The sequence below is a fragment of the Chrysemys picta genome, chromosome 14, assembly GCF_011386835.1.
Source record: "Chrysemys picta bellii isolate R12L10 chromosome 14, ASM1138683v2, whole genome shotgun sequence".
Taxonomy (NCBI): domain Eukaryota; kingdom Metazoa; phylum Chordata; order Testudines; family Emydidae; genus Chrysemys; species Chrysemys picta.
This window is the reverse complement of record NC_088804.1, coordinates 7,637,178-7,864,000: the sequence shown is the minus strand read 5'-3', so window position 1 is coordinate 7,864,000 and position 226,823 is coordinate 7,637,178. Positions and strand designations below refer to the sequence as shown.

The following is a 226,823-nucleotide window of genomic DNA, read 5'->3' as shown; positions in this document are numbered from 1 at the left end:
CTGCAAATGCGAGAGCAGCTGATAGTCCTCTTCATACTCTGGTTAGTTGCACTTTTTGGAAGGAAGAATGAGCAAAGATCATTATCATTGCTTAGAATTACTGACTACTTACATCTGAACAAGTAGCTCCCATTTTTATTCCTTTATTCAGTAAAGCAACTTCTTGTGCTCTTTAGAGAAGAAGATTTCATCAGTTACATTTCCTCCACCTGAAAGTATGAACAGAATCATTTACTATTATGGGAATGGCGTATTGCATTTCTTACCTCCTTAAAATGATGGATCAGCTCATTCCTGGATTGAGCAACTGGCAAGTCCATGTTGCTTTGTCTTGCGTCTTCTTTACATATTCTCCCCATGACAAGTAAAGTCCACAACAGTTCTTCTCCCAGAAAGTAAAATCCACACCCCTTGATATACACATGGATGGTTGGATACTGGTATTTCTTACCTCCTTCCCCGGGACAACCTCTTATCCTCACTTCTCCCTGTTAGGAATGACCACCTGGTCTGTTCATATTTCATATTCGAAAAACCTGCAATCAATGTTTGACAGAATTGTTTATTATTACTCATTACCAGCTATGAAGAGTCATCAATGGAGAAGGTTCCTTAGCATCCAGATCATTAAGCTTTTTGAGACCTTTCAGTGCTCACCTACTTGTCAGCAATGTTCTACCGCAAGACTTTGCTTCTTCGAGGTACAGCCAGCTACCCTGGCTAAAACTCGAAGCATATAAGTGGCTGCTTGCCTTTTTCTGAACTAGAAGTAAAAGATGCTTTTCTTCCCTGTGGCCAGGTCTTACCTGGCTGACTTTTTTTCTTAAATTCAGCAGCCTCTTATCATCCTCCCTTTAATTGAAAGACCTTCATTTCACCTGAAAATAGAAAGAGAGTCTATAATTCTTGCCCCCATGCTGTGAGGAGGTGCCTTCCTTACCTCTTGATAGGAATGATCAGTTCCACTTATTTCTTGACATTTCATAAATAAGCAACAATGATCACTTCTGTACAAATAGAATCGGTTGGACAAGTAATCTCTGCAAATGCGAGAGCAGGTGAAATGCTCATCTTCACACTCTGGTTAGTTGCACTTTTTGGAAGGAAAAAGGAGCAAAGATCATCATCATTGGTTAGAATTACTGACTACTTACATCTGAACCAGTAGCTCCGACTTTTATTGCTTTCTTCAGTAAAGCAACTTCTTGTGCTCTTTAGAGATGAAGATTTCATCCGTTACATTTCTTCCACCTGGAAGTATGAGCAGAATCATTTACTATTATGGGAATGGCGTATTGCATTTCTTACCTCCTTAAAAGGATGGATCAGCTAATTCCTGGAATGAGTAACTGGCAAGTCCATGTTGCTTTGTCTTGCGTCTGCTTTTCATACTCTGCCCATGACAAGTAAAGTCCACCACAGTTCTTCTCCCAGAAAGTAAAATCCACACCACTTGATATACACATGGATGCTTGGAGACTGGTATTTCTTACCTCCTTGCCCGGGACAACCACTTACCCTCACTTCTCCCTGGTAGGAATGACCACCTGGTCTGTTCATATCTCATATTAGAAAAACCTGCAATGAATGTTTGACAGAATTGTTTATTATTACTCATTACCAGCTATGAAGAGTCATCAATGGAGAAGGTTCCTTAGCATCCAAATCATTAAGCTTCTAGAGACCTTTCAGTGCTCACCTACTTGTCAGCAATGTTCTACCGCAAGACTTTGATTCTTAGAGGAACAGCCAGCTACCCTGGCTAAAACTTGAAGAATATAAATGGCTGTTTGCCTTTTTCTGAACTAGAAGTAAAAGATGCTTTTCTTCCCTGTGGCCAGGTCTTACCTGGCTGACTTTTTTTCTTAAATTCTGCAGCCTCTTATCATCCTCCCTTTAATTGGAAGACCTTCATTTCACCTGAAAATAGAAAGAGAGACTTTAATTCCTGCCCCCATGCTGTGAGGAGGTGCCTTCCTTACCTCTTGATAGAAATGATCAGATCCACTTATTTCTTGACATTTGATAAATAAGCAACAATGATCACTTCTGCACAAACAGGATCAGTTGGACAATTTATCTCTGCAAATGCGAGAGCAGGTGAAATGCTCATCTTCATTCTCTGGTTAGTTGCACTTTTTCTTTGTTACATCCTTGTAGGAAAAACCAACCATTATCCAGGAAGGAAAAAGGAGCAAAGATGATCATTATTGGTTAGAATTACTGACTACTTACGTCTGAACAAGTAGCTCCCATTTTTATTACTTTATTCAGTAAAGCAACTTCTTGTGCTCTTTAGAGATGAAGATTTCATCAGTTACATTTCCTCCACCTGAAAGTATGACCAGAATCATTTACTATTATGGGAATGGCGTATTGTATTTCTTACCTCCTTAAAAGGATAGATCAGCTAATTTCTTCCTGTAACGTAGAGCCATCTGTCATCCTTGCATCTCAAAATATGACCTGCGCCAACGATCAATGTTTGACAGAGTATTTTTGTCATGCAATAAATGATTTGTCATTGGATTCATTTTGTAACAGGGAGTATAAATGCTCACCTTCTCTGTGATGAATTGCTGTATTGGTTTATCTTTTTCTCTCCATACAATCACCTGTTTTGTTAAAAATCTAGTAGGTATAAGTGGCTTCCTTATTCTTGACTAGAACAAGTAAATACTTCTGTAACCTCTCCGAAGCTTTGGTTATGTATATTGCTTAATTCTTATGACACTGCTTGTAGCCTTTGACAGCAAAGGATAGATTCACTTCCTTCACCTAAAAACACTCAGATTGGTTAGTTTCCACTCCATTGCTATGAGAAGGTGCATTCCTTACCTCTTGATGGGAACAGTTTCTCGTACTACTTCAGTGGTACAATATGAACTTCTGACAGACAAGCTGCAGTGATCAAATCAACAGAAATAGGAACAATTGCAATGTCATCTCTGGAAAGGTAAGAACCAAGCTGATGCCAGCTCTCCGCTATGGACAATTGTACCCTTTCCTTTTTTGAATTGTACAATGCCTGCATTGTTAACCCCTAGTAGTGACAACTGGCTGCTTCTTACCCCCATCCACTTCTGTGCTTCTCCTTTCTCTTCTCTTCTAGCCTCTTTGACTACTCCTTTTTTTGTCTCTCCTCTTCCATTCCCCTTAGTTCCCTGGTGTTTATCACTAACTTCTTTGATTCCCCCCCCCCCTTATCTGATGCCTCATTTCCACTCCCCCCAGCCTTGTCCCTGCCTTGTTTCCTTCCCCCTTATAAGAATACTTTCCTTCACCCTTCTGTGTCTCACTTTCCCGTCTTTAGCAATGGAAGCAGGTTGGTCCCAGAAGGCCCTGCTCCAACACCCTAGTCCCTGTACTCAGACCTACAGGCAGCAGCCATGTGCTCTGGGCGACATCCTGGTGTGAAATGCGGCAGCCCCTGGTGGCTGACCCAACAATCACGCATAACAGCAGAGTCAAGGGTGGTCATCACCTCCTCCTTTGCGAAAAGTGACCTGCCCCACATCCCCCAGGGGAGCTGTAGGGGGAAGGCTCTGGCTGGCTCTAAACTCTCAAATGAGTCAAATTACACTTCAGATCTGGACTCACCAGCTGGGGCTCTGTGACAGTGAATTCCAGGGTCATGAACGGCTCCTTTCCCTGTGATTTGGATGGAGTGGGACTTACACAGCCCTCACCTATGGAAGCTTACATCATAGTTCCCATCCCCTGCCTGTCCCCACCTCTGGGTTTGTCTAGGTCACCACGCCTACAGTGGAATGTTCCACCTCCATCATAATGGGCCAATTCTGAGCAGTGCTGAGTTCCTGCATCTCTCTCTGGAACCAGTGAGAGCTGTGGGTGCCCAGCCTCGCTCGGGACTAACCCTGTTGGCTGCGTTTCATGGCACCGTACTGTGCCCTCCATCTTGTGTTCTAGGTTGATGGCTGCAGACCCACCCGGGGACTGACAGCCAGCACCTCCTGTACAGGGGAATACAGGCAGGGGCTTCAGTGTTAGTGGGAGATGGGCAGATACCACAACCATCACTCCACCCTTCCATGATAGCTGGGGGCTCTGATAAAGGACACCTGTTGTTGGCTGTGTGCCCATACCTTGTCCTGGCTCTGGCCAGGTAGCTGGCCTTGCCGACCTCAGTCAAACTGCCCAAAAGGCAACAGACTCATTCAGTGGCAAAGACGCTTGGCCAGGTTTGATGTCAACAAAGCACTTGTACTAACACCATATAGACTCCGCATGGACCCTACGATATGTACGCCCATGAGAATGGACCAGCTCAGTCAGGAGGTTGGGTTTCTAGAGTTTTCCAGTGAGCAGAGTCAGCTCTGCAAACTCATTCCACCACAACAATTTGTACTTCACTGGCTGGTTTGGGTTCAGTCTGTGCTGTTGTAAGGACAATGTCTGTGAGAACGTGTCAACAGGAAGTGGAGATGAAGTAGTTGTTTAGCTATATTGTAGAGGGGAAGTTAATGAGAGCTAGAACTGAAGGGAAGGGAGAGGGAAAGACAGATCTCTCAATGGTCTCTGATATCTCACCCAGAAACATAATTCCATAAAACATAAGCAGGGAAGAAGACAAAGTGGTGTTTTGCTTACTTCTCCCAGTTCAGGATGTGCCCCAGTGTTCCTTATGACCCATTTATGGGAATATTGGACACTGAGGTTGATGCGTGGGCCATATTTATATCATTACCAAAATCCTTCACACTGAAAAGCAATGAGTAACTGGAAGACCCGATGACTGTTGCATGAACAAACTCCAGAAAGGAAGAGGGAAGAATGGACAAAGGAAGGGGTGGATAAAAGGAGGAAAAAATAAAAGTGACTCAATTTACACTCTCGAGGAAACTAATAATGAAGTAGATTCAGAACTGTAATAGATTTTGGTTCTAGCACTTGTGCTAGGTGTCCACCTGTAAGGGTTGAACTGCAGCCAGCATCTTAGCTCTTCTCCAGATCTCAGAGGCAGCAGGACCTAAGGGAGACTAGAAAGGTGCAGAAGCTGACCTCTGACATGGTGCTCAGTGGACTTGCCCTCTAAGTCCCTTATTACCTGGTGCTTACAATAATGGGCAGATAGCAAATTGCTGGCATTGACCAGTGATGGTCCCTTGGGTTCCAGTTCCTGTCCCAGACAGGTTCCTTGCTGTGATCCCACCTCACACATGTAGGTTCCTGTGTCAGTTGTTTGCTTTCTTCAGAGATGTGAAACCCTCTTCCAAATACCAACCAGTCCCTTTCACTCATCAGCTCCTTCTTTTCCTCCAGTTCCATTGTTTGTGCCATTCCACATCTATGGGGTTTGGGTTTTCCAGGGTCCTGAATCTACACTCCCTGCTGAGATCTGACCCTTCCGAATCCTTGATCTTGGGTGGGCTCTGATTTAACATGAGGTCTGTAATGTCTGAATCCTGACTGAGACAGCAAGGAGAGGAAAGGGTCAACAGGCTTCCTTGGAAGGGTGGGAAAGTACCAGACCCATTCCAAAGGCGGGGGAGGGGGGATGAGCTGGCATCTAGAAGGAGAGGTTGAAATCTTACCGTCATAGGGAAGCACACTATTGCCAACCCTTGATTTTAAAAAATCGTGAAGACACCTCCCCAGAATCATGAGATTTGTCTTCATGTTTTTGACCCTTCAGAGGGAGTCACATTTTCAAGCTTTCCTCTGCAACCATGACAGCTACAAACCATTTTTTTTGTAAACAAAAGCAGAGATTCGCATGTAATGCCATGACTCTAGGGGCTGGGCCTCTCACTTCATCCTGTTTGAGCTACTTGCCATTCATGGGGAGGACAAACACTAGCTCCAGTGGCTGCATCTGTCACAGCTGGCTGCAGAATGAACTCAGAACAATGGTTTTAGTCAGTTCCACTTGCAGCCTGTGGTGTACGGACCTGCAAGGCTGTCATCTGTCCTTTGCCCCTTAAAAGAAAAGCAGTGGCCCCCTTAATCTCTCTGCCGCTGCCTTCCCGGGGCGTTCATTCGAAGTGCCTGTAGTTACTGATGTGGTTTGGGTTCCATGCGGCTGGGAAGCTGATGGGGGAGGGGCAGGAAGTGGACACAGAAGTAACATGGTGCTGGCCCCTCTCCCTCATCTCATCCCCTCCAGCCGCGTGCTACGAACCCCAACTGACCCTGTCCCATGTCCCCGGGTCGTGCTCCCCGTCCTCCGGGGCAGATCATGGAGTTCTGATTTCCCAGAGTTCCTGCAATGAGATTGACAGACCCCCCCCCCCCGCCAGGCAGTACAGGGGGAATGAGCGCTTGTGGGCCAACCCAGCACCACCCGAGAGGTGCCAGACTTGGCGAGGGGGGGTTAAAAGAGAAGAGCGCTCTGCTGGAGCAGACTGAAGGGGACAGCAGGCTTCTGGCTCCCAGCTCCTGGGAAATGCTGGCTGAAGGCAAGAGCTTCTTGGATCCCCAATGGCCCCATCTGGAGCGAGGGGCAGCCAGAGTTGAACCCGCCCTGGGGGACTATTATTCGCTGCTAGGCTGTGAGGCCAGTTCTGGCACTCAGGAAGCGGTGGCCCCACCGCTCCTCGATGGCTTGGCCAGAGGGGCTCTTACCACCAGAGCAGCCGGGCAGAGCGCTTGGATGTGGCTGACCAAAGGCCTTGCCCTGGCCCCTCTGGGCATCCTGAGAGAGGAACATGGTAACAGTGCCGCTGTGCTTCCTGCTTTCCCCTCGACCGGTGCACCTGGCCATTTCCCCTCCCCGACCCTGGGGGGACCGCGCACACAGCTTTTCCCTCTCTGGGATGGTGGGCTGTTCTCCCCGTGCTGGGGCGCTGTTGTGGTGGCAGAGCAACATGGGGCCATGATGGCACTGGGGGGGAGCAGTGCACCTGGGAGGGACTCTGCCCTGCAGCATGACTGGGAGCACGGTCATGGCAGAGGGGCACAGGACAGGTTTATAGAAAAGGCAAAAGACCAAGGGAGACACGTTCTCTGACGGATTTTATTGTCTGTCTGTTTCTAAATGGCCCAAAGGGCTGGTCCCTGCTCGATGCCCCAGAGGAAGGCGAAAAACCTCCAGGGTCTCTGGCCAATCTGCCCTGGAGGAAAATTCCTTCCTGACCCCAAACATGGCAATCAGTTTCACCCTGTGCATGCGAGCCAGGACCACAGTGGGGAAAGGACCCACTGTTCACTATGGTTACACACCCTGCCCCAGGCCCCTCCAGAGTATTGTCTGTGTCCCAGCACTAATCAGCCTCCAGTGGTTTCTTCTTTGCTTACATCTCAGCAGATGGGACCAGCTGCTCCCCTTAACCCAAGAGGTGCCCCAGGCAACTTTTGAACATTGTTTCATGAACACTGTCCATGCTGGCTGTGTTTCCTTCATCTTAAAGTAAAACCAAAGCCACTGATGTCACTCAGAAGTGACAAGCAGCTTCATCACCTCCTGAAAGATGAATCTTCTGACATCTGCCATCCCACTCAGCTCCTCTTAGATCTTGAGATGTGTTGTCAGCTGTAACAAACCCTTTGACACAACATAAGTTAGCAATTTTGTGGCGCTCAGGGTATGCTCATTTGTTAGACTTAAGAAATGCTTCTCTTACCTTTCCTTAGAGCCAATTCTGTTGCTTTCTTGAATGAAGGGTCTTTTTCGTGGTTTCATATTTTGAGATCCAATTGTCCTTTCAGGTGTTGGATCTGTTCAGCTCCATTCGTATTCCCTTGTACACCAGTACTGAGCCTCTGTTACTCTTCTCCTGAAAAGACACATCAGCTCACAAACTAGTTCCTGGAAAGCACAGCCGTGGCTGTAGAGATCAGCATTTGCTTATTATCAGATTTACAGGCCCACAAATGTACACGATGCATCATGATCTGTTCCATTTGGCAATAAGAGAATCCGAAACGCTCACCTCCTTGTCAGTGATGGGCTGCTGCATTGTGGGTTTGAAACTTGATAAGTGATTAACTTCCCATTCTAGTTAAGGAATGCAACTTTTGTTTTCTCTGCAGATCTGGCAACATCTGTTCCTTTCTTAAGACATATGACTGCTTCTAGTCCTCAATCCCTAGGAGATCAGAACAGCTGCATTTCTTTCACCTGAAGGGAAACCAGATCCATCAATTTCTCCATTAGGAGGGGATTCCTTACCTCATGGCAGCAGTGCTGAGTTTAGCTTGTTTCCTTTCTGTAGATATCACAGAGCTTCTAGGAACTTCCCGAAGTTTTGACACCCGCAACATTCAAATCAGCTGCATTTCTCTCATCTGAAAGTATAAGAGGATCTATTCATTTCCACGTGAATGTTAAAGAAACGTGCTTTTTTCCTTTCTAACGGACATGCCTGGTTCAGCAAGTTGCATTTGCATTCATCCCTTCTAGAACAAAACAGCCCTCTGGTCTCCTTCCATCTGGAGATGCGATGTGACCTGTTAATTTGCGCTGTAAGTGTTGCTTTAGCACCAGATTCATTTGACAACCAGGGAAACTTAAATGCTTACCTCCATGTCTGTGATGTTCTCCTGACTTACTTCAGATTCAGATTTGTTACTAGCTGAACTATTTGAAGTGACTAGTTTTTTTGTTTTGTTTTTCCTTGAAATAACAGCATCCTGTCAATGGAGTCCTCAATGGATTGATCAGCTGGCAAGTCCATGTTGCTTTGTCTTGCATCTGCTTTTCATACTCTCCTCATGACAAGTAAAGTCCACCACAGTTGTTCTCCCAGAAAGTAAAATCCACACCACTTGATATACACATGGATGTTTGGAGACTGGTATTTCTTACCTCTTTGCCCGGGAAAACCACTTACCCTCACTTCTCCCTGGTAGGAATGACCACCTGGTCTGTTCATATCTCATATTAGAAAAACCTGCAATCAATGTTTGACAGAATTGTTTATTATTACTCATTACCAGCTATGAAGAGTCATCAGTGGTGAAGGTTCCTTAGCATCCAGATCATTAGGCTTCTAGAGACCTTTCAGTGCTCACCTACTTGTCAGCAATGTTCTACCGCAAGACTTTGATTCTTAGAGGTACAGCAAGCTACCCCGGCTAAAACGTGAGGCATATAAATGGCTGCTTGCCTTTTTCTGAACTAGAAGTAAAAAGATGCTTTTCTTCCCTGTGGCCAGGTCTTACCTGGCTGTCTTTGTCTCTTAAATTCATCATCCTCCCTTTAATTGGAAGACATTCATTTCACCTGAAAATAAAAAGAGAGCCTTTAATTCCTGCCCCCATGCTGTGAGGAGGTGCCTTCCTTACCTCTTGATAGAAATTATCAGTTTCACTTATTTCTTGACATTTGATAAATAAGCAACAATGATCACTTCTGTACAAACAGGATCAGTTGGACAATTTATTTCTGCAAATGCGAGAGCAGGTGAAATACTCCTCTTCACACTCTGCTTAGTTGCACTTTTCCTTTGTTACATCCTTGTAGGAAAAACCAACCATTATCCAGGAAGGAAAAAGAAGCAGAGGTCATCATAATTGCTTAGAATTACTGACTACTTACATCTGAACAAGTAGCTCCCATTTTTATTGCTTTCTTCAGTAAAGCAACTTCTTGTGCTCTTTAGAGATGAAGATTTCATCAGTTACATTTCCTCCACCTGAAAGTATGACCAGAATCATTTACTATTATGGGAATGGCGTATTGTACTTCTTACCTCCTTAAAAGGATGGATCAGCTAATTCCTGGATTGAGCAACTGGCAAGTCCATCTTGCTTTGTCTTGCGTCTGCTTTTCATACTCTCCTCTTGACAAGTCAAGTCCACCACAGTTCTTCTCCCAGAAAGTGAAATCCACACCACTTGATATACACATGGATGTTTGGAGACTGGTATTTCTTACCTCCTTGTCCGGGACAACCACTTACCCTCACTTCTCCCTGGTAGGAATGACCACCTGGTCTGTTCATATCTCATATTAGAAAAACCTGCAATCAATGTTTGACAGAATTATTGATTATTACTCATTACGAGCTATGAAGAGTCATCAATGGAGAAGGTTCCTTAGCATCCAGATCATTAAGCTTCTAGAGACCTTTCCGTGCTCACCAACTTGTCACCAATGTTCTACCCCAAGACTTTGATTCTTAGAGGTACAGCCAGCTACCCTGGCTACAACTCGAAGCATATAAGTGGCTGCTTGCCTTTTTCTGACCTACAAGTAAAAGATGCTTTTCTTCCCTGTGGCCAGGTCTTACCTGGCTGACTTTGTTTCTTAAATTCAGCAGCCTCTTATCATCCTCCTTTTAATTGGAAGACCTTCATTTCACCTGAAAATAGAAAGAGAGCCTTTAATTCCTGCACCCATGCTGTGAGGAGGTGCCTTCCTTACCTCTTGATAGGAATGATCAGTTCCACTTATTTCTTGACATTTGATAAATAAGCAACAATGCTCACTTCTGTACAAATAGAATCGGTTGGACAATTTATCTCTAAAATGCGAGAGCAGGTGAAATGCTCATCTTCACACTCTGGTTAGCTGCACTTTTTGGAAGGAAAAAGGAGCAAAGATTATCATCATTGGTTAGAATTACTGACTACTTATATCTGAACCAGTAGCTCCCATTTTTATTGCTTTATTCAGTAAAGCAACTTCTTGTGCTCTTTAGAGATGAAGATTTCATCAGTTACATTTCCTCCACCTGAAAGTATGACCAGAATTAAAATCCACACCACTTGATATACACATGGATGGTTGGAGACTGGTATTTCTTACCTCCTTGCCCGGGACAAGAAACTTACCCTCACTCGTTTGGAGACTGGTATTTCGTACCTCCTTACCAGGGAAAACCACTTACCCTCACTTCTCCGTGGTAGGAATGACCACCTGGTCTGTTCCTATCTCATATTAGAAAAACCTGCAATCAATGTTTGACAGAATTGTTTATTATTACTCATTACCAGCTATGAAGAGTCATCAATGGAGAAGGTTCCTTAGCATCCAGACCATTAAGCTTCTAGAGACCTTTCAGTGCTCACCTACTTGTCAGCAACTTTCTACCGCAAGACTTTGATTCTTAGAGGTACAGCCAGCTACCCTGGCTACAACTCGAAGCATATAAATGGCTGCTTGCCTTTTTCTGACCTACAAGTAAAAGATGCTTTTCTTCCCTGTGGCCAGGTCTTACCTGGCTGACTTTTTTTCTTAAATTCATCATCCTCCCTGTAATTGGAAGACCTTCATTTCACCTGAAAATAGAAAGAGAGCCTTTAATTCCTGCCCCCATGCTGTGAGGAGGTGCCTTCCTTACCTCTTGATAGAAATGATCAGTTCCACTTATTTCTTGACATTTGATAAATAAGCAACAATGCTCACTTCTGTACAAACAGGATCAGTAGGACAATTTATCTCTGCAAATGTGAGAGCAGGTGAAATGCTCCTCTTCACACTCTGGTTAGTTGCACTTTTTCTTTGTTACATCCTTGTAGGAAAAACCAACCATTATCCAGGAAGGAAAAAGGAGCAAAGATCATCATCATTGGTTAGAATTACTGACTACTTACATCTGAACAAGCTCCTATTTTTATTGCTTTCTTCAGTAAAGCAACTTCTTGTGCTCTTTAGAGATGAAGATTTCATCAGTTACATTTCCTCCACCTGAAAGTATGAGCAGAATCATTGACTATTATGGGAATGGCGTATTGTACTTCTTACCTCCTTAAAAGGATGGATCAGCTAATTCCTGGATTGAGCAACTGGCAAGTCCATCTTGCTTTGTCTTGCGTCTGCTTTTCATACTCTCCTCTTGACAAGTCAAGTCCACCACAGTTCTTCTCCCAGAAAGTGAAATCCACACCACTTGATATACACATGGATGTTTGGAGACTGGTATTTCTTACCTCCTTGTCCGGGACAACCACTTACCCTCACTTCTCCCTGGTAGGAATGACCACCTGGTCTGTTCATATCTCATATTAGAAAAACCTGCAATCAATGTTTGACAGAATTATTGATTATTACTCATTACGAGCTATGAAGAGTCATCAATGGAGAAGGTTCCTTAGCATCCAGATCATTAAGCTTCTAGAGACCTTTCCGTGCTCACCAACTTGTCACCAATGTTCTACCCCAAGACTTTGATTCTTAGAGGTACAGCCAGCTACCCTGGCTACAACTCGAAGCATATAAGTGGCTGCTTGCCTTTTTCTGACCTACAAGTAAAAGATGCTTTTCTTCCCTGTGGCCAGGTCTTACCTGGCTGACTTTGTTTCTTAAATTCAGCAGCCTCTTATCATCCTCCTTTTAATTGGAAGACCTTCATTTCACCTGAAAATAGAAAGAGAGCCTTTAATTCCTGCACCCATGCTGTGAGGAGGTGCCTTCCTTACCTCTTGATAGGAATGATCAGTTCCACTTATTTCTTGACATTTGATAAATAAGCAACAATGCTCACTTCTGTACAAATAGAATCGGTTGGACAATTTATCTCTAAAATGCGAGAGCAGGTGAAATGCTCATCTTCACACTCTGGTTAGCTGCACTTTTTGGAAGGAAAAAGGAGCAAAGATTATCATCATTGGTTAGAATTACTGACTACTTATATCTGAACCAGTAGCTCCCATTTTTATTGCTTTATTCAGTAAAGCAACTTCTTGTGCTCTTTAGAGATGAAGATTTCATCAGTTACATTTCCTCCACCTGAAAGTATGACCAGAATTAAAATCCACACCACTTGATATACACATGGATGGTTGGAGACTGGTATTTCTTACCTCCTTGCCCGGGACAAGAAACTTACCCTCACTCGTTTGGAGACTGGTATTTCGTACCTCCTTACCAGGGAAAACCACTTACCCTCACTTCTCCGTGGTAGGAATGACCACCTGGTCTGTTCCTATCTCATATTAGAAAAACCTGCAATCAATGTTTGACAGAATTGTTTATTATTACTCATTACCAGCTATGAAGAGTCATCAATGGAGAAGGTTCCTTAGCATCCAGACCATTAAGCTTCTAGAGACCTTTCAGTGCTCACCTACTTGTCAGCAACTTTCTACCGCAAGACTTTGATTCTTAGAGGTACAGCCAGCTACCCTGGCTACAACTCGAAGCATATAAATGGCTGCTTGCCTTTTTCTGACCTACAAGTAAAAGATGCTTTTCTTCCCTGTGGCCAGGTCTTACCTGGCTGACTTTTTTTCTTAAATTCATCATCCTCCCTGTAATTGGAAGACCTTCATTTCACCTGAAAATAGAAAGAGAGCCTTTAATTCCTGCCCCCATGCTGTGAGGAGGTGCCTTCCTTACCTCTTGATAGAAATGATCAGTTCCACTTATTTCTTGACATTTGATAAATAAGCAACAATGCTCACTTCTGTACAAACAGGATCAGTAGGACAATTTATCTCTGCAAATGTGAGAGCAGGTGAAATGCTCCTCTTCACACTCTGGTTAGTTGCACTTTTTCTTTGTTACATCCTTGTAGGAAAAACCAACCATTATCCAGGAAGGAAAAAGGAGCAAAGATCATCATCATTGGTTAGAATTACTGACTACTTACATCTGAACAAGCTCCTATTTTTATTGCTTTCTTCAGTAAAGCAACTTCTTGTGCTCTTTAGAGATGAAGATTTCATCAGTTACATTTCCTCCACCTGAAAGTATGAGCAGAATCATTGACTATTATGGGAATGGCGTATTGTACTTCTTACCTCCTTAAAAGGATGGATCAGCTAATTTCTTCCTGTAACCTAGAGCCATCTGTCATCCTTGCATCTCAAAATATGACCTGTGCCAAAGATCAACATTTGACAGACTGTATTTTTTTCAGGCAATAAATGATTTGTCATTGGATTCATTTTGTAACAGGGAGTATAAATGCTCACCTTCTGTGTGATGAATTGCTGCATTGGTTTATCTTTTTCTCTCCATACAATCACCTGTTTTTTTAAAAATCTAGTAGGTATAAGTGGCTTCCTTATTCTTGACTAGAACAAGTAACCTCTCCGAAGCTTTGATTATGTATATTGCTTAATTCTTATGACACTGCTTGTATCCTTTGACAGCAAAGGCTAGATTCACTTCCTTCACCTGAAAACACTCAGATTGGTTAGTTTCCACTCCATTGCTATGAGAAGGTGCATTCCTTACCTCTTGATGGGAACACTTTCACTTACTACTTCAATGGTACAATATGAACTTCCGACAGACAAGCTGCAGCGATCAAATAACAGAAATAGGAACAATTGCAATGTCCTCTCTTGAAAGGTAAGAACCAAGCTGATGCCAGCTCTCCGCTATGGACAATTGTACCCTTTGCTTTTTTGAATTGTACAATGCCTGCATTGTTAACCCCTAGTAGTGACAAGTGGCTGCTTCTTACCCCCATCCACTTCTGTGCTTCTCCTTTCTCTTCTCTTCTAGCCTCTTTGACAACTCCTTTTTTTGTCTCTCCTCTTCCGTTCCCCTTAGTTCCCTGGTGTTTCTCACTAACTGGTTTGATTCCCCCCCCCCTTATCTGATGCCTCATTTCCACTCCCCCCAGCCTTGTCTCTGCCTTGTTTCCTTCCCCCTTATAGGAATACTTTACTTCACCCTTCAGTGTCTCACGTTCCCATCTTTAGCAATGGAAGCAGGTTGGTCCCAGAAGGCCCTGCTCCACCACCCTAGTCCCTGTACTCAGACCTACAGGCAGCAGCCATGTGCTCTGGGCGACATCCTGGTGTGAAATGCCGCAGCCCCTGGTGGCCGACCCAACAATGATTGCATCACAGCAGAGTCACGGGTGGTCATCACCTCCTCCTTTGGGCAAAGTGACCTGCCCCACATCCCCCAGGGGAGCTGTAGGGGGAAGACTCTGGCTGGCTCTAAACTCTCAAATGAGTCAAATTACACTTCAGATCTGGACTCACCAGCTGGGGCTCTGTGACAGTGAATTCCAGGATCATGAACGGCTCCTTTCCCTGTGATTTGGATGGAGTGGGACTTACACAGCCCTCACCTATGGAAGCTTATATCATAGTTCCCATCCCCTGCCTGTCCCCACCTCTGGATTTGTCTAGGTCACCACGCCTACAGTGGAATGTTCCACCTCCTTCATAATGGGCCAATTCTGAGCAGTGCTGAGTTCCTGCATCTCCCTCTGGAACCAGTGAGAGCTGTGGGTGCCCAGCCCCTCTCGGGACTAACCCTTTTGGCTGCGTTTAATGGCACCGTGCTGTGCCCTCCATCTTGTGTTCTAGGCTGATCACTGTAGACCCACCCGGGGACTGACAGCCAGCGCCTCCTGTACTGGGGAATCCAGGCAGGGGCTTCAGTGTTAGCTGGAGATGGGCAGATACCAGAACCATCCCTCCACCCTTCCCTGATCGCTGGGGGCTCTGATAAAAGGACCTATTGGCTGTGTGCTCATACCTTGTCCTGGCTCTTCCCAGGTAGCTGGCCTCGCCGACCTCAGTCAAACTGCCCACTGACTCGTTTGGTGGCAAAGACACTTTGCCAGGTTTGATGTCAACAAAGCACTTGTACTAACACCCCATAGACTCCTCATGGACCCTAGGACATGTACACTCATGGGAATGGACCAGGTCCGTCAGGAGGTTGGACTTCTAGAGTTTTCCAGTGAGCAGAGTCAGCTCTGCAAACTCATTCCACCACAACAATTTGTACTTCACTGGCTGGTTTGGGTTCAGTCTGTGCTGGTGTAAGGACAATGTCTGTGAGAACTAGAGAGGAGTCAACAGGAAGTGGAGATGAAGTAGTTGTTTAGCTATATTGTAGAGGGGAGGTTAATGAGAGCTAGAACTGAAGGGAGAGGGAAAGACAGATCTCTCAATGGTCCCTGATTATCTCACTCAGAAACATAATTCCATAAAACATAAGCAGGAAAGAAGATAGAAGTGGTGTTTTGCTTACTTCTCCCAGTTCAGGATGTGCCCCAGTGTTCCTTATGAACATTTTTTTAAAACAAAAGCAGAGATTCACATGTAATGCCATGACTCTAGGGGCTGGGCCTCTCACTTCATCCTGTTTGAGCTCCTTGCCATTCATGGGGAGGACCAACACTAGCTCCAGTGGCTGCATCTGTCACAGCCGGCTGCAGAATGAACTCAGAACAATGGTTTTAGTCAGTTTCACTTGCAGCCTGTGGTGTACGGACCTGCAAGGCTGTCATCTGTCCTTTGCCCCTTAAAAGAAAAGTAGTGGCCCCCTTAATCTCTCTGCCGCTGCCTTCCCTGGGCATTAGTTCAAAGTGCCTCCGGGATGCTTTACCTTTGTTCTTTGTTGGTTTCCTCAAACTAAAATGGATTATTCAGCTTGAAACACTCTCTGCGTTTTGAAAACATGACTCAGTCCACTGTGCAGGACCCACAGCAGGAACTCAAGTGGCTCAGAGAGCCTGGGTCTGTGCTAGAAACTTAGAGACAAAACATTGTTACAGAAACAAATCTCCCTCACACTCTCCCCTCTCCATCTGTGTGTTACTGGGGCATTGCACGTACCTTCTGGAGTAGGGACAGGGGATTCTAATGTATTTCCTGTCATCAGCCCTTTGAAGCACCCCCCCTTGGAGAGGTGCACATATATTACTTCAAACTGGATTCTCCAGGGACTAATAGACAAAGGGTTTTTGGATAAATAGCCTGGTTTTAAACTGGCTCAGGGCCTTCTTCCAGCCAATGGGCAGGACCCCTGCTCCACAGAGGGCCCTAGCCCTGCAGGAAGGGTTGGAAGGACAGGGGGCTTGTTCTGAGCTGAAGCTGTGATGAACAAGTAAGAACAAGCAAATCGCTTGGGTGGGGTCAGAGCCCATGTTAGGGTTGCGATGATCACTGGGAAGATTATTACCAGGTGTGTCAGTTCTTTCATTGTTTTTAATGTGTTTTTATTTAAGAAGAAATAGACTTGCGTAGTATGACGTCCCCTAGGGCACAAGCTGTGTCCCCTTCGCTCACTAGCCTGGAGATCTTTGACAATGCTTTGCTAGTGAACAGTGAACCCCTCCAGGCTCTGTTCACTCTCAGCCACCAGCATCCAAAGTCAGGCCCAGCTGAATCCACGAATGCTCTGCCCAGCTAGTCATGAATAGACACAGGGCTGCATTGGCATATCCCTCAGTCCCAGCCTTGCACCCAAGAACTGTACATCGTGTCTTGCTCAGGACCCCCCCACCCCACCCCTGAATAGTGTCAACTCATGAAAAGTCCGTCATTCCATCAAAGGGTAATGAACATGCCCAGCCTTTAAAGTGAGTAGAGATCCCCCAACCACTCCAGCCCAAAGCAAACTGGCTTAGATAAACAATGAAACGAGCTTATTAACCAGAGAGAGATTTTAAGTGATATAGGCATAAAAGTCGGCATTGGTTAGAAAAGAAAAGATTGTGGTTGTATCCTAACTCCTAAACTTTGCCAAGCTGAATAAGATTTGAAAGCAAAAAGGGATCTCTGTCCCCAAAACTTTCCGCAGGCCATACTGACTGGAAGGCTTTCCAGCCAAGACTCCTTCCCCCCCACTTCAATGTTGGTTCTTTGTCTTTCACACACTTCTGCCGCCATGTGTTGAGAGGGGGAGGACAGGATCTGGGGAAGCCATTGTCTCTTATTTTATACCCTCCTCCTTTCTGTGAGGATTACCTCCACCCCAGGAAGGGATAGAGACAATCAGTCTGTGGTTTATGGGAGATGTGAAGCATCTTCCAGGTGACCTGTAAATCTTTTGTTTACACTGTCCTTGTACGGGAGGGATGATATGCAAATCTTTTGTTTACAGTCTCCGCTGCAGGCAAATGGTTGCTTCAATAGCTAATAGTTTTCTAACACCCGTGGTCAGTCCTTTGTTGACACTGGGGAGCTAGTCTGTAGGCGTTCCCCAGAATTACAACATGTTTCAGTAACAAACATATAGCAAAAGTTGTATAAAGCCATATACTATATTGATATACACATTTGAACAGGACAATGATCCTCAGCAGATTATGAGTTTTTCAACCGATACCTCACAGGGCATACTTTGTACAAAATATATCATAACCCTATGAAAGTGGTGAACATGGGGTACAGGGTGTCACACACAGGCAGTGCTACATGATACCTTATAAGTGTAGCAATTACACCTATTAACTTCCTCTGAAAGGAGGCAAGCAGGTCTCCTTGGCCAACCTGTCTGTACTGGGAAATATAGTGAAGGCAGGAAATTGCGCAGCCTGGAAATACCCTGTTCAGAGGGGAGATGGCTGCAGTCTCCACCCAAGAGGTGACAGCTGGGGAGCTGGCAGCCTGTGAACAGGTGCCCTTGCTGGGCCACTGAAGTCTAGGTGCAGTTGCCCAAACTGTGACTGTGCAGATGATGTTGTTGTTCTCAGGAGTAAAGTAACCGCAGACTGAATCCCACTCTCTCTCCTCACTTCCCCATCAGTGCTGTGTCTCGCTAATTCTTCTCTTTGGGGCATTTTTACAGGCTGATTCTGCCTTCTGCATCTTAGGTTTCCTGCTGCCTTTTACAGCATCCTGTGCCCACTTCAGTTTTTCACAGCCCTGCAGAGAGAAACTGGAACCCAAATCACTGAACCCAAAAACTTTTGCTGCTCAACTTCTAAAGCTTCCTTTCTTCTCGGTGGGATCCTGCATGAACCCAGCTTCCCAAAGCGTAATGGGATCAGGCCATCCCTGAGCAGGGCCCTGATTCTCTCCCCCCACGTTACAAGTAACCCCCATTCAACTTGTGTCCCCGGGCGTGTGGGGAAATAGACCCCTAGATGGTACAGATGACACTTCCACTACAGACCGCTCACAAGTACAGTGGGGGGGGGGGATTTTAATGCTAAAGAAGAGCAAAATGATGCACAGCCCTAGTTGAGGTTTTCGAAAGTCTCATCCGTTTAATGTCTGTTCTGTAAACTCAGCGTTGGCTGGGCTCTTCGTCCCATGTTATCTGCCCACCCAAAGCTCATGGGGGCTGGGGCTGGATGGGCTGGTTCTGGGTTTGGCCTCTCTGTACCCAGTGCTGACGTGCTGCCTGCACTCTCGAGAAGGAGCTGGCCGCAGCAGTATGAAATCTGCAATTCTGATCCCAGATCCCCTGAAGCGAGCCGCATGCCGCCGCGCCCATGCGATAAGTTACAGGTGCCCAGACAGAAAGCGGGTCCCCCTCAGACACACTGATTTGTGCATATTCGCTGCCTGACCCATAAAGGAAAGAGTTTGCTCTGTTTAACAAGAACAGCGCCGCACCCCCGTGGGTAGATGAGCAATGCCCCTGGAATGCAGGGGGTCAAACTTGGGAAGGGAGGAAAATAGCTGGTTACAGGCTCAAGTGATAAGCAGCCTCAGGCTAACCCGGGACCCTTGATCCCCATGGCTGGATGCATCTAAATGCTGTGAGAGGGTCCCTGGATTCTGCAGTGCTCAGGCGTAGCAGGTTGGAAATCCATCAGCTGCTTCAGTCATGTTTTACTGAATTCAGAATGAAGGGGAGGATGGTGTGATGCTTTTCTAGTGGAAACGTAGAGGCTGGAGCACAGTTCTGCAGTAAGGCGAGGGCAGGGGCGGGAGTCTGTGACTATAGAAGCAGGGAATACACAGGGACCTGGTCATTGCCGTGGTAACCTTGGAGATTTTTCTTTGTCTGGGTGGGGGAGGGGTTGAGATTAATGGGAGCAGGATCTGGCCCAATATTTGTACAGAGTACAAGTTAAAACAATCCTTGTGCCATGGGACCTGTCATCTGTGACGCCACTTAGAATCATAGAATATTAGGGTTGGAAGAGACCTCAGGAGGTATCTAGTCCAATCCTCTGCTCAAAGCAGGACCAACACCAACAAACTCATCCCAGCCAGGGCTTTGTCAAGTCAGGCCTTCAAAACCTCTAAGGATGGAGATTCCACCACCACCCTAGGTAACCCATTCCAGTGCTTCACCACCCTCCTAGTGACATAGCGTTTCCTAATATCCAACCTAGACCTCCTCCACTGCAACTTGAGACCATTGCTCCTTGTTCTGTCATCTGCCACCACTGAGAATAGCCAAGCTCCATCCTCAAACACTGAACTAGCAGAAATCTTTCTGGTTAGGATGCAGAAAGAATGGGATGGTGAAGAATACCAAAAAAAAAAAATTATAAATGCTTTTATATACATCCATGCTGCGGCCTCTTCTGGAATATCATTTTCAGTCTGGATCACCTGCTTTCAGAAAGGATATTGTGGGGTTCAGAGAATAGCGATGAGGGAGATCAAGGTCATTGAAAAACTCTACTAGGAAGAGAAATGGAAAAGACTGGGATCGTTTACCTTAGAAAGGTGATTGAACAGGAGGGGACATGTAAAATACTAATTGGTCTAGAGAAGGTAGATTGGAAACTTCTGTTCTCCCTGTCATGCAACATGAGAACAAGGGGAGATTCAACTCAATTAGAAGGTGCGAAATTCAAACGGATAAAAGGAAATACTATAACATAATGTGTGGTTAAACTGTGGAACTCACTGCCACAAGAAATCAGTGCGGGCAAGAGCATAGAAAGATTCAAAAAAGGATTGCGTATTTATAGGGACATCAAGAATAGCCAGAGTTATCAGAATTTTATTAAAACACTTGGAAGTGCATAGCCTCAAGTGTAAGACAATCTAATTAATAGAGCAGCATGTGCAAAACAATTAACAAAACCAGTTATAAAAACATGGTCCTTTAGAGAGGCTTCAATCCTGCAAATGCTTAAGCATGTGGTTAACTGTACACTAGTTGACTTCAGCAAGGGGGCCATCTGAACCCACAGAACAGCAATTCCCAGCAGATATGTTTCCATTTCCTCTTTGACTGACAAGCAGCTGAACTAATTATAGGGAAGAGTTTTTGGCTCTTCTTCTGAGCATCTTTCCTTCAAGGGTTCCATGAGCCTCTTAGATGATTGCTAGGTAGCACAAAGGGGAATCCTTAGGTGACAGAAATGTTCATCTCATATTTTCCTACAGCTCAGATGCCACTGAGACTGCCTAAGCCATCAGTGATCACCAGGTTCTGCTGCCTTAAAGAGGGGTGTCAGAGAGGAGCCTCTTTATTCTGAACTAGGGTGACCAGACAGCAAGTGTGAAAAATCGGGACAGGGGCTGGGGGGTAATAGGAGCCTATATAAGAAAAAGACCCAAAAATCAGGACTGTCCCTATAAAATCGGGACATCTGGTCACCCTATTCTGAACACCTGTGAACTCCCTTTCCAATTATCCAGCATCCCCTCCCCTCTCTTCCGTTCAGTTGAAGGTTTATTTGCAGGTGCAGAATCTGGCAGGCAGGATGGTCAACACGGTGTTTGGGGGAATGCCTGGGTAACAGGTGTCTGAGAGCTCCATCTCCAGGTGTACGTTATAACAGCTGATCCTCATATTGTCCGATTGACAGGAGCTGTGCAAAAAATCAGACTCAGTAAGTTAGAACCTAAAGAATACGCCTGCAGTATGTGCATCACACTTGTCCAAGTGGTTGCATTAGCTCCGTGCGTGCCAGCCAGCCAGAAATAAACAGGGCACGTGGGACAGACGCAGCGACAGGCAAAAATCATCGGTGCTGTGAAAGGGAGACCTGAGCGGTAAAGGCCTTCAGGAACATTTACAAGCTGGAGACCTAAACTCTGTGCTTCTAGTTCTGAGATACCCGGATTTAATGTTAGACACAAACCAGCACAGACAGGCCAAGAAAACAGTCCCAGCCGGGTCTGAAACAGCTTTTTGATTTCAACGCACTGGGACTGGGAAGTTGCCCAGAAGGAAAAGGCAGAAGGACCTCGTGTGTAACTCAAGCTCTGTGGCTGATTCTGCACAGGGACTGCACTGAAGACATTTCACTCACCCCTCTTCTCTGAAATCACGCACTCTGCAACAATCATCACCGCCGAGATTATAACAAGGGCCCCGAGAACCATTCGGATGATGAAAACAACGTGGGAGGCATTGTATCTGAAATCAAGAAAAACCTGTCAGTGTGGGATGCAGGGACAGAGAGGGACAGATTTGCCTCTAAAGGAGGGACAGAGACTGATGGATAAATAAAGGGATGGCAGAGACAGTTTAAAGATGAAAAACCGTTTCTCCCCCCGCCCTTAATTTCCCATCCCCTTCTGTGTCACAGGCAGTTTCCTGGGCCTCCCTTTTTCCCAGCAGGTTCCTCTTCATATGCCAGCTGCTGGGACCTGTGGGGTCACCAGGCTGGGTTCAGCCCTCTGCCTAGGGGAACCTTCCCATGAGGCCAGCCAGCACGCTGACTCTGCCGCAGGAGTAGGAAATCCCTAGCAGACCAAGACACTAGAGACCTGGCCAGAGCCCTTACCGAGAGCAATGCTCCCCTAGCTGACCCCATCTATGGTTTCCACCCTAGACTCACAAAAACTCTCCCAATTCCCCTGAGCCCAAGGGGAAATGGCTTCAATAACCCTGCGCCTGCCAATCCACAAGATAAATGTGACTAGGCTAGGAGGATGGATCTGTCACTGGGCAGGGACTGGCTCAGTAGGGGAGGAGGGAAACCAGAAACCCTACAAGGTTTATATCTCTTAACATAACAACAGAATAACAGGAGGATTCTGAATGTACAAATTATCTAAAGCTCCTTGCCAGTGGTCGCCATTACAAAATCAGCATTTATCCCAGTCAGCACGCAGCCGTGCTGAGCCCACACTGCATCTTCACTTCAAGGGTTCCATGAGCCTCTAAAGTGATTGCTTTAACACAGGATGTTAGGAATCATTAAAAAAGGGATAGAGAATAAAACAGAGAATATCTTATTGCCCTTATATAAATCCATGGTACGCCCACATCTTGAATACTGCATACAGATGTGGTCTTCTCAGCTCAAAAAAGGTATACTTGCATTAGAAAAGGTTCAGAGAAGGGCAACTAAAATGATTAGGGGGTTGGAATGGGTCCCATATGAGGCGAGATTAACGTGGCTAAGACTTTTCAGCTTGAAGAAGAGGAGACTAAGGGGGGATATGATAGAGATATATAAAATCATGAGTGGTGTGGAGAAAGTGAATAAGGAAAAGTTATTTACTTGTTCCCATAATATAAAAACTAGGGGCCACCAAATAAAATTAATGGGCAGCAGGTTTAAAACAAATAAAAGGAAGTTCTTCTTCACACAGCACACAGTCAACCTGTGGAACTCCTTGCCTGAGGAGGTTGTGAAGGCTACGACTATAAAAGGGTTTAAAAGAGAACTAGATAAATTCATGGAGGTTAAGTCCATTAATGGCTATTAGCCAGGATGGGTAAGGAATGGTGTCCCTAGCCTCTGTTTGTCAGAGGGTGGAGATGGACAGCAGGAGAGAGATCACTTGATCATTACCTGTTAGGTTCAGTCCCTCTGGGGCACCTGGCATTGGTCACTGTTGGTAGACAGGATACTGGGCTGGATGGACCTTTGGTCTGACCCAGTATGGCCGTGTAGCAGGGTGGACACCCGCTCCTGCCCTCGGGGGTTGGAAAAGCCCTGCAGAGGGCTGGGGCAGGGCAAGGTAAAACCCTGGCTGATTGGGGGAAGTGGCTGCAGCTGGGCCACACCCTAATCAGAGCCCAGATGGCCTGTATAGAGAGGCTGGGAGCTAGGAGCTCAGTAGAGTCTCTCTCTGCCTTCAGAGGGAGAAGGGCCTGGCTGCAGGGAGCTTGGGACAGGGTACCTGAGTGGAGCAGGGCTGGGGAAAGGCTGAGGAGCTGGGGAGCTCCAGCCTGGATAGCCCCAGGCTGCGGCCTGGTAATAGGCCAAGGGGTACTCAGGGTTGCAGAGGGCAACCCAGGGCTAGGCCAAGGCAGCAGGTCCAAACAAAACCTTGCTAATGATGAGTGGCCTATACTGCAGTCTGCCCCAGAGAGTGGCAGCTAGATGGTGACTGGCAGTGGCCTTATCCTGAGGCGGGGTTAGTGGGTGGGGGTCCCCTGGGAGGGGAGACCTAGTGTGTGGGTACTGCCAGGGGGCAGCACCCAGAGCAAGGGGCACCGGGGTCCTGGGAGGGACACGGGGGCCAGTGCAGAGGACAAGGCAGATCACTGGCCTGCAGAGGGCGCTCCAGAGGCTGGTGAGCTAATTCCCTGGACGACCAGCAGGAGGCGCCGCAGGGGTGAGTCTGGACCCCTCTACAGGCCGTTCTTATGTTCTTATGCTTCCTGATGCTTGGAACTGGCACCGGATTGCAACACTAACTACAACCTTCACCACCTCCTCAAAACAGTAATTCTGTTGACAACTGCTGAACGTGTGTATTTACACAAGCATCAGGTTCAGCTGTGGGTGTCAGTTAAATGCATTAAAAAAAAAACCCTACTCTAAATGCTCCACTGCACACACAATTCCCCCTCTTGGGAGAGGATGAGAGAGAGAATGGACCACACCTGGCAGATGTTAGTCACATTGCTTGATGCATGGCTGGAAGCTGCTCAAGCCCAAGATTTTTTAAAGGTATTTACGCATTGCAGTGCTGAGTGGAGCAAAGTCTACGTGACTTAGCAGCCTCCATTTCATTTTCAAAAGGGACTTAGTGCCCCATTGACTTCCAATGAGAGAGGCTCCTAAGTCACTTGGGCCTTCCAGGGCTGAGTGGAGCAGTGCCTAAATACCTTTGCAAATCTGGGCCTCAGATACTACGATGAAAAGGGCAGTAAAAGAACCAATGAGAGATTTGGGTTGCACAAGGGTGCTCTGGACTGGGACTGAGGGGTTCAGAGGGTGGGATGGGGATTGGGGAAGGGGCTGGGGTGCAGGGGGGGTTGAGGTCTCTGGCTGGGGGTGCAGGCTCTGTGGTGGGGTTGGAGATGAGGGGGTTGGAGTGCAGGAGGGTGCTCCGAGCTAGGATTGAGGGGTTTGGAGGGCAGGCGAGGGATCAGAGGGTTGGGGCAGTGGGGGGGGGCTCAGGGGTGAAAGCTCCAGGTGGCGCTTACCTCAAGCAGCTCCATGTCCCACTTCATCTCCTAGGCAGAGGTGCGGCCAGGCACCTCGGCTGCTGCCCCGTTCACAGGCACTGCCCCCACAGCTCTCAGAAGCAGCAACATGCCCCCCTCTGGCTTCTACGTGGAGGCATGGTGCTGCCTAGGCAGCTCCGCACACTGTCCCATCTGCAGGCAGCACCCCTGCAGCTCCCATTGGCCGCAGTTCCTGGCCAATGGGAGCTGCAGGGGCGGGGCGGCGCTTGGGGCAGAGGCAGCCTGCAGAGTCCCCTGGCTGCCCCTACACGTAGGAGCCGGAGAGAGGACATGCCGCTACTTCCGGGAGCCATGCGGAAAGCCCCCGACCTCGCTCCTCAGCTGTGAAGTGACTCCAGGGGAGGAACTTTTACAGGCAGATGGAGAATATGCGGATGAGATTCCTCACTCTGAGGAACTTGCAATCTAAGGAATATCCGTGATTTTTTTCTCAGTAACAAAGAGATCAATGGGCAGTACTGGCAAGAGCTGCCCCTTTGACAGGAATTATGGGAGGGGTTTAGTTCAGGGCTCTTAGAATTATAATTCTAGGAAGGACTTAAAGCAGGATTGGAGTGTGCATAAGGCTGGGTATTAAAGGTGAGGACTCATGCTGGAAAGGGGACTTTCTTTTAGACTGGGATGGGCAAACTTTTTGGCCTGAGGACCACATCTGGGTATAGAAATTGTACGGCGGGCCATGAATGCTCATGAAATTGGGGGGTTGGGATGTGGGGGGTGCTCTGGGCTGGGACTGAGGAGGTCGGAGGGTGGGAGGGAGATCGGGGCTGGGGCAAGGGGCTGGGGTGCAGGGGGGGTTGAGGGCTCTGGCTGGGGGTGCAGGCTCTGCGGTGGGACTGGGGATGAGGGGTTTGGGGTACAGGAGAGTGCTCTGGGCTAGGATCGAGGGGTTTGGAGGGCAGGAGGGGGTCCAGGGCTGGGGCAGAGGGTTGGGGCGCAGGGGGTGTGGGATGCAGGTTCTGGGGGGCACTTCCCTCAAGCAGCTCCTGGAAGCAGCAGCATGTCCCCCCTCCGGCTCCTATGCAGAGACGTGGCGCTCGCCAGGCAGCTCTGCATGCTGCCCCATCCGCAGGGGGCGCCCTTGCAGCTCCCATTGGCCGCGGTTCCCAGCCAATGGGAACTCCAGAAAGCAGCACTTGGGGCTGGTGCAGCGTGTGGAGACCTCTGGCTACCCCTACACATAGGAGTTACTAGACAACAGGGGATAGATCACTTGAAATTGCCCTGTACTGTTCATTCCCTCTGAAGCATCTGGCACTGGTCAAAGACAGGATACTGGGCGAGATGAACCATTGATCTGACCCAGCACGGCCAGTCTTATCTATATTGTAAGGCACATATACAGTCTTGGTGTAAATGGGTGAAAACCTTAATGACTTCAGCATATGTGGTGTTCGTGGTGGGTATTTAGTCACCCAGTTCTTCTTCTGGAAGGACTGCCTCTGCAGATTTGCCCTGGGTGGATCTGCAGAGGCCATATACCCAATGAACAACAGTTACCACTGAATAACCCATCGTTTGCATTAATTAAATGGATGTGGCTAAAGACCTACCCCACATAAGGGGACCAAACCCAGTCCTGGTGCAATCACAATGCAATTCGATAGCTGTCTTTTCTTTTAGGAGTTCAGTCTTGAAAACTGGTGATGCCATGTATTAGTTAATAATGAATTGATGCACGTATTGATAATAAGCCGAACATTTTGTAGGTGTTCACATGGTTGCTGTGCTGTCTCTTCTGGTTGTGTCCTTATGGCCACCCAAGAGTTGTGATTCATGAGTTGTGAAGCACTTGAAGGAGAGGAACGTGATCAGGAACAGTCAACATGGATTCATCAAGGACAAGTCATACCTGACCAACCTGATTGCCTTCTATGATGAAATAACTGGCTCTGTGGATATGGGGAAAGCAGTGGATGTGATATATCTTGACTTTAGCAAAGGTTTGATATGGTCTCCCACAGTATTCTTGCCAGCCAGTTAAAGTATGGATTGGAGGAATGGACTATAAGGTGGATAGAAAGCTGGCTGGATTGTCGGCAGCCGGTATAAAGCGGAGTGCCCCAAGCGTCGGTCTTGGGGCTGGTTTTGTTCAACATGTTTATTAATTATCTGGATGATGGGATGAATTGCACCCTCAGCAAGTTCGCAGATGACACTAAGCTGTGGGGAGAGGTAGATACGCTGGAGGGTAGTGATAGGGTCCAGAGTGACCTAGACAAATTGGAGGATTGGGCCAAAAGAAATCTGATGAGGTTCAACAAGGACAAGTGCAGAGTCCTGCACGTAGGAAGGAAGAATCCCATGCACCAGGCTGGGCACCGACTGGCTAAGCAGCAGTTCTGCAGAAAAGGACCTGGGGATAACAGTTGACGAGAAGCTGGATATGAGTCAGCAGTGTGCCCTTGTTGCCAAGAAGGCCAACAGCATATTGGGCTGCATTAGTAGGAGCATTACCAGCAGATCAAAGGAAGTGATGTTGAGGCCACACCTGGAATATTGCATCCAGTTTTGGTCCCCCCCCTCCCCCCCCAGAAAGGATGTGGACAAATTGGAGAGAGTCCAGCAGAGGGCAATGAAAATAATTAGGGGGCTGGAGCACATGACTTATGAGGAGAGGCTGAGGGAACTGGGGTTATTTAGTCTGCAGAAGAGAAGAGTGTCAGGGTTATCTCCCCATTCCGAACTCTGGGGTACAGATGTGGGGACCTGCATGAAAGACCCCCTAAGCTTATTTCTAGCAGCTTAGGTTAAAAACTTCCCCAAGGCACAAATTCCCTTTCTTGTCCTGGGACGGTATTGCTCCCACCACCAAGTGATTTAGACAAAAATTCAGGGAAGGGTCATTTGGATCCCGGTCCCCCCAAACCCCTTCACCTCCTTTCCTAGGGTGGCTTGAGAATAATATACCAACCACTTGTCTTTAATGTACGTACAGACCAGGCCCTTTATCTTTAGGACACTAAAATCAATCAGGTTCTTAAAAGAAGAACTTTATTACAAAGAAAAAAGTAAAAGAATCACACCTGCAAAATCAGGATGGAAGGTAACTTTACAGGGTAAATAAAAAGATTTAAAACACAGAGGATTCCCCTCTGACTCTGCTTCCCAGTTACAAAACAGGAATGAAATTACTTCTTAGCATAGGGAAAATTCACAAGCTAAAACAAAAGATAATCTAACGCATTTCCTTGCCTTACTTACATTTTTTTTTTTAATCTTAGATGAATCAATTCAGGTATGTTTTCAGGAGATGTTGTTCCTGCCTGGTCTCTCTCTCCTTCCGGAGAGGAAACAAACAAAGAGCCCAAACAAAACCTCCCCCCACAGATTTGAAAGTATCTTCTTTTCTTATTGGTCCTTTTGGTCAGGTGCCAACAAGGTTATTTGAGCTTCTTAACCCCTTACAGGTAAAGTGATTTAAAACAGCTTCCCAGGAGGGATTCTATGTTACCCTTATCTCTATGTTTATGACAAAGCGTGAGGGGGGATTTGATAGCAGCCTTCAACTACCCGAAGGGGGGTTCCAAAGAAGATGGAGCTCGGCTGTTCTCAGTGGTGGCAGATGACAGAACAAGAAGCAATGGTCTCAAGTTGCCGTGGGGGAGGTCCAGGTTGAATATTAGGAAACACTATTTCACTAGGAGGGTGGTGAAGCACTGGAATGGGTTATCTAGAGAGGTGGTGGAATCTCCATCCTTAGAGGTTTTTAAGGCCCGGCTTGACAAAGCCCTGGCTGGGATGAGTTAGTTGGTGTTGGTCCTGCTTTGAGAAGGGGGTTGGACTAGATACCTCCTGAGGTCTCTTCCAACCTTGATATTCTGATTCTATCTGCACAGGTTATATCTCATGCATCTGCAGTAGTCAAAAAAATCAATGCATTATGGGGAGACTTTCAAAGGCACTTCTGTTGATCTTTTTGCGTCTCTCCATTTTTGGGAGCCCAACAGCCCCTTTGGGTTATTTTTTCTGGGGGGGGGGGGTAATCTAAAATCATTGGGGATATTTTCAAAAGCACAATCTACTTACACCACTAGAAATGATGCTTTTTAAAAAAATTACACATTTCCTTTTTAAATTTACAGTAAAGCCACGCAGACACAAGGGGACAAATCCATTCCTGGTGTAAGCAGGTACAACTCCATTTCAATCAGTGCAATTGCACACACTTAATCCTGGCCTAAACTTGCTGTAAAAGCTTTAGTTAATATTTAAAATCTGCTGGCGAAGCAATTCACATTGTTGTTGTTTGGCTCTTAAGTGGGTGGAATCCAGGGAAGCTGAATTCACTCCCAACAGAGAAGCTGCTTTGTGCTTAGAAAGATTAAACAATCATGTTAGTTTCATTCATGAACGTATGGGACATTGCTCTTGAGCCTTATCAGCATTATTGTACATCCTCCAGTGTAGGGAGCATGGCTCTTCGGAGGCTTTTCCTTCCTCATTCAGCACAGTTGGCATCTTCAGAGGAGGACAGCGCTTCCCACAACAAGATGGCAACATTTTCCATACTTGGGTGGCTCAAGGGCTTGGCTCTCGGTCACTTGTTCAAATTCAGTGCTGGTAAATAGCAACTAAAAGTTGCTACAATCTGATGGCCGGTGAGTTTGTTAAATGAATTTCTGGTCTCGACTCAGTTCCTAGTGAAACACTGTCCACAGCACAACCCGTTTCCTGGCTGCAATCACAGCACATAGGCCAAGAGTAGATGGGTTAGCAGAACTCTCCGTTTGCCCACAGAATTGGTCTCTCCAGATCAGAGTTGAGGCATGTTGGTGGAGCAGGAAACGAGGGAATCTTGCACTGCTACCTGCTCTGTTCATAACTAGTGGACTTTGATCTCCAAGGACATCTTTTACTAAGAGCTAATTTGTTGTTCCATGGAGACTTGCATTTAATGGACATGTGAAATGCTGGTCACGCCTCTGTTAATTCCCACTCGCTCTTCCCCTAGCGATGATGAGGGTTGACTTTTGCGTAGATGTCATTGTCATCTCTCTGTTTTGGCCGTATCTTCACTTCCGTGTAAACAACCTCTTCCTCTGCGTTTGTGTCCCTTTTGTGGGAGTTCAAGTCAACGTAAGTCACCTCATCAGCTGGTGGAGGAGAAGACTGCAAAGCAAGAGGAAAATGAGTGAAGACTGCTCATTCCTGTCATGCCCATATCGTACTGTTATGATGCTAGACCATCTTCCATTGACAAGGCACTGTAAAAGAGTGTGCTGACTTTTTAGGAAGCTATATTCTGATTATGAAACACCTCTAAAGTTCCTGGAGCGTATGCTGCATTATCCAGTATTTTGAGGTTTCTGGAGCTGCATAAGATTCCCCCTGCCTTGAACTTCCCAGTCCCACTGCGTAGAACCAATGCTGCATTCTCTATTATCACTGAAGATCCTGTGCAATCACTAATTTATGTCTCTTTATCTTTGCTCCAAGGCTAATTAAATCTTGATTCCCCTCTGACTTTTTAAATGCCGTACCACCCTGATCCTATCCAGGACTAGTGCTGCATTTTCTGTTACTCTGACATTCTTGGAGCTGCAGTCTGTAAAAGCAGAACTGATTTCTTTATTACCTTGTATTCCTGGAGTTGATGCTCAACACCCAGTTCCCCTATGCTAGAGAGAAAAATTAAACGCGCTCTTATGATAAGCTCTCCAACTCACCGTCTCCATCTGATTCATCTCTGCCTCTGACCTGCTTTGCAGTGGTCCTGGAAAAAAATGAAGTTGTGGCCAAGCTGGTTATTCTCTGATGACCTTTGGGTCACTTAACTGAAGGAGTTAGTTGTCAGTCTCGTTAGCTCATAGTGGAGCAGTATCTACAGCCCACACGTTCCCACCCGAGCAATTGCCTATAATTGGTGGCTTTGTTGGCAATCCAGCCAAAGGTGGAATAGACGTGGAGACTGAATCCACCTTTCACACCTTGAGGTGCTTCCTCAGGTCAGGGAGGAGACATAGAATAGTCCTACCATTGCCCAGGCGGTATCTGTGCTTAGGTATGAGACTTCACTAACTAGGGCTGCCAGTTCACCACCGCTGCTGTACGTTCACTGGCAAAAATACCCCAAATTACTCTTTATTCAGCTAAAGGAAGGACACTAAGAAGAATCTATCAGCATCTATTGCCATTTGCCCGGTACCGGGCAAATTAGTCGAAACAATAGTTAAGAATAAAATTGTCAGACATATAGAAAAACAAACTGTTGAGCAATAGTCAACATGGTTTCTGTGAAAGGAAATCGTGTCTTACTAATCTATTAGAGTTCTTTGAAGGGGTCAGCAAACATGTGGACAAGGGGGATCCAGTGGACATAGTGTACTTAGATTTCCAGAAAGCCTTTGACAAGGTCCCTCACCAAAGGCTCTCAAGTAAAGTAAGTTGTCATGGGATAAAAGGGAATGTCCTTTCATGGATTGAGAACTGGTTAAAAGACCGGGAACAAAGGGTAGGAATTAATGGTAAATTCTCAGAATGGAGAGGGGTGACTAGTGGTGTTCCCCAAGGGTCAGTCCTAGGACCAATCCTATTCAACTTATTTATAAATGATCTGGAGAAGGAGTAAACAGTGAGGTGGCAAAGTTTGCAGATGATACTAAACTGCTCAAGATAGTTAAGACCAAAGCAGACTCTGATGAACTTCAAAAAGATCTCACAAAACTAAGTGATTGGACAACAAAATGGCAAACGAAATTTAATGTGGAAAAATGTAAAGTAATGCACATTGGAAAAAATAACCCCAACTATACATACACTATGATGGGGGCTAATTTAGCTACAACAAATCAGGAAAAAGATCTTGGAATCATCGTGGATAGTTCTCTGAAGATGTCCACGCAGTGTGCAGAGGTGGTCAAAAAAGCAAACAGGATGTTAGGGATCATTAAAAAGGGGATAGAGAATAAGACTGAGAATATATTATTGCCCTTATATAAATCGATGGTACACCCACATCTCGAATACTGCGTACAGATGTGGTTTCCTCATCTAAAAAAAGATATACTGGCACTAGAAAAGGTTCAGAAAAGGGCAACTAAAATGATTAGGGGTTTGGAATGGGTCCCATATGAGGAGAGATTAAAGAGGTTAGGACTCTTCAGCTTGGAAAAGGGGAGACTAAGGGGGGATATGATAGAGGTATATAAAATCATGAGTGATGTGGAGAAAGTGGATAAGGAAAAGTTATTTACTTATTCCCATAATACAAGAACTAGGGGTCACCAAATGAAATTAATAGGCAGCAGGTTTAAAACAAATACAAGGAAGCTCTTCTTCACGCAGCGCACAATCAACTTGTGGAACTCCTTACCTGAGGAGGTTGTGAAGGCTAGGACTATAACAGTTTTTAAAAGAGAACTGGATAAATTCATGGTGGTTAAGTCCATTAATGGCTATTAGCCAGGATGGGTAAGGAATGGTGTCCCTAGCCTCTGTTTGTCAGAGGATGGAGATGGATGGCAGGAGAGAGATCACTTGATCATTACCTGTTAGGTTCACTCCCTCTGGGGCACCTGGCATTGGCCACTGTCGGTAGACAGGATACTGGGCTGGATGGACCTTTGGTCTGACCCGGTACGGCCGTTCTTATGTTCTTATGTTATCCTATGAGCTCCCCTCATGCAGAAATTGCTTACATTTATTGTCCAAGTAAATCTTACCTTTGGAGCACTGTCTCCATCTCCACAAAAGGATACCGAGCACCAGCAAGAAGAGAAGTGTCCCAGCCACAGCTCCAGGAACAATGTAAGAGCTCATTGGCCTTTGGTCATGTGCTGTTGAAAGAAACCTTAATTAGCTGCTGTCCTACTAGATGGGGCTACAGAGGCAGGGCAAGTTGAGTTATTACACTCCCATCACCACTAGTTCTAGGGAAAGACAACATAAGTTGGGTCAGGCATTACCACCTCTACAGGAGTCCTACTGGATAGGGGCAGGGGAAGATGCTGTGAGCTAGGTCACTAGACCACCACCACCACCTGAGGAGTCCTGCGGCAGAACAGCCGAAGGAGAAAAGGCAAACTGGGTCACTGCTCCACCACTACTGGAAGAATAACCGACACCAACCTGGTGGATTCATTTGTCAGAAGATGGTATTTGCAATGGGCTAATCAGTTAGGCTAAAGTAAGGACTAGCTTACACCCTCACCCAGAATCAAACTGGAATCTGTGCTGAGGTTCAACAAGATTTCCCTCATTTAAAAAAGACAGTATTCTACAGTTGTGGTCCAAAACACTGCAGCCTACAATAGTGGTGCTGCCGTGAGTGGGTTTTTAGGGCTGTCCTCTAGACATGTCTTGTTTTTGTCCAAGACTGAAAGCAGAATCAGCAATACACCGAGAGGCATTTCCATCCCGCTCAAAATTGGGAAATACTGGAAATCTTCCTACGCGAGAGCCTGTCATGGTGAAACTGACTGTTTAATACGGGCGAGAAGAGCTTCTGAACCTGGAGGTGCTTCTCCGAACTTCTGAACCCTTTGTGATTCACCCATCACCGAGTGGCTCAGAGAATTGTGGTGGGCAGCAATGCTGTGCTGCTGTGCGAAGGATATCGGGGGGGGGGGGGTTGCAAGTACTTGGATGACAAAAAAAAAAAAAAAAAAAAGATGGGCAGGATCTGGAAAGCCACCGGGAATAACTGACTTCTCACTGCAAATCTCTCCATAGCTTTGCCTTCCCCTTCTGTTTGCCAGCAACTCCTGTCCCATCAATATCACCCCATGCAAAGTATTAGCATCAACTCTTCCTTTCCTAGTCCTTATTCTTCCCTAGGAAATAGAGTGAAGATCTGAGAGGACAATGCTGCTGTTTACCATGGATGGTCACTCTGGTTCCATTTCCATCGCCATTTTTACCAAAGTCACATCTGTAAAGCCCGGAGTCGTTCCTATTGATTTTGATCAAGGTGAGAGAGGCCAGGCCCTTCGAGGAATCTAGAGCTGTTGTGACAATGCCTGTTCTGTTCTTCAACTCTTTCTTGTGTCCATCAGCCCCCTTCTTATACAACGTAACACTGTACGTGGTGCTGGAGTCTTTCACCACCTTGAATCTACACTCTACAGTGAGCTTTTCTCCTTCCAATCCATTTATTACGGCAGGCGTCTGATTCACCAGCAGGTCAACAGCTGCAGAGAGAGAAGCACAGGTGACTGTACCTTGGTGCAGGAACGTTTCAGTTGACTGGTGTATGTATATAGATTAAATGTCATGGATAAAGATGACTGGGCAAGATCTCCAATGGGAGGAAGCAAGATTGCTACTGTGGGTGGAGGGTGTTTCTGCAGGGCTCTGCCAGTAATTTGTTCTTATTTGTTTGCTTTTGGTTCCTCTTTACTCAAGAAGCACGTGGAGATTCTTGGGTGCCTTGTGTTTCGGTCTGGCTAGAATTACAGGTCTTTCGTAGAAAATAGGTTCTTTTTTCCACACTCAGAGGCTCGGGAGGAGTTCTTGCTACAGCCCTCGTACCTGGGGTGGGGGTAATTTTCAGAAACTTTCTGTGACAGCTGCGTTCAGGGTTTCTTCCTATCCCAGGTGTGAAGTTCCAGAGCCTTTACTGGTGTAAATCAGCATCACTCCCTCGGTATCAGCTGAGGATTTGGCTCACGGATCTGATGTGAAGGACACTATTTGCAAGCAGGACTTGCCGGTGTAGGACATTCATTGAAATGTTCTCGAATGCTCTGGTCCTGCTATTTCAACCCATTTTACTCACCATCATCTAAAACAAACTGCACTATGCTGGAAATTCTTCCCGGTTCTGGTTGTGGATCTAAGTTTTGTTTTGATTTGGGGGCAGAGGGAAGCTTGTCCTCTCAGCTACTGACTCACGTGATCAAAATAAATCCTGACCCCTTGCTTCCTACAGCATCAAGAGCTCAGAACGAAGGGAAAGATCTGCCAGTGTCCCTCTGGCCCCGTCCCTTCCTGTTCATGCTCTTTACTTAAAAAAAAAAATTAGACCTCACGTTTGAATATGGAGCTCTGATATCCATGGAAGAACAATACCTTCCTGCAAGCAAAGAAGGATTGTATTAGGCTTTGTAATCCATTCTTCCTCTTAAGACGGCCCCAATGGTTCGTAGACATAGCTCATAATGCCTCATTATGATTATGGATCCACATAGAACAGAAACCCCCGCTCTACTGTGGTGTTTAAGGTCCATGTATCCCAGATAGTCACAGGAACGATCACTGGAAATTGATGCTACCCAAAGAATCTAGCAGCCAGACTAAAATGTCTTCCATTGACATATGACAAGTCAATACTCTTGGGCATTTCAGCCCCGCTAATTGGAGTCAAATCAATGATGGGGAAGCAGGGGATAGAGAAGAGTCCTCTGTTCCCATCCCAAGTTCCTCCCCCCGCCCTCATGATCATTTTAAAATCTTTAAGGAGCTGCAGGGTTGGCAATTCCTCCAGATGAGACATTGGTTAGTCAATAGCAACGCAATGCAGAAGAAGCCCTGGTATATGAAGACTTATAAGAGTAATAGGGCAGCATGCCAAGCCCACAACATCTATACAGCCTTATTTAATGAAGGCCAATTGCAAATATTCAGAAATGCTTCAACAGAGCTGGAGTCAGGAATTCCCCCACCAGCACCACAATGACAAAATTATTATGTAGATTATGGGTCTGTTGAACAGTGGCAGGTGAGAAGCCAGAAAATTTAATATTCTAGTAACATGAGAAGTCTGAATAGACAGTACTAGAATAAGCTGGTTTCTCATGATCACTATTCAAATGCTAGTACTTACCCATAAGGTGGGTGAGGTAACATCTTTTATTGGGACAACTTGAGAGAGACAAGGTTTCGAACTTACTCAGAGCTCTTCTTCTTCAGCTTTGGGGAAACCTAGCCTTTGTCTACATTACCACTTGTGCTGGTGAAGCTTATGTCAGTCAGGGGGGTGGTTTTTTCATGACTGACAAAAGTTTTACCGGCAAAGGTGTTAGTGTGGACAGCACCATGTCCGCAGGAGAGCTTCTCCTGCCGACAGAGCTAACACCGCTCGTTGGCACAGGATAGGGGCTGGAACTAGGAGCGCCTGCTCTGGTATAGAGCGGTGCCCCCAGGACTCTCCCTGGAGACTCTTTGCCTTATCAGTTCTTATTGCCCCAGCTCGGTCACGCCTGCAAGTTCAGTCCCCTTCTGAGGTAACAAACTCCAGCAAATGGCCCTCTGCGGGGTCCTCAGCCCTTTAAATTCCAGTCCTGTGCTTGGGCGTCTAAATAAACTTCTCCCCTTCTCAGGGCTTTGGCCACCCTGACCCAGGCCCACCCACTACTCCGGGTCCCAAGCCAGGGACTCTACAAATAGCAGCCACGTGCTGCTTCCTGTCATAGTTGCTGCTGCTGTTCCCTGGGCTGCTTCCCATGTAGTCCCTTCCTCTTCACCCTTATCTCAGGGCTGAACTTCTTAACTCCTCTTTTTCCTTACCAAATGCCAATGCCACCAGAATCCATCTTCTGTTCTCCCTTGAGCTTCGTCAGGGAGCACCCTTCCTTACTCCTCTGGTCCCTGCCAGGAACTGACCTGCTCAGGCCCAGCAGTTCCTTTAACTGAGCCTGCTGTGCTCTGATTGGCTGCTTCCCTGCAGCCTTTCTAGGCAGGTCTGGAGGACCCACTTTCACTGCTCCTTTTATGGCGCCTGCTACACAGACTCACCCACCTTGTCTCTCTAACCTCCAGGGCCCCACACGGCTACAACAACACTCCATAATTTACACACAGCCTATCTCTGAGATAACACTGCGTCTCCCTGTCCTAGACTAGGAAGTAGCTGTGGGGTTTCAGTGACCATGTGGGAAGTGTGAGTCAGTGGTGACCACAGTGTACTATCCTGATAATGCAGATCAGAGGAGATAATGCTGCTGTTTACCCTGGATCGTCACTCTGGTTCCATTCCCACGGCCATTTTTACTGAAGTCACATCTGTAGAACCCAGAATCACTCACGCTGGCTTTAGTCAAGGTCAGAGAAGCCAGGCCCGTTGAGAAATCTAGAGTTGTTGTGACTGAGCCCGTTTCGTTTTTCAGCTCCTTCTCGTCTCCATCGGTCCCGTTTTTATACCATCTAACAGAGTACTTGGTGTTGGGTTTCTCCGGGACCCTGAATCTACATTCTATGGTCAGCTCTTTCCCTTCCTCTTCCTTGACACAGGCAGGGCTCTGATTCACCAGCAGGTCAACAGCTGCAGAGAGAGAGAAACACAAGTGACTTCACCTTGATGCAGAAACAGGTCAATCAGCTGAATGGGAGAATGGCAATGAGGAAATTAAAACTGGCTGACGTTGGAAAGATGCTCGAGGACAGTTACTGAGCCTGGAGTGCGGGATGGGATTCGGGTCCTTGGATCTTTGAGGTTTGCGCGCTCTATCAGCTGCTTCGGTAGAACAGAGGCGACAAAGGAACTGCACATTGAGAACCCAACTCCATTTCTCTTGTGTTAGAGTTACAGACAAATTGTCCTCAGACTAATGTGTCTGGAAACAACCTCGAATTCGCATGTACAAACAAATCATCTCATTTCTGTTCATGCATTAAACCTGCCCCATGCTGACATTTTCAGCTGTGACTCGGAACTATCACAGGTGAATACTGGCATGCCGGGCGTCAGAACATTTACCAGGCACACCCTGATCTTGTGCTAGGCGCTGTACATACACGTAGAGAGCCAGTCCCTGCTCCAAGGAGTTTAAAGTCTAAATAGACAAGACAGACAGAAGCTGGGAGAGGAAATATTATCTCCTTTTTGGAGGCACAGGGAGACGAAATGACTTGCCTGAGGTCATACAGGCAGTCTGTGACGGTCAGAAATAAAATGAAAACCTCCTAACTCCTAGTCTCCAGCTCTAACCACTACCATATACTGCCTTTCTGCACTGCCTCTGCTGTTCCCATCTGCAACAGGGCGCCTGCCCCCTGGGCTGGAGAGCCTGGGCTAAGCTAACCCTGATTACAGGATAAGTCCCACCGGAGAGGAATCAGGTGCTTCCACTACAAAAGAAGCAGGAAGCTGCTGAGAAGGGGGCAAGCCCATGAAATTGTGGCCATGTGTGTGGACACTGCAGCGAGTGAGACGACTCCTGCAGGGTTCTGAGCCAGCAGGGGAGAAGCTCAAGAAGCTGGAGAAAGTGAGGAAAGCTCTCCAGGCAGGGAGGCCTGGGAGAGACCCTGTCCAAGCAGGGGAGAGACTGCCCAGGCCCAGTGGGAAAGGCCTGTGGAGGAGGACAAACACCAGGTAGGAGGTGCTGGGAAGCAGGAAGACAGTCCCTCGGGGAGGTAGGGCTGTGCCCAGCTGAAACTGGGATGAAGACTGGGTGAGTTTGTGTTCTATTTTTGAAAGAGTCTGTGTTGTTTTGGATTATCAGGAGCGAGATGCTGCACTGGGGCCTAGAGAGCCAATATGCCCCTGGGGACTCGATTTATTGGACTACAGGTGGTGATGGTTTGAATTACCTTTAAACCGAGTGAGTTGTTAAAGGGCCCTGACGGGGGGAAACAGGCTTGAGCCCCACTGCCCATGGCTGAAGCCCTCGGGCTTCGGCTTTGGTCCCAGGCCCCAGCAAGTCTAGGCTAACCCTAGCAACTCCATGAAAATGGGGTCGTGACCCACTTTGGGGTCCTCTCCCACAGTTTGAGAACCACTAAACCAGGGGTCTCAAAGTCCCGGCCCGCAGGCCATCTGCAGCCTGAGAATCTCCCCACTGCGGCCGGTCCATGGAGGAGAGACGTAGGCAGACACGCTGCCAGTAATGTCTGCTGTCAGCACTGCTCCCCATAGCTCCCATTGGCTGGGGGGAGAGACCATCATTAGTTGCCGGGCAGAGTCAGCCATGGAGGCAGCATCATTTTTTCCACAAGGGATATAAACAAGTCAATATACCGAACACAACTATCTGATGCCCACCTTGCTCCAATCCTGAAGGGTTCAACTGCTCAGTCACTGAGGCCAAACATCAACAAACTGACTGAACTGAAGCATTGCCAGGTGTCTGGCAAACACTAAAAACTCTCTGGCAGGCGAAATATTGTATAAAGTTGTTTGACAGTTTTAATATTTCTAAGAAATTCAAATTAAAAAATACAATATAAAAGTTTACTTTTCTGAACACCATCTTCAGTGACATTATTGGCCTGCTGGGAAGATTTGAGGACTGGCCCTGGCCCTAAGGTAAATTGAATTTGAGACCTCTGCACTAAACCATCCAAGACCGATCCTCTCCAGCCTCCTTTTGAAAACCTCCAGTGAAGGAGCTTCCACAACCTCCCGAGGTGTCTGTTCCATGCTCGGAATTAGGAAGTTTTTTCTGAGATTTAATCTAAATCTGCTGTGCTGTAGTTTGAACCCATTGCCTCTTGTCCTGCCCTCTGTGGCAAAAGAGAACAACTTTTCTCCATCTTTTTTGTGGCACCGTTCAAGGATTTGAAGATCGCTATCATGTCCCCCGCCTTAATCTTCTCTTTTTCCAAACTACACAGACCAGCCGTTGCTCATATGGCTGCATTCCATCCCTTTGATCATCTTTGTCGCTTGCCTCTGGATCCATTCCAGCTTTTCTACATACTTTCCATACAGGGATGTGTTCAATGATGGATGAAGATGTTCTCACAGAAAAAGAAGCAACTCTTTAGCCATAAGATCGGTTTAGCTCTGGGTGCAGATGGACATTGGGGGCTGCTTCTTATCCCATCCAGTGCAGTGGTGAGTTAGGTTCATCACCCTCCTCAATGTTCTTATGACATGTCTGAGTCCTGGGAGATTCTGAACACCCCTCTCCAGGGGCATTTGGGGGCAATTTTCAAAGTGCCTATGTGACTTAGGAGCCTAAGTCCTGTTGGCAAAAGTGACTGATTTCAATGGCAGTTAGGTGCTGAGGTGCTTTTGAAAATCCCAACTACAACTTTTGGTGCCTAAATTCCTTTAAAAATCTGGCCCTGAGTGCCTAAATTCCCTTTGAAAATTGGAGGCTCCTAAATCACTTGGGTACTTTGAACTATATTACCTTCAGTTCCTCACAGACTGGAGCCCATATTTTTATGGGTTATATACTGTACACACCTGAGAATTCATACCCGCTTTTGCCAGCTACAGTCGTTCATTCTCTGACCTTTAGGCTGCCATTCACTCTCTCTCACACCGTGAAGAGCGGATAGGAAAATACTGGTACTTACGAGTGATGGTCACTTGGGTTCCGGCTCCTGACGCAGACCAGTTCCTCGCTGTGCTCCCCACCTCACACACGTAGGTTCCTGTATCGGTTACATTCACGTTCTTCAGAGTGAACGAAGCAAAACCCTTTTCCAAAGCCAGGGCTGCTGGGTCCCCGACTCTTTCGCTCATCAGCTCCTTCTTCGTTCCCCCAGTTCCGCTATGTTTATACCATTTCACATACAAGGTCTTGTGTTTATTCCATACCGTGAATCTACACTCCATGGTGAGGTCTGACCCTTCTGACACAGGGATATTGGTTGGGGTCTGATTCACCATCAGCTCGGGAAAATCTGCAGGAGAGAAACAGACGATTGCACCTTGATTCAGGAGAATTTCAGTGGCAATGGCTGGTGCCTGGGGATTTATTAAAAGAAATGTCTCCCCCTCCAGTATTTTGTGTTCTTTTCCCAGCCTGGCCATTTAACATCCCCTGCTTCTCAGAGGTTAAAGTGATGCTTTCACTTAGTTCCATTCATAGCTTTATGATGCCTGGCAGGACCAGCAAACCGTCCCCCCACCTACCGGCCTACCGGGCTCTGTCTTGCAAGGAGTTTAGTACTTGTGGGCAGGCGTGAAGCACCCTCAGCTCCCATTGAAGGTGGAACTGAAGACACTCAACACCTTCCAGGAGATGTGTGCTCTTGTTCTCACTCGCTCGCCCCCATTTCCCCAAGAAGATCAGGCAGGAAACTCTCTGGCACTTACTCTCAATGGTCACTTGGGTTCCTGGTCCATTCCCAGAGAGGTTCCTTGCTGTGATCCCAACCTCACACACGTAGGTTCCTGTATTAGATGAATTCGTATTCTTCAAAGTGAGAGAGGCAAACCCATTGTCCAAATGCAGGGTTGTGATCACATCATTGTCATTCACCAGCTCTTTCTTTAGTCCCTCAGTCCCATAGTTATACCATCGCACATACATGGTGCTGTGGTTATTGACTGTCTTGAATGTACAATTCATGGTAAGTTCTGTGCCTTCTAAACCACTGACACTGGTTGGGGTTTGATTCACCATCAGGTCGGTAATTTCTACAGAAAGACAAACACAGATGATGGCACCTTCATTGAGAAATAGTTCAATGTGCCACCAGACAAGGCCAGATGTATAAAATGAATCTCTCCAGTCCTGTCATTTAATGTCCTTTTCCAAACCTGCCTATTATAGTTTCCCCTGCTTGTTAAGAGTTTAAACTGATGTTCTTTCGTTTGGCCCCATATAGAGCTGTTTCGTGCATGTCAAGACTTTTCTGCTCTGTTTAATGAGCAGGTAACCCCAGAAGCTTCAGTTTAGACAAAACCCCTCCAGCAATGTGACGTCTTACCCGAACCTTGTGTATGCCTGACATGCCTGCCAAATTCCTTACACTCAAACCCTTCTTGAGACCTATTTCCCTCCACCAGCCCAATGCAGGGCAAGAGAGAGGGTGGCCAATTCTCCTTTGTTACAGATAAATGGGATTCACTGAAGGACGTGGAATGGGCAGTTCTGAGAAGTGATGCACTTCTGCTGGCAATGGCAGGGGAGTGAGGATCGGGGTGCAACCGTTTTTCTGGGCAGGGCTGTGCTTACAGCATAGCGAGAGAGTGTCAGCAAGTCTTTAGCGCTGGTTTTACTGGTGGAAATTTCAGCAGCTCCAGGGCTAGGCGGCAGCTGAGCAGTGGTTTTGAGGATCTCCATGGCCCCCAGATGTTGGATTTAAGGGCCTAAAGCCCTGTGTGGATTTAGTCCTTTAATCTCTCTGTGTCTCACTTCCCAATCTACTGTTAGGAAGTCTGCCAGTTCTCCCCCTTTTTTCTGTCTTGTCTGTTAGAGTGTAAACTCTTTGCCTCAGGGGCTCTCGCACTATGTCCATGTACAGTGGAGATGATTGAAAATGTTCTGGCAAAACTTACCTTAGATTGAAAATGCCAATGCACTGAAGAGAACTGATTCACCAAATCTACTACAGATTTGACTCCACTTTCGTCAAAACACACACCGGTTTCTGTTGGTGTTCCAAGAGCCACAGGGTTCAAAAAAGAACCAGATAAGTGCCTGGAGGATGGTCCATCAATGGCTATTATCCAGGATGGGCGGGGATGGGGATGCCAGAAGTTGGGAATGGGCGACGGGGCTGGATCACTTGATGATGACCTGTTCTGTTCATTCCCTCTGGGGCACCTGGCATTGGCCACTGTCAGAAGACAGGATACTGGGCTAGATGGACCTTTGGTCTCACCCAGTCTGGCCGTTCTTATGTTCTTGTGTCCCGCGAGCCCCAGCTCGGGGAGTCGGGAGTCGAGTCTTGGGGCTCTTGTTGTCTGCTTGGCTCCCTGCTCGAGCCAGGGCTCTTGGCGCTTCCAGTGTCCCTGCCATGGAGCTGGAAGCCTGGAAGTTCCAGGACCAGCTCCCCAGGGTGCAGCTCTGGGGTTACTCTGCCATGCAGACTGCCCCAGGCTGGAGATCCCAGGTCCTCTAGAGTTCTGGGCCAGTGACTCCCCAGGTTGCTCTACTTGTAACTAGCCTCTGGGACTCTGGATTTTTCACACCCCTGAGCAACGTAGTTATGCCGACATAGATCTGTAGTGTAGACCAGTTCTATGTTTCCAGGAGCTGAAGAAGAGCTCTGCATAAGCTTGAAAGCTTGTCTCTCTCACCGACAGAAGTTGGTCCAATAGAAGATATTCCCTCACCCACCTAGTCTCTCAAGTTGCGTGTAAGGGCTCACAGGCTTAGCCAATTAGAAACCTCCCCTCACGCCCCATCTCAAAACAGTTTTTGAATATCTGGGGCTTGACCCTGCATTCCTTGTGCAGCCAAAGCCCCACAGAAATTAGTGGAATGCAGGATCAGGACCATTGTACGTACCACAGAATATCCCCCAGTTTTGCCCACAGCTCTGCCCTTTACACTTGGTGCTGCTCCATCTCCCCCAGCACCACCAGCCCCAGCTCTCTGGAACCAGGGCCGGCTCTGGCTTTTTGGCAGCCCCCAGCAAAAAAAAAAAAAAAAAAACCTGCGGCACAGCCGGAGCGCGGGTGCAGGGGAACCGGCTAGCGGGGCGGGGAGGGAGCGGGCAGGAGAGAGAGAGAAGGGGGGCGGCCAGGGCTACAGCGGGGCGCTGCCATGTGGCCCCTCCCGTCGCAGCCTGCTGGGAGGGCTCCGCTCCGGTCGGCGGGGAGGGAAGGATGAGGACTGCCCTGCCAGGCTTGCTGCAGGGCGCTCCCGTCCTCCACGCCACCGCCCCCTACAGGGCGGCTGGAGCGGAACAACAACAACAACAAAAAGCGGCCGTGCCGCCCTAGGATTGGGCAGAATGCCGCCTCGTTCAATCTGCCGCCCCAAGCACCAGCTTCCTCAGCTGGTGCCTGGAGCCGGCCCTGTCTGGAACCAGCCAGTGTCCTGAGCTCCCCGGAAGGGTTTTGTAGAACAGAGAAGGAAATGCTGGTACTTACCATCGATGGTCACTTGGGTTCCAGTCCCAGGAGATGTCCCATATTTGCTCCCAACCCCACATACGTAGGTTCCAGAATCCATGACATTGGCTTTCTTCACAGTGAGGGAAAGAGACCTCTTTTCTGTATCTGCTAATAATATGATTCGATCTATTACATTGTTCACCTTTGCTGTTACATTGTTTCTGGTTTTACTCCAATCACCAAACCACTTGATAGAGTTATTGCTTGAGTTGAATGCACACTCGATGGTGAACTCTGATCCTTCCATTGCACGGATATAAGGGGGTGCCTGATTCACCACAAAGACAGCAGCAGTATTTTCTGCAGCTCCTGAAACACAAAGTTCAGTGTCACTATTTGAAATTATTGCAATGGAGGAAGAATTAAATCAAACAAAATTGTCTGCAAATGATCCACTGCAGAATGTTTCCGTTTCTCTACAAGGAAGCCAAGTGCACGAGCAGGAACTCTCTGCTGAAGGTCACGGTATGAAATTCAGAGCGGTGAGTGGGGAGGGCTCAGACTGGGCAATTTGCACAGGCCCCACTGGCACTGTTAGCCGGCCTGCCCCACTTGGCTCCAGCCTGCCGTACGGGCTCCAGGGCACCTCTCCCTAAGTGCCAGCGAGAGCACTGGGTGGCTCCTAGGGATCTAGAGAGAAACCCAGATGCAGGGAATTGGGCCCCACAGTGGAACGTCTGCTTCCGGGAGGCAAATCTCAACAGCAGTGGGCCAAACAGAGACTTGGGGGGTGGGGGGATTCAAAGAAGGGAGATAGAGATGGAGACATGAGACAAAAGGAATGTGGAGAGGGGGGGAGAAGAGAGGAAAAGAGAGAGCTGGGAGTGGAAAAGAAAGGATGGGAGAGAGGGAAAGAGAATGTGTGCAAAGCAGAGGAGAGGGATAGAAATATGTAAGAGGCCTAAGGAAAGGGGAAGTAAAATAGACAAAGAAAAAGGAAATGAGGTGAGGAAGAAAGTCTGAGATGGAAGGAAAGGACATTTCACATTATTATTATTCCCTTTGCACCCAGAATCCTCAACCATCCGTTAGAGCCCCACTGTTTTAGGTAGGGTTACCATATTTCAGCAAGCAAAAAAGAGGACGGGAGGAGCCCCGCCCTAGCCCCTCCCACTTCCCGCCCCCCCAGAACCCCCAACCCTCCCCCCATTCCTTGTCCCCTGACTGCCCCCTCCTGGGACCCTGCCCCTAACTGCCCCCCAGGACTCCACCCCCTATCTAAGCCTCCCTGCCTCTTGTCCCCTGACTGCCCCAACCCTTATCCACACCCCCACCCCCAGACAGACCCCTGGGACTCCCACGCCCCATCCAACCACTCCCCACCCCCTGACAGCCCCCCCCCAGAACTCCCAACCCATCTAAACCCCTCTGCTCCCTGTCCCCTGACTGCTCCGATCCCTCTCCCCACTCCTGCCCCCTGACAGCTCCCCCCCAGAACTCCCAGCCCCCCTCCCCCCCGCTCCTTGTCCCCTGACTGCCCCCTCCTGGGACCCCTGCTCCTAACTGCCCTCCAGAACCCCACCCCCTACCTAAGACTCCCTGTTCCTTGTCCCCTAACTGCCCCCTCCTAAGGCCCCCCCCCAACTGCTCCCCAGGACCCTACCCCCTACCTGTACCCTGACTGCCCAAAACTTTCTCCACTCCCCCCAAAAAGCCCCCCCTGAACTCCCGACCCCCCCCCCCCGTTTCTTGACTGCCCCCTCCAGAACCTCCCTGCCCCTTCTCCTGCCCCCTGGCCCCCTTACCCTGCTGCTCAGAACAGGGTGTTGGGCTCTGTGCCAGCCGGACACGTGGCTGCACTCCCCAGCACAACAAAACCCGGTCCCTGGCCCTACACAGTGCTGCTGGACCGGGCTGCAGGGGAGAGCTGCCGGCTCAGAATGCAAGCGGATCCGGCTCCTCTACAGCTGCTCCGGAGTCCAGCCCGTGACTTTCCTGCAGCCCTCCCAGCCACTTGCTCTGCTCTGCCGGGGGAGGGGGAAATCCCGGACATTTTGAGTGATTTACAAATTCCCCCGGACGCTATTTTAGCACAAAAAGGAGGACATGTCCGGGTAAATCCGGACGAATGGTAACCCTATTTTAGGCCCAGTACATACATACTGTAAGAGACCATCCCTGCCTGAGGAGCTCACTGTCTAAACAAGGAGTGGGAGAAGAAAGACACAGAAGGGGAGTCTACATAGTCCCTATGCACCGGGGTCCTGCCAGCCTGTTCCTGGTGTGGGGGCTGTGGGGGGCCAGACAGAAAATTGGGGGCTGTGCCCCCCTTGCTACAAGGCCCCGTCCCTCTTGTTGGGCCTGCCTCCTGGCCAGGTCAGAGGCAGGAATCGGGCAGTGTGGGGCGCTGGCTGTTCGCAGCCAGTAAGAGCTGCGACGTGGAGGGATCTGACTCCAGGGCCAGCAGAGTCCTTGGGGAGCAGTGACTGTGGGGCTGGGGCCCCAGACCCTGGGCTGGAGCAGGTCAGTCTGGTCTGCTGAGGGGAGCCCTGAACCCTCCACCTGCCCTGGGCAGTGCGCCCTGGCGAGCAAGGACATGGGCCAGGGGCTGCTCTCAGGCCCCCTGGTCCCTCACTCAGGCTTATTTCTCTTCTGCTGCTGGAGCTGGGCACCTGGCCAGCAGCCACTGCTCTCTCCACTCTGCCTTCAGAGCTGGGCAGCTGGAGAGCAGCAGAAGCTACAGGGGAACTAAGGCACTTTTTGGGGTGGCTAAAGCCCCTGAAACACCCCCCCAGTGCAGCCCCTGCCTATGCATTAGACCACACTGCCTCCCCCTAATTATTATTATTTATTATTAAGCAGTACTGCTAATGAGCACAGCACTCTGCAGAACAAAGACCAGGACGATGCATTCTTGTCCTGTAGTGCTGATTAAATACTCCGCCTCTTCCCCCGCTCCTGCTCTGCCCGAACCCCGCCTCTTCCCACCCCAGCCCCACCCCCACTCCCCTGAAGACTCCAGAAGCAGTCAGGCCTGCACTCACTGGTAAGTGAGTGACCCGGCCCCAGCCTGCTCCGCTCCCCCGGCTCCCAGCCGCACCACCGGTGAGTGCTGGGGGCGGTTCCCCTCTGCAACCCCAGTACCCTTTCCGGCCTTTAACAAGACTTGCAGCCTGGGGGGTTTCTAGGCCAGAGCTCCCCATGGGGGTCAGGGAGGGAGCGCTCCCCAGCCGCACCTAGGGCCCTGCATGCGGCCCCACTCGCAGCCCTGGTGTGGGTCCACTCCTAGCCTCATCCCAAGCCGCAGCCCCAGAGTCAGCCCCAACTCCCAGCCCTGCTCCTGGCTGCGGCCCAGTCAGAGCCATGGGTCCACTCCCAGCCACGGCCCCAGCCGTAGCTCCGACCCCGGCCTCAGCTCCCAGCCCCGACTGCAGCTCGGCTCTCCGCTCCCAGCTGCGGCTCCCAACCACGGTTCCTGGAGAGGGCGCAGACACGTTCCATTACGGGTAAGGGGGGGAATGATGGAAAAAGTTTGGGGACCCGCCTAAGGGCGCTGGCAGGGGAAGTGGGATGGGAACGCTGGAGTTAGCTGCAAAAGGGGGCTGGGCAAGGGGGAATCATTCCCAATGCGGCTACTTAGCATGAGCAGGGGGACAAAATCTAGGGTGATCATAAAATAGCTTCTTTACCAGCTTTGCGGCCAAAATCTCCACAGACTTGTTCCCACAGACGTCAGTGGAGTTCTGCCAGCCGTGAATTCAGATCAGTCCATTGTTTTTAATCTATGGCCAGGTCTGTGCTAGAAAAGCTTTGCTACTCTAACTACACCGGCAAACCCTCCTAGAGGAGACACAACTCATAGCAGGGGGGAAAGTGCTCTTGCTAGTACAGCTTCCACCAGCTCCTTCAGCAAAATAAGCTACACTGCCACAGCACTTTCTGGCTGGTAGAGCATCTACCCTGGGATTTGCTGATACAGAACGTCTTCACAAAAATCACACCACTCAGTGACAGTGCTGTACCGGCAGGAGTTTCGAGTGTAGACCTGGTATAAGAAGTAAATGCTGTAAATTCATTTTCAATGATGATGCTCTGATCAAAACCAATAACACAGTTGTTACCTCTCTACGCCCTTTAATTCCACAGAAAGATTTGTTCCAGTTCCTCCCTCCTTCGCCTGAAACACTCGCTTCTCTGAAAGAGCCAAACTCCACAAACTCACCCATCCACGGAGACAGGAGAAGCGCCCAAAGCAGAGAGAGCCTTTCTAGCCGGGCTCTCATGTTCCTTCGAGAACCTTTCCCTGGCAGCGCTGTCAGGGGCCCTAACTGAGGAGGTGTCAGATCTGCTGCTACAACAGCCGGTGCTCTTAGTTCTTGCAGCTCATTGACTGAGATAACCCCAGAGCCATTGCTGCACTCTCTCTTCCCGTCCCCTTTCCGCGCTGTCCCTTACGAACTCTCCTCTGCTCGATGGTATTTTTATCTGCTGATTCATTGTTCCACATGTCAGTTTCCTGCCAGTATCCCCTGCCCACTTCCCTAGGGTTTTCTCACATTCTGTCTCCCTGAATGTTCTCAGATCACACAGTGAATTTAAAATTATTGCCGTTGAATTAATTTTTAAAACTTCCTCTCTTCTCTATCAAACTCTACACTAACCCGGCCTTCTCAGAGTTTGAAAGTATCAGACCAGCAATGGCCATGGCCCTGAATCTCCCTCGGCAAGTTCTGAGTAATTTCTATTTCAGTTGTATCCTCTCGGAGGGGGTGTGGATCTGGGTCCAGAATAACAACTATACTATGTAAAATACAAGTGTCATTCCCAAAGAGCGGTGCAGTGGGGTTGTAGTGCAAAGAGTGAGCAAAATGGAGGGGCCGTTTTAACTTTGCTTTGGAAAATCTCATCAGGTTCTAGTCCCTTCTGCAAAACTAAACCCAAACCCAGCCATGGGTCACACCTGAGTCCTATTTTATCTGAGCCCCCCCAGATCATGAAGGGGTTGGGTGGCAGTTCTGCTGTTGGCCCATCAGTCCCTCACACTGACATGCTGCCTGCATATGGAAGGCCTTCATAGCTGCAGTATTAAATCCATGATTAAGAATGAAAATCCCTGATGCCTGATACATGCCACCACATCCAGGAGATGTCAGACCCAGGTGCACAGATGTGATGTCCCTTCATACAAAATGATGCAACTTAACTCTGCACAGGAAATGACACACACCTGGCAATCTAAGTTTAAAAAGAAGAGTGTGTTTTACCTAACCAGAAGAGCAGTGCAGTGTCCATTGGTAAATAAGCAATGCCCCAACGGAGGGTAAGCAAAGCACAGAGTCACCCCTGTGAAGGGAGGAGGAGAGCAGCTGTGCCTGGTGTGATAAGGAATGTCCCTGGCGATCATGTCTGGGAAGAAGGCAACACCATTGGCCATACATGTCTAGGTGTGAGCAATGCAACAGGTCTCAGCTGTCACAATGGAGGCAATGAAGTATGTCACACCTGCCAAGAGGAAGGCAATGCAGATAGGCAAAAGGAAATATCACGGTACTTCAGACAAACTAAGGTGAGATCTACACTAGTGGCTGTATTCCGTGTCTAGGCATGTGGTTGAGGAATCACCCGCCATTGTCCCCCCAGAAGCAAGTGTGCGCAGGCAAACAGAGAGTGAGGGAGCTAGGCCACCTGAAGGGTGCGGTGGTCATGCCTCCGGCTGTGGCCTGCTCCCGTTCCCATGCCAACTGGCAGCATGGATGGGGGTAAAGGGAGTGTACCAGGTCTTGAGTCTCTTGAGTTTCAATAGTCCTCCTGTCCCACAATGCACTGAATCCTTTTCTGCCTGGTCCTTCCCCAATCTATAAAGGGCCATGTCACCCGTTTTCACCAGTAGGCATGAACTGTGCTGACCACATCAGAACAGCTTTCTGCTGAACTCTTACTATCCACATACAAAGAGGAGCTGCACAGAACAGGGGTGGCGTTTGGGGGTTAGGTCCAGGAAGGGGAAGTGGACACTAGTTATCTGAGGAAAAAGTTAGTCCCAGCAGTCCGCTCTCCCTTGGAAGATGACAAAATTCTCCTCTCCCTGTCCCTGGGGTCTGGCTTCTCCCCGCAATGAGCCATGCTGCACAAGGTCGGAAATGAGGGTGCGTAAGGAAGCCGGTCTGGCAGCTGGATAAACACAGTGCGATGTCCCTTTGCTATGGACAGGTGAGGGGGTCATGGTGCTGCTCTGAATCGCCAGGGAACCAAATAAAGGGGCCATGTCTCATGTTGTTAGGCAGGCACAGAAGCAGGATTTTCTGGTGATGCTGGGGCAGAGGGTGGTCATAGTTCACATTTTCCTTTGCATGGCAAGTCCATGTGCTTGATGAGGATATAGTCAATTTCCAGTCAAATTGCCTCCCAGGCCTGTAAGCACATTTCAACAAATTTGTGGTGTTGCAGCAGCTGAAGCTGGGTCTTGATGGTCACGGGCAGAACATATCTGCTTAGTCCACCTTCACAGCCCATCAAACCCCTCCATTCAGCGACAGGTACAGGGGTGACCATTTGCAGAAACATCTCTCTGGCATAGAGTGCCGGATCTCCTCCCCAGGACTGGAAAGCCATGTCCCTGTTCCATGCTGGTATCTTGACAACGTATATTTTCTCCAAATGTTGGCCGGCCTTTAAAGAAGAAATTGTAAGCTGGTAGCGTTGCCCCTGGAATGTATTGCCACTCCCCGGCCTTCTGAGAGTCTATGAAAATTCTAAATTTTTAAAACCTTAGTACACATATCTTAGTGTCAGTAGCCTCTGCTCCTTCCTCATGGGCTGCAAAAGCTGTCTGGGATCCAAGGATGGTCTAACAGTCACATTCCTGGAATGCTGAAAAGTATCAATATTGTGGCCTCCTTCAGTAAATTATGATAAGGAGGAAGATTTCTTGGCTTTTGCAAAATGAAAAAACATATAATGCTACCCTTGTCTTTGAAATGGCAGGACCTTCGGCTCCCGGGAGGGAAACCATTCTGCTAGAAGGGCAGGAGCGGCACCCCAGAGACAGCAGAGGCAGACGGAGTAGGATTCTGTAGCACCTGGTTATTGGCATGGACAGGAGGAATCGGGAGCAGTTTGAGTTCCTCAGGACATGGGAGGATCCGACACTTCAGCAGCAAAACACACCATGTGATGGGTTGGACTAGGCCCAGAGGCCACTTGTTGGAGGCCTCGATGTCCTGCCACATCCATCCCAGGAAGGAGCAGTAAAGGAGACCTCCGAGCAGCCTAGAGTGGCTGCAGGTGAAGCAGCCAATCAGGGCCCAGGAGGGCCCTATAAAAAGGAGCTGCAGAGGCAGGGACAGTCAGTTCCTTGCTGGAGCTAGAGGAGTGCACGTGTTGTTCCTGGCTGGCCAAAGGGAACTGCAGCACCATAGAGAGCTCAGTGCTGGCAGGGACTCGGGGAGCAAAAAGGGCTCCTGGCTGGCTGCTGGGCCTGAACTTAGATGAGCCCTCAGGTGAGGGTGAAGCTTTGGCAAAGGCTGGGGCCATGGGAAAGTGGCCCAGGGAACTGAAAGCCATGTAGTTAAAGGGACACGGTGGCATGTGGCTGCTATTCTTAAGATCCCTGGACTGGGACCCGGAGTAGTGGGTGGGCCTGGATCTCCCCCACTCCTCCAATAGGCCAGTGAGGAACTGCCTTACAATCAGACAGTGAGAAACCCCCAGAAGGGGAACTGAGCTACTTCGTGGCCCAGCTGGGGCCAAAGTAGACCAAGCGGGCAAAACCTTTGCCTCCAGGGAGGAAGCCTTGGGGGTATGGCCTGATACCAGTGCTGGGACTATTTAAAGATTGCAGACACACCCAACCAGAAGGGGGTGCCCATGAGAGGTGGTTGCCATGCCGTTACACACCGATGAACCTGTTCTTGGAGCAGAAGGCACAGCATAGGGAAGGGGGCTTCCCTAATGGAGAGACTGATAGAGCTGGTGGCTCAACAAGTTTGGGGTGCATCTGCCACCGTGGCCACTGCACCTGTCTGAACCACCCCCTACTTTGGCCACTGCCCCAGGTGCTGCTGAGACAGAGGACCCAATCACACCCAGAGTGACCAGGCAGGGTCTGCAGGACTCCCAGGACCACAGGGAGATGTCCTCAGCCAAGGGGTCCGGCAGGCCAGATTTGGGGGGGATCGTAACCCCAATGGGGTGTGGGTGACGCTGGGAAGAAGGGTCCTGCCACCTAGAGCCTGAGAGCGTGTAGCCACCACCAGAGCAAGTGTCCGACCTGCAGCCCAGCCAGGGCTGGGCAGGAGGCCTGGGACGTGTGAGGAACAGACTGAACTTCCCTGATGTCCCCGTGCCACACAACGGGGTGACGGGTTTTCCTTTCACCTTTCCCATGTTTTCCTTATTTTTTTTAATTGGTTGCTGTTTAATAAATTGTATTTGCTTTGAACTGTATGTAATGATCAGTGGGTCAGGGAAGCGTCCAGTGCAGAGAGAGCACCCCGGAGCATAGGCGCCAACTTTTCCTGGTGCCGGTGGGTGCTTGCACCCCCCGTCCCCACCCTGCCCTTGCCTCGCCCCCATTCCAACCCCTTCCCCAAAATCCCCGCCCCAACTCCACCCCCTTCCTTCCCCTATTGGACCCCTTCCCCAAATCCCCGCCCTGGCTCCGCCTCTTCCCCCGAGCTCGCAGCCTTCCCCCTCCTTCCCCCCTCCCTCCCAGCACTTGTCGCCGCGAAAGTGCTGGGAGCTAGGGGGAGAAGCGGCACACTCAGGGGTGGAGGCGGAGCGGAAGTGGAGGTGCCCTGGGGCAGGGGGATGGGGCACCCAGGGAGTCAGCGCCTATGCCCTGGAATGGGGACACCCCAGCCCCTGCCCGAAGTGACCACGACAAGGTGTGTGGGGGGGTCAAACCTCCCAGGAATCCTGGGCCCAGCCTTGTTGGGGTTACGAGGACTCTGCTACACGGGAGAGTGGAAGGAGAGTCCTCGAGGTCAGGCAGGGCTCTGGGTAAAGGAAGTGGGAGCGAGGACTCAGATCCTTTCACTAGCCCATTTCACCGGGTCAGTGTCTAAGCCAGGAAAGTTCTCCACAATAGCGGGACCATTCCCCCGCTTACACATACATTCTTGCAGGAATAGTCGGTGTGTTACCTGATCTGTGAGTTGCCCCACTGCTCAGTCTGTCTGGGCTTTTTAAAAAGTATTTCTTCAAGACTCAAATAAAGACAGATTGAAAAGATATCTGTGAGATGCACTAGTTTCATCTCCTTCCAATACACGGAAGTAACAAGCCTTTCAAAATGAATTCACTTAAACTGTTTTTACTCTCAAGTCATGAGTGGAAAGTGGTGGCTTACATAATCACCCAAATAGGTTTTAAAGGAGAACTGAAAGCGCCTACACCCTGCTCAGGGTAGAGTTCGGGGCGCTGGGTTTCTCCTGCATGTTCTACTGCCCTGCCCCGGCCACCAACAGTCTGTGGATGGGAGGTGCTTTAACACTTAAACTGATAAGAGTTTTCTCACATCTCACTTAATTGGTCATATCCACCACGTAGCCACAGTTCTGGTGGCATGTTAAACCCTCCAGTGCCGCAGCTAAGCCCCCTGTTATAGTTAATGCTGGGGGCTAGGTCCTCGGCTGGTATAAAGCAGGGTAGCTCTATTGAATAGAATGAAGTCATATCAGTTTACGCCTGAAGAGAATCTGACCCCTTGTGTCTTAATTTTACTGACCTAATGGTTTCTCCACCCTTAAAAAAAACGATTTAAATAGCAAGGACACTGAAAATAGCCGGCAGAGCCCTGGGAAAGGCTAAGGGCCTCGTATGTGACTGTGTGTTTGGGGTTGATACAGGAAGAGACCAAAATAGGACACAAACCAATGCAGACGTGAACAAGCCCCTGCCTCTCAGGCTGGAGCTTCTAGGCAGTGTGCTACACGGTGCAGAGATGGATGTGAAGGGTAATCACCGGTTACACTCAGCTCTATTAAAGGGATTTGCGGCTGTGGCTAGACAGAGCTCTGGGCACAAGACTGCAGACCACACACTCAGTAATGTGCTCGGAGGGGAAAAAGGGGAAGCGAGAGTTTAGAAGCTGTAAAAGCTGAACAAACAAAAGACTCTGTCTATGTCTACCCGGCGGCCTATGTCAGCCTAACTTATGTCGCTCAGGGATGTGAATAAACCACCCCTTTGCGTGACATCAGTTACACCAACATAAGCCTTCGTGTGCACAGTCACCACGCTGTGTCAGTGGGAGAGCTTCTCCTGCCAACGTCGCTTCTGCTGTTCACAGAGGTGGTTTTTTCATGCTGACAGGAGAGCTCTCTCCCATCGGCCCAGAGCGTCTTCACCAGGTGTGCAGCACCTGCGCAGTTACATCGGTTCAGCTGTGCCGCTGCAGCGCTGTATGTGTAGACGTGGCCTCGGTCTCATGTCAAGGTGCTGACGAGAGAGCCAGTGACAGCAACAGTGAGGGTGGGAATTGGAAAAGGGGCACGTCTTTCTTAACGGCACTTCTTTGTGTGTGCACAGGTAAGAGCTCTGCTCCATTTGCCTCTTCACTGCAGTCCTGGGTCTGGGGTCATGCTGTTTTAAGAGGCAAAATTCTCTCCTCTGAGTCATGTGACACATGGGAAAGGAACACCAAGATTTATTAATGTCAAAGGCTTACAACACTCCACGCTAAAAAGACACTAAACTGGGACTCAGGAGATCTGGATTCAATTCTCTGCTCGCTGTGTGACCTTGGGCGAATTATTTTGGTGGAGGTGAACTAATTTTAATGTGAGCTGCGTGTCTAAATCTGCTAGCTACCTTTGAACATCTCAACCTTCATCTCTCTCTCTCTCAGATTTCGCAAAGAGATGGGAGGCACAATTAGATTCCTTTTTCCTTCCAGGTGTCTGTCTTATTTCTCTAGATAGTACTGTAAGCTCTTTAGAGGCAGAGATGGATTGTTACTATATGTTTATACAGTGTCTGGAATAAGATGTCCCAGTTCTTGGTAGAAAGGCATAGGTGTACTGTAATGGTAATATTAATCTATTGCAAAGCTGGTCAAAAACCACACACATTTTTGTTTCTATTTTGCAAAGTTCCAAGTTTCTGCAACACTTTTATCCATATTTTTTAAACTTTAGGCCAAATGTTTGAATTTGTTGGCAAACTCTGTACTGAACATGACTTTTTTCATATACGCAAATGAAAGATTTTTAACTTGAGTTCACTGAAATTTCTGATTTCAAGAAATAGACAAAAATGTTGCGAAAACTGCAAAAAAAATAATTTTGAAGATGTCAAAAATTATCACAAAAAGTTTTCTTTTCAAAAAAGCCCCCCCACACACACACCTTTTTTTTAAAAAGCAGAAAAAAATTGTGCAAAAAAATGTGATTGGGTCTAACAAATAATAATCAATAACACTGGGCAGCAGGGGATGCAGTCACACGCAAGTGTCACAATGACCCTCCCTGGGAGTGGAAAATAGTTTTCAGTTGCACAGTGTGGAAAACCGCACAGTGCCCTGTTTTGTTTTTAAACTAAGCTCCCACCCCAGCCCTATTTAATCTCTGGAGAAAGTCCAGAGAAGAACAACAAAAATGATTAAAGATCTAGAAAAACACGACCTATGAAGAAAGATTGAAAACATTGGGTTGTTTAATCTGGAGAAGAGAAGACTGAGGGGGGGACACGATAACAGTTTTCAAGTACATAAAAGGTTGTTATAGGGAGGAGGGAGAAAAATTGTTCTCCTTAACCTCTGAGGATAGGACGCTGTAGACAGACACAGTAGGCAACTCAGGCCAGTGAGAAGGGGCCATTTTCTAAGCCATTTAAGCTTAGAATTGCACATTAAGTTAGATTTCAAAGTGATCCAAGCCACTCCCAGTCCCTATTCCAGCCCAAATGAATGGTGTTAAGTTAGCAAATGAATTGTAGCTCTGCAGTTTCTCTTTGAAGTCTGTTTTTGAAGTTTTTTGTTGAAGGATGGCTACTTTTAAATCTGTTATTGAATGTCCAGGGAGATTGAAGTGTTCTCCTACTGGCTTTTGTATGGTACCATTCCGGATGTCTGATTTGTGTTTATAACGCAGGTGCTGTATGGCTGTCTGTGAGTTCTGTTTTTTCATACCAGGCCCATCTGCATGGCACGAGCCCTTGTGTTAGACACCACCACTATATGATATTGTTTAACATTTACACTGTGGTAGCAGTTAAAGACCTCAGTCGGGTTGAGCCCCATTGTACAAACATATAATAAAGCGCAGTCCCTGCCCCCAAAGAGTCCTAAACACCAGTGCACCAAGTGAGAGGGTGGAATTTCTGCCAGTCAACATGCAAGGTTCCCCTCACATCCTTACCTCACCAAAACCCCAAAGACACACTGAAAACCTTTACTGAAAGGAACACTGGAAAAAACACTGCCGGGGAAGAAAGACCAGTATCTAAGCGCATGCTCTGGTTCAGGGAGGAACTGAAAGACAAAATGAGTATTGAACAAACCGGACTGTCTAAACAGAAGGCGTGTATGATAAAGATACTTGGAAACGCCTCCGTGTCACAGACTTGCTGTCACTGTTAAGTCTCATAATACAGAGTTTGTTGCTCATGATAAACCTGATGAGAGAGAATTTGGTACTGATGGTAAATCCCATGAAAAGGTGTAACATGCATGATTTTTGGGAAAAGCTTTTAAACATGCTAGGAGTAGTATCAAGGAAGCCCTAGAAGGATACTGCTTCTCAGCTAATACCTGTAAATAGGCTTAGAGCTTGGCACCGCAGGGCAACCATAACGAACCTAGCTTCTGGGTGGAAAGGGAAACTGAGGCACACTGCCTCATGGCATCGGAGGCTAAATGCCAAGACACCTACACTCTAAAACCGCGGTTCTCAAATTTAGCAACCCAAGGACCCCCATTTTGTTTTAATTTTTTTCACAGACCCCCAAGCCTCCGCAGGCCCTGCCCCCACTCCTCCCCTTTCCCCAAGGTCCCACCCCACCTCTTCCTGCCCCGCTCCACCCCAGCCCCTCCTCTTCCCCACCTCTTTCCACCCCTCCCCCATCCCCGCTCCTCCCCTTCCCCACCTCTTTCCACCCCCTCCCCCATCCCCGCTCCTCCCCTTCCCTCTCAGTGCCTCCTGCAAGCCGCGGATCAGCTGTTCCCAGGCATGCAGGAGGCACTGGGAGGGAGGGGGAGCAGTCGATCAGTGGGGCCCGTGGCCCCGGACATGATTCGGCCTCCTCCCCCTAGCGCGCTCCATCCCCGCTCCTCTCCCTCCCTCCCAGCGCCTCCTGCACACTGCTGAACAGCTGTTCCCCAGTGTGCAGGAGGCGCTGGGAGGGAGAGGGAGGAATTGAGGGAGGGGGAGGAGTTGATCAGCAGGGCCCGCGGCCCCCCTGGAGAACTCTCGCAGACCCCCAGGGGTTCATGGACCCCAGTTTGAGAAACGCTGCTCTAAAAGAGTTGGATATCTGCATTATGTTAACAATGTTACACAGAAGAAGGCTTTCGGGCAACATGGAAAAAGAAAGACAGAACTTTGCAAGAACACCTGTGAGTGACACTACAATGTTTGGTAACACTTGGAAGTTGTAAAGCCAAACCCTGAAGAGAACCTTGGGCACACGGCCTCCGCATTAATCAGTGACTAACCCTCTGGCAGTAAACTAAGGGGGGAGGCGTGACACTGCACCCCATATTCTTCATGGTGGATTATGATATGATTGTGGCATGACTATGATGCATTTTGTACAAAATGGGTCATGTAAGGTGTCCCACTTAACAAATGATCATATCCCCCACAAACAACACCCAGGCCATAAGGAGGGGGTCATGTTATGACCCTTGGCCCTTAGCCTTGGCTAAAGACACTTAAAGTCTTGTTCCAGATCCTCATCTGCTGTAAATTGGTGTAGCTCTGTTGAACCCAATGGAGTTGTATCAGTTTACACCCAAGGAGGCTCTGGCTCCGTGGCTCTTCATTTTACTGACCAAATGGCTTCTCCAAATACAGTCTCAAAAAGACTAACAGGGATATCTGAATGTAGCCAGACAGAGCCCTGGGAAAGCCTCTGTAAGAGACCACGATCTGGAGCAACACAGGCAGATACCAAGACAGGAAACAAACCACGGCAAATGAGAACAAGCCCCTTTCTCTTAGGCGATGTGTTACATGGTAGCTCTGCAGAGATCGATGTGAAAGAGAACTCACCGCTTACACACCGAGAACTATTTAAGGGATTTCCGGGTGTGGCTAAACAGAGTTCTGACTACAGGCAGCGAGTTCACACACAGTCACGCACTCGGAGGGGGAAAGTGGAAGTGCGCACTCAGAAGCTGTAAAGCTGAACAAGAGAAAATCTCCCCCTCATGTCACCGCTCTGAAGAGACTGAGTCAGCGACAGCGGCGGCAGCGAGGGTGGGAAAGGGGCACTTCAGCCATGGAGAGAACATCGTTCTTAACAGCACTTCTTTGCCTTGGCTCGGGTAAGAGGCCTGCTCCATTCTCCTCCTCAGTGCAGTCCTGGACTTGGGGTGGTGCTGTCTTAAGAGGCCAGATTCTCTCCTCTAAGTCACTTTGCCTATGGAAAGGGAACACCAAGATTTAGTAACTTTGAAGGGCTCCACCTTTCGATATGTTTAAGATTAAGTTAGACAAGTTTATGGAGGGAATGGTTTAATGGTAAAACATAGTAGTCAAGGAAAACCAAGCAATGGTAGGTAAATAGTATAATGGCTAACAGGGGTCAGGATGGAGACTCTTGCCTATATGCTCGGGGTCTTACTGATCGCCATATTTGGGGTCGGGAAGGAATTTTCCTCCAGGGCAGATTGGCTGAGCCTCTGGAGGTTTTTCGCCTTCCTCCGCAGCATGGGGCAGGGATCTCTAGCAGGAGGGTCTCTGCCGATTGAAGTCACTAATAACAGGATTGGGGACTTCAGCAGCAGAGTCCAGGGAAGGGGTAGGGACGGTTTTATGGCCTGCAGCATGCAGGGGGTCAGACCAGATGATCATAATGGTCCCTTCTGACCTTAAAGTCTGAGTCTATGAGTCTATTACGTTCAAGGGACTAGATTGGGACTCAGAAGATATCGGTTCAAGTCCCTGCTCACTCTATGGCCTCGAGCCAGTCATTTGGGTTCAGATTAATTACATTTTATGGGAGTTACATCTCTGAATCCTCTAGTCAGCTTTGAAAATCCCAACCTTGATCTGTGCCTCAGGTGCCTATCTGCAAATCAGGAATGAGATTTCCTGTGTCCTACCCATTGCGGTCTTGTCTCTCTAGATTGTTCAGTGCAGGAATTGTCTTGTCTCAGATTATCTGTTTGCCGAGAGCGTGGTTGGAACCTCTAGTTGCTTCTGTACTAGTGCTAATAAATATTATTGGTCAAAGATTGAAAGCTGTTTAGAAACGTTGCACAAATCTGTTTTCCATTTCGCAGGGTTCATAATGGGCCTGTTTTCCATGTATTGTGAAGTCATTCTTCATTTTTGTTTAATCAAATATGTGGGTTTTGATCGAGAAAGTTGTGTTTGAAGTGGTTATCAAAACATTGTTGACCTTTTTTTACCATTAATCATTTGTTTAACTTTTAACTGAAAAACTGTGTCAAAAATTTCACCCGGCTCCAAATAAGAGGGCAACTGGTGTGGCTTCCACATAGGCAAAGTGACCCAACAAGCCCACCAAGGAGTGGAGAAAGCTGCCCAGTGTGGAAAACTGATCTGTGAGCTGTTCTGGTGTATGAACCAAGCCCCCCAAACCAACCAAGATTTCCTGGGTACAATAGGCTTGAACCATGGCCAGTTTGGTCTTCAGAATTAGTTGCAGGCACTACTAGATTCATAGATTTTAAGTCAGAGGGGGCCATCACCATCATTTAGTCTGTGATACAGTCCACAGAATTTCACCCAACAACCTCTGCAGGAGGCCCATATCTCATAGTTGAGCTAACGCGCATCTTTTAGAAAGAGACATCCAGTCTTGATTTAAAGCAATGGAGAAACCACCACGTCCCAGGGGTGAATTCTTCCAATGGCGGTTTGCGCTCCTGCTGCTGGTGTAAAGATGGGGTTGGGAACACATGAACCACCTTGAAAATCTAACCCTTAAAGGGCAGTTCTATCATCCAAAGAGTGACTGGGTAAAAATGGTGAGTTGTCACTGGGCTGACGTGTCCCCCAGGTGTATTGAGAGGCCTACCTGCTGCCCTTTGGAACTAAACTGGATGTTGGGTGCACTTTGCTCCTGGAAGACCGGCATCAATCCCATGATGTCACCTTTACAGAGAGAGCTTTCAGAGCCGAGCAGCAATATAGAGTGCACCAGTGAGGTCTGTACATTGAAAGGGTTACAGAATAACCCTGTTCCCTCTGCAAGACACTGTGGAGCCACATGGTGCATATCTACCCATCCAGGGTAGACCTGTAGTGCCCATCTCCACCATATCTAAGCACTGCTGACCACTTTTACTCCTGCCTATAGCAAGACAGGATTACAGGAACTGCCAGAATGGATCGTACCAATATCAATCTAGTTCAGTATCCTCTCTCCAGGAGGGGCCAACGCCTGACACTGCAGAGGAAGGTGGAGGAATCCCAAGGTAGAATAATTCTGGAATAAAAATATTAAATAGTGTAGAGCCAAGAACCAATTCCTGGGTGACTCCGCTAGGAACTGACCCACTCAATGAGGAATTCCAATCTACAGTTACATTTTGGGACCCATCGGTTAGCCAGTTTTTAATCTAGTTCACATGTGCCCTGTTGATTTTGTATCATTCTAGTTTATTAACCAAAGTGTCATGTGGTACCAAGTCAAATGCCTGACAGAAGTCAAAAATTAGATTAGAATCAGGACTCCTGAATCTGCCTAGTGCCCCGGCCCCTGCACCACAGAGCCCTCCTCCATAGCATATTCGGGATTACTGGTTATACAGTTGTGAATAGATACCAGTCCAGCAAGCAAATACTGCAATGTCCAGCCGCCCAGGCCAGGCAGGATTAACAGGACATTATTAAAGATGATGGGGTTTTGTTTTCCTCCTTTCAGCCTCTAAGGACCATGCTGCCCTTGGCGTATATCAGACCCCGCTCTGTATCTCTGCGGATGTGGGGACGGAGCCCATTATGGAGTGCAGGTTCCGTCCCATGGAGGCAAGTGAAATAGTTTTTATCTCATGGTACAAAGAGGGAGAGACACTAAACTCATCAGACAGCCGCCTCCTACGGTCTGTAACCCTCACAGCAGGGTCTGGTACTCTCAGGATATCCCATGTGCAGACTAAGGATGCTGGAGTCTATACCTGTGAGATGGGGAATATCACCCACAGGTCTACTGGGAATGGCACAAAACTAGAAGTCCATGGTAAGTGGGTCCCACACTGAGCAGTGAGTTCCCTTCTCTCATTTTTCCTCCCTTTGCTTTACTTCCCCTCCTGCTCACCCTTGCAGCTCTGCCCAATGGCTAATGGAACAGAGTTCATGGTGAGCAGGTCACAGACTTTTCAGTGACTTTCCCCTGCTAGTGATGGGTTCCAGGACAGACTGAGAACACTCAAGGTCCCGGTGAGAATACACCATACAGGTTCACGGTGCTGATCACATGGGGCCCAAGGCATGAATGGCCTCATTGGCCAGGGAGTACTGCAATTTCACCTCGTTTGATTATGCAACACAAACTCCTATTGGGTGGAAGGGATGCTATTTAATTAAGCAGCCAATAGAGGACATCCCTTCCACCCAATCAGCACTTGAGGGTAGGAATTTAAATACCCTCCCCCCCAGACATCAAGCCAGACCTCAAGCTATGAGGACAGCACAGAGTTTTCTGCGCTGTCACTCAAGACCTTGGCATATGCTCCTGCTACCAGTTCCCTTTTCCTCTCCAGTGAGAAACACTGTCTCTCTAGGTGCCATTTCTCATGAGTGCCCCTCCCCCAGCAGGTTTGCCTACCTCCCCTTCCACATGGCATCACGGGTCCACCCACTACATTCTCCCCCCAGGAGTCAGCTGCTCCCCAGCTGGCACCCAGCCCTTGGGAAGGTCTGTCGGCTGGTGCTGTGAGGTCTTTCTGGTTTCCAAGATAGCAACAGAGCAGTAGCCCTAATGCACCAGATCCGAGCTCCATTTTGTCTAGTATCCTGTCTCTGTCAGTGGCCAGCATCACATGCGCACAGCTGGGTGATGAGCCCACAGTCGGCAGTTTGAGATAATCTGCCACCATGACGGACTCATCCTAATTACTCATTAGTAAGGCTACAATTTAGTCACAGGTATTTTTAGTAAAAGTCATGGACAGGTCACGGGCAATCAACAAAAAGTCCTGGCCTGTGACCTGTCCCTGACATACTATAAATACCTCTGACTAAATCTCTGGGGCGGGGTCATTGCGGGGGAGGGGGTCCCTGGGGGGGGTGCTGCTGGGGGAGGCCCCCAGGGGTCAGCTGCTTGGGCAGCCCTGGGATCAGCCATACTGGCTGCCGCAGAAGTCACAGAGGTCGAGGAAAGTCACAAAATCTGTGACTTCCACGACCTCCGTGACAAACACAGAGCCCTACTCCCTGGAGATTAGTGTAAGCCCTGCCGCATACGAGTTTCCATTCCTTTTTGGGCAACTCTCACACTGTTCACTAGGGCTACTGGCTACCCAGACTGTGTCAGGGACCATATGGTGTCACATCTGCTCCCTGTCTCGGTGGCTAAAACAGTAGATAAGTGAATAGCTACTAATGCCCTGTCACTATGAATGGGGGAAACCCCGGGGATTCACAAACACCCCCATGGGTGCTGCTGTCTGGCTGAATATGGCCCTCTCCAGTGCCAATAGGAGAAACTACTCGTCTGTTGTATCATTCTTCAACCAACTCTTCCAAGAGGAAGACCCCGAGGGAGCCACAAAAGCCAGGCAGATATTTAGCTCAGAGATACACGACCCTCTGGCTCTGCCACTGATTTCCAGCCACACCGGAGAAAGAATCCAGTCTCTGATGGCTGTTGGGAAGCTGAGAGTGGATGGAACCAGGCTGCCTTTCGCAGTGCTGACTTGCACCTCGAGGGCAGGTAAGGGACAGTCAGGAAGTGCAGGGATAGTGCTTGCGAATAGCTGCCATCACAATGTGTGACGCTTTTGCAACAGCATCTGACTTCAGGCAGTAAAATCCCTATATCTGGAGGGGGAGAGGGGGGAGGGCATGACAATTCATCCCAGCCCCTTCAGATCCCCAGCAGTGGCACAAAGAGGGGCTGAAAGCCATCAGATCTCCTCAGCGGATGGTTCAGCCTACACGGGATGGGGGAGATCCCAGACAGCCTAGAGCTGGCATGGTCAGCTCCTGTGCCACCCCTCTTGCTGCCTGTGGCATAACGGGCAAGTTGAGGCCCTGGAGACGCAGGAGGGTATTTGTGGAGATTATAGGAAGGGAGACTTTGATTTGTGTTCCAGATTCAACCCCACCTACGAATCAATCTGCAATGGAAGGATGTGTTTGGGTTACTGCACCTCAGGAAGAGAAAGGTAATTGCTTTAGTGCCAGGAAAAGCCTTTTCCAATCTTGCCCTTAGCAGAGTGTCATCTCAGGGGGACACTATCGGCATGTGATATTTCCTTACACTGTCCCCATCACCAGCCCTTTGCACACTGTTGTGAACACCACCACTGCAGTGACTAGTTATCGATGCTTAAACATTTCTGCTGAGGAAGCCCCTAAAGGGCTCAATCAGTTAGTGCTAGGTGCTGTACAAACAGACTAGAGGAGAGTCCTGCCCAGAGAATTTAGCATCTAAAATGACCCGTAAGCGAGTACAGTAAGACCAACAGAGTCAGCAATAGCTCCTGCCCAGCCCTACCCATCTGTCAACTTTAGTGAGAGGGAATGTTTACCCCCATAGTGGAGTCATTCCTTCTGGCTTTCCAGATGCACCGGGGGATGTTTATATTCCACTTGGACAAGCATCAGAGGTGGAACATGGGCTGTGGTTGAAGGACTCACCTAGCGATGGGCTTTGTATTGCAGTATCTCCAGTACCTCACTAAGCAGGAGCCCCCGGGCAGAGATTTCAGCTCTCCCTGGATTGAATTGCAACTATTGGCAGTTGCAGTTGGGCTGAGACATTGTCACCTGGAGGTGGTAGGGATCCATTTCTAAGGAAACTAATTTCCACAGGGCTCAAATTTCTTTCAGTTTGCTCACCGTCTATCAGGAATCCAAAAGTTAAAACAATTTCTTTCCATCTTCTGTATGTTTCAGTGGCAACATCTGTAGGCATTAATATTCTGCTTCTCAGAAGCGTCGTTGGAGGGCAGCTCTTGTTGACTCTAGTGCTTGCGGTCATCATCGTCCATTTCATGTCAGGTAGAGTTCAATCGGCTCATGTTCTCATCCATCCATAAACAAAAACTGTGTCTGCTTCCTCTCCTCTTACTCTATGGTCACAGGTGGGGAAGTATATTTTAAAACATTTGACTTGTGGCTCAAGGACTGATCAACCGGATGTGTGGACAGGACCGTAGATAACAGTTTTCACAACTATAGAACTGCTTCACTCTTAGGGGTTAACATAGTTACATTCATTGTCCTTGTTCAACATCAGTGTAAAGAAACTGGGAGGATCAAAGTTGGGAGGGAAAGTGTGGCTAGAAGACTGGTAACCAGCACTTCTGGTTCTCTTCCTGACCTGCCACTGACTAGCTGTGGGCCCTTGTCTAAGTCACTTCTCCCTTTGCCTTGGTATCCCCATGAACAAGATAGGGATGGCGCTATCTATCCACCTAATGGGTGTTGGAGAGACTCCATTCTTCTCCAGAGCACTGGACTCCTTGGATAATAAGAACGTAAGAATGGCCATACTGGGTCAGACCAAAGGTCCATCTAGCCCAGTATCCTGTCTTCCGACAGTGGCCAATGCCAGGTGCCCCAGAGGGAATGAACAGAACAGGGCAATCATCAAGTGATCCATCCCCTTTCACTGATTCCCAGCTTCTGTTACAGAGCATGGGTTATTAAAGCATTGCCTTTAATAAGGGATCTGTAACGCCTTAGAGAAGGACAAGACCCCAGCCAGCAACCGAACCACCAAGTGGAAGCTCCGAGTCTCTCTCACCTTTTCATCACAATCTGGGGGGAGAGTTGGGATTCCAGAGCATGCAGCTAGGGAGAGCTGGCCTGCACTGTCACGGGGTAACCTGACTAATGAAAGGCAGCCGGTGTGAAAGCTGGAACTCAGTCATCGAGTCTCACTCAGACAGGCAGTTCAGAGACAGCCAGGGCCCTTGGCTGATGTCTGAGACAGTCAATGAGGAAGATCAGTGTGAAGGAGGGGAGGAGCTGGTGCAGAGTGGACGGCACTCGCTGGTGGTCCAGAACACGGTTCATTTGATGCACATTTCCCTTGTTCCCAGGTCTCATTGGATACTCAGAATAACCCAACCTGCTGGAAGCATCAGGACATCGAAAGGAACAAACTCTTTGCTCTGCTGCCCCCAAAATCAGCAGTGCCCTACACAGTATTGAACTGCCAATCTTGTCCCACTAATGAGAAAGGAAAACCTAACCTTCCCCTCCCCCTCCAGAGCACCTGGTCACCCAGCAGCTCCTGGCCATTCACCAGCAGGTGTCTCTCCTAGACTACAGCTACAACTTCATGTTCCCTGAGGAGAAGACACCACCCAGGTTCATTAGTTGAGCAGTTTCCCAGCTGCCTCAGAAACTCAGACTCCTACTGAAGCTCCCAGCTCCTCCTGGCATCCATTCTGCAACCTGCTCTGAAATCCACAGGATCCCCCCTATGGAGCCATACCATGGTGACCCCTGTTACTCCTCCCAAAATGTTCTGATTTTTCCAAAAGCTCCTAGATTCCCAGGCAGTAAATAACTGTCAGTAACAAAGCGAGCATCACAATTCCCTGGCCCAGTCTGTGCCCAGCACTGAGCAGAAAGAACAATGGTTAGCATTGCACATAGGCTTCCTACCTTACGTCTCGACCTTTCCCCTTTCATTCAATTCTGTTTTAACTGGCTCAGCCTTGCACACGGTCTCTGGTTAAATAGGATTCCAGGACAGCAATGATGAGGAAACTGACATTAGCCGAGATAAAATGTGGGAGGGAAGAGTTATATTGGGCCTCATGATGCCTCACTTTATAATCTTGAGGGTATTCGTTAGTATTATCTTTTGGAGCAGGAGTGGAAGGGCTGGTCCCGGCCAGCACTTGTCTGGGTCCCTCACACCAAATTCCCTGTGAATATGGCTCCTGTCATGCAATACAAAATGGATGATTATTGACACAGAAGGGTTTATCAACCAGTGTGTGTGTTACTCAGCTGTTCAGTGGATTAAAATTATTTGTATTTCTCTTTTCCTTCAAGAGTCAAATAAAGACAGAGCTGATGGGAGCCCGGTCAGGTTTCTCTGGTTGAACTTCAGCCCCTGTTTATTCCCTGCTATGGGCTGGTATGACCTGGCCACCATAGAAGGAGAGGTGAGGAGGGAAGAAACGAAGCAAGCCAGGTAATAGAGCAGTACTTACAACAAAGACATATTGGATTTATTTTACTAGTGTTTTTACACCCATTTTACTTTTAGATTCAAATCCTGTAAATTCTGCAGACTCTGCATTTCTGAAAGGAATTAGTCTCCCCCCGCAACCCCCAGCAATCTGAAATTCAAGTTTTTCCGCAGGAGAGAGGTCCAACCTCTCCCTGATTCAGTACCTTCCTTTCCAAGTTCCGTCACGTTCTCCACCGCTCCACGCTTGGACTCCTCCCTAGCCTTGCTGGGTTACTCACCAGCCTCCACACTCCCAGCTTTCACCCACTTCTCCATCATGCACCAAAAACCCCCATCCCCTTTTTGGAGTTTACTCTCCTCCTTCTGAGGTGGGCCTGATTTCCATAGGTCCCACCCCTGCCTTCTCCCAGCAGCTCTGCCAGGATTGGTGGTTAATTAGAGTCAGCTGGACCACACTCTACTTCTCATTGCCTGGGCTATTCTATGACCTGGCTAGAACTGTTTCTCAGAGGACTTGGGGACTGTTTGTTTTCTTTACCCCCACAGTGACCGGTTACTTTGTTACAATATCCCTACATTTAACTTAGAAACGTGTTTGACCTTCAAAGTCATGAGCAGAAATCACATGTGGGAATTTAACAGGAAGAAAAGACCAGTGTTTGCAAGGCCAGCAGAAAGAGCCTCGTGTGGTGCACCCAGAGGAGATTCAGGATCCTGGGTTTCCTCTACATATTCCACTCTCCTCTCCCAACCCTTGACAAGCTCCAGCCGCCGTGGCCTTGGGGATCACAGGGGCTTGTCCCATCAATACTACAGTCTGTGGGTAGGATTCTCTTTAGAAATATAAACTGATTAAAGTTTCCTCACATCCCGCTTAACTAATGGTCACGTCCTCCACATACAACAATCTTAGTGTCATGTTAAACCTTCCAATGCCTTGGCTATGACTCCTGTTGCAGTTAATGCTGGGGCTAGATCCTCAGCTGGGGTGAATTGGGGTTACTTTATTGAGTCTAATGGAGTCCTACCAGTTTACATCTGAAGAGGGTCTGGCCCCAGTGTATTAATTTTACTGACCAAATGGTTTTCTCTAAATGCTCACAGCTTTAAAGAATGGTTTAAGTAGCACGCACGGATCTCTGGCAGTAGACAGACAGAGCCTTGGGAAGGGCTAAAGGCCTCGGTCCATGATCGTGTTTGTTGGGTCACTATAAGACGGTACCAATGTAGAAAAAAAAACAGTGCAAAGAAGAATAAGACCCTGCCTCTGAGGCTGGAGCTTCTAGGCAATGTGTTACGTGGTCGCTCTGCAGAGATGGATATAAAGGGTAATCACGGGTCACGCTCACCTCTATTACAGGGATTTGTATGGCTATGGCTACACAGAGTTCGGGGCACAGGACTGCAGACCACACTCAGTAATGCAGCGCATGGGGGAAGTGAGAGTTTAGAACCTGAATAAGCAAAACGCTCCTCATGCCGTAGCGCAGGTGGGAAAGGGGCACTTCAGCCATGGAGAGAACATCGTTCTTAGCAGCACTTCTTTGCCTTTGCTCGGGTAAGAGGCCTGCTCCATTCTCCTCCCCAGTGCAGTCCTGGGCCTCGTTTTGTGCTATTTCAGCGGGTGAGATTCTCCCTGTGACGGTGGTCGTGCAGGGTGCTTGGTAGGAGAGCGTTGTCTAGTGGTCAGGGTTTAGGCCCATGACATGCAGAGGGGTTGTTGGTAGTGGAGCACAGGCCTGCCTGCTCCACCAGGCTCCAATCCAGGGCCATTTAAGGGCTTAGTGATCAGACAGCCTGGGACGCTTATGGCTGCCCTCGCTGGGCCATTTCCTATCCCCCCTCCGTGATTGTCCCAAGCCACTGTCCAGGTTAAGGCAGCGTGAGGGATGTCTGCTCACCACAAGCCACTCTCTGGTGGCTGCATGTAGCAACGTCGCTCCCAGACTCTCTCAGGAGGCTACTACTTCTTCCAGCAGCATGGCCCACCCTCCTGGGCCAGCTGAGTCCTAGGGCTTCCTCCCCTGCCCCAAGGTAGTCCAAACCAAAATAAAGGGAATTAACCAAGTCTGGAGTCTGTATGAGAGGGAGAGGGGAAGGCCGGTCTGCAGCAGGCCCTCCCTTGCCTCAGGGAGTACCTTTGAGCTGTTATTTAGGGAGAGATTCTACCTTCCCTCTGCTCTCCTCCCTTAGAGCTGCAGGTCACACATCTACTCTTCCTTCATCTGCCCCAAACGAGCAGCTCCCCTGCCTTGTCACTCCTCCTCCAGTTGGCACCTTGGCTACAGGTGTGGCAGAGCAGGGCTGGGCCCAGAGTAGTTCCTTAAGCCTTTGTTTCCCAGTATGGGGTTTGCACACCCCATCACACTCCCCTGGTCCTACTTTGTGTATGGAAGGGAGCACCAAATGTATTAATGTTAAAATAATCCACAATCAACGATCAGAATGATGGCTAAGTCACTAGGCTAGGACTCAGGAGACCTGCACTCAATTCCCCACTCCACTATAGCCTCCCTGTGTAGATTAGTTTCATCCTAATGTGGCCCAGATCTTGATCAGAACTTCTAGTTGCTATTCTAATACATACCCAAATATCTGTGTGTGTTGGGGGGCAGAGGGGTGCTATGAAAAATATCTCCTGCTGTTTTCAGGTATTTGTCCTAAAAACCCCAATCAATCTTTTTGGGATTTTGAAAACTTTGGACAAAAATGGTTATCCAACCAGCTGAAATGTCTTCCACTGACCAGAAATTGCTTAGTTTGATCAGTCTCAACATGGTTTATACAAATGTATCCAGAAATAGGGTCCAAATGTCTTCAAATTCATACAGTTTGCTCTTTATTTCACTCAACTATGTTTTCTTTGGCTGCTAACTCAGTCAGGTCATAATGCCACTGCTCTATTCGGGACATAAGCGTACTTTTCCATTTTTGTAAAGTCAGGCACTTGGTGATCCTTGCAACCCTTAATTAATTAATTAAACCCAGTTTAGCTGGTAAATAACCTAGGATATAACTTCAGCTTTAGTTTAGCTGCTGAAGGTGAGCGCTATTTTAAACTCATGTCCTCCTCTTTCCACAGTGGCCTGGCTGTAGGATGCTCCCATAGCATATCCATAAGGGTTCCATTTTTTTTCCTTGGGGCGCCAACTTTTAAAACAGAATATTAAATCCACCATTTAAAAGAAGCAAATGTCAGGAGAGTGTGAGGCTCAAGGCAGGGAGAGAGAGAAAGTATGGCTAGCAGTGAAAAAAAAAAATTAAAAAAAATTGATAGTCAAGATTCCTGGGTTCTATGCCCAGCTCTGCTGTATGACCTTGGGCAAGTCCCCTCTCCTCTCTGGGGCCCAGTTTCACAAAATGGGGGTACTAATACTCACCTACTTCATAAGCCTGAGTCTCATTCAGAGAGCCAGTTAAGAACCCTGCAAGAACCCAGACTGACATCCATGAGCCGCTGAGTGGTCCCCTTACCATGATGAGAGGAGGTGCAGAGCAGACAGCAATCGTGGACGGTGTGAGCGCTTCACTAGGTCCAGTAAGGGTTTCATATCATTGCACATTTCCCTAGTTTTCTAGGATATGTAACCCAACCTGCTGGAAGGATCAGGAGAACGAGGGGAACAGACTCCCATTGCTTCACATAGTGACCCAAGCCTTGCTCTGCTCACCCCAAGTATCAACCCTGCTCTGTACAATACCGAGTTGTCATTCTTAGCCCCACTAAAGAGAAAGGGAGAGACACCCCTCAGGTGGCACATCTAATAAGTGACACGACACCAGATCCCTCAACAGCTTCTGGCCATTCACCAGCCACCATCTCTCCTGCACTAGAGCACCTGCTCCAGCAGCCCTGAATGGAAGGCGCCTCCAGCAAGAGCCCAGAGATGGAGCCCAGCTCCAGCCTCGTTGGCTGATGCCCCATTTCCTGCTTCACTGAGCGGGAGGAAAAGCCCAGCTGCCCCAGATACCAACTGAAGCTCCAGCAGCTCCCAGCTTCCCCATTCCAGACCCTGTCCTCGAACCCTGACCATCCCCACAGAGCCAGCCCAGGGTTGCCATGGTTACCCCTGATGGCCCCTCCTGGATTGTTCTGCTTCTTCCTGCTGGCCAAATTCCATTGCAGGAAATAATTATCACTGTAGTGATGTGGGACTCACCCCTGCGGCGCCTCCTGCTGGTTGTCTCTAGGAATTAGCTTGTACAGCCTCCGGAGCGCCCTCTGCAGGCCAGTGTCCCGCTGCTGCTTGGCCCCCATGTCCCTCCCAGACCCAGTGCCCTTTGGCAATAACCCCTTTCTCTCAGGGTCTCCCCTCCCTGGGGAACTCCCATCTCCTATCCCCACCTCACCTCAGTCGTAGGCTACTATCAGTCACCAACTAGCTCCCACTCCCTAGGGCAGACTGCAGTATGCGCCACTCATCACAGGCAAGGTTGGGTTTGGACCTGCTGCCATTGCCTACCCCAGGGCTGCCCTCTGCAACCCCCAGTACCCCTTGGCCTTCTGCTAGGCCGCAGCCTGGGGCTTTCCAGGCTGGAGCCTCCCCAGCCCTGCTCCACTCAGGTACTCTGCTCAGGTCCCTGCAGTCAGACCCATTTCCCTCTACAGCTAGAGAGAGACTATGTGTCTGCTCTTGGCTTCTCTGGCCTTTATAGGACCAGCTGGGTCTGTTTGGGGCGTGGCCACAGCTGAGGCTGCCTCCTCAATCAGCCCACCATAAGGCTCCCAGGCCCAGCCCTTTCAAAGGGCTGGTTTTGAACCACTTTCAGGCCAGGAGCAGGTGACCACCCCGCTACAGTCGGTAACACGGCGAATGTCCCCATCCCTGGGCCCTGCCTGTGACCAGCAGCTGAACAGCAATGAAGGAGAGTAAACCAAGAGTTAAGAAAGATGGCTTCTGGGTATTCTATGTTGATGTGATGTTCTTCTCACCTCATTTCTCTTTCACACACACTTTACCCCTTTATAAAATGTTCTCCTTATATCATCTTTCTAACAGTTCTCACTCTGACTCGCTTGCTCTCCTTGGTTAAATGACCTTCCAGTACAGAAATGATGGTAAAACTGACAAACTAAAAGAAACATCAGGAAGGAACAGAATTCCAGTGGGATCAGATACATGGCTCGTGATGTCTCACTCTCTATCTTGCTATTGTCCTCAGTATCACACCTCATTTTTTAGACTGGTTATTTGACATTTCTCTGCTTGTCTCCGATACCAAACATCCCGCTTGAATAGGGGTTGTTTCATGCCACACACGAAGGAGGATTGTTGTTTATGGACACTTCTGTGTCTAATCTTTGTGTTATGCAACTGCTTGGCGTTTGGGGTTTTTTGGTTTTTGTTTTTAAACTTGTTTCTTATTTTAAACCAAGAGTCAAAGAATTCACGGGATCACTGAGAGGTCTCTGATTCATCTGCTTCCATGAAACGGAACTAAAGAGATTTTCAGAATGAATTGACTTATTAAACTGTTTGGGTCCCAATAAAATCACTTAAAGAAGAACTGAAAGAGCCTCTACTCTGCCCACTGCAGAGCTCAGGTACTGGGTTTCTCTTGCATGTGCCACTCTCCTCTTCCACCTGCCAGCAGGGCTCCAGCCACTGTTTCATCTCAGATCGAAGGGTCTCTTGAGGACTTGTCCTACCCACAAGACTGTGGCTGGTATATGCTTTAAAAAGATAAACCAATAAGAGTTTCCTCATGTCCCATTCAAAACATGATCATATCATCCACATACAACACCCAGGACATGTTAAGACCCTTGGCCTTGGTCAAGACTCTTGTTATACTTAAAGTCTTACTCTGAGACCCTCATCTGGTGTCAAGTGGCGTAGCTCTATAGAACCTCATGGTCTGGAGTTACAAGGCGATCTTCACCTGGGGTAAACTGGTGTGTCTTCACCGTACTGACCAAATGGCTTCTCCAATCATCTTAAAAAGACTTAGACTACCAGGGATATCTGCACATAGAGCCCTGGAAAGGGCAAAAAATCTCCATAAGTCATCAGGTTCAGGGCAACATAGGAAGATACCAAGGCTAGGTCTACACTACCCGCCTGAATCGGTGGGTAGAAATCGACCTCTCGGGGATCGATTTATCGCGTCCCAACGGGACGCGACAATCGATCCCCAAATCGGCGCTCTTACTCCACCAGCGGAGGTGGGAGTAAGCGCCGCCGACAGAAAGCCGCAGAAGTCGATTTTGCCGCCGTCCTCACAGCGGGGTAAGTCGGCTGCGATACGTCGAATTCAGCTACGCTATTCACGTAGCTGAATTTGCGTATCTTAAATCGACTCCCCCCTGTAGTGTAGATGTACCCTAAGATAGGAAACAAATTACTGCAAATGAGAACAAGCCTCTTCTTCTCAGGTTGGAGTGCTAGGTGATGTGTTACATGGTAGCACTGTAGAGATCGATGTGAAAGAGAACTCACCGCTTACAAACTGAGAACTATTTAAGGGATTTCCGGGTGTGGCTAAACAGAGTTCTGACTACAGGCAGCGAGTTCACACACAGTCACGCACTCGGAGGGGGAAAGTGGAAGTGCGCACTCAGAAGCTGTAAAGCTGAACAAGAGAAAATCTCCCCCTCGTGTCACCGCTCTGAAGAGACAGAGTCAGCAATAGCGGCGGCAGCGAGGGTGGGAAAGGGGCACTTCAGCCATGGAGAGAACATTGTTCTTAACAGCACTTCTTTGCCTTGGCTCGGGTAAGAGGCCTGCTCCATTCTCCTCCTCAGTGCAGTCCTGGACTTGGGGTGGTGCTGTGTTAAGGGGCCAGATTCTCTCCTCTAAGTCACTTTGCCTATGGAAAGGGAACACCATATTTATTCAGGTTAAAGGGTTCCACCACTCCACACTAAGCATTAGGGCCAAGGCACTAGACTGGGACTCCGGAGATTTGCGTTCAGTTCCCTGCTCACTTGATTTGGCCAGTCATTTGGGTTAAAATTAAAAGTTTGTGTGGGAGTTTTGTCTATGAATCTCAAAGTCAGCTTAAAAAATCCCAACTTTGATCTCTCTGTGCAAATCAGGAATGAGATTTCCTGTGTCCTACCCATTGCTGTCTTGTCTCTCTTGATTGTTCCATGCAGGGATTGTCTTGTCCCAGATTATCTGTTTGCCGAGTGCTACAATAAACATGCCTGAGAGCTTGGTTGGTACCTCTCGTTGCTTCTGTGCCACTGCTAATAAATATTATTGGTCAAAAATGGCAAACTCTTTAGAAACATTGCACAAATCTGTTTTCCATTCTGCAGGGTTCATAATGGGCCTGTTTTCCATGTATTGTGACATTATTCTTCATTTTTGTTTAACCAAAAATGTGTTTTTTGAGAAAGAAAATCATGTTTGAAATTATCAAAATATGGTTGACTATTTTTTTACACTATTTATCGTGTTTCTAAATCATACTTCGTCTTTCCATGGGGGCAGGGGACTGGACTAGATGACCTCTTAAGGTCCCTTCCAGTCCTATGCTTCTGATTCCCTTTTAACTGGAAAAACTGTGCGTCAAAAATTTCACCCGGCTCCAAATAAAAAGAGAGGGCAGCTGGTGTGGCTTCCACATAGGCAAAGTGACCCCACAAGCCCACCGAGGAGTGGAGAAAGCAGAACAGTGTGGAAAACCAATCTGTGAGCTGTTCTGGTTTATGAACCATGCCCCCCAGACCAACCAAGATTTCCTGGGTACAGAAGGCTTGAACCATGGCCAGTTTGGTCTTCAGAATTAGTTGCAGGCAGTACTAGATTCATAGATTTTAAATCAGAGGGGCCATTACCATCATCTACTCAGGCCTCTGTTGTTCAGAAACCAAATTAGCAATTCACATTATCCAAAAGAGCCACAGTCGTGTGAATTCATTGCTTCATTTACTATTTTGATATATATATATATGTTATTCTCACAGCAAAATGACTGACCAAATATTATTATTTTATCAGCTACAATTGGTTAATGACATAGGAAAAAGATCCTGATTGGTTAATAACTTAGGTTTAATTATTAATCAATCACAGTATTTTAATATAATGTTCTTGGACAATTCCCAATTATTATTCACATGTTATGGTTTAAAATAATTTCTTCAACTGAAGTGAATCATCAATGTTTTCAGCTTTGTGAAATAATAGAAATGTAGAACTGGAAGGGCTCTCGATATGTCATCTAGTCCAGCCCCCTGCATTGAAGCAGGACAGAGTATACCTATATCATCCCTGGAAGAGGTTTGTTGAACCTGTTCTTAAAAACTTCCAATGTCAGAGATTCCATAATCTCCCCGTGGAAACCAGTTCTGGTTTTTAATTACCCTTCTGGTTAGAAAGTGTTTCCTAAAATCTAACCTAAATCTTCCTTGCTGCAAATTAAACCAATTACTTCTTGTCATAGCATAAGTACGCATGGAGAACAGTTTATCATTGTCCTCTTTATAACAGCCTTAACATATTAAAGGTCTTGAGAACATGACCTATGAAGGAAGGCTGAAAGAATTGGGTTTGTTTAGTTTGGAAAAGAGAAGACTGAGAGGGGACATGATAGCAGTTTACAGGTATCTAAAAGGGTGTCATAAGGAGGAGGGAGATAACTTGTTCACCTTAGCCTCTAAGGATAGAACCAGAAACAATGGGTTTAAACTGCAGCAAGGGAGGTCTAGGTTGGACATTAGGAAAAAGTTCCTAACTGTCAGGGTGGTTAAACACTGGAACAAATTGCCTAGGGAGGTTGTGGAATCTCCGTCTCTGGAGATATTTAAGAGTAGGTTAGATAAATGTCTATCAGGGATGGTCTAGACAGTATTTGGTCCTGCCATGCGGGCAGGGGACTGGACTCGATGACCTCTCGAGGTCCCTTCCAGTCCTATAATCTATGAATTTGAAGACTGTTATCCGGTCCCTCCTCAGTCCTCTATCAAGCAGATACGTGCTCAGTTTTTTTTTAAAACCTGTTCGTCAAATGTCAGGTTTTCTAAACCTCTGATCAGTTTTCTTGCCCTCCCCTAGATTCTCTCCAACTGGTCCACATCTTTCCTAAAATTTGAAATTGCCCCTTTTAAACCATCAAGTATATATACTACAGGATTGAACTTTATTCTGTTTGCATGTCACAAATGTATTTGAAGTCATGATCCCTTGCACCTAAGCTACCACTAATTTTTAGGTCTGTGATCTATTCCTCTTTATCTGTCAACATGAGGTTTAATAGAGAATTCCCCCGGCCGGATGCAACACTGCATGAATAATTGTCATCTATAATATTTAGGAATTCCAAGGGCTTTTTAGTACTGGCAGCATGAGACATGTGTCACTCAGACTGAAGTCCCTAGTGCACATGCAGCTCTTTTCCCTACATTGTATAGAAAGCTGCTTAAGGAGCTAGACATCTCTAGTGTGATTGGTGGTCTATAGCACATACCAATTAGTACCTAATTTTGTGCTTTATCAGTTAGAACGTGGATCTATAAACATTCAATTTCATTTGCTTCCGAGTTGTCTGTCAAAAATGGCTTTCCCAAGTCGCTGAGCACAGTGCTCCCTGTCCCCTTTTCCCCACTCCATGCATCCTAACTAGGGGATTTAAACGAGGGCCCCGTTATGCTACGTGCTGGGCAAGCACACAAGAGACAGTCCCTGCCATGAAGAGATTTCAGTCTAAATAATGAGACTGACATAGGGTGGGAAAGGACAGAGAGGTCACGTAGCTCGCCCAAGGTCACACAGCAGGTCAGTGGCAGAGCCAGGATTAGAACCAGGTCTCCTGAATCTGCCTAGTGCCCCATGTCCACCGCACCACAGAGCCCTCCTCCATAGCATATTTGGGGGCAGGTGGGTGTACAGTTGGGAATAGTTATCAGTCCAGCAAGCAAATACTGCAATGTCCAGCCGCCCAGACTAGGCAGGATTAACAGGACATTATTAAAGATGATGGGGTTTTGTTTTCCTCCTTTCAGCTTCTAAGGACCATGCTGCCCTGGGGGTCTATCAAACCCCGCTCTGTATCTCTGCGGCTGTGGGGACGGAGCCCATTATGGAGTGCAGGTTCCCTCCCATGGAGGCAAGTGAAATAGTTTTTGTCTTATGGTACAAAGAGGGGGAGACACTAAACTCATCAGACAGCCGCCTCCTACAGTCTGAAGTCCTCGCAGCAGGGTCTGGTACTCTCAGGATATCCCATGTGCAGACTAAGGATGCTGGAGTCTATACCTGTGAGATGGGGAATATCACCCACAGCTCTACCGGGAATGGCACAAAACTGGAAGTCCATGGTAAGTGGGTCCCACACTGAGCAGTGAGTTCCCTTCTCTCATTTTTCCTCCTTTTGCTTTACTCCCCCTCACCCAGCTCTTCCAAGAGGGAGACCCCAAGGGAGGGGAGCCCGAGGACTGGCTATCTGGAAGAGGGATTGTGACATTATGCAGCCTATATGGTTTTATAAAAACATAATAAGAAGTGAATATCATGTAACTGGAATAGTTTTATAAAAATATGATAAGTGAATATAATGTAACTGGAATATGCTTCATGCAAAAGTTCTCTTGTAAGGTATCATTACAAAGCTTATAATCTACTGAGTGTGCTCATCCTATTTGTATAAATGTACCACTCTTGTATCTAAAACTAGAAATATGAAATATAACTCTGAGAGCCTATTATAATTAAGTGTGGGCCATTAATAGTGGTTTGGAGTCTTGATGACTCCCATTAACAAGGATCATTGTCTGCAGATGGCTGTGTTTACCTGTTAGTCTTCCTGTATATGTGTGTGCTGGCAAGTGGGTAATGAAGTCTTGCAGTGACATGTGATCATGTCACCTGACCTGGAATCCATCTTTAACCTGGTGCTTTTCCAGTGAGGGGGGGTGGAAACCCAGAGGGACAAAGGGTTCCCGCCTTATGCAAAAGATAAATAAAGGGGTGGAAGAGAACAAGGGGAGAGAGGAGCCATCATGAAGATTCCCCTAGCTATCACCTGAGGTGCAACAAGAGCTGTACCAGGGGAAAGAATTGTGCCCAGGTCTGGAAGATGTCCAGTCTGAGAAAAAGCTTACTGAAGCATCTCTGAGGGTGAGATTATCTGTATTTAGTTTGATTAGACATAGATTTGCACATTTTATTTTATTTTGCTTGGTGACTTACTTTGTTCGGTCTGTTACTACTTGGAACCACTTAAATCCTACTTTCTGTATTTAATAAAATCACTTTTTATTTAGTAATTAACTCAGAGTATGTATTAATACCTGGGGGAGCAAACAACTGTGCATCTCTCTCTATCAGTGTTATAGAGGGTGAACAATTTATGAGTTTGTCCTGCATAAACTTTATGCAGGGTAAAACGGATTTATTTGGGTTTAGACCCCATTGAGAGTTGCGCATCTGAGTGCTAAAGACAAGCACACTTCTGTGAGCTGTTTTCAGGTAAACCTGCAGCTTTGGGGCAAGTGATTCAGACCCTGGGTCTGTGTTGGAGCAGACGGGAGTGTCTGGCTCAGCAAGACAGGGTGTTGGAGTCCTGAGCTGGCAGGGAAAACAGAAGCAGGGTAGTCTTGGTACGTCAGGTGGCAGCTCCCAAGGGGGTTTCTGTGATCCAACCCGTCACAGGGATAATAGTAGGCAAGAAGAGGGCTTTACCTAGCCAGCTACTGTGACCCTTGCACTGTGACCTCACAAAAGCCAGGCAGATATTTAGCTCAGAGATACACGACCCTCTGGCTGTGCCACTGATTTCCAGCCACACAGGAGAAAGAATCCAGTCTCTGATGGCTGTTGGGAAGCTGAGAGTGGATGGAACCAGGCTGCCTTTCGCAGTGCTGACTTGCACCTCGAGGGCAGGTAAGGGACAGTCAGGAAGTGCTGGGACAGTGCATGTGAATAGCTGCCATCACAATGTGTGACACTCTTGCAACAGCATTTGTCTTCAGGCAGTAAAATCCCTATATCCATGGGGGCATCACACAATTCATTCCAGCCCCTTCAGATGCCCAGCAGTGTCACAAAGTGGGGCTGAAAGCCATCAGACCTCCCCAGCGGATGATTCAGTGTACACCGGATGGGGGAGATCCCAGACAGCGCAGAGCCGGCATGGCCAGCTGTAATGCCACCCGCCTTGTTGCCTGTGGAATAACGGGCAAGTTGAGGCCCTGGAGACGCAGGAAGGTATTTGTGGAGATTATAGGAAGGGAGACTTTATTGATCTGTGTTCCAGGTTCAACCCCACCTATGAATCAATCTGCAATGGAAGGATGTGTTCACGTTACTGCATCTCAGGAAGAGAAAGGTAATTGCTTTAGTGCCAGGAAAAGCCTTTTCCAATCTTGCCCTTAGCAGAGTGTCATCTCAGGGGGACACTATCGGAGTGTGATATTTCCTTACACTGTCCCCATCCCCAGCCCACTGCACACTGTTGTGAACTGCAGTGACTAGTTATCAATGCTTAAACATTTCTGCTGAAGAAGCACCTAAAGGCTCAATCAGTTAGGCCCCATGGTGCTAGGTGCTGTACAAACAGATTAGAGGAGAGTCCTGCCCCAAAGACCTTTCCAGCTAAAATGAACCGTAAGTGAGTACGGTAAGACCAAGAGTCAGCAATAGCTCCTACCTGGCCCTACCCATCTGTCAGCTTTAGTGAGAGGGAATGTTTGCCCCATTGTGGAGTCATTCCTTCTGGCTTTCCAGATGCGCCGGGGAATGTTTATATTCCACTTGGACAAGCATCAGAGGTGGAACATGGGCTGTGGTTAGGGTGACCAGACAGCAAGTGTGAAAAATCAGGACAGGGGTGGGGGGTAATAGGATCCTATATAAGAAAAAGACCCAATAATCGAGACTGTCCCTATAAAATCGGGACATCTGGTCACCCTAGCTGTGGTTGAAGTAATCACCTAGCGATGGGCTTTGTATGGCAGTATCTCCAGTACCTCACTAAGCAGGAGCCCCCTGGCAGAGATTTCAGCTCTCCCTGGATTGAATTGCAACTATTGGCAGTTGCAGTTGGGCTGAGACATTGTCACCTGGAGGTGGTGAATGGTATCCCTGAGAAAACTCATGCCCCAGGGACTCACATTTCTTCTAGTTTGCTCACCGTCTATCACGAATACAAAAATTAACAAATTCTTTCCATCTTTTATGTTTCAATGGCAACATCTGTAGGCATTATTATTCTGTTTCTCAGAAACGTCGTTGGAGCAGTGCTCTTATTGACTCTAGTGCTTGCGGTCATCCTCGTCCATTTCAAGTCAGGTAGAGTTCAATCGGCTCATGTTCTCATCCATCCATCCACCAAAACTGTGGCTGCTTCCTCTCCTCTTACTCTATGGTCACAGGTGGGGAAGTATATTTTAAAACGTTTGACTTGTGGCTCAAGGACCTTAGATAACAGTTTTCACTAGCTATAGAACTGCTTCACTCTGAGGGGTTAACACAGCTGCATTCATTGTCCTCGTTCGACATAAGTGTAAAGAAACTGGGAGGATCAAATTTGGGATGGAAAGTGTGGCTAGAAGACTTGTAGCCAGCACTTCTGGGTTCTCTTCCCTACCTGCTACAGACTAGCTGTGGGACCTTGGGTAAGTGACTTCTTCGTGTGCCTTGGTATCCCCATGAGCAAAACATGGATAGTGGCATCTACCTACCTCACAGGGGGTTGGAGAGGATCTGTTTTTCTCAAGAGTATTGGACTCCTTGGATAATGCTCTGTTACAGAGCACTGCTTAGGACAATGGGTGAGGCATTGCCTTTAGTAAAGGCTCTCTAACTCCTTAGAGGAAGAGCAGTCCCCAGCCAGCGAGCGACCCACCAAGGGGAAGTACTGTGTCTCCCTCGCCTCTTCTTCACAACCTGGGGGGAGAGTTGTGGTTTCCAGAGCACTGAGCTAGGGGGAGCTGGCCTGCACTATAACAGGGTAACCAGATTAATGACCTTGCTTATAAAGGCAGTCTGCATGAAAACTGGAACTCAGCCGCCGAGTCTCACCCAGACAGGCAGTTCGCAGACAGGCTGGGGCCCTTGACTGATGCCTGAGACAGGCATAGGTGCTGGAACTAGGGGTGCTGCAGCACCCCCTGGCTGGAAGTGGTTTCCATTATATGCAGGGTTTACAGTTTGGGTCAATGGCTCTCATCACCCCCACTGGACACATTGTTCCAGCCCCCCTGGAGACAGGTGATTAGCAAGATCGGTATGAAGGGGAGGAACTGGTGCAGAGTGGACAGCACTCGCTGGTGATCCAGAACAGGGTTCATTTGATGCACATTTCCCTTGGATTTTAGGTTCTACTGGAGACTCGGAATAACCCGACCTGCTGGAAGGATGAGGACACCAAAAGGAACAAACTCTCTGTGATGTTGAACTCCGTATGATTTTATGAAAATATGCTAATGAGTGTGAATATAATGTAACTGGAATATGCTTCATGCAAAAGGTCTCTTGTAAGGTATCATTACAAAGCTGATAACCTACTAAGTGTGTTCATCCTATTTGTATAAATGTATTATTCTTGTATCTAAAACTCGGAATATAAAATATAACTTTGAGCTTCTATAGTAGTTATGCAAAGTGTGGGGCCATTAATTGTGGTTTAGAATTTTGATGGCTTCCATCAACTAGGGCAATTGACTGTGGATGGCTTTGTTTACTTGCAAGCCTTCCTGTGAGTTAGGCTGGGAAGAATGAAGGTTTGGGGTCTCACCGGACATGTGACCATATCTCATGATACTGGAATCCATCTTAAACCTGGTGCTTTTCCATTTAGTAGGAGGGGTGGGGACCCAAAGAGACAAAATATTTCCTCTTTGTGCCAAAGGTGTATAATGGGGTGGAACAGAACAAAGGGGGCTGCAGTCATGAGACATCCCCTAGCTACCATCTGAGCTGGAATAAGGACTGTACCAGGGAAAAAGATTGGGCCCAGACTAGGAAGGAGTCTAGTTTGTGAAAGAAGCTTATTGAAACATCTCTGAGGGTGAGATTTACCTGCATTTAATTTCCTACTGTATTAAGCTTAGACTTGGGTGTTTTTGTTTTATTTTGCTTGGTAATTTACTTTGTTCTGTCTGTTATTACTTGGAACCACTTAAATCCTACTTTTATACTTCATAAAATCACTTTTGTTTATTAATTAACCCAGAGGAAGCAATTAATTCCTGGGGGAGCAAGCAGCTGTGCATATCTCTCTATCAGTGTTATAGAGGGTGGGCAATTTATGAGTTTACCCTGTATAAGCTTTATACAGAGTAAAACGGATTTATTTAGGGTTTGGATCACATTGGGAATTGGGTATCTGTATAAACTAGAGACAGGAGCACTTTTTAAGCCATTTTCAGTTAAGTGTGCAGTTGTGGGGAACATGATTCAGATCTGGGTCTGTGTTTGCAGCAGGCTAGCATGTCTGACTCAACAAGACAGGGTATTGAAGTCCCAAGATGGCAGGGAAAACTGGCTCAGAGGTAGTCTCAGAACACCAGGTGATAGTCCCAAGGGGGGCTCTGTGACCCAACACGTCACAGTGGCACAGTTGAGTAGGATCTGTGCACAGCTGATTGCTTTGAGATACTCATAGTGATTTTAAGTGAGTTTTAAGTGTGGTGGCTGGAGAACAGACGAAGTGGTTACTGGTTTGTTATTTTCTGTTTCCTTATTTCGGGTAAGGGAAGTAAGGACAGAAAAGGAAGCAAAATAAGTAAGAGTGAAGATCAGAAGAAGCTAGAACTGCACCGGTTGCAAATTGCCCAGGAAGGCTGAACACTGGGAAAGTATCTGTTAACTGAGAACCCCTGAGTTGAGTGCATCTCAGTTTCAGTGAACTGCAGAGGGGCGTGGCCCAACCTCTGGGTCTGTGCTGAAGCTGACTGGAGTGTCTAACTCAGCAAGACAGGAGTGGAGGGGCGCCTGTTCTGGCAGGAGGGGGTTCTCAGTGGTATCCCAGCCCATCGAGTGACAGTCTCAAAGGGAGACAAATGGAAATTGATGCGCAATTTGCCCGTGAAAAGGCTGCCATGGAGGCAGAAGCAGCCAGACAAGGGGCTGTACACAAGCAAACCCTGGACTTAAAAGACAAAGAAACTGAGGCCCAGAGACAAGCACAAATTGAGACCCAGAAGCATAAACTGGCTGTAATGGAGTGGAAGAGGTGAACAGAGACATGTATCCTGGAGGTGGAAGTTGGGGTCAGAGTGACAGCTGCGGTGAAAACAGACCCCAAGGACTCTGTAGCTGGAAGCAAGCCCAACCTGAGTGAAGGGGGGGGGCGGAGATTTTGCTGGCCAGTGAAGGGTCTATAATAGCTGGTAGCTGTGAGCCCACAGCTGGATCAGGGTCACTCCCCTTTTGGGGGACATAAGAGTGTCCGCCCCAGAGGGGAACCGTAAGACGAATTTTAGGTATACTGCCTCCACCATGGACAGTGTCCAAGTCTCTGGCAGTAAATTCAGGAGGAGGGTGTGATGTTGCACTCCGTATGAGTTTATGAAAATATGCTAATGAGTGTGAATATAACATAACTGGAATATGCTTCATGCAAAAGGTCTCTTGCAAGGTATCATTACAAAGCTTATAATCTACTGAGTGTGTTCATCCTATTTGTATAAATGTATCATTCTTGTATCTAAAACTAGGAATATAAAATATAACTCTGAGGTCCTATTGTAGTTATGCAAAGTGGGGGCCATTAATGGTAGTTTAGAATCTTGATGGCTCCCATCAACTAGGACAATTGACTGTGGATGGCTCTGTTTACTTGCAGGCCTTCCTGTGAGTCAGGCAGAGAAGAATGAAGGCAAGGGGTCTCACAGGACAAGTGATCATGTCACCTGGTACTGGAATCCATCTTAAACCTGGTGCTTTTCCATTTAGGAGGAGGGGTGGGGACCCAAAGAGACAAAAGATTCCCGCCTTGTGCCAAATGTATATAAGAGGGTGGAACAGAACAAATGGGGGCTGCTGTCATGAGAAATCCCCTAGTTACCACCTGAGCTGGAATAAGGACTGTACCGGGGAAAGGATTGAGCCCAGACTAGAAAGGAGTCTAGTTTGTGAAAGAAGCTTATTGAAACATCTCTGGGTGTGAGATTTATCTGCATTTAGTTTCCTACCATAATAGGCTTAGACTTGCGTGTTTTTTTTTTGTATTTTGCTTGGTAATTTACTTTGTTCCATCTGTTATTACTTGGAACCATTTAAATCCTACTTGTTATACTTAATAAAATCACTTTTGTTTATTAATTAACCCAGAGTAAGCAATTGATACCTGAGGGAGCAAGCAGCTGTGCATATCTTTCTATCAGTGTTATAGAAGGTGGACAGTTTATGAGTTTACCCTGTATAAGCTTTATACAGAGTAAAACAGATTTTGGGGGGGATTCGAATCCCATTGGGAATTGGGTATCTGTATAAGCTAGAGACAGGAGCACTTTCTAAGCCATTTTCAGTTAAGTCTGCAGTTTTGGGGGACGTGATTCAAGACCTGGGCCCGTGTTTGCAGCAGGCTAGCATGTCTGGCTCAACAAGATGGGGTACTGAAGTCCCAAGCTGGCAGGGAAAACGGGCTCAGAGTAGTCTCAGCACCATCAGGTGACAGTCCCAAGGGAATTTCTGTGACCCAACACGTCACATTCTCCTTGCTTTGCTCTGCTCCCCCTAAAATCAGCTGTGAGACAGTATTGAACTGCCAATCTTGTCCCATTAAGGACAAAGGAAGACACCCCAACTACCCAGAGCACCTGGACACCCAGCAGTTCCTGGCCGTTCACCATCAGGTGTCTCTCCTGCATACTCTGCATTTCTCAAAAGAATTAGTCTTTTTCCCGCCCAGCAATCCAAAGTTCACGTTTTTCCACAGAAGACAGGGCCAACCTCTCCCTGATTCAGTATCTTCCTTTCCAAGCTCTGTCACGTTCTTACCACTCCGCATTTGGACTCCTCTCTAGCCTTGCTGGGTTACTCACCAGCCTCCACACTCTTTCTTTCACCCACTTCTCCATCATGCACCAAAAACCCCACCCTCTTTTTGGAGTTTACTCTCCTGCTTCTGAGGTGGACCTGATTTCTATAGGCTCCCCCCTGCCTTCTCCCAGCAGCTCTGCCAGCATTAGTGGCCGAGCGATCACCTTACCATAATGAGAGGAGGTGCAGAGCAGACAGCAATCGTGGACGGTGTGAGCGCTTCACTAGGTCCAGTAAGGGTTTCATATCATTGCACATTTCCTAGTTTTCTAGGATCTGTAACCTGACCTGCTGGAAGGATCAGGAGAACGAGAGGAACAGACTCCCATTGCTTCACATAGTGACCCAAGCCTTGCTCTGCTCACCCCAAGTATCAACCCTGCTCTGTACAATACTGAGTTGTCATTCTTGGCCCCACTAAAGAGAAAGGGAGAGACGCCCCTCAGGTGGCACATCTAATAAGTGACACGACACCGGGTCCCCTCAACAGGTTCTGGCCATTCACCAGCCACCATCTCTCCTGCACTAGAGCACCTGCTCCAGCAGCCTTGAACGGAAGGCGCCTCCAGCAAGAGCCCAGAGATGGAGCCCAGCTCCAGCCTTGTTGGCTGATCCCCCCTTTCCTGCTTCACTGAGCGGGAGGAAAAGCCCAGCTGCCCCAGATACTAACTGAAGCTCCAGCAGCTCCCAGTTTCCCCATTCCAGACCCTGTCCTCGAACCCTGACCATCCCCACAGAGCCAGCCCGGGGTTGCCATGGTTACCTCTGATGGCCCCTCCTGGATTGTTTTGCTTCTTCCAATGCTCCTTCCTGCTGGCCAAATTCCACTGCAGGAAATAATTGTCAGTAACACGGCGAATGTCCCCATCCCTGGGCCCTGCCTGTGACCAGCAGCTGAACAGCAATGAAGGAGAGTAAACCAAGAGTTAAGAAAGATGGCTTCTGGGTATTCTACGTTGATGTGATGTTCTTCTCAGCTTATTTCTCTTTCACACACACTTTAAAACGTTCTCCTTAGATCATCTTCTTAACAGTTCTCACTCTGACTCGCTTGCTCTCCTTGGTTAAATGACCTTCCAGTACAGAAATGATGGTAAAACTGACAAACTAAAAGAAACATCAGGAAGGAACAGAATTCCAGTGGGATCAGATACATGGCTCGTGATGTCTCACTCTCTATCTTGCCATTCTCCTCAGTATCACACCTCATTTTTTAAACTGGTTATTTGGCATTTCTCTGCTTGTCTCCGATACCAAACATCCCCATTGAATAGGGGTTGTTTCATGCCACACAGGAAGGAAGATTGCTGTTTAAGGACACTTTTGTGTCTAACCCGTGTGTTATGCAACTGCTTGGTGTTTGGGGTTTTTTGGTTTTTGTTTTTAAACTTGTTTCTTATTTTAAATCAAGAGTCAAAGAAATACAGAATTCACGGGATCACTGAGAGATCTCTGATTCATCTGCCTCCATGAAACGGAAAAGAGATTTTCAGAATGAATTGACTTATTAAACTGTTTGGGTCCCAATAAAATCACTTAAAGAAGAATTGAAAGACCCTCTACTCTGCCCACTGCAGCGCTCAGGTACTGGGTTTCTCCAGCATGTGCCACTCTCGTCTTCCACCTGCCAGCAGGGCTCCAGCCACTGTTTCATCTCAGATCGAAGGGTCTCTTGAGGACTTGTCAAGACTGTGGCTGGCATATGCTTTAAAAAGATAAAGCGATAAGAGTTTCCTCATGTCCCACTCAAAACATGATTATATCATCCACATACAACACCCAGGACATGTTAAGACCCTTGGCCTTGGTCAAGACTCTTGTTATACTTAAAGTCTTACTCCGAGACCCTCATCTGGTGTCAAGTGGCGTAGCTCTATAGGACCCATGGTCTGGAGTTACAAGGCGATCTTCACCTGGGGTAAACTGGTGTGTCTTCAATGTACTGACCAAATGGCTTCCCCCAATCATCTTAAAAAGACTTAGACTAGCAGTGATATGAAAGATAACTCACCACTTGCACACGGAGATCTATTTAAGGGATTTCTCGGTGTGGCTAAACAGAGTTCTGACTACAGGCAGAGAGTTCACACACACAGTCAGCTCGGAGGGGGAAAGCGGAGGTGAGCACTCAGAAGCTGTAAAGCTGAACAAGAGAAAATCTCCCCCTCATGTCACCGCTCTGAAGAGACAGAGTCAGCGACAGTGGCGGCAGCGAGGGCGGGAAAGGGGCACTTCAGCCATGGAGAGAACATCATTCTTAACAGCACTTCTTTGCCTTGGCTCGGGTAAGAGGCCTGCTCCATTCTCCTCCTCAGTGCAGTCCTGGGCTTGGGGTGGTGCTGTGTTAAGGGGCCAGATTCTCCAAAGTCACTTTGCCTATGGAAAGGGAACACCATATTTATTCAGGTTAAAGGGTTCCACCACTCCATACTAAGCATTAGGGCCACGGCACTAGATTGGCACTCCGGAGATTTGCATTCAGTTCCCTGATCACTCTATGTGGCCAGTCATTTGATTTAAAATTAAAGTTTGTGTGGGAGTTTTGTCTATGAATCTCTTAGTCAGTTTGAAAATCCCAACCTTGATCTCTCTGTGCCTCAGGTGCCTATCTGCAAATCAGGAATGAGATTTCCTGTGTCCTACCCGTTGCTGTCTTGTCTCTCTAGATTGTTCAGTGCAGGGATTGTCTTGTCTCAGATTATCTGTTTGCCAAGAGCTTGGTTGGAACCTCTCATTGCTTCTGTACCAGTGCTAATAAATATTATTGGTCAAAAATGGCAAACTCTTTAGAAACGTTGCACAAACCTATTTTCCATTTTGCAGGGTTCATAGTGGGCCAGTTTTCCATGTATTGTGACATTATTCTTCATTTTTGTTTAATCAAATATGTGTTTTTTGAGGAAGAACGTTGTGTTTGAAATGATCAAAATATCATTGACTTTTTTTTTACATTATTTATCATTTTTCTAAATCATACTTCATCTTTCCATGAGTGCAGGGGACTGGACTAGATGACCTCTCAAGGTCCCTTTCAGTCCTATGATTCTGAATCTCTTTTAACTGGAAAAACTGTGTGTCAAAAATTTCACCCGGCTCCAAATAAAAAGAGAGGGCAGCTGGTGTGGCTTCCACATAGGCAAAGTGACCCCACAAGCCCACCGAGGAGTGGAGAAAGCAGAACAGTGTGGAAAACTGATCTGTGAGCTGTTCTGGTTTATGAACCAAGCCCTCCAGACCAACCAAGATTTCCTGGGTACAGAAGGCTTGAACCATGGCCAGTTTGGTCTTCAGAATTAGTAGCAGGCAGTACTAGATTCATAGATTTTAAGTCAGATGGGCCATTACCATCATCTAGTCCAGTAATACTCTGGCCTCTGTGGTTCAAAAGCCAAATTAGCAATTAACATTACCCAAAAGAGCCTCAGTCGTGTGAATTTATTGTTTCATTTACTATTTTTATACATATATTTATGTTATTCTCACAACAAAATGACTGACCAAATATTATTTTATCAGCTACAATTGGTTAATAACATAGTAAAAAGATCCTGATTGGTTAATAACTTAGGTTTAATTATTAGCCAATCACAGTATTTTAATATCATGTGCTGCAAAGAGTGGCCAATACCCGACACTTCAGAGGAAGATGGAAGAATCCCCAGATAGGATAATTTTGGAATAAAAATATTAAATAGCGTAGAACCAAGAACCAATTCCTGGGGGACTCCACTAGAAACAGACCCCCTCAATGAGTGTCATGCGGTACCAAGTCTAATGCCTGACAGAAGTAAAAAGTATTACATCAACACTATTACCTGTTGACCAAACTTGTGATCTCATCCAAAAAGACATCAGGTTAGTTTGACAGGCATCTACTTTCCATTAGCCCATGTTGATTGGCATTAGTTATATTACCCACCCTGAATTCTTTATCCATCACATCACGTAGCACCTGTTCCACTCTTTCACCCAGCATTGACGTCAGGCTGCGAGGCCTATCATTACCCAGGTCACCCCATTTACTCTTTTTATATAGTGGCAGAGCATTATTATTTTTCCCGTTCCCTAGAACTTACCCAGTGTCCCAACCCTATGTAAAATTAACATTAACATTCCAGATCGTTCTTTGGCCAGCTCTTTTTAAAACTCGTGGGTGCAAGTTATCTGTTCCAGCTGATTATCAAATGACTAGCTGTCGTAGCTGCTCTTTAACATCTCTTTAGTTACTGTTCTAATGCAAAGTATTTCTTCTTTATCATCATCTGATATGACTATATCATGTGGTTTTTTTTCCAAAATACAGAACCTAAGTAGTTATTGAAATGCCTTATCTGTAGTATTATTGACAATTTTACCATTTCCAGCTAGTAATGGACCAACACTGCTGTTAAGCTTCCTTTTTCCCCAATACTTATAACAAGTTCTTTCTAACTGTCCTTAATTCTTCTGGCCAGAGATTTCCTCTTGTGTCCTTTTGCTTCCCTCATCGATTTTCTATAATAACAAATTTCTGATTTATCAACTTTTTTAAGCTACTTTCACTTCTCCTCTAAGCCAGGTTGGTTTTTTAACCAGTGTAGCCTTCTTTCTCAAGTGTGGCTTTTGGGGGCTTCTATAAAAATGTTCTTGGACACTTCACAATTATTATTCACATTTTATGGTTTAAAATGATTTCCTCAACTGATGTGAATCATCAATGTTTTCAGCTTTGTGAAATTGTAGAAATGTAGAATCTCGATATGTCATCTAGTCCAGCCCCCTGCATTGACGCAGGACAGAGTAAACCTATATCATCCCTGGAAAAGGTTTGTTGAATCTGTTCTTAAAAAACTCCAATGTCAGAGATTCCATAATCTCCCCTTGGAAACCAATTCTGGTTTTTAACTACCCTTCTGGTTAGAAATTGTTTCCTAAAATCTAACCTAAATCTTCCTTGTTGCAAATTAAACCAATTACTTCTTGTCATAGCATAAGTACGCATGGAGAACAGTTTATCATTGTCCTCTTTATAACAGCCTTAACATATTTGAAGACTTATCAGGTCCCTCCTCAGTCTTCCATCAAGCAGAAACATGCCCAGTTTTTTTAAAAAACGTGTTCATCAAATGTCAGGTTTTCTAAACCTCTGATCAGTTTTGTTGCTCTCCTCTAGATTCTCTCCAACTGGTCCACATCTTTCCTAAAATTTGAAATTGCCCCTTTTAAACCATCAACACTACAGGATTGAACTTTATTCTGTTTGCACGTCACAAATGTATTTAAAGTCATGATCACTTGCACCTAAGCTACCACTAATTTTTAGGTCTGTGATCTATTCCTCTTTATCTGTCAACATGAGGTTTAATAGAGAATTCCCCCGGCCGGATGCAACACTGCATGAATAATTGTCATCTATAATATTTAGGAATTCCAAGGGCTTTTTAGTACTGGCAGCATGAGACATGTGTCACTCAGACTGAAGTCCCCAGTGCACATGCAGCTCTTTTCCCTACATTGTATAGAAAGCTACTTAAGGAGCTAGACATCTCTAGTGTGATTGATGGTCTATAGCACATACCAACTAGTACAGGGGTGGGCAAACTTTTTGACCTGAGGGCCACATCAGCTGTGCCTCCCCAAACAGCCAGGCGTGGCCTGGCTCATGCCCCCTATCCAACCCCCTCTCTTTCTCACCCCGGCCCCTCCCCCAGGACTCCTGCCCCATCTGTTCCCTGACCGCCCCCCGCCGGGACCCCTTCCCCATCCACCCCTCCCTGTCCCCTGACCACCTCCGAGCCCCCCGCCCCTGACTGCCCCCCGCCGCCCCATCCAACCCCTCCTCTCATTCCTGACTGCCCCCCTGGGACTCCTACCCCATCCAACCACCCCTTCTCCCTGACCACCCCCAGAACCCCAACTGGCCCATCCAACCCCCCTCTCCTTCCTAACTGCCCCCCCCCCCGGATCCCTGCCCCCATTCAATCCCCCTGTTCCCTGCTCTCTGACCGCCCCAACCCCTATCCACACCCCTGCTCACACCCCCGAACTCCCCTGCCCTCTATCTAACCCTCCCTGCTCCCTGCTCCCTTACCGTGCTGCCTGGAGCACCGGTGGCTGGCGACACTACAGCCGTGCCGCCCAGAGCACCAGGACGGGCAGTCGCGCCACCCGGCTGGAGTCAGTCACGCCACCGCACAGCACAGAGCACCTGGCCAGGCCACGGCTCTGCAGCTTTACTGCCCGGCCACCCATTGTGCTACTGCCGGCCGCACAGTGAGTTGAGGCTGCGGGAGGGTCCCGTGGGCCGGATGTGGGTGGGAAAGGACAGAGAGGTCATGTAGCTCACCCAAGGTCACACAGCGGGTCAGTGGCAGAGCCAGGATTAGAACCAGGTCTCCTGAATCTGCCTAGTGCCCCGTGTCCACTGCACCACAGAGCCCTCCTCCAGAGCATATTTGGGGTGTACAGTTGGGAATAGTTATCAGTCCAGCAAGCAAATACTGCAATGTCCAGCCGCCCAGGCCAGGCGGGCCAGGCAGGATTAACAGGACATTATGAAAGATGATGGGGTTTTATTTTCCTCCTTTCAGCTTCTAAGGACCATGCTGCCCTGGGCGTCTATCAGACCCCGCTCTGTATCTCTGTGAGACTAGAAATCTCTAACTTTCTCTCTCACTCTCCCCCTACCAGTCGCCAGAACAAACTCACCCCATGCTGCAATCAGCTGCAGGCTCGCTAGTGACGCACCCACCCCTGCCCCAGTTCGGGGCCCAGCTCCTGAGCTCATAACTAGAATCCGATTTAGAAAAACCTGGGCGGGCTTGGAAGATAAAGTGTTTCAGGGCATTATTTTAAAGGATTATTTTCTCTTCCTCTTCTAGGCTCTGCAGATGCTGCTGCCCCGGGCGTGTATCAGTCCCCGCCCTGCATCGTTGCGGCTGTGGGGTCGGAGCCCATTATGGAGTGCAGGTTCCCTCCCATGGAGGCAAGTGAAATAGCTTTTATCTCATGGTACAAAGAGAAGAGGAAACTGAGCCCCTCAGACAGGCCCTTCAGGCAGTCTGAAAACTTCACAGCAGGGTCTGCTTCTCTTCAGATACCCCGTGTGCAGGCTCAGGATGCTGGAGTCTATACCTGTGAGGTGGGGAATCTCACCCACAGCTCTCCCGGTAATGGCACAAAACTGGAAGTCCATGGTAAGTGGGTCCCACACTGAGTAGTGAGTTCCCTTCTCTCCTTTTTCCTCCCTTTGCTTTACTTCCCCTCCTGCTCACCCTTGCAGCTCTGCCCAATGGCTAATGGAACAGAGAGTTCATGGTGAGCAGATCACTGACTTTTCAGTGACTTTCCCCTACTAATGATGGGCTCCAGGACAGACTTGGAACACTCATGGTACCGGTGAGAATACACCATACAGGTTCACGGTGCTGATCACATGGGTCCCAGGGCATGAATGACCTCATTGGGCAGAGAGTACTGCAATTTCACAGGGTTTGATTATGCAACACAAGCTTCTATTGGGAGGAAAGGATGCCATTTAATTAAGCAGCCAATAGAGGATATCCCTTCCACCCAATCAGCACTTGAGGGCAGGAATTTCCATTCCCTCCCCTAACCTCATGCTGTGAGAACAGCACAGAGCTTTCTGCTCAGCACCTCAACATCTGCTCCTGCCACAAGCTCCCTTTTCCTCTCCTATGGGAAACACCTTCTCTCCTGGTGCCCATTTCTCACGAGTGCCCCACCTCCCCTTTCTACATGGCATCTCCATTTCCCCCTCTACATTCCCTTCCCAGGAGTCAGCTGCTCCCCAGCTGGCACCCAGCAATTAGCAAGGTCTATCTGTGAGGTCTTTGTGGTTTCCAAGAAAGCAACAGAGCAGTAGCCCTAATGCACAAGATCCAAGCTCCATATAGTCTAGTATCCTGTCTCTGTCAGTGGCCAGCATCACATGCACACAGATCATAGAATCATAGAATATCAGGGTTGGAAGGGACCTCAGGAAGTCATCTAGTCCAACTCCCTGCTCAAAGTAGGATCAATCCCCAACTAAATCATCCCAGCCAGGGGTTTGTCAAGCCGGGCCTTAAAAACCTCTAAGGAAGGAGATTCCACCACCTCCCTAGGTAACCCATTCCAGTGCTTCACCACCCTCCTAGTGAAACAGTGTTTCCTAATATCCAACCTAGACCTCCCCACTGCAACTTGAGACCATTGCTCCTTGTTCTGTCATCTGGTACCACTGAGAACAGCCGAGCTCCATCCTCTTTGGAACCCCCCTTCAGGTAGTTGAAAGCTGCTATCAAATCCCCCCTCACTCTTCTCTTCTCTTCTGCAGACTAAATAATCCCAGTCGCCTCAGACTCTCCTCATAAATCATGTTGTGTGATGACCCCACAAAAGGCAGTTGTGAGATAATCTCCTGCCATGAAGGACTCATCCTAAAACGAGATTAGCTTAGGCCCCGATGCATATGGTTTTCCATTCCTTCCTAAACACTATTTGGTATATAGCCTTTTAACTGCATATTTTTATTAATGTCCAATCCCTCCTTCAATCTTGCTACAGTTTGGTTACATTAGTGTCCTGTGGCAATGAGGTCCAGAGTCTAATTTCTCATTGTGTGAATGACATTGCCAGCTCTGATTTGGTACCATTTAAGACTCGCTTAGTGCCCCCTCCACACAGGGGCAGTTGACAACAAGCAGCAAAGCTGGGGGAAGTCATAATATGTTTTTTCCTGCAATGTTATCCATTTGGGGAGGGGGGAGTTTTAGACATGAAAAACACCATGGATTACCCTTCGCTATTGCTTGGACCCAGAGCCAAATGCCTTGTTTGTAGCATGACATCCTGTTCTGTGCCCCAGCCACTCCAGCCTGGGCACTTAGCAAAACAGAAACAGACAACAAATTTTGGCCTCCTTTCCCGTTGCGGAGTTTTTGGGGCCCATGCCAGATTTGGGGGGATTTGTGTGTAATCATCTGACCAATAGTTCCCAGCCCATGGGCAGCTCTCACACTGTTCACTTGCACCTCAGGTTACCTGTGCTGTGTCACTGGTCACATGGTGTCACGTCTGCTCCCTGATTGGGTGGCTAAAACTGTCAACACTAACAGTAAACTGGTGAATAGGGAATAATGCTCTCTCGCTACTCATGGGGAAAACCCTTAGAGTACACAAACATACCCAAGGATGCAGCTGGCTGAATATCAAAAAATATGGCCCTGCCCAGTGCCAACCAATGGGAGAAACTGCTAGTCTGTTGTATCATTTTCAGCCAGCTCTTCCAAGAGGGAGACCCCAAGGGAGGAGAGCCCAAGAACTGGCCACCTGGAAAAGGCATAATAGTGGGGAGAAACCCCTGCAAGAAGAGGGCTCTACTTACCCAGATTCTGTGACCCTGGCACTGTGACCTCACAAAAGCCAGGCAGATATTTAGCTCAGAGATACATGACCCTCTGGCTCTGCCACTGATTTCCAGCCACACAGGAGAAAGAATCCAGTCTCTGATGGCTGTTGGGAAGCTGAGAGTGGATGGAACCAGGCTGCCTTTCGCAGTGCTGACTTGCACCTCGAGGGCAGGTAAGGGACAGTTAGGAAGTGCAGGGATAGTACCTACGAATAGCTGCCATCACAATGTGTGATGCTCTTGCAACAGCATCTGTCTTCAGGCAGTAAAATCCCTATATCCGGGGGGCATCACACAATTCATTCCAGCCCCTCAGATCGTCAGGAGTGGCACAAAGAGGGGCTGAAAGCCATCAGACCTCCCCAGCAGATGATTCAACCTACATGGGATGGGGGAGATCCCAGACAGCCTAGAGCCGGCATGGCCAGCTCCTGTGCCACCCCCCTTGCTGCCTGTGGCATAACGGGCAAGCTGAGGCCCTGGAGACGCAGGAGGGTATTTGTGGAGATTATAGGAAGGGAGACTTTGTTGATTTATGTTCTAGGTTCAACCCCACCTATGAATCAATCTGCAATGGAAGGATGTGTTTGGGTTACTGCACCTCAGGGAGAGAAAGGTAATTGCTTTAATACCAGGAAAAGCCTTTTCTGTCTTGCAAGATCAAGGGCCTCTTATGTTTTAATACAAATTGAGATACATTCATTTTCAGCTCTTTCACAGACTGTTCCTCACATGCAGCCTCTGCCCTTAGCAGAGCGTCATCTCAAGGGGACACTAGCGGTGTGTGCTATTTCCTTACACTGTCCCCATCACCAGCCCTTTGCACACTGTTGTGAACACCACCACTGCAGTGACTAGTTATCGATGCTTAAACATTTCTGAGGAGGAAGCACCTAAAGGGCTCAATCAGTTAGGCCCCATGGTGCTAGGTGCTGTACAAACAGACTACAGGAACATCCTGCCCCAAAGAGCTTCCCAGCTAAAATGAACCGTAAGCGAGTACAGTAAGACCAACAGAGTCAGCAATAGCTCCTGCCCGGCCATATCCATCTGTCAGCTTTAGTGAGAGGGAAAGTTTCCCCATTGTGGAGTCATTCCTTATGCTTTCCAGATGCACCGGGGGATGTTTATATTCTACTTGGACAAGCATCAGAGGTGGAACATGGGCTGTGGTTGAAGGACTCACCTAGAGATGGGCTTTGTATTGCAGTATCTCCAGTACCTCACTAAGCAGGAGCCCCATGGCAGAGATTTCAGCTCTCCCTGGATTGAATTGCAACTATTGGCAGTTGCAGTTGGGCTGAGACATTGTCACCTGGAGGTGGTGAATGGTATCCCTGAGAAAACTCACGCCTCAGGGACTCAAGTTTCTTCCAGTTTGCTCACAGTCTATCAGGAATCCAAAAATTAACAATTTCTTTCCATCTTTTGTTTCAATGGCAACATCTGTAGGCATTATTATTCTGCTTCTCAGAAACGTCGTTGGAGCGGTGCTCTTATTGACTCTAGTGCTTGCGGTCATCATCATCCATTTCAAGTCAGGTAGAGTTCAATCGGCTCATGTTCTCATCCATCCACAAAAACTGTGTCTGCTTCCTCTCCTCTTACTCTATGGTCACAGGTGGGGAAGTATATTTTAAAACATTTGACTTGTGGCTCAAGGAAAGATCAACCGGATGTGTGGACAGGACCTTAGATAACAGTTTTCACAACTATAGAACTGCTTCAGTCTGAGGGGTTAACACAGCTGCCTTCATTGTCCTTGTTCGATATAAGTTAAAGAAACTGGGAGGATCAAAGTTCTGAGGGAAAGTGTGGCTAGAAGACTGGTAGCCAGCAATCCTCTTCCTGACTCTGACACGGACTAGCTGTGAGACTTTGGGTAAGTCACTTCTCCATGTGCCTTGGTATCCCCATGAGCAAAACATGGATAGTGACATCTACCTACCTCACAGGGGGTTGGAGAGGATCTGTTTTTCTCAAGAGTATTGGACTCCTTGGATAATGCTCTGTTACAGAGCACTGCTTATGACAATGGGCGAGGCATTGCCTTTAGTAAAGGCTCTCTAACTCCTTAGAGGAAGAGCAGTCCCCAGCCAGCGAGCGAACCACCAAGGGGAAGTACTGTGTCTTCCTCACCTCTTCTTCACAAGCTGGGGGGAGAGTTGTGGTTTCCAGAGCACTGAGCTAGGGGGAGCTGGCCTGCACTATAACGGGTTAACCAGATTAATGACATTGCTTATAAAGGCAGTCTGCATGAAAACTGGAACTCAGCCGCCGAGTCTCACCCAGACAGGCAGTTCGCAGACAGGCTGGGGCCCTTGACTGATGCCTGAGACAGGCATAGGTGCTGGAACTAGGGGTGCTGCAGCACCCCCTGGCTGGAAGTGGTTTCCATTATATGCAGGGTTTACAGTTTGGGTCAATGGTTCTCATCACCCCCATTGGACACAGTGTTCCAGCTCCCCTGGAGACAGGTGATGAGCAAGATCGGTATGAAAGGGAGGAACTGGTGCAGAGTGGATGTTACTCGCTGGTGATCCAGAATGGGGTTCATTTGATGCACATTTCCCTTGGTTTTCAGGTCCTACCGGAGACTCAGAATAACCCGACCTGCTGGAAGGATGAGGACACCAAAAGGAACAAACTCTCCTTGCTTTGCTCTGCTGCCCCCAAAATCAGCTGTGCCCTGGACAGTATTGAACTGCCAATCTTGTCCCATTAAGGAGAAAGGAAGACACCCCAACTACCCAGAGCACCTGGACACCCAGCAGCTCCTGGCCATTCACCAGTTTCTCCTAGACTACAGCTACAACTTCCCTCAGGGGAAGACCTCATCAGCACCAGATTCCACTGAGACTCCAACTGAAGTTAGAGTAGCTCCCAGCTCCTCCTGGCATCCATTCACATTTTCAAGCCACTGCACGAATATGCACTATGACTTAATTACCGAAAATAAGGACTAATGGACAATTAACCTGACCAAACCACGTCAACAACAGACACAAGTTACAAACGCTTGCCCTCCTGAGTTAGATGTAAGTGGAGTGCATCTTCGCCCACCTTACCGCCCCTGCAGCTACAGGAGCTGGGGAAGGTGTTGATTGGTCAGCCCCACCTGTGTCTGGAAAGCTCCTGTCTCCTTTCCGTCCCCATCGTGTACATGTGATCAGATATCGTTTGTGTTTCGGAGAATGTTCAGAATGTAGTGACTCGTGTGAAATTGCGGGGGGGGGGAGGGTAGATAGTAGAATCTTACCAACAGAATTCCAGCGGGTTTGAAATCCTGTCAGGGCCCCGGTGAAGGAAATGAGAAATAAGTATGCACCGACATAGCCACAAGAGGGAGCCCACACAGCAGAAACAGTGTCAGAGGCCGGTGAAACATTTAGGCTTTGTCTACGCTAACACTTTTGTCAGCAAAACTGTTGTCCGTGAGGGGTGTGAAAAAACACACACCCCCACCGACCGACATCAGTTTCACCACCAAAAGTGCCAGCGTGGACAGCACGGTGTCAGCAGGCGAGCTCATTGGGGGTAGTTCAATTAGGCCAGCCAGAGAGCTCTCTCCTGCCGGTGCAGAGCGGCTACACAGAAGACCTTACAATGGTGCAGCTGTGCTGTTGTATGGTCCGTAGTGTAGACGTAGCCTAAGCAGAAAAAGAAAGTTTCTTTTCTAACGCCTTGCAAAGCAAGAGCAATGTAAATCTGACTCCATTCCAGTCAGGAGACGACCCATTTAATGGCTGCGCATTATGAAAATCCCCACTTATTAGCCTGCACTATAGTGAGAGGGCCTGTCACACAGGGTGACGTTCCAGTATTTGGAGAAAAACCCAGATTTTACTATCAGATTTGCTCTAGTATGGATAGAAATGGCAGCACCTGTCAGAGACAGCTGAAAATCACTACTAGGAAATCAAAGTGAGCTGGGCCCGAATCAATACCCTGGATCCCAACACACAGAAGTGTGTGTGTGTGTGTGTGTGTGTGTGTGTGTGTGTGTGTGTGTGTGTGTGTGTGTGTGAGAGAGAGAGAGAGAGGTGTGTGTAAAAATCCAAACCCACATTTGATCCACAATTTCACATGTAGGTGACCCCTAGCTACATAATGAACCAAATTAAAACCCCAGATCTACACAGCCCTGAGGGACTCTGGGGTGTTTGAAAACTGGATGCAATGTAACTTTAAGCTTAATGCTACGGCTCATACAACTGGCCAGCTCTCTCCTCGAGGGTCCAATCCAGAGGTGAAAGTAAGCCGATACGCCCCGATACAGCGTACTGGCAAGACCCGGTTTGCCGTACCGGGGCAGCCCGGCTTCCCCAGGGGGCAATTTAAAGGGCCTGGGGCTCCCCAGAGCCCCACTGCTGGAGCCCTGGGGTAGCAGCAGTGGGGCTCAGGGGGCTATTTAAAAAGTCCAGGGCTCCCGCTGCTTCTACTGCCCCGGCCCTTTAAATAGCCATCGGAGCCCCGCTGCCACTACTCCAGGGCTCCGGCGCCTATTTACAGGGCCGGGGCGGTAGAAGCAGGGAAGTCCCGGGCCCTTTAAATAGCCCCCGGAGCCCCGTACTGCTGCTGCTACCCCAGTGGGCTGGGGCTGGCTCTGACTCCCCCAGCCACACCCCTTCCGCCCTAGGCCCTGCCCGCTCCGAGGGCCAGAGCTGGCCCCAGCATACCGGTAAGTAACTGGACTTACTTTCACCCCTGGTCCAATCCCAGTTCTGCCTTCTTGCGCCGAAGGTAAGTACAACAAGCAGCCAAGAAGAGGAACAGGTCTGTTGATGGCAGTCAAGGAGAGGAATGTACCTGCCACACGGGGAGCCAGAAGAAGACAATGTGCAGCCGGTGCTGGGGTGGGAGGACAGGGAGCGGGTTACCTTTTCGATGGTAAAAGCATCCAGCAGTGTTTGCCCGCTCAAAGCCCTGCATGCACAATTGCTCCCTTGCCGGAGCAGTTAGATACATGACCCATGTCAGGCCTGATCCCAGATGCACTGAGCACCTGAACCCCCCCACTGACTTCAGTAGCAATTGCTGGGCTACGGCTCCTCTCAGAAGCAGCCCGGGGGGGCGGGGGGGGAGATGCACGTTTCACGCAGACAAACCCAGGTGCCGGTCAATATTTGCAGAAGCATTTTGAGGGCCCAGGAAAATGTTGGCTGTAAAGAACATTTTCTAAAAAGCAAAGTTTGTTTTTTTAGATGGTGACGAAGGAATAAGATTTAACGAAAGGAATTAAGCAACAGGGGAACAGGGTCGGAGAAACAAGTTAGTAACTGTAATGATTAAAGACTCAAGTCTTGCGGCGTAACTCAGTAATTAGTTGATATTAAAATCTCATTTTGGTAACAGTGCGTAGTGAATATTCATAGATCCCCTATTAATAATGCATTTTAATGGCGCAAGAAGGGTTATGTTAACTATAAATATACAGAGTAACTACCTTTCACACTAAAGATCTTGCCTGCTGAATAAATCACCGAGGCTGATTCAGAATGAGCTAATTTGCCTCTTTTTCGTGGATCAGAGTCTAACTAAGAAGACACTGAGCATCAAACAAGCTTGATAAGTGATCTGTGTTCCACCGTAGAACTTAGGGACCTAAAAGGCATCTACTCAGAAGATCCAGACACAGAAAGGGGTATGAGAAAGCGTGATGTAGTGGTTAGAGCAGGAAGTCAAGGCTTAGGGTTAGGGCTGTAATCAAGGTGCCAGACACGAGAGTGCTGAGGGGAGAGCATGGGGGAGGGAGTCCCAGTCACCTGACTTGGGCCAGGGTTACAAAAGGGTAATACCACCATGACATGGCAAAGCTCACTATCCAGTAACTCCAGGTGTCTCTCTCCTTCTTGGGTCTCCAACCGAATGGTCTCACCTGGTTCATTGAAATGACAATGGGCCTTTTCCAAGTGACGTTGCCTGGGTCACAGCACTCCGGACATTTCTGCAGACCTAGCTAGCCATTTGCAGTGCCCTTGCCCCCCCTGGGACGTATTGTCGATCACCAGTAACTCCAGGCCTGGGGCAGTCTGGATGCTTTGCCCCTCTCGGATTTCTCTACCATGACCCTTGCCTCCAGGAGAGTCTGGAACGCTGCGGCCCCCTGCTCAGCTCTCTGCCGGGTTCCCTTCCGGACTGGGATTCAGGAGCCTCGTTTGTTCCATTTTTGCTCCGAGGTGCAGTTTTCTCCTGGCACTGTGTCATAAAGGAGTGCCCGTAAGGGACTGGTCTTTATTTCCTGGCCGCAGTCACGTGACACGAATGTTCACGTCGGTTACGGTCTTCGCTGGCTGGCGTGGCTACTGTTACACGGACTGCTCTTCGGACTCTGCGCTCCCCAGCCCCAGCGAGGTGCAGAGCTCATTCTGTACACCCACCGCATTGTCGGAGCTGCACCACAAACCACCGTCTCACAAACCACCGTCTCACAAGTGCTCCTCCCACGGCTGCATAGCACTCGCTCAGACAGAAAGGAAGGTATTTCTTCCTCCTGCGGCCGTGCTTCAAGCATCGGAGCTTAGCTCACCATTGCATCTAGTCCGCCGCTTCCCACGGTGCTGTCAGAGTGCAACCTGGTGGTTGCTGGGCTTTCTTCAAACCTCATGCAGCAGGTGTCTTCATCCCACCGGAGGTCACGCCTGTGAGATATTGGCTTCAGACTAAGGGACAGGTCAGCTGCTGGTGTGCGTCAGTAAAACTCTGACAATTTACACTCGCTGAGGGTCTCTAAGCCCCTAATTCTCTCCCGTTACACAAAGCCCACACTTGGGTAACCCTGTAGAGTTACCCAGCTGTAAAGCTGGTAACAACACAGCAGAGGATCAGACCTAAATTATGATCTGCCATAAGGTAACAGAGTGTTAAGAGTGTACGAGGGGAAACAAGATAAATAATTCTGGGCCAAATCCTCAGGAAATGTAAACTGGCGTGGGTCCATGGCCTCCATGGAGATACATCAGTTCACACTAGGTGAGGATCCGGCCCATGCTCTCAAACGCTGGCATTGAAGGGCTGGGAAACACAGCTCCAGGGCATAGCCCTGGCAGACTCCCCAGAACAGAGTCTGGCAAACTGGACTTGTCCACACTGTAAAATGCCTGGGCTTTGACCCATGTCATGGTGGGACTCGGGCTCTGACCCACTTGTCCTCGCAAGGTCTGCAAGAGTGAGTACAGAGCAGTTCCCCAAGTCAGACTAAGTTTTGGATGGATGGATGGAAGCAGGGCTTCGGCTGAAGCCTGCGTCAGAGCCCGGGCTTAGTGTGCTGTGAAGCCAGACCCAAAGAAACCACCTCAGAAAATTCTCCATGAGAAATCTGGCACACACTGGTCAGACAAGGGTTCCTGACAGATTCCGTTACAATGAAAGGCAAAGGCAAAGGCATGGTCCAGGAGAGATTCCAGGCATGGAATCCTAACGCTGCAGCGGTCATGTGCCTTACAGGAGATGTCAGCTTGTCTCCTGCTGAGCCTCAAATCGGACACGCGTTAAATCTGTGAGCACGTTAAATCGTTGACTGACAAGGCGGTAAATGGGAGTACTGCCTTCTACTTCAGGAGCGTTACTCCAGCATTATGCCACAACTGAGAGCAGCCTTAACTGCTCCTTTTATAACAGGGGCCTTCAGGCTTTCTGTTCCCAGCATGCAACGTTCCATCTTCACCCGAGTTCTGTTGAGAGGAACATGGAGCACTGCATGCTGGGAATGGTCGTCTCTGTAGGCTGCAACTCCACACTGAAGTGTCATTCCAATAACGTGCCTCCTTCAGGCTTCTACCAAGTTGCCCATGTAGCCCTCCTGCTGGGCCAACTTCGAGCCTGACCTTGAAGCTATTTGTAGAAGAGCTTCTCTGGCTCATTCTCCATTGACTCACACCCCCACTCCCAGGCTGCATCTGAACCAGGGGGACCTTTCTCTTGCTAGCCCTGTCATGAATCTAAAGGAACAATTTCTTTTCAAAGACTAAAAGCAGTTAGAAGTGAGCTTGCCCGTGTCACCTCATTACAGAGATACTCTAACCTGTCCCTTATTATTATTTATAGTATCATAATGTGCAAAGGTCTGAGCTGTGATCAGGGCCTCTGTTTGTGCTGTCTGCTGGATCACAGCCCAATTCCTTGACCGCAAGCCCAAACTACCTCCCCTTTGCTGCTTCTTGTTAGCAGAGCTCACAGAGGTTCGCTCCTTTAGTGAAGTCTTTGCTCGCCAGATGAGGCATCTCACGCAGGGAGAGTCTAACAGCCGCCGTACTATTTTGGTTGAGATTGGCCTTGGAGCTATATATAAAGATACACACTCGCGGCTAGACACACGTGGACAACTGTCACCTTGCTCCTTCATGGCAGAAAGGCAGAGCGAGCCATGCACCAGAACAAGTCACAGCCTTTGAAATAGCTCTGTTGTATTAAGGACACCACAGCCCAGGAGGAGCAAAAAATAATTCTCATCCGATACCGTGGCTGGTTCTCTTAATCCCCAACCCCAGAGAAAGGAACCGGTGAAGAGAACTGAGAGCTTGGGACTGTAAAACTGAAAACTCCCCCAGAACCTTCTTTCAACAGAGAACCTGCTGAGGAGACAGCACAGAGCCAGGATGAGCGAGGTGTCTGTCCTGGAGAGAACCACCTTCCTACTCCTGCTTTGCCTTTGTACAGGTAAGAGGACTGCACTGTTCTCCTTATCAGGACTCCGGATTAGCCATCCCAGTCCAGTTATAGGGGGTTTGCTCTGGGTCTGACAACTCTGGAGATTGAAATCTTCCATTTATCACAGAGCAGGGGACAGCAGTGAAAACTTCCCCACTCCTGCCATATGCAGTAACCCTGCTGTGGAGGGACTCCCCTCTAGCAATGCCAAGGTAGTTCGGCCTCTTCTCCCCATTCGTTCCATGTTCCTCTGCTACCTTTAGCTTTCAGCATCTTCCCTTCCCATCCCTCGGTCACTTTACTGTGAAAGGACCCAGCCACATTTACAGCCCTGGACAGCGCAAAGGCCTTTGATCTCAGCCAGAACCAGGGATGATATTTTAAAGTACCGAAGTGACCTTTAGCTGCTGAGCAGTATCAGTGGCGCACACTGTGCAAACGTAGACCCGCTGCTGCAGGGGTGACTTTCCTGAACCTGGACCTCTAAGCAATCCCCCACAGCATTGCACTGATGTAGTTGTCTCATGCATTTAATTTTGTGTCCCCGTGTTTTCCTTCCCCGATGCCCACAACAAGCATCAGCTCATGAAGTTGCTGTGATGGTCACAGTACTAAAAACAGAGCTAGACTAGAAATCTCTAACTTTCTCTATCCCTCTCCCCGTACCAGTCGCCAGAACAAATTCACCCCATGCTGCAATCAGCTGCAGGCTCGCTAGTGACGCACCCACCCCTGCCCCAGTTCGGGGTCCAGCTCCTGAGCTCATAACTAGAATCTGATTTAGAAAAACCTGGGCGGGCTTGGAAAATAAAGGGTTTCAGGACATTATTTTAAAGGATTATTTTCTCTTCCTCTTCTAGGCTCTGCAGATGATGCTGCCCCGGGCGTGTATCAGTCCCCGCCCTGCATCGTTGCGGCTGTGGGGTCGGAGCCCATTATGGAGTGCAGGTTCCCTCCCATGGAGGCAAGCGAAATAGGTTTTATCTCATGGTACAAAGAGAAGAGGAAACTGAGCCCCTCAGACAGGCCCTTCAGGCAGTCTGAAAACCTCACCGCAGGGTCTGTTTCTCTCCAGCTACCCCATGTGCAGGCTCAGGACGCTGGAGTCTATACCTGTGAGGTGGGGAATATCACCCACAGCTCTCCCGGGAATGGCACAAAACTGGAAGTTCGCGGTAAGCAGGTCCCAGCCTGAGCAGTGAGTTTCCTTTACCCATTTCTCCTTGCCAGTGGACGAGCTGCAGCGTGGGAGTGGAGGGGGCATTGCAGGGAGGTAATGTGGGACGGCTGGATGGTGGGTAAACTATGGCTGGGGAGAGAGGGGAATATTGAGGGCGTGGGGCTGAAGGGTGTGTGGTGGGGGTCAGACAGACAAGCTAAGGAGAAGCACTGGCTAAGGGAGCCACCTGCTCGGACAGATGTCACATGACAGCGGTCACGGATCATAGCCCAAACCTCAATCAGTCCATGGTGCCCAGGTGTGGACGTAATAGCAAACCTTATCCCAGCTGAGGGTGTGGACACACTCCGTGGCTGATACAGCATCATTGTTTGAAGCACAACTGATTGACTGCTGTAGTGTAGATAGGCTCTTAGTGTTGATTTAGTCTCACTTGAGTGATTCTGTGGCGAATAGAGGAGCTGGGGGCACACGGAGGGAGTAGGGCTCATTCTGTGCCAGTTAGGAAGGTTGGAAACAAGACCTGAGCCAATTCCCCTCAGCTGGGAGAAGAGACCCGCCTGCAGGTCAAAGGTGAAAACCGCAAACCAGGCTTGAGATCTTAATTCTTTGAATGGGGAAAGGTAATTAAAGCTAATTCCAAATGCTGGCTACTGGGGAGAGCCCCTGAGAGCCAGAGGGGCATGTGTCCCACCTGCTTTTCACATGGTTGTTATGGCCTTATTCTAAACCAAACCCAGAAGTCCCATCAGAAGCTCTTGTCCCCACTGAGGGCTCTGTCAAGGGCAATGTTTTGATTCTGCAAAACCGGGGCTATTCACACGAGCAGGGAGTCTGAGCTTGACCATGTCAAAAGAAGCCCTTTTAATTATCTGAGGACCAGGAGAAGCGGCTGAGAAGTGTTTTAGCTGGTGGCAGACACCTTCCTCTCCCCCTAAAGCTCGGGTAAGCCCAGAGCCCACCACTCACTGTTAGGGGCTAGAAAGAAACAACCCTCTGGACAGGTGTGAAGCGGTTTACTCACTGGCCAGCACGCTCCCTTGTGGCCAAGCGTAGTGCAGCAGGCTTTTCACATCTGGTGCCCCATCTTGCAGCTCAGCCCTCCATCCAGGCCATGGATAGTCCCATCCCTTCCAGGGTAGTAAAAAGCCCAGCCAAACAAGAGTGTAATGACCTTATGCCAGGCCTTCAGCCCCACCCAGGGCTCAGGGTCCTTGTCCCCTTGCACCAGAGGGGCTTAGACATCCCTTTCCTTGGGGGGTCAGTAGAAGAATGCAGGCCAGCCCCAGAACCCTGTATTATGCAGCTAAGAGCTGCTGCTACCTCAGACTCACTGCTACGTTCCTGGGCTACTTCCTACCTTCATCTGCCTCCAGGCCTTTCACACAGCAGCTCCCACCCCCCCTCCTTGGGCTTCTTCCTGCCAGTCTGTGACTGTGGCAGAGCCCACCAAGATTCCTTTGAAAATCCCAGCATCCAAAGTGAGACTCTCTGTGTTGCTGATTTATGTTCTAGGTTCAGGTCAGAAACCGGAGAATCAAACTGCAGGAGAAGGGTGTGTTCATTTTACTGCGCCCCAGCAAGGTAATCACGGCTGGGGGGGCGGGGGGGGGCGGGGAGGATACCTACCCTATTTCATTATCAAAGATGATCAGTTTTAGAAAATTAGAAACAAAATAGTGACACAAACAGATTTTCAGCTATAGGAGGTGTCTAATTTGATCTTGCTCAACCAGCTAACTAACTGTGCACACAATTATCCCTGATAACTGCGCACACACACACAATCACATGCACGTTTCTCAGGTACACTTGCACATCAGGTCCTGAGGTTATACTTTTAAAGATGAGCTGGATTAATTGTATCAAACAAACAACAACCCTTCACTGAACACAGTTAAACACAGGCCCAGGGTCAACTCCACAGCTAGTGTAAACTGATGTTGTTCCACTGACGTTAATAAAGCAACATTAATTTATAGCAGCTGAGAGTCTGGCACATGAAATCAGCTCCTCCCTCCATCCTTTGAACCCAGAGCTCCTCCATCTCCAGAAACCTGAAATATGCCACCAAGAGTGAAATGTATGTAGTCAGCTCTGAAAATTCACTCTTCATTAGTATTTGCGCTAGTATTAGTCAATCAGATACCACAAGGCCGGATGGATGAACTCTTTCTATAGAATACTCACAGAAAACAAACACAACCAAGGGTGTAATCATAGTCAAAGCAAATTAAAAATGTAAACCTGTATTTGCAGAAATTATTTTGCAGTATTTACCCAGCTCTTGAAATCACACCCTGTGCACTTAAACTCACTCTGCATTTTTTGTGTAGTGTTTTTAGGCACGGTAAGACAGCTGTTGCATTCCACCTCAGAGGTGGCTGCATTTTAGTCACGTGCAATGCTACTCCTATATTTACAAAAACAATGAGGAATCCTTGTGGTACCTTAGAGACTAACAAATTTATTTGGGCATAAGCTATCGTGGGCTTACTCTGAACTCTGGGGTACAGATGTGGGGACCTGCATGAAAGACTCCCTAAGCTTATATTCTACCAGCTTAGGTTAAAAACTTCCCCAAGGCACAAATTCCTTTCCTTGTCCTTGGACGGTATTGCTGCCACCACCAAGTGATTGAGACAAAAATTCAGGGAAGGGTCACTTGGATCCCTATCCCCTCAAAATATCCCCCAAGCCCCTTCACCCCCTTTCCTGGGGAGGCTTGAGAATAATATACCAACCAATTGCCTTTAATGTATGTACAGACCAGACCCTTTATCTTTAGGACACTAAAATCAATCAGGTTCTTAAAAGAACTTTATTATAAGAAAAAAGTAAAAGAATCACACCTGCAAAATCAGGATGCCCAAATAAATTTGTTAATCTCTAAGGTGCCACAAGGACTCCTCATTGTTTTTGCTGATACAGACTAACACGGCTACCACCACTCTGAAACCTGTATTTACAGTGTATAATTTGAGCAGTCAGCCAGAAAAGCACTTTAGGTTCCATTTGGATGAAAGGTGCTACATAAATGAAAATGCTTTTAATACTGTGGAATTTCCCTAGTCAATATGAACCTTAGCGCTAAGCCTGGCCTTGTCTACACTACAAAGTTAGGTTGACATAAGCCACTTTATGTCAATCTAGTTATGGATGTGTCTGCGTTTAAATTGGTCTCCCACAGATGTAAGTGCCCCATCATGCTGACACAGTAGCACGACCTGCCCGAGCAGTGTTGAGCCAAGGTCAATGTACAGAGGTTGACGCAGTGCAAGTGTAGACACTGTGTTATTTATGGTGACCCTACCAGTCTTCCAGCAGGTGTCCCACAATGCCTGATCCTGACCGCTCTGGTCACAATTGTCAGCTCCAATGCCCAGGCGACACATAGACTGGAAACCCTCCCCCCGCTTTAAAGCCCTTGTGAATTTTTGAAATGACTTTTCCTGGTTGCCTAGAGCTTGGTGGACACACCTCTATCCGCTCTCCGCTGCTGTGTACAACTGACCATGGCAGCTACACGCTTCAGACACGCTCCTCGCTGGAGTAGACAGGAGGTTTTGGGGCTCCTGGGCCTGTAGGGAGAAGAGGCTGTGCAGGCACAGCTCCGAACCTGCTATAGAAACGTCAACATCTACCAGCAGATTGCTTGGGGATGCAGGAGGAGGGGTACCACGGGGACGAGCAGCAGTGCAGCGTGAAACCCAAGGAGCTGCAGCAGGCGTATCAGAAGACCAGAAGCCAACAATCAATCTGATGCCAAGGTGCAGACCCGCTGCTTTTACAACAAGGCGCACGCCATCCTCAGCAGAGACATCCCCCGCACAGCACCAGATACCTCCAAGGAGCCCAAAGTCACAGGCTTCTGCTGTGAACAGTGGAGGAGAAGGAGGAGGAGGTAGCGTATGGGGGAAGGACAACTGAGAGATCCAGCTGTGTAGCAAGCCATGACATGTTTTTGACTCCACCACAGTGCAGCCAGTCTAACACAAGGAACCTCGGGTAAGTGTGGAAATAAATTCTCCATTACTGGGAAGCAGTAAAATAGCAGGACACAGCTTTGGACTTTCGTTAATTTACTCCTGCTAGAAGAGGCAGTGGTACATCCAAGAGAGGCAGAGTTGATATCTGCTTTTTGTTCACGTCTAGCATTCGGAGGGGGACAGGGTATGCAGAGCAGTTTGTTTACGTACACAGGGATGTCCCTGGAACCTCTGAGAGCTTTCCATGAACCTTCCATGGGGGTTCTCTGCTGTCCTCTGCTGAAGGTTTTAGGGATGACTGCCTTATTTCTTCCTCCGTGGCAGGACACCTCCCCACACCCATCCGTGATAACTTTGGCAGGCACTAATGCAGCACATAGGCTAGCAGCATATGGGCCTGGGGGGCTTTGGGATCCCAGCAGCAGCTGTGCTCTCTGTGCCTTTGTTACTCTCACAAGAGAGATATCAGCTAAAATCACCACCACCTGTGGAAAACGGTGCCAGCCTTCAGTGCCTTTTCCTTGTACTTAGTTTCATGCAACCGAGCAATTTCCTCCTCGTTTCCTTCACCCTTGGCAGGTCAGACTCACCATAGCTGGTGCTGCCAGTGGCACAGGGGTTCAGGAACTCCAAAGCACAAGCGTCAATAAGCTTGTCTTGTTTAACACTTTAGGGGAGCAAGGGAAGGGGGGGTTCTGAGTTTTAAGTTTCACTTTCCATTCCTACTCTCCTGACAATGGTACCTCTGTGTGTTTTAATTGGCCTCAAGGGATTATCCCACCACACCGTCCCAGATAAGGAGGAGAGATTAAAAAAAGAGGACATGGGAGGCCATGTTCTGCAAGAGCCTTCAAGCCAGTGCTTTCCAGGAGGCCTGGAGGGTGAAAATTGCAGACTGTACAGAGACGGAAAGGGGGCAAGAGAAAGGCACAGGAGATGCTCCAGGACATAATAGAGCTGGTCTGACAGCAAACTCAGATGCTGCAAGCTTTTGTTGACCTCCAGGTTCAACAATCCCGGGCTCAACTCCCCTTGCAGTCAGTGGAGAACTGCAGCATAGCTCCTCCCTACATATCCCTCCCCCCAGCTATTCTCATGGCCTCAGGGCCTACCCCTACCCCTCCACACTGGGGGAAAAGCATGGACAGCCACAGCTTCATCTACATTGACCTGTGAGAGCCACAGTTGATGTAGGCATAGCTACAATGGATATCAATGCTCCTTCCTCTTGTTCATTTACTAAATTTCCTCAATTTTTTAAAGTTAAAATATATTTGCCTTAAAGTTGGTCGGATTATTTTTAGGAGTTGTTTTTGTTAGTGAATAAAAAGCTGCTGACAGTGAAAAGAGTGTCTTGTACACTCACAACCCACTGGGTCAGTACCGAACACTAAAGCTGTCATAAATGTACAGCAGACCCCCCCAACATTAATAGGTACAGGCACTGTTATATGCACAGATGTGCAGTAAGTGCCACACAGTTGCTAACAGGCCCCCAGCCTGCCACCCCAGGTTGAGCAGACTATACCATAGCACATGACTGTGGCTTCCTGTTAATGTGCTCTTTCAAAGCTTCCATAAGTCATATAGCTCCTCGCTGAGCTCGTCTGATAGCCCTTGTGTCTGGCTGTTCAAACTCAGCAGACAGCCACTCCACCTTCACTCCTGCAGCAAGTTTTCCCCCTTCGCTTCACAAATATTATGCAGGACACAACAGGCAGTTATAACCATTGGAATATTTTTCACACTGAGATCCAAATCTGGTGGTCAAACAGCACCAGCACCCTTTCAATCTACCAAGAGCACATTCAACTGTCATTCTGCACCTGCTGAGACTGTAGTTGAATCACGCCTTGCTGCTGTCAAGGTGGCCAGTGTGTAGCTTCATGAACCAGGGAAGTGAGAGGTTGGCTGGGTTCCCCAGGTCATTATTGGCATTTCAACATCGCCAATGGTAATCTGCCGGTCGGAAAGAAGGTCCCTGCTTGTAGCTTTCTTAACAGTCCAGTGTTCTTAAAGATGCAACTGTCATGCACCAACAGTGATGTCAGAGAAGCACCCCCAGTGATCCACCAGCACTTGGATATCCATGGAAAAGGTCAGTGCAGTTCTCATTTTGGTGTCCCTGCACTGGAAGAGTAGGGTGAGCTCAGTGGAGAGGATCCAGGAATGTGACTTTGCACATCCAAAAATTCTGCAGCTACTGCTCGTCATTCCAAACGTGCATTATGATGTGCTCATTTCTTGGGCCCAGAAACGGCACGCCACTGTTTGCAGCTGCTCAGTGAGCACCAACAACGACCTTGAATTGGTTCTCGCTATGTCCTACATTAAACTGACTGCCAGGAAATCATCATGTTCCCTGTGATTCTTCTTCTGGCTCTGCAAATACAGGAGGATCCTCCATCTTGTGTTTGCAAAGCTCATGACAACAGTGCAGAGCTGTGCAGGCTCCAGGCTTCTGTCAGAGATGGTGGACAGTGACAGGTCCCACACGGATTCATGGAAAATCGAAAATAGGTGTGGAAATGATGGGATAGAGAAATTAGGGATGGACAACATTGCATTAGGGGAAGTTGACCTCTTGCTCCAAGCTACCACTGTGTGAGTCATTTCTGCTCCACCATGCATTCCCAAAAGACTCTGCACTGGATGGTGGGATAGCTACACATTGTGCACCACACTGTGCATCAACACAAGCACTCCTGGTGAGTACACACTTCACCAATGCAAGGAAACAAGTGTGCACAGTCACAAGCAATGTACTTTCTGTGACAGCTGTATGCCGACTTAACTTGTGGCGGCAAAACTTGATAGTGTAGACATGGCCTATTAGTCATTAGTAGAACTGATCAGAGAGAAATGTAAATAAAATCATTGAAAAATATTATGATTTTTTTCCCTGTTCTGGGGAGGTTTGGTTGCTTGGTTGGGTTGGGATTGGTTTAATTTAATTTAATTTTCACTTTGACCAAATATAACTAGACCAAAAACGTGGGAGAAAACGTTGGCAAAAATTGTTAAAATATTTTTCCTTTAAGAAAAAGGTGAAAAATTTCAAGCAGTTTTGTTTTATTTTGATGACTTGTGCGTTATTACAAGCCCAACTATGAAATAATGTTACCTCGTTTAGTTATTTGTTCTCACTTAGTCAATGTGTTCTTGACATGAATACTGTCTCTCATCTCTGCCCGACACAGAACATACGGCTTTGATAGTGTGTCTGCCTCTTCTGTTCCTGCTGACACTGAGTGTGCTCATCGTCGCCTACTTCAAACGGCCAAAATGTGAGTTTGCTCCTCCAAGCAAAATGCATCCTAGCCAATGAAAGCAACATGCTCACTTCAGAGCTTCATCTTAGACCAGGTCCAGAGAGTGTAGGTAACACGGACCACAGACTTTACAGCCAACATCAGAAATTGCTTTGCCAACAAAACTTACAGCAAGAAATCCAGTCTCTGAGCAAACAAAATATGACCCTTACAGAGGACCGTACCAGCGAGGGCACTGGGGCTTATTTACACACACAAGTTACACCGGTTTAACTTAAATCAATTCATTATTATTCTTATTTATCTGTAGGAATTTGTCATTGCTATTTTGTGCTCCAGGACACTCAGTCTGCCCGTTGTCTGTTTTTAGGTTTCCCAGCTGAGGAAAGCTTTAGGAGCCAATTGGATATGCACACAGAGACGCCAGCACAACAAGGCAAGAACGCACGAGAAATTGCTCCAATTTTTGTCCTCTTGAGGCCAGAGGAAGTCACTGTGGCCTCTTCTCTAGCTGTGCTCAAGCAGTCAGGCGACACACATAGGAGTCAGATATAGAGAATAAACCTGTGCTAATGATCCCAAGTGGTTCCTTCCAGCCCTATTGTCAATGATTCCAGACAAAGCCAGTGATCCATAGAGGCTAAGGACCTGTTTCAGCAAGTCAGTTCTCTCAGCCCTGGACTCAGGGAGAGTTCAGGGGAGTCACAGGTGCTCAGCTCCTTTGAAAATCAGGCCCTACATCCCTGTTCTACAAGATGCTGAATGCTTCCCAGGCACTCAGGATCCTTCAGGATCAGGCCCTACATTAACCCAGCTCTGTATCTTTGAGGTAGGGGGCAGGGTTTCTTCCTGAAAAGGCTACAGTCACCATTCTGTGTAACTTACATACTAATTAGTGTTTCTTTGTTTGTTTTACGAATTAACCACAGAAGTACCCCCTGACTTGTATCACATGCCAAAAAGCACCACTAGACTCGCACAACAGAAGGAAAGACAACTGCAACCTCAGGTACAAAGCTGCTTTTCCCATCCCACCGAGCATTACAACGTCAAGTCCCCTGCTCAGTTTCCCGCCCCAAAGCAACTGTCTTGTGATCAAGGCTTTTCGTGATCACTTTCAGGCAGCTGGGATGGAACAGAACCCGTGTTTCAGGAAGAGGAACTGCAAGGGGAGTAGGTTGCTCTGGGTTTGCAGTAGGGCTTTGTTAGGTTTAGTTCTTTATTTTCTAACACAGAAACACTCTAATTTGCATTTAAAGGTGGATTAAAGCTAGAGGGGGCCTGGATCAATCAAAACTAAGTGCCCCCCAAAACTAGGTGATATGGGCTGGCTGACAAAACTCACCTCAACGTTCAAGACGTGGGAGGGGAAACGGAAGGTAGTCACTATCTTGGGAATGCAAGACATGTGCCTTCAGGGGTGCGGCCTAGACTGACTGATCTACTCCTTGGATGGTTAAGGCCTCTCTGTATTTCCCAAGCGGGAGGGGATCGTATTTATCTTGCTAATGGACAGAGTCAGAAGTGACGTATAAGGAGGGGAGCTGCATATCAGTAAGCAGGGGTGAGTTGCAGGGAGAGGTAAATAACTCATTGAAGGGGTGCTGGAAGACGGTATTAGTCACGCTGAGGTATTGTCTAAACTACTGTGTGGGGTCGATCCAAGATACGCAACTTCAGCTACGTGAATAACGTAGCTGAAGTCAATGTACTTAGATCTATTTACCGCGGTGCCTTCACTGTGGCAAGTTGACTGCTGACGCTCTCCCGTCGACTCCGCTTGCGCTCCTCGTTCTGATTGAGCACCGGAGTCGGCGGGAGAGTGTTCAGCGGTTGATTTATCATGTCTATACCCCCGCTGGATCGATTGCTACCCGCATAGTTTAGACAAGCCCTGATATAGACACACAGACTAAATTCTGAATTTTCCTCATGTCCTTAACCCAGTCCAAAATGAACAGTGTGCGAAGCATTCATGCCTCCCATTCTATCCCATCTGAGAAATAATGACAAATAAGTGACTCAAGATCCACCTGAAAGCTAAAACCAGCTCTTAATTCTGGTCAGAGCCCCTGGGAGGACTGCAGCCTGCCAGACATGGAACTGCCTGATTTCTAGCTCAGCTCTCTCTCTCCTGGCTTTGATGGTCTTTCACATCCCAAAGCCCCAAAGTTACGTTGATTCCCCTTGCACATCTCTTCTGCTAAGAGTCCATTGTAAACAAACCGTATTTAAAAGTCTCCTGCAGGGTTTGGAGTGTTTCCATAAAAGCAGAGCTTGGTTCTTTAACCCTTTGAGATTATTCTCAAGAGCACCGGTGATGGCAAAGGCAGAGCGAGAGCCATGTCGGCCTAGATGGTTCCCACAGTCCCACTGTGCTTTAAAGCTGATCTTGGAGGTAATGCAGTGGACTTTGTGTTCTGCCCCACGAGCTGGGAAGGAGCCTCTAATTCAGACATTATGGCTTGGTCCTGAATGAAAGAACCATCAGCTTAATTGAAACACATCCATCGCAGATGGCCACCTCCCTAGTGCTGGATTCTGTACTGGGTTGGAGGCTTCTGCTTCGTTCGTTCCAAATTCCTGATCTGGAACCCCGAGATCAGGTTTCATGGAGTCTTAACTCATTGGGGCTGGAGGAGAAAGGGTGGATAATAAAAAGCAGGTCTCTGTTATTCTTTCCTGGTTCTAGGATAGTGAAGACCGCCATTATCCCACCCTGTTATTCTCAGCTGCCATTTTCCTCTCCTTTATTTCTCCAGCTCCTCCCTGCTAATATTGAGCCACCTTCATTTCACGGCCCCATCCTGAAAAGTGCTGAGCACCTCCTGCAAGGAGTGGAGCATCCTCCGCTCCCATTGAGGTCAATGGGTGTTCAGTGCCTCTTAAGAGGTGTTGATTTCAATTGATTCCTATTGACTTCCCTGGGAGTCAGGCATCTAAATACCTTTCAGGAGCTGGGCCTGAGCCTGCGTCAGTCCAGGGCTCTCCACAACCAACCTGCTTTGGTGCTCAGCTCTTTTTTTAAAGGCCAAGTCTGAGAAACTGCTTTGACCCTTCGAATGTAATACACATCCTTTAAAAAAGCCGTGGGCGGATTTTGTGTTTGTAGACAGCGTCACACAACTACATAGGCAGGCACGCTGCCTTAGGCACCAGCTAACCCAACATCTGCAGGGACTAGCATCCGTCTATCCCAGCTCCCTCTCTGTGGTAGAAGCAAAGGAAAATGTGCTAAGGGGCAGATTAGAAACTCAAACAGTTACTATTGCCCTTCATCCAGGACCTCGGCCTCTAACAAATCTCATGAGAAAAAGCGTTTCAAGAAGGTTTTTCCTAATGAGATCTGAGGAGACTTTGTCTGGTCAGCACCCCTGTCTAATTAACCTTTGCTTAAAGAACATTGGTGGAAGACGGACTCAAGAGGCAAAGGCCAGTTCTGTATTTGAGGTCTTCATTCAATGAGATCCTCAGACCACAGTCATGTATGTGTTTTGTTTTGTTTTGAATGTCCCAGACTCCCGCGAACCCAACTGAAGACGGCCTGAATTATAGCTCTATGTACTTCAGCCAGGAATATCCAGAGGCTGCACAAATGGATGAAGAGAGAACAGAACTATATGCACCAGTGAAGAAAAAGAAAAGGTCAGCCTCTGATGCAGTGTACGAATGACATTAAACTAATCAGTGTGGTCCGAGTCACGCTGGATGGCTTATCGCATTGGCAGACAAGCCCCAGTTTTGTCCTGTCCGTGCTTCAGATCTCACTTAAAATAAAGTGCTCTGCCTCCTATCAGACCCAGTTGCAATCCTCTGAGCAGAAACACGGGTTGCAATGGGACTGTTGCCTTTCTCGCTCCGATAATTCGTTGACACCTGGCAGAAGGGTTACATTTTGGGGTTCAGAGAGGTGTGTTCACCTCCCACCCCCGGGGGGGGGCGGTAGGGTGAGGCATCGAGAACTGTCTCTGCAACTAGCTCACAGCTGCCACCGCTTCTCTGCCATCGCTGCCTGCTGTCTCTCTGCCACTTCTCTGCTGCTGCCACTGGCCACCGTCTCTCTTCCACCGCTACTTCTCTGCCACCACTGCTGTCTCTCTTCCACCACTCCTCTGCCACGGCTGGCCACTGCTGGTCTCCACTGCCACAATGTCATGTTCTGCAGTTCCACTATTTAACCCAGCTCGTCACGATCTGAGCTCTCAATGATTTCAGTAGGGAGTGGGGAACCTCACCGCCAGTGCAATCTCTCGGTTGTCTTTCACTCTTCCCACACAAGGTCAAAGGCTTAGCTCCTAGATCTGCTCAGCAGTGCGGTCAGCTATAGGAATCACAAACCAAAAACAAGGACTCTAATCTGCTCTGTCATTAAACACCAGAGAGGAGCAAGTCAAATGGTGTCTAGGCAGAGTCCACACCACCAGGTAGGAAGCAAAACTTACCAGTGACATCTACTTTCTGAGCAAATGCAAGAAAACAAAACATCATGCCCAGAGCTCTGACCATCTATAACCCTCTGACCACTACATACAATTCCCAATATGCTGAACAGCTCTGCAGAAGGACTTCAGAAAAACTGAGGAACCACTTACTGCACCTCACATACTCCAAGAGGGACCCCCTCAAACAAGAAATTATCACATGCTCCCACACACTGAAGAAAAAAAAAATCAGGAAAGTTACCTGGAAATCATGGAAGAAATCCAAACCAATGATAAAACATAAACCCTGCTGACAGACATCCACCCCAAAAACAAAAAGGGGAACCAGCTACAACTTCTTCACAACCCATAGACCACCTCCTCCAGGAGAAACCATGGCTCCAGTACCCATCGCATGGTGACTACACGATACCTGATCATCATCAATTCATTAAAACTACCCCTAACTGGAGATTAATTATCTGTATTCGCTAAGGGACAGTGAGACGGGATCCTTAGGGTGCAACCTGTGACTGTGGGACTATTGTGCCCCCTTAACTCACTAATCTGGGCTGTCTCTCACAATGCCTTCGGGTGACAAGCAGCAAACCCTCCAGATGCTGTTACCACTCAGTATAACTACATGTGGAGCCCCACACTGAGCTAGATTGCATGAATGCTACCAGAGTCACCCACAAATCACACACCGAAAGGCACCAGACAAATCCCCCCAGCTCCGAGCCTTGTACCTCAGGAGTATACTGTCTTGCACTGCTCAAGACCCTTTCTTGAGCAATGCAAGTTTATTAATTGGTTCACCACTTCATCAATGGAAAAATGGACACGCACCAGCCTTTGACTCTGACCTGAGCAGAGTTACCAAGCACTTCAATAAAACTCACCGGTAAAGATAAACAGTAAAAAAAAAAAACCTATTTTTTGTAATCAATAAACTTATAATCACTTACAACTGCTAGGTAAAAAGTCACAGTGGTTACCAAAAAAAAGTAAAATATAAGCACACAATCTAAACTCTCAACCTATAGATTGGGCAATAGCTAGATTAAGCAGTTTTTCTCACCCCACTGGATATTAGTCTTTCATATGCAGGCTTTCCCTCTTCGCCTCAGGATCAGTCTCTTCAGCTCCAGCATTCTTGTTGCCTTCAGCGTAGGTGGGAGACAAGAGAAAGGACCAAGCATGGGGCCACTGTGTTCTGTTTTATACCCTTAGTCCATGTGCTTGGAGAACATAAGTCCTGGCATGTCTGGTGGGCATTGCTGAGTCACCAGGCAAGCTTGAGCAATTCCCCCGGTGTGGCCTTGTCCAAGTGAGTCATTGAATTGTAACTCCCTTGCTGGACGATGGCTGTTGATGGTTGTTTGACACCCGCCTGGGCATTGGTTAGCTCCCTTGTTCTTGGCTCTGAGAATCTAATATCTGGGCGATCATAGAATCACAGAATATCAGGGTTGGAAGGGACCTCAGGAGGTCATCTAGTCCAACCCCCTGCTCAAAGCAGGACCAACACCAACTAAATCATCCCAGCCAGGGCTTTGTCAAGCCGGGCCTTAAAAACCTCTAATGAAGGAGATTCCAGCACCTCCCTAGATAACCCATTCCAGTGCTTCACCACCCTCCTAGTGAAATAGTGTTTCCTAATATCCAACCTCGACCTCTCCCACTGCAACTTGAGACCATTGCTCCTTGTTCTGTCATCTGCCACCACTGAGAACAGCCGAGCTCCATCCTCTTTGGAACCCCCTTTCAGGTAGTTGAAGGCTGCTATCAAATCCCCCCTCACTCTTCTCTTCTGCAGACTAAACAAGCCCAGTTCCCTCAGCCTCTCCTCTCCCACAGCTCTCTAATCATTTTCATTACCTTCCCCCGGACTCTCTCCAATTTGTCCACATCCCTTCTGTAGTGGGGGGCCCAAAACTGGACACAATACTCCAGATTCCCCAATTCACAGCATATTTTAGTGACAACCATACTACACAATCTCATAACTTCATATGTATTAATGATATACATATTTAGATAGAACAATGGCTTTCAGTAGATTGTAACCTTTCCCGTGATACCTTACATGGCATGCTTTATATGAAATATCACAATTATATATAAATACTGAATAGGGGGGTTACAGGGCACTCCTGGAGGTATAGAGCATCACAGACTCAACTTCTGCCCACCACAGAGATCAGGTACCATACTAACTCGTGAAGAGCGAAAAGAATCCTTCCACCGACCCTGCCTCAAGTAATTATTTCACAACAAAGACGACACCACTCACAATTACCACTGACAATCATAAGAAAAAAGAATCATCTAATCCAGGGGTGGGCAAACTACGGCCCACAGGCCACATTCAGCCCACCAGCTGATTTAATCCAGGCCTTGAGCTCCCGCTGGGGAATGGGGTCTGGGGCTTGCCCCACTCCTGTGCTCCAGCTGACGAGCAGGGTCAGGGACTGCTCCACGTGGCTCCTGGAAGCACTGGCATGTCCCCCCTCCAGCTCCTACGTTTAGGGCCAGCCAGGGGTCTTCACGCGCTGCCCCTGCCCCAAGCGCCGCCCCCACAGCTCCCATTGGCCGGGAACTGCGGCCAATGAGAGCTGCAGGGGCGGTGCCTGCGGACTGGGCAGCGCAAGAGCCGCTGGCCACGCCTCTGCGTAGGAGCCAAAGGGGGACATGCTGTTGCTTCCGGGAGCTGCTTGAGATAAGCGTCACCCAGAGCCTACACCTCGGAGCTCCTCCTGTGTCCCAACTCCCTGCCCCAGCCCTGATGCCCCTCCCACCCTCTGAACCCCTCAGTCCCAGCCTGGAGCCCCCTCCTGCACCCCAAACTCCTCATCCCCAGCCCCATCCCAGAGCCCGCACACCTCCATCTGGAGACCCTCCCCCCCGCACCCCAACCACCTGTGAGCATTCATGGCCCGCCATACAATTTCCATACCCAGATGTGGCCCTCGGGCTACAAAGTTTGTCCACCCCTGATCTAATCAGACACCAAAGTGAAGATGAAACCACACTCTTGATCATTACATTGATTGCTTGAGGGGAAAAAATTGACTGAAATCCTCAACAACAACAACAAAAATCACATCACCCCAATCTCTCCACCACTAAAAGGATGGCGGTACAGTCCCTGAAATCTAACCACCAGATAGTGATCAAACCAGCAGACATACGGGGCACTATGATAGTCCTCAACCATGATGCATATGTTAATGAGGCCAATCGACAACTCTCTGACATCACCTACTACAAAGAACTCCAGTTTGTCCAAGAATTTAAGGATATCATCAAATCTTTCCCCAAACCACTCCAAGAGAAACTCTACAAACTCATCCCACACAAACCTCCTCCAGGGATTTTCTACATGTTCCCCAAGATACACAAACAAGGGAACCTAGGCAGACATCATATTCGGCCACAGCACTCTTACAGAAGGAATATTGGGATTCATAGAAACCATCCTCAAACCACTTACCAGGCCAGGTGCTTCCAGGACACAAATGACTTAATATTGTGGAGTAACAGCCTCCTTCAAAACACCATCCTCGCCACCATGGATGCCACTTCCCTAAACACCAACATCCCTCAAAATGACAGCAAAGCTGCCTCAAATATTTACACGACAATGAACAACCCTCAGATATCCCACCCCAAACACATCGCTGAACTCATCCATTTCATCCTCACCCATAGCAATTTTACATTCAAACACTTTGTCCAAACCACGGGAACAACCATGGGTATTAGGATGGCTCCCCAATATGCCAGCCTCTTCATGGGCTACCTTGAAGAATTTCTGGGCAAATGCGCCACAAAACCAATGATATACCTGAGATACATCAATGATATTTTCATCCTCTGGACAGATGACAAACTCCCTCAGATTCTTCACCACAACTTCAACCACCACCACCAGTCTACTAAATTCTCTCTGGAACATTCCCACACTAGCATCAACTTCCTGGACACCACCATCAGCTTCACAGTGGAACCCTACAGACAACCCTAGACAAGAAACCCACAGATCACCACACCTACCTTCATAAACCCAGTAACCACCACAAACAACCAAAGAAAATCTGTTATCTATGGCCAGGCACTCAGATACCACAGAATATGCTCTGAGGAGAAAGTCCGGAATATACACCTTAATACACCCAAAACCTCCTTCACAAGCAAGGACACTCCACTAGAGAGGTAGATCACATCATGGAATGGGACTCCCAAATACCCAGAGAGAACCCCCCTCTGACAGCACACCACTAGTTGTCACCTACCACCCCGGAACCCATACAGGGTATCTTCAGACTACAATCCATACTTGACAGGGACCCCATTCTGAAAAAAATCTTTCCTGGACCCACTTCTGACCTTCAAACAAGTCCACAACCTCATCATCCGAAGTAATCTCTCCACAGACCAGGACACACCATCTCAAAACGGCGCCAGACCCTGCTATAAGAACAAATGCAAAACCTGCATCCACTTTTAGACACCATACTTTAGGAAAGATGTGGACAAATGGGATAGAGAATGGGGGAGAGCAACAACGCTGATAAAAGGTTTAGAAAACTTGACCTATGAGGAAAGGTTAGAAAAATGGGGATAGGCTCCCTAGGGCTCTATTAACTCCTTAGAGCCCAGTGTGGGGCACATGCCCCATCAGAGGGTCCTACCAAAGTCACAGTCCATTCTGAGCAATTTCATGGCTCGAGGGTTTTTAATTAGTCAATTTCATATTTTCAGATGTTTACATCTGAAATTTCAGGATGTTGTAACCGTCGGAGTCCCAACCCAAAAGGTACTTGGAGGTGGGCCTGATCTCCCTCCCCCCCCCCGAGAGCAGCCATGCAGGTAAAGAGGAAGTCCTGTCCCTCCCCAGCCCAGCTAGGACTAGCAGCTAGGAGCCCCCAGCTGGGGAGATCAGACCCATCTTCACCTCTGGGAACCTCCTCCGACTGTAGGAAGCTCCAGGGCGACTACTTTCAGAGCCCCTTAGTCATCTCTTTTCCAAACTGAATGGTCCCTGTCTTTTTAATCTCTCCTCATATGCAGTTACAAACCCTTAATAATTCTTGTTGCCTCTGTACCTTTTCCACTTCAAATAGATCTTTTTTGAGATGGGGCAGCCAGACCTGCCCACAGTATGCAAGGTGTGGGTATACCATGGATTTATATAGCGGCACGGTGATATTTACTGTCTTATTATCTCTCTCTTTCCTAATGGTTCCTAACATTGTTAGCTTTGACAGCTGCCGCACATTGAGCGGATGTTTTCAGAGAACTATCCGCAATGACTCCAAGATCTCTTTCTTGAGTGTAGCAGCTAATTTAGATCCCATCTTTTTGTATGTAGAGTTTGGATGATGTTTTCCGAAGTGCATTACTTTGCATTTATCAACGTTGAATTTCCTCTGCCATTTTGTTGCCCAGTCACCCAGTTTTGCGAGCTCCTGTTGTTACTCTTCATAGTCTGCTTTGGACTTAACTATCTTGAGAGACAAGGTGGATGAGGGAATATCTTTCATTGGACCAACTTCTGGTGATGAGACACACAAGCTTTCGAGCTTACACAAAGCTCTTCTTCAGGTTGAAAACTTCTCTCTCTCACCAACAGAAGTTGGTCCAACAAAAGATATTACCTCACCCACTGTGTCTCTCTAACGTCCTGGGAGTGACACAGCTACAACAACACTGCAGATGATACAAAATTACTCAAGATAGTTAATGCAAACTTTGCCACCTCACTAGTTACCTCTTTTCCCACCTCTCGAGATCCCTTTCAGCCCTACATGTCTATGATTATTGTAGTCACAAAGGCAGGAGCACCGCCAGCTTTTCTGCTGCCCTAGGCGGCGGAAGGTCCCACCCCGAAATGCCACCCCCCCCCCCAGAGGTGGCGGAAGGTCCCGCTGCCGAAATACCGCTGCGGTCGATGCCCCCCAAATTGTAGTGCCCTAGGCGACCGCCTAGGTCGCCTAATGGGTTGCGCCGGCCCTGCACAAAGGCACAAATGTGCTTTTGTCAGTATAATTTATTTCACTGGGAGAACAGATATAATCTATACCACAGCACAAAAGCACTCTTTCGGCAGAGTAATCAGTGTCTATACCGGCAAACCTTACTATTGTAAGCCTGGCTCAAGTCACTTTTGAAAACACCACAAGTTTCAACAGAGGCTTTTGAAAATTTTACCCCAGACTAGAAAATGCCACCAGGGTAGCAAACAATCTAGTTTGCTGTGTTTTTTCCTGTTTATTCACCCCCCAACCCCATCAGTATTTATTTATTTATTTGAACCTCTCAAACTATCAACATAAATATACAGATATCCTCATTCTATTAGAAAATTCAAGCCCGTTACAAACCCGTCTTTGGTCGATGGCTTAAGCCAGATGTAACCTTTTTAAAACCGGAATACACGCACAGCATGCCATTAACCAGCACACACAAAAACCTATAGCGTTTTATTTATAAACACAAGGTTTTATTTACACCAGCTTTGGCGACGTGCATTTCAGCTTTTGCTGTAGAACAGTTTTAAAAAACCAAATCAAAAACACCTTAACAGGGCTCTTATTCTCTCTTCAGCACTCCAAAACAGCTTTATTTAAATACTGCACCGACATTGTAACACGCAAACACGCTGACCCATTACTATTCACACTAGTTGCCTTTAACCACGTATCGTTTTTTGATCATCAAGCATTCTTCCACGGAAATATTTTACACGCAGCCAGTCTCCATTTTATTTCTCTGTAAGGCCCCGTTCTTGCACACGCAGGCCCATGCATTGCAGCATTGGGGTCTAACTTTGTACAGGCTCTTCATGCTGTAGGGAGGGTGCACACCATTTAAACAACCGCTGGGATACCATCAATATATCAGGGCATGTCCCACCCTGGGATGTTCACGTGACACGTGGTCCTGACAGTGCCTCTATACAAAATAAACCAACCATGCCCACCCCCATATGCTTCATACAGCCATTTTCAACTAATATTTGAACACCAGCTTTTGCTTTTTCACCTGCAGCTTGGTCCTTTCATAGAATATCAGAGTTGGAAGGGACCTCAGGAGATCATCTAGTCCAACCCTCTGCTCAAAGTAGGACAAATCTCCCCAGCCAATTTTGTTCATTTGTTTTTAACCCCAGTTCCCTAAATGGCCCCCTCAAGGATTGAACTCACAACACTGAGTTTAGCAGGCCAATGCTCAAACCACTGAGCTATCCTTTATCAGCCGCTAACTCAGTGGTTCTCAACCTATTTACCATTGTGGGTCTCATCTGCAGCACTCTGTGTTATGTGGGTTGCATCCACACAATATATATACTACCTGTGCGGCCCTGAGGATGTCACATGGGCTGTAGCTGTATGCTAATTAGGCTGTGGGTTGAGAACCATTGCTCTAACCAAATCCTTTCAATTCTCTTACAAACAGTGCTTTTCTGAAAGAAGGTTTAGTAATTTACTGGCAATGAATCATAGAATACCAGGGTTGGAAAGGACCTCAGGAGGTCATCTAGTCCAACCTCCTGCTCAAAGCAGGACCAATCCCCAACTAAATGAAGATGGACAACATGCAGCATTGAGCATTTACATGGATTCAGCCCTCGAGTTAAACGTTAGAGTTAAATACAAACTCTGAAACGCACATCCTACGAGGAGCAGCTGTTGGTGTGTCAGAATGTAGCGTGTGACTGCGAACAAAAGGTTGTCCTCCATCTAGGAAGGTGGAGCTCCAGCCTCTAGGGGGCAGATCAGACAACGGCAGGCTCTGATTACAGTATTACTTGAATAAAAATAATTGTTAAATACAAGTTGCCATTGCCTTAGTCAGAACTTATACCTCAGTGCAATAAACACTCTGAAAACACTCTCTGTGCAAAAAACTTGGCACAGATATTCCTGACATCATGATTCACATCATCTTAAGTCCCGCTGACAGAGTCATGGCCTGGGTCATCTATGACACACCTTTCACAGTCCTCAAACATCTTCCCCTTTACTCATTGTTTTATGCAGCCATATGTGGAAGCACATACAATTTTAGTTACAGTCTGGCACCTGGGCTCAGCTCAATGTCAAGTGCCTTCTTTAAAGTTAGATTTATCCTTCTCAGCAGAATTAGCACTGCCCTCTCTTGGACCTTGACTACACTACCGGGGAAAGTCAACCTAAGTTACGCTACTCCCGCTACGTGAATAAAGGGCAATAAAAATGATTAGGGGTATGGAATGGCTTCCATATGAGGAGAGATTGATAAGACTGGGACTTTTCACTTGGAAAAGAGATGACTAAGGGGGGATATGATAGAGGTCTATAAAATCATGACTGGTGTGGAGAAAGTAAATAAGGAAGTGTTATTTATTCCTCATAACACAAGAACCAAATTAAATTAACATGCAGCAGGTTTAAAACAAACAAAAGGAAGTATTTATTCACACAACGCACAGTCAACCTGAGGAATTGTTTCCCACAGGATGTTGTGAAGGCCAAGACTATAACAGGGTTCAAAAAGATAAGTTCCTGGAGGATAGGTCCATTAATGGCTATTAGCCAGTATGGACAGGAATGGTGTCCCTAGCCTCTGTTTGCCAGAAGCTGGGAATGGGCAACAGAGGATGGATCACTTGATGATTGTCTGTTCTGTTCATTCCCTCTGGGGCACCTGGCATTGACCACTATCAGAAGACAGGATATTGGGCTAGATGGACCTTTGGTCTGACCCAGAATGGTCATTCTTATGTCAACTTACTGTGGCGTCTACACCACATTGCGTCAAGGGGAGATGCTCGCCCGTCGACTTACCTTATCCTCTTGTTCCGGTGGAGTACTGGAGTGCACTCTGTGGTCGAGTTAGGGGTCTTCACTAGACCCACTATTTCGACCCCGCACTGCATCGATCGCAGAAGTGTTGATCCCCAATAAGTGAAGACATGGCCATAGTATCCTGTTGAGGAATCAGGTCTGAGCGAAAGCAGCACTGGCCCAGTCCATTTGTGTATGCAAGACTGTTGGTGTCCCGATGGTCCAAGGCCCCTGAAGAGCTGTCATGCAGCACGGACAACGCATGGAAGGCGTGGATATCCTCCACAAATGGAAAATGAAATAATCACCGAATTGTGACTGCGGTGAGGTACAAACTACGTGACACATCACAGGCAACTGCCCCATTCCCGCTTACAGTGGTGGATAAGGGGGATCCGCCTCGCTACTCCAGAAGCATTAGAATGGCTTTCAAATCTCAAAGAGTTAATTATAATCGCAGCCTGTTGCTTTTCAAATGCCGTAGGAAAGAAGATTCAGCTACTAAGAGATTTAGAATAGAGAACTCTCATAAATTACGTTGGTTTAGTGTTACGAGAGCTGGCTCCAATCACAGGCACCCCAAACACTTAAACACGTTTTATGCGCAGATTACCTACGGCTCAGCACCCTACCTCCTGATGTCGGGTTAGTTTAATAGCAGCTCCACATGCTCATAGGTGGCCTCCCTTTCCAACAGTTCAGGCAACGGCAGGGTTTCCCCTTCCTCGGTTTCTGGGCCTGCTCCAGGAGAGAAGGCATCATTCTCACTCACTCACGTCTCCTGATCTGGTTCTGGAATCTCAAAGGTTGGGACAAAAGGTTGGCCTTTCACTCCTCCTCTGAAGAGTTGCTGATGTTTCCAGGGCCCTAACTATCAATGGAAGTGAAGCAAACTCCACATTTCTCACAAGGCATAGAATCCATGTGGTCTCTCAGTTACTTGTTTTCATAAATGTGGCTATCAAACAAAGTTATCCCACAAGTGGCTCTACTGAACAGCCAGTAGTTAAGTGGTTGGTTCACTGAGAGGTTTCTCAACTACTACCTGCTCTGGGGTGTTGTGAGGATAAATAGAGTAAAGACTCTGAGGTGCTCAGATACTATTATAATGGGGGGCCAGATAAGTAAATTACATAGAACTGCTCCTGAATCCTTCCCCATAGGCATAAATAACCCAACTGGCTTGCACCACTAGATGGGTCTACAAGGCCCCAGATCAAAACTGATGGATGGAGGGAAATATGGGCAGTTGACAGAGATTGCTTTCATTTCTGTCCTAGCCTTTGGTCAGTGTGCCGAAAGGGTGGGTGTGTTCCACCCACCACGAGATTGGATTTAGGGGTCAGCAGATAAGGGATGGGATAGCCGGTGCTGACTGGTCTAGGGGCTGGGCTAGAGGGGCTAAGGACAGAGCCTATGGCCTAGGATAAGATGCTAATCAGTCGGGGGTGGGACTAGGGAGCCACCATCTATGAAAACAAATCTGCTATGTAGTGTACCCCTCTTCCCTCCAGTAATGCTCCCTGGCACAGTAAACTCCGATTTCTGTGAGCCTCATACACAGCAATAATGGAAAATATGTTTTATAGAAGAAATTGTGATTGTTATAAGATCAACAATGGTTATGTGAACTCAGAGGCCTCTGAAATTACATTTAGCTTTTTTAAAACTGACTAGATTCTAAATTGACTGGGCCCCTGTAACTAAAGTATCCAAACCACATATTTTATTTAATCCTGACTGGCTGCCATGTCCACATGGAGACCAGATTCATTTGAGAAACCACCTTTACACCTAGGACTTTTCACATGGAAACATCTGGCATCTAGGCAGATAGCTGGTCCCTCTCAGAGCCCAGATAACTCTCAAGCACCAGAAAGCATAAAACTCCCATAACACTCCCAGAAATGCAATATTACTCTATAGAGAATATTTGGTCCTGCCCCAAATCCTGATCAGCTTTATGCCCAGGCTGAAAGCACTTGTGATTTTCAGTCACCTGTGCAAGATGAAGCAATCCAAAAGGCCATTCAAAGAGCTTCTTTCCAGTTTCAAACTATTTTTTATAAGCACTATACTTGTTCAAAGGTACTTTTAGAAACCAAACAAAAAACAGTTGCCAACATGTGAACACCCCCAGTTATGGATCCCCATGAAAAGGAGCTCTGTTCGCCTTTAAACTCGGAGGATAGGACAAGCAGCAATGGACTTACATTGCAGAAAGGGTGGTTTAGGTTGGACATTAGGAAAAACTTTCTGTTAGGGTAATTAAATACCGGAATATATTAGCTAGGGAGGCTGTAGAATCACCATCACTGGAGATTTTAAAGAGCAGGTTAGACAAACACCTGTCAGGGATGGTCTAGGTAATACTTAGTCCTGCCATGAGTGCAGGGGACTGGACCCTCTCAAGGTCCCTTCCAGTCCTATGATTCTACGAGGAAAAGCCCAGGAGATGCTCCTGCTGAAACACTGTCACTTCAAAAGATACCACTGTCTAGATGAGCAGCATAGAGGCTAACCAACCTTTTGCTCTACAAACTGCTTCAAAAAATAAACCTCTTGGCTTTGCCAGGACATTTCTCCACCTGCAGCAGACCAATTCACATAGTCACCTCACTAGTAGCTCTACCACTTCTATATTTGAAAAGGAAGCAAGACTAAGATATACTGAAGCATTACGTGGTGACCTAAACAGATGACTCTTTAAATGGGTCTGGTGGGCTATTCTCCACGTAGTCACTGAAGGAGTTTTAAGATGTTTTAAATCTATCTACAGCCATTTCTGAAAAGAGCCAGATTCTCCCCTCTGTTGAGTTCGTCTGTGGGAGGATTACCCCAACACAGAGGGACCCTTTGGCAGCATGAAGCTGATATAATAGCTCTCAATGCACCCCCCTCTCCAGTCCCGTGTCAGCAGAGTGGGCATGTGCCTTGCAGTTTGTGTAAGTCAGATCACATCTCACTTCAGGGAACCAGCTCAGCACACAGCCACACAGGATCAGGGATTGCTCAAAGCACAATGTGCGCCTTGGCCACACAGGCGCTAACCCCCCCAAAACTGTAAAGCGCTATCACTTTAAAAGAAAATACCTTGTGGAATACGGGGGCGGCAAATAGAGGCCTTTCTCTCCTTTCCTCAGACTATGAAGACCTAGGAGAGTTTTTAGGTAGTTGCGATTTTCCCTGTGTTTATCTAACTTGCCAAGAGAACAGTGTTTCCTCTGGAGTAGCTAGAGAGCTCATGACAGAACCATTTCTCCAGCAGTAGAACTAGGAAACTGTTCCAGGAAGCCCCTTAACGTCCACATGCCCTTTGCCAGCTGGCAGCCTAGACAACTGTCATGGTGTGTAGTCACGTGAGAGGCTGTTGTATAACCTCAATCTCTCGTATTTACCTCTGGCATCTAGCTGGGGCCCACACTGAATAGCACATAGCTCACACCACGGCCTGTACTCACAAATCAAGTGTAGGGACACTTCCCCTATCACCAGGGTTCACATCCTCTCTTAGATTAGTCACCTATCTTTATTCCTCCCGCTGCAAACCTGACTTCCCTCTTCCTCCTACCCCAAACTTATGAGACAGCCTCCTTTTGAAATGCATGAATAGATGTTCAGTGGAGAAAATTTTGTATTTCTTCTTGAAGGCTTGATTCTATTCTTTCCCACACCGAGTAGAATGAAATATGTGCGTGTGTAATTGTTGCTGGAACAGTTACTGTAGGAGGACGGCTCCCAAGGTGTGCTCAGTGTCTCTGCTTACAAATAGCTCAAGCAGACAGAGCAGTGCCAAGCCAACAAGAATCAGCTGAGAGTCAATGAACAGTTTTAAACCATATTTAAAGCTCCACCAAGACCAATTTTTAACAAATGCTTTATTTGTGGTCACAGCCTTTAAAAACAGAACATCCCTTAATCCTAACCCACTATATGAGCTTATTTCAAGTCAGTGCAGGGTAATGACAAACATGTGAATTTGGATCCTGTACCGAAGTGGCTCCACATAGGATGATTTCATTTTTATATGCAAAAGAGTTGATATGAGGGTGTGAGGTGGGAAACCAAGGAAAAGAAACCTGGTGAACAACAGGGAACTTCTGAGGAATGGCTCTCTTGCCCTGAAGCTGCAGGGAGGGGAGGTTAGCTACAGCCCTGAAAATCTTTCACACTGTAACACCACGTAGGTAAATAAATGCTAAAGCACTGTCAAAGGTCAGCTTCTCTCAGAGAGTGGGAAGGAGGTGGTGGCACATAGCGCCCCAACATTAGGATAATTCAGTAGTTATTGCTAAGTCTTAGTTATAGAACATTGTAGATATACTAATTAAAGAGAAGATAGTTAAGATAGTCACTAGCATTAACCCTTATGTTCCCAGTGCTTATTGGATAGAAGAAGGGGCAGCAAGGCAGAGACTCCATATATAATCCACTTTCTACTTCACAGGCTGGACTATTCTCAAGTTGCTTGAATGAAGCTTTTACCATTTCATGGAAGGAGAGAGAGTAGGGAAAGGAGAGAAAAAGTTTATCACTAGCAGCTTCTCACGACACTTGGAAATCCATTATGTTTGCTAAATTCTGCAAGGGACTTTCATAGGATTCTCTTTGCTAACAGTTCCTATGAATTCCTTTGTGTACATCACACGAAATGACAAACCAGCTCCATGTTTTAATAAACTAAGCACCAAAGAAAGCAGGAGATAGGTGTCGTCTCATGAGACTTGAGCAAAAACTAAGCTAACTCCCCAGGAATAAATATGGCAAAGAGTGGCCTGATCTGAGCTCAGAGGCATTGGCTGGGGTTCCAGATACACTCAGACAAGTTCAGCCTGGCATCCGATTCCCATTGTACAATACCCCTTCTGCCAAGAGCACATATTATGACGGCCAGCGCCTCTCAGTGTTCAGCCGATAAATCTGAAAACCTAACATTAACAAGTCTGTATTACGTACGTGACAGGAAACCAGACATCACTGCAGATTATCAAATACCCCAAAGTGAATTAAGTCTATTGAGATCACATCAGCTCCACGTGCCCTCAACGTCCCAACCCACCCCCACTTCTTCTCCCCTCCCCATAAAGCAGCATTTCCTGGAGAGGGAAATTTGAGGAGATGGGAGGGGAGAGGGGCTGACATAAGCTCTGAAGCCAGTGAGCTGTGGAACTGCTGTGCGCCAATGGTGTCTCTGTAACATCCCCCTCTTAGGCATCATGAAGATTGTTCTCAGCCAGGAGTATCTTCTCTCCGGGTTTAAAGGCTGGCATCCCCATGTAGGGGCAGCTGGCACAGCGGAATGCATCCCCCAGGTAACACTGCCAAGACACAGAGGCGACAAAAAAAATAAAGAGTCAGCTCGTTACCAAGGTCAGACAAAAACAAAGGGTGGGGTTTCCTGGTTTCAGTTCTCTTCCCAATGGGAAGTATTTTGCCCTACACAGAGTTACAATCTGCCCACCAGAGAATAAACCAGCACCGAAAAAATCTGCTTGCAGCCTCTAGCAATCAGCACAAACCTGGTTGAGTCAGGCCTGAGGTCTGAAGTAGCCCGGATTGAATGAAAAAAGAATGCGTTTTCCCTGACCACACAAGGCAGCAGTCTCTTCAGATTAGGGCTAAAGCCTAGCTGCTGTAACATTCAACTCTTGGGGGTCTCAGTTTCTCCAACCCATTCAGAAACTCCTGTTTCACTTTGAACACAGGTGGCTTCCGGGAGAGGAGCTCTCTTAGTAAACACTGAGCAGCTCAATGGATTCAAATTCAGCTCAGGTAGGTCATGAATGAGAATCATAACTATATGGAATTGGGAGACTTCAGTCTAGCTCTTCCTAGAGAGGTATCCATAGAACAAGGAGTGAATGTGCAGAGCAAGAATTTGCTGCAAATACAACTGACGTTACTACAGAGCCACTGAAGCCAAATATTACAAAAGCTGATAGCCCTGCGGAGACAGAATGATTGCTTCTAGGCCACAAATACTGGTGAGTAAAGTCAGCCGATAGGGCGCAATCAGTAACTCAATAGAAAGCACTGGTTTTTTAAACTAGTTCTCAGACAAGAATACACTCTTTCCCTGCCTGTCTATACCACAGGATAGATGGGAAGGATATTTACATTTCCACAAGCAGATTTGGGCTGCAAGCTCTCTTTCTTCTCCTGCTCCAGGTCCTCCGCGAGGCCACACGTGCTGCAGAAGAAATAGGACTCATACTAAACCTGTCTGCAACGGGGTTAGCCACTGACTCTACCCACTTCACCCTCTAACATTTCTTCCTCGGTCCTCCACCCACACGAGATTACAGCCCCAACATAGCATTCCACACAACGGGCTTTAGCGCACGCGCAGTCCCTCTCTCTCACACACACACCTCTACCTTTATTATCCCCTCTAATGTCATAGCCCATAGCCGTGGTTCTCAACTTATTCTCCATTGTGGGCCGCATATGCAGCTCTTTGTGTGTTCTATTTATTGTGTGGATGTGGCCCACATACTACTGGCATGGCCCTGAGAATGTTGCATGGGCTGCAGCTGTGTGCTGATTAGGACGCAAGTGGCCCGTGGGCCACTGGTTGAGAACCACTGGCCCATAGGCCTATGTTGAATGACCCAGTTGCTTGAACTTCCCTCTCTACCTAGCACATGGGGAAATGCTATCAAATACCAAGTTCTTATTTTAAAATCTACATGCAATATTTCTCTGGAAGAAAACAGAGGATGAGTCGTAGTTATAAAAAGAGCCGGTGTGAATCCTCTGGTTGCCCCCAGTGAGTCTGTGTGTTGGGGGAGGACTATTCATCTCACAGGGGAACATTTACGCCTGGGATATAAGTAAATGGATTTTAAAACACTCTAGTTACACCAGCATACACCCTTAACGTAGATTCACTTAAAAGCAGTTTAAATCTTCCTTAAAAATCAGTTTAGCTTATTTTTTAAAAAAAATCATCTAGTTATACTATTGCAATTTTAATACACAGAAGCCCCTTGACAAAATTTAGGAGATGTATACACTAGAATCAAATTTTTGAAAAATTCTACAAAAAGAAATTCACTTGGCTAACAGATTTCTGAATGTGTTTCTTAACTAAATATTGAAATATGGACCTAAACACACTAAGGGTAAAAAAAAACAAAAAGTAAAGATACCAGCCAAATGAGTAATTCTTTGGAGAAACAGCAGCATGCCCTGCTGTTTTTTAAAGGGCGATGGTTAAATCTGATTTGAAGTCAGCACATTCACCAACACATCAAGTCTAGTACTCACCAGTTCTTGCAGGCTTTCTTTTTACCCGATTCCTTACAGGATGGAGCTCTGAGGGAAGATGGATCTGGCTTCTTCAGATCCTCAGAATCTAGCAACTCATCTGAGTCCAGGAGATCCTGAAAGAGACAACATGGAGGAAGAGACAACAAAAGAAGGAAACTGGTTCAATAGGGAATAGGGACACTGCCGATGTTAGAGTCAAAGAAATGACAACACCTGGTATAGCTTGTACCCAAGTGTCAGAATTATGGTCCATGCAATAAACCCCTCGCCATGTAATATTAGAGGAGTTTTTCCATATGGCTCTCACGCCACCCTCTCATCTGTAAAGCCCTACTGAGTACTGTGGGTTAAATTTCATGAAACTTCTAATTTTTGCGTGGAAAACTAAAACAGAACTTACCATTCCCTCATCATCCATATCATTGGCAGAGAGAGTCCACAGCTTTGCAGCAGCAGGGTCCACAGCAGGCTTGCCTGGAGCCAAAACAAGAGAGACATAGACGATGGAATAGCAGGAATCAGACCTACTCCCAGCAAGGAAATGGTTCCAATATCACTCTTGAAAAATTCACTCCCTGTGCCGTGGTGCCTTTTATCATACTGCACCCTACCTGTGGAACACGCTCACTGCTCTCAGAAGCCAAGCAGCCGTGCTCTCGCTCGAATCCATCTTTAAACCTGATTTGTGCAAGGAATCCTCTGTCCACTTCTCCTCATCCTTCATCAGAGATCAGTTATGGAAAAAAAAAAAGTGACAATATCCTCCCCGGTCCACCCATTTTTGACACCAAAATGAGATGCCATTTATAGACGCTGCATCTCTTCATGATACGATCACCCCTTTTATTTCTTGTTTTGCTTGAAATGCAGGGAAACGGTTAGCTGACATTCGAGCAGGCATTGATGCTGGGAGCTGAGACAGCTGTAGCTCCAGTAATCTAACCGCCATTCACAGCCTTCAAAGATCTCGCATAGACCCTTTTGCACAAAGGAAGGAAGGAAGGAACTGGGTAGTACTGGTGTTTCTAAAAACAAAACAAAAACCCCACAGAAAATGCTTTGTAATGCATAGAGAGAGTTGCATAAAGCAACAGGAAAGAGCACAGGTTTCCCTCCTCCTTTGCTTTGCAGTTAACCTTCGAAACAGAAATGGAAGCTTCCAACAGATGTAAAATGGTTTTTAACCAAGATTATGGAGAACCATGTTTTCAAACATCCTTCTTCATTAAGCATTCAAAATTATACTCTCCACTGTACAACGCAAGGAGCTCATACACTCCCAGCACATATACCAGCCTTCTCTTATCTCTTACCTGATGAAGCAGATTTCTTAGCAAAGGAAAGTTTGAGCTGACTTGAGGATCCCACTTCAAAGTTGGGTTTCTTGCCTTCCATTTGAACAGACAAAAGGTCGTTGCCTTGGTACCCCAGATGCTCTTGGACTGACTGGGTCTCCTCAGGGGTCAAAGGCTCCTTCTGCAGCTGGAATGCAAGACACAGTGAGTGTTAGTCCTTGTACAGAACTGCCATATTCCAATGCCTTGTGTGGTCACATCATACCATGCAGCGAAGGTGCATGTACACAAACGCAAGAAGCCTGGGAAACAAGCAGGAAGAACTGGAAGCCCTGGCACAGTCAAAGAACTATGATGTGATTGGAATAACAAAGACTTGGTGGGGCAGTTCAAATGACTGGAGCACTGTCATGGATGAGTATAAACTGTTCAGGAAGGACAGGCAGGGGAGGAAAGGTGGAGGAGTTGCACTGTATGTAAGAGAGGGGTATGATTGCTCCGAGCTCCAGTATGAAACTGGAGAAAAGCCTGTTGAGAGTCTCTGGGTTAAATTTAGAAGCGAGAGCAACAAGGGTGATGTTGTGGTGGGCGTGTGCTATAGATCACTGGACCAGGAGGATGAGGTAGACGCGGCTTTCTTCAGACAATTAACTGAAGTTTCCATAACACCGGCCCTGATTCTAATGGGGGACTTCAATCACCCTGACATCTTCTGGGAGAGCAATACAGCAGTGCACAACAATACAGAAAGTTTTTGGAGAGTGTTGGGGACAACTTCCTGGTGCAACTACTGGAGGAACCAACCAGGGGCCGTTCTCCTCTTGACCTGTTGCTTACAAACAGGGAAGAATTGGTAGGGGAAGTAGAAGTGGGTGGCAACCTGGGCAGCAGTGACCAGGAGATGGTTGAGTTCAGGATCCTCACAAAAGGAAGAAAAGAGAGTAGTAAAATACAGACCCTGGACTTCAGAAAAGCAGACTTTGACTCCCTCAGGGAACTGATGGGCAGGATCCCCTGGGAAGCTAATATGAAGGGGAAAGAAGTCCAGGAGAGCTGGCTGTATTTTAAAGAAGCCTATTGAGGGCACAGGAAAAAAACTATCCTGACGTGCAGAAAGAATAGCAAATATGGCAGGCGACCAGCTTGGCTTAACAGTGAACTCTTCGGTGAGTTTAAACATAAAAAGGAAGCTTACAAGAAGTGGAAACATGGACAGATGTCTAGGGAAGAGTATAAAAATATTGCTCAAGCACCCAGGACAGTAATCAGGAAGGCCAAAACACAACCGGAGTTGCAGCTAGCAAGGGATGTGAAGGGTAACAAGAAGAGTTTCTACAGGTATGTTAGCAACAAGAAAAAGGTCAGGGAAAGCGTGGGACCCTTAATGAATGGGGGAGGCAACCTAGTGACAGAGGATGTGGAAAAAGCTGAAGTACTCACTGCTTTTTTTGCCTTGGTCTTCATGGGCAAGGTCAGCTCCCACACTGCTGTCCTGGGCAACACAGAATGGGGAGGAGGTGAGCAGCCCTCAGTGGTGAAAGAACAGGTTAAGGACTATTTAGAAAAGCTGGACATGCACAAGTCCATGGGTCCAGATCTAATGCATCCGAGGGTGCGGAGGGAGTTGGCTGATGTGATTGCAGAGCCATTGGCCGTTATCTCTGAAAACTCGTGGCAATCGGGGGAGGTCCTGGACGATTGGAAAAAGGCAAATATAGTGCCCATCATTAAAAAAGGGAAGATGGAGAACCCGGGGAACAACAGACCGGTCAGCCTCACCTCAGTCCCCGGAAAAATCATGGAGCACTTGGAGGAGAGCAAGGTGATCAGGAACAGTCAACCTGGATTCACCAAGGGCAAGTCATGCCTGACCAACCTGATTGCCTTCTATGATGAGATAACTGGCTCTGTGGATATGGGGAAAGCAGTGGACGTGATATATCTTGACTTTAGCAAAGCTTTTGATACGGTCTCCCACAGTATTCTTGCCAGCAAGTTAAAGTAGTATGGATTGGATGAATGGACTATAAGGTGGATAGAAAGCTGGCTAGATTGTCGGGCTCAACGGGTAACGATCAACTGCTTGATGTTCAGTTGGCAGCCGGTACCAATCTAAGATGCAGAGAGAGGTAGATATGCTGGAGGGTAGGGATAGGGTCCAGAGTGACCTAGACAAATTGGAGGATTGGGCCAAAAGAAATATGAAGAGGTTCAACAAGGACAAGGGCAGAGTCCTGCACTTATGACGGAAGAATCCCATGCACTGCTACAGGGTGGGGACCGACTGGCTAAGCAGCAGTTCTGCAGAAAAGGACCGGGGGATTACAGTGGATGAGAAGCTGGATATGAATCAGCAGTGTGCCCTCATTGCCAAGAAGGCCAACAGCATATTGGGCTGTATTAGTAGGAGCATTGCTAGCAGATCGAGGGAAGTGATTATTGCCCTCTATTCGGCACTGGTGAGGCCACATCTGGAGTATTATATCCAGTTTTGGGCCCTCCACTACAGAAAGGATGTGGACAAATTGGAGACAGTCCAGCGGAAAGCAACGAAAATTAGGCGGCTGGGGCACATGACTTACGAGGAGAGGCTGAGGGAACTGGGGTTATTTAGTCTGCAGAAGAGAAGAGTGAGGGGGGATTTGATAACAGCCTTCAACTACCTGAAGGGGGGTTCCAAAGATGATGGAGCTTGGCTGTTCTCAGTGGCGGCAGATGACAGAACAATGTTTTCAAGTTGCAGTGGGGGAGGTCCAGGTTGGATATTAGGAAACACTATTTCACTAGGAGGGTGGTGAAGCACTGGAATGCGTTACCTAGGGAGGTGGTGGACTCTCCAGCCTTAGAAGTTTTTAAGGCCTGGCTTGACAAAGCCCTGGCTGGGATGATTTAGTTGGGGTTGGTCCTGCTTTGAGCAGGGGGTTGGACTAGATGACTCCTGAGGTCTCTTCCAACCCTAATCTTTTATGATGGGTTTTGCCTCTGTCCCATGATGTTGCATTATACTTCAGACTGGCTCATTCTCCCAGCTTGCACGAAGTGAATCACGGTTCTGGCTGTTGCACAGCTGGTGATATTACAGTTTACTGCGACTATGCAATTAAAAAAAAAAAATCCATGTATCTTCAAATGAAAAGAAAACTCTTATTCACGCAGTACTAAGAGCAGAGTTTTCATTGCTGGTTGTGCTGCTGCATATTTCCAGGCATACTAAGATGGCTAGGTAGTGAATAACCAGCACCCCTTTTGGAAGACACTTCTCTACATTATACAGTCCTGAAATGGGAGCTCTCGGGAGGTGGTTAGTGCATATACACATACCTCCTTCACTTCCACCAGCCCGGAAAGCGTCAGAGCTGTGAGGAGTCTGGCTGCTGTCTTGATTCTGTTGTTGTCACCTGGGAAACATGACAGAGAACGCAAAACAAAGCTCATTATTAAGAACTAGATGTGTTGCTTGTAACGTGAAAGGACTGACAGTGCTTTAGAAGGCAGCATTCCAGCTAATCCCTTTGTTTACATGCTTCTTTCCTAATCACTCCAGGCACATCTGGGAACTCAGCCGTTCATCCATTCAAATCGGCTCTTCAACTCTGACTATAAATTAGTTCAAAATTATGTTCTTGACAAATACATCACGATCACAAAGGCTTCTCCAGCATCCAAGAAAAAAAAAAAAATCATCTCCACCTACTAAAGAGAAAAATGGGAGCTCCCACTTCGACAGGCTCATGGAAGTCCTCAAAAATATAAAGTCCTAAAAAGTCTGAAGTTCAGAAATATACATTAAAGAACTCATTCCAGAAGGTATCAGGTTTTGCAGCGACAGATTTAATTAACAGCTTTGGTGCATCTGTTTTCCATTGGGTAGTTGGCATTACCTACTAGTAAGACTCCATTCACATCTTTTGTAAATTGTGATGGTATAAGATGCACCGTCTCTCTCCTAAACGTCACTTTATCTTTTTTAGATTATGCAAGTACCTACAGGCCCCAATCAAGATCAAAGCCCTGTTGTGCTACAGAGTAAAAGATGGTCTCAGCCACTAACAGCTCATGACCTAATTTTACAGAGGCCCCAAAAGCCTGACTTTAGTCACTACAAACTCTAGCATCAGCTCTGTGCATCCACTAACCATAGCAGTAGGCTTACAAGAATATGTCTCTCTCTGCCCGTACATTTTCGATACAAGATGGTCATCAGCAGAGATTCTAACATGACAGTGATAAGCTCAGACACAAGATCTCATCGTGCTGCTTACATTAATGAATCACAGGAGCAGAACTACTCTTTATCTGAGTGACATTCAAAGCTCTTGGCCCTTCAGCTTTGGCCTGATCCTCCATGAAAGGACGTTTGGTTGCCTCAGATCCAGGGGCAAGAACATAGCAGACTTGCTCTTACCGATTTGCGCAGCCACTGGTTCTTTCAGAAGGACACGACCCCCAGGCTTGAGTATCCGAGCTATTTCTGCCAGCACCTCTGCACTGTGCAGTGTCATACTGCCTGGTACCATGCCTGACAGAACCACATCAAAACTGGACTCTGCATGCGCCGCTGAAAAGAAGGAAAGATGAAAAGAGAAAAAAAAAAAATACACTTGTCTATCTTACCAGCTATCCCTTCTCTGATCTCCTTCGTACACATGTACGTGACAATCACACCACATGGCGTCAATTAATAAGGCTACAATTTTGTCATGGAGGTCACGGAAGTCACGGAATCCGGGACTTCCAAAAACCTTCATGACTTCAGGCTTAGTGGCTGGGAGCTGCAGGGTCCCACCGCCTCCCGCAGCGGTGCCTGAGGCAGCGGGCCCCCCAAACTCCCAGCCGCTGTGGACAGGGAGACCCCTGCGACTCCCAGCCGCTGGGGGAGGGCGCGTGCGGGAGTGCAGGGGGACCCCCGCAGTCGGGGGCATGGGAGTGCAGGGGGACCCCTGGAGTCTCCCAGCCAGCAGGGCAGGGGGACCCCACAGCTCCCTGCTGCTGGGGAGGGGGCAGGAGGACCCCGTAGCTCCCCTCCACCATGGGGGGCAGGGAGATCCTGGAGCTCTGAGTCCCCCACGGGTGGTGGGGACCCTGGAGCTCCCAATCACCCCGCATTTGCCCAGTCCCTTTGCATTTTATCATGGATATTTTTTAGTAAAAGTCAGGAACAGGTCATGGGCTTCAGTTAATTTTTCTTTATTGCCCATGACCTGTCCCTGACTTTTACAAAATCTTAGCCTTATCCATTAACAATCATTGCTGATGAAACAAACATGACTAGGGTGAATAGCTTTCTTGTTTAGTACTAGCAGTACAAGTCACAAAAGGATTTCTACCTTTATACTTAAAGATGCCCTAGGTTACAAATCAAGGAAAATGCTAGCTCACATCCATTAACATACCCACAGAACATGACACTGCCCTTAAACCAAAATGTGTGGTAAAAATTATATCCCCATCTTACAATGGGACAGTTGGTCAATATTTTCCACAGATATGCGGCTCTCAGGTCCCACCAATGCCTGAATCTTAGCCACCAGATTCTTCAGTCCTTCAACAGGTGAGGAGCTATCCCAGATCACTGCCACACGCTGACCAACTGAGATTCCATACTCCGCCATCTCTGCCGTATCACTGGACCTGAAAGTGCCAGATTGAGAAAGGAAGAAATCAGTGCTAAGACCACCATGCAGAACATGGATTTTCACTTAATCCAGAGGGTTGCCCTCTTTTAAGAGCTAGGATAATTCTTTGGGCACTGGAAACAGAGTTCCCATATCTGCATGTTAACATAGCATGAAGAAATACCATCTCTGTCTACGAGCATAATTCAGTTTCTCTCAAATTGTGATGTTTGCTTCCTCTAGGAGGATCTGCCAGGGGCAGTGCAAACCAAGTTTAAGGTAAGTGGGGGAAAAAGGGTTTTTATACAATCCCAAGCTAGAAATTAATAGGCAATATTAAGTGCTCAGCAGCCATGCCTGCTTGTGACAGTGACTCAGCAAAGAAGAAGTTAATATATTCCCCCCTGCACAGGAGGAGAACATACATCTAAGGGTACATCTAGACTTACCTCCGGGTCCGGCGGCAGGCAATGGATGTTCTGGGATCGATTTATCGCGTCTTGTCTAGACGCGATAAATCGATCCCGGAAGTGCTCGCCGTCGACGCCGGTACTCCAGCTCGGCGAGAGGAGTACGCGGCATCGATGGGGGAGTCTGCCTGCCGCGTCTGGACCCGCGGTAAGTTCGGACTAAGGTACTTCGAATTCAGCTACGTTATTAACGTAGCTGAATTTGCGTACCTTAGTCCGAAGTGGGGGGTTAGTGTGGACCAGGCCTTAGTTTCAGCATCCCCAATCATCCAAATTAAGGCCCTTTGCTCTCCTCCTGACATTTCTTTTTTAAAGAAGTGCTTACATTTGGGGAAACTAGAGTATGGTGAGACAGCAATAATGAAAGTTTGAGAAATCCTGTCCTGTGTAATAACGTTAGAACCACTTCTCTAGTTGTTTTCATCTGGTGGAACTAATTAGGAACCGGTTTACTACACTTAGAGATTGTTTAACTCACCATATTTCCTTCTCAGTCCTTAAATACCTCCAATTTTAAAATTAGTGTTACATCAGCCTTGCCTATTGTACCACTGCGACACACTGTACCCCATTTAACACCCTGTAAACCCACAGTAACCACTTATATATGGTCATATGTTTTACAAAGTATGACTTTTCAAGTGATACCTCAAGACAATCTACTGAACATCACTATCCTGTTGAAATGTGTAGTGACACTATGTGTAAAGTTATAAGTAGGGCTGTCAAGCGATTAAAAAAAATTAATCACAATTAAACACACTGTTAAACAACAGAATACCATTTACTTAAATATTTTTTGATGTTTTCTACATTTTCAAATATATTGATTTCAATTACAACACAGAATACGAAGTGTACAGTTCTCACTATATTTATTTTTTATTAAAAGTATTTGCACAGTAAAAAACAAAAGAAATAGTATTTTTCAAGTCACCCAATACAAGCACTGTAGTGCAATCTCTATCATGAAAGTTGAGCTTACAAATGTAGAATTATGTACAAAAAAATAACTGCATTCAAAAAATAAAACAATGCAAAACTTTAGCGCCTACAAGTCCACCATCCTACTTCAGCCAATCACTCAGACAAACAAGTTTGGTTACATTTGCAGGAGATAATGCTGCCCGCTTCTTGTTTACAATGTCACCTGAAAGTGAGAACAGGCGTTCGCATGGCACTGTTGTAGCTGGCGTCGCAAGATATTTACGTGTCAAATGCGGTAAAGATTCATATGTCCCTTCATGCGTCAACCACCATTCCAGAGGACATGCGTCCATGCCGATGACGGGTTCTGCTCAATAACAATCCAAAGCAGAGCAGACCGACGCATGTTCATTTTCATCATCTGAGTCAGATAACACCACCAGCAGAAGGTTGTTTTTCTTTTTTGGTGGTTCGGGTTCTGTAGTTTCCGCATCAGAGTGTTGCTCTTTTAAAACTTCTGAAAGCATGCTCCACACCGCGTCTCGCTCAGATTTTGGACATCTCTTCAGATTCTTAAACCCTGAGTCGAGTGTTGTAGGTATTTTTAATGAGCACCATCAACATAGAAGCATGTCCTCTGGAATGGTGGCTGAAGCATGAAGGGGTATACGAATATTTAGCATATCTGGCAGGTAAATACCTTGCAGTGCCAGCTACAAAAGTGCCACGCAAACGCCTGTTCTCACTTTCTGGTGACATCGTAAATAAGAAGCGGGCAGCATATCTCCCGTAAATGTAAACAAACTTGTTTGTCTTAGCGATTGGCTGAACAAGAAGTAGGACTGAGTGGACTCTAGGCTCTGAAGTTTTACTTTGTTTTTGAGTGCAATTATGTAACAAAAAAAATCTACATTTGTAAGTTACACTTTCAGGATAAGGAGATTGCACTACTGTACTTGTATGAGGTGAATTGAAAAATACGGTTTCTTCTGTTTATCATTTTTACAGTGCAAATATTTGTAATAAAAATAATAAAGTGAGCACTGTACACTTTGTATTCTGTGTTGTAATATAAATCAATATATTTGAAAATGTAGAAAAACATCCAAAAATATTTAATAAATTTCAATTGGTATTCTATTGTTTAACAGTATGATTAATCACGCTTACTTTTTTTAATTGTGATTAATTTTTTCTGAGTTAATTGCATGAGTTAACTGCGATTAATCAACAGCCCTAATTATAAATTTTACTGTATGAGATTACTGAAGTATGTTATAACTCTGGGGAACACCCACAGACTAGCTCCTCAGAGACAAAGGAGTGTCCAACACCCAGCCAGGTGTTAAAGAGACATTGTCCAGCAGGGGGGGAAGGGAAACAAGAAATATACATTGCATAGAGGGACAATTCTAATCTCAAGTACACAACAGACTGCTGGTCACCTGCACCCCAGCTGGGGGTCAACCTCAAAGAGAGGAAGAGGGTATAAAATAAGACAATGGCTTCCTCATGACCTCTCCCCTCACAGAGCAAGATAGTTTGAAAGACAAAGAAGTAGAGACCAGCCAATCTGCAGATACCTGTGGACTATTTTTGTGGATTGGATTATTCATAGATTCATAGATTCTAGGATTGGAAGGGACCTCGAGAGGTCATCGAGTCCAGTCCCCTGCCCACATGGCAGGACCAAATACTGTCTAGACCATCCCTGATAGACATTTATCTAACCTACTCTTAAATATCTCCAGAGATGGAGATTCCACAACCTCCCTAGGCAATTTATTCCAGTGTTTAACCACCCTCACAGTTAGGAACTTTTTCCTAATGTCCAACCTAGACCTCCCTTGCTGCAGTTTAAACCCATTGCTTCTTGTTCTATCCTTAGAAGCTAAGGTGAACAAGTTTTCTCCCTCCTCCTTATGACACCCTTTTAAATACCTGAAAACTGCTATCATGTCCCCTCTCAGTCTTCTCTTTTCCAAACTAAACAAACCCAATTCTTTCAGCCTTCCTTCATAGGTCATGTTCTCAAGACCTTTAATCATTCTTGTTGCTCTTCTCTGGACCCTTTCCAATTTCTCCACATCTTTTTTAAAATGCAGTGCCCAGAACTGGACACAATACTCCAGCTGAGGCCTAACCAGAGCAGAGTAGAGCGGAAGAATGACTTCTCGTGTCTTGCTCACAACACACCTGTTAATACATCCCAGAATCATGTTTGCTTTTTTTGCAACAGCATCACACTGTTGACTCATATTTAGCTTGTGGTCCACTATAACCCCTAGATCCCTTTCTGCCGTACTCCTTCCTAGACAGTCTCTTCCCATTCTGTATGTGTGAAACTGATTTTTTCTTCCTAAGTGGAGCACTTTGCATTTTTCTTTGTTAAACAGGGCTCTACAAAGAGGCATCACTGAACTAGACGAGTGGTCCCAGGCTGTAGGGGGAACCAGCCTGCAAACTAAGAACTGAACTATGAACTACCTGCAGCATTTGGTGAGGTAAGAAAGTTCCTTGCTTTAAACTTTACCAAGCTAAGTAAAATTTAAGAATTAGATTGCGATTTTATCATTGTATTTCTTTTTGTAACCAATTCTGATTTTTTATGACTGTATCACTTATAATCACTTAAAAATCTATCTTTCTATAGTTAATAAACTTGTTTTAATATTTTATCTAAACCAGTGAGCGTCAACTGGTGTGGCAGGGGAATCTGCTCAGGTTAACAAGGGCTCGTGTATATACATTTCTTTGATAAAATGGACTTATGAGCTTGCACTGTCCAAGGGGGTCTTGAGCTGTGTAAGATGCACATTTCTGGGGTGCAAGGCTGGGGGGATTTGCGGGTGTCTCCCAGTATACAGTTCATGAATGCTCTCCCAGCCATTCATGTAACTTTGTTGGGTGTTGTCAAGGCTGAATCCCCACTCTGGCACTTCGAGTGCAGAAGGTGGGGGGGGGGGGGCACAAGGATTCTAAAAATTAATACTGGCCACTCCAGGCTTGTATTAAACTCCCAAGGTTACAGCTTTTCTCTGACCTTCACATGGTAAATGCTGCCACCACCCAAATGCAAAAAAAACCCTTGGGCCCAGGAAGGAGCACTTGGGAATTCCTCCCTGTGGGGTACCCTCAAGCCCTTTCAGGGGAAGAGCTGAGAAAGAAAATAAAGGAAATTAGTGGCTGCCACCAGCTAATTAAACAACATGCACAAACCTCTTAGGACACCAAAAATCCAATCCTGTTCTTAGAAAGGGTAAATTGTATTAAAAACAAAAAGAAAGAAAATACATCTGGAACTTAGGCTTTTGCTAGATTTTAAAAAGAGCAATTCCAAAAAAATAAGCACCCAACATAGCTTCGAGGGATTCAGCTTAAAGGTTACAAGCAAACAAAAGCATCTGGGGTTAGCACAGAGGAGATCCACAAGCCAAAATAAAGAAATAACCTGATCACGTCTACCTAAACATTCCCTATCCCAATGAGTCCTGCTAGGTATGGAAAATACTTTTTCATACCTGGTTCAAACCTTACACAGCATTGCTACTTATAGCTGCTCCATGTCCCTACAGCCCAGAGAGTCAGAGAAAGGGAACGTTTCTTTCCCCATTTTAAAAGTTCTAGTCTTTCCATTGGCTCTTTTGGTCAGGTGCCCACTTTTTTCCCTTTACCTGGGGTACTTTTTAATCCTTTACAGGTAAAGTAAGTAGAGAACAGTTACCAAGAGGGATTTTACCGCTAACTGGCTGGCTTGGTGTCCATCAAAGGGAGCTACCCGCCTGTCTTTATTTATCACCGGTGTGCCTTCATGCTAATAGCGGTGCATGAGCATTGCCTGGAGGGGCTACTTTTCACTAGCAAAGCAGTGTGAGAGGTATCCTGTGCTAGAGAGTTACGGGGGCACAGATTCCACAGTCCAGCTGGTACCCTGGGAGATGTCAAAACCAGTAAAAGTCATTTGGCAGGTCATTTGGCTTTACAACAAAAAGGGAAGGTTCTTTTCAGTTACAATAAGGTTTCTGTTGCACTACACAAGGCATATCAGATAAGCGGCCACAGGACTATGATTCAGCGTGGAAAGCACTCTACCCTACTTCTTGGGTCTTATCTCAGTCTCACATACATTTTAATCAACTGGTCTCTGAACTCAAGGTTGTTCCCTCCCAAAAATGGGCAAGAAAAGAATCCCGAATTGAAAGAGCAGCAAAGCTACAAACCTCCAACAACTGAGGAATTCTTCAGCAGACAGCGAAAGTTGGACACACAAGGTGCCCTGCTCACCTTCAGTTGAGTTACACATATTGAAAAATGCAACACATTTATGAACGTTCCCTCTTTACGGAGAAGAGTTCAAAGCAGTTTCCCTAGATTTCTACATAAAACTTCTGGAGGAGAATCATTTCTCCATCTTCCCAAAATTCATTGCATTGTTGTCCTCATTCAACTGAGCCTGAGCACGGGCACGTATGCCAGTAGTGCACTTTATCTTTCATCTCACAGGCCTGAGTCACTTGTGTGTGTTCAAATTGGAGGCCCACCCTTTCTTTTTTTCCTGGAAAAATAAGTTGAAACACTTAGATGCAACTAAAAATCAGGTGAAAATTAAAGGTCCACTTTTCGTTAATATTTTCATATATGGGTTCCAACCCATCCAATTTTGGAAAAAGTTTCTATTACTGAAGCATGTTAAAATCACTCAGGGAGGTAACTGTAGAAGTATAACAGAATTCATTATTTCAGGACTTACAGAAGCATGGGACTTGTAATTGAGGTGAAAGATTTCTTATTCTAAAGGCATGATCTATGTCAGGGGTAAGCAACCTATGGCACGTGTGCCAAAGGCAGCATGCGAGCTGATTTTCAGTGGCACTCACACTGCCCAGGTCCTGGCCACTGGTCCGGGGGGCTCTGCATTTTAATTTAATTTTAAATGAAGCTACTTAAACACTTTAAAAACCTTATTTACTTTACATACAATAGTTTAATTATATATTATAGACTTCTAGAAAGAGACCTTCTAAAAATGTTAAAATGTATGACTGGCATGCGAAACCTTAAATCATTGTGAATAAATGAAGACTCGGCACACCACTTCTGAAAGGTTGCCAACCCCTGGTCTACGTTTAAAAAAAATTATACTGGCAGTCAGGGGCGTGAATCCTTGTTGTTCGCAGAGGTGGAGTTCCCACACCAGCACAAAAACTCTGTCAGTGTACACTGCGTCTACACTAGGGGGCTATGCTGACACAGGCACTGTAGTAAAATCGAATTAGCCTCAGGCTACATCTGTAAGAGATGGGGTGTGATTCCCAGACTCCTGCTAGCTCTCATCTCCAGTAGCGTGCTAAACACAGCAGTGCAGCTGCAATAACACGGGCAGTAGCAGCTCATCCTAGCCACCCAGTGTCCACACCTCCCATGGGGTTTGAGCAGGTTTGTACTCAGGGCAGCCAGCACGTGCCATTGCTGCTACCACAGTTACCCCAACTATTTTCAGCGTGCCGGGTCAGATAAGACCTAACACAAGTATGTTTACATAAGCATGGGATCACAGGGCTAGTTGGCAGTGTAGAGGCAGCCATATTCACTGTGGATCAAATCCAGCTCAGGTAAGTAGTGAGCAAAGTCACTGCTAAGTAGCGACTCTTTGGTAACCTTCATGAAATCAACTGGTAGTCTCAGTTCAATTCCTAGCGGACATGTATATGCAGCACCAAAACCACTGCCACAACGGTCACCATTTTAAACAATCTCAGAAGAGAGACCAAGGAATGAATGGACACAGACTGTGTTCTCATCCCTTCGGGGGGGGTGGGGGAGGGAAGGGGGAACCGACTCTCTAGATAGGAAGAAGCGTATTAGCAGAGCAAAGCAGAGTGTTCTGCACTGCTTTTGCCCATGCTCTATCTGCTGCAGATAGTATTTAAAGTGAAATCCTCTATCACTCTGCATCAGTCACAACCTATTTTTCATAAACCCTTACACATACACTTAAAACTTCCAAATTCAATTTCCTAGAGCACAATAATATGGAGTATCAAACCATGGAGCTTCCAGTGGCCTAGAACTAAGCATCACTGCAAGCTATTACTGCTGTTGGTGAGTATTTTAAATACATTCCCTCATGCAGATCTTGTTAACAAGAACACAGGAAAGGGAGGATTAAACCTCTTGGAGGAGCAGAGCCAGGCAAGTGCTTACAGGGATTAGGAAACAGCCGCATGGAGGAGTTTCACAGCTGGGATGCAAAAGCAGGTATTAGTGTAATTGGGAATAAAACCATTTTCTCGAGGGATGCTGGAAATGTTCCAGTTCACTCAGAGCAAAGGGAAGATCTGGTCAGTGGAGAAGTTACTGGCTTTATTCCTTATCTGAGAGTCTGATGAGCACATAACATTTATAGGAGGCACATATGCACATCAACAGGAGGGAATCTGTATTTTGTGGCATTAGCCACAGAAATTCCATGCCAGAAACAGGTCTTGGGACACCGCTCTTCTTTATTCACTGAGTGCCTGTTCAGTTTTTACCTCTACTTCAGACAGATGCATAAAACCTTTGATCTTAAGCTACCTTTTCTTACCAACCTAATACTTATTGTCTGACTACACTTCAGAAAGACTGCAGAGGAATCCACTGGGAGCAGCACAGCTTTCTTTGAAGCTTTCTTTTTACTATCCGCATTACACAGTACGAAACTTAAAGTTTTATTACGTGAATGTCTGTCATGTCAGCAATTAGGAAGAAACCAAAACACCTCTCACTACTGTGCTTCTCTTTCAGCCTAAGGAAGCAACATTATGCTCACGGAAAGTGAGAGGATTAATAATGAGAAAGTAGGACATACCCACAGTTCACCATACAAAATTGTTTCAAGTTGGTAATAGATCTGGCACTTGGAAACGTTCAAACACAGAAAAACTCCTTCCCACTGTGACGGGTTGGATCACAGAAACCCCCTTGGGAGCTGCCACCTGATGTGCAAAGACTACCTCTTCTCCTGTTTTCCCTGCCAGCTCAGGACTCCAGCACCCTGTCTGAATCACTTGTTCCAAAGCTGCAAGTTTACCTGAAAACAGCTCACAGTAGTGTGCTTGTCTTTAGCACTCAGATGCCCAACTCCCAATGGGGTCTAAACCCAGATAAATCCGTTTTACCCTGCATAAAGCTTATGCAGGGCAAACTCATAAATTGTTCGCCCTCTGTAACACTGATAGAGAGATATGCACAGTTGTTTGCTCCCTCAGGTATTAATACATACTCTGAGTAAGTTACTAAATAAAAAGTGATTTTTATTAAATACAGACAGTAGGATTTAAGTGGTTCCAAGTAGTAACAGACAGAACAAAGTAAGTCACAAGCAAAATAAAATAAAATGCGCAAATCTATGCCTAATCAAACTGAATACAGATAATCTCACCCTCAGAGATGCTTCAGTAAGTTTTTTCTCAGACTGGACACCTTCCAGGCCTGGGCACAATTCTTTCCCCTGGTACAGCTCTTGTTGCAGCTCAGGTGATAGCTAGGGGATTCTTCATGATGGCTCCTCTCTCCCCTTGTTCTCTTCCACCCCTTTATATATCTTTTGCATAAGGCGGGAACCCTTTGTCCCTCTGGGTTTCCACCCCCCCCTCACTGGAAAAGCAGCAGGTCTCTGTATGCATCCGAAGAAGTGGGCTGTAGTCCACGAAAGCTTATGCTCTAATAAATTTGTTAGTCTCTAAGGTGCCACAAGTACTCCTGTTCTTTTTGCGGATACAGACTAACACGGCTGCTACTCTGAAACAGGTTAAAGATGGATTCCAGTTCAGGTGACATGATCACATGTCACTGCAACACTTCCTGTATATGTGTGTGCTGGCAAGTGAGTAATGAAGACTCACAGGTAAATACAGCCATCTGCAGACAATGGGAGTCATCAAGATTCCAAACCATCCTTAATGGCCCACACTTTACATAATTACAATAGGCCCTCAGAGTTATGTTTTATATTTCTAGTTTTAGATACAAGAGTGGTACATTTCTACAAATAGGATGATCACACTCAGTAGATTATGAGCTTTGTAATGATACCTTACAAGAGACCTTTTGCATGAAGCATATCCCAGTTACATTATATTCACTTATTATCATGTTTTTATAAAACCATATAGACTGCACAACGTCACACCCACAACAATAAAATAGCCCCCACCAGCAATTAAGTCGCCCAAGCCACACTTCTTTCTACAAATACAGACAGAGTGGGAGGAGGCCTTTAATAAGGCTTCCAGATATCTGGGGGGTGGAGGGGAGAGATGGGAGGAGCATGCTGGCAAATCAAAGGAACATGATTTCTTAGGTGCTTCAGAGCAATTCAGACAGTCAAGGGCAGTAGAGGTAGCAAGTCAAAAAGGACCCAAGAATCAGATCTCCAATGCCAAGTGCAATAAGGTTTTTAGAAGGGCTGTCGATTAATCACAGTTAACTCACGCAATTAACTCAAAAGATTTAATCACGATTAAAAAATAATCATGATTAATCGCACTGTTAAACAATAGAATGCCAATTGATATTAAATATTTTTGGATTTTTTCTACATTTTCAAATATATTGATTTATATTACAACACAGAATACAAAGTGTACAGTGCTCACTTTATATCTTTTTTTTACTACAAATATTTGCACTGTAAAAATGATAAACAGAAGAAACCGTATTTTTCAATTCACCTCATACAAATACAGTAGTGCAATCTCCTTATCCTGAAAGTGTAACTTACAAATGTAGATTTTTTTGTTACATAATTGCACTCAAAAACAAAGTAAAACTTCAGAGCCTAGAGTCCACTCAGTACTACTTCTTGTTCAGCCAATCACTAAGACAAACAAGTTTGTTTACATTTACGGGAGATAATACTGCCCGCTTATTTACAAGGTCACCTGAAAGTAAGAACAGGCATTCGCATGGCACTTTTGTAGCTGGCATCGCAAGGTATTTACATGTCAGATATGCTAAATATTTGTATGCCCCTTTATGCTTCGACCACCCTTCCAGAGGACGTTTCCATGTTGATGATGCTCGGTTAAAAAAAAAAAAAAAAGTGTTAATTAAATTTGTGACTGAACTCCTTGGGGGAGAATTGTAGGTCTCCTGCTCTGTTTTACCCACATTCTGCCATATATTTCATGTTATAGCAGTCTCGGATGATGACCCAGCATGTGTTCATTTTAAGAACACTTTCACAGCAGATTTGACAAAATGTAAAGAAGGTACCAATGTGTGATTTCTAAAAGTAGCTACAGCACTCGACTCAAGGTTTAAGAATCTGAAGTGTTGTCCAAAATCTGAGAGGGACGAGGTGCGGCGCATGCTTTCAGAAGTCTTAAAAGAGCAACGCTCAGAAGCAGAAACTACAGAACCCAAACCACCAAAAAAGAAAATCAACCTTCTGCTGGTGGCATCTAACTCAGATGATGAAAATGAACATGCATCGGTCCATTGTGCTTTGGATCACTATCGAGCAGAACCCGTCACCGGCACAGACACGTCCTCTGGAATGGTGGTTCAAGCATGAAGGGACATAAGAATCTTTATCACATTTTGCATGTAAATATCTTGCGACACAGCCTACAAACAGTGCCATGCAAAAGTCTTTTCTCACTTTCAGGTGACATTGAAAACAAGAAGCGGGCAGCATTATCTCCTGCAAAGTGTAACCAAACTTGTTTGAGGATTGGCTGAAGTAGGACTGAGTGAACAGGTAGGCTCTAAAGTTTTACATTGTTTTATTTTTGAATGCAGTTATTTTTTGTACTTAATTCTACATTTGTAAGTTCAACTTTCATGATAAAGAGATTGCACCCTATTTGTAATGGGGGAATTGAAAAATACTATTTATTTTGTTTTTTACAATGCAAATATTTGTAATAAAAATAAAAAAGTGAGCACTGTACACTTTGTATTCTGTGTTGTAATTGAAATCAATATATTTGAAAATGTAGAAAACATCTAAAAATATTGAAATAGTATTCTATTATTAACAGTGTGATTTATTATGATTAATTTTTTAATCGTGTGATTAATCACCATTTTTTAAAAGCGCTTGGCAGCCTTAGTTTTTAGCTTTTGTTGTCCTAAGTGGTCATCTAGCTTCTGCCCACATAACCAGGGCATGACAGCTGTCAATCATATTATACAATGAGTGTAAAGAAGGGGGCATTGGACTAGGAGCATATTAAGGTGGACATGCTGCAGTGGAAGCAGGCATGGTATGCTGGTATCCTACAGAGACACACCAGGAGAAGAAACAGATGGGAACCAGCATCAAACTAATAGCAGTGTAACACCAGTCGCAGAACAATGGAGGAGAAATGAAAATAAAAAGGGTCTCTCCCCAAAGATAATTAAGCTGGAGAGGCCAAGATCACACTGAAGGCCCTGCGCCAGCAAACAAGATATGACTAAGGCACATCAGCCTAGCACCAGTCAATGACTGAGCAGATCTTACGCCAGGCTGCTAGCTGAGGGGAGGGGGAAGGCCCTCATGCCAGGCAATGCCCAGGTGAGAAGGTGCCCTCATGCCAGGGAAGAGGGCCAAAGAATCTCGCTCCTCCTGACTTTGGGTGAGGGCAGGGTGCTTTTGGCATCCATCGCCCCCAATGAAGGTATTCGCAGCCCAGCAGGGCTCATGGGGGTGGGCCCCAAAGTCATCACTAGAGAGAGGGAATGGGGGGCAAAGGGCCCCCCCCAAATAAGTCTCTTGGGGGAGGATGGGACAGAGGCAACAGGGGGAGGACAGGAGGCACCCAAAGGAGTCACTGGGGGGAAGGGGACAGAGAGAGGGACTAGGGGGAGGGGGCCCCCAAAGGAGTCACTGGGGGGGAGGGATAGAGAGAGGAAATAGGGGGAGAGGGCCCCCAAAGGAGTCACGGGGGGGACAGAGAGAGGGAATAGGGGGCCCCCAAAGGAGTCACTGGGGGAGAGGACAGGGGGAGGGGCCCCCCAAAGGAGTCACAGGGGGGGCAGAGAGAGGGAATAGGGGGAGGGGGCCCCTAAAAGAGTCACGAGGAGGGACAGAGAGAGGAAATAGGGGGAGGGGGCCCCCAAAGGAGTCACGGGGGGGGACAGAGAGAGGAAATAGGGGGAGGGGGCCCTCAAAGGAGTCACGGGGGGGGACAGAGAGAGGAAATAGGGGGAGGGGCCCCCAAAGGAGTCACGGGGGGGACAGAGAGAGGGAACGAGGGGCCCCCCAAAGGAGTCACGGGGGGGACAGAGAGAGGAAATAGGGGGAGGGGGCCCCCCAAAGGAGTCACGGGGGGGAGGGACAGAGAGAGGGAACGAGGGCCCCCCCAAAGGAGTCACTGGGGGGGACAGAGAGAGGGAATAGGGGGAGGGGGCCCCCAAAGGAGTCACGGGGGGGGGGACAGAGAGAGGGAATAGGGGGAGGGGGCCCCCAAAGGAGTCACGTGGGGGCAGAGAGAGGGAATAGGGGGAGGGGGCCCCCAAAGGAGTCACGGGGGGGGACAGAGAGAGGAAATAGGGGGAGGGGCCCCCAAAGGAGCCGGGGGGGACAGAGAGAGGAAATAGGAGGAGAGGAGGGGGCCCCAAAGGAGTCACGGGGGGGGGACAGAGAGAGGGAATAGGGGGAGGGGGCCCCCAAAGGAGTCACGGGAGGGGACAGAGAGAGGGAATAGGGGGAGGGGGCCCCCCCAAGGAGTCACGGGGGGGGTACGGGAGAGGGGCCCCGAAGCTACCGCCGAGCGAAGGGGGAGACCTACGGGGGCTGCCCGGCTCCCTGCCCCGCCGCCCCGCTCACCTCGCCACCGCAGCCGCACTGCCCGTCTCCGCCGCCGGGCCCGGCCTCTTTGGCTCCGTCATCGGCCCGCGCCCTCCGCCCCCACGGGCGCGCCGCGCTGACGGCTCCGGCCCGGCCCGGCCTTGCCCGCTTCCAAGATGGCGGCGGTGGCGGCGGCTGCGGGGAGCCTGCGGCGGGCGGGCTGGGGGCTGCTGCGCTGCGCGCCGGGTGAGGGGGAGCGCGGGGCGGGGCGGGGCGGGGGGTGGTGAAGGGCACCGAGGGGGGCCCGGCTGGCTCCGGGCCTGGTGATCGGGGCGCCGGGTTACCCGGCTGGCGCTGGGCCGAGGCGTGTGTCCCGGCGGGCTGGGGCAGGCGGCCGGGGCGTGCGGTAGGGTGGAGAGTGGGGTGGGTGCTGGGTGCCAGCGGGGTGGCGTTGGGGACAGTGGGGTGAGGGTGCTGGGTGGCGTTGGGGAGAGTGGGGTGGGTGCTGGGTGGCGTTGGGGAGAGGTGGGCGGGTGCTGGGTGGCATTGGGGAGAGTGGGGTGGGTGCTGGGTGCCAGCGGGGTGGTGTTGGGGACAGTGGGGTGAGGGTGCTGGGTGGCATTGGGGAGGGTGGGGTGCGTGCTGGGTGCCAGCGGGGTGGCGTTGGGGAGAGTGGGGTGGGTGCTGGGTGGCGTTGGGGAGAGGTGGGTGGGTGCTGGGTGCCAGTGGCGTGGCGTTGGGGAGAGTGGGGTGAGGGTGCTGGGTGGCGTTGGGGAGAGGTGGGCGGGTGCTGGGTGGCATTGGGGAGGGTGGGGTGGGTGCTGGGTGCCAGTGGGGTGGCATTGGGGAGAGTGGGGTGGGTGCTGGGTGCCAGCAGGGTGGTATTCAGGAGAGTGGGGTGAGGATGCTGGGTGGCATTGGGGAGGGTGGGGTGCGTGCTGGGTGCCAGCGGGGTGGCATTGGGGAGGGTGGGGTGCGTGCTGGGTGCCAGCGGGGTGGCGTTGGGGAGAGTGGTCTGTGTTCTGGGTGCCAGCGGGGTGGTGTTGGGGACAGTGGGGTGAGGGTGCTGGGTGGCGTTGGGGAGAGGTGGGTGGGTGCTGGGTGCCAGTGGGGTGGTGTTGGAGACAGTGGGGTGAGGATGCTGGATGGCAGCGGGGTGGCGCTGTGGAGAGTGGAGTGGGTGCTGGGTACCAGCGGGGTGGCATTGCAGAGAGTGCAGTTGGTGCCGGGTGCCAGTGGGGTGGCATTGTGGAGCACCATTTACAGACACAACTGGCAGCATAGGTGCCCTGCAGGGGTGTCTGGGGGGCGTGCTGCCAGCTCTGTGGTTAAGGCTCTGTAGAAGTTTTCCATTTAACTAGACTCATACACTTCTACCCCAATATAACCTGTCCTCGGAAGCCAAAAAATCTTACTGCGTTATAGGTGAAACTGCGTTATATCGAACTTGCTTTGAGCCGCCGGAGTGCTCAGCCCCGCTCCCCAGAAGCGCTGCTTTACCGCGTTCTATCCAAAATCATGTTATATCGGGTCGCGTTATATCGGGGTAGAGGTGTATTTATTTACCAAGCACCAAGATGGCCCTTGACACTGCACAGATTAAAAGCGATGGCTTCTGCCCCAAGGAACTTGCAAACGAAATCACACGCTGCCAGTAGAGCTCAGACACATCAGCTATGTAGGAGAAGCTCTGGTGTGGTTGTGTTTAAGTGGTTATCTGAGAGTGCCAGTGGCACAGTGCTAGTATTTGGATCCATCTGGTACTGGGCCATGAACCAGACATTCACTTGGCTTTGGTATATTCTGGGTATCAGGGCATAGTAGGGGGTCAAATGGCATTGAGACATTATGAGTGTTAAGGAGAAGCAGGTGCCTAACTGACAAGGGGGTACTCCACATGCTAGAGTTCTCAAACTGGGGGTCGGTACCCTTCAAGGGGTCACGAGGTTATTAGTTAGGGGTTACGAGCTGTCAGCCTCCACCCCAACCCCCGCTTTGCCTCCAGCATGTATAATGATGTTAAATAGATAATAAAGGGTTTTTTAATTTATAAGGGGGGTTGCACTCAGAGGCTTGCTATGTGAAAGGGGTCACCAGTATAAAAGTTTGAGAACCGCTGCGCTAGAGTGAATTAGATGTTTAATCATAGAATCATAGAATATCAGAGTTGGAAGGGACCTCAAGAGGTCATCTAGTCCAACCCCCTGCTCAAAGCAGGACCAATTCCCAGCTAAATCATCCCAGCCAGGGCTTTGTCAAGCCGGGCCTTAAAAACCTCCAAGGAAGGAGACTCCACCACCTCCCTAGGTAACGCATTCCAGTGTTTCACCACCCTCCTAGTGAAATAGTTTTTCCTGATATCCAACCTGGACCTCCCCCACTGCAACTTGAGACCATTGCTCCTTGTTCTGTCTTGTTTAACCGGTATTCTGGTACCCTGAGCCCTGCGTGTATCAGCTGTAGCCAAACCACGAACGAGCACAGCAAGCTGTCAGTACCTGCCATGACAAAGAGTAGCACTCGGTCTGTGGAGAGGAGTAGAGGCCTCACTGCAGTGTCCCATGCTGACACCTGAACTCTTACGCACTGTGTACCCTTCATGCTGGCTTTAGTGTTAGGGTGCAAGATCCTCTGAGCTTTATTCTAACCAGGGTATGTACGGCTGGCTGTGCCATTGGGACACAGGCACAGTAAGGGCTTGACATGGTGAAGAACACCAGCAGGTCACATACTTTAAGGAAGAGAAATTGGTGTCTCTAATACCATGAATCCAGAACTATTGCAAGTTTTGGGTTAACTGGAGCCAAGTGGCTCAGACAGTGGTGATAAAGTGGTATGAACAATGAGGGGAGCCCTGTTTGACTGCAGTTTATGTACAACTGTTTGCCAGTTCTAGTCATAACAAGTAGAACAGCGTGAAACGGGGGGGGGGGGGGAGGGGAGGAATGATGGCTGATAAGAGCCTGTTATGGAAGAGGAAGTGCTGGGTGAAGGATATTGAAAGGAGGTTTCTGCTGTTAAAACTTCTTGGCTCTTGGGACATAAAGAAAATCTCCTTTAGGGTTATCAGGTCATCCCATTAATCTCTTCCCGCCCCTCCCCCCCAAAAAGGGAACTGGGTAAGATTGTCCCAGATTGTGTATTTTCACCTAAGGGAGAGCTTAGAAGGTGTCCGAACTGTGCAGCCAATGGCTTGTCTATGCGCTTATTTGCAGCAAGCTGGGGTGTAAATCTACCCCACACTAGCCTGCTGTGTACCAAGTGTCCATGCAGACCCTGCTGACGCACACTAACAGCTCCTTAGTGTGCTTTGATTTACTCCCATCTCAAAATGAGGAAGATCCGAGCACACCAGGGAACTGTTAGTGCATGTCAGCAGGATCCACAGGGACAGCTAGTGCGCAGCTGGCTAACGTGTGGTAGATTTACACCCCAGCTTGCTGCGAACTAACTATTTGTGTAGACAAGCCCTATGGAAATGGGTCTTTCTAAGCCAAAGACGGGCAACTGTGTTAATGTACTAACCCGTAAACCCCATTCTGGCCAAGACAAAATTGAATTAGTGTCCAGTGGAAAAGCCTTAAATAAAAGCCTGCACTTAAATATCTTGGTAGTGAGGCTGAAAATGAAAACTAGTTTCCTTAATAACTTTCCTTGGCCCGTTCCTCCCCAGACATCTACATAATAAGCCATGCACATTCTTTCCAAAGTGCAGTTTGGGGCATGACGATGATCAGACCCAGAAAGGAATTAGCAAAGTAGCAGGCCAGCTCCTTCATATCATCTGTCACTGGATGACATTTACCAGGGGAGGAAGCCAGTTTTTATTTACAATCTCAAGTCAGGTGAGCTGCTTCGTCAGTGAACCCAGATTTTTTAAAGTGCAGTCTGTCAGATCAGCAGCATGCCCCTTTGGGAAGGACACAGAATATACATATACACACATTAAATTAAAAAACAAACAAACCTCAGTTTGGCTAAAGAAAAACAATTATTATGGGATAGCCAAATTAGAGAAGCATTTTGTCTTTGAACAGGTCACTTTAAAATGAAATGCCCTAGTCTAAGGGTAGCATTGTCAGGATTTGGTTAGTCTGTCCGTCATGAGCTCTTTGTTGTAAGTTCACTGGCTCTTTACTTTCTTTTCCTTACTGGTTTCAGCATGGAAAGAAAGGAGGCAAGTCCTTGAGCAGGGGGTTGGACTAGATGACCTCTTGAGGTCCCTTCCAACCCTGATATTCTATGATTCTATGAAGTCATGCTGTGGTGGCCTCCAGTCAGTGTTTGCTTGGCTTCCAGTGCAAGGTTGTGAAATCCTCTGCTGGTTGGAAGAAGATCACAAACTGCAGGATTTTTTCCTACCACAAAACATCTTCCCTTTATTTCAAGCACACAAATATTAGCTGCCGGTGGATGGACATTTTTCTGGAGGAAAAAACTAGTTCCCCCAATCGCTGTTTCTGTTCTCATTCACCCCTGGTGCCTCCTCACTCTCCTTTAAAGGAGACCAATGACTTTTGTGGTTTCCATTTCAGTGGTCAGATGCCCGTTGTACCCAGCCCAGCGTGCGTTCCAGACCTCAGCTCTGCTGAGGAGAGTCTCAGATGAACAGAAACAGGAACCGCCACCATCTTCCTCCCAGCAACATTTTGAATCACACCCACCAGGTGACCAGGAGCCCCAACGCTCACATCACAGGTAACCTACATAGCCAGTACCAGTACCTGCTGAGAAAGGGATTGGAGATAGCATTTTGCCAAATGTAGAACCTACTCATAAATCATGAATTCCAGGTTTAATCCAGAACTTGATATTTCTGAGGTTGGCATTCAGTTTTGCTCTGACAAAAGGCAAGTTCTCTTGGCCATCAGAGAGGCAGAATAGGAACTGCTTCCAAGCAGGAATTTCTCTTGTTTGCATAGCATATGCTTCAGTTTTAGATTTTGGTAAACTTGGCAGTTATGGTTGCCTTATATACTAAATACAAGGCCGGTGACAAAACAATTTACAGTTACACAAGCAATATTCAAAACTGGATAGTCACCGGGTAACCATCTAGGTCCAGCCCTCCCTTTTTTCCCTTGCCCCATATGAACTGTTGTTAATTTAAGGATTATTTTCACCAGAGACAGGAAGGATTTTAGAGAGACAGGGTTTTTATTAAAAGAACAGAACCATAAAGCAAAGCACAACCCAGTGTGTATCTGAATCAAGAGAGCACCTGCTAGTGGTGGCAGAATAGGACGTAGTGTCCTGGTTTTTGATATTTGATGGTAGAATTCCCTCACTATAATGACACCTTCTTGTAGTTACACTGATCAGGGTGGTGAGGAATCCGAGGACTATGAGAGTGAAGAGCAGCTGCAGCATCGAATCCTAACAGCATCGCTGGAGTTTGTGCCTACTCACGGTTGGACAGCAGATGCCATTGCAGAGGGAGCCAAGGTATGTGGCAGGAGAGACCGAGAGCAGTAAGAAATTAGAGAGAGATGCAGTTCAAAGAGACCCCGGGCCAAATTCTTCCCTTACACTTGAGCAACCTTACGGAAATCCATGGGGTTGCTCCTGTCTATAAAGCAGGGCAGAACTGACCCACTGTTTATACACTGACTAGAAGATAATGTCAAAGTTAGACGCAGTGTGGAGCAGCAGGGGCACAGAAGGGTCTGGGAAGAGAGGTTTATAGAATCATAGAATATTAGGGTTGGAAGGGACCTCAGGAGGTCATCTAGTCCAATCCCCTGCTCAAAGCTGGACCAACACCAGCTAAATCATCCCAGCCAGGGCTTTGTCAAGCCGGGCCTTAAAAACCTCTAAGGATGGAGATTCCACTACCTCCCTAGCACCCATTCCAGTGCTTCACCACCCTCCTAGTGAAATAGTGTTTCCTGATATCCAACCTAGATCTCCCGCAGACCATTACTCCTTGTTCTGTCAGTAAAGTAACTTCATTCTGTTTTGAATTCATGTGATGTTTTGTACCAAATCAAATATCGAACAGCATTCCCTACATGGTGCCTGTTCAGCAATTAGTGACCTACTGAGTCTTTCTCCTTCCTTCCCACAGTCTCTGGGCCTCTCTGTTGCTGCAGCAGGGATGTTTCATAATGACGGCAGTGAGCTGATACTGCATTTTGTGTCCCAGTGCAACTCTGAGCTCTCTAATCTGCTGGAGGAACAGCAAAAGCTGGTGCAGCTGGGTCAGGCAGAGTGAGTATCATGTGTTGTAGTTAGTAACTATACGCGGAAACGTACGTCTTCCTAGGTGCACAGGCACCAGGGTGTAAGACAGAAGTACTATCCAGTGACACACATGCTTCAGAAGAAAACTTACTCATGTACACATGAACCCATCCATACAGACATGTGCTTGTAGAGGTGAGCCAGAATTAGGGGATGGGAAGGATGCACCTCATCTGCTAAGTTTGGATGGAGGTTAAAACTTTAAAAATGCAAATTCAAAGTTGAATCTTTAGCAGATCGAGGTATGGTTTTTCTTCTTCCAGGAAGAAGAAGACAGACCAGTTCTTGAGAGATGCTGTGGAAGCCAGACTGAGGATGCTCATCCCATACATTGAGAAATGGCCCCAGGTACAAAATGGACCTGCAGATTCTCTTTTTAAATATGTCCCTGAAGCCTCTGGATTCCCTAGCATGTGTTCTTTAATCTGTGCATCAGACCAGTCCAAAGCTGTGTATGAAACCCACACTAGACAGTTCCTTCAAGACGTAGGGGGATGTCCTTGGAGGGTAACAGTTGGCAGCAGAGATTGATGCTGTCTTTTCTTGCAATCCCAAAATGGCAAACATCTCATGGTGCACCCCTTCCGTTCTGAAGCTCCAAGGGGAATTCAGTCTCTGTGCAGGATTGCTCCTGCACTCAAATTGCAAGTCAGGTTCCTTGTAGCACGGGTCCTGGGGTATGTTGCATTCTGCTCCTCTGATGCTTGGAAATGGTGAAGTGAAGTGGTGCTTATTTCACTATATTGCATCTCCAGTGTGCTAATGATAAACCTTCAAAAACACTAAAGTGAACCTTCAAAAACACAAACTAAGGTAGCTTGATGAGCTGTTGGAACTTGATGCTGGCTTGCTGAACATCCAAGCTTAATTCTTGGATTTAGCCTCTTCCCTCCTTGGGCCAGAAGAAGACTAGGAGGTGTTTGCAGGTGAGGTGCTCAATTCCAGTGGGAGTCAGTATAGCTTCAGTAGCTACCAGCTGATCTGTAAGCATCGCTGCAGAATTGGGTAGCTTCATCCAGTTTTCCCCACAGAGAGAAGGAAGATAGCGTTAATATGGTAATTGTGCTGTGAAGGAAGATGGAGGCCTCCCACAGGAGGGTGGGAGGGTTTCTTTCTTGCAAGAAGGAGAGGCACCAATAGAATTCATAATGGCCCTGCTACCCAAGGAGAAGCCACATGAAAGAGACCATTGCTAGATGAATGGGACTGGGAATGCCTTCTGCTCGAGGCGGAGACAGGACAATAGCGACATGGAAAAAAAAATCAATGCATGCAAAAGATTGTGTGTCGGTTTGTTTTAATGCTGTGTGCTTCTCTCCACTTGTCTGTCTCCTTCCTTCTCAGGCTGTAAGCATTCTGCTGCTTCCACACAACATCCCTTCCAGCCTAAACCTCCTCACTAGCCTGGTGGACGATATGTGGCACTATGCAGGAGATCAGTCCACCGATGTAAGTCCTGGTGCCATGCAAACAGACTAGTTGGACCTTTTAGCACTGCATAGCAACGTAAAGGATTGAAGTGTGCGTTGCAATCCTGTCTGTTTCAGAGCAAAGCCTTTATCCTTGTTGTAGAATTGAGTAAGGACAAAATTTTCAGAAGTGCTTAAGTTCCCGTTTTCAACAGTGACTTAGGAGCCTAAGTTCTGTTGAAAGTCTGTGGGACTTAGGCACCTAGTGGGATTTTTCAAAAGCCTACCTGCATCTCTAGGTGCCTAAATACCTTTACAATCTGGCTCTTCGGCCCATTGACTTTCAATGAAACGTAGGCTTTTAAGTCCCTGCTGAAAATGGAACATCGTCCTCTCCTGGGGGCATTCTGCGCCAAAAAATAAAAAATTCTGCACACAATATTTTAAAGATCTGCACAATTCTGCAAATTTTATTTGTCAAAACAACACTACGTAATCACATCAGTTTCAGTTATTTTGGTAACTTATTTCAAAATATGTGTCAGCAAGTACGTCTGTAATAATACTTGCATCTGAAGAAGTGAGGTTCTTACCCACGAAAGCTTATGCTCCCAGTACTTCTGTTAGTCTCAAAGGTGCCACAGGACCCTCTGTTGCTTGTAATAATACAGACACACTCACAAATTCCCCCAGGCGTAGAGTTAAAGAAACCCCTATGACAACCCAGTTCCTGTTTCTCTACCCCCTTCCCCTCCAGAGCCCAGCCAGGGGGCCAGACACACACAACCCCCCCCTCCCCTGAGCCCAACCACGGTGCTCCCCCCACAGCCAATACACCCTCCCCTTCCCCCCCGGCAGTGTCTTCTATGTGAGAGCTGGGCTCTGCTGGGTCCAGCAGCCCCTAGTGGTAGCCAGTAGCATTGCAGCCCATTTCCATGGGCAAAAGGAAATTCTATGCGCACAACATTAATTTCTGCAAAATTCTGCATTGCGAAGTGGCGCAGAATTCTCCCAGGAGTAATCATCTCTTAAGTAACTTATGTGCTTTTGTAAATTGTACCCTGTGTCTTTATAACTGGCTGTAGTTGGCATAAACTAAAAGGTGTTGCTCTCTTAGACTTCGTTATAACAATGTTCTTTTTTTTTAGACCCAGCCACAATTTGAGATTTTATGTGAGTGTAACTCAGGGACAGAAAAGTTGATCCAAACGTTCACCATCTTAAAAGAAATGTTTCTGTTCAGGCTACTGTCTCCACCATTGATGATAGCATGTGCAGATTCTCCTCAAACCCTTCAAAGCAGCTACCTAAAAATACCAGTAGCTTATTAAAGCCTTCATCTTTCTGGCAGGAAATAAAAGCAAAGTAAATTATAACCTTAATTAAAGCAATTAATAAATTATTTTTAATTCATGAAGACATCGGTGGGAAGTGGGGAAAGTTAAATGAGCCATCTTAACAAACTACTTTAATAAACTTCACATATGAGTATAAAATAGCTACTGCAGTGGAAAATAAATAAGATGACAGAAAAATTAAAGAAATAAACCAGAAAGCAGCTGAAAGGAGGTGATCACACCAGGAAATCTAAGTCCCTTATGGAGTCTGAAAGTCATTGATGACATTTCAGAGCTGTTTCTGAAAGTCTCCCAGGCACCTTTGAAATGGAAGAACCTCTCTTTCACATTCTCTATCTATTCATCACTACTTCTGAGGGAGTCATCAAGTTGTCTGTGGGGAGCAGTGAAGCTGATCACATTCCCTGTTTCCCTAGGAAGGCGTTAGCTCAGTCACTTCCAGTAGGGGCATCTTGAACACAACTGGAGCTCTCCGTCACCTACTTTGCACAGTGGATTCGTGTGGTGCATGCTTTGAAGCAGCAGGGGAACAAGGGCAAAGAATGGGATACATCTGAGACATGTGGCTATGTGCGGGGTAAAAGTTTGTAAGCTTCTGGTGTAGCTGGTAGAAGGACATTCTATCCAACCAATATTTTGCCAATTTCTAACCATGTGTTCACAACTTATGTCTGACATTTTTTCTGGTGCTTTTAATTGTGAATGGAGCAACCACCGCTGCTCCTTCCTCTGCTGCAACTTGGGGTTTTTAATCACGACAGCAAACCAAGTTGAAAAGTAAGAGTCCCTTTACAGTTTTTTTTTTTTGCTTGGCCTGGGAATTATTCAAGTGCGATGGACAAACTGGAGAGTTTCAGGGTTTCAGCCTTGAACTGGTATAGCATCTTATGGCATTGCTAGCAGCAATGTAATAACTCGGCATGTGGTATCAGGGGATTGGTTCTGAATATAGGATTTGTTATACTGCATCGTAGAATCATAGAATATCAGGGTTAGAAGGGACCTCAGGAGGTCATCTAGTCCAACCCCCTGCTCAAAGCAGGTCAATCCCCAACTAAATCATCCCAGCCAGGGCTTTGTCAAGCCTGACCTTAAAAACCTCTAAGGAAGGAGATTCCACCACCTCTCTAGGTAACCCATTCCAGTGCTTCACCACCCTCCTAGTGAAGAAGTTTTTCCTAATATCGAACCTCAACCTCCCCCACTGCAACTTGAGACCATTACTCCTTGTTCTGTCATCTGCTACCACTGAGAACAATCTAGATGCATCTTCTTTGGAACCCCTTGTATCAGGCTATGAGCATTGCATTGGCTGATACACATGCCTTACGGAAAGGTGAACTCTTCCACAATGCATCTGGCTGACTGAGCATCAAAGAATAGGCTGAGGTTGGATTCCTTCCTGACTCCTGCAGCAACCTATTTGACCTCTGAAGCAGGTAGTGGTGGTGTGACTTTTGGTCAGCAATTTTCTACATGCTGCTTTTTCTCTCTCTCTCTTGCTCAGAACCAGGTGGTCAGTGTAATTGTGATATCAGTTTGGTGCCAGGAGAGCAGCTGCAGTGTCAGAGGGTGGTGGCCTACTGCATAAGCACAATTTGTACATTAATACTAGTTTAAGGCCCAGAGCCACAAAGGTATTTAGGGTTCTAACTTCCATTGATTTCAATCTGTCTTGTCTGCTGAGCTGTCCCTTCACCCTGGATCAATCACTGCCCAGCTGGTAACTTGGGAGAGATTACCTCTATTCTACCTCTCCCCTCCCCAGGTCAGCTTATGAGATCTGCATTTTACTGGACAGTGCTTAACCTTGTGTCTCATGATTAAAGCTACAATTATGTCACGGAGATAATAGAATCCGTGACTTCCAGAGTCCTCAGTGACATTTTCTGCCCTGAGGCTGGAGCTATCAGCCAGCCCGCCCGCCGCTCCCAGGCCCCTCCCCTGATGGGGGAACCCCCTCAAAAGTCAGGGACAGGTCTCAGGCTTCTGTAAATTTTTGTTGATTGCCCATGACCTGTCCATGACTTTTACTAAAAATATCCATGACAAAATCATAGCCTTACTCATGATTCATATCCTTGCAGATTAATTGGTACACTCGTCGGACAGTGCTGGCTGGCATCTACAACACTACTGAGTTGGTGATGATGCAGGACTCGTCTCCTGACTTTGAAGAGACTTGGCACTTCCTGGAAAACAGAATAGCTGATGCCATGAAGATGGGTCATACAGCTAAACAGGTAACACTATATGTATAGTTTATGGAACATAGGGCATGTCTATACTGCATTCATGGGTTGGTTGCAGCTTGAACAGACATACCCAAGCTATCTTTAGTCTAGCTAGCTTGGGCAGTGGACCCGTGAAGCTGCAGCAGCATGAGTTTAAGTGCGTGCTAGCTGCCTGAGTTATTACCCAGGGTTCCACACAGGCTTCTACAGCCCATGCTGCCTCGGCCTCTCAAGCTGCAATCACACCCCGTGGTTTCAATGTAGACATACACATAGGCCTACGTAGGTGAGGTGATGTGTGTGCAACTGGACATGGTTCAGTGCTAATGCACAGCAAGACCTAGGCCCAAATCAGCCAGTACACACACACACAAAATATACTGACGGGCGAGCCATGTGCACTGTTAGTACAATAACAACAAATGTGTATAAATCACACAGACAGTGATTTCCATGTGTATGCCTCTCCATGTAAATCCAGCCAAATAGTTACATTGAGTCACGGTGTTTGATGCCAGATTGGCCCACTTAGATAACATCACTGGGAGAATTCCAGGCAAGTCCCTCCTCTGCTTTTGAACCATTCCTGTGTTATGGCTTTAGTATATTTGTCCGTGGGTGTCACCACTTGGCCTATGTACTGGTTGTCCGTGTGCTCCACTCTGAACCTGTGTTTGGATGTCACCTTTCTGCATCACTGGGTGTATACAAACACCTCCATCACGGCAACACATGCTTGCAATGAGTTACATGTGTGTAAACCTCGCCTATGAGCCTATACAAGTGTAAAATCAGCAGAAAGCAATAATGTGTTCTTGTATTGCCTAGGTACAGTCAACGGGAGAAGCACTCGTCCAGGGCCTAATGGGAGCTGCCGTTACTGTAAGTAGTGTTGAAAGCAGAGCATCTAAAGAGGGTTGTTTCTGTTCCTCACCCAGACTTGATGTTGGTTTCTTCTCCATCCCAAGTTTAGAACCCAGCTGAGAGCGTCTCTCTTGAGGTATTTCTGTCAGGGAGATAGTAGCTTATTGTCCGTTAGCTTCTTTACTGGTGGAGCTTCAAGTCACGAGCATCTTGAAATGTTTTTTTCTGGGGAGGAAATATTTAAATGGCCTGCTGATTTCCCTATGAAAGAACTCACAATACAGTGCCAAAAAAAAAAAAAATGCAGCTACAGGTTGGATGTTTGAGGATTGGGGGGGGAAGGAAGGAGGAGAGGAAGAGAGGTCAGAATAAAGAACGTATCAGTCTTTTTCCCTTGTAATGTCTTTCCTGCTCAGTGACCGAATTAGGAATTAGTGTTTGGTTAAACAGTAGGGGGTGCATTTCCCTCAGAGTCAGTCCTGAACTCCTGCTCCAGTAGGAGATACTGTGCTGCTGAAGAGGTCTGCGCTCAGGTAAGATGTAAAACCAAGTTCCTGACCACTTGTGATGGCTTAATATCCCCTGGTGCACTTATTGTGAGAGTCAGGGTGCTTGTGCCAGTGTCCTGGCCAAACTGTTATTCGAGGGATTATGTTCTGGATTAAGTTATTTCTACAATCTCATTTGGATACAGTATCCTCTTCTTTCACTAAAAAGGGGCTGTGTTCCACCACCAAGGTGGTAGCAGGTCTGTGATATATGAAGTGTTTCCTCTGTGCCTGTTTATAACTGATCAAGTGCTTTGAGTTCCTTTGGCATGAAAGGGTGCTAAATAAATAGATTATATTATACTATTATTTTAGCAAGCAAAGCTTGTCAGCACTGTGTTTCTGTACTGGATTTCTCTACAACACAGATTACACATGCAACAAAACTACCTTCCCACTAATAGAAATAAGCTTTTCTTCATGTTTAAGACCGGAGCATTACTTGGGAACAATTTTTACTGTTGTTGCAGTTAAGGATTAATCCCACCCTCTAGACTGTCACCTGTCAGATTAGCTCCTTCGTCTCAGACCGTTAGGGTTTGTTGAAAGGACTCCAAGATCCTCTGCCACAAGAAATCTGCATGCTATATTAGAGTTACTGCTGCCACACTGCGAATCTCATCACTGTAAATGAACTCTGCTTGCACCAGGTGTCAGGGCACATCCCATTGTTGAAGATTGAGTGTATCAGGGCATCTTTTTACCATCAGTTACATTACTCACAAAGTGGGAGAGGTTAAAAGAGGTTAAAGGGGTCATTTAAAAGGAAAAGGACAAGTTCAGTAGTTCAAAAGCAGCACATGTCAACGATGGGAGGAGTCCAAGTCCAGGTGCTGAGATTGTTCCTCCCAAGGCTGGATGGGGCACTAAGACCCTGGAGAGTTAGGAAAGAGGGTCTGTATTGCTTTCCAAGGACACCTCTAGCCAATTCAGGAAGTGATGTTGATTGTGCTGTAGAGGGAGCCACAGCACAGCCCTCATTGGCTGTTAAGAAGGCTTGACACCAGTGCAAGAGAGGAGAGGATGGATGTAATTCCAGTAAACTGTTAGGTTAGATTGCTGTGGTGGTGAGCATGCAATATCTGGGAATTCTTTCTGCAATCCCAGTCTGCCTGATATCTGCCTAGTCCCCTCCCACAGAGACAGATCCCCAACCAGCTGGAAGGAACAGCTCCATGGAGCCACACTGAACATCCATGTACTACTGGTATTAATTACTTTCATCGTCTCTTCATTTCTGTTCCATTCGCTTGGTGTGCAACAGATAAAGAATCTGGCGGGACTGAACCAGCGGCGGTGAAGAGAGAGGGAGCTGAGAGTCTGTGCCATGCCCTTTGCCTATAAGAAGATTGACGGCAGAATCCCAGTGCGCACAAGAATATAGAGCCATCATAACAATGAACATCCCCTGCACTGTTAAAATTTTCCCCTCTGCAGAAGCCTGTCTAGCAGAATGGCACAAGCATCTATGTTTGCTGGGATTTGTAAATAACTTAAGATCGGGCTTCCTATTTTGATTAGACTTTCCTAGTATCCCAGGTGTAGTAAAAACACTGATTAGTGCATTATTAGACAATTGTGACGAAAGGTTGATTGAACTGAATTAGTCCAGCCCCCAATGACATCTTTCACTTGCACTCCCCCACTGCCCCAGTCCTGTATAACGCAGAGACCACGTGTGCCTTGAACCCCTCCTGGACATCATGTTTTCACATCACTGATGGAAATAACACTTTCAGGAAGAGACCTCGCAGCAGGGGCCAGTGGGCATTATGAGCTGGTGCTCTTGGGAAGGCTGTTGTCGGGATATCCTGAGTGCCCCTCTCCCCACACTGTTTTTACCTGTGTGAACTCATTCCTGGATTTGTTTCTTATGGGAGTAATGCAATCAAAGATGGTCATGACACTGAGTGCAGAGGTTGGGCATACAGACAGCCCCCAACCAACCCACTAGTGACTAGCTGTAAAGCCTGCTTCTTGAATGTGTGATCCACCCTGCTGCTGGGCTCCGGCCCCGGCAGCCACCTGACTTGTTTGTAAATTAGTTAGAAACGATTCTGTAAAGAATTAAAAAAGTCCTATTTAAAGTGGGTTCCTGTGTGTTGTCACCCTACGGCTCCTTCGCTGCACATCTGCTTCCAGCGCCAGCCCAGGGCTGGTCCCGGGATCGGAGGGGAGGAGGTGACCTGCGGGAAGGTGTTTGTGCAGCGCCTAGCTCTGGTGGGGGCCCGCAGATGCTATGATCGCAGGCGGGGGAGACGGGGGGGGGCGGGTTTGGGTGCCTGGTGCATCCTCCGGCCCGGGCCGTGCTAGGGCTGCCCCGGAGGCGGGGCAGGGGGAGGTGCCCAGCGCTGGCGGGGGGCGGCCCCGCACAGCTGCGGAGCGGGGCGGGGCGGGTCCTCCCGGGGCGCAGGGCGGCGCGTGGCCGCTGGGGGGCAGGCGCGGGCCGGCGGGGGCGGGGCGGAGCGCGGCGGCGCTGGGGACGGAGCGGAGCAGGCCGCGGCCCGGGGCCCGCCATGCCGTACGCCAACCAGCCCACGGTGCGCATCACCGAGCTCACCGACGAGAACGTCAAGTTCATCATCGAGAACACGGACCTGGCGTGAGCGGGGGCTCGGGGAGTGAGAGCGCGCAGGGCTGCGGGGGGCTGGTTGCTGGGAGTGGGGGGCTGCGGGGGGCTGGAGAGGGCTGCAGGGAGTGGGATGCTCAGGGAATGGCGGGGGGACTGCAGGGAGCGGGGGGGGCTGTAGGGAATGGGGCACTCAGGGCATGATGGGGGCTGCGGGGGATTGGAGGGCTGCAGGAAGTGGGGGGGAGCGGGGAGGGGGACACTTGGAGTGGTGGGAGGGCTGCGGGGAGCGGGGGGGACTCCAGGGGGTTGGAGAATGGCTGCGGGGAGTGGGGTGCTCAGGGAATGGTGGGGGGCTGGTTGCTGGGAATGGGGGATTGCTGTGGGGAGTGGGGTGCTCAGGGAATGGTTGGAGCGGAGCGGGGGGGCTGCAGGGGGTTGGAGGGCTGTGGGGAATGGGGCACTCGGAATGGTTGGGGGGCTGCAGGGGGTTGGGGGACTGCAGGGAGTGGGATGCTCAGGGAATGGCGGGGGGCTGGTTGCTGGGAGTGGGGGGCTGCAGGGAGTGGGGCACTCAGAGAATGGTTCTAGGGAGCGGGGGGGGCTGTAGGGAATGGTTGGGGGGATTGCAAGGGGCTGCAGGGAGTGGGGCACTCAGGGAATGGTGGGGGGGCTGCAGGGGGTTGGGAGGGCTGTGGGGAGCAGGGGGGGCTGTGGGGAGTGGGGTACTCGGAATGGTTCTAGGGAGTGGGGGGGCAGTAGGGAATGGTTGGGGGACTGGAGGGGTTGGGCGGGCTGCGGGGAGTGAGCACTCAGGGAATGGTTGGGTGGCTGCAGGGAGTGGGGCGGGCTGCGGGGAGTGGGGCACTCGGAATGGTGGGGGGCTGCAGGGGATTGGAGGGCTGCAAGAAGTGGGGGGGAGCGGGAGGGCTGCGGGGAGTGGGGCACTTGGAATGGTGGGAGGGTCTGCAGGGAGCGGGAGGGGCTCCAGGAGGTTGGGAAATGGCTGCGGGGAGTGGGGTGCTCAGGGAATGGTGGGGGACTGCGGGGGGCTGGCTGCAGGGAGTGGGGCACTCAGGGAATGGTTGGAGCGGAGCGGGGGGGCTGCAGGGGGTTGGAGGGCTGTGGGGGTGGGGCACTCTGAATGGTTGGGGGGCTGCAGGGGGTTGGGAGGGTTGCAGGGAGTGGGGCGCTCAGGGAATGGTTGGGAGGCTGCAGGGAGCGGGGGGGGCTGTGGGGAGTGGGACACTCAGGGAATGGTGGGAGGGCTGTGGAGGGCCAGGGGGTGCTGTGCTGCAGGGAAGGGGGAGGGGGACGGGGAGGGGGACAGGGGGACGACACACTCCTCCCATGGGGAGGATCCTGATCCTCTTGCGCCACAGCTGAGAGGGGCCTGAGCCGCATCCCACATTCACTTTGCGCCCCCCTCCCCACCCCCCATTCCTCCTAGGGAGAACAGGGCAAAGGGCTTCACTGCTCCTTGAGGTTCCACCCACCTCTTTCCCTCTCGGAGCTTTCCCCTGCCCACCTTCCAGCCTTAGGTTCCTGTCCTCCCCTGGCTCTAAGATGCCTGAGAGGTGCCCCACTAGGTGGGAGAAGGAGACCCCCTAGTGCATGGTGCCCTCTTCCCCTCAGTGTGCTGCCAGATGGTAGAATGGTGCTGGGGCACAGGCCTGTCTGCTGGAGCCCTGGGGGCAGGTGACCAGGCTGAAGGACTGCTGGGGGTGGGGCAAAACAAGGAGAAATGCCACCCACACTGGGGTGATCCAGGCACCACAATTCCCACTCCCCAGCTCCATAGATTGGGCCCGCTACTTTGGTCTTGACCTTTCCGTGCCTGAGAGAAGACAAAGAAATGTCTCCCCGTAAACAAACCCTGTCCCCCAACTATCTGCCCTGGCTCTAAAGGTTCATTCACAAGTATGTTTCATCTTTACATTTTGATGTTTAGCATGATCCTTGGCTAAGTATATTCAGGCCTCATTTTTGCCACAGAATTGTACTCCAGAATCTATTTTCCTTTTAAAAAATAACATTTCTAGTTTTTGTTTGTGAAGAATCCCTTAAAAACATGAAACAAATGTGACCCCCCAAGCCATTACTGTCTGTGTCACCTTTGAGACTAACAGAAGTACTGGGAGCATAAGCTTTCGTGGGTAAGAACCTCACTTCCAGTACTTCTGTTAGTCTCAAAGGTGCCACAGGACCCTCTGTTGCTTTTTACAGATTCAGACTAACACGGCTACCCCTCTGATACTGTCTGTGTGAATCTGTAGACAGCCTGAAATCATACCTCTGAGAGGTGTGAACTGCCCCATTTATTTCAGTGGAGCTGTTAACCTACAGTTCAGAATGTAAGTGTCAGCATTGTCTGCCATTTCACTGCTGGTTGTTTTAGTAGACACAGATAATGTGCATATCCCACAAACCCAGAAGACCTCCCATGCCTACCAGGGTACCAAAAGGGCCAACTATCCCTACCTGGCTACCAAAACCTCTCCCCTCCAGATAAAGAAAAGTCTGTGATGCATTATCAGTACAAAAGTCTGTGGTATGGTGAAACATAGGGAAAAGGTGAAATAAATGGCCTCCACACATAAGTAGGAGCTAGGATTCAGATTATATTTTCATATTTAATTTATTACTCTCCATTTTTAATTTAAATTAAACTAAGCTTCAGCCTGCCACGCTAGAGTCCCACGTAATCCAGGGACCTTGCTGCAGAATCTAGCTCCAATGTTCTGCCGAGCACAAGGGGCCGTGACTGTATTACTGTGTACACTTTACTTTATGGCATTGTGACCTCTGTAAGAATTTCACAGATAATCATTAGCACGTCCTACTTTTCCACTAGGGCCTCTCTCAAGAATTGCCAGTCATATTAACCTGGGGGTGGCTTGTTATGGGGAGACTCTAAAGAGTATGATTGAAGCTCTTATCGGGAGTGGTCAGAACAAGGATCACAGATGAAGACTCCGGGCTCTGTTTATAGACTGCCCACTATTAACGAAGGGCAGTGGCATTAGGAGCAGAGTGGTGAAAGCTGCATAGAGCCCCATTGGGTTTACTCTTACCAATAAAGCTTTGCTGGTGGGCAAACAAATCTAGCGATGGATGAATGGAGAATGAAAAGGATCCAGGAAGCAGGTATTATTAGGGTACGTCTATACTTACCCGCTGGTTTGGCGGCCAGCAGTCGATCTTCTGGGATCGATTTATCGCGTCTTGTCTAGACGCGATAAATCGATCCCGGAAGTGCTCGCCGTTGGCGCCGGTACTCCTGCTCCGCGAGAGGAGTAGGCAGAGTCGACGGGGGAGCCTGCCTGCCGCGTGTGGACCCGCGGTAAGTACCTTTAAGTTCGAACTAAGATACTTCGACTTCAGCTACGTTATTCACGTAGCTGAAGTTGCGTATCTTAGTTCGAACTGGGGGCTTAGTGTGGACCAGGCCTAAGTCTTGGCAGGCTGCACTTTGGCCATGTCTATTTGGAGCAAACCTTGTATCTTAAGACACTCAGGCCTGATCTACATGTGAAAGTTAAGTCGACATAGCTCACGCCCCTTATCAATGTAGCTATGCCAACCTAACTCTTAGTGTAGATGCAGATGTGCCACCAAATGCATCGCCGTGACTATCATCGTTCAGAGCAGTGGTGGAGCTATGTCAGTACAGCCTCCGCAGTGTAGACGTACTCTCCCTCGGATACTATGATGGTGGATGTGGTATCAGACGAGAGAGAGAGACAACCGGAATGTCCCTGTTCTCATACTGAGCTGTCCTTTGGGTATAGTTCATGTTAGCTGAGCTCAGGGTAACTCCATGTCTGTCTCTCTCACACGGGATTACATGATTTGATGTTCATGACTTGTGTTTCTCAGTGTCTCAACGCTGGTTTTCTCCTCTGTTACAGGGTAGCGAATTCCATCCGAAGAGTGTTTATAGCTGAAGTTCCCATAATAGGTATTTTCTCCTCCTTTAGTCTTTTGTTGTCTGTTCCTGAAGAAGATCCCGTAGGGGTACATCTGCACAGCAGTGAAGAGGGGGATTCCCAGCTTGCGTGGTCAGGCGTGTGCTAAGTCTGCTTGAGCGACCACACTAAAAATAGCAGCGGGGACACAGTGGCACAGGCCGTGGCTTGGGCTAGCCAGCTGCGTGCAGTCCCAGGCATCCCCTTGGGCAACTAGCCTGAGTGGTCACCTGTGCTGCCGTGACCACACTGCGATTTTTAGCACAGTCGCTCAAGCACAGTTAGCACGTGTACTACCTGAGCTGGGAATCACCCACCAAACTGCCCTGTAGGCATATCCTTAGACTCAATCAGCTGCCATTGTCACTGTTCCTTCGGTTCACCTGTGCCAGACTTCCCTGTGCCCCTTGTATTTGGGGAAAGGCATGCAAATGAATTGCTAATGTGCCTGAGCCTTTAACATTTAGTTAAGTTATTTTTATTAGGTTTTGCACATGGGACCTAAGACCATCAAAACTTTTCAGGCTCTCTGAAACCATGTATCATCATGGGGGTGCAGGCCCCGTGAATTCAGTGTCTTTCTACCTCCAAGAGCTTTGATTACTTGTTTCTGTTCTGTTTGCAGCCATAGACTGGGTCCAGATAGATGCTAACTCCTCTGTGCTCCATGATGAGTTCATTGCACACAGATTGGGTGAGTAACCAGTATCTTAAAGAAAGGAGGAAAATCATTCTGGTCCCTAAGTATGTCTAGAATGTATTGTAGAGAACAATCCTAGAATCGTAGGGCTGAAAGGGACCTCATGAGGTCATCTAGTCCAGCCCCGTGTGCAGAGGCAGGACCCAGTAAACCTAGACCACAAGTGTTTGTGAGTCTGTTCTTAAAAATTTCCCTTGGTAACCTATTCCAGTCCTTAGAAAATCCTTTCTAACTAGGATAGTTAATATTTAACTTAAATCCCCTGGCTGCAAACTGAGCTGATATCCTACCCTGTGTAGTTATGGAGAACAGTTGATTGCCATCTTCTTAATAACCGTCCTTGACATATTTGTAGACTTATGTCCCCCACCCCCTTAGTCTTCTCTTGACTAATCATGCCCAGTTCCTTCAACCTTTCCTCACAGGTCAGGTTTTCTAAACCTTTTTTCATTGTTGTTGCTCTCCCCTGGACCCACTCCAATTTGTCCACAACTTTCTTGAAGTGTAGAGCCCAAAACTGGGGTCAGTACTCCAGCAGTACTCACCAGTGCTGAGCAGAACGGAGCAATTACCTCCCATGTCTCCCATCCAATGCTCTGTTAATAATCCCAGTGTGACAGTCGCCTTATTCGCAGCAGCACCACACTGTTGACTCATTCGTGATCACCTATAACCCCCAGATCCTTTTCAGCAGTACTGCTGCCTAGCCAGTCAGCTCCCATTTTGTATTTGTGCATTTGATTTTTCCTCCTGAGTGCAGAGCACTACACTGGTCTGTGTTGAATTTCTCTTGTTGATTTCAGTCCGAATCTCAATTTATGAAGATCATTCTGAATTCTAATCCTGTCTTCCAAAGTACACCTCTACCCCGATATAACGCGACCCAATGTAACACGAATTTGGTTATAACGCGGTAAAGCAGTGCTCCGGGGGGGGCGGGGCTGTGTGCTCCGGCGGATCAAAGCAAGTTCACTATAACGCGGTTTCACCTATAACGCGGTAAGATTTTTTGGCTCCCGAGGACAGCATTATATCGGGGTAGAGGTGTACTGGCAACAAGCAGATTTTATAAGTATGCTCTCCACTCCAGCAAAGTCATCAATGAAAATATTGACTAGTACTGGACCAGGACAAACCCCCCTGGGGCTTCCCCACCCCTTTGATAGGTCCTTCCAGTTTGACACTGAACCATTGATAACTATTCTGAGTACAGTCTTTCAACCAGTCATGCACCCACCTTACAGTAATTTCATCAACACCGTATTTTACACTGGCCCACACGATGTGTGGAAACTGACCCTATTGGTTTTTTTTCTGTCTCTAACTACTGATGGGACCTTTTGTGATGGTGAGATGCCGGGAGCTTTGTCCCTCTCTGGTAGTCCCACGGGAGGGGTGTTCGGTCCCTTGGTATCACTTAGATGTATTTCATGGTGTTTTCTGCACTCTCCCTAACTAACATCTCGCCTCAGGTCTGATCCCACTCACCAGCGATGACATTGTGGATAAGCTGCAGTACTCCAGGGTGAGTTCAGAGATACGCCAAGCTCTCGTTGAGAGGTCTGTGTGGGGAGAATGGCCTGATCTGACATGGGATGCTACACGTTCTCATTGGCAGAGAACAGTGGTCCTGACCTGTTTCTTACCCCCTCTCCCTAGGATTGTACATGTGATGAGTTCTGTCCAGAGTGTTCTGTGGAGTTTACCCTGGATGTCCGGTGCAATGAAGACCAGACTCGTCACGTGACATCCCGTGATCTCATCTCCAACAATCCCCGGGTTATACCGGTCAGTATAAGATCAAGTCAATCTCTAAGGTCTCTTCCCTACCCTTTTTCTAAGCAGAAAGAGCAAGGCTCCTGTCTGATAGATATGACATCCTTACATTTTAGGCATCCTAGCTCAAGCTCGTACAAGGCTTTCGTGTATTCTGTCTATCTTCCCCTTCACGTTCCAAGTATGCACTCTTAGATCATCCATTGCCAAGTTCTTCCTAGACAGCCTCAGTGTTGCATCACCTAGACTTGTGTTCTAAATCATGATGGCTGTGGGGCTCTTTGGAAGGGCTCTCAGAACCTTCAAAGGCCTGGCAGAAATTCTGCTGCCTGCAAGTTTGCTTGTTGGCCCTCGGCAGTGCTAGGTAGCAGCGGTATCTCAGATGAGGCATAAGAGCCATGTGGCTCTTGACAGGCCTCTGAGAAGGATGTTAAGAGAGCCTCCGGAGAACGGATTCAAAGAGATTTGGTGGGGCGAGTCTTTAAAATACACCTAAATACCTAACCACAGGGGAGTAGTCTGAAGGCTGCCCCTCGTTTTCACAAAGTGGAGCAGATCGCAGATGTTTTCCTTTTTAAAAAATACTGTGCCGAACCTTCCTCTGAGCAGCCAGGCCACTTTGATTGTGATGGAGCACTGCATGCTGGGATCTGTTGCCTGCAGGCTAAGCCTCCATATTAAAGATAGAGCAACTCTGTGCAGTGTTATGGAACCACAGGGGTCACATTTGGCCCACAGACTGCACCACATGGTCATCCTATCATATGGGAACGCTGGTTGGAAAGATGTATAGACTGGCTCTTCCTCACTATACAATCACCAGCCTAGGTGTGGCTATCCAAAGCTGATCTACTAAAATTCAATGGGGTGGCCCGTATTTGTAATCATAGATATGTCGGGCTGGAAGGGACCAAGAGAAGTCATCTAATCAACCCTCTTGCGCTGAGGCAGGACCAAGTAAACCTAGACCAACCCTGATAGGTTTTTGTCCAACCTGTTCTAAAAATCCTCCGATGATGGGAATTTCACAATCTCCTTTGGAAGCCAATTCAAGACTTTCAACTATCCTTATAGTTAGAAAGTTTTTCCTAATATCTAACCTAGATCTCCCTTGTGGCAAATGAAGCCCATTATTTCTTGTCCTGCCTTCAATAATTCACTACAGGCTAAGTCTGTTTGCAGTGACTGTCCTCTTAGTTTAGTGGGTGACCCAGGGTTTGAAGTTGGGAGAAGGGGTTGGTCCCCCAATGACCTCATCTGTGGCTCGTTCTATGCAGGTGACATCACGGAGCAGAGACAATGACCCCAATGACTATGTGGAGCAGGATGGTAAGTGAGTCACTGTATAGAAGGGCTGCAGAGAGAAACCGATTTTCCTCTTCGACCCATACCCCAAATTACTAGTCAGTTAACCCTGGGGCAGTTGCAGATGTGGCACTGACAGGCAAAGCAGGCAGTGTGGAAATGTCAGTATGCACAGGGTTAACTTTTTGTTCCAGTAAACAGATGTGAACCCTGCATTTACTGCTACTTTGGAGTTAGAGTGTTTGTTTGGGAGGTAAAAGAGATCCTTTCTCTCTTGCGGTTATAACTGGGTATTACAGCAAAGATGCAAAAACAGCTGCTCCCCATCTGCTGTGGTCTAAGGGCCAAATCATGCCCTCAGCCATGTGTACAGCGCCCGTCTTTCCATCGGTGGGAGTTGCATGGCTGATATCCAGGCATGAATAAGCCCTTCTAAGATTGTAAATGAGCTCCGCTTTCTAAGGAGATTTCCCTCTACACGAATAGCTTCCCACTCACTCATCACTCAAATGCAAGCGTGCTACCATGCGAGGATTTCTCCTTTGCAGCCACTCTCCCACCCCATTTGACTCCGTGTCTGTTCTTTTCAGATATCCTCATTGTCAAGTTACGGAAAGGGCAGGAGCTGAGATTGCGAGCCTATGCCAAGAAGGGGTTTGGCAAGGAGCATGCCAAGTGGAACCCTACAGCAGGGGTAGCCTTTGAGTACGATCCAGACAATGCGTTGAGGCACACAGTCTACCCCAAGCCGGAGGAATGGTATGTTCTGGTTTGAGAATAGCATTGGTTGAGTGGCACGTGTGATCACAACCAAGAGAAAATATTCTGTATTCAGTACAAGAGACTACATTAATGCAACACTGTGGCTGAGAAATTAAAACCACAAGTCATGAGATTACTTAAAGTTAGGATTCCCATAGCATCTGTATTGTCCCTCCAGTAAAGGTGATCACCTGGGTGGTTAATGCTACTTTCAGCTTGAGATATTCCCGTAGTATTAGGCCTGGGTGATCCTTAGTTTGACAGCGTAGTGTCTCCCCTTCTAAATATTCTTAGTCAAACACGTGTTCGCTACAAACTCGTTTTAATTTCATTTCACATCATTTCCAATAGCTGGTCAAGTTCTAGCCCCAGAGGTAACGTGTAAGAATTTGGTAAGCAACTGAAAATAGGGGTTTGGAATGAAAATGCCAGCTCGCCCTTAGGCAGAGCAGCGATGAAATAGTGTGTGTATTTGAACAGAACAGTGGTTCCCAGTTATTTTCTTGGAGCTGCCCATGGTGTGAATTGGCCAATGGGAACCCTTCCCCCCCCCCCCCACACACACACACACACACCCCTCTCCTAGTCCTAATGCCATGTGCTGACACAGTTGCTGCTCTCTCTCCATTTTTCTGTTCCTTTTATCTTAGTACTCCACAAACACACCCCTTCTCCATATTCTTTGCAGACATTTTCCCCTACTCCCCTTCCTGACACCCTCCTCCCTCCTACACACACCCACACTAGAAGGCTACCTGCTGCTGCAGGTGAGGAGTGACCAGTGGTGCCATCCAAGGCTCAGCTGAGTGCCAGGGGAACAGAGAAGAGGCACTTGGACTGGCAGACTGCTGCCTGCAGCCCTGTACTTGTGAGCTGCCCCCATAGATGCGCAGGGAAGATTGGGTGGCTTTTAATGAGACATCTTGCAAACATGGTAGCTTGTTTGCAGTCTGAGGGTAGGAGGCAGGAAGTGAAGCTGGGGTCCTTTCCCCATCCTCTTTGATCCTCTCCTGTGCCAAGCCCTGAACTAGCCTGGCACCCCCGTCTCCAACGGCAGGCTTGTCCCTCAGGTTGGGAAACACACACAGGTCTTTAGTTAAGAAAGTATAGCAGTGGTTCTCAACCAGGGGTACGTATGCTCCTGGGGGTAGTCAGAGATCTTCCAGGGGGTACATCAACTCATCTAGATATTTGCCTAGTTTTACAACGGGCTACATAAAAAGCACTAGCGAAGTCAGCATAAACTAAAATTTCGTACAGACAGTGACTTGTTTATACTGCTCTATAGACTGCCCACTTAACTATAAGTACAGTATTTATATTCCAATTGATTTTATCATTATGGTAGAAATAACAGTAAGCAATTTTTCAGTAATAGTGCGCTGTGACACTTGTATTTTTATGTCTGATTTTGTGAGCAAGTGGTTTTGAAGAGAGGTTAAATTTGGGGAACGCAAGACAAATCAGACTCCTGAAAGGGGTACAGTCCTCTGGAAAGGTTGAGAGCCACTGAAGTATAGCATCAATGTAATGTCTGTTGGCAGACTGTATCGTGCTTTGGCCATTGGACTCTTCCAGCTCTATAATCTTAAATACACTAACGCCATCCTCCTGCCCCAGGTCATTCAGCTGCTGATTGTTGGCCACTCCTGGGAAGGAGCCGGTGGGGAGGTGGGTTTCAGCACTAACCTTAATGGCTGTGTTTGATCCTAGGCCAAAGAGCGAATACTCCGAAATTGACGAGGATGAGGCCCAGGCTCCCTATGACCCCAATGGAAAGCCAGAGCGGTAAGGAGCTGGCTCTCTGCGGCAGCGCATGGGCAAGGAGGAGGGCATTTCCAAACGCCACCCAGCAGCGCCTCAGCCCGTTGTCTGGGCCTTTCTGGTGGGGTTCGGTGACTTTGCAGAACGATTTGCCAGCCTCGGGAGCTGGTGTTTCCTGGGCAGTAGGTTAGGGCCCATTGATGGAGTAGTGAAATGCAAGCCAGGACTGGCTGACTTCTCCCTCCAAGAGAGCCTGTCCTGTCAGAGAATGGGAATCCCTCAGTGGGGCAGTGCAGGACTCAGTGAGCCTCTCCTCTCAGATCAGCTGGGTGGGTGCTTTGGGGCTCATGACAAATCACTGCATGGTCTCCAAGACGGGGCAAACCAGCAGAGCTTTGTGGAGGGCTCTCATCCTCCTGGGGAGGAGGAGTCTCAACTGCAGTAATCCCCTTCAGACCACAAGCCTGTCCCAGGTAGAACAATAAACACAGTAGCCCCAGGTAACAAAGGAAACACAATAGTCCTGCCCCAGGCCTACTCTTCCCACAGAGAGGCTGCAGTGTGTGGTGGTATCCTGGTCCACAGCTGGGCTGGGCTGGGCTGTCCTTCAGGAGCTAGCACAAGAGATCTGCCTCTTTCCCAGCCTCCTCTGAGCTGAGCTGGCTCTCTCCTTTTCACTGCCCCCTCCATGCCTGACTGCTCCTGCAGGTGAAGCAGGGCAGGGCAGATTAACCCTTCCCCGGACAGGGCGGGGTGTGGATAACCCATCACAGTGTAAATGAGGCTTCTCCGGAGGCACCAGGAAGGACTAGAATGAATATGGAGACCCTGGTGTCATCAAAGGCTGGCTGGGGAGTTGGGCGAGTGGTACGGAGCTGTCGCGTTCACGTTCAAATTGAGCCATTTGTTCATCTTGCACTGGCTTCTCTGCCCTGGCACTTGAGTACAATGCTGTCTACGATGAATGTGTTTGAAGCTGGGCAGGTGAGCTGAGACTCTGGGACATCCTGGTATCCCCATTTCCAGTGCTGAAATGACTGCTAGAGAGTCGTACTGCTTTAGTGGCCAAAGCTGCCACCAGCCCAGTCAGATCCAAGCCCATTGTGCTCGGCGCTGCATAGCGATTGTGAGCAGGTACAGAAATCCATCGCGGAAGCTCTCTGAGCGATATGCAGTAGCCTGTAAACTTACAAGCCGTCATTTTGGGTCTACGGCTGCTGTTGCAAAGGTGGGTGGAAAGGAAGGGCTAACAAGACTCCCAGGAGCCAAGAATGAGATCTCCCTGCAGTGAAATACAATAGGGTGGAAACACATTGCAGAGAGAAATCTCCAGTTCTTTGCCTTCCTGTATAAGAATCTTAATCTCCTCCAATACCCCCAGGTTTTATTACAACGTGGAGTCCTGCGGCTCCCTACGGCCGGAAACCATCGTCCTCTCGGCACTGTCCGGGCTGAAGAAGAAACTGAGCGACCTCCAGACCCAGCTAAGTCACGAGATCCAGAGTGATGTCCTGACTATAAACTGAGCCCTGCCCCTTTCCTGCAGAATCTCCCCTTGTGACCAAGTCACACTGATGAGCGGCACGGTTCATGGAGCCACCTGCTTTTTTCCTGGGACGGGGCTAATCGTAGCCAAGTGAACGTGCAGCCCTGCTCCTTGTGTGCTGAACCTTCAGGCCTTTCTGGCACTCAACTGGTGGGGATGTGATGTGTATTGAGACGGCTTCCCATCAGTCGCCCCTTAGAGCATGGAAGCTGCTCTGGGGAAGCAGGGGCGAGATTTCCAGCATAGTGCAGGGACGTTCCCAGGTGTGGTATATTATTGTAATGGGGAGTGGGGGTGAATCTGTGTAAATGACCCTGTCTCTTGCCTGTTGTCACTGGACTCTGGCCATCCGTCGGTTGGGATTTGGAAGCATGTATCTCAGCTCAGTTGCACAGCTGTATCCTGTTCGTTATCACGCTGAATAAAGCCTTTTTCCTACGTTCAGCCGTCCCTGAAAGCTTGTGGGAGGAGAGGTCCCAGCCATCAGTTCTCACCACCAGACATTCACGGAATGAGGTCTGCTTTGGAGGACTGGCTGCTCTCTTTGCTTTCTGCTGCTCCTGACGTTATCTCCTATAGAAATCAGCCCCCAGCCCTGGCACTTGTATATAACGTGGCATCTGTGGCTAAGGTGAGTCTGTCTGAACCTGGGCTGCTGCAGAAGGCAGTGCTCCAAGAGAGACCCTATGTGCCAAGGAGGCTTAGCTGGATGTAGACTCCTCGGGGGTGTGCTGTGTGTGAGCAGTATGTACCCTGTATGGGGAACGGGGTAGCTGGGTGCCTGTCACTGAGAACCCCTCTGATTCAGCCAGCGTCAGACCTGGACAGTGCCGGGAGATCAACACCTATCAAACCGTCACTGCAGGTGCCAAGGCTGAAATTCCCCCAGACACTCCTGGCCTCTCCCCACCACTGTCACCCAGCAGGACTTTAAAGATGAGTCTAAAGAAATGCCATTGGCTGTCTGTGGGCAGGCTGAGGCAGACAGTGATCTGTGTTTAATTACTCCAGTCAGGGAGGAGGGGCATTCCCAGCGCAGCGGCCAGGATCAATAGAGATGGAAACAGGCAGAGAGTCACTTGCTCTGGTCACACCACAAATGTGTGGTGCAGGGGTCTTGGGTGGGCAACACTGCCTCCATGTCCAGGCCTGAAGTGTAGCTTTCCCCTGATGCTTTCCTGCGGCATGCCCTGGATAACCAAGCCAGGGCGGGGGATAGACTCATAGACTTTAAGGTCAGAAGGGACCATGATCATCTAGTCTGACCTCCTGCACAACGCAGGCCACAGAATCTCACCCACCCACTCCTGTATCAAAGCTATTGAAGCCCTCAAATCATGGTTTAAAGACTTCAAAGTGCAGAGAATCTTCCAGTAAGAGCCCCGTGCCCCACTTAGTAGCTCCTTGCCCTGTGAAAAGAAGAGGCAGCATGTTTTCCCGGTGGGGTGGGGTGGGGTGAGCTCTGGATCCAGCCTGTAGGGTTCAGAGCCTCTAATAGGCCTGAAAATCCACCCATTGCCTTACCCACCTGGGGATTCCGCTCCTTCCCTTGCTTGCAAACAGCCCAGCCTGGGCGCCTGCCAGACTGTTCTAAGCCCTTGTCTGATGAAGTGAGCTCCTAATGGGGTTAGGAATGCAAGTACCAACGCCTTTCAGTGGGACTTGTGCGCTTGTCTTGCTCAGGTACTTTTGAAAATTACCCCCCAGCGTCTGTTCTGAAGAGCACATACGGAGCTGCAGGACAGCTGGGAGCAGCATTCACCCTGTTTGGGTCAATCTGGGGAGGGGCTTAGGATCGTTTGAATCACTACAGTGATGGATAGAGGATTACATAGCTCCTCTTTCTTTAACCGTTAAGTGAAGATCATTCAATTTGGAAAAGACGGCCCCCTCTCCCCCACTACTCTCTGCTTTAAGGCTTCATTGATGCTCACGTGAAATGGCCTGTGTAGTGACCCTTTACACACGGCGGCCTTGGATCTAATTCAGGCTTGGAGCGTTTCAGATGTTAGGAAGCCTTCCCTGATAATCAGTACATTTGTCTTCACTGCACCATTATTCTTATGTATCCCTCCTTGCACCCTGTAGCGTGTCTGGAGTTAGCAGACAAACAGGAAGGGTGAGTAAAGTTTGTTTATTGATTGAGCAGTTCCTTTAAAAAACACAACATTTTTGGCAATAACTGCTATGTCCCCTCTTGCCTGGCTTAACGCATCTGTGCATCAAATTCCTGAGGCAGCCTAGTTCCTGCTCAAGCTTTCACCTGTCCCAGCACTTAGCAGCGCCACGCCTCCAAACCTCAGGGCAGGGCCTGTCGTCGTCGTGGGATAGCCCAGCACTTCGGCTCTAGTCTTACCAACACTTTTCAAAGTTGAGAGTGTCTCTCTGCAGCGATGTTTTAAAGGCACAGGGCCAGAGACTCCATGTACTTCCATTAGAACCACAGCTGAGGACTTGGTCTGCTCCTGGAGCCTGAACAAAAGCATTTGACCCTAGTGCCTAAAACAAGAGCTAATAGCCAGGGAACCCAGATAGGCATTTAGGCTAGGAAATGATAGCAGGTTACACCTCATCTGTGAGGACGTACATCCATTAAGCTCATCTGATCCACTCTACCACAGAGTATGTGGTCTAGACTTGAACCTGGCTGGTTCCTGTCACTCTAGACAAGTGTCGTGGGGAAAGAGCACTGAATTTAGTGGGGCTTGCAACAGGGCAGTTTGGACAGTCGCTGGGCTTGTGTGCCAGGACTTTTCCAGCAGATCTGTCTGAAAGGTCTTCGTCGTCTTACTCATCATCTACACGCACAACCAGAAAACAAGAGTATTTACAGGTGATAGTCCACAAGGTCTCCCCATCCCCAAGAGACAGTACCTTACGCTTTAAAAACCAACCAACCAACCCAAGCGAGGAAACCCCTAGCGTTGGTACTGCAATAAAAAGATAGCCCTTCTGAAAGGTATTCAATAAATAGCAGAACTAGAAAATCAATTGCTTTGATTTGATTTCAGCATATTAAAACCAACTTCCACATGCCCAGGGGTTCACTAATTATTCTCAGGAAGTGACCCACTGGCACCATGGGGGGAGGGAGGAGCTACAAAGAAGATTGAAATGGGCCTTGGGCTGCACTCCAGCCCTCTGCCAGCATTGGCTCCTTGAGGCTGTGGGGCATCTAGTGGAAATGAAACCTGGGTCCCCCACCATCAGCTAGAAGCACAATGTCCCTTACAAGGAGGAAGCAAGGAGGAGGTCATGTGACCAACTGATTGTCTCTGGCTAGCCTCCTGTCAATGGGATTTCAGCATTGCTGCGGGTGAGAGCGCCCCAGAGGAAACGGGGGCCATTGGCTGACCCGGGGAGGTAAAAGAAAGGGAACTTCTCAACACGGACGCCTCCCAACAAGGCTGGCTCTGCCAAACAGGTAGATTGGGCAGGTTGCTACCGTAGCTTAGAGGCAATGCAGTATTTAGTGGCTGTGTATTAAGGGTGGGAGGGGTGTAGCCCTGCCAGCCTGTGCAAAACGAGGCAGCCCTGTAGATGCCCCATCCCGTGTAACTAAACGGCCGTGCTTTAGCTATCTCGAGAGAAGGGCTTGGTTTGGAAGGGAAATCCATGCTGCAGCCACTTAGCTGCTAGAATCTGAACTGAGGACACACCGCTAATGGAGCGAAATCCCGCTCAGCCAGTCCCCAGCCCACTGAGAACGCCGCCCTCCGGAAGCTGGGGGCGTTTGTGCAGAAGTCACAGTTCGGAAAGAAAACCAGTTTCTCCTGAGATGTCAGAAAGTTCCACGGTGTGTGTTCTGGTATCTTCGAGAAGTGCAAAATGAGCATAGGCTTGCAAGTCCCCAATGCTCCCTCTCCCAGGGAAAGCACTACTGGATTCAGGAGGGAGCATCCATTCGCAGCCTGGGCAACCTATGGGACTCTCCGGGGCACCTCTGCCCCTAAAGGAACAGGCCGGATTTGCAGCAGCCTCTCCAAAACGTTCACTTCGGTTGCCCCGCTTCGAGTGACACTTCATTGCTCCCACTGGCTGCCAACAATAACTGCAACCCGTCGGCCACTTGAGAAAACGCCGTCCTTCCGCTCTGAGCCTTGCTGAGGGGATCCTGGGGGATTTCCCTTCCCAGCAGAGGCGGTGGGGTGTCTGCTCCAAATGAGGCTGGATTTCCCGCACGATGCCACCCTAAGGAAAAAAGAAAGATCCACCCACCCAAGAATTAAAAATCTCTGGTGTCTCATCTTCCCCATGTCTCTTCAGTGGCTAAGAAACTTGCATTCGTGTGAGAAGGAAAGTCTCTTAATATAGAATATGTATAAGCAATAGATATTTAAAATCGTTTAACAACGTAGAGCTAGACATCTTCTTCCCTATCGTTAGCTCCTCATGCTCGGTCTGCTAGAAGGGCATGGCCAGGACTCGAGTTCCAGACCACCTGGGGCCATCTCCAGCCTTCTTCCCAGCACAGAGGACCCAGTCTCACACTTTCTCCCTGCAGGCAGGAGCTCTGATAACTTCTCCAAAGAGATGGGAGTGTTCCCAGAACTTCAGCACCCTCAAGAAAGGAGGGGAGGGGAGCACTGGAAAACAAATGTCTCCTGCACTTAACGCCCCCTTTCTCCAGCATGGCCTGGCCCGGGGGGGTCTCTCCACTCAGAGCACGGTCACTGAGAAGCAGACTTGGGCTCTTTGCTGTCGCTCTTGCCGCTTTTTGCAGGCTTTGGCTTCAGTAAGATGAACCTGTTCAGGAGGTCTGTGTCCGAGCTGGCCTGGGCCCCGGAGTACACTTCACCTGTGGAGAAAGCAGAATTTTGTACTGTTTCGTGGTCCTCATCAGGGCCGGCGCTTCCACTAGGCGACCCTAGGCGGTTGCGTAGGGCAGCAGGATTTGGGGGGGCAGCATTTTGCCGCCCTCGGTGGAAATTCAGCGGTGGGGGGTCCTTCCACTCTGGGTCTTCAGTGGAAATTCGGCGGCGGGTCCTTCACTCGCTCCGGGACCCGCCGCTGAAGTGCCCCGAAGATGCGGAGCGGAAAGACCCCCGCCGCCAAAGACCCCAGGCCCCCTGAATGCTCAGAGGAGGAGCGCTGCCGCCTAGGGCGGCAAAAACTCTGGCGCCGCTCCTGGTCCTCCTAGTATTGCAAGGTGAAGTAAAGGAACCTGTCATGTCCTTCAGTGCCTCCTGCTGGGGGAGGCTAGGACTGGACTATTCTGGAGCTCCTGCAGTAATCTCTACACCGCCTCCTGCTGGAAGGGGCTGGGACTGGAGTAGCCGGAAGCTCCTGCACAGCAGCCCACTGGGAGAATCTGGGCTTTGAGTGACTGCCAGTGCTCTGACCGCATTCCCCCTCCAGTGGCTTCAGGGATGAGAAGCTGGGATGGGAAGCACAGAAAGCTTCACCAGCCCTATACAGCAAACCAGCCCCTTCAGTAGAGGCGGTTAGCGAAGCTCTGGGATGGAATGATCCCACGGCGCACAGGAGGAATGACGGAGACACTCACCGGCGTAGCTGGAGGACTCGGCGATGTTCTGCGAGCCGGTGATGTGGTGCCAATAGGCGCTCCGGGGTAGCATGGTGGTGGGCGTGCAGGGATAGGAGTAGTGTTCTGTGCCCTTGTTCAGCAGCTGGAGCAGAGAGACAGAAGGTGGTGGGGACTATTTTAAACATCAGCCTGGAAAATCCAGTTGCTTTCAGCTCCACCGAGTTAAATACAATTATTGTCTGGCCAAGGTGGCGTGAGCTGTCGGGCCTGAGAACTTTGACAGCAGCCACTGGAACTCTGTCTGGGGCGTCGTCTTTTGTAATCCCAAGTGTGTCGGGTGCCTGGGATCAGGAGAGATCAATTTCTCCATGTGTCACCTTTATTACTTGGGCTCAGAAACCTTGGGCAAAACAATGGAGCCCCCGAAGCCCCCTGGATTCCTCAGCGTGGAAGGCGACATGGCCAGGAATTGGGACAGGAGTTGCAGGACTCCCAGATTCTCCTGGGAACAAGTGGCATTGGCAGAGACAGGGCGAAATCCTCCATGTTGCTCCATGGGGCAGCCCAGAAGCACTGGAGAGCTATAATATGGCCCAGTGGGAGCACAAAGGGGACTGCACATGACTAGACAGTCACGCAGCATCCCTTGGGAAAGGTGTCCTCACAAGGAGGCGGCGAGACCACTGACCTTCCTGTGACAGACCTGTGCAACGAAACTAAGCCATGGGAAAGTGAAGAGTTTGCAGATGGACTAATTAGAGATTCCGTTGTTTGCGCTGTAATGGATAACGAGGTTCAAAGAAGGTTACCGCAAGGAATGGACTATACTCACGAAGGACTGGGGCGACTGTATTCCAAGAACAAGCAGCGAGAGAACGGAAAATGCATTCAAAATGCAGAGCAAGGCTCCCTGTAGGCAAGGGTTAATTCCGTAGGGCCCATCCCATACTTTGCTTCATGAAAGCAGCTAAACCTGGTCAGCCAATCAGCTCCCTCATTTTGGCTAGACTTTCATAGCAGCTGCCTGTTTTATGAATGGAGACGTCCCCTCACGGAGGGAAAAAGCCCATGGACTGTACCAATTTCATTGTTGGTGGGGGGTGGACTGTTTTTCTTATTGAAAAATGAAATATAAACCAACGTGCGAGTGCTTTTTAACCTGTTCACGGGGCTTCCTTTTCCTTTCTAGGCTTTTCTGGGGTGCTTGTCACTTTGCTGTCTGCCATAGCTGCTGGTGTCTGTTGCTCAGAAGTGGTTTTGCTCCCTGGCTGGGTTTTACCTGTGGTTTGTGGAACTGTGCTGGGTATTAGCCAGTCAGAGAGTTCTCTATAGTTCCAAGCAGATGAGACCGGGAAGGGGCCCTGGAAATACGTTTAAGCCCTACGAGAGGTCAGGCATTTCACCATGCACATCAGGAAAAGAAAACGCCACTCCTCACTGTGGTCCCCATCCATCGCAGCACACGAGTAAAAAAGTTAAGCATTTGGTTTAGTCCCAGTGACTTCATGCTTCAGTGCTTTGCTGGACCAGGGCCTATAACATTAACTCATCCCCATGTATTTGTGAGCTCTAGGTGCGCTGATCACGTGTAGTGATCTACATCAGTGGTTTTCAAAGTCCCGTAAGCGGTGCTGCCCGGCTAACGCAGGCTAGTCCCTACCAGTTTTGACACTGTGCTGTGCCCTGGAAGCAACCAGCAGCAGGTCCGGCTCCTGGGGGGGAGACCATGGGGCTCCATGCGTTGCCCCCACCCCGAGCACCGGCAAGAGCCACGCGCCTCCGCCTAGGAGCCGGACCTGCTGTTGGCCGCTTCTGGGGCGCAGCGCGGTCTGCAGTGCCGGGACAGGCAGGAAGCCGGCCTCTGCACCCCGGCTGCACCGCTGACCAGGAGCTGCCCAAGGTAAGCCCACGCCCCAACCCCAATCCCAGCCCTGAGCCCCCCCCAAACCCGGAGCCCCTTCCTGCACCCAAGCCCCTCCTCCCTTGCCCCACCCCAGAGCCTGCATCCCCAGCCCAGAGCCTCTCCCACACCCCAACCACCTGCCCCAACCCTGAGCCCCCCCAAACTCGGAGCCCCCTCCTGCACCCCAAAGCCTGCATCCCCAGCCCAGAGCTCTGACCCTCTCCTGCACCCCAACTCCCTGCCCCAGCCCAGAGCCCCCTCCCACACCCTGAACCCTTCATTCCCAGCCCCACCCTACAGCCCTCACCCTCGCACCGCAACCCTCGGCCCCAGCCCTGAGCCCCTCCCACACCCCAAACCCCTCATCCCCAGCTCCGTTGGGTCGCGGGCATCAACAATTTCCTTCAACTGGGTCGCCAGAAAAAAAGGTTTGAAAACCACTGCTCTACATAGCACGTACAAGGTACAGAAATGTTACAGGGGACCCCCACCTTTTTTATTGTCCAAGCTTTCTGCACTGAATTTGTAGCTAATCACATATATAATCCTATGATCGACTAACTAATGTATGGCTGCTAGATTAGATTGGAAGTTATAGGTTTAAGGGGTAGGACCACACCACAGGGCTATAGGACTGGTGAGTGCGTCTTAGGTATATAAGTAAGATAATGGGCTGCAAGGCCTAAGGCTTTAGGCGGTAAGAGAGGTGGCTTGGCCATAGACGCCTCCGGCCTGAAACAGGCGGACAATAACTAGCTAAGCTGTAACGTGTAAAATGACAGTACAAGATGTTCTGGAAAACATGCCGCAGTGTACCAGGTACTCCAGCAAACAGCCGGAGAGTAACATTTCAGGGAATGCTGTACAGTAATAACCTCAAGTTGCTATGGTAACTCACTGACATAGATGTTAATGAGAAGAAGGGGAATGAAGTGGGTAGCCTATGAGAAATGGAACACCCTAAAATTCAGGGGGCGCGGAAAATAAGGAAAAGGGGGTGAAACTCATGCACATGCATGAGTGTAGTGGGCATACGAGAAACTCAGGATAAAAGGTGTTGCCTAATCGAAGTGGGCAGAGAAGCACATCCAGAAACACCGAACGAGATAGCCACCTGCCTGTTCATCTCCCCCATCTCGGTGTTTCTGTTGGGAGGAGAGTATGAAATCATTAATGCTGGCTAGCTTATGGGTTCTCTCTACTCTCTGGATGTGTTTCAGTGTTTGTGACTTTTTACATCTGCTTAATAAAACTCTTGATGACTTGTCAGCGTATTACGTGGGGGTCACCCTTCCTCGTGTGTGCCGAACGTCTCCAATCCTCGTGATCTTCCCAAGGGTGAGTCTCACCCGGCTAATTCTGACCCGGTCGTCGTTCGGGAGCTCGAACCCTTGGCAAAGGTCACTGTGGGCTCAGATACCACTGGGGATACCAAACCATCTGTGTTATAAAGGCTACAAATCTGTATATTTCCCCTGAACAATGGCTCTGCTAACAGGACTCCCCATCCTGTGCCCTGATTTCCTCCCCCATAAGCTACTGTGCTCAGGGAGCTGGTTCACTAAGGGCTCCCGGCCCCAGGTACTCACCCTGACGTTCTTCTCCATCTCCAGCAGGACCCTCTTGTGCTGTTCTGCGATAGCCAGGGTGGCGCTGTGCACCCGCTGGTAAATCTGCTCTCCCTCCTGGGTCTGGAAGGTGTAGAGCCCTTCCCCTGCGTCACACATCCTGCTGAGCAAGAGGACATCAATGTACAGTGTCACCCAGAGTATGGTGTTCTCCCACGGCGCACAGATACGCTGTGCATGCTACGCCCAGGCACACACTGACTGAGACGACACACCACATCCACACTTACAGCCATTCACATGCTCCCCCTGCACACACACCATTCCTACCTCTCACACACGTGCATGCTATGCACACATGCCCCCCCTTGCACATCATGGACATTCACATAGACCCATTGGATCCACACTCACATGCCTCCATCCCCTCACTCACACCCCGCAAACGTTACTTAGGCTGTTGGAGCGTTATCGCTGAATGACACTACACCAGAAGCAACCCGACTGGGGTTAGTTTAACAAAACGACGTGGCTACATCTTGGCAAGGGATCATTTTGTATGCATTAGCCTTTGGCCTATGGGAGCAGCACAGGTTTCGCTCTAGGGACCCAAAAGAACCAGTTTTCTACAGCAGCTGGAAACACGGTGGGTCTGATTTCCAGAGGGGCTCAGCCTTCCAGCTCTTGTTCCGTTGGAGATGTAGATGCCTAGCACTAGTGGAAGCCAGGCCTACATTTCCAATGGTGGGTAGTGATTTGGGTTTCCCAGTTTGAGACACCTTAAAGGGGCCTGTTTTTCAGAGACGGGAGGATCAGCACTTCCTGAAACTCAGGTCCCTCTATGGCAGTGGTCCCTGAACTTTTTACCTCATGCCCCCTCTTACCCTGTCCATGTCCATCCTCCCCTTCTTCCCCTGGAGAAGAGATGTGGCTCAGGAGGGTGGGACGCAGATGGGCAAGGAGACTGGGGCCCGCAGCCACAGCAGGGAGCGGGACCCCAGTCACAGGGCTGGGGCCAGGAGCAGATCTGGGTGGCACTCCCTCCCCACCCCTCTGAACATTCCTCTGCACCCCGCTAGGAGGGCGCACCCCACAGTTTGGGGACCTCTGCTCTATGGCTTCTCAAGTTGTCTGTCCCCATAGTCACAGCCCCTTAGCGAGAAGTACCTCTGATCTCTAAAACCCAGAGAAATCCTGATCTGGTGATCACCTTTTTAAACTAGTCCTGGGATAACACTGAAGCCAATTTTGCCAACTGGCCCACAAAACTCCATTCAGCCGTAGGCCCCTTGTGTGCTCTGGGCTGACACAATCCCACAGCTGACGGGCAGCGGTTTAAGTCTCCAAATAAATAATCCGTTCCCCCTCAATTCTAAGGAATTGGGATCCACCCATGCTAGGGGACTAAGCGAGGTGCCCTGGAATAGCGCGGTCTCATTCACAAAGCGGATGGGATGTTCCCCAAAGAATCACTACCAGATTCTGCTGCCAAAGAAATGCGCAGCTTTTTTCTTGCCGGCGCCAGTTCAAAGTCTCCAGGGCAGGGCAGACTGGAGAGGATGAGGGTTTTTCTCTCTCTATAAAAGCCTAGTGTGGTGAGTCAGCGGATGGGAAGGTCTAGTATGAAAGGAAAGCTCATGTTTCTTTCCTCTCTAGCAGGTAATTATCTGGAGGCCCTAATACAGTCAGGCCTGGCTGATCCAAGTTACTTTGCAAACGAAGTTGGCACAAACCTTCAAGGGCGGGGGGGGAACGTGGGTGGTCAGGCAACTGCACTTAGACAGCTGGAGACCCTGGTTCAAATCCTGCCACAAGTTGTAATTGACAAGCGTTCTTGTCACTAGTCCCTACTGCAAAAACCACCCCCACAGGACCCCTTCTCCTTTCCATTCTGGAGAGGCCCCGGGCTGGAACCGAGGTGCATCGGCAGAGCAGTGAGGGAATCTCACCCTCCCTTGCTTCCACAAGCACAATTATTACTCGTATTCCCCCAGTGGGTCTATAGGGATGTCTCCGGTGGCTCAGGATCCCGGCCCGCCAGAGCTCGCCCCCCATCTGCAATCAGACCGCTCTGCCCCAGCACCGGAGCTCCCTGCCTGGTGCTCCCAGCAGGCCGGGCAGAAGGAGAGAGGAGCGTCCTACCGGCCGGCCTCGAAGGTGAACCGGGTGGCATCGCGCCCGTAGCGGCGCAGCGAGCACAGGGGCCAGGAGATGAGCTTCACCCGGGGGTTGTGCATGTCCCAGAGGTAGATGTTTTCGTGGGTGATCTGCAGTTTACACTCCCCGTACACGTCCAGGTTGGGGCAGGGCAGCAGGAACACGTTGAACCGATCTGCGGAGGGAGACAGGCAGCTGAAACCAAGACAGGCACCATCCCTACACCCCCACCCTCTCCAGGGGGGCAAGTCCAGGCCTCCCCATCCCATCCCCAAGGGGGGACGAGCCCAGGCCCCCGTCCCAGTGTGGACCCTCCACACGCAACCCCCACTGCCACGGTGGGACAGACCCAGGCCCCCTCCCAATGCCCCCTCGTACTCCTAAAGGGGGGGGGAGCCCAGCCCCCTCTCTCAGGGCGTTCCCCATCCCAGCGGCCTTCTGTTCCCCCAGGGCAGCCTGCCAGGCGCTGCCAGCGCTCACCTGTCTGCTCACACTGCACCCCGGGAGCCAGGAGGTCGGGCTCCCCCAGGCTGATGTCGTTGAGACGTGCTCCTAGGCACTCGATGGACAGGGTCTTGTACCACTCCTCGGCCTCCAGCTCTGCAGGGAGCCAAGAGCCGCCCGTCAGCCCCTGCCCCCACAGCGTCCCACAGGCTCCCCCAGCACAAGCCAGCTGGCGAACGCCCCGTTACACAGGATCCCCCTCCCCCAACAGAAGACGTGCCCTGCACTATGGTCACACCTTGCAGTGTGTGTCCTGCTGGCTGGAGCCACGTGGCTGCAGCAGAAATGCACCACTGGGACTTCCCAGCTTGTAAGGCCAATGTGATCATAACCAGGACCATTGGACTTCCCTGAATTAATTCCTGGTTGATCTAGGGCATCGGTTAGAAAACCAGCCAATCTCGGTTTAAAAATGGCCAGTGCTGGAGAATCCACCACGACCCCAGGTGAGTTGTTAATTACCCTCCCTGTTAAAACGTGGCACTTTAAGCCTGAATTTGTCTAGTGTTAACTTCCAGGTCTTGTTATATCTTTGTCTGCTAGATCAACGGGTCACCTGTTATCCAATCTGTTCACCCTGGAGCACCCCCAAGCCAACCCGCGGCTCAAACCTGCACCGCCAGAGCCCCATGCTCTACAGACTAAGCAGGCCAGGCTGCTGACGACAGCCCTCTTGCCCTTCTCGAGCCCCGTTCATCCCAAAGGATCCCAAGTGCTGTATGATGGGCCAGTTCCCAGAGCCCATGCTTAGGAGATTCTTCCTTTGTCCTCACGGGCACTTTGCCACAGGAAGGACAAAGGAGGGAGTCTGGATTGTGGCCCAGTCCATATAGTAAAGAGATCACTCGCCCAACAGTGAAATGCAGCCACCTCTGGGGCGGAACACAGCAGACATTCTGCACCAGCAGTACTACAGAGTAGTTTTTAGCCAGGGTAGTGGAAAATGCCTTCTCCAGTGGAAAATCCAGGGGAGATTTTGGCTTGGCAGAAATTACTCTGGTGTGAATTTGACGGTGACCCCAGAGTTAACACCCCTCCTCATGCGATTTCCAATAACGACAAGTGCTCAGCACCGGGGGGTTGACACCTTATTCCCAACACAGTGCCCCATGGCGAAGACTACAATTTCAATCAATGTTTGGCAGAGGAGCCGGAAACGAGGCCATGTCACAGAAAGGGGTGAGAGTGGGGGCGCGAGGGGCTGGGCAGGGAAGCGATCCCACCCCACGCTAACTCCGCAGCAGCAGCTCCTGTCCTGCGGGGGGCGCCAGCTCCCTGCTCCGAACATTGTGACCTGTGCACACAGCACCTCTCGGGGTTTGGTGCATCCGCCCCTCCGGAGATGGAGGTGCGGAGGGCCAGGTTTGATTGGCATTGCCACCTAGCGCATGGGGTCGGGTTTGGCACATCTCCCCCTACGAGGGGCCACCACCACGCAGGCCAGGTCACAACGCCCAGAGGGGAGAGGAGCTGCCCTCACGGTGCTCACGGACTTCAATCAAAGTCACAGTTACGGGGAACACCGTGACCTCCAGGCTAGGATGGGAGCCTGGCCCATGACACCGTGCCGGGGCGTTGGCTCAGCACTGACTCAGAGGGAAGAGCATCACTTAGCCCGCCGCCAGCACCTGGGAGTCTCCCAACCGGCTCCGGCCCAGGCCCAACCCTGCCTCGCCCAGGGGAGCAAAGAGGCTCCCAGCAGCGGTGGTGGAGCTGGAAGCCAGAGAAGGCACGCCTCTGAAGGAGCTCTCCCTCCTTCCCCCAGCCAGGCCAGGCCAGGCCGTCAGGAACCAGGATCTCAAAGCGCTTTACCCACATGGACGGATTAACCCCGCAGTCCCCACACGAGGGGCGGGCTGATCTCCCTCAAGCCCCCCGGCGTGCCACAGCAGGCTGGCTCCCAGTCCTGCAGGCAGCTTCCCGGATTGGGTGGCAGGCTGGAACTCCTCAGCCAGCTTCCCTGGCGTTCAGAACGAAGGGATTTAATTAACGAAGGAGAATTAATCCTGCAATCAGCACATCGCCCCGGGGTTATTTCTGCTGAGCTCCGATTCTGTCCTTACGTTGCCCCCATGGTTTTGGGTCAACAGCGTTAGAGAAATTGTCCAGGGGATGGAGGCGGTTTCAGCAGCTGGCTTGGGGCGGTGGGGTCCCCCAGAAAGGCGAGGAAGGGGATTGGGTCTGTGCGGTAAACGTATTAGATGGGTGTTGCTGCTAAAAATGACCAGTTAACAATGTAGCTATTTAAATGGTCATCTTTAGCCTGTGGAGGTGACTTTGAGCCCTAAAGAGGAAGTGAGGGGATTGCACCCAGCCAGCGGCGAGTTCAGGCTCTCTGCAGACTCAGGCAGACGCCAGCCAGTCAGGCACGTTTTCAAGCTGACTTTGCAACCACAAGGCCTGGGAATGTGAAAGCGGCGATTCTAGGCCACACTGCCCTGGCAGTCACAGGGGCCTCGCTGCACAGATTGTGGCCCACAGTGCCTGTCGCCCTTTCTCCAAAGGGCTCCACACCCTTCTGAAAGCCTGGCCCGGCAAGATGGAGTGACCTGTCCACCGTTACAGAAGGAATCAGAGGCAGAGCTGGGAGGAGAACCCAGGCGTCCTGGCTGCCAGTCCCAATCTCTCTGTTTGCTTCCCCTGGCCTTTCCCCAGCCCGGCAGCTCGCGACCGTGCCAGCTCCAAGCCAAAACCCGCAGACATCCTCCTACCCGAGTCGCAGGTGAAGGTCCTGGCCGAGTCATCGGTGAAGATGATGGCCACGGCCTGCCTCTTGGTCTCTTTCGGCAATCGCGTGATGCACTTCACATTGCTGATCTCCGTGACCTGCAGAGGGAGACGCGTTCCTCAGCTGCTGCCATCTGCATTCCGCACCCCACCCACTCCCCTCCTTTTCTGCACCCAGCAACGGGGCTCCCTCAAAGTCTCCCTCCTCCGCCTGGCTCCTCTTGGTTTCTCCACCGCTCGGCACTAGATATTCAGGGGGCGCCTCTACCTTCCCCAGGGTGAGCCGCAGGGGCCCTCAGCATGGGGGGCATAGAAAGCCACGTGAGAACCTGTATTTCAAGGGAAGAGTCCCATAGCTATCGGAGATCAACTGCAGCAAGAAAACATCTGGCCAGAAAATGGTTCTCCTGAGGAACCCAGGGTAGGGAAGGAGAAGCGTAAGCTCATCGGGGCATAGGCAGGTAAAGGGCCATGACACTTGGACACTTGCATACCCTCATACCGTACATACCCCATAACAATCACCCTGCCCAAGGTAGTCTTCACCGCAACGTACTTTTGGCCAGGCCCCGTAAGAATCACTGAGACAAGTGGGGAGGGAGCGCTGGCTATGGGGGAGCGCCCAGCTGCTCTGGTCCCACCCAGCAGGCAGCGCTGTGGGGAATGGGGTAAGAGCGCTGGCTGGGGGCGGGAGCTCTGCCTCGGTGATTTATTCAGCCGCGTCAGAGCAAAGGGGCAGCAGATATGCAGAGACTCTCCAACCTTTGGGCTTCCACGCAGGCACACTGACTTCTCGTCCGGATACTTCTCTAGCCGCTGGGGCCCTTTACTGGAGGATTTCCTGAACACCAGCCAGCATCTCCGATAGATCTGCCAGAGAGACACCAACACAGAGGCTGCAGCACCCCTGCAATTGCACAGGGACATCTGGCTGGGGGCTTTTTACCCAGCGATCAAACACCCCCTGACCGGGGTTTTCCTGCCACCACTAGCCCACGAACAGCATCCAACATGGAGCAAAGTAAGCAACACTCAGCACCTCCCTTTGCTGACCCTGCCCGGGGAACTGCTACATCCCTGAAGAAAGGGCAGCATCGGGTTACCGTTAAGCCCTAAACTTGAGCAATGACCAAACCTCATTTATAGCAAAATCCAGGGGAAACCTCTTGCAGTGAAACCCCATTTGCTTCCTATCACGGGTCAGTCCAGTTCCTTCTAGGCCCAGGAGAGCCGAGGAGCTGTGAGTGTTATGGCCACATCTGTATGAATCTGAATAAGTAACTGGGCTCAGAAACTGCAGGGCCTGGGGCCCTAGACAAGACAGTCAGATCGATCAATCGATCCAATGAGAAAGGACCACACACCACTTTACGGCCGCCTGTTTTATGGAGCTGTGTGGTGCAGACTGGACCCTACACCGTAGGGAACAGCCCTGCAGAGATTTGGGGAAGGACCAGGGCAGGAGCGGCAGAAGGTCCCTCAAAGTGGGGGAGCCAACAGCGCCCGAACCATGGCCCCACCCCTTCTCATTTAGGCCCCGCCCTCACACCACCCCTTCTCCGCCCCCTGCTCGCTCCTCTCTGGTCTGGCAGGAGGTTGTGGCTGGGGACAGAACAGGAAGCAGAAGCACCGCCCACCAGCTGATGCCCGGATGGAGGCTGGCATGGCGGCGGCGTGCAAGGTGTAACAAAGCCACGGCGACCTCGAACCCGCCCTGTGTCACTCTCCTGCCCCCCCACAAGATTCTGCAGAGCGGACGTGGGTGAAGAGAGGGCAGAACTAACTCCAGGAGCATCTCCACTAGCTGTTAGCAGTACGTGGCCTATGAGACAGAGGAGCACACGGTCCCCAGCACAGAGCATGGGCCGCTCCAGCCAGGGGGTCCCCAGGCCAGCATGACGAGGCAGCAAACAATGGCAAGGTAAGGACAGGATGGGCAGCGCTCGGCCACCCCCCCACCCCCGGTATCCCGGATGCCAAGTGAGCCCACGCCCCTTTCTTTCCCATCTGCTCGCACCGCATGCACAGTCTCATGCCGACGCTCCCCCGCGGCGTCCCCCCTTCCCCAACATCCTCTCATCTCTGCAGCCCCACTGGCTCACCCCCTTCGTCTCCTCGCCGCCCCTTGTGAGCGTGCTGGGCTGCCATTCCTCAGGGCGATGGATTCATTCGCACCGTGCCAGTCACAGCGCACGGCCCTGACCTGAGAAAGGATCGTGTGCCCCAAGAACTGCGGCCCAGCCCAGGAGCCGCGCCCCAGGGTCCATCTCACCCCAAACCCACCAGAGCTGAAAGGCAGAGAGAGGTGGGGACAGCTCGGCCCCACTGCACGGGAACACCCCAAGCCTCACAGACACTTGTTCCCGGCCCTGCCTGTCACCCACAAACCGGAAAACACCCCGATGCCTCGTGTAGCGGAAGCTGCTCCCAGCAACAGCTTCGATCCTGGGGCTGCTGCTTGGAAACTCTCCTGTCCCCAGGCCTGCCCAGTCCTGGGGGAAGTCAGCGCACAGCGGCTCGCTCCTGTTCGAGGCACTCTGGATGGACGCAGCGAGAAGGGGGACAGGCTGCCTGAGGCGGATCCCAGAGCGCACACGGAGGGCAAGCCAAGAACGAGGGACAATCGCCAACCCTGGACGGCAAAGGGCAGAGCCAGCAGCTGGTACATGCCGCTCAGTGTTTGCAAAGTAACCACTGCGCGAGCGAGGAATCGCCCCACACAGCGCCAAGGGGAAGGACCTGGCGTCAACGCGCAGGGAAACAACATCTTACAGCTCCACAGCACCTGCTGTCCGTAACCGCCCTGGCCCCTGCGAGTGACTACCGACTTCCACCCCAGCGCGTAACCGCCCTGGCCCCCGCGGAGTGACTCCCGACTTCCACCCCGGCGCGTAACCGCCCTGGCCCCCGCGGAGTGACTCCCGACTTCCACCCCGGCGCGTAACCGCCCTGGCCCCCGCGGAGTGACTCCAGACTTCCCCCCCGGCGCGTAACCGCCCTGACCCCTGCGGAGTGACTCCCGACTTCCACCCCGGCGCGTAACCGCCCTGGCCCCCGCGGAGTGACTCCCGACTTACCCCCCGGCGCGTAACCGCCCTGGCCCCCGCGGAGTGACTCCAGACTTACCCCCCGGCGCGTAACCACCCTGGCCCCCGCGGAGTGACTCCAGACTTACCCCCCCGGCGCGTAACCGCCCTGGCCCCCGCGGAGTGACTCCCGACTTCCACCCCGGCGCGTAACCGCCCTGGCCCCCGCGGAGTGAATCCAGACTTCCCCCCCAGCACGTAACCGCCCTGGCCCCTGCGGAGTGACTCCTGACTTCCACCCCGGCGCGTAACCGCCCTGGCCCCCGCGGAGTGACTCCCGACTTACCCCCCCGGCGCGTAACCGGCCTGGCCCCCGCGGAGTGCCTCCCGACTTCCCCCCCGGCGCGTAACCGCCCTGACCCCCGCGGAGTGACTCCCGACTTACCCCCCCGGCGCGTAACCGCCCTGGCCCCCGCGGAGTGACTCCCGACTTCCCCCCCGGCGCGTAACCGGCCTGGCCCCCGCGGAGTGACTCCCGACTTACCCCCCCCGGCGCGTAACCGGCCTGGCCCCCGCGGAGTGACTCCCGACTTACCCCCCCGGCGCGTAACCGCCCTGGCCCCCGCGGAGTGACTCCCGACTTCCACCCCGGCGCGTAACCGCCCTGGCCCCCGCGGAGTGAATCCAGACTTCCCCCCCGGCGCGTAACCGCCCTGACCCCCGCGGAGTGACTCCCGACTTACCCCCCGGCGCGTAACCGGCCTGGCCCCTGCGGAGTGACTCCCGACTTACCCCCCCAGCACGTAACCGCCCTGGCCCCTGCGGAGTGACTCCTGACTTCCACCCCGGCGCGTAACCGCCCTGGCCCCCGCGGAGTGACTCCCGACTTACCCCCCCGGCGCGTAACCGGCCTGGCCCCCGCGGAGTGCCTCCCGACTTCCCCCCCGGTGCATAACCGCCCTGGCCCCCACGAGTGACTCCCGACTTCCACCCCGGCGCGTAACCGCCCTGACCCCCGCGGAGTGACTCCCGACTTACCCCCCCGGCGCGTAACCGGCCTGGCCCCCGCGGAGTGACTCCCGACTTACCCCCCCGGCGCGTAACCGGTCTGGCCCCTGCGGAGTGACTCCCGACTTACTCCCCCGGCGCGTAACCGCCCTGGCCCCCGCGGAGTGACTCCCGACTTCCCCCCCGGCGCGTAACCGGCCTGGCCCCCGCGGAGTGACTCCAGACTTACCCCCCGGCGCGTAACCGCCCTGGCCCCCGCGGAGTGACTCCAGACTTACCCCCCCGGCGCGTAACCGCCCTGGCCCCCGCGGAGTGACTCCCGACTTCCACCCCGGCGCGTAACCGCCCTGGCCCCCGCGGAGTGACTCCCGACTTCCCCCCCGGCGCGTAACCGGCCTGGCCCCCGCGGAGTGACTCCCGACTTCCCCCCCCGGCACGTAACGTCCCTGGCCCCCGCGGAGTGACTCCCGACTTCCCCCCCGGCGCGTAACCGCCCTGGCCCCCGCGGAGTGACTCCCGACTTCCCCCCCGGCGCGTAACCGCCCTGACCCCCGCGGAGTGACTCCCGACTTCCCCCCCGGCGCGTAACCGGCCTGGCCCCCGCGGAGTGACTCCCGACTTCCCCCCCGGCGCGTAACCGCCCTGACCCCCGCGGAGTGACTCCCGACTTCCCCCCCGGCGCGTAACCGCCCTGACCCCCGCGGAGTGACTCCCGACTTCCCCCCCAGCGCGTAACCGGCCTGGCCCCCGCGGAGTGACTCCCGACTTCCCCCCCGGCGCGTAACCGCCCTGGCCCCCGCGGAGTGACTCCCTTTTTAAAATCAGAACCAGATCCTAAATCCACAAGGGTCACTTCAAGAGCCACTTTAAACTATCTGAACTGGAGCTATGCCAATTTACACCAGCTGGGGATCTGGCCCGGCAGCTGTTCAGTGGCTTAGAGCAATGCTCCGCTGCAGTTCAGGACGGGAGGGGAACCAGGACCAGGAGCCCGCTTCTCCCCCGTCATCGCAGATAACACGGGTGCAAACCGCTCCCCCGCCGGGATGCAGGGCTGGGGGGACCGGACACCCCTGACGCCTGCAGCCCCAGGAGGCTGCAGAAGCAGAGGGCTGGCACAGAAACCAAAGCAGCCAGCGCTGCTCATGGCGCTCGTACAAACGCAGGGGGCATTCACAAATATCCGTCTGCTGGTTAAAGCAGAGAGCCTTCGCCGCGGCCAGCCCAGGGTTTCCGCGGGCCCCAGGAATCCTGTAGCTGGCAGCGGAGGCTGGTGGCGGCTGGCAGAGGAGCCAACTCAACCATCTGCTGGCCGGGAGCGCCCCTGTTCAAATTCTGGGTGGGGCAGCTTTCCCTGCCTTGGGTGGAGTGGTTCCCCTGGGCAGTACCAAGTCATCCGCCAGGAAGGGCTCAGCCCTGGGACCCACCCAGAAGCTTCTGCTGTTTTTCACCCTTGCCGTGGATTAAACTGCACTTTTGCTGAGATGGGAGGGGAGGTATTTAAAATTCCCAGGAAGGTTCTCCCCCGCGTCCCTCCTCACCCTGTTCCAAAAGACAATACCAATGAATCCCTCGGCACTTCCCAAAGGAGGGCAGGATCAGGGTCCCCATTTTACAGATGGGGAAATTGAGGCACAGGGAGGCAAAGCAACTGGCCTGAGGTCCCCGAATAGAACCCAGCTCTCCCAAGCCCCAGCCCACGCGCTAGGCCCCACCTGTGCCGGGCTCTGTGCTCTATTAGCCACGTCCCGGAGAGAATGGTCAGGAACCATGTGCAACCGTTTCTAGTCGCTGTCTATCCCACGGGGCTGCACCCCCGGGATTTCTGGGGGTGAGAGAGCCTGTGGGTGATTGTTACAGCTTCCACTGAGCAGCTGGGCTCAAGCAGCTCGTGTTTTAGCCCGGACCATAAACCTGCCGGGAGAGGTGGTTAAAATCCCGGCAACACCGCACTGAGCCAGTCCGCAGCAGCGTGCCCAGCCAGTGCCTGGGCGTCTCCAAACAGGGTGATGGCTCGTCCTTTGCTGTGCCTCCGAGGAGCTCAACGCGCGGTACGAACATGAGGGATGCCAGCCTCCCGGCGAGGGTACATCGTTCGCCTCAGTTCACAGAGGGGAAACCGAGCCACAGCAAGGGGCAGAGACGCACGCAAGGAGCCAAGAACAGAACCCAGGAGTCCTGGACCACAAAGGTTGGTGGGGTTTAGGACACATTCTCTACGACGCACAGGAAGGAGGGAGATCCTTGCCATGCCCACGAACGCCTGTTGTCTCAGCTTGGAACGGACGTTGCTCCACGCCGCTATCGTCTTTCTCCCATCGCGCTGCGCCCTCGCCCGCTTCCCGCCAGGCAGAACCGCGCGCAGCAGCCGAGCCGGGCTCCAACCGGTCACGGCAGCTCCGAGCCGCCGGCTCTGCCTTTCTGCTGCAGCCGGACATGACGCATCTTGAGACTCTTCCAGACCCAACTGGCTGCTCCTTCTTCACTTCCTGTCCTGAACCGTTGTGGGGTGATTAGCGATCTCAGCCCGGGACCAAGGAATCAACAACACCCGAGCCGTGGCCCCTGCGCTGACCCTCCCGTTCCTCAGTTTCCCTGGGAGATAATACCACTCAGGGGATGGTGGGATTTAACTCATTAGTGTCTGTCGAGCACTCTGGGCAGAAGGTGCTACAATAGGAATCCAGTTAGTCCAGATGCCAGTGACCGTGGGTGGGCCAGTGACCGTGGGTGGGCAGACTGACGGGCTGTTGTGGTCTGGCTCCTCTCGGGAGGGTAAACGGGCAGCAGGTACTTCCCTGCCTGCACCAGCGTCTGCAGAGTCCCAGGACTCGCCCTGCAGGCTAACCTGGATTTGGGGGGAGCGGAGGCCGGCTGGATTTACAGCTTCTCCTGCCCCACCCCCTGCTCCCCTGGGGTGCTCAAACCCTCCCCCCGCCCCGTCATTCTGCCAGCGTTAATTGCAGCGCAGTCTCACTTAATGAGCGGCAGCCGGAGCAGCGGCCATGTCTGCCTGACTGCGCGTGCTCCCCCGGGCACACACACACCTGCCCCCTCTGCCTAGCACAGGACCCTTCGCTGCTTTGCCCCTCAGGCCCCAGCAGCCCCCTCCTGGTCCTCTCCCTGCAGCAGTTCGAGCCCCGCTCCCTCCTTCCCAGCGGTTTTGTTCTGGGGGAGCTGCCACCTTCCCCCCTCTTCTCCTCTCCCTGCCAGCCCTCGGCATCACTTCCCTCCCAGCTATTCACCTTCCCTTTCCTGCCCCCCCCTTCTTTGTTCTCTGTAATTCGCATGAAATTAACCAGCTCGCTCTCTGCTCCCTGCCTGCGGGAGGGAAGGAGATCGACTGGCCCTTCCCGGCTCTGCTGCCATGGCTGCTGAGGCAGGTCTGTCTGTCTGTCCGCGCACGGAGCTATTGCCTCTAATCCCGGGGACTGCACCCTGGCACCCACTGCCCGCTCTCAGCGCCAGCGGCTGGGCCAGAGCCACGCCAGACTGCAGCGAGCTTCCCCCCAGCAGTGCCCTGCCAGAGCCATGCCAGACTGCACCGAGCTTCCCCCCAGCAGTGCCCTGTCAGAGCCAGGCCAGACTGCACCGAGCTTCCCCCCAGCAGTGCCCCGCTGGAGCCAGGCCAGACTGCAGCGAGCTCCTCGCAGCAGTGCCCTGCCAGAGCCAGGCCAGACTGCAGCGAGCTTCCCCCCCAGCAGTGCCCTGCCAGAGCCACGCCAGACTGCAGCGAGCTTCCCCCCCAGCAGTGCCCTGCCAGAGCCAGGCCAGACTGCAGCGAGCTTCTCCCCAGCAGTGCCTCGCCGGAGCCAGGCCAGACTGCAGCGAGCTTCCCCCAGCAGTGCCCCGCCGGAGCCAGGCCAGACTGCAGCGAGCTCCTCGCAGCAGTGCCCCACCGGAGCCAGGCCAGACTGCAGCGAGCTTCCCCCCAGCAGTGCCCTGCCAGAGCCAGGCCAGACTGCAGCAAGCTTCCCCCCAGCAGTGCCCTGCCAGAGCCAGGCCAGACTGTGCTGATCACATCTCCTCATGAGTTTGATTTCATATAACCAGACTTGCTCTGCGCCCCGTGCGGGAGGGAGCGCGGTGAGCATTAAGGATGAAAGCCTGTGCGAAACACCCAGGTTTCTGGACAGCCCAGATGCAGGGAGCCAGAGCGCTGTAGCTTTGCAGACACATAACAAGCCCCCTGGGAGCGCAGCGGCTGTTTGGCACGTAGCACTTCCTCTCAGCCCGGTTGCCCAGGCCCGCCTCCGGCGAATCTCCGGCTGCTTCTAAGAAAACATCTTTACTGAGCTGTCTGGGAGAATTAGCCCCCGATGCAGATTTCAGAGCCCATGACACCCACAGCCAGTGAGGCTCCGAAAGCCAATTTGCAGAGGGGGCTGGTCCAGGGAACGCGGACTTCCCGCCACCCCAGCGCTCCCAGGGGCCCAGTCCTGCAGCCCTCTGCACACAGAGCTCTGGCTTACAGGATCCAGGCCTGACTGTTTCTTGCCTCCAAGGCGGGTGTGTCCCTCACACACCTCTGTCTGGGGAGTGTCTGCAGCACCTGGGGAACTGGAGAAGTGCCAGCCCCCGACAGGAACAGAAGCTCCTTTCAGATGGTCCCTGATAAGCAGCAGATGGGCCTGGCTCAGTGTCAGAAATGGGCTACAGCCCACTCACTTTGAGGCTACAGAGAAGACGACGATACCAGAGGCTTCTGTGAGTGGGATGCTAGTCTAGGTCTGGACACCGCTGGCCCCAGCCCTGCAATAGCTAAGCGCCTCACAGACACCAATCAATGTGCCCATTTTACAGATGGGGAACCAAGGCCCAGATTAAGTGACAGAGCAAGGAACTGATCCCATGTGTCCTGTGCCGTCATTTTCCCTGGCCCTGGCTGGAGTCAACCACATTGTCCTGCCACATCCAACAGACATTCAGCTCCTCTCAGCCTTTTATTTTAAAGGAGAAAAATAAATAATCAGGAACAAACTAAAATGAAGGCTACACAAGAGAGAGCACAGTGTGTGCATCATGCCGCTGCTGCCTCCACAGTCAGCGCGCGTAGGAATTTAAAGGGGCAGTACTCAGAAGACAAAGGCACTGCCGTTTTGCAGCTCCATACACCACCGATGGCTTCAACGAGAGCAGGAGCTGTCTGTCCGTGCTGGCCTGGGGTGCCTGTGACAGAGGCCCAGTGGGGCTTCACTACTTTGCATCAGCAACTTGTCAGGCCGGGCATACTCACTACACCGAACACGCTGTGGTCATGCTATCTATATACCCCAAAGTTGGCATGTCATACGTCATTGGAAAACTAATAACTCACTGATCATTAATATTCTCGCACGATGTCCGATAAACCCCCAAAGGACTTCAGAGATACACGCTGCAAAGATGTCCTTAAAATGTATTTGGCCTAAGCCACGCCTGTCGCAGACAAAGGAACGTGTTCCACCTGCTCGAAAGCGTCTCTGATGTAAATTAGGCAACATGTGACCAGAGACAAGGAAGGTCCATTTACATAAAAGGTGAAGAAAGGCATCAGTAGGGGAGACAGCCTCAGCTACAAAGACAGGGGGTCGGAACCTCAAATGAGAAGCACGTGAAGCAACTGACTGTATACGATGTTACTGTATTACAGCAGTGAAGGAGTGAGGGCTTTTATAAAAGCCTGTGACGCACTGCTGATTATCATTGTAAAATGCAGACACTAACACTGTAGGAGGATTTATGGAGCCTCACTGATATATTGTGCTTTAAAGTCTGCGACCAAACAAAGGGAGAAACAGGTTTTCTCCCAGACGGGAGGGGTGGCTGCTGTCTACCTGTCTCCAATGTAAATTAAGCAGCCTGGAATCAAAACGTCGGAAGTCCCTTTGCACACGCATCAGCAGGAGGATGGGACGTCCACAAGAAAGGAAGAGCAGCAGAAAGCTTGAAGAATGAACTTTGGGGTGATACGAGGGGGGGCAAAAAGACACCGGGGGGGCATCCATCACTTGGGGCATTCCAGAGGCCAGAGCTCTTAAAAAAATCACAGAGCATTGGCTCCGTCACCCAAAGAGGCTGACGTCTCCGGGAGCTGAGTGTAGGTGAGAAACCTGCTTACCAACAGGGAGACCAGAGAGCAAGTGTGAAAGATCAGGATGGGGTGGCGGGTAATCAGAGCCTATATAAGAAAAAGACCCAAAAATCAGGACAGTCCCTATAAAATCGGGACATCTGGTCACCCTACTTACCAAAGACTGTCCCTTTCTGAAACCACGTTGTGCCTTAGAAGTGTATTTTACATTCTGTTTGCTTGTAACCCCATCTATCTTTATTCCTTATACTTGGCATCACTTAATCCTCTACCTGTTGGATTAAATAAACTTCTTGTACTTTTGATCCAAACCAGACCAGCGCTGGGATTGAAATGAGGGTGTATGTCAAAGGCCAGTTACATTAATGAGCCGCAACGCACTGACTCTGTAAAGACGCAACGAACTTACCAATGTCTGTGAGTGTCCCAGGAGAGGGCTGGACCCAGGCAGGTGGACTGGGGGCAATCTGGGACCGGGGGCAAGGCGTTGGAGTCACTCTGCAAACAGTAACCAGGCAGTGGAAGCCAGGCTGTGACCCGCATGCTGGTGGCCGGGATCCGGGCTGTGAGCCACAGCGGCACAGCATTAGAGGCCCCCAGAACAGCAGGGCAGGTGAGGACAGAACCCCCAAACCTCACAGTGTCGTTAAGTGGCAGTAGCGGGCTACGCACGGTGCACGACCCAATGGGGGACACAGCCCGCCCTGAGGAGCTCACAATGTAAAGGGGCAGATAATGCCAACCAGGAGAGCCAGAGGCTGCTGCAGGCCCAGGCCGCGTTGTGTCCTTAGGAGGAGGCGGCACCAGGCCACTGCCCCATGCGTTAAGAGAGCACGGCGGACGCTTGGCTCTGCGCATCAGCATGGCCACCTGGGCTGGGCCGAGTCCTACCCAGTCCTGCAGAGGGCAGCACTCACCGAACAGCCCTCGCACGAGAGGCAGTGCAAGGGCAGGGGATGTATCCCAGCCACACAAGACTGGGGGACCCTCTCCCCACTCCCAGGCTGGCCCCGGGCCTACCCCTCAGAACCTCGCTCTCTTCAGCACCCGATGCCAGCGGCAGCACTTGGCCGACGCTCGCTGGCTTCACAGCAGCCGTGCCCCTTAAAGGAGGGCTTTGAATGAGGAGAGGGGAGCCTGGCACACAGGGACGGGGCGCCAGGAGCAAGAACCATGGGAAGGAGGCTGAGGCGGCACCGGCATGGAAGATAGTCAGACGTTCTCCCTCATCCAGAGGCGGGAGCAACGTTAGCCGCGCTTGGCCTCCCCGCTCAAGACGCCCGACGTCCCCACAGCTGGGTCTCGCCACCTCGGCTACCCCCCGGCTCCCTCCCCTGAAGCTGCACCAACGCTGGAGCAGCGGGGAGAGAATTGCTGACAGCTCCTGGCGTTGACAAGGCCCCCGTCAGATCCCGAGCATGCTGGGAAAGCTCCGGGCGCGGCCACTGGTTTCAGACGCTTCCGGGGACCCACCCGGATGCCTCAAGCAGCCACTTTGGGAAAATGTTGGCCTGTCCCCCTCCCCCAGCTCTGGGGCTCCGTCTCCCCAGCTGCACAAGGGGGCTAGAGACCCATCTGAGAGGAGAGCTTGGGAGGCTGGATCCCTCATGCCGGCGAAGGGCAGGTGAATGCGTGACAGAAGCACTAAGCCACGAAAGCTCTTTTGTCTCACTTTACCATGCCCAAGACAGACGCAGATCCACCTCATGCACCCGGGCGGCTCCGGTCTGCTGGCTCGGCAGAAGGCCGCACCCACTCAGTGGCAAGAGGAAAGGATCGCAGTTGGCAAAGGTCAGCAGGGCACGGCAGAGATCCGGCTGGCGCAGGGCCCTGGGGCTGACCGACCGACAAGGCCTTTCACCATGAGGTCGCCGGTTCAAATCCCCAAGTCCTTAGTGAGCGACTGGCCTGGGAGACTTAGCGGGTTTCCCATGGGCCACGTTGCAACCGGCCGCCTTGTCGGCAGGAAATGCCAGGGAACGTGGGGAGGCGAGGCTCCTATCTCACCCCGTATGGCAGGGCGCAGGAGCCGCTCCTTTCCAGTGGGGACAGGCTGGTGCCCAGCAGCAGTAACTCCACTTTAAAGCCGAGACCCACAGGCAGTCCCTCTGGAGGGCTGGAGCCCTGGATCCCGCAGCCCACCACGGGACCACGAGCAAACTTTACCCTGTGGCTGGGCCCAGGGGCTGCTGCAGCGTGGACGCTTGGGGAACATCGGGATGCTCGACGGGCTCCCCACAGCTGCCGTTCCCCATGGGCGGGACCCGGGGCAGCCGGGGCCGGGATGAAGAATGTGCCCAGACGGCGGCTGCAGGCGGGATGGCTGGGTGACATTATCTGGGGGTGATTTAGTGCTGGCCAGAGCCCAGACACTGTGCACACCCTGCCCTCAAACAGCTGAGCCAGGCCCAGCTGCAACCCACCAGAGCTGAGATGTGGGGGCCCGGCTATTCCTGCCCTGCCAGTGCCCCGAAAGCCCAACCCACCACTCCCCTTTCTATCCCAGTGCTTGGGCCCAAACACCCAGCTCCGCTGATGCCCCTCAATCCTGACCCGCAGCCCCCCCCATGCTATTCCAACCCTGGTCCCCCGCACCAGCGTCCACCCTGCCCTGCCCCAGACCTGACTCCATCCTGAGCAGAGATGCCACTCACAGCCAAATAACCTGTGCAATGGTTTATTTCACATCCAGACCGAGATCTTGCCCTTGCCATGAACCAGGGTTTGACCTCCTTTTGCAGGGGGGGGAAAGGCCCGTGCGCCGCCCCACGGCTCCACCCAGCGCCAGGCTGGGGGTTTCTTTGTCTCAGCAACTGCAGTTTGGCCCCTTTAAGAACGGATCCCGGTACGGAGCCCTCTCCATTGAAATGCGAAGCACACCGGCTCTCCACCAACTCTGCCTAAAATATGGGTCAAGCCAACCAGCTTGGGAGCCCCAGTCACGTGGGATCACCTGCATCTCGCCTGACAAAAAATGAACTGCTCTTTGGGGGAGGGGCCGGGTGGAGCAAGAACTTGCACCTCCTCTACCAGCAGCTCCCCCTGCCATCCCTGCGCCTTGAGCAGCCTCTGCCTGCCGCTGGCTCCGGAACGGCACAGAGCTCCTGGGACCCGGTCCATGCAGCGAGCGTGATTCCCGTAAGCAGATCAATGACCCCGGTTCTCTCGCTAAGGACCCAATCCTTGGAAATCACCTCAAGGCCCCATTGCAATCCATAGGAGCGGAGCATGCCCAGCTCTAGGCCCCAAATCAGTGACCTGCTAACACATCCCATCTTGCCTCCCATCCCCCTCAGGGCTACAGGGAAGTACAGCACCATGTACGCCTCCCCCACCCCCGACTTCCACCCACACACTCCTCCGCCTGCACAACCAACCTCCCAGGGATCCCAGGCGATGCACAGGCTCGGCACCCAACGGGCAACTTAACTGTTCCCTAGCCGGTGCTGACGTCATGTGCAAACGCAGTCAGTGGCATGGAAGGGGCCCAGGGGCGACCAGGGTGTAGGGATCTAAGCTGGGTTTGGCCGCTAGGCCTGAATCGTGGCTTTAAATCCGCAGCCTGCCCTGTCTGGACAGCACGAGCACAAACCACAGTGCCAAATTCCTACTGAATTACACAGAACGCAACAAGTGCAAAACCATCTTCTCGCCTCTCTCCCCTTCGCCTATAAATAACCCAGGGGGTCAGATGCTTTTTTCCAAAAAAAATGATCCAGGCACAGCTTGTCTGCTGGGCTGATCCAAATTCAGCCGAGTTTTTGCTCTCGGAAGGAAATTCCTACAGCTGAATTCAAAGGACAACCCCCCCCCTCGCCTTCCCCCTGCGGAAACCCCACAGCTGCAACTTTCCCCGTCCCCAGAATGACCAGCGACAGCGGCCAGCCCCCTCCCCACGGCACAGGAGTCCTGGGGACGGGCGCTCAGAGTCAGCTGGGGTTGAGGAAGATGCTCGGGCATAACCCAGAGACAGAATCTCGATCGAGGATGCTCTCAACACAAAAGAGGGACTGGGGAGGGGGGAGGCAGGGGGTCTTTCTGAATTTTGCAGCTGCCCCGGTGTTTCAAAAGCAGGGAGAAGCGGGGGGGGGGCGGGGGAGGAGAGACCTTCAAAGCTAGCGATAATGAATCATGCATCACAATCCCCTCCCCACTTACCCCCAATTTCCTGCTCTTCATTTTCACGTAGCCTTGTTTGACGATGTCGTTAAAATTCGTAGCCATGGCGTAGCCCTCTGCAGCCGGGATCCACTCCCAAGGAGCTCCAGGCTTTTTCCTAGCCTGCTTTCCTTCCGTCCGTCTTCCTCCCCCCCCACCTCGCTCCTCCTTCTGCGTTCACCTGTTTTCAGATCCTCCCTGGGGTCCGGGTCGGGGGCCTCCTCAGCATTGTCCTAGCAGCTTCATGCTCCCCTCCTCCCCGACACTGGCTGTAAAATAAAAATGACAGATAGATTAGAGATAGTGACATCTTCCCCTTTGTTCCCCCTCCCGCTTTTCTCTTTCTGGCTGAACCATTCGGGAAAAACCAAGGTGCATCATACAGAAGAGGAGAAATGGAACAGTCCAGTTGTTAACCCCTCGATTCTTCCTCGAGATGCACAAGGACCAACTTTCTCCATGCCTGTGAATCTGCTGCGGATCCAAGAGGGGAACCAGGACAGGTGTGTGGGGATGAGACTTGGCAGCAGGGATGTAACAGCTCCAGGCTGCTGCAGGCCCTGGAGAAACATCTCTGAGGAAGGCTCTCCAGAGCTTTAATGCACTACAGCGGCAAATCAAAGCGCAAGGGTCGCGGCAGGGCAGCAGGAGATTTGAGCTAATAAATAATGACATCATCTCACAGATCTACAGCCCTTTCCGTCTCCAAAGATCCCAAAGCACTCCGACCAACTGCAGAAGCCGACTGTACCCCAAGTCGATCCATCTACCACTGACCCTGGGAGCCAGGAAAGGGACGGCAGAGATGGCACACACGCCACAGTGACCTACCAGCTGATCAGGCCTGGACGCTTCTGACAAACAGGGGATCAAGCGCCCAAACGGTGTGTCGCTTATTCCTCTCGGACAGATCTTTTTTTAAAATGTACCTTCGCACCACTTGTATGCCTTTTCATGCCAGTCAAATCTCCTTGCATCGAAATGCGGCCACCTCTGGGGTGGAACACAAGAGCTGTCTGACAGCGTACAGAAAAGGCCCGTCTACGTTGCGAGAGCAACCAAGTCACAACACGATGTCGTGTCTGAAACATTGTTCCACCTCATAGCACGGACAGGATCTAAGCATGCCTTTCCGTCTGCCACGGCCCCAATATGGAAAGAAATGCCTGAAGAACCCCCAAAATGACAGGCACCTAAACATTATGTATGTAGGAAACAAACTGTGTGGGCTTCCCTCCTTTAGCATCAATCACTCACTAGAACCTCTGGAGCACGAATTTTTATTTCTGTCAAATAATTCTCCGAGAGTGGGGAATGTAGGACATTTTGGGATTAAAATGAGTGACATTTGTTAGATACCAACCCAAGCATATCAGATCCCACGTCCCTGAACTGTGCGGCAGGAGGGTTGCAGCAGACACGGGTTTAGGTCCCATCTACATGACAAGGCACAACAATATTGGAACTGTCAGGAGACAAGTGGGATGTAGCCAGGTCGAGTGACCCAGCGATTTTGTATTGTAAGCGGGCCCATAGGCTGCCCACGACACTTTAGGACAGGAAGTGCAGAATGACACTACATTGAAGGTGGGGAGGGGGGGACACGGATGATTTACGCAAGCACAACAGAATTGCGCTGTTTGGAATAGGACCGGGATGCTGGAGCGAATGCCCCGGCTTTTAGGAAAAGCGTTGTGGGGTCTTTCATGGCCAGAAGGGGTCAGCGCTAGGAACTCCCGTTCAAAAGAATTGCTGACACTACAATGGAGTGACCAACATACAGTTTGCTGCCCTGAGACGGAGTTATGGGCACAAGCACGGAGAGGCTGGCACCATGACCAGATTACCAACCCCAGGAGAAAGCAGACAGTGCCAGAATCCCACGGCCAGAGACGGGAGAAAGATGCCAGCACATGGACAGATGGCACAGAACAATTCCTGGATCTCCCCCACCGAGAGGCGCTCGCTTCTATCCAGTGCTGCCAGGCACTGCCAGGGTGGCTACAGGCCATGGCTACGTTACCAGCCCTCGTGCATACACAGGGCGTGCAAACAGCTGACACGCCAGCAGTCCCGTCGGGGCCAAAGGGGCGTTTGCGTTTGTGAAATGATCATAACGTGGGTTTTATTCTTTTCTCTGTTTTCAGGGAGGGAAGCCGGTCACTGAAGGTTTGCTGCTCCGAGCTCTCCAGGCGTCACAGACACACCCTGCTTCTTTCCGCTGGGGAGGGGAGCCGGCAGGCAGCCCTGCACCGAGCAGCGCTCTGCATATCTAGTGCCAGGGTGGAGTAACGGCACAGAGCAGGATCACGTTACTGGCCTTGGGGTGCATAGCCGGTGCCAACGTTGTATTGCTAGCGCCGGGGTGGATGGGTTAGTAGTGCCAAGGCTGAGTTACCAGCAGCTGGGTGGATTTCCTGGCGCCAGAGCTGCTTTAGCGAATCAGAATCGGGTTCCCAGGGCAGATCCTGGTGCCAGGAGTGAGAGAACAGCACCAGGGAGGCGTTCTTGGCATGAGGCATGAATCATCAGAGCTTTTAACACCACAGCGGGGTTCCCGGCGCCAGGTAGACTAGCGAGGCGAGGGTGGGATGGGGACACCAACGTCTGTGCCATGAGGTTCTCTCTGCCAGAGCTGACAGCAGTGCAGCATTAATGAATCTCTCCGAGACCTCGAGTTCCTAATGAGGAACAGATGGGATGGCCTGTTTGGCACATTCAAGCAACGAGAGTGGAAATGCAAAGAGCTCAAGTGTGGTTCTGCAGATTTCCACCTGGAGCATCTGTTCACCCATCCATCTCGGCACATCTTCTTCCTGTCCAACCATCCACCTCTCTGTTGTCCCTCAAGACCTCTAGCCTGTCTCCCTGGACCCTTAACACCACTGAATTGCAACCCTCCCTGCTCTGACATTTCCCTCTCTTCCTTTTCTTTCATCGCCTCCTCCTTTTTGGCTTTGTCTCTCTCTTATGAAGCCTGACACTAATATGCTACCTCTGGGGGAGAGCGAAGTCAGGGACTGAATTGGAAACAAATGTCATGGTACTCTCCCAAGCTACAAACCAAGCCCCACCCCCTGGACACTCAAAATAGACTCCACTCACAGCAGGCTCCATAATTTGTGAGACTGTTTCCTTTACTGCATGCCTTGATCAGCCGTGAAAGAGCTGACAGTTAACCAGCCATTGTTAGGTTTCAGAGTCAACATATCATCATCATCATCTCATTCAGATGAATGGGAAAGTTCAGGCTGCCCAAGGCAGATATCGCTACACCACTCACACTCTGGTCCCACTTAGAAAGTTCTTTGCAATCACAAGGGATTTGAGACTTTTTAAAAAAGGAAACTTAGATCCGGGTGCACACGTCCCAGGTCACCAAGCCACTGCCACCCAGCTCGCTTGGTCAGTAACACCTGGCATTTGAGACACCCTCTAAGAAAACACAACAGGAATGTTTCACAGATAAACCTTCACCGTTACATCATTATTCTGTGTAGGGATGGGCAAACTGGCCTGGGTAGAATAAGAACCAGCCCAAAATTACTCATCCCAAACCTTCTTAACTCACATTTTAACTCATTTTTCCTCTATTGTGCTACCTGGTTTTGGCGAGGGCCAGAAGCGGAACTGCTGTTATCCCCTAAGAATGGTTTTTCTCTCTCTGTTTTCCAACCCAGCCGCAAGCAGGCAGCATCAGAGACTCAGCAGTGTGCTCTGTGTACACTGGAAATGGAGATGCCTGTTTCCTGCCTCCTGCACTTTTACATTTCTAAGAAATTCATCTACTTGCAGAGGCAGCAGCCATATGGCTCTCAGAGCTGCTGCTGCAGCCTGTTCCAGAGGGGAGGCACACACCATGCTCTTTCTGGCTGAGACTTCACTTTTGTTCTTTCTTTGCATTGTTGTTCCTTAATCAAACAAAGGAAACCATTTAATACAGGAAGTGTGCAGCTGCCCATTCAAGCTCTCAGGCTTCAGGGATGTTTAGATCCAGATCTAACTCTATGATCCACAAGTGTCTCAACAGGAAATCTGCAGAGCGAGGAGCCTCAGAACTCCGGGAAGCCCCTGACCACCTGGACACTTATCTGACCAGAACCTATACAGCTTTTGGCAAGAGGAGAGGACTGGGATGGGGAAGGGGTGAATCCTTCTTAAGCCCAATCCTGGATTGTTGTTGTAAGAGGCCCCGTTATCTTGTGAAACGGGCTCCGTTTTACCCCAGCGCAGTCCTGTCTGCAACACACATTTCTCTTGCATTTAAGACATAAAAGATGTGGGTGGTTCTTGTTTGTTTTTTTAAGGGACACTGTCAAAGGAGGGGAGGGGGGGAAACCTACCAACAATTTCCCCTTTTTTCCTGACACCCGTTGTGATTCCCTAGCTGCCTTATATCCCGAAGACAAAGGCTTCCACGACTGTTTCCTGGAACAGGCAAACAGCAGCAAACCACTGACGGCAGCTCAGCATTTATGCCCAACCCTACGGCAACAAACTAGGGCGTGCCGCAGCCCATACCTCTGAGCATCGCTACAAGCCAGTGCGTGGCACTCTGTCCTTAGGTGCAACCCTACAATAACAAATCAGTACACGGAGCCTATGACCAACCTGGCAGTGACAAACCTCATGCAGCTCAGGGTTTATGAGCACGTCTACAATAGCAAACGAATGCATGGACCTGCCGGTTCATGACTAACCCTACCATAATAAACCAGTGGGGCTCACATGGGATGAAGGGGAAAAAACAACGGAGACAAGGAAACAGGGCTCGTTTTCTTGCCTCTGAGGGGCGTTCCGCTGTTATGAAACATGCCGTCCCCTACACGTTTTAGAGAGCTGTACGCAATTATCTTCCAAGTCAGCATCTGCGAGTCTGCGGCCACGGCCCCACACAGTGTTCGGCCACGTGTGGTTTTCCCCGCGTGCTCTGAATAAAGCACTCGCAGCGATGGGTGGGTTTGCCGAGCACACCCAGAGCTGGTGAACGGGCGCCAGATCCAACAGCCCTAGAGACGAGAGGCCTCCATGCCCAAGAAAGGCGCGGGGCAGTGCCAACTTCCCCGTGGGCAGTCACTCTGCCCAATGCTGCTGCTGAGAGCAGACACCGGTCGTGAACACGGAGTGTGTGTGTGTGGGAGGGGTGATGTTCATTCCCAAGAGCCCGATCCTGTCAGGTGCTGGGCTCCCCCGCACGCTCCACAAAGCCAAAAGGGAACAATGACAGTCAGGCACCAAACTCATTTCCTATGGGCCCCCAAGCAGCCAGGAGACAGCAGTGACAGCCCAGCCCTGAAGAAGAGCCCGGTGGAAGCTCGAAAGCTTGTCTTTCTCACCCACAGAAGTTGGTCCTCGCCCACCTTGTCTCTCTGAAGGATTGTAGACTGTGCCCATCACCGCGGTATCTGAGCTATCACGTCCTGCGGCCAGTCTACCTAAGGCCGTAGCCTTGGGCCACTCCTAAGGAAGCAGCAAGCGTCTCGCTTTCTTCCTAAAGGCAACCGCCATCTACCGCACACAACAGCCTGCCTGCGCCGGCCCAGCTGGAGCTGCTCTCAGCAAGTCACGGAGGCTGCACGTTAAATAATTCATGCAATTCAAAGCGATCATAAAAACCAACAGAATTACTCAGAAGCCAAACACCGCCGGCTCCGCGTTGCGTGGCGGCGGCTTGGGTCTCCGTTCCAGGGGCCACGGCAATTCCAAAGCTGGGCTCGACCAAAGGTGGGGAAACCTAGGCCCTCGCTGGGAACGGAGCGCGTGACCCGCCGGCGGTGCAGTGGGGTCTAAACGCTGATTGCGTCTGCAAACCACGTGGCTCATACTCAATTCAGTGCCTCAGCAGGTAAGAACCTGTCTTCACTGCTGGCTGGCACAGGATTCCTGTTAATTGGTTCAGCACAATCTCGATGCTGCAAAATGACACTATGGAGAATAATATCAAGCTTTTCTATAGGGCAGTATCATTATCCCCATTTTACAGATGGGGAAACTGAGGCACGGACTATGGTGTGACTTGCCCAAGGTCACCCAGCAGGCCAGTGGCAGAGACAAGAATAGAACCCAGGTCCCCCAAGCCCAGATTGAGTGCTCTATCCACTAGGGCAGCCTGCCTCTCACATAGAGAACACTGGAAGCCCAACACTAATGACATGACTCTAATTGTGCCTGACTAGCTGAACAGGCCACTCCTCCTCCTTCTCAGACCTTCCTGTGGCAGAACGTCCCACAATGCATTGCCCCATGTTGCGGGTGCCACGTGCGTACATCTTCTAGGCGTTCTCGCCATTGCTAGGACGCCGTGGGGTAGCTGCCCCGATTTTCCCAGATGCACGGCTACAAAGAGGAAGTGGGGTAGCTGAGGATACACGCTCTAGACAGACACACAGTTGTGTTGTAAAACACAGCTGTTGTGTGCAGTGGCGGATTAGCCGCTGGGCGGATTAGCCCCTGTGCCCAGGGGCCCCAGCCAATTGGGGGGCTCCAGAAAAATGGGCACCCCTGTGCCCCAACCCACTCCGCCTACCCGGGGAGCGGAGGCTTGCCCCGGGTGGAGCAGGGGAAGCCCGCTGGAGCACGGGAGGGGGGGAAGCTGGGGCGGGGGATAATGCAGGCAGAAGGGGTGGGGAGGGGCCCACACTTGCTCTGGCCAAGGGCCCACAAAACCCTAATCCGCCCCTGGCTGTGTGGACCCAACTCACCCAAGTTGGTTGGAACCAAGTCAGAGGCGAGAATCCTAAACCGGTTTTGGGTGCAGTGGAGACAGGACTTTAACACTGTGGTTTGCTCGTGCAGCGAGGGGCCTGGGAGGAGCATTAGGGGATTTGAGCAGCAGTGTTAATAGGGTGAAATTAACAGGGAAAAAAGGCTTAATGTCAGGGAAAGCAATCTACTCGGCGTTTACCCTAGAACAATTACCATGCCAGGGAGCCCAGGAACGTCCCACCGGGACTCCTTTATAACACAGCAGTGCCTGGACCACTTGTGAACCAACAGCATCATCTCTTGACTGTGTAGCCCCACATTACCAAAGCATGCGACAGCCCAGGGCGGTACTTCTACAACCATCTGCTTTAGCTGCATCAGGCAGTTCCGGGTTGCAACCAGCTCTCCGAGCAGGCCTGGCTTTCTAAGAGGACCCCAGACTCCGAAAGGGAAGGGGTGGGAACCTCACTGCTCAATGCCTTTGAATTGGATCTGGCCAGAGTGCTGGTAGCTGTGCAATAGAGAATGCGCTACAGCAGGGGAAGGAGTCAATGGGACAAAAAGGGTCTGGTGAGGAACCCCAGAACATATATTGCTTGGCCAGATCTGTTGCTTCCTGAATGTGCCCTGGGCTCAGCTGCACACGGACGGGGAGGAACAAAAGGTCCCCGGACGCAGTGCTACGTACCAAGCACCGTGCGTCCGTGTTCACTCTCACTGACCCACGGCAGGGCACGGAAGAGGCTGGTCCAGGCTCTCGGGTCCTCAGAATCCTGCCACCCACCCCAGGCAGGTGCCCAGCTGTATTAGTACAAACCTCTCTCACTCCACCCAGAGAGGAGCAGGAGACAAAGCCCGGAGAGGAGCCCGCTGGCTGGATTTTCTTCCCGGACTCTGGATCCGGATTCAAACAGCCTCCGTCATGTCTATTCCCCTGCCAGGAGTTGGCCTTGACATCTCTGCCCAGCGAGGCCCCTGCATTTTGGCCCTGACACGGCACGTGACCTGCCCTCTCTTTCCCTAGGGGCACGTCATTATCCAGCAGCAGGCCAAGGTGGCCAGGAGCCTCTCCTCTGGAAGCCCCCACAGCAATGAGCACAGCTGAGACACTGAAAAGCTGCCCCCTCCCAGACAGGGAATAGCTCCCCCCCCCCCCCCCCAAACCAGGTCATCATGAGAACAGCAGGGGAGCTGGGAAGGCAGAGTGAAGCCGCCTGTCTGGATTCACTCTCCCCCAAGCCCCAGCATCCGCGACAGCCGCTGCTCGGAAGGGAGGGGAGCCGGAAAAGCCGACCCGCAATCTCAGCTCAGGATGCAGGAAGCTGGAGCAGGGGCCGGCTCCACCGCTGCGCTGAGCTACGGAGCTATCGAACCACTGCCTTGGCAGCTGGAGCAGCCGGGGACCGGGGTGAGCTCAGGGCAGTGAGAAGAGAGGCCGGCACGCAGGTGTGGAGGGGCTGTGCAGAGAGACAGCGGCAAGGGGCGGGAGGAGGCAGAGAACACGAGGATGCTGTATCTGAGGGAAAGGGGGGAGAATCGGATGGGAAATGGACAGAGGGAGCAGTACAGCTCCCCTAAGCTCTAGAGGTCGGGCTGGCGAATGCCCCTCAGAGAAACCAAGCTTCTGAATCTCATCCACTCCCTGTTTGTGCAAACCATTAAACCACCTCACAGGCGCTCAGCGTGGGCCGCCTCTGCTCAGGTGAGAACCACCTGTGCTAGAGCAGAGGGCAGTGTGTGGGGCACGGGGCTGAATTGAGGGGCCTCTGCAGGGGTACGGGAGGGAAGCCTGGGGCTGGGATAGCAGGGGGGCTGCAGGGCAGGACGGAGGGGCACTGGCAGAGCTGGGGGAGGGCCGGGGGCTGGGATAGCAGGGGGTGGCAGGGCAGGACCGAGGGGCACTGGCAGAGCTGGGGGAGGGCCGGGGGCTGGGATAGCAGGGGGGCGGCAGGGCAGGACGGAGGGGCACTGGCAGAGCTGGGTGGAGGCCCAGGGCTGGGATAGCAGGGGGGCTGCAGGGCAGGACGGAGGGGCACTGGCTGAGCTGGGGGAGGGTCCGGGGCTGGGATAGCAGGGGGGAGGCAGCAGGATTGAGGGACACTGGCAGAGCTGGGGGAGGGCCCAGGGCTGGGATAGCAGGGGGGCTGCAGGGCAGGATGGAGGGGTACTGGCAGAGCTGGGGGAGGGCCCGGGACTGGGATAGCAGGGGGGCTGCAGGGCAGGACCGAGGGGCACTGGCAGAGCTGGGGGAGGGCCCGGGGCTGGGATAGCAGGGGGGCTGCAGGGCAGGACCGAGGGGCACTGGCAGAGCTGGGGGAGGGCCCGGGGCTGGGATAGCAGGGGGGTTGCAGGGCAGGACTGAGGGGCGTTGGCAGAGTTGGGGGAGGGCCCAGGGCTGGGATAGCAGGGGGGCTGCAGGGCAGGATGGAGGGGTACTGGCAGAGCTGGGGGAGGGTCCGGGGCTGGGATAGCAGGGGGGCTGCAGGGCAGGACGGAGGGGCACTGGCAGAGCTGGGGGAGGGCACGAGGCTGGGATAGCAGGGGGGGCTGCAGGGCAGGGCGGAGGGGCACTGGCAGAGCTGGGGGAGGGCCCGGGGCTGGGATAGCAGGGGGGCTGCAGGGCAGGACCGAGGGGCACTGGCAGAGCTGGGGGAGGGCCCGAGGCTGGGATAGCAGGGGGGGCTGCAGGGCAGGGCGGAGGGGCACTGGCAGAGCTGGGGGAGGGCCCAGGGCAGGGATAGCAGGGGGGCTGCAGGGCAGGATGGAGGGGTACTGGCAGAGCTGGGGGAGGGCCCGGGACTGGGATAGCAGGGGGGCTGCAGGGCAGGATGGAGGGGTACTGGCAGAGCTGGGGGAGGGCCCGGGACTGGGATAGCAGGGGGGCTGCAGGGCAGGACCGAGGGGCACTGGCAGAGCTGGGGGAGGGCCCGAGGCTGGGATAGCAGGGGGGGCTGCAGGGCAGGGCGGAGGGGCACTGGCAGAGCTGGGGGAGGGCCCAGGGCTGGGATAGCAGGGGGGCTGCAGGGCAGGATGGAGGGGTACTGGCAGAGCTGGGGGAGGGCCCAGGGCTGGGATAGCAGGGGGACTGCAGGGCAGGATGGAGGGGCACTGGCAGAGCTGGGGGAGGGTCCGGGGCTGGGATAGCAGGGGGGCTGCAGGGCAGGACCGAGGGGCACTGGCAGAGCTGGGGGAGGGTCCGGGGCTGGGATAGCAGGGGGGCTGCAGGGCAGGACTGAGGGGCACTGGCAGAGCTGGGGGAGGGTCCGGGGCTGGGATAGCAGGGGGGCTGCAGGGCAGGACCGAGGGGCACTGGCAGAGCTGGGGGGAGGGCCGGGGGCTGGGATAGCAGGGGGGCTGCAGGGCAGGATGGAGGGGTACTGGCAGAGCTGGGGGAGGGTCCGGGGCTGGGATAGCAGGGGGGCTGCAGGGCAGGACCGAGGGGCACTGGCAGAGCTGGGGGAGGGCCCGGGGCTGGGATAGCAGGGGGGCTGCAGGGCAGGACCGAGGGGCACTGGCAGAGCTGGGGGAGGGCCCGGGGCTGGGATAGCAGGGGGGCTGCAGGGCAGGACCGAGGGGCACTGGCTGAGCTGGGGGAGGGTCCGGGGCTGGGATAGCAGGGGGGCTGCAGGGCAGGACCGAGGGGCACTGGCAGAGCTGGGGGAGGGCCCGGGGCTGGGATAGCAGGGGGGCTGCAGGGCAGGACCGAGGGGCACTGGCAGAGCTGGGGGAGGGTCCGGGGCTGGGATAGCAGGGGGGCTGCAGGGCAGGACCGAGGGGCACTGGCAGAGCTGGGGGAGGGAATTTTGCACAGCGCCTGTCTGGCCCCCTATGCCGGTGTGCAGGCAAATCCATCAGCCCCTTGATTTCACAGCACCCGTTTAGAGCCTGCTCCGCTCGTGTGCAGCCGGGAGGGTTCGGCCCCTGACTTACACACGCGCAGAACTGGAGTCACAGCAGCAGAAGGTGCCCATGAGCGACAAGTCAAAGGGGAAACCCTGCAGGGGCATCTCTGCAAATGGAGACCAGTGGCTTCCAAAAAGCAAGACCTCAACGCCCATGGCACACGTGTTGCCAGTCCAAGCTTGTGAGAGCAACACCGGCCAGTGCGGGCTTTAGATTGTAAACACCTTCTGGCAGGGCCCTGGGCCTGTCTTCTACACCTAGGTGACTTGTAACCGGTTCCAGATCACGATGTCTAGAACACCCAGAACGGGAAGGTCTGGCCGTCCCCAGGCGCTGCCCCCTGCCCGACACACGAGTGATTTCCCCTTGTGGCACAGGACACCATCATCACGCTGCTGCTGCAGGGGGTATAGGGGAAGGGGGTATTTCCCCCCCTACAGCTTGTTCATGGAGTAAGAGAGGACGGGGGGGAATTTGATGTAACTATTAAGCAGGGGTGTCTCCAAACCAGGAGACGAGCCCGTCCAGCTAGGACATGAGAAACAGGAGCCTCCCACCCGAGGCTGGCTAGTTTGCTGGTTGCTGGGTTTGGCGTGCAGGTGCTGGGTGGTGTTGGTGGCCTGTGATGTACAGGAGGTCAGCCTGGATGATCAGGTTGTCCAGTTTGGCCTTAAACTCTATGATTCCAGAGTCAACTTCTCAGGCAGTGTAGCTCACACTTCACCAATGTGCAGTAGGTTTTGTTACAGGCAACGAGCGCAGATTTTCGACGGTGCCCATACACCTCAGCTTGGTTGGACTCCTTACATGGACAGCCCAATACAGTGAGTTAACAGTCCCATGGGCCTCTCCATAACAAAGGTGGGCACCGTGTAGAACACCTCCAAGAGCCAGAACCCCTTTGCAGGACTGTAAGGAGGACGACGCGGGTCCTGCTTGCCTACAGAGTCTCCATTCGGCAGACCTCTGGGTCTCAGTCTCTCCTCCGCTTCCACTCAAGCCTAGGTTTTGAGACGAGGAGGGAGACGGCCGGGGCGTGACTAGGGCTCAGAGGATGGAGTTATGACACTCACTGAACATGGCTGGATTCAGTGGGGATGAAGCTAATTGGGTGCTATGGAAATGAGTGAGGAGCTCTCGAATTTCCAGAACATTCTACCTGCTCTGGAATTCCAGAGGTGGTCTGGAGAGAGGGCGGGGTCAATCCAGGGGATCGAAAACTTCTCCTCTTCCATGCGGGAAGGGCAAATGCAGCCGGGCCATGGGGACGAATCCTGGATCGCGGGCTGCAATGAACTGGGGCGGCAGTCTGCCATGGGAGGGATGGCAGCCCCAGTGCAGAGGATTTTTAAAGCTACACACCACAAAGCACTAAGGGCTCTCCCATAGAGAACAATACTGTACTGGAGAACTGGACCGGACAATAACGTCTCTCTCCTGTCTCTGACATCTATGTTTCACAGGGTTAGTCTCTGACAGGCCTCCAGTCTGGGTCAGCCTACGCTGCGGCACAATCTCAAGCGCTCTCTCTAAAGCCTCCAAGAGCAGCTGCAGCCGTCTGGTGGGTCACCCCCGGAGACACCCCCTCTACGGACAGGGGTGTCCTTGGAAGAGACACAAGGGGCTGTTGTTGGAAGCAGCAGGCACTCCTTCACCTGCCCAACCCTAGTGAGGTATCCTACGGCAGAGAGTGGGACCTTTCCCTGTCACCTGCCTTCCAGCCACTAACTGATGGAGCTTAGCCACGGGTCATGTCCACTGCAGGGTTCAGACACCTTCCTCTGGAAGCCAGGTGCTAGCCCCGGTCAGAGCCAGGCTCCCAGCCTAGACCGAACACTGGTCCCATGCAGTAGGGCTGGGTTCCTCTCCAGCCCGGCTCCCTTTGACCCCAGAGAACCCTGTACCTGGGCTCTTCCTGGGTGGATTGTTTTCTAAACAAACACCATTGCCAAGGAATCCTGCAGGTTAACCAATAACCTTGGGAGAGAAAAGAGCCCGCAGCAGGGTGATCTTATCTTATCAGAGGCCTTTGGAAATGCCTAGGCAGGGCTCCCGCTGTCTCTGCTGTGGGCCCCCTACCCCCAGCACATTGATCTTATCAGGGTTTCTCCTGCCCTAGGAAAGTAAAAACCACACATCCAGCTGTCTGCTCCCCGGGTCCGTCCTATCACCGGCCAGGGACGGCAGCAGGGTTTGTGAAAACTGTGCTGCCCACACCCTTATTGTCTCCACTGCAGAGTCACATCCTAAAGCAACGTGATCTTATCAGGGTGTGACCCACAAGGTGGTGGGGAGAGCGGGTACAAGGTAAGTTACAGGTTCCTTAAGTCATGCCCTGGGAGAGAGGAGGGACTCCGGCTGTGACTCTGTGATGTGGGACCCCGTCTCTCAAGCAAGCCAGATGGAACAACCCCAGGTGGGACCCAGCTCACACGTCCGCAGCCATGGGAAAAGTTGCAATGCAGGGTCCCTGAGGTCCTGGGAAATGCACCTTCATCCCCTGGCTGTGTCACTGCCTGAAGGAAAAGCACCAATCAAATTCTGCCCTGATTCCATCCTGCCCACTCACAGGCTCTGCCTCTGCCGCACTTTGTGACCTTGGGCAAATCACGGACTGCTCTGTGCCTCAGTTTCTCCGTTGGCGCAATGGGGATAACAACACCCAGAGGTCTTAATTCGTTCCCGAGTCCGAAGTGCTTTGAGATCCTAGGATGGACGGTGCTATGGAGAGACAGAGCATTACTGCCACTCTCCTCACCTGGTCCCTCTCTAAGCACAGCTCACCACAACCACCAGCCCAGAGAGGCAGGCTCCTGGCCTGCTGTCACTGAGGATAGCACAGGAGCGGGCACCCAATCAACTCAGCAAGACTCAGCACCGGAAAAGCTCCTCTCTGACACAGCAAAACCAGAGGGACTGGGACTGTGGGCTAAGTGAATGAGGAAATAATCAGTGATGTGATCACCCAGAGGTCACAGAGGAAACCCCCCATCTGGAGCACCTTTCTGGAGGAACTTTACCCACCGCTCTGGTGTTGGGGTGGAAGGACTGCTCCAACCTGGGAAACCTTTAGCAAGGTGTGAAATACAGAGCTCCCCGGAGAGAGGTTTCTTTCCTGGGGCTACTTTAGAAAGAGGAGACAGGCCAACCCCCTGACGTGAGCTGACAGACCCCTAAGGAGGAGAGAACTTCATCAGGCCCATGGTGTTAGACGGAGGGGAAAGGTCTGGGGGGCCATTAGAAGGGGAGTTCTGGACTCTTTCTCCAGTTCTGGGCTCCTTTAAAAAGAAACAGCCTCAAGGCCTCTACATCCTGCTGTAAAGAAACAGCCCCTCTACACCGGGCTGTTGGGATGGAAAAGAGCAGCTTGATCTGGGTCCCCTATAGCAGGGATGGGGCAGTGGGTACCCCAGGGGGTTCCCCAATCAGGGTCCCCCTATAGCAGGGGCGGTGGTTACCCCAGGGGGTGCCCCGATCTGGTTCCCCTATAGCAGGGAATGGGGCGGGGGTACCCCAGGGGGTGCCCTGATCCTAGCAGAGGTGGGGGCGGTAGTTACCCCAGGGGGTGCCCCGATCAGGGTCCCCCTATAGCAGGGGCAGGGGCGGTGGTTACCCCAAGGGGTGCCCCGATCAGGGTCCCCTATAGCAGGGGTGGTGGTTACCCCAGGGGGTGCCCCGATCCGGGTCCCCTATAGCAGGGATGGGGCGGTGGGTACCCCAGGGGGTGCCCCGATCCGGGTCCCGTCCTTGGCGCTCCCCGGGGACTCCCGAGCGCCCGGCTCCTGCGGGCTCGGTGCCCCCCAGCGCGGCGGTGAGCGGCGGCTCCTACCTGCCCGGCCCCGGCGCTCCCGGCTGCCCGTCTCCCGAGCCCGCTGCGCCCCGGCTCCATGGACGCCCGTGTCCTGGCCGCGCCGCCGGAGCTGGGGCGGGGAGCTCGGCGGCGGCGCTACGGGCAGAGCGCAGCGCCCTGCCCCGGCTTCCCTGCTCGGTCCCGGGCACGTCCCAGCCCAGCCCCTCCGCCGCCGTATTCCTCCGAGGAGAGGGGCAGCCCACACTTCCCCGGCTCCCGCGGGCTCGGGGGCGCGGCCCCCAGCTCCATGCAAAGGGTGGGCTCAAGCCTGACCCCTCCCCTTTCGGCCCCTCTCCTCGGGGGTATTTTAGGGTGGGGGCCCTGTGGTGCCAGGCACTGTACAATACAGACTGAGCCAACCCCTGCCCCCACCAGCTCTCAGTCTAGATGGAAAGGAAGGGGTGTTATCCCACCCCATTTTACAGAGGGGAAACCGAGGCACGGACCAATTAAATGAGTCTGCATCGGAGCCAGGAACCGAACCCAGATAATTAATTATTATTTCTGTCCCAGGCAGCACCTAGAGAGCCCAAGTGAGATCAGGGCCACTGGGTTAGGTGCTGGTACAGTCCCCACCGGAGGAGTTTACAGTCAATCTCCTGGGTCCCAGTCTAGTGCCTAAGCCTGGAGAGTGTCTGTTCTCTTCACCTCACTCCTTACCTTGTGAGGTGACTTCATCATGGAGAAGGAGTAGCTCCCACTGGACCACCAGGACTTGTGGCACCTAAGAACTGTTTCACTGGGTGGCCTTACACAAGCCCCTTTCCCCGCTCTGCGCCTCAGTTTCCCCATCTGTCCAAGCAGTGCTGTGAGGTTTAGGCAGCTAGTGTTAAGCATTTTGAGAGCCTCAGGTCAAGGGGGAAAGGGAACATCACTAATTTATAACGATTATACTGCATAGTAAGTGAGACGCACTATCAATTACTTCGGTTTCTCCCATCCCATAATACTCAACAAAAAGGCAGATTTCAAATCATTCCACCAGCCACTGGCTAAACTGAGCTGTGGAAGAACAGGGTGGCAGCGAGGTGACTAACCTCCATTTAGTGCATTTCAAAACCAGAGGGGAGATTTACATGAATTAGAAGAGCAGCTGCAGATACGCTAACCAGAAGGAGATTCAGCAGCTCAAACGACTGCCATGCACGCTTTAGGGTGGAAAATGCTTCCTAGCTGCATGGTCAGGTAGGTTAATACCTTCCACATCAGCTATTGGCCCCTGTCACACATGAGATGAAGCGTTGGCCTGGTCCAGTAGGGCAACTGTTGTGTCTCTCCATTTCAGGTACTTCTAGGTCACCCATTACCCGTGCCCCCTCCTAATATGTAATACATTTACCCTCACCCCCCTCTGATATAGGACAGTGCTATTATCTCCATTTTACAGCTGAGGGGAAACTGAGGCACAGACTAAGTGACTTGCCCAAGGTCACACATGAAATCTGTAGCAGAGCAGGAAATTGAATGCGGGTTTCCATAGTCCTAGGCTAGTGATGCAACCACTGGAACATCCTTCCTCTCACCGGGGCTTTGTCCAAATTGACTTTACCAACTGTGGACCAGGTCCTCAGTTGGTGCAGTGCAGCGTAGCTCTATTGACATGCGGCACTCTGCTGATGTAAACACGCCGAGCAGGTAGCCCCCTGTTTTATTATGATGTTATAATGCACATACAACAATCAAGTCCAGGCTGAAACTCAGCTTGTCGGGGGGGTCTGTTTAATAACACACGGTTTCTTCTGCGTACATGTTTAACACCAACAACATCACGGGAATTACTGGGTGTTACGGAGTTGGGGGAGACAAGGCCCTGCACCCCCGGCTTCCTGCGATTCACCATGACTCTCAGCCAGCCAGTAAAACAGAAGGTTTATTTAGACGACAGGAACACAGTTCAAGACAGGCCTTGCAGGTACAGACAACAGGACCCCCTTAGTCCGGTTCATCTTGGGGGGCTAGGGGAGGCCAGGAGGTTTGTCTGGCCTCCCCTCCATTTTTTTAGCCAGCTTCAAACTGAAACTTTTTAGCCCCTCCTTTTCCTTTTTGGGGGGGGGGCAGGAGCTTACCTGATTTTTTTTGTTTTTTAACACCTTTTGTTGGCACCTTTGTAGGGGAGGGGCCCAGGCCATTGGTTGCCAGGAGACAGGGTGTCGGACATTCTCTGTGCAGACCCTTGCACACCCCTGCCCTCTGGGGCTCTGCAACAATCACACACCCTTATCCCGCCACCTAGATACTTAAGAAATGCATAGGGGAAACTGAGGCACCCACACAGTATTTAAAGACAACATTAAGAACATTTTTACTTTATCACACCGGGATGTAGAAATACTTCAGAGATGAGACATTTGAAATTATTTTGTTGGGGGGGGGGGGGAGGAGACAAGAAGGGGGAGGAGTGATGCATTTGTGTTTCACCCTTTCCATCTGTTTTATCTAAACAATGGGCCGAATCCTCAGCCAGTGCAAATCAATCGCCCTCACTCCATTCGCTTCAGTAGAGTTACACCCGTTTGCATCAGCTGAAGCTCTGGCCAGTGACGCATAACGCAGCATTGTGGGGTGTTTCCTTCAAACAAATTTATAATCGGCCAAGGAGGTTTCTTTATTTTCGTGTGCGATTGACTGATTGTTGCTGGTGGAACAGCCGCTGCATGTGCCAAATAACCACTTTACCTGGGAAAATAAAATGCCCGTTGATCTAACTCTAACCCATGAAGTCAAATGCCCTTTAGCTTTGCCTTAAATAGCCGATTCGGCGTGAGCCTGCAGCGTGCACCGGACTGGGACTCGGGACAGCTGGGGTTTATTTCTGGCTGTGTCACTGACATGCTGATTGACCTCAGGCAAATCACTTCACCTGCCTGGGCCCATTTCCCCTTTATCTGACTTGGGGCTCTCACTCACTTTAGGTTTGTACAGGGCCTGGCCCAGTGTGGCTTGGTCCGGATTTCGAGTCTCAGCCGTGATACAAATAACACCCTGCAGCAGCCGGTCCAGATTCCAGGAGAGCCAACCTCCATCTGCAGCAGCGGTTCTCAGCCTGCACCCAACTGCGGCCCAGGTGACATCCTCAGGGCCACACAGGTAGTGTTGGATACGGCCCACAATGGTACATAGGTTGAGACCCACTGACCCAGGAACGTTTCTAGCAGTGAAGGATCCTCTGCCTTCTTACACCAGGATTGAATTTGGCCCTAAAGGCTGAAACGACCCAAGCAATGTGGTGGCGTCTCTCTGACTCCTCACTCCCCTGGGGCACTGGGAGTGGGAGAACCAGCAGCTACATTTTAACCCTGCGCTGGGGGACTGGGAAAAGTCCCAGCACTGTAACTCCCCCCGGGAGATTGATTCCCCACGCATCCCAGGTTTGGGCTGGGAAAAGGGAGGGAGCCCTGGAGCAGGGGAGTCGCCTGGGTCCCGCCCCACCCCCCTCACTCAGAGTGTGCCGGGCATGGTGCCCGCCGACCATGGACTGTAGCATGCGTGCTGCTGGCACAGCTCGGCCTAACTCCGCCAGTCTCGCCTACACAGAATTGGCACCAATGGGCCACACACTGCCAACGGCTGCCGAACGAGGAGCCTCCCTCCCTCCCCCGTCCAGGCTCCAAGCTGCCGTCCTCTCGCTCTTCTCCTTCAGTGCCCAAAACACGGCAGTGCCAACTCCCTGCCAGCAAGCTGGGCAGTGCCAGCTCTCAGCCACTTCCAGGACCCTCCCAGTCCCAGCTACTGAGCACTTCTGTTGCCCCACTGACCCCGGTGTGTGACAGCAGCAATACCATCGCCCACAGTGCCCCATTAACCGGCCATGCTCCATTAGCTGGGCACTGCCAGCTCTGCCCTAGCAGTAGATGGGACTAGCCAGGCCTTTTCTCTCCCCTCCTCTCTGGGCACTGACTGGAATCCTCCTTCCCTGACCGCCATCCAGCCTGATCCCCTATGCCAGCCTGTCAAAGCGTATGCCTGCCCGGTAGCACCCCCTGCTAGCCGAGCCTGGCTCCGCGTAAGCTTGGCTCAGTTTCCATTTCTCTCCACCCAGGCTGCCTCATGGCTACCTCCACCCCAGCCTGGAGCTGGTTGAGCAGCACAAACAGTTCAAAGCAACCCTCCAAGTCCCCCACCACAACACGAAAGCTGCCACTCTGCCCTAGCGTCTCCCACTGGCCTGGTGCTCGTCTGTCCCAGTCGGCTCTTAACCACACCCAGCCCTCCCGAGCTAGACTTCAGCCTTCCTCAGCACCCTGTCTTTGGCTCAGAGAGACCAGCAGGCAACCACCCCTCTGCTGGCCACCCTAGTTACTCAAGTTCTCCTGCTCACTGCAGCTTCCTCATTCCCTCCCTGGGTTAGAAAAGGTCACTGGGTGAGCAACCAGCCTTCCCCTGCTGCTGTCTCCCCGGCGTAAGGCCCATGTGTCTTCCCTCAAGACCAGCTGGGCAGCAGGTAATCAGTCACAGCTGCACATACCCTCATAAGGGGCCCAGTCACCCTGTTACAGTGTCACAGGTAAGGTCACTGAGGAGTGAGGTGACAGCTTTCCAGTGCCCACATGCACACAGCTCTCAGCCATGCCAGCCCCGCATTGCTAGGTAGGCCACAGAGAGGGCGCTGGCGCTGCTGGGTACCGGGGATGGACCTGTGATGGGATGGAGCTGCGTCTGCTCGGACAGCACTGGGTAACTGGGGACCATACAGGGAGGTGTCCTTAGAAACCCTACAGCAAAGGCCATGAATGGAGTGGCTGCTCCAATATGGAAGGGTGACAAATGACCAGGGAATGCAGGGCAGCAGAGAGCCTGGGGAGGTGCCAGGGAGTTGGGGCCAACCCCCACTGGGCAGAGCGCCTAGAGAGGTGCCAGAGGCCTCGGCTCTGTCCAGACTGGTTGGAACCCATGTAGTTGGGAGCGCACCCAGTCAGAAATCAGGGGCCAGGATCGGTCCCCAGCCGGGCGCACGCCGGGGCAGTAGCCGGGGCCCAGGGATCGGCCCCAGGTGGGTGCGCGCCGGGGCAGTAGCCGGAGCCCGGGATCGGTCCCCAGCCGGGCGCACGCCGGGGCAGTAGCCGGAGCCCGGGATCGGTCCCCAGCCGGGCACGCGCCGGGGCAGTAGCCGGAGCCCGGGATCGGTCCCCAGCCGGGCGCGCGCCGGGGCAGTAACCGGGGCATGGGATCGGTCCCCAGTCGGGCGCGCGCCGGGGCAGTAGCCGGAGCCCGGGATCGGTCCCCAGCCGGGCGCGCGCCGGGGCAGTAGCCGGAGCCCGGGATCGGTCCCCAGCCGGGCGCGCGCCGGGGCAGTAGCCGGAGCCCGGGATCGGTCCCCAGCTGGGCGCGCGCCAGGGCAGTAGCCGGGGGCCCGGGATCGGTCCCCATCTGGGCGTGCGCCGGAGCAGGTTTCATGGGGCGCATGGGAGGAAGAGATGGTTACTGCCTGGGTGCGCACCAGGCTGGGGACCGATCCATGGGGTGAAGAGATGGGAAGCCCGTCGCTGTAGAGCGTTTGATTGTCCAACACCTGAAGCCCAGCCGGGCTCTGCTTCCTGCCAGGTGTGTGGGGCTGAGCCGTACTGCAGGGAGGATGAGAACGCTCTGTTCCCTCCTCCCACTGCCCCCAGCGCCACATCTCCCAGAGAAAGGGCGACAGAGACGGGGCAAGCCAAGGG

General features: G+C 49.9%; 6 protein-coding genes and 1 long non-coding RNA gene across 17 annotated transcripts; 3 read left to right on the top strand and 4 right to left on the bottom strand.

The window, feature by feature from the left end:
• Positions 1–6,958: 6,958 nt before the first annotated feature.
• On the bottom strand, positions 6,959–11,221 carry LOC135975558 (uncharacterized). Its single transcript, XR_010592468.1, has 3 exons — positions 7,893–11,221; positions 7,584–7,736; positions 6,959–7,504 (listed from the first exon to the last, which is right to left on the bottom strand). It is a non-coding gene; the product is annotated as an uncharacterized LOC135975558 (long non-coding RNA).
• Positions 11,222–27,875: 16,654 nt separating this feature from the next.
• LOC135975559 (polymeric immunoglobulin receptor-like) lies at positions 27,876–120,688 on the bottom strand. Of its 3 annotated transcripts, none has more exons than XM_065566876.1 (8): positions 115,958–120,688; positions 43,560–43,892; positions 40,830–41,153; positions 40,085–40,414; positions 36,789–37,100; positions 32,563–32,676; positions 30,568–30,614; positions 27,876–30,010 (listed from the first exon to the last, which is right to left on the bottom strand). In XM_065566876.1, the coding sequence occupies exons 2-8, from the start codon at positions 43,828–43,830 to the stop codon at positions 29,849–29,851; spliced, it is 1,560 nt and encodes a 519-aa protein (XP_065422948.1). In that variant the 5' UTR covers positions 43,831–43,892; positions 115,958–120,688; the 3' UTR covers positions 27,876–29,848. The 3 variants fall into 3 exon arrangements, with proteins under 3 accessions (XP_065422948.1, XP_065422947.1, XP_065422949.1); XM_065566875.1 differs by lacking the exon at positions 115,958–120,688 and adding an exon at positions 47,746–48,181; XM_065566877.1 differs by lacking the exons at positions 36,789–37,100; positions 115,958–120,688 and adding an exon at positions 47,746–48,180.
• Positions 101,553–114,251, top strand: LOC101954008 (uncharacterized). 2 transcript variants are annotated; one of them, XM_065566873.1, is made up of 7 exons: positions 101,553–102,023; positions 102,875–103,189; positions 104,710–104,778; positions 110,384–110,470; positions 110,826–110,891; positions 111,385–111,464; positions 113,973–114,251. In XM_065566873.1, the coding sequence occupies exons 1-7, from the start codon at positions 101,963–101,965 to the stop codon at positions 114,126–114,128; spliced, it is 834 nt and encodes a 277-aa protein (XP_065422945.1). In that variant the 5' UTR covers positions 101,553–101,962; the 3' UTR covers positions 114,129–114,251. The 2 variants fall into 2 exon arrangements, with proteins under 2 accessions (XP_065422945.1, XP_065422946.1); XM_065566874.1 differs by lacking the exon at positions 104,710–104,778.
• Positions 120,689–127,573: 6,885 nt separating the features above from the next.
• Positions 127,574–151,222, bottom strand: CIAPIN1 (cytokine induced apoptosis inhibitor 1). 2 transcript variants are annotated; one of them, XM_065566913.1, is made up of 9 exons: positions 151,090–151,222; positions 137,733–137,908; positions 136,683–136,835; positions 135,599–135,675; positions 132,296–132,464; positions 131,383–131,456; positions 130,980–131,095; positions 129,828–129,900; positions 127,574–129,028 (listed from the first exon to the last, which is right to left on the bottom strand). In XM_065566913.1, exons 1-9 carry the CDS (start codon positions 151,149–151,151, stop codon positions 128,918–128,920), a joined length of 1,011 nt encoding a protein of 336 aa, XP_065422985.1. In that variant the 5' UTR covers positions 151,152–151,222; the 3' UTR covers positions 127,574–128,917. The 2 variants fall into 2 exon arrangements, with proteins under 2 accessions (XP_065422985.1, XP_065422986.1); XM_065566914.1 differs by lacking the exon at positions 151,090–151,222 and adding an exon at positions 146,713–148,737.
• Positions 151,157–165,793, top strand: COQ9 (coenzyme Q9). 2 transcript variants are annotated; one of them, XM_065566915.1, is made up of 9 exons: positions 151,157–151,296; positions 155,586–155,748; positions 156,360–156,495; positions 157,118–157,260; positions 157,557–157,641; positions 158,638–158,742; positions 162,148–162,303; positions 163,123–163,176; positions 164,971–165,793. In XM_065566915.1, exons 1-9 carry the CDS (start codon positions 151,227–151,229, stop codon positions 165,004–165,006), a joined length of 948 nt encoding a protein of 315 aa, XP_065422987.1. In that variant the 5' UTR covers positions 151,157–151,226; the 3' UTR covers positions 165,007–165,793. The 2 variants fall into 2 exon arrangements, with proteins under 2 accessions (XP_065422987.1, XP_065422988.1); XM_065566916.1 differs by lacking the exon at positions 163,123–163,176.
• Positions 165,794–166,143: 350 nt separating this feature from the next.
• POLR2C (RNA polymerase II subunit C) lies at positions 166,144–178,534 on the top strand. 2 transcript variants are annotated; one of them, XM_065566912.1, is made up of 10 exons: positions 166,160–166,308; positions 168,502–168,629; positions 170,187–170,236; positions 170,869–170,937; positions 172,416–172,468; positions 172,603–172,731; positions 173,997–174,048; positions 174,615–174,783; positions 176,500–176,574; positions 177,932–178,534. In XM_065566912.1, coding segments are annotated over exons 2-10 (744 nt in total). In that variant the 5' UTR covers positions 166,160–166,308; positions 168,502–168,627; the 3' UTR covers positions 178,077–178,534. The 2 variants fall into 2 exon arrangements, with proteins under 2 accessions (XP_065422982.1, XP_065422984.1); XM_065566910.1 differs by lacking the exon at positions 168,502–168,629 and having other exon boundaries at positions 166,144–166,308.
• A 1,680-nt stretch (positions 178,535–180,214) lies between these two features.
• Positions 180,215–221,287, bottom strand: DOK4 (docking protein 4). Of its 5 annotated transcripts, none has more exons than XM_005312799.5 (9): positions 221,146–221,287; positions 206,709–206,977; positions 193,206–193,313; positions 192,428–192,542; positions 189,693–189,812; positions 189,198–189,387; positions 187,077–187,218; positions 183,603–183,726; positions 180,215–182,894 (listed from the first exon to the last, which is right to left on the bottom strand). In XM_005312799.5, the coding sequence occupies exons 2-9, from the start codon at positions 206,772–206,774 to the stop codon at positions 182,767–182,769; spliced, it is 993 nt and encodes a 330-aa protein (XP_005312856.1). In that variant the 5' UTR covers positions 206,775–206,977; positions 221,146–221,287; the 3' UTR covers positions 180,215–182,766. The 5 variants fall into 5 exon arrangements, with proteins under 5 accessions (XP_005312856.1, XP_065422979.1, XP_065422981.1 ...); XM_065566907.1 differs by lacking the exon at positions 221,146–221,287 and adding an exon at positions 214,231–214,524; XM_065566909.1 differs by lacking the exon at positions 189,693–189,812 and having other exon boundaries at positions 187,077–187,215.
• Positions 221,288–226,823: the final 5,536 nt, after the last annotated feature.

Coding starts and splice junctions, on each gene's coding strand:
- LOC135975559 (XM_065566875.1), bottom strand. CDS start 47,806: ATGAGAGCCCGGCTAGAAAGGCTCTCTCTGCTTTGGGCGCTTCTCCTG. Junction 30,615..32,562: donor ATGGAGACAGTGCTCCAAAG/GTAAGATTTACT, acceptor ATTTTTTTCCAG/GACCACTGCAAAGCAGGTCA. Junction 30,011..30,567: donor AGATGAATCAGATGGAGACG/GTGAGTTGGAGA, acceptor CTTGCTTTGCAG/TCTTCTCCTCCACCAGCTGA.
- LOC101954008 (XM_065566873.1), top strand. CDS start 101,963: ATGAGCGAGGTGTCTGTCCTGGAGAGAACCACCTTCCTACTCCTGCTT. Junction 102,024..102,874: donor CCTGCTTTGCCTTTGTACAG/GTAAGAGGACTG, acceptor TTCCTCTTCTAG/GCTCTGCAGATGATGCTGCC. Junction 110,892..111,384: donor AGAGACGCCAGCACAACAAG/GCAAGAACGCAC, acceptor AATTAACCACAG/AAGTACCCCCTGACTTGTAT.
- CIAPIN1 (XM_065566913.1), bottom strand. CDS start 151,151: ATGACGGAGCCAAAGAGGCCGGGCCCGGCGGCGGAGACGGGCAGTGCG. Junction 132,465..135,598: donor GGCTGGTGGAAGTGAAGGAG/GTATGTGTATAT, acceptor CTTGCATTCCAG/CTGCAGAAGGAGCCTTTGAC. Junction 129,029..129,827: donor CCAAATCTGCTTGTGGAAAT/GTAAATATCCTT, acceptor GTGTCTTGGCAG/TGTTACCTGGGGGATGCATT.
- COQ9 (XM_065566915.1), top strand. CDS start 151,227: ATGGCGGCGGTGGCGGCGGCTGCGGGGAGCCTGCGGCGGGCGGGCTGG. Junction 155,749..156,359: donor CCCCAACGCTCACATCACAG/GTAACCTACATA, acceptor ACCTTCTTGTAG/TTACACTGATCAGGGTGGTG. Junction 157,261..157,556: donor GTGCAGCTGGGTCAGGCAGA/GTGAGTATCATG, acceptor TTCTTCTTCCAG/GAAGAAGAAGACAGACCAGT.
- POLR2C (XM_065566910.1), top strand. CDS start 166,223: ATGCCGTACGCCAACCAGCCCACGGTGCGCATCACCGAGCTCACCGAC. Junction 170,938..172,415: donor GTTCATTGCACACAGATTGG/GTGAGTAACCAG, acceptor ATCTCGCCTCAG/GTCTGATCCCACTCACCAGC. Junction 172,732..173,996: donor ACAATCCCCGGGTTATACCG/GTCAGTATAAGA, acceptor CGTTCTATGCAG/GTGACATCACGGAGCAGAGA.
- DOK4 (XM_005312799.5), bottom strand. CDS start 206,774: ATGGCTACGAATTTTAACGACATCGTCAAACAAGGCTACGTGAAAATG. Junction 193,314..206,708: donor TGAAGAGCAGGAAATTGGGG/GTAAGTGGGGAG, acceptor TCTCTCTGGCAG/ATCTATCGGAGATGCTGGCT. Junction 189,388..189,692: donor GGTGCAGTGTGAGCAGACAG/GTGAGCGCTGGC, acceptor CTCCCTCCGCAG/ATCGGTTCAACGTGTTCCTG.